The 275,579-nt window shown below is 27.3% G+C and overlaps 12 protein-coding genes and 1 long non-coding RNA gene across 18 annotated transcripts; 6 read left to right on the plus strand and 7 right to left on the minus strand.

Annotated features, from left to right (window-relative positions):
- The first annotated feature begins 3,818 nt into the window (after window positions 1-3,818).
- On the plus strand, window positions 3,819-11,822 carry LOC135925701 (myb-like protein D). Its single transcript, XM_065461154.1, has 5 exons — window positions 3,819-4,020; window positions 6,485-8,548; window positions 9,273-9,366; window positions 11,012-11,061; window positions 11,697-11,822. The coding sequence occupies exons 2-5, from the start codon at window positions 6,608-6,610 to the stop codon at window positions 11,727-11,729; spliced, it is 2,118 nt and encodes a 705-aa protein (XP_065317226.1). The 5' UTR covers window positions 3,819-4,020; window positions 6,485-6,607; the 3' UTR covers window positions 11,730-11,822.
- A 3,892-nt stretch (window positions 11,823-15,714) lies between these two features.
- Window positions 15,715-38,032, plus strand: LOC135926988 (kinesin-like protein KIF11). The gene is made up of 20 exons (XM_065462922.1): window positions 15,715-15,782; window positions 15,826-16,041; window positions 16,084-16,219; window positions 16,266-16,403; window positions 16,474-16,580; window positions 16,624-16,714; window positions 16,821-16,966; window positions 17,388-17,580; window positions 19,440-19,616; window positions 22,424-22,631; window positions 25,255-25,427; window positions 29,560-29,685; window positions 30,291-30,461; window positions 30,897-31,036; window positions 31,856-31,955; window positions 35,196-35,279; window positions 35,636-35,731; window positions 35,876-36,098; window positions 36,775-36,875; window positions 37,858-38,032. Exons 1-20 carry the CDS (start codon window positions 15,718-15,720, stop codon window positions 38,023-38,025), a joined length of 2,859 nt encoding a protein of 952 aa, XP_065318994.1. The 5' UTR covers window positions 15,715-15,717; the 3' UTR covers window positions 38,026-38,032.
- Window positions 38,033-54,774: 16,742 nt separating this feature from the next.
- Window positions 54,775-60,502, plus strand: LOC135926524 (protein O-mannose kinase-like). Its single transcript, XM_065462432.1, has 5 exons — window positions 54,775-55,320; window positions 55,920-56,040; window positions 57,988-58,123; window positions 58,508-58,969; window positions 60,271-60,502. The coding sequence occupies exons 1-5, from the start codon at window positions 55,022-55,024 to the stop codon at window positions 60,414-60,416; spliced, it is 1,164 nt and encodes a 387-aa protein (XP_065318504.1). The 5' UTR covers window positions 54,775-55,021; the 3' UTR covers window positions 60,417-60,502.
- On the minus strand, window positions 60,456-63,313 carry LOC135926526 (uncharacterized). Its single transcript, XR_010571905.1, has 3 exons — window positions 63,172-63,313; window positions 61,068-61,206; window positions 60,456-60,735 (listed from the first exon to the last, which is right to left on the minus strand). It is a non-coding gene; the product is annotated as an uncharacterized LOC135926526 (long non-coding RNA).
- Window positions 63,314-65,598: 2,285 nt separating this feature from the next.
- Window positions 65,599-66,880, plus strand: LOC135926525 (Krueppel-like factor 5). Of its 2 annotated transcripts, XM_065462434.1 has the most exons (5): window positions 65,599-65,617; window positions 65,684-65,748; window positions 65,792-65,992; window positions 66,035-66,476; window positions 66,525-66,880. In XM_065462434.1, exons 2-5 carry the CDS (start codon window positions 65,701-65,703, stop codon window positions 66,719-66,721), a joined length of 888 nt encoding a protein of 295 aa, XP_065318506.1. In that variant the 5' UTR covers window positions 65,599-65,617; window positions 65,684-65,700; the 3' UTR covers window positions 66,722-66,880. The 2 variants fall into 2 exon arrangements, with proteins under 2 accessions (XP_065318506.1, XP_065318505.1); XM_065462433.1 differs by having other exon boundaries at window positions 65,608-65,748.
- A 50-nt stretch (window positions 66,881-66,930) lies between these two features.
- LOC135926523 (myosin-10-like) lies at window positions 66,931-113,391 on the minus strand. 2 transcript variants are annotated; one of them, XM_065462430.1, is made up of 39 exons: window positions 112,969-113,391; window positions 106,934-107,090; window positions 92,846-92,873; window positions 92,279-92,423; window positions 91,955-91,978; window positions 91,507-91,599; window positions 90,481-90,544; window positions 90,137-90,235; window positions 89,631-89,771; window positions 89,220-89,315; window positions 89,008-89,126; window positions 88,751-88,903; window positions 87,509-87,698; window positions 87,192-87,367; window positions 86,854-86,980; window positions 86,506-86,621; window positions 86,132-86,248; window positions 85,859-85,980; window positions 85,442-85,672; window positions 85,087-85,195; window positions 84,666-84,934; window positions 84,285-84,483; window positions 83,391-83,536; window positions 83,038-83,196; window positions 82,320-82,464; window positions 81,968-82,180; window positions 80,483-80,755; window positions 78,887-79,078; window positions 77,867-78,034; window positions 77,080-77,247; window positions 76,750-76,875; window positions 75,840-76,052; window positions 75,304-75,465; window positions 75,012-75,229; window positions 74,467-74,590; window positions 73,882-74,090; window positions 73,478-73,586; window positions 72,942-73,114; window positions 66,931-67,694 (listed from the first exon to the last, which is right to left on the minus strand). In XM_065462430.1, the coding sequence occupies exons 1-39, from the start codon at window positions 113,296-113,298 to the stop codon at window positions 67,412-67,414; spliced, it is 6,186 nt and encodes a 2,061-aa protein (XP_065318502.1). In that variant the 5' UTR covers window positions 113,299-113,391; the 3' UTR covers window positions 66,931-67,411. The 2 variants fall into 2 exon arrangements, with proteins under 2 accessions (XP_065318502.1, XP_065318503.1); XM_065462431.1 differs by lacking the exon at window positions 91,955-91,978.
- Window positions 113,392-114,832: 1,441 nt separating this feature from the next.
- Window positions 114,833-116,634, plus strand: LOC135926989 (uncharacterized). The gene is made up of 6 exons (XM_065462923.1): window positions 114,833-115,064; window positions 115,992-116,033; window positions 116,077-116,148; window positions 116,197-116,253; window positions 116,291-116,356; window positions 116,402-116,634. Exons 1-6 carry the CDS (start codon window positions 114,833-114,835, stop codon window positions 116,626-116,628), a joined length of 696 nt encoding a protein of 231 aa, XP_065318995.1. The 3' UTR covers window positions 116,629-116,634.
- Window positions 116,635-130,009: 13,375 nt separating this feature from the next.
- Window positions 130,010-130,787, minus strand: LOC135926357 (coiled-coil-helix-coiled-coil-helix domain-containing protein 10, mitochondrial-like). The gene is made up of 4 exons (XM_065462203.1): window positions 130,668-130,787; window positions 130,462-130,621; window positions 130,200-130,419; window positions 130,010-130,155 (listed from the first exon to the last, which is right to left on the minus strand). The coding sequence occupies exons 1-4, from the start codon at window positions 130,688-130,690 to the stop codon at window positions 130,145-130,147; spliced, it is 414 nt and encodes a 137-aa protein (XP_065318275.1). The 5' UTR covers window positions 130,691-130,787; the 3' UTR covers window positions 130,010-130,144.
- Window positions 130,788-148,147: 17,360 nt separating this feature from the next.
- On the minus strand, window positions 148,148-161,626 carry LOC135925913 (four and a half LIM domains protein 1-like). 3 transcript variants are annotated; one of them, XM_065461489.1, is made up of 5 exons: window positions 161,504-161,626; window positions 152,153-152,297; window positions 149,262-149,431; window positions 148,867-149,053; window positions 148,148-148,542 (listed from the first exon to the last, which is right to left on the minus strand). In XM_065461489.1, the coding sequence occupies exons 1-5, from the start codon at window positions 161,543-161,545 to the stop codon at window positions 148,409-148,411; spliced, it is 678 nt and encodes a 225-aa protein (XP_065317561.1). In that variant the 5' UTR covers window positions 161,546-161,626; the 3' UTR covers window positions 148,148-148,408. The 3 variants fall into 3 exon arrangements, with proteins under 3 accessions (XP_065317561.1, XP_065317562.1, XP_065317563.1); XM_065461490.1 differs by lacking the exon at window positions 161,504-161,626 and adding an exon at window positions 156,581-156,702 and having other exon boundaries at window positions 148,150-148,542; XM_065461491.1 differs by lacking the exons at window positions 152,153-152,297; window positions 161,504-161,626 and adding an exon at window positions 149,659-149,817 and having other exon boundaries at window positions 148,153-148,542.
- A 9,288-nt stretch (window positions 161,627-170,914) lies between these two features.
- LOC135926990 (DNA-directed RNA polymerase, mitochondrial-like) lies at window positions 170,915-203,974 on the plus strand. Its single transcript, XM_065462924.1, has 34 exons — window positions 170,915-170,989; window positions 172,874-173,373; window positions 173,625-173,873; window positions 174,344-174,610; window positions 174,744-174,893; window positions 175,094-175,264; window positions 175,799-175,867; window positions 176,021-176,119; window positions 177,246-177,533; window positions 177,968-178,085; window positions 178,500-178,585; window positions 178,941-179,072; window positions 180,191-180,313; window positions 181,949-181,990; window positions 183,395-183,465; window positions 183,766-183,832; window positions 186,436-186,652; window positions 186,787-186,920; window positions 187,115-187,278; window positions 187,392-187,527; window positions 188,109-188,193; window positions 190,702-190,813; window positions 191,553-191,631; window positions 198,437-198,562; window positions 199,547-199,669; window positions 199,910-199,987; window positions 200,644-200,832; window positions 202,138-202,263; window positions 202,322-202,374; window positions 202,502-202,600; window positions 203,038-203,110; window positions 203,279-203,370; window positions 203,685-203,770; window positions 203,815-203,974. The coding sequence occupies exons 2-34, from the start codon at window positions 172,945-172,947 to the stop codon at window positions 203,862-203,864; spliced, it is 4,383 nt and encodes a 1,460-aa protein (XP_065318996.1). The 5' UTR covers window positions 170,915-170,989; window positions 172,874-172,944; the 3' UTR covers window positions 203,865-203,974.
- Window positions 203,975-204,501: 527 nt separating this feature from the next.
- LOC135926991 (cyclin-dependent kinase 1-like) lies at window positions 204,502-208,897 on the minus strand. Its single transcript, XM_065462925.1, has 6 exons — window positions 208,855-208,897; window positions 208,657-208,813; window positions 208,489-208,612; window positions 208,071-208,234; window positions 204,730-204,871; window positions 204,502-204,603 (listed from the first exon to the last, which is right to left on the minus strand). The coding sequence occupies exons 1-6, from the start codon at window positions 208,895-208,897 to the stop codon at window positions 204,502-204,504; spliced, it is 732 nt and encodes a 243-aa protein (XP_065318997.1).
- A 5,074-nt stretch (window positions 208,898-213,971) lies between these two features.
- LOC135926992 (uncharacterized) lies at window positions 213,972-230,839 on the minus strand. The gene is made up of 8 exons (XM_065462926.1): window positions 230,673-230,839; window positions 225,828-226,018; window positions 225,279-225,403; window positions 224,807-225,046; window positions 223,548-223,695; window positions 216,860-217,099; window positions 214,152-214,979; window positions 213,972-214,049 (listed from the first exon to the last, which is right to left on the minus strand). Exons 1-8 carry the CDS (start codon window positions 230,737-230,739, stop codon window positions 213,972-213,974), a joined length of 1,917 nt encoding a protein of 638 aa, XP_065318998.1. The 5' UTR covers window positions 230,740-230,839.
- An 11,508-nt stretch (window positions 230,840-242,347) lies between these two features.
- Window positions 242,348-265,959, minus strand: LOC135927375 (solute carrier family 2, facilitated glucose transporter member 1-like). 2 transcript variants are annotated; one of them, XM_065463342.1, is made up of 12 exons: window positions 265,798-265,959; window positions 259,691-259,801; window positions 258,141-258,301; window positions 253,888-254,012; window positions 251,868-252,038; window positions 251,483-251,587; window positions 250,572-250,765; window positions 250,023-250,233; window positions 249,176-249,253; window positions 247,881-248,008; window positions 247,548-247,712; window positions 242,348-242,626 (listed from the first exon to the last, which is right to left on the minus strand). In XM_065463342.1, the coding sequence occupies exons 1-12, from the start codon at window positions 265,855-265,857 to the stop codon at window positions 242,486-242,488; spliced, it is 1,650 nt and encodes a 549-aa protein (XP_065319414.1). In that variant the 5' UTR covers window positions 265,858-265,959; the 3' UTR covers window positions 242,348-242,485. The 2 variants fall into 2 exon arrangements, with proteins under 2 accessions (XP_065319414.1, XP_065319415.1); XM_065463343.1 differs by lacking the exon at window positions 265,798-265,959 and adding an exon at window positions 265,485-265,509.
- Between the last annotated feature and the right edge of the window lie 9,620 nt (window positions 265,960-275,579).

The raw sequence follows: 275,579 nt of genomic DNA on the forward strand, positions 1-275,579 counted from the left end.
GAGTTTTAAAGGTTTAAAGGAAGTGGGTGGTAGCTCCTTTTCTGGAGTGGAGGAGCGTCGTTCCAAAGCTTTTTTAAATTTAATATGTAAATTAAATTATTTTTTAAATATTAAAAAATCTATTCAATAAAAATGAAATATATTTTTATTTAAATTTATGCAATATTAAATGTTAAGCCGAGATTTATATTCGTTTTTTATCCAATCATTTAAAATATTAAATATCAAATTTATCTTCCTTTTTATATTGTAAATTTATTGGAATAGTCATACAAAAATATTTTTCTCTTCTAAAAGAATTTGATCCTAATAAAATGAATATTAGAGGCAAATGTTTATTATGTGTAAATAAACCTATTTTATTTTCAAAATCGAAAAAAAGCACCTTAAAAATAAAAAATTTTTTTAAATACAAAATGATAACTATATATTTTTTTTAAATCGCTTTTGGGAAATTCATTATAGTTAAACTTGTATACGCGTATTGACTTATTACATAAAAATAAATGATCTATTTAAATAACTTTATTGAGAATTTTCAAATGTTTTTATGATCAAAAATACCATTGCAGCTATTATCCATTCAGCATTCAAATTAAATTGGGAATGGATAGAAAAGATACAAAATATAGAACTAACATACAAATTAATTTTGAAGAAAACAAATTCCTAAAACAAAAATAACTACTAGTTCACAAGATCCCTGCAACGATTTGGAAAATTTTTTTCGATTCCATGAATTTGATCATCAGGAAGTAATATATTGGACAAAGATTTTTAAATAATATAACCAAAATTACTAGTTTTGATAAATTTCTTGGACTAAACAATATTTATATAAAATACAAATACAATACCCCCCTCTAGTGCTACTGTTGAGCGCCTGTTTAGTATTACTAAACAGGTTTTAAGGAGGCGTGGCTATTTGTTAGATTTAAATTAAGAAAATAAGAAAGAAAATTACTTTTAGAAGCTAATAAAAGATTATAAATATTTTGATATACATACCATTATATAAATATAAAATATTTTGATAAAAAAATTTTTTATCTTGTTCTTGTACTTTAAAAATAAATGAAAATCAAAGTAGCAGTTATGGAGCCGCACTCCATTGGAGCAGGTTAAAAAATCAGTACGAAGCGGAAGCAAGCATCTTGGGAAAAGGTATGAACGGTAGCTAGCTACTTTTAATAAGGAGTATTAACAACTACTAAATATACTTCCGCCAGTTTATTTTCGAAAAATTTTATCAAAATGTTTGGATAGCTTTTATAATTTCCTTTAAAAAATATCTTTTTAGAGGTTCATGTTCATGATATTTTAAAAATCGATGGCAGGTATTAGCAATAATCAACTGATTGGGAAATGTCATACTAAGTACTTCATTTCAAACGTCTGTGCTTGACATTTGTGGAAATAAGATTTAATTAATAATTTTTCTATATAATTCGAAAATTTTGGGGAATTATGAAAAGCTATGTTTTAAATATCTGGTTATAATTAGTGAAGGTCAACGACCTGATCCTATCGGTCTTAGACCGCGACGGACCGATCTTTTTTTGAAAACCATAGTCCAGACTATTCTTTTTATTTTGGACTCATTTATTAGTATATTTAACTTTACTATTCAATTAATAAAAAAATTTTACCTATTTTTTTTTGTATATATCTTAAGTTATTTTTCGTTTTTTTTGTGAATTTTTAGTTAATTTTTATTTTATAATATGAAAACCATTAGGATTCAATATTTTTTTAAAGACCGTGGTCTGGTCCGATCTGAGCGTAACCTGATCTTCAATAGTTATAAGAATAATGAATTGCGCTTGCTCAGAGATGAACTTTAATAAATAAAATAATTATCTTGTAGATAAGTTCCATGTAATTTATAATTATGTTATATATTTAAATTAATATAATGATAATTTTAGCAAGAGAAAAAGAAAAGAGATTAAACCTCAAGGAAATATAATCCAGTCCAGATAAAATGTTTCTATCCTAATTCCTAAAATTAAGTAATATAAACGCATGATTATTATGATGCTGTGCAATTATTAAATTAAACAAATTAGAAAGAAATGACAAACTAGGCATGTTTCTTGAGATAAATTTTATTTATAAAATAATCAAGTCTGTTACTCAAAATTATTATGTGTAAATTAAAACTTTAAAGGTCTAATTAGCAGGAAGACATGTCTGGGTATTCCCACATGGGGGGGGGGGGAGCGGGGAGGGAGTAGCAACATGTACAAGTCCCTTGTTAAGTCGCTTATCAAAAGTAAGATTTTAAAATCAGCTCTGATAGTTATATGTAAATATCACCATTATTTAAAAAGAGTGTCTTATTAAAAAGTTTAAAGAACTATAAGATTATTTATGTTTATCATTAATTTAAAATTAAAATCTGTCATAAATTAAAATCTATATACTTTTTTGATAATTTATATGGATTTTTGATTCGTCTATTTAGTTTACTAAAATTTGTAAAGCATTCATATTTTCTGCTAGTTTAAGATTAGCGAGATATCTACATTATCTTTATTCGCCCAAACGGAAGTCTATAATTTTTTTATATACTCCTATTGAACACTCGTCATATTTTAGAATATCTATCAGTTAAATTTCGGTTATCATCTGCACATCTGCCTTGGTAATTCATTGTTTATATTCTTTATGTAAATTACTCTATTTCTAATTTATATTTTGGGATCAAACTTAATCTTATTATTGTCCGATAAATATTGCTTGGATATCATGTATATCAATGTGTAAATCTTATCTTGAAAATTAATGTCAATTACTTGTGATAAATATAACATTTACATTAATGTTAATATGTGTATTGTTTATCAGTAAAAACATTATTTTTTATTGCTTATTCCCAATTTTTTTTTTAAATTTAAAAAAAAATTGAATTCAAAATATCTTAGATTAAAAAAAAACTACATATAGAATTTAATAATAATTCTGTATAAGGCAATTCACAATTTTTTTTTAGGCCATACATGTATATAACTGTTAATATATTTCATTTATTTAATAGAATTTAAAGTATATACTGCCTTGCTTCATAGATATCTAATTATTCTTTTTTTTATAGCTAATTTAAAAATTATTCATGAACATGTGATCTTTTTTTCAAAACTTTTATAATAAAATAGCAATATATAATGAACAAAATTTAATATAAACTTATATGCAAATTATTATATTAAATAATAAAATATATAATTATACAAAATTATTGCTCTACCATGCTAAATAATTAGTATTTTTGCATTACCATTAACTTTTATAACTATAGCTATCTTTGTATTATTTATTTAAATAAAGTTTAATTTATTCTCCAATTAATCCTTTATTCTAGTATGCTACTTTTAAGTTCCCAATTAAGTAAATCCCAAATCTTTTCAATAGGATTGAAGTATAGAACAGGTAATAAATTGATATTAGAATCTTTTCAATATATTTATAAATTTTGTAGTACAAGGGGATCCATATTGCTGGAGGGTACAATTTGCTTCATACAACAAACAAATTGGGAAAATCAGTTCTTCATCAAGAATATATTGATATTTTATGACATTTATTATCTATTTTCTAAATTGGCAACTATTTACCAAATTTCATGAAGTTTTGATCACCAGAAAGATAAAGAACTTATTTTTATATCTGTCAACCTTGTTATCATTGAATGGAATGTGAGATTGGTGATACCAAGTAAATTAAAGAATAGAGTACTAGAAATAATTTATTGGCAACACCCAGTTGAAAATAGGATGAAATCAATTTTTGATATCTCAGGTGCAATATTGATCTAGAAAATTATATCAAAAGATGCAAGAGAAATAGATAATTTTATAAGTACCACTATATTCTTAAACTGTGGTTTTGGGAACAAATTCATGTGTGTAGGATCAGTTAATTCACAATATTGGTTAATATGGGGGTGAGGGTTCTTACTCAAAATGAAAAAGCCATTTATTGCTTGCTAACATGGTTCTCGAGATCAGGACGTCAAAGGTGCGAAGTTACTTTCGAATCTGTAAATTTAATAGGTTTATATCTCAAAAACTATATATAGTAAAAATAAAGATAATCATATTGTGGGTAAAAATATCTCTAAAAATGTAGAAAGAGAAAAAAATTGACATCAATTTGAATTTATAACTTCCAGATTACGTTTACGACAATATTTTACCCACAAATTGAGTTAGCTGTTTTTAAAATCGGTTCAAATCAATCGATTTTGCATCACTACTTCTGCCCATTGTTTTTTAATTCGCCTACTCACCCTCCCATTTATCTAAAAATTTTGCTTAGTCCAATGTTTAAAAATTATTTTATTGGTTGATTTGGCTTTATATTTATTTTATTTCGATACAATTAAAATATTTTATAGATTTAACTCAGTCAAATTATTTCTATATAAAGAAAGTATAAATTTTACTGTTGAAAAACATCTCTTTGCGATAACTTAAATAACCGTAACTATAACATTAGACAATTTAAGCATTCGAGGGAATCGATTATTCTTATTTTGCCAATAGTTTAATATATTCATTAATTAACTAAAATATTTCTAATATTCTCTAATTGTTATAATAGACTTTGTTTATGCCTACCTTTTTTTAAAGAAAACCTTCTAATAAATCTTCTCAATAATTTATATAAATTATGATACTGGATTGATTGTTAATAATATTTAAAATTTGTCTTAAATTAGAAAACTTTCACTAAGCATAAAATCATGAAGTTCAAACCGTTAACGATCATTTTTAACGGTTCAGGTATAGATAAAAATAATTTAACGGTCCAGGTTCGAACCATTTTTAAGGTTTGGTTCATGCTTGTTATTGGATCCCTACCTACTACAACCGTTTTATAAATCAACTGTGTTTGTATTTGTATTGTGCAGTAATTGTATCATATAAGTAAATTATTTTATTTTTTTGTGAATTTACTATATTATTTTTAATTCTAGCATTTTAGTCAGCTTTTAAATGAATGTTTGAAATTTTGTTATCATAATTAATTTTGCAAATTGTTTTAAAGATTAATTGAATATTAAGATTAGATTAATATTAAATGCTCCATTACATTATTTTTCGATTGATTGAAATAATTTTAAAAAAAAAATTTTTTTTAATAGACCAGCCCTGTTTTTTTAATTTATTGAAATTGTTAAGCAGCTCAAACCTAGATTTTTTAAAATTTAACCATTTTTCTCTCCATTCTGACTGGGTTGGGTCCTTGTAGTATTAAAAATATTCAAAGTATACTGAAAAAGAGTATTTTTTTATCAGACAATGTTTTGGACATTTAAAAACTATTATCCACAGATAGTTATAGACCTGCAAGAGATACGTTTTTTGACCTGACAGGACACAGGGAGAAAAGCATTTATCTGATTTTTAAATAATATTCCCGATCAGACCTAATCCTTACATACATATTCACGACCCAACCCCAGCAGAAAATTAAAATATAAAATTTTTTTTACCCCTAATTTATTATAAGTATGTTATAATGTAAAATTATTAGATTCAAGGTTATGATAAAAAAAACTTAACCCACTTTAAAAAAATAATTTTTTCGTTATTATTAAAACCCGAAATAAAAAGTAATCACGTCAGTGGGTTCGGGGTTTTCAGACCTCTAACAATATATATTTTTTTTATAAATTTTCAGAGTTGTTAAAGATAAATTGCATCTATATACAAAATGTCATATCTGTATCTAAATGCACTTTTATAAAATGTGTCTATGTCGAGATCTGTTTTCAGATATTTTTTATATACATTTTGATATACTTTTAACGCTTTTTTATCGAAAATTAAAATATCTGAATGCAAAATTCATTTTATCTCATATGAGCATATAACTTAAATGAATATATATTAAAAAATATTTATAATATATATAAATATTCGTTAAATATTATTTTTTTCCGTTCAAATCTATAAATTCACTTCAAGATGAAGGATATTTATATCATGTAAAGGAATATATAAATCCTTGCTTAGACATAAAGCTCATTAATTATTAAAAACAATAAACAATACCATTGATCTTCAAGATTATTTTAAACAAATAAATTTATTTAGAATTTTTTAAAATAATTTTATAGATATTCCGCTTTAATAAATAAATTATAAGTTTAATGTAAATTTTTTTAAAAAAAATATATAAACATTTTAAATGAGATTTTGCTCGGAAGAACGGGGGTATTGATATCTTTTTAAATGGTGTTCGAATTGAATGAGAAAAAAATATAAAAATGTTGTTTATGCTCTCATAATAAGAGTTTCAGTTCAAGAACAACGGCAAATCCTTTATATAAGTATAATAAAAAAAAGTGTATATGTATCTAGATCCATTTTAGGTGATGTATCTGTATCTAGATTTATTTAAAAAGTAACTTTTAACAACTTTGTAAATTTTCATCATTTGATTTTTTAATTCTTATTTTTTACAAAATTTAAAGATTCTTTCTTCAATTTCCGATGATGTTTGTATGATAATAAACCTGCACACCTTTTGTTCGCAAAAAAATTGAATATATACACTTTGTTATTTATGCCACAAACAATCTTCATACTTTGGTATCATGTTTGAATCTACCTCAGTTTCTTCAGAAAAACACCCTATAACCTATGCTCCTTTCCTAGATAATCAACCTGGTTATGAATATAATAAAAACTCGAACCCTTCCCCTTCTTTTAATTCGCTAAATAAGTCTCAATCTACCTCTCTCGCGGACGACGATGCTTTACATTCTAGCGATATAAATAATTTATTAAATGGCCAAGAAATGAATATGCATGATACAAATGGCTATAATTATCCCATCGACCATAGTGACGCCAAAACTGAACAAAATAACCAACCTTATATTGAAGTCATAAGAAAAGATTCTTTGGGGAGTTTCTCCCTAGAACATCATAATAATCCCAAGATTGACTCGATAAAACTGGAAGGTGTAATTGATAACAGAGAGGAAAGCATAATTATTAGCAAAGAACACAAACTCCCTGAAACATCCACCGATGACATTAAGGATGAACAAAACAACAATGATAACGAGAACGAAAGTGTTCTCGTCATTATGGACGAAAATGAAACTATGTCTCAGTCATCTAAAGATTCTAAAAACAAAATTATTTTGGAAAGTGATCTCGTTAATTCCACAGAACAAACTGTCACAAGCATGGTAGACATAAGTACAAAAGTTTTGGATTCATCTTCTCCAATAAATAATATAAAAAATTCGTTTTCGATCAACAATGATCATTCTTTTTATACTATTGACGGGTGTAATATGGTCATAAATAACAATGAAAATAATTTAAAACAACCATCACCAGGTATTACAAGTAGCGAAAATAAGACCAAGTCTAAATCCGCTTATCATGCTACCAAATCAAAAAGGCAATATAAAGGTAAAACAGACAAAGGAAGGTCACTTTATTCCTCCGCGTTAGCGGAAGAGGAGCGTAGACTTACTGATATCTTACTAGCCAAGCTGAAACTCAAAAATCTTGCTAATGCACCGCATTCCGAAAAAGGGAATATGTCAAAAGATTGTTCTAAATATCCCCTCTCTATCCACAACGAAATACTCTCGAATCAACTCAAGACCAAGGGCCCTTTCATTAGGTTGTCTCGATACCAAGATAAAAATCGTTACTACTTGGACGATAACTCTATCAACGAAAACCTTCGGAAATCGGACGGCGTTACATCTATCAGTAAAAGACTCAGGCTCAATGCTAACCCCTCCGAGCAATACTTAGCCACCTTACTTAATAGCACCCCTGACGTACAATATTCGCCTGATAATAATAATGTCTCGGATGTTTTGCAAACCCGATTAGGATCATCCAGTGTAAATGATAATAACGAAAATAAGCCTTCGTTATTTACACCCTCTACTCCGAAAAGATTTGTTTCGCTGTTAAAATTATCTCGCACCTTAGAAAACTCGTTATCTACACCTCACTCACGCGAGATACATAACAAACTGAGGATTAAACCTAACAATGCAAGAGATTCAAAAGCGATTGGTTTATCTCTACCTAAAACTGATTGGGTATGCAGTTTTTGCGGGAAATCTACATTTTTGGATTTAGACTTAGGCGAGTTATACGGGCCTATCACGATTTGCACCCTTACCTCCCAATTGCCACCCGCGCTCATTCAATTTCGATTTCTCCCGCTCGAATTAAACAACAGCAACACACGTAATTTGTCTCCACTTTCTTTGCCCCCTTCAATCAATTCCCCTACAAAGACCAAAAAGCATTCAACGCCAAACGTCAAAAATAGGGAAAATTCTTTGATCAAGGCAAAGAAAGAACAACCGGAGGTATTGGAAACTTGCAGACAAACAGGTATCCAAACAAAAAATTTCCACAAACTATCTCACGGCCACAAAACGTTTCTTAGATTTTACTTTCACACTCCTTGCATCATGTGGTCATCGCTCGTTCATATAAATTCATTCGGTTTCATTAATTTAGATGTTGCCGTGAACCAAGCTCATCTTACGGTATGATTTTTTTTTAAATTATAAAAATAAAAACCTTTTATAAAAATCTTAAATAAAAAAAAAGGGCCGTACCGATATTAAAATGGCATGGTCATAAATTTGTATATCTCAGAATTGGCAGCTAATTTTTTTATGCATCAACATCTTGAAATCAAAATTATTTTAAGGAGGCGTTGAAATCGGACGATTTAAAATTAACCGAACCAAAGGATAGGTTGATTTTATTTGCCGCTGCTAACCCCCTATCCTTATAATATTTTTGTTTTCATACTAATTTCTAAATAAATACCGGCAAAAATTTTAAGGCAACCATAGAGAAAATTTAAGACAGTTATAATCAGAGTTCTTCAAATAGCAAAATTTTTAGGCCCCGCCTTTTGGGAATTTAATTTTTGCCTAACTTGGATTTTTCTGGCCCGATTCGGCCAGGCCCAGTTTTAATTTTTTTTATAAAGTTGCCCGACCCGATTTAAATTTTTTTTTTAAATACAAAGCTAAAACCAAATTATATATTGTTGAACACCAATTAAAAACACTATACTTATTTCCATGAAATATCAGAGATCATCAAATATATATTTTAAAAAAATTTGCCTAGCCCGATCCGAAATTTTTTCCCGGCCCATTAAAATTGTTTTTAGATGTTGTCCTACCAGGCAACGGGCAGGGTATTGCAGATCTCCAGTTATAATTATTATTTGTAAATTATTTAAATATTATATAGGCATGTACTATATGCAATACCAAGGGAGCTAACATAATGTGCTCTGGAAAAAATTGCGAGCAATGGTTTCATTACATTTGTGCATTTCATAAAGGTTTGTATTTTAGATATTTAAAAAAAATATATATATTTACATTTAAAGCTGAGCATCGGGACCTAATTTTTTTCAGGTTCGAACTGATCCATGGGAAAAATTTTGTCCAACCGATTCGATCTGATAATTTTTTTATTGAACTCGGATCAGTTAGCGCAGGAAATTAATTTTTTTTGGAATACAGTGTATGACTTGTCAATTTTTCCGATCTAAATGTGCCAAACTAATTTTGAATAGTGTTGTGCAGATCCACCAATTTTTCACTGATTTTATCAGATATTTACGATATTCGTACAACCGATCCGATATTTGAACTGATTTTATTTACCATCTAACTTTGCTCATTAAAATTAAGATCTATGGGAAAAAAGAAAAAACTAGAATTCACGGGGATTCGGAATCTCAGGACTATTTTTAAATTTAAAAAATTGAATTTGATCGGTAATGTTTACTTGCATATGTAGTAGTATTGTTTAAACATCGATTTTTAAAAACAACTAATCCAATAATAGCCATGAATATTAGGCCAGCCTGTATATTTTGCTCATAGAAGGTAGAAATGTTTAGATATCTATTTACAAAATTTCGAGAGCTTCTATCTTATTTTTTGGTTAAAATATTGGATTAACCGTTTTTAAAAATCGAGCCCTTTATCAACACTATTGAGACTACATGCACTTTTAATTTCAGATTGCAGACTATTTAGCCTTAAACTTTTGTGCATTTTTTTTCCATTTATATGAAAAATCTATAAATAAAAAAAATGAATATAAAATATAGATTATTTCAAAAGTTCACTGCAAAATTATCTGAAATTCACAGTGTAGTATGGATACTCGGCTCATGCCGGAATACATTTTCGATCAAATTCGATTTTTTAAATTTAAATATTGCCCTCAGTAAACGATTTAAAATTGAGAGATACCGAATCTCAATATGATATATACACAAAACATCAATAATTGTAATCTCTTTTCTTAATGTCTTCCCAGCCATATTTTGAAAAAATATTTATGCATCCTTATAAAAATTTTACATTAATCCACTTCCAAATAATTTAACAATTTTCGCCTCTTTTTTATATTTGTTTTTTTATAAATTAGCGATTAGTTTCTATGATTTTTGTTTATATTAATACGAAATATCCATATCCACCAAATTGGGATTCTTTTTTTATATCTGTAAAAATCAATATCTAAAGTTTAAAATACATTGTTGGGTTTTATTAAAATAAGAAGTTAAACATTAACCATCTTCAGCAAATTAAGGGTGTTGTATCGTTACCATTATTGGATCTACATAAAATTGATTTTTTTTTGAATATCGTATACCGACTGGGTTGATCTTTTCTGAAATATTAAAATGATGGGTAAACAAAATTATTTATTTATATCATAAAATTTGTCTTTTTTTTCATAATGTTAAAATTATTTAAAAAAATAGCATTGGCAATCTGCCAATAGCAACTTAAAATATTATATGATTATATGCTAAATTTTCCAGATATCCATTTTGTTTTTTATCCCAATTGGAACAAAATTGATTTAATATATATCTATATAATAATTATATTATAAATATTATACTTTTATAATATTCATTTTCCAAATTTTATTTACTTTTTTTTAAAAAAAAATTTTTTTAGGTTATTTGTTCGAGAGCACGACTTATACCGTTTACTGCAATAATCATAAAGTTAATTATAAATAATATTGTTAAAGAAATTTAGGTTGTAATATGATATAATACTTCACATTCATTTTTTTTAAAAAATGGTATTGTTAAATGGCTCGATTTAGCTCATTTTAAAATTAAGATTTTAACGAAAATAATATTGCGCGAGCCTCGATATTTCGTAAATAGATGCCCAAACCTTTCTGTCACGTGAGCAAAATCTCCTGACTTACCTAATATTTTGGCTAAAATATTGGGTTAGCCGTTTATAAAATTAAAAAGGTCAATTTATCGCCCTAATATATGTTGAATATTTTTTGACTATTTCCCCATAATTTATTTTATTTATATCGATTTTTGTCCTTTAATATACAATTTCTATTTTTTAAGAATCTATTTAATTAATTTTACTATTTATAAATATAAATTCAGGGGGTTAAGAAAATTCCCTATGTTTCCTATTTTTTTAAATTTTAACAATACTATATATAAACTGTTATGTTACACATTTAAGGTTATTAAACATGTTAGTTATTTTTTTGCTTAATATTGATTTTATTTTGGTACCAATATAATGGAAAACTTTATCATCTTTATTTCAATTATTCTATGGTATTACAATGCATATCATTAAATTTAATTTCTTTTTTATTTAGGATTTAAGAATAAAGTTAATGGGAAATCAATAGGCTGTATTGAGTATTTTAAACAACAAATGGAATATCATGTTAATTTTGATGACTTGAATATCAGGATTATTTAGACATATATGTATAAAGGTTTATTATCAATTTGTAAATAGTTTTTTTTTCTTCCTCTAAAATATATATTATATTTTCCATATTAATTTTTTTTCACACTTGTAGTAAAAAATAAATATTTACTGTATTTTATTGTATTTATAACTTTGTATATTAAATTGTTGAGTAATATGTTTGGATTTGTAAATTTTCAAAATATGATACATTTTATAATTGACAATTTGTTACATTTTTCATTTCATATTTACAACGAAGTTTTGCATGAAATAAATATCTTAAATTTCGAACTCAAAATATTGTCTTAATTCAAAAATTAATAAAAAAAGTTTATATATCAGAAAAATAATGTTTCTAAAAAAAATGAAAGCCTAGTTCTAAAAAAATATAATCGACGATTGCTAAAAATTTACATCATGAGGCTATTTTTTTATTTCTAAATTTGGAGTTATGTAAATTCAGACTTTACCATGCAAGATCATCATTGAAGTCGAAGGGTGGAGGTAAAAAAATGTGAAGACGCTATCTTCTAGGATAAAGGGAGTTAGGGGATTTGGATTTCATTTTTATGCTAATTTTCGTTTTCTTAGCAGTAAGTAATATGATCTTTGAAGTGAACGTGCAAGGAGGTTGAAATTTTAGGCTTACCCTTCATCTAAGATTTTTCAGGTTCAAGCCTGGTTTTAATTATTTTTTTCATTTTATAACCCGGTGGTTATTTCCAATAATTTTGTAAATTGTTTCAAACAAGATTAAAAAATATGAACAAATAAATATTAAGCGCACATTAAATGATTTTTCAACTGAATTATCAAATATCTTATGCAAAAATTTTTTTTGGCGTTATTAAGGTTACCATAAAAAGAATTGATGGCCTGGGCTTGTTTAGGTCTGATTGCACCTATCTAACATACTCAATTATATACTTCATCAGCAGTTGCATTTTTTACGATATATAAATTCTCCAGAAGTGTATTCTTCCAATTCAATTATAAAAATTTTAAAATTTAGAATATCCCTTATTTGTATTCTTATAAGGTTATATGACATTTAAAATATACAAGAAATCCAATGAAAAATAAAAAAAATTGTCCTATTATCCAAGCCAAATATTTTCCCCTGATATCCAATCCAAAATTTAATTTTAGAAATTAATTTGATTCCATTTTTTAAAATATTGATACGATATTTCAATAAAATGCGGAAAAATTGTATTAAATTTTTACATCACGTCTGCTGAGATTATAGTGTTCTATATCCATTATTCAGTATTATAACATTTGTAAAAAATATATTTCTTGTATTTTAAATAGCTGGTATATCAGGTGCTTATAAATATTTTAAACTTTAATAGCTAAAGTGTCTAATAATGCAGATCATTATAAGATAAGAATAAAATTTAATCATCAATTTAAAAAAATATTCTCGATTTATATTTTATAGCCTTAGTATAATTACCGTGAGAAATATATTTTGTATTTGGCCCTAATATTTTATGGACATAAAAATATGAAGGTTATATTCTAAAAATATAAAACATGATTTTTTCTGTAATTTAGATATATTTAAATATACCCTAAACATTAAGGAAAAAATTTATTTTTTTAGCGTAACCTGGATATTGGCCTAACTGATCTTATAATATACAATCCAGGAATTTATATATCAACCAATAAAGATTTTCCCATACCCCCTCCCCCCACCCTCCTAAAAAAATAAAATCTAAATTCGCATTCACCTTTCTACCTTTACATTTTTCCCTCTACCACCTCCCCCCTTTATTCAAATGACGATGTCTTCTTAACTCATCAAATTTTAATGATAAACTTGCATCATATTTATGGTGGAAATATTTACCATTTTCTATTTTACTCGGAAATCTAAAAAATAAAACCGGAAATTAGAAATGTTTATTATAGGTTTATATTTTGTTTTTTATTTATAGATTTTTATTTTGGTTTATATTTTTAGAAGCTTTTGTTTTGGTTTTCATATTTCAAAATTTTCCCTTATGTTAACATAGTTCAGTGACGAAGCGTCAAGTTTACTACTAAGGAAGCAATTGGAAAATCTTTTTTCAAATTAAAATACTATAAAAATTAAAAAACTATATTAAAAATACAATTTTCTAATTGAGTTCCCAAAACGTAATCATAATTATATCTAAAAATATCTATTTGAATTTATTGACGCATATATAATAATTCTCTGGCTTCGTTTGTAAAAAGCCGTATTTATTGCCTAGATTTTTTTTTAAAACCTATGTTATCGAAAAATAGCCATTTGTGGAATTTACTATTGGAGTGAATATGAAGTTGTTAAAATTTTTGTTTGTTGTTGTTTCTGCCTCTATTAGTGGATTATTATTTAAGCTTGAGTTGAATAAAGAGACACATATAGTCTCATATTAGTGACTTTCCGAGGGCCCAAGGTATGACAGTCATACAATTAGGTCTTAAGCCGATAAATTTATGGGTTCTCGGATACTGGGAGCGGTTGTAAACCTCGATTTATTACATGGTTTATTGCTGTGTGACGGTGGTGTCGCCCTTAACTGAATATACAATGACTGTGTCTGCCCTTTAAATTGACGGGTGAGTCTGGTGGCGGGTTTTCTATGAATATTCTTAAAGTATGAGTCGGAATTTCGCATCCTCCCTTGATCCCGAAACCTAGTTGATAATAGTTTAAAATGTTGCGAGACATTTTAAAATATTTTTAAAAAAGAGGAAATTTTTTATTTAAAATTTTATTTATTAAAAAGAAATTAGCATTGTTTTTATTTGTCTCCCCCTAATGATCATTTTTTAAACGTAGCATAACGCAATACAGTCGCTGGATTTTCCCTTTATTTATTTAAATAGGCAATATATGTTTGGTTTTCCAATGTTAATTTTTTTTAAACGTAATTAAAAAATTACACCAAAAAATATATCTTTGATGGTATGATTTTTTTCTTTTATTAATTTTTAAATAATAAACAATTTTAAATTTGTTTCCATATGTATATTTTTGAATGCAATAAGTAAATATAATGTTAAATATCTAATGTAGTAAAATCAATATTAATTTTTTTTAAGGAAGTAAAATAATAACGTATTAATAGTTTTCATTTTTTTTAACTTAAATTTGATTAAAGTAGCAATAATATTATATTAATTTTATTTAGGCGCTTTTTAAGAAAAATCAAAAGGGAGCAATGCTTCCTTTAATTCTAGTTGAAGACATCTACTGAAATTGATAGTTAAGAATAGAATAAATTCATTCACGCTTTTAAATAATAAATACGGGGTTAGGAAATTGATGAATACAAATGAATGTATTTTTATCAATCCATCTAATAATATTTTTAACCTATACCCTCATTAAGGGCTTCATGAAAGCCACTAAACTAACATTACTTTGCCCATTTTTATTGGTAATTAGTATATTAATTCTAAAAATTGATATAAATATACAAATTTGCTCAGAAATATAGACAGGAAACATTCAATATATATAACAAACTTGATATTATAATTATTATGGTATTTATTTATATATTAAATAATTTTTGAAAATTTTGAATGTATAATCTGCATACTTTTGCTCAGAGAGAAATCCAAACCCAAATCCCCCATCCTTTCTACGTCACTCCCTAATAGCTTCCTTTTCAATATATCTCTGATTTTATTATTGGTTTTATATATTTTGTTCGTTTTTTTAGATACATTTTATATTTTATTAAGTTTTGATCATGACTTCATGCCCTTCATAAGCTCTTAGGGGTTGAGTTTTTTAAAATACACTAATCAAAATTTGCGTAAATCTTAACATTATTATATACAATATAAGAATTAACCGAATATTAATCATTTATTATCCTAAAGGATTTTATATATTAAAAATCCTATTGGTTAAAAATTTGTCAATTTTTCAAATGGTAAAGGCAAAGCAACTGGACAAAAGTCATAATCAGAACATACAAGTTGCTGTAAGATGCAGGTAGATTCATATTGTTTACTGCATATATGATCAAACTTTAAAGGCCTATAAACTTATACGAAAAAAGAAATGGTTCGGGTGATGCTGTTGATATTAATTCTGATAGAAGAGAAGTGACGATTAAGGATAAGACAAATAACAAAACCTTCACATTTGATAAAGTTTTTGGACCAAATTCTCCTCAAATAGACATTTATAATAGCATAGTCTTACCTATTTTAGAGGAAGTTTTGTTGGGTTATAATTGTACAATATTTGCGTAAATTATATATCATATATATTTTTATCATCACAAGTTTAGATATGGACAAACAGGAACAGGTAAAACTCATACAATGGAAGGAGAAAGACTGGAATGTAAACAGGAGGGTATAGATCCTTCTTCAGGCATAATTCCAAGAACACTAAATGATTTATTTGAAAAGTTAAAAATTCAGGTAAAATTTGATACACATAATATGGTATAATTATTATGATTCAAAGGCTTGTGAATATTCTGTCAGAGTATCTTTCCTTGAATTATATAATGAGGAATTGTTTGATTTATTAGCGGTGGGCATAAACAATCCACGTTTGAAAATTTTTGAAGATTCTACAAGAAAAGGGTCAATAGTTGTGCAGGTAAATTTTTAAGAATACATTAAATTTAAATTTAACAAACAATTTATATATGATATTATTCACTATGTAGGGCTTGGAAGAAATTACTGTCCATAATAAATATGAAGTTTATCAAATATTGCAAAGAGGTGCCCAAAGGAGGCAAACTGCAGCCACATTATTAAATGACCAATCAAGGTTATTTATTGCTTTTACTAATAAATTTATAAAATATAATCAGCCGATCTCACTCTGTCTTTTCAGTGACAATCCATATAAAAGAAAATGACATAGATGGAGAAGAGTTGCTTAAAATTGGAAAATTAAATTTAGTAAATCATTGAATTTAAATTATTTATTTTTATAATTTTATGCTATTTAGTTTATTATGCATACTTTATAATAAATATCTAAATAAAGTATAATATTATAAATAAGGTTGACTTAGCTGGCAGTGAAAACGTGAGTAGATCAGGTGCCATCGATAAACGATTGAGAGAAGCTGGGAACATAAATCAAAGCCTATTAACACTTGGTCGTGTCATAAATGCACTGGTAGATAGATCACCTCATGTTCCTTATCGGTTTAAAAAATATTTATATAACTAAAATAACAAACATTTGAATGCAAACATTTTAGAAAGATATTGTTCAGACACCAACTTTAAAAATATTTTTGACTTTCCAGTCCAAATTTAATGAATTTTTTAAAAATGATATAGGATGTAATTATTAGTATGTTTGTGATTTTTTTAGGCCCAGCCAGGGTGTCATAACTTTTTTATACCCTGATCCAATTTTTTAATAAATGATAGTACTTTATGTGTTGAGTTCAGAGCTGGGCCTATGGGTCAATGATAATATGTTAATTCCTTCAGTCAATATATTTGGGTAGGAGTAGCTTTAATTTTCACATCTATAGGTCTTTAATATAAAAAAAATACTATACTAACTAACCACTAATATTATATCTTAATTTTAAAACATAAAAATTTTATTACAAAGAGAGAGTAAATTAACTAGAATACTCCAGGATTCATTGGGCGGTAGAACCAAAACGTCCATCATAGCTACTATTTCCCCAGCCTCTATCAATTTAGAAGAAACTTTGAGCACTCTAGACTATGCTCATAGAGCTAAAAATATTACAAATCGCCCTGAGATTAATCAAAAACTGAGCAAAAAAGCATTGTTAAAGGTTCTTAATATATTTTTTTGGAACTTTTTTTAGTATCATATTTTTTAAAAATCTATCAATGAACTAAATAATTTTTGTAAAAAAATTTTAAAAAAAGGTTTATAATTTTGAGCCTAGGTTTTATGTATTGTTTGGAAACAAAGATTATCAGATGATATTCCCTTTTATAATTAGAGTTGTGCCAATTAGAGGTATGCAATGGGATGGTATTTAACCAAAAAGCCCACCCACTCGTTATGAAATTTATTTGACCCGCCTATCCATTGACATAATTTTTTTAAATAAAATTTACTCCCCCCACCAACCCATTTATCTTTTAAAAATTTTTTTAATGGCTGCTTTGGCTCTTCATTTTTTGAATTAATTAAACATATAATTTGCAATAATATGAAATAAAAATTTATCCGCCCATGCCAGACCATTACATTAAATAATTTTCAACCCACCCACCACCCGCCCAATGTTGAAAATATTTAAAAATACCCTACCATGGCTATTCAAAGTATGGGCAGTTGTGGACAGACGGGCGAAAACCGCACCTAATGCAGACCTCTAGTGCCAATATTAAATATCAATTCGAGCCGATATTTTTTAAAAAAATCGACTCGACTCGATTTGATCTGATATTTTATATTGTTTTTGGTTTATTTATGATTGTATAAATAATTTTAAAATTATTTTGTTTTAGAATTTCATAATAAAAAAATTATATAAGTTTTAAAAAATAGTTAAATTTTACACTATTTTTGGTTATATTATCTGCAACAAGATAAGGATTTTAAAATATCTAACGAGTATTGTTAAATTGCTCAATTCAGCCAATTTAAAAAAAACGGACTCAAGATTTTGGCCAAAAGTAAACTACTCACATTTATTGATTTTGCCTACAGATGGCAGAAAGGTTTGGATTTCGACGAAATTAACTTAGGTTATAATATTCTGGCTAATATATTTATTTCGCCCTTTTTAAAAATCTGCTAAATAGAGCTGTTTCACAACACTACATTCACCCATAAATATTGCAAATTTTAAATTAATTTATTAACTTTTGGAGAATAAATAAAATACACTTAATCATTTTTGAAAGTTAATTAGTTTTTAAAAAATAGGAAAATATTAATATTTCTTTTAGTTCATTGATAGATGGCACATAAAAGGCAATATAGTTTTTTTTAGTAATATCTAATTAGTGAGAAATTTCTGGATCGGCACAGCCCTAATATATTCTTGGTGATTAAATTTATTGTATACTAATAGATAATTTATTATTTTCTTCGTCAATGACACATAGTTTATAAGTTAAAAACCTCTTTGCCTATTTAAAAAACGGCGAAATCAAGATTATAGCCCCAATTTTTTTTTACATTAACCTCGAGATTTTGCCAGTAAACGGCAGAAAAGTTTGTCCCACTTTTTAAGAAATATGGAGGCTTAGGTTATATTTTTAGCCATGATTGTGATTTACTTTTTTTTAAAATTAGTTAAATCTGTATTCTCAACTTGCTAGGGTACACTAGCTCTCGCTCTAATCCCATTTTCTCCTGGTTGGTTAAGGACATTTTTTTCCATTTTCTCTACCACCTTCACTTATGAGTGATTAATTAATTACAAAATATTATTCAATTAAATGTATAGGGATTAAAAATTTAAAATAAAAGATGATTTTATCCCCAAAAATGTTTTTTTATCATCCTTAGTATAATATATATTCATAAAATAGATTGATGAGGGTTTGCGTAGATCAATTAAATTTTGCCTGTTTATAACTCTAATCTTATTATGACAGAATTCTAATTAAATATAAAATATATTATGTTAACTATTTTATAATATATATATACTTTTTTTTTGAATGATAGGAATACACGGAAGAGCTGGAAAGACTTAGGAAAGATTTAGCGGCCACGCGGGAAAAAAACGGTATTTTTATGGCAGAAGAAAACTATTTGGCATTAACCAAAGACCTGAGCATTAAATGTGTCGAAATCGAAGAGCTGTTAGAAAAAATTAATGTCATCTCAGAAGAAAAAGATAAAGTTAGCTTTTTTCGAATTAATATTGAGAAAGAGAAAACAACGAGTGTAATATTGAAGAGGATCTAGATTATTATTTTATCAAATGTAATGAATTTATGTATTAATGTTGTTAAAAGCTCGTTTTGAGCCGATTTTTAAAAACGGCTAACATTAATTTATCCAGAAAATGTTACGCTAGAAGATTTTCTCATAGATGGCGCAAAGGTTCGGATCTATAGTGAAATCTCGAGGTTTAGGCAATATTTTTCTGGCTAAAATATTGAATTAGCTGTTTAAAAAATCGGCTCAAAAAGGGCCTAACAGTAATTGGTAATTCCATACAATATCGATAACTTTTCGCCCCGACCTTTTTAATTTTGACAAAATTTTGCACACTGAGAAAAATCATTAGAAAACATCGAATCCAAAAATTTAGCCTCAATTTACTAATAGTTTCTGAGATTTTAATGCTCGAAATTGCCAAAATGAACTTTTTTTGAAAAATACGATTTTAAAAATTAAGATAAGTTAAAAAATAATAAAAATGTAATCCTTTTATTAAATATTAAGAAATTTTATAATAATCTTGCTATTTTTATTTAAGTTATAAATTTTGAAACTGAAAACTCCTGGTGTTTCGCTTTCCGAATATCTTTGAATTTTATCTATATGTGAAAAAAATTTAAACTTGGGACAGCCATAGGTTTTTTAGTTTTTACGATTTTAAAAAAATAAATGAACATTTTTTTCAAAAATCGATGGCGCTCCTTTTATAAAATAGCCCATTCTTGTGAAATTATTTTTTTAAAAAAAATTCCCCCATTTTTAAACATAAATAATAAGTTTTTCAGCATTAATATCTTGAAAAATATTATTTAAGTCGTAGCTAACAGGCTTACATATTTTCATTGCTATTGATAACTTGTAAAAATAATTGTTTTTATAATAAATAGTTAAATTCCTTAAAAATATACCTGCAGTAAAATATATTAATGAAATATAAAAGCCAGTTTTTATGCACCTGCCTGCTATTAATTAATTTTTATTTTACAAATATATCGATAGTAATTATATTTTTTTCATAAAATTACAATGTATAAATATAAACTAAATTTTTTTAAATAATCTAAGCACTTTAATTATAAAATGAATCTGCCAAAAGTTATTACATGGATAACTTAATTTCCAAAGATGCGGAAAACACTATTTTATCACAAAAGAAAAATACAAATTCTAATAGCCAGTATGTAATATAATAAATAATATTATCAGAGCATAATCCAATAGATACAATCAATATTAAATAAATTGGAATATCTCCTATTAAGAAAAAAAAACTTACTGAAGCGAAATTTCAGAAGTTGCTATGGAAAGCTTACAAAGACCTTATTCAGATCAAATAATTATACCTGTAAAATTTTATAAATAGATTGAAGAGCCTAAAAAGGTATAAATTTTTCTTATGCCACCATACCAGAGTATGGGGCAGATGAGATAAGGCTAATTTAGTAGATTTACTTCGATACCTGAAAGGAACTTTCTTTCCTTCTTTCAAATCGGTTTAACTAAGCTCAATACTAAAATATATTCAAATTCGCGGACGTTTATTGTGGAGAATATAGTAAATCCATGTGAGGATCTGTTAATCGATGAAATTATAGGATATGTGACCTGTATTTAAGAAACGATTGGTGTTTAGGATTTGTGCAAAAAAGTGGGTATGAATAGAAATGAAATAAATTTTCTCCCTCCTAGCAAATTCTTTTGTTTATGCAGCGATACCAGATCTCTTTTTTTCAGAAAATAATATTTTAACATGAGCTTCAAAGACGACTGGGCTTACTTATTATTTGTAGCAACGAAATTATCAAAGCGTCAAAAATACTTAATTTAATGAAAAGCAGCCGAAAATAAATAATGTCTTTGGTGAATTTTAATTTTTTTATCATATTTACAAAATTAATTAAATAAATTTTCGGAAATTAAAATTTTTACAAGGAAAAAATTATTATAATCACAGTTAAATAATTTTATTTCATGATATTAATGCTGGAAATTCGTATTATTTGTGTTCATAAATGAAAAAAGTAATAATTCTAACAAAATGCCTTATTTTATAAAGGAACACCATCTATTTTTAAAATAAAAATTCATTTCATTTTAAAAATCATAAAAATTAAAGAAACCTATGGCTGTCCCAAATTTAAATTTATATATATAATATAGATGAATAATAAAATATTAAATTCAAAAAAATCAGAAAGTGAAACACCTGGAGTTTTCAGTTCAAAATATAATTTGAATAAAAACAGCAAGATTAACATTTTAAAAAATTTCCTAATATTTAATGAAAAGCTTTTAATAGAGTTACAAAATGTTATATAATTTTTATTTTTTTAAACTTATCTCAATTTTTGGCACTTTTGATCATTGATATCTCAGAAACTTTTAGTACTTGGAGAAATTTTGGATTCGATGCTTTCTAATAATGTATGCAAAATTTTATCAAAATTAAAAGATTAGGGCTGAAAAGTTATCGATTTGGTATGGAATTACCCTAATGCATATGCTAAATGACTTCAATATATTTTGAAGGCATAATATGTAAAATATAAAAATAATACCAAATCAGTATAGGATAAATTTGCCCAAATTCCCTAATTTTGACTACAGAATTATTTTACTACGAGAAAATACCGATTCAACTTAGTAATAGCTATTGGAAGATATTTTATAATAGATTCATTTTTAAATATCATTAAATATTTTTAAAAAAAATTATTATTTTTTCCCATTTTCAATTCATGACTTCATTATTTGTTAAACAGTTGATGAGGATAACTTTTCAAAGCGTGAAGGATGTAGAAAATCTTCATAATAAATTAGAGAGACATAAACAGATAGAAGCCTTCAATAAAACAATCAAATTCGACACCAGCTCTCAAACTGAAAAATGGCTGAATTCACTCAAAGATCGGTTGGACTATAGTGCAGAGATGGAAAAACGGGTATCAGAGGCTCTAAATTTTCACAGAGGTACAAATTAATATATTTTTTTAAATTCTATATTCATTATAATGTCATCATTGTTTTTTAAAAAAATCTTTAATAACTTAAACACTAATTTTAAGATTGAAAATTAGAGTCACAGATATTGCTTGTTAGTGTTTATAGCTATATTTGACTCATTAAATACTTTTCAAATCCTCTCGCTACAAAAAATATATTTAAAAAAAGAAGATATATGTCATTTTTACTTACTTTCGCTTTTAAAATAACTAGATTTCTTTTTTAAAAACATTATTTCTGGAAGCTATAGCTAATAGCGGCTACTTTTTTGTAATTATTTAATTTTTTAGCACACTACTTTTTTGAAAGTAGCTAAGTAGCCGTACTTAGCTACTTTTAAAAAATATAAAGAAGGTAAGTATAAACATGAAAATTTAAATATAATATCATAATTAATTATAATTTTTATGATTTATTATTTAATTTTGAAATTGAAATATATTTTCAATTTGTAATTTATATTTTCATTTGTATTATAAACCTAAATCACGGGTTAATAATTTAAAATGTCATCGCCTAAGGATATCCTAATCGTTGAAAGTGATTCAGACAATGATATTAATGAAATGTAAAATACCAGGGAAAAAAAATGTTTTTAATAGCTATAATACAAATTTCTCATTCCCTAGATTTGAAAATTTTTTTTAAATAAATATAAAAACCAAAACTGGCTTCAAAAAAAATATTTCCTCAAATCAATCCAGTTATAACCTCAAGAAACACCAAAAGGTAAATTGTCATTTTTACATTCTAATAGTATTTATTTTATAAGACTGTTCATACCAATAGCTTTAAGGAAATGGAGAAACATCTAAATAATTTTGGTAAAGGCGACTCTACATCCGACTAATTCAATTCAAACCAAATTAATTAATATTAGAAATGACAATATTTCTCAAAAATTGGCTTATAATGTTATTGTTGATTTTATAATTGATACAGTTCAGTCAATGTCCTTGGTTGATAATACATCATTTACCATGATGATTAAAACTCTATACCCTGGTACAACAATTTAATGTTGCCAGACACTAATGAGTAAAATAGCAGATAACTTTAAAGTGATGAAAGATGCTCTAATAGTAGAGTTATCAGAGATATCATATATATGTACCATGGCAAGAAAGAAAGAAAGAAAAACTTTAATATTTATAAATGTTGATTTTTATATATTTACTATACAATAATATTATAAGCAAAAAAATATGACAAATTTGTTTCTAAATTTTTTTTATAAAAAGTAGCTAAAGCTACTTTTGAAAAATAATAGCTAATAGCGAGCTACTTTTTTTTGACCAATAGTGATAGTGGTAGCGCGCTAATTTTTTTGACAAATAGTGATAGCGGTATCGCGCTACTTTTAAATGTAGCGATTAACAACTCTGCAATTTACAAATATATGGAGTTTATTTTTAAAAAATCATTTTTTTTAATAAAGAAATTGGTAAAATGAAAAAAAAAAAATTAAAATTATATATGTCATTGCCATGTGGAATCCATAGGTATTCGGAAATCATTCCATTTTAAATCATTTACTAAGGGCAATTTTTTAAACTTGAAAAAATCTAATATAAACAGAAAATATATTCAAACTTAGGTACGTGGAGTAACCTATCCCATGAATTTCTGGCAGGCTTCCTATTAACCTTTTTATAATAAGAATCTATCTAAAAATTAATATAAATTAAGAGTAGCTCAAAAGTTTACGGTTAAAAAAATAGTTTCAAATTCTCAGTGTTAATACTCTCCACACATACCGGGATGCATTTCCGGTCAAAACAGATGTTCAAATTTAAAATTCGACTTCAGTAAATGATTTAAAATAAGGGGGAATCAGATTCTCCGTGGATTCCATATCTCAATACGACATAATATATCATGCTAAAAATAACCAAAAAATGATTATAATTATAGGATCGGATTTATTTTTTTAAAAAAACGACGAATATCGGCATAGACCCTAGTTTACTACTAAAATATTATGCATATATTTTACAAAATTTTAATAAAGATAATGTTTTAATTTGAATAATGATAATTATTTTATTTACGTTGAGGGATTTCTTTAGAATATCGAATATGATTTATGTTTTAAAAAATAACAGATAAAAAAATATATGCTGAGTAATAGATAAATTGAAATCCGTCTGAACCCGAACACATTTAAATACTTGTTTAAATCCCAGTCTCTAAATCTAAACAAAATTTTATTAAGGAAAGAGAATTAATTAAATAGACATAGGAATTTTTTTTTAGTTCAATTGATGAAACATGATTTTATTTATTGTCTTATAATCCTGGCTGATAAATTGTGTGGCCCCTAAATCTAATCATTATTTTCCTTCGTTTTTTTTGTCTCTTATAAAAGAAGAAATGAATTTCAGATTTATTAAGTTATAAAAAGAATAAAATTGCCAAATCAAAGATGATAAGAACCTATGCTAATATAGTTATGAATTATGGTATGTTGATTTAAATTTATGAATACAATCATTTAAGCCTTAGCAATAAATAATAATATTAGCCAATTTAAATGATTTTCAAGATACTTTTATTAGCTTGATTTAATTTTGATTTTATAATCCTTCAGATAATTTAAACTCTCGAGCAGAAGCCTCCATCAAGAATAATAAAGAATTTTTGTCAAACGCAAGACTCCAATTGCACAGAGATGCTCAAAATTGTTTAAATTCTAACAAAACTTTAGCGCAACACGAATCTAATATGTTCAATGAGACCACAAAAATAGTTACTAGTAGAGAGGTACGTTTTAAACTTTGTATTTTTTTAAAAAAATAAACGGCTCTAATCTTAGTTCTGCAATCCACCTTTAAAAAAAATAATATAGGTTCATTTCTAGGTTTTTCCACGGATTGTTTTTTTTCTTGTTTTGTGTAAGTCTTATTCAAGACCGTTTGTAATGAACTTATCATGATTGAAGTAATACGCTGATGGCTCAGGATCTTTATATATATGAAATAATTGGAAAAAAATAAGAAGATGATGAGATTAACAAGGTAGTTTATTATCACTTACAATTTTGAAAATCATAATGGAAAGGATACTTATGTTTATCTCCAAAATTACCATTCTTGTGAATGTCACTATTTACAGGTGGTAAGCGGGTGAAACGCAGTTAATGAAGCTTACTACCAAAGGCAGTACCAGGCGAATCGGAATTATTATTCGATTGGTACTGCCAAATATATATTTTTTAACGAAACGGATCAAAAACGAAATTAGTATATATAAGAAACGAAACTAGCTTAAATTTTCTTTAATAACATAATTTATTAATGGAAAGCCATTTTGATTTAGGATTGGATGATAATTATAGTCAGGTAATAATGATATTTAAAGAAACAAATTATTAAGAATATGCTATTTCTGACGTATTATCTTATATTTGATAATAATTTTATAAAGTTGGTGATGAAACCAATAATATATCAATCAGTCAATACAAATGCAGAGATACTATTTTCATACAATTATTTTTTAATAGATAATACTCATTAAATTTTTTGCAATATAGGTTATATTTATTACCCGACAATATGATATTCTATATTTAAAAATAATCCTAGATGGTAAATAATGAATCCAATAATATGCAGTCAATACAAATAGAGGTAATATTTTACAATTATTTCTAAAGAATAAGCTATTTTTCTTATAAATTTTTTTGATTATAGATTATATTTTTTGCAATATAGATTACGCTTATTAAATTTTTTACAATATTGATTTTTATTAAATTTTTTACAATATAGATTATACTCATAAACTTTTGCAGTATAGATCATCTTATAATAAGGTAATATATTTTATATTTAATAATAATTCTAGATGTTATATTTTGGGGCAGGTTTTAATTCATTCTAGGAATTAAAGGCTGTTATCTACTATAACTATGAAAGATAGGTGAGTGCTAATTATTATTAACATCAATCAGATGCTCTAAAAAATTGTACAGAGCAAATGAAAAACCAATATGTTTATAAAAGTATGTTTTATCTGTATACAAGGAGTTATTTTTAAGAGTAAAGGAAAAGGCCAGAGAAATACAAAAAGTTTAAGACAAAATTTTACCAGTAATTTTGTTGTCAAATTTATTAAAAGATGTCAAAATCAATTGGTTGTTACTCTTACCATAAATTAGGTAATTATATATTTTGTCATTTGAACTCTATATAAATAAATCTATAAGATAAAAAATAAATAAGCTTATAATTATTAAATATAACTCACATATGATTATCTTTGAGCTTCAATACACAATCTGAAAATTTATGTAATTTTAAAGAAAATGGATTTTATTAGCTTTGGGAGAAATTAGAAATATTTGCCAACTTAATATCAATATTATATAAGGCCTTTCTCATTAGCATAAATTTAAATATTTTCGATAACAAACTAAAAGGCTATTCAAACAACGTGAATTAAATACTAAAGAAAAGGAATATATAATAACCGGTCTAAAATATGATGGAAATGTTTCAATAATTCAATCCGATATTTAATAATTAGAAAATTAACTGCAAAAAGAGACTATATAATTTAATTAGTAACATTATTCCAATCAATAATTCTAATGATTATCTACTCTACTACAATAAAAAAAGAAAACCAAAAATTATTGAAATATTGGTGCAAAATGGGAATTTTAAAGATCCTTATTTACAAACCCCTAAAATTAGAGAATACTTTGACTTTATACAGAAATTTTATTAATTGATGCCTCATATTCTTTAAATAAGTATCTATTACAGTTTTTACCTTGTTTGATATAGATTGGGCTATGCGAACAAGATTGTTTGCATAAGGGTTATTAAATCTGGAATAATGTGCTATATATTTAAACAGTACAATACAAAACATCAACAAATTTGATGAATTATATTTGATAGGGAATGCCAGATTTTCAGATTGTGTATTTCTAATATAAAATTTCTGATCATTTGAAAAATAATTGTGGGGGAGGGTGTAGGGGGATTTGCCTTTTCTCATCTATACTTATGATTATAATATATAGAGGTGTCCAATAAGGCTCAGACAATCATATGTGTTATGGAATATTTAATAATTATTATATTTATTCATCTTATAAAATTTATTTATATAGAGTTCAAATAACAAAATATAAATTTATGGTTATGTGTTCCATGAAACAGAGTAACCACCAATTGATTTTGACCTCTTTTAATCAATTTGACAACAAAATAACTGGTACAATTTTGTCTTAAACTTTTTGTATTTCTCTAACCTTTTCCTTTACTCTTAAAAATAACACCTTGTATACAGATAAAACATATTCTTTTATTGATTTTTCATTTGCTCTGTACAATTTTTTAAAGCATCTAGTCGATATATATAAAAATTAACACTGCAGTCTTTAATTCCTCGAATGAATTAAAACCTGCCCCAAAATCTAACATCTAGAGTTATTATTAAATATAAAATATCGTATTACCTCATTATATGTATAATCTATATTGTAAAAAATTTAATAAGCGTAATCTATATTGCAAAAAATATAATCTATAATCAAAAAATTTATAAGAAAAATAGCTTATTTTTAAGAAATAATTGTATGAAAATATTACCTATATATTTATTGACAGACCCAGACATATTATTGGATTCATCACTTACCATCTAGGATTATTATTAAATATAATCATATTGCCTGATTATAAGTATAACCTATATTGCAAAATATTTAATGAGTATAATCTATATTGCAAAAGATTAAATAAGTATAATCTATTTAGAAATAATTGTATATAGTATCATCTCTACATTTGTATTGACTGATCTAGATATATTATTGGATTCATCACCTATAAATATAAGATATAATATACAACAGAAATAGTATATTATTAATAATTTGTTTCTTTAAATATCTTAACCTGACTATAATTATCACCCAATCCTAAATCAGAATGGCTTTCCATTTATAAATTATGTTATTTAAAAAATTTAAGCTAGTTTCGTTTTTGATTCGTCTCGCTAAAAAATTAATTATTTAAAAATATACATTTGAAATCACGATTCGCTCGGTACTGCCTTTGGTAGTAAGCATCATTAACCGATTTTATCTCTGTGGATATTTTTGATAGGATGCATTTGATAAATGCAAGGATCTAGAGAACCTAGCTAATCTACAACCTTTTCAAATAATCTAAAAAGAATATATCAAAACAGCTTAACCTATGATAACAAGATGGAGTAAATTTTATTATAAAACTTGTTGATTTATTATTTGAGAGAAAAGATGATTTATTAAATCAAATGTATTATTATTCCGAGCTATCCAAACTTTGTGATGATAATTTTTTGAAAAATACTCTATGATAATTTTATAAAACAAAATATATAAATATTGTAAATGACATGCACCTAGAAACAGCATTATTAATTTTTAGATAGTGAAGATAAAATGCCTTTGAGCTATTTGATGCCAACAATAATAATCATAATCCTTAAATTACAAAAAGTGTAAAATATTGCCAACCACTGATTGATTCGTTATTAGATGGAATTAATAAAGGTTAGCTTAATATCAATTATATACTTTTAATTATTTTTTGATTTATTTGAGTGTATGTATTATTTATTTCTCCCATATTTAAACTCATAGGCCTTTAATAAGTTTTCCATTTATATATAAAGTATTCAACAAAAAAAACTCAGCGTATCTAAAAAAATCTGTCGAAAAACCTAGGAAATATCATTTTTTTTCTTCTTAATTTAGAAGAGAATAGAAGTTTTTATTCATTACACGACAATCCCATCTTCAGCTTCAATCTATAACATTTGAAAAATTATTTGTCATAAAGGAACTTATATTTTTTTTAAATTTATATTCATCGAAAAAAAAAATCAATAGAAAATAATGCTTCAGTTTTTATCCGAACAAATCGAAACAATAACTAATACCATGTTCGTTTCAATGGAATCTCAAATTAATTCTTTAAATGCCGAATTCAACGCATCATTTACCCTAATACGAGATGTAATTTTGAACATTAAAAAATCATTTACATTTTTCTTCTTCTTTTAAACAGTATTGATTTATAGTTTTAAAAACTCCATCGTTAGATTTTGGTCTCTTAATATATAATATTTTGTTTTGATAAACATTTTTTTATAGGATTTTTTATAGATATTGACCAACCTAAGAGTTTAAGATAGAAAGGTGGTCACCTTATGAGGTTAAAGGTTTTACATTAACATACGATAAGTTGGCGGGGGTCGAGCAAAATTTTCAGGACAGGCCAGACAAATTGTCTAAGATATTTTTACAGCCAGGCCAAAGTTATGTTGTTCCTTTATAAAAAAAATAATTTTAAGGAATGGGTCAAAAAATTCTATAAAAAATTTCCACGGGCCGGACTGACCCAAGTCGACCTTTTGCACATCTTACCTCGTGAAGGTTATAGTATCTTTAATTTAAAATCATTTAAATCCTACATCTGTGTAACTAAATTCAATTATATTACAGCGTTGTGCAGATTTGATGGAAAACATTTCCATACCTTTTTAATTTTATAAATCTTGGCAACACTGTATATCATATTAAGATTAATTATTATATTTTAAAAAAAAATTTGAAAAAAGATTGTTGATGTACAAAGACAAAATAAATCATTTTGCGATGAATTAATCGAATCCTTTTCAGTAATCGAGAAAGGTCTCAAGGCGAAAATAGAGAATTTGACTCAGCAACTAAAAATCCAAACGCGCACCGATCTCATTGGCACTTTACAGAGAAAGAATGAAAATGCCAAGGTTTTGATAAAAATGCATTTATTGCTGGTAAGGACAAAAAAATTGATTAAGAAAGAGGTGATATATTTTCTAAAGCAGCTTCTATGAGGCGGTTTTTTTATACAAATATATTGGTCATTTAAAATATTAAAAAGAAACGATTTTGTTTTATAATAAATGTCTTATTTGAAATCCGACATAGAATATAGTTCAGATAGAAGGGGGGGGGGGGCTTTCTGATTAAAAAATTACGATTGGAATAGAAGTTTTAAAAAGAATGAAATCGGGAAAATAGAATACATGTTACCCCTGATAATGTAAAATACTTATTTGCTAAATATCCAAGGAATTCAATGTTGTCCATTTTTAAATTATTTTTCAATTAATTATTAAAAAGAATCTTTGATTTATTTTATTTTGACATTAAATTTTTATAATAAATGGGTTATAATATAGAAAGTTAACAGTCTCATAAAATCTCTTTCAAACGCATTCAAAGAACAAGATTCCCAATTAGACCAGGATATAAGTACCCTTCAAAAATTGACCGATTCAAGCTTACTGAGTGTCGAGGAGTTGGACTCGGATATAAAAAAGTTTGGGCCAAATAAATTAATGTTCGTAGAATCCAACTTAAAATTAGAATAAGGGAAAAATTTTAAGTCAGTTATGAAAACTATTTTGGTAATCTAGTTATAACAAAGTAAGTGGGAACATTGTGAGCCATTGTGTTATTTTTCAACTTTAAATCAATTTTTAGCCTTTTTTAAAATCTTATTTTACCGGAAATGTATTTTTTACATATTTGGAATACCTCCCCTACCTTTGAATTGTAGACTCTTTTTCTGATAACCTTGAGTCATTTAAGATGTATATAAAAAATCTATTGAAAAAATGAATATAAATTATATTAAGCTCAAATTTTTATAGCAAATTATGTGAAATACATAGAGTAGGTATTCCAAACATGTTAGAATACATTTCTGGTAAAATCTAATTTCTAAATTTAAAAAAAAAATTTATAGTTGAAAAAATAATACAATGACTCACAATGTTCCAACTTACCTAACATAACAAGTCAACTTCAATTAACATACCAAAATATCTCCCTGAGTTAAGATATCTTCATTTTAATTTTAAATTACTAATAGTTAATTGTGGGATAATCTCGGTACCATCCTAAAATGGATATTATCTCTTGATTAGTCTATAGTTCTAAATCCACTTACTGGAAAACAATTAAATTAGGGTCGAAATATCTCCAAAATAATTTTTATATATTTTTTATTAATAAAACATAAGCGGCCATAAGGTTTTTTCTAAAAAAATTCGCTATTCAATAAAATTGATTCGCGATGAAATAATATTATTTCATAAGCATATTTAATTTATTTCGATAATTAAAAATTCCATAGCCATTTTAATGCACAAACGGTCAACATAAAGCGCAAACTAAAACAAGAAAACGAAATTATTATAAAGAATGATGCCTCAATAAATTTGTCTCATGAACAAGTTTTCTTAATTTAATTTAAATTCTGATATAAAAACATCTTCAATTTTTTTTCGTTTTACAATTTATATTCCATATATTATGGTTTATTGCAATTTTTTTGACTTTTAGTTCTCAGATACACATCGTGATATATAGGGCTCTGCTGATCCGCATATTTTTTCACCGATCCATTCGATACTACTACGATCCGTTATTTATATTGACTTTTATTTACCTTGTGGAACGATGTCATAAAAAAAATCAATTTTATATTCAAAAAACCTAACTAACTTTCACGAATGATTAAATGTATTTTGTTTTTTTATTGCCCAAGGAGATGTTTATTGATCGCTTATTTTTAAAAACGGCGAAATCAAGATTTTAACCAAAATATTATTACTTATTGAAAATTTACCAATAGATGTCCTAACTTTTCTGCCATCTATGTGCGAAATATCCAAGCTTATCTAAAAAAAAATTGGCTAAATCTTGAGTTAGCCATTTTAAAAATTCAGATAAATGAGCCGTTTAAAAACACTACCCGAATGTGACTCTTTCAATATTTTTGAATCCTTTTCTTGATGCAGATAATATAACATCATATTTTTCTTTTAAAAGAATTCAATTTTTTATAAATATTACAAATATTATAATATTATGAAATTTTATATAAAATTTCATAATGTAATATTATATACAATCAGAAAATAACTCAAAGTAAAAATATCGGATCGGTTTTTTCGAAAATATCGGCATAGCCTCAGTAATATAGTTCCAAATGAACACTAAAAGATCTATACAAAAAAAATTGAAGACATAGATAGACAGGGATTGGCAATTTACGTTTAAAGAAAATTGATTTTAGGAAGCTTTTAAAATATTTTTTAATAATCTTCTTTTAATCATTTTTTTTAAAAATCAATGGAATATCAAATGCATTAGACAATTTTTGAAGACGATTTTTTTTTCATGATATTTTCGTCATAATTAAAATAGAAATGATCTCTTAAAGCTTTTCTTGATGATCATAGACATCTTGAATTGCTAAAGCATCGCCCCAATTAGCATCATTGAGATCTATTAGTGACATAATTTTTTAGATACAATGTCATATATCACTATCATAGGGTCTTTTATCTAAGAAGTGTCTTTTTTCCTTGTTAACAAATTAATTTGATTTAGATCAAATTTTTTAATAAAGTTTTATTTACTAAATTTGATCAAAATATTTAATATAATTAAGGACAAAGACTTAGATTTTTCCATAATCAGATAATTTTTATATGAAAAATATTAAATTGCAATAGTCATCATTACTTATTAGATTTTTAAAAAAGTACCTAATTTATTTTGATTTTCGTTGTTTCAATTTTTGTTATAATGTATAAAATTATTGTTAACTGATTAATTATAATCTCAAATGTAATTATAAATTATTTAATATTCAAATTATAAAACCTAAACTAATAATATTTTTAAATTTTTTTATAATGTTTTAATGTAGTGCTACCTGCTTCCCTTTACAGTAAAAGAAATAATTAGTTTTTTAAAATTAAAAAATCATTTTAATAATAATTGATTTAATAACACAAGCAATCGTCATGTCCTCAGCATTGGTGAATTTAATTGTTTAATATAAAACTATTTTCCCTAAAGAATTCCTAAGTTTGGAATGCACTCCAAAAGATATAAATATTCCCTCAACTGAAGCTTTTGATTGTTTTGCTAGGATTCTATCCTAAATTAAATGTTCCTGCTACCATCCTTCAATTTTATACCTCATTTATTATTTCATTTGAAAACATAATTTTATTAAACGGGTAGATGTAGCATGGAATTTTACCATGATAGATAAAAGGTGACACCTTGATCTCATTGTAATTAAATTTGAAACATATTTTGGGGTTGGAAGATAGGATAAGAAATGTGTCGGTGAAGGTATTATAATAATGACGATTTTTAGGATGATGGGTTACAAAAGAGAACCATATATAAAGTAAATAACGAACTGTATTAGATATAATTGCTTATTTGATTTGCTTAATTTGTACAGATTTAGATTGAAAAATAACATATATTATAAATTTTTTAAAAACATATTCATAATATAATCTAAAAACTAACCACTAATGGAAAAGGGAAGAGAGGGAGAGTTCTAAAAAATGCTTGATTTCTGGGACATAGGCCCAAAAATAATAATCAAGATTATTTTTAATTAAGGGTATTAATATTAACGGATGAACGAATATTACCCTAGCATTTTAAATTGGGTTAATGACCCAATTAGGAAATAACAGTAGCTAAAATTAAAAATAATAAAACTATTTTTATTTAATAGTCAAAAAAAATTTTTTAATTTGGTTTAACAGTCTTATTTGAGAACATTCATAATAATATTCGTTTTAGAATATTGAATGATTTTATTTCTCACTCACTGATATCGACTATTTCGATATTTTTTAAAACTCCATATCAGAGTATTGCAAATGGCAAAAGTTTCAGGCCTGGCCCATCCAAATTTTTACACGGCCTGGCTCGTTTCCAAATTTTTTATTAAGGTGGCTTGGCCCAGTTTTTTTAAATACAAGATCTAACCCAAAAGCACACCAAAATAAACAATCATTTATAATAATGAGGAGTTGAATTAAAAGCACTACACTTTCTGGATTATCACTTCTATCAAGTATCATAATTCATCAATAATCCAGCCCAATGATTTTTTTGCCTGGCCCAACCTGACCCAAATAAAAAAATTCAGACATTGCCCCGCCTTGGCATTACAGGCCCAAATGTATAATCGAATTTTTAATTGACAGTCGGCTTTTTATACGATAAAATATCAAATTAGCTCATGATTTATCAATATATTTTTTTTTCAGCAATTTCCCGAACAGGTCTCATGAGAAACATTAACTTTTTACTTGCAAGTTAAGGTAAAAAAAAAGTTATGATGATATTTTTCAATCTAAATCTGTCCTTCTCTGATTGAATAGTTGATATTTAATTTACATCAGAGTTTAAATTAAATATGACTAAAAAGATAATTTTTTTTTAAAAACTTTAAATAGTCAAAATCAAAATGTATAAAGCTATATTTTCTTATCTATAATATAAATTTATAAAAAATTTGAAAATAAATTTAGCTATTCATTTATAATGGCAATGGCAGAATTGGTCTTAACTCTAAAATTAACTGCCATTTTTTTGTACATTACATAAAATTTATCTATATCCTTATCTTATAATTTACAAATATAAAGTTTAGTGAAAAATTGGAATCTACTCGCAAAATATTGGTATCAAATAACGAAGATGTGGCCAAATCAATGCAGAATTTAAGATCGGTATATTGAAAAATAATATTATATTAATTTAGTTATACTAATTAATACTTAGAAGAACACCATAACTTTACAGGACTGGTGAATAATTTTTTTTAAATATTTAAAAAATTATTAATACTTAAAAAATATTTACACTTAATCAATTTGCCGAAATTGGCTGTTTCTAAAGCCCATAGATTCATGAACCTAACATTTTTTATAAAGTTAAATTGTATATAGATATTTCTGACAATTTTTAAAGATCATTTAAGAAAATATAAGAAATCACATATAAATTTTTGTTACGTGACTGTTTAAAATTTTTTTTAAACATTCTTTGGCAGGCAATTTTCAGATTAATTTTTTTTAACATATAGATCAATACACACGAAACCAAAGATATAATAACATGTTTATCGCGGCATCACGATACCATTAAAATTGGTTTAGAAGATACCTCAAAAATTATAAAAGTGAGTTTATAAAATATTCTCTCTTTGTAACCCTAAAAATATAAATATAGCAAATTTAATTTTTATGAAATGTTATTTAATTATGAGAATTCTCTTAAATTTTTGATATAAGGTACTTAAAAAAACATCTTATATAAAATAAAGGAAGCGTATGATAAGAACCATGAACGATTCAAAGAACAAGATGTTATCTTTTGTAAAACCAATGAATCTTGTATCGAGGAAAATACTCAACAATTTTTAAACATCGCAGCTTCTTTAACTGAGAGTCACGTCAATTTAGAGAACGTCATAAATGGCTATCTACCACAAGCTAGGGAAGAGTGTCTTGAACTTATAAATTCTTGGAAATTCGATATTAAAACTGGTTATATGGATATTTTTTTCTTCTAAACTTTTTATTTGAGGTTTGAACAAAGAGTCAAAAACGGCATGTTTTAATATCTCAGTATTAAAGATGTATGGGATCCAATTTTTTCATCAGTACTCTACAGTAGTTATCTTTATCTACATAGGCCCTAATTTTTTAAGCCTGGCCCAGTCCTAAATTTTTTTAAAAAAGTTTTGCCGGCCTGATCTTGGAAATTTCTTTTTATAGCCCAACCAGAAATTTTTAAAAAAATTATTTGTTCGCCCGACCCGTCCCGAATTTATTTAAATATAGAAATTAATTTTTTTTAGTTTTTTACTATTAGCAGCTTTTTGTTTATTTTTAATTTTGATTTTTTTAAATAAATGGGCCAAAAGCCCTTTCGAACTGGGTACGAGCCAGGCCTACTTTTGCAGATCTCTACTCTACATATCTTAAAAAATATTTATTAACCTTTCTTACGCATGGAATATAAATATAATTAATCGAAAATTTTGTTAGAGATGATTAAATTTTTTTGTTAAAGTGGCTGAATTCAAATAAGGATGATCCTGGCCATTGATCTGGTACATCTCTAGTTATTATTTTTTGAGTGATACTATATCTATAAACACGCGTGTCCTAAGTCACGAAATATTGTTTTAAACATTTATTTTAATAAAAATCAAATTAGGAATGACCCCCTGTAGAAGAGACACACTGTACAGGAATGTTCTAGCTAAAAGAAGCGAAACGATGCTTAATGAGTCGAGCGATTTTAATCTCAATGAAAATGTTAGTTTGATAAATTGTTTTTATATAGATCAGAGACTTGCAGAGGTACATTTCCATGGCGTGGCACAAATTTTTTTTTAAAACAATTTTTTCGTCCTGGCCTGGGTTTTATATTTTCACACCTGACCCCGATTTTTTTATTATATTACATTTATTTTTAATATTTATAGCTAATAATGGTGATTTAAAATATACTGCCCGGCCTGGGTATATTTAAAAAATTAAAATACAGCCGGCCCCGTGTACTCTGACCGGGTCTGCAGGTCTTTGATAGAGAGAACGATTAAGTTTTTTTTTTAAAAAAATATTATAAATTGTGGTTGTAAATATATTTTGATTGTCGTATTGTTTATCTTCCGGAATTCTATATATTTTATTAAAATTGCTAGATTTAATTGATCGCTAATTTTTTGGGAAAAAATGTGAACCAGGTCATATAAGTCAGATTAATGAAGATTATCCTAATTGATTCTTATTAAAGTTTTAATTCTATTCATTTAAGAACAGAATAAAAGGTATACTTATATAATTTTTTTTTTAATTTTAATCTAAAAATGGTTTTAAAAGTAAATAATTATTTAATTAGAATAATTTTTGTTATAAAATTTGTGAATGTTTTTATCCCCTATATTTGTGAACAAGTTAAAAAGAGATAAATTCAGTACATTCTTAAAAATTTATAATGCTAACTAGTACAAAATCCCTCCATTTGAGCCGATTTTTAAAAACGGCTAACTCAATATTTTAGCCAGAAAAATATTGCCTAAGCCTCAAGATTTCATTAATAGATGTCCAAACCTTTGTACGATATATGAGCAAAATCTTCAAGCTTGCGTAATATTTCTCTGGACATAAGAGTAGCTGTTTTTTCGGCTCAAATGGAGCGATTTTGCATCATTAATGCTAACCATAAAGCGGTATTTAAAAATATAAGGCAAAATTTACATTGAATTTTATAGCATATCTGTTTTGTATGTAACAGGAGATCAAGGATTCTACAATTACCACAACAGTATCAAACTCGAACGATTCCACATCAAAGTCCTCTAAAAATGTAAAGTTTAAACAGAACCACGAAAATGACTTTCTTATAAATAACGCCGATTGCCCAAAAGAAATAAAAGAAAATAATGGGAATTTTAAAATATAATTTTATAAATATCTTATTTTTTAAACTACAATAAACAAAAAAATTTATAATTATTTATATTTTATTTTAGGATTATCTTTATTTATTTATTTTTATAATTTTTTTTAGTATAAATATTATAAACAACGATACAGGTCAAAAGAATCGAAATGGTGAACATTAAATATCATTTATTCCCATTGAAATATTTATTATGTTTATAAATATCGAAATTTAAATAAAATTATCATCCGGAAAATTTATATCTACCCTGTAAATGCGTTACATTGACAATCTTTGTGAATGTGGTAGTGTTTACTTTCCTTACTTTTTATTGGCTCCTTAAATGTAATATAACCATCACATCATTTTTTTTTACTTAATCGGTTATTTTATTTTATATCAGAATTACCTTTAGGTTTCATGTTCTTATTATATTTTAAATATACGGAGAAAATTAGACAAACAAGTTTCAACTTTCTAAGTCAACTGCGGATATTTATTTATTTAACTTTTAGTTTTTGGGATCAACAAGTACTTTTGTCAGCTACTTATGTCCAGGTACTTTGTAGCTATTTAATTCTTTATGGAATAAAATATAATAGGCATCAGTGGTCTGCAATAGAAAGAGAAAGAAAAACTATTTTTTAAATAATTTTTTTATTTTTATTAATTCATCAAAATCATGATTATGTATTATTAAATAAGAATGCATAAAATCATTATAAAATAACTGTATACAAAATATCAATAAATATATAAAATTAATTTATAAAATAAAATAAGATCTAAGGCTTATTTGATACAATATTTATTTGAATTTCCCCGGTCAAATATAGGCCAAACCGAACTGTATTCGACCAAAATACGCACCTGATTTTTACAAATAACTATTTTTTTATAAAAAAAATGATAATTCATAATTTTAAAATATGAGTTTAATTTTGATGAATTATACTGGATCGGATAAAAAATTTAACGAGCCAGACATGTACATGAAAAAAATGACTGGTTAGATAAGACATTATCGAAAAGGCAGAAATTCTTTAAAAATACAAATTTGCTGGCCTCGCCAATACAGGGTTCATATCAATTGTTACCAATACTTTGTTCGGAAGTGAGGCCCTGAATTTTATTAAAATCAAAGGGGAAAAAAATGAGACAGATTGGGTACCCCAGGATTTTACCTTCGTCAGCAGATATTTCTCGAAATCTGTCAGTCCAATTTTTTAAGTTTGGGTAATATGTATCATTTCCTACTGACCCATTTTCATTAAAAAAAATTTTCCAAATCAATCACATTACAACTAATTAGAATTCATAGTTTCATTCTAAACAAAAATGATAAAAAAATTAAAAAATCACAAAGCAATGCTAGACAACACATATCCAACGAACTACTGAAAAATTGCTCGAAGATATTATCCACACCATCTCCTGCTACAAAATCGTAATTTTATATATAAACAAATCATTCAAGACATCGGGAAATACATTGATAACTGCTTTGCATCCTTTAGATTTGGTCATAACACCTATTGAACTAATATCTGCTCTAAAAATCAGGCTAGAAAAATCTATAATTTACAAAACTGATGCCTACACAATTATTATCGACATATCATCGATTCTATAAACCAATTAATATGAATATACTTTTTGGTTGTTGCATCTTTCGGGGGCCATATTTTTCTATTTTATTTTTTTTTATCTTATTTTTTTATGTAATATTTTTTGTTTATTTTTTAAAAATTGTCTAAAAAATGGGTTAGGTGGGTTCAGTGAAAAATCTCTGAACCCGATTCGGGTTCAGGTGGGTTCCATGTTCGGAGACCAGAAAAAGAAAAGTAATGAATGACTTATTAAAATTAGTTAAAATAACAGAAACATCATTTTTTTTTAAAAAAATTTATTTTAACACGATAAAAATTATTTATCATCATAATTATAATACTACAAATACAATTTAAAAAATTACTAAATATATAACAAAAATGATTACATGCAAAAATGATCAAAAAATGTTTTTTAAAATTAAAAAAAAAAGCTGTAACCCTCAACCCTAAATTTTAAAAAAGGGTTAGGGTTCAGTGAAATATTGAGGGTTCAGAGTTTTGGTTCGCTCGTACCTTTTTCTGATTGGTTAATTTATTTTAAAATAAATATATATTGTTTCAAAATTTTTTTTGTAAGTATTTATTTTTTAAAAAAAGTTGTAAAATATATCTAAATATAAATATTATCACTTCCCAGTTTTTGAATTTTTAACATATTTAGAGCCATAATTCTTAGTTCCGATTGGGTAGAAAAAAACAAAGGGAATTCTCTTCTCTCTTTTCAGCTAAAAATTTATTAACCCCAAAAAATTTATAGCCACAGTGCTCTAATCACCTCCCCCCTCACAACAGAGTAAACGCTGCATATATATTTTAGAAAAAATAAAAATATATATTTATTTAAAAATAAAATAAAAATTAACCAATCATAAAAAAGAACCAATCCAATATTGATATTAAAAAAAAAATGAATAATATGCCCCCGAAAGAAGCAACCCTACTTTTTAAGTATAAAATTAATACACACGTAATAAAAATCATAATGTCCTTTAAAATGAAATTTGGCATTAAACAAGACTATTCTATCTCCCTCTATTTTTAACCTATTAATTATTACCTAATGTAACGTTTATACATCAGGAATTTAAAAATTAACTTTGATAAAACCAAAATCCTATCTAACTTATATTTACATCACGAATTAATAATTGATAATAGAAAAATTTAATTCACAAGATCATAGAAATATCTTGGAGTTATAATTGACTATAAGACCACATCCAGGGTGGAAACGGTTCGAGTTTTACATTCGTTCCGTCAGAAGTCAATATTCGTCTTAAAAATGGATCCGGCAAATTTGAAGTTAAAATATACTTTTTGATCCGGCAAATTACTAAATTCTTTTTAATGCTAAAATTTTTTAAATTCCAATTTCTAATAGAGTAGACGTAAGTATTAAATATTTTTATATATGATACTAAAATTTTATATATAAACTTAACTAGATTTAATGAATCTCATAGACAAGATTACAAAATATTCTAAATGTAATCAGAAATTTAGGAGAGGCAGCATAAAAATGCAAATGATAAAGACAACTTAATAAACAAACTTATTTTATATATATTTTTAATGATAAATAATTTATACATTGTATTATATAGGGTAAATTATTTTAAAAAAAACAAACAATTAAAATAAAATAACAATATGTTTTTTTATTTTTGCACAACCCTCAAAAAATAAATGACAATCAAATATATAATATATAACAAAACAGATTTAAAAAATACATACGGTAATTTTTTTTCATTTACAATTTTATATAATTTAATTTTTTTTATAAAATACATTCGGTAATTTTTTTGCATTTACAATTTTTATATAACTTAATTTTTTTTATAAAAAAGAGTTTAATATTTTTTTCAAATGTTTAATATACGACTAATTTTATCTAGTAATACAAATTCATTTACATTAAATCCTGATCCTGCCACCCTATTCGCCGCAACTAAACCCGATAGAAAATTTTTTTGGAGTGTTAAAAACAAATATAGGTCGATCAATCCCCGACCAAATACTCGAAACGAAATAATTAATAATGTAACATCAATTCTTAATGAATTTACTATTCCTTTTGATTTTTCAAATTATTATAATAAAATGCATCAATTTTTGGAGATTGGTTATCGAGGACAACCAATGAATTAAGGTAAATTTATAAAAATATAATTTATATTGAAATATATTTTAAAGGAATTTAGAAAAAGGAGAATATATATATAAAGAAAAAACGAAAATTAAAATATCCAATTTTTAATGTATTTTTTAAATCTGTTTTGTTATATATTATATATTTGATTGTCTTTTTTGAGGGTTGTGCAAAAATAAAAAAACATATTGTTATTTTATTTTAATTGTTTGTTTTTTTTAAAATAATTTACCCTATAAATATCACATATTATCAATAAAATTTAATGTAAAATATTAATTTTATAAAAATAGAAACTATATTTCTTAGAAATTTATTCTAAAAATATAAATAACTTTTCATATTATTAAAAGATAGTGTAAGAATTAAACAGAATGCCACTTCAAAACTATTAAAAGCTCCTATAAATACTACTCCATAAATATTATCTCAAATAAATATAAAAATTAAAATTTATATAATAGCATCATTAACCTACTACGATGAATCTATTCTTATTTAATGTTAATGGAAACAAATGTATATTTACTAACTTATTATATCTCAAATTTTATTTTTCAATTTTTAATATAATAAATTTATCTCTTAAATGCATAAATATTAAAAGAAATTATATTAGGAAGCCTAAATGATTATTAATTAGCACTTATTTTATATTTGGGTGTGAATACATGTGGAAAACCTAAAAAATTATAAAAAAGGGATAAGTTTCTTTGATAATTAATTTTTGAATAAGTTTAGAATCGAAAAATAACCTTAAACTTGTAATGCTTACATTGTTGGCGTTATTGATCCAAATATCTTCATTTTTGTTTTCTATACTTTTATTTACTGTAAAACATTATCTCCAATAATATTTTAGAAATATTGTGATTTGACTGGTAACCGACTCAAACCGACCGCTTACTAAATATTTGATGGTCAGCATTCTTAGTTTTATCCAGAACTTTTGTTTTTTCTGGCAATCTACCCTATTGGAGTTATAATAATTGTTGTATCTATTCATTTTTTTAAATAATTAATTCCTTTTTTATTAATTTTTTTATATTGTTATGTAATTACAATTTTTTGAATATTATAATTAGTTATTATTGTGGTGTTTATTCATTTTTTTAAATAATGAATTCTTTTTTTTTATATTTTGAATATTATAATTAGTTATTATTATTAGATTATAATTTTAGTTGGGCATTGTTAGTATATGTTAAAATTATTAATTTCTTTCGTTATTCAAATTTTTTTTTGGTTAAAAAATGTCATTTGAATATTAAAAGAAAAAGATATATATACGAACGAAACAAACTCATTTTAAAAATTATTCACCAATTATTATTCAATTAATTCTATTTCAAAATAAAGTTACCCGTACTTCTAAATACAAAAAAGGTTTGAAGTTATATATATTTTAATATTTAATCTTCCTTTTTTTTATAATAATCAACTTCAAAACTAAACACTGGTCCGAAGTAAACATATTCAGGGACAGCAGATATTCAGTCTAATAAATAGACTATACAATTAAATTTAGAAGAAATAAATTGTGATTAAAAGTCAATTTTTTTTATATATCAGCGTATTTAAGGTAAAAAAAAAATATATATATCTTTTCTTTTATTTTTAATGCCTTTTTATGCTTTTATTTTAATCATAATATTAATTACATTGTTGTATAATTTTGGCCGCAGCATTAAGTTATTTGTGATTAAAATTATTTTGAATTCTTTGTAATGTATCTAAGTCAAGTTATTTTAAGGAATTTATTGTTGGAAAATATAATGGTAATAATATTTTCGGTAATAGTTTTAACATTTTTATTAGGTTTAATTTTAGGTAGAAATACATCGTACATCAAAATAGAAAATAAGGAATTAGATAAGATAAAAAGTATATTAAATGAGGAAAATAAGGAGAGAAACATAAACATTTTTAGAAGTACAGAGAATTTCAGACGAGTTAGTTGTTATAGCTGTGGTCAGCCAGGCCATATGTCGCGTGATTATGATTTAACAAAGGATTTGAAATGCGCGAGATGTGGCAGGAATGGCCATTTAGCTATAAGATGTAGATTAAACAATATGATTGTGGGATGTAATATTTGCGGCCAGGATGGACACACTCAAGAGAAATGTAACAAATGACTAAGCAAGAAATATTTTAATAATGAATTTTGTAATAATAATAATTTTTTTAATGTTGATAATTTAGTAGCAAATAAGAATAAATATTTTAATTTTAATAATAAATTTGGTAATAATAGTTTTTCTAATTTTAGTTCAGGTAAGAATAAACATTTTAATTTTAATGATAGATTTGATAATTATAATAATTTTTTTAATGTTAATAATTGTAGTAAAAATAAGTATTTTAATTTTAATAATGATAATTTGTATAATGTTGATAGTGTTAGTGCAAGTAAGAATAATTATTGTAATATGAACGATAAATTTTGTAATAATAAAAAGTGTTTTAACGTTGATAATTATAATTCAAGCGATATTAATAGAAGTATAGGTATAAGGAGTGATATAAAAATAAAAAGTTTCCTTTTTTGCAGGTGAACGTTAAACATGAACGCGTTCGATTTTTACCAATGAAGATGAACGTTGAATGCGAACGCCCTCGATTTTTTGGAAATATTTAGAGTACTAATAAAAAAACTGATAATTATTTAGCTTAATTAAATAAATGCAACTAAATCAAAAAGATTATTTAGATATTTTGCATACTAAAATATAGAAAATAGGAATGCTCAAATACTATATGAAACAGAAAGATTGTGAATCAATTTAAGTCATAGTGACAAAATTAATACATATTTCTTATGGATATTAAGCAAATATTTTGATCATTTAACTATAAATAACGACCCGATATGTTAAAATATGTAAAACACTACAAGGAAAAATGTAAAAAAATGTAAAATTATTTATTTTATTTTGCTTAAAACCGGTTTAACTTTTTTTATAAATGTTTGTTTTACTCTTTCAAACAATTAGCTGCCTTTATTTTAATTTTTATAGTACACAAAACAAAATCAGCTATAAGAAAATTATAAAAATTTATTATCATTTTACTAGCTTTTAACAGTTCTAAATTTCTAATAAGCCGGCACGCCTCAATAAGCAAATACTCAATAATAGCACAAGAAGGAAGAGGGGTAATGTATTTTATAAAAATGTTTTTTTTAAAAATCGTTATATATATAATTTATTTTTCTAAAATTATAAACTATTCATCAAGGCAAACTCTAAATCCGTAAAATCGTTTACTTTTAAGGTGTTTAGATATAGTTTTATAAAAACTCTCACCTTTAAGGGTATTCAAGGTTTCTGCCAAAGGCTCCATAACCTGAAATTTATTAATTTAGGAAAATAGCAATTATATTAATATTTTGTTCTCTAATAAATTTACGTTCCTCAGAGTAAAAGCGTATAAGGCCTATGTTATCACATTAATTATCAAGATCTTATAGTTTTTTGCTTAATATTTTATTTTAAAATACCATGGATTCATAATATTAAATTTATCAGCTTATATTTGGACATATCAAATATCTCTCCAATTTTTTAAATATATTATCAATCATATTTGTGAATATAAAATCTAACAAACACTTTTGAAAAGAGCTTTAGGATATAATTTTAAATCTTATATTTTTTAAAGCTTCCACATAAACATTTGCCACTAAATTGTTGTGGTAGGCTCAGATGAATGTTGTGGTAGAAAATCATAACTTTCTAGTCTGTTAATCTAAAAGAGATAAAATGATTGAGCATAAAAGTTCTGAAAATGGATGAATTTCAACAAATATATTAATTAAGATTATTTTTTAAACTATTTGTAAAATAAAATTAAAGGAGCGCCACTTTTTCGCTCTATCCCAAAAAGAAGCTACATTCCTTTCCCGAGTTTCGAAAAAAAGTAAAAATACAGGTGTTTTCTAAAAAATGTTATGGCACTTTTTAACAACACTGATTTTTTTTTTATTAATGGGGAAAAATTCCATGTACTAGTTTGATATGAACATACGATAAAAGAAAAGAATTTGGTAATCACATATAATACCTAATTGATTTTATTATATAGATAATGAATTATAAACATAACTTATTTCATGAAGTCTCAAATCATATTATTCATGCAATATAGGGGAGACAAGGGATGGTCGGCGCAAGGGGCTTGTCGGTTCAGCAGATTTTTTCTAAAAACCAGGCAGAAATTTAAATTTAATTATGTAATAGCATTGTATAATATGTATATTTGAGTATAAAAATATTTTATACCCCTCAGCTATTTAAATTTAATTATGTAATAGCATTGTATAATATGTATATTTGAGTATAAAAATATTTTACACCCCTAAGCTATTTAAATATTTTTATAATAAAATGTGTTCTTTAGGAAAAAATCAAAATGTTTTCACACCACATTTAGGTGGTATTAAAATATGAAAGGTTTAAAAATAATAAAATTGGCATTATATGAAATTTAAAATCCTCTTTTCGTATTTCAGAATTTTTAATAGTCATATATCATATTTAAATATATTTTTCAATGGAATTAATAATGGTAGTAACTAAGGGCTAGTAGACTCAGGGCTAATCGGACCAATCAAATTATGCTTACAAATATTATATTATAATATATTTATGTAATAATATAAAATAAATATTCATTGGTTATTATTATATATATATTTAAATCAAATAAAAAAATTTATTGAAAATTTTACACATTTAATTCAAATACCTATTTATATTAATCATTTTTATGTAAATGGTATATTTGTATCAATACTAAACAATTGTCCATGAAAATAATGGTATAATAATGTTAATTAACTTATCGGAGACTTAATAAAATAATTAAATTTCCAAGCCCTGGCTTGAGGCTTGTTGGTGAAAATTCACTTTTATTAGGATAAATCTTGAGAAAAAGATATATAATTTTAAAAATCAATGTATAAGGTTAGGTAGTTGTTTTCAAATACATCAATTATTTTAGGACATATGAGAACAAAAATTGCGCTGACTAGCTCTGTCCCCTACATAAGATAATATTTATAATTAAAAATTGCTAACATGGAATTATTCCTAAACTAAAAATTATTTAAGCTTCGGTAAATTATATATTTTTAAAAAAAATAAAGTATCAAACAAAGAGATAATAATATTTAATTCGCGAGGTGGCGTTTATTTATATTATTAAAAATTTTTTAAAAAAATTCTTTTTATAATATAATATTTTTGATTTTCTTACTTTCTACTATTTGTTTCATACCTTTAAAAGATAATTCGATCGCATAATAACGAAAAATTGAATTGGAGTGGAAATATCTTTAAGATAACATTTCAAGATATTTAACTTTTAAAATTTATAGTCTAACAGTGCGGCTAATATCCTGCTAAAATATAAAATATGTAAATGATTCAAAGATTAGTTATTGAAATCTGTGATTCAATTAATAGTGTATATTTTGCTTGGTGATAGCGATCAAATAATTGGATATTTAACTAATGTATAATCAGAGCCGTGCTAAATTTGTGGCATCCCGGGGCAAAAATAAATTCAGCGGCCATTTTAAAAAATGTTCGCCATAGCCATTCGATTAGTAAATCGAAATTATCAGAAAAATTTTAATATTAATGGGGAAAAAAAGGAAATCTAAATTTTGCGACCAAAATTTGCTGCTACCGCATATGCTCTTACATTTACAAAAATCTGAAAGAGCTAAATTTAAGCCAAATTTATTTGAAATAATAATAAATTCACTGAATCTTTAATTTCATTAAATCCTAATCAAGATTAAATAATTTAAGTTTATGCACATTTCTCCAATCTATTCAATCTAACATAGTAAAATAATTTGACTTTTATTGGTTCCATCACACTTTCTAGATTTTAAAGTTTTAACTTTTTTCATCGTACGAAGGTTTATCATCCAGATCTATTTGCTTCTTCGTATTTTCTATTTTCAAAATCGATTGCATCTATTAAATCTGAGTTTTAAATTTTAATGAAACAATAATTATTAATTTTAAAAAGCTTTGATAGTAAAAAAATAAATCACTTTGATATCATATTTTTATCAATGCTTACACCTAGTTTAGATTATTTAAAATAGATAATTATAGCTGTAATGAATCATGATATGTTTGCTGGAATCTCATTAATACACTTTACATTTAAATAAAACCATTATATTTTATATTTTTTTTTTCCTAGGGTAAAGAAAAATAAAATATGTTAAGCATATATGTAATTCGATTATCCTAAAAGCTTAAGATCAGCTCAAATTCGGTTTTTTCTAGAACCTTCAGGCCTCTTCAGATTCTATGTTAAATTTCCTGATAAGATTTCTCAAATTCCTTGGAAGAGAGGCCAATCCCTGGTCTAGGATAATTCTTGAATTAATCGATTGGCTCCCTCCATAAAACTCCGAACATCCTTGAGGATAAGAAGGAATTGAAAATTACAAAATTTTCAATTCCGCAAGACAAATCCTGATAATTTTCACTACCTTAACAACCTTTGGAAATCTCACTTTTTTTTAAGGAACTTGGTTCTCACATTCATAAACTTACGGATAAATCCAGCGGAAGCTTCTTCTTGAGGCAATTAGCCATTGCTATTCACAAGGATAGTTATACCAGTTTTGTGGGTAGCCGCATCCCACAAGATGATTATTTTTAATATTATGTATATATTATTTTCTAATATTAATTATAAACAATTTTAAATATTAGAATATTTTTTTATCTAATTTATATGATTAATATGATTGGGTAAATAAAATATATAAAAAAAAAAATTTCATCGAATATTAAGAAATTTGATACTTATATTGAGGTCGACTTTGTAAGGAAATGGTAAGCCTTAAATACTGATTTATTAAAATTTCACTAAATTTATATTAAGTAAATAAAATAAAGACATTTTTGAAATATATACCAGTTAAATACCTGTTTCACATTTAGGAGAGAGTCAAATATCTAAAATGTTATTTAAAAAAAATCTATAATTATTTTTTCTTATTAATTAAAATTTTTATTTTAGAAATAAAGAATAATTTAAATTTTTTTATTATGCCGTTCATACACCTTATGATCCTATTATTTATATATTCTTTCAATTTGTAAGTAAATTCATTAAAACTATGACCATTGACTTAGATCGCCCTTAAAATTCTATTAAAGTGTTATATAATTTATATAAATCTCACAACCTAATTGTATAGCTGAAATTGGTGCAAACTTTTGTCATAGTGATTTATACACATTTTCTGATTTTTTTTATCCTTGTGAAACTATTGCTGCATTTATTTTAACTTTATAAGAGAATTGAGTTTATTTACTTAGTATAGTAGCAATTAACAATTTTACAATTCTTATGTGTTGTAATGGAAATGGTCTATACAGACCCATAGCCAGAAAACTTCAGTTAGGGGAGGGGGTTATTTGGGGATCAATATTTTTTGGGGGGATTGGCCAAGTTTTTGAGCCGAGGGTTTCAGTTAATAGCTTATGTTATTAAAGCACTAGCTATAAAGGTTACAAAAAAAAGTCATGCATATTTTTTATGGAAAAAATAGAATGAAATAAATATTTTCAATTAGAAGGGCAAAAAATATTCGAAACCACCATTATGTTTAATTGTAAATATAATTTAAACCTAAATTATTTTGGTCGTGCAAAAACGCCTTCTATTCTTTTAGATTGTATATTGTGTAGCCACGCTAAACAAATATCAGTAGTATCTAGCTAGATTCTTAGACACGGAAAACTTAAATCTAGAGTAAAGAAGCATTTAAAATTCTTTTTTTTTACCTCTTATAAGAAACACGGGAGAAGACTTATAATAAATATTTTAAAATTGTTTGAAATTTATGAACTTGATATAAAAAATTTGTTAGGCTAGGGTAATGATAGTGAGGCCAATATGAGAGAAGGAAATAGGCTCCAAAATGTTATCTTAAAATATGAAGTACAGAGCCTTTTACATCTGCTGAACTTTGCAAATGCCATTAAACAGTTTTTTCCCCTATTATAAATAATATATATTTTTTCTCAGCTTAAACGTTATGAATAATATTAACAGTGTCAAATATAAGAATAATATTTAAGATTGATTCAAGGATAAGAAAGAGGTATAAAGGCCCTTTACTCGTTGGAAGAATATATGACATTTTATATGAAATCATAACAAAAATTGAAAAAATACAAATAAACTAGTGTTTGGTTGAAATAACATTGTCGATCAATCTGAAGAATTAATATAAAAAAAAGAAATTTTTTAAAATTTATATTATATATCGTCAAAAAATGAATAGCAAAATTTCCAACAAAATCTCACAAATATAGGTGAATATATTTGCAAATATTTCTAAAAAAAAATTTTAAACTCGTTAAGCATTTAAAAAAATTATAGACTGCCCATTTTACTAATAAGATGTATACCTTTAAAAATGTCAATTTTAGTTGGAGAAATTTGTATGTATTGTAATTAATGAAAACCATTATGATTATGAGTATTAAAATATATTTTATTTCAATAGAATGGCATTTCAAGAGTTTGACCCCTTGGTTGATTGTCCATGTTATGACAAAACTCCTAGATGTGGAATTACTGCACCCAAAAACTGTACAGCCGGATTAGTTTATGACCGCTGCAGATGTTGTAAAATTTGTGGAAAGGTCGGTCACTTTTATAAATAATAATTTTAAAAAAAAAGATTTATCAAATAATTTATGGTCTCAAAGAAATTACGGTTAAAACAGCTATATTATCATGTATACAATATATAGTTTAGAAAAAAAGAAAATACAAAAAAGGACTAAAAAAATTGCATGATAAATCTTGTAAAGAACTTAAGATAGCACAAGTACAACTTCACCAAAAAATCTTTATTTTTACAAAAGGCTTCTTCAGATTCTTCTTTATGTTCAAAAATAGTTGATAATACAACTTTACTGAGATTTAAATTTATACCAAAAACGTCCATCTAAATAAAAATCTATCTACAGAGTTTATGTTCAATTGATATATTATTTATGGTATATACTTAATATTCGTATTATAAATCTAGATGAAAAATACTAGATAAATTTAGGTATTTTTATGGTACATAAACATATATTTTATAGCTTAAGATTTATATTATAAATTTAAACGAAGTTTATTAAATATTTAGTTATTTTTAGGGTATATAAACCTTATATCATAATTAATTAACAAGGTTAATTTTTAAGATTTATAAGTTCAAACTATATTATTTTCAATATAAATGAAAATTGTCCTATGTGCCCTTGGCATCCAATGTCTCGATCTTCCCAATATTTAATTTTCATAAAACCGTTATTAAAAATCTGTTTTTTTTTAAATTCGACACAATTTAAAATACATTAACACATCATATCAGACTAAGAACCAAAGGTGTGAAGGAAGGTCTAACTGGCAAGGAACATGCGGAAAAGGTTTGTATTGCCTCCACGACGATGACGATCATTTGCTAAATTACCCAGGAAAATGTGCCAAAGTCAAAAATTGATTTGTATTGATAAAATATATATTTAAAAAAAAATTATTATGTTGTTTTATTATAAACATCATTTATTCAATTAATATATTATAAAGTTTATATAATATGCACGAATTAATATAATTATATTAAATTGTTTCAACCCAATAATTTATTGGATATCATAAGTTTTTATAAATTCTGCAAACGAAAAGCGAGTACTGGGAAGAAATATTAGGTCTTTTAGGCATAAGATGAATCCATATAAAATAGATAATTCATTTTTGTCATATAATTATTTAAAATTATTAATTTTTAAGTTATTTTGTTTAATATTTATCATATTTATAAATAGTGGCCCTATTTATATATCACGCATAGAACTCGTAATTTTTTTGTCCAACAATGTATAAAGGACGAGATTTTAAAATTAAAAGAACTTTTTATGTTTTTTTTGTAATGTTGGCCAATAAAATTTGAAATTTAGAATTTATTACCTTTAGTTTTAGAGTTGTGGTGGTAAATTGTATCAGTATTAAATAACGTTGTACTGGTAGAGTGTTTTTTCCAGTGCCGTGACCGAAACCTATGGGGAATGTTATAGTGTTGCATTAATAAATTATATTTAAAGCGGTGAATGTGACCTAAACCTATGGGGAAAATTATAGTGAGGTTAGTTAATAGTTGTGATGCTAGTTTTTTTAAAAAAAATGTAATTTGGCTTTAAAAAAAAGTATTGTTGAAATTTTTGAGTGGTTAATGCATATTAATTTTTGAAAATAAAGTGTACAAATGCTGTGTTGAATTAAATTGGAGAGAACGAAATAAATTATATAGAGAGCGCAAAACGCTCTAGTTAAATACAATTGTGGGAGAGATTTATATTAATAGAGAAATAAATAAATATTAGAGTGAAAATATTTAAGTGGAGAAATTTAGAGTAGTGCCAAAAATTAGTATTCGAAGGGGAAAGAAAGATCTCAAATTCGAATTTATGGGGAAAATATACCTAATAGTGCCACCCCCCTCCCTCCCCTTCATAGGAAAGTCTTTGATACTGATATATGTCTCATAATCAGAGAGTCCATCATCCTTCGTATACCACCAGATTAGTATAACCTTGAGTATGGCATGTGACGAATGCTTTTTATTATGGCTAGTGATAGATGTACGTTATATAAATTGAGCCAAATAAGACTGAGTGTTATAAGAATCTTTAGGAACATTACCTTGATTTTAGTTAGGTAGAATTTCCTTAGAACCTTTAGAGATTTTCTAATTTTTATCATTATTTTATCATACAATATAATAAATCATTCATATGTTTGAAATTTGTTGGAAAAAATAAATTCCAAAGACTTGCTTTTGTTTCAGAAATAACTCGAGATGAAATATTTTCAATTAAACCTAAGCAATCGAATAGGTATCCTAAGCACCATAAATAATTTTTTAAGATCGATATGGCTTAAATAAACCAGAACCGCAAAGTTCCATCTCTGCCAGATGTGTCATCAAGACCCTGCCAGATATTTTAACAAGCATCTTACTAAAATCAACAGTAATGCTGGAATACCCTGGATACTGCAATGATGGCTCCTTTAGATATTTGTTTAATTTGATCCTTGCCAATTTTTTCTCTCGATTTTGATCAATCTGTCCAATATTGTTGAACGAAACTGAATGAGGGATCCGATCCGACACAATTTAACAGCTGACCTATTTTTAAAATCTGTTTATGAGATCGATTTTTTAAAATAAAAATTTATTTTATTTTTAATTCTATTAATGTTTCTAAGAATTATTCTATGATAAAGAAAAATTGATCTCAATAAAGAAAATTTTTAAATGGCTCATCTATTAAAGCGCGTCGAGCGAATTCCGAATCCAATCTGTAAGGAGCGTTCTCTTTATGGATTGCGGGCATTCACCAGTTTTGGCAGTAGTATTGTTAAACAGCTCGATTTAATCGATTTTGGCTATGTCCAAATTTTATCCTAAATAATATTACCTAAGCCTCGATATTTCACTAATCGATGTCCAAAACCTCTATGCTCTCTATAAACAAAATTTTTAGCCATTTTTATAAAATCAACTAAATAGAGCCGTTTACAAATTTGTATTCATTTTTTCTAGAGCATGGCCTGGGTTTTTATTTTTTGATCTGATCAGGATTTTTAAAAAATTTTGATCTTTTAATTGCCTGAAATACTTTTTGTTTTTGACTTTGAAAATTGAAATAATAAGCAGTAACACGTTAACTATTACTTTTACTAGCATAAAATATCTTATGAAAATAGGCGTTAATGATCTAAGCTCTTCCACCCCTCCCTTTTAAAGGATTACCTGCTGTATTATCATTTGTTGAAGGGAAGGTTAACTTACAATTAAAAGTATTCCTCCCCATATATAAATCATTTTTACAACTAGTTAATTGATATAATTAAAATTTATTTTCAAAAATACGTCTTGAACCAGGTTTTACTTCTAGGCTCAGCCCAGATTCGTTATTTGTTTTTTTAAGCAGGGTAGATTTCTAATATCTTATTATTAAATTGACCGCTCCGGGTTGGCTCCGGACTTATTCTACAGGTCTTTTATAATTCGTTTATAACTTTTGAGGGGTATATATTATTGTTACCATCTCATTTAACACAAAAGGTTAAAAAGTATAATAATATTATTAAATGTACACGAATCAATTATTTCAAATAAAAATTAATCCTCCCTCCTACCTGACTAATAATTATTAGTTTATTGATATATTAAATATTTCATTTTATTTAAAATAGAAGATATAATAATAATAATAATAATAGTTTAAAAAAATTATTTTTATTAACCTGATTTTTCTTTCCCATTATTTATTCTCATAAAATATGATGCATGCTTAATGACCTACTATAACTATAATGAGAAAACTGTTAATAATAAATAAAATAAAGAGATAGAAAATTTACATTTAAAGAAAAATTTCTTTTTTTTTAATAATAAAAACTAAAATTTATTATTAATATTTCCTTATTTTCTAAAAAACTTTATACTATTTATTACTAATGAATTGAAGATCAATTGTAAGAATTTTATTTTATTTTTACTTATAAATATCCTTTTATTTGAAAGTTTTCCACCATTTTTCAATTTTTACAGTAATATAAGAACTTATATTTTATTATAAGTAGGAAAAATATTTCAACATTAAAACATGGTGTTTATTTTGCTTAGTTTGAAGCTGGCCTGGGGCCTAGTGGGCTAGTAAAGGGGTGGATGAAATTACTAAAGATACAGCAGATATACGATTTTTACACTAACTAAATTTCAACTAAAATAAATAATTATAATCAAAAAAATAAAAATAATCAAGATAATATATTATTTGCATCATAATTATATTTTTATAAATAAATTATAAATATGAAATTTGGCTCAATCGTAGGCGTTATTTGGTTTATTTCCATAAAATTTTTTTTATATAAATTAATTATTTATTTATATCCTCTAATTACTTGACTATTTTCTTAAATATTTTATATATTCTAGGTGCCATATATTGTGAACGCCATCTATCAAATAGGTCACATTCTTCCACCTTGTTTATAATAGAAATATTGGTTATTTCTATTTTTTTATGTAATCAGTCATAATCGCATATCATTTATAAAACATAATATAAACCTTACAAATTCACGGTTACTCAATATAAAAGCAATTTATTATACGCATTGTAATGACCTAATGACATGTCCTTTCGTGGTGCATAAAAAATATATTCTCATTATCCTATCCTTTCTACTAATATACGCTTTATACTTGTTGAGGCATTTTGACCAAAAATATTGGATTAATTATATAAACGTTAATTTTAAAAATAATTCCATAAATTCGGGAAAATTATTTAAACATGATGATGAATATAGCGAATACGTTAATCTTCTACCTACTACATCAAGATTTAGCTTTGAGAGCAAAAATATAGATATCATATGCGAACCGGATTATATTAAAAATAATGGGAAGCCTATATGCAGACCCCGGTAATATTCACATAATATTGTTTTAACTTCGATTCGATTGGGTCATCCAAAATTGAAATCAAATTTATTATTATATATATAAATTATAAGTATATGACAATTATAAATATAAAAAAAAATTAAATTAGCCTACCCTCTTAAAAAAAATATTTTTTGAACTTTTTAGATTAGTTATAAATTATAATGATCGAATCAAAGCAAATTATTTTAAAAATATCAACACAGTTTTAGTAATAAAGCTTTGGTTAGCTTGAGAAATGATCTTTAGTTATTTTTTGTTTAACCTCAAACCCATATAAATCATTTATAAGGCCAATGAATATAAGTTTTTATATTTATATTTGGATTCTAAGGATGTATATCATTCAGTTTCAAAAAGTAAGATACGGGTGAATAAACTTGTGAATTTATAAAGAAGTGCCGAATGTGGGTATCTCACAATTGTAGGTTTGTAAATTCTAAGTCAAATTTAAATGATAGTTTTTGCGTGAATGACAAAATCTTCAGATTAAAAAAAATATCCCTCTTTATGAGTAGTCAATCGCTAATGTATCTTATTAGGGATAACAAATTCAGCATAATTTTTTTTGTTTTATAAGATGCCCAAAAGGTTACTTTTACTTAAATGAAATGATAGCATGCCACCCATGGTTAAGCTGCAGTGATATACGGAGTGATGTCAGACTCGGGCCTAAAATTGGTAATGGAAACATCAAAAAAGTAAAAAAAAATTATAATCCCTATTCTGTTATCTAGGATAAGGATATAATAGGCAATTTTTTTAGAAGAAAGTGTCAGAAGTTAATTGTATAATGAATAACAAATAAACTCGCATTACCTATTATACATTATAGTATAGAGTTTCTGAAACCGAATTCGAAGAACTCCAATTTGACGAATCTTTAATCAAGAATTCGGATTTAAGATTTACCAGAAGATTAGATCTAACTAAAAAAAATTTTAATTAATAAAGCTTTTCATAAATCCTTTAACGAAGACCAACTTGTTTTATTTAAACTCATATTTTTTTAATCATAAAAATCTAAACGCTAAAATTAAATAATATTACAAAGCGTATTAAGGAATGTATTAACCCAACTTTAATAAATATCTCGAAGTGCCTTTAAGATATGAATATGGTTCCGTCCAAACAAACATTGAATTTAGTAGCTGAAACTAAGTTTAAAAAAAATCTTTGAGACAGATAGTAATACTAATTCCATGGCTTGCAAATAAAAATGATTATATTTCGCAGATAAATTTTTTTTTGATCTACAAAGAACGAGATGTGACTATAAAAATAGAAATATAACTTGATAATAAAAGAGTGAGAAGGATGAGCAACGGAAGAAACATATTACACAAATTTAAGCAGGTTTTACTTTGTTTAAAAATACTGAAAAGCGTAAGGGAAATTGTATAATGCAATTTGTATGATAGAACCGACCTCAACATTCTGAAAGAGTTTTCTCATTGTGTGCAAACTTCTACACTTAAATTAATTCTAAATTATCCAACTAATTACTAAATTCATTGGCTTTTCTTCGAAATTTGATTATTTAATTTAAAAAAATTTTTTTTTATAAATAAATGTAAATTAAAGCCACATGGAGACTGGGGTTAGGTAAACCCCGGGGCTTGGCAAACCACTTAATCTCATTTTAAAATTAAATACACCAGAAGGTTAAAATTTTATCTTAATATAGTTTTCATATCTATGGACAAAATATATTTTGAAATAATTAATTAATCAAAATTTTATTTCGATGAAATTTTCAAAAGATTTTTACATGACAGAATTTTAATTTTTATTAAAATATATAACCATTTATATATAAATTATATTTTATTACAAAGTTTAAACATTCTTCTATAATTTGGGTAAGTTTTATGAGTATCTATTAAATCTAGATATTATTTCAATAATAATTTGTCAATTTAGAGCTAGCGGGGTTTGCTAAACTATAGACGTCAATTAAGGCAATTAATAATGAAATAAATTTCAAAATCTTGAAAAGGCAATTGGCTGTTTATGATTGATATTTAGGATTTATGATAAGAAATCTTAATCTCTCCTTGAAATTCATATTTTTTTATGTTCTAAATGTTTATTAAATTAGCCAAAATTAAGTTTCAATTTTTATAAATAATTAGTTTCAATTTATAATTATTATGATTTTTGAACAATAAAACAATAAAATTATTCTATACATATCATTATTAATAAATAAAAATGCATTTCAATTTATTATGGCCAAACAAAACCAATGGTTTAGGAAGCCCCTTGAAGTGGTTTGCCTCACCCCGCTATTGGGGCTTGATGAACAAAATTTTCACTTTTACAAAAAATAAAATTTAAAAATATGATTATATTCTTAAGATTTTTTATAAGGCACCTTTATAGAGTATAGTTTTAGGTATCCAATCATATATTATTTTTTATATTATCTTTAAAACAACAAGAGCTATAGCCAATTTTGTAAAAATTGGTTCGACTAACCCCAGTCTCTCTACTTAGTGAAAAAAAAATGTTACTAAATTAAAATAAATTTTTTGTATATCTTAAATTTTAAAATTCAGATTCATCGAATCTCAAAATTTCGAATTTAGAAACCCTATATATATTTGTAATCTTTTTCTAAAAATATTTGAATGTCCACTTTCTAGGTTTATATAGCAAGATGGAAAAATATAGTACTTGTAGTTAATCGTGGAAATCCATCTTTCTTCAAGTCCTATTTTAATCCAGGTATTAAAAGCTTAATGGCAATGCAACCTAGTCCACACATTACTCAGTATATCGGTAAAAAACATCAAAAATTTTATATTTATAATATTTTATCACTTTTTTATTGTAAAGTTTTTACCCATTTTATAATCAATTTTAAAAATTATAGTTTTCAAAAGTTATTCATATTATTATAATTATTGGGATGCAGCTTCTTGCACTCATCCTATCTTAATATTAATTCACCAATAACGAAAACGACTTTTACTATATTATTATAAGTAAGAAAATATTAAAATAGATGCCAATAATAGCAGTATATATATTACATCCATTTTGATATAAGATTTATTAAGATATTATATGTATAGAAAATTCTGTCACTTTGAGGATCATAATTCATCTAATTTTTTTTTACAGTTATTATAATATAAATTTTTTTTGGAAATTAAATATTAGGCCATTGTCGAAACTTCCTGTTAACTGAATTTCATCCTTTAGGGGACTTAGGCAAGCTAAACATAATTCTATCCCAATCATTATCTCATTTGGATACCTTGTTGACTCGTTTCCAGATATGTTTAGATTACGCTACTATTCTATCCTTTCTAACCGATCCTGAAAAAATGTCTGGAGGCGTCAGAATAATGTGCGATACTTCATCATTAAAAAAGTTGTTAGGTCAATATCTTCTGACAAATAGTTTAAGGATCATACTGAACGACGTAGAAAGTTTACCTTTTATTAACTACGCAAAAGGTCACAACACAACTAAATGCGGAAAGAAGCCTAAAGTCGGACTCTTTTCAGCGCCGGAACAAAGATGGCCTATTGGACTCAGTTACAAAAAGTCTCGCCAGATTTTGTACGATGAGAAAGCAGACATATGGAAGTTACCTGACGTCTGCAATTACATTTTGGGTAATAATTATCTACATCTACCTTTTAGTATTATTCCATACTTTAATCATCATCCTCCCAAATAGAAAACATTTTTAAATTCTTGATATAATTAAAAATAAGGATGTATAATCCTAGATGCACCCAGAATTTTAGCCCGAATACGAAGTGTGAAATCTAAGTTTTGACTCGAACTGAACCCTTAGAATTTATAGCAACTAAACCCAACCTGATTTTTTTTTGAACCCGGATTCAAAACGGCAAAGTATTAAAACCATTTTTGGGTATAACATATAAAATGAAGATTTAAATTGATAATGAACGTAATTAAAATTATTAAATTCATTTGAGCATATTGGAATATGCGCTCTACTATAAAACCAGAAAAATGAGAGCAAAGTTTTAGATTCCATTTTTTGTTAAATATTTAGGTTATAATTCTTTTTAACTAGAAACTCTTTAGCACCATTCTTATAATATCTATTTTAAGCTCATACTTTAAAAATAAAGATCCGCTTATTTTAAACTTACCTGTTCACTAGACATACAATGCTAAACTGTGTAAACCTTATTATTTTTGAGTTTGGACACATACTCTAAATATAATATATCACCATTAACAATTATTACAATTATGAAGTCCTTGTTAATATTTTTTTAGTATGGGTAGTCCGGCTTTTTACTCATAAAAGTCAGATGCCTAAAATTTGGTCCAGATGTATTTAAATATAATGATACAATAAGCTTCTTGTAGGATGAGAAACCCTCTATTGGCAAAGAACATTTTTTTGAAACATTACCCCGGCTATTGGGTAAATTCGCACAAAAATATTTTTTTTAAACTTTTATAATAACGACCACATTATATAGGTTAAGAGACTCGGTTATATATCTTTTAATTAATGCTTGGGCTATCGGTAGATACAAAATTGTATGAATTTAAATATTGATTTTATCGCTAATGAGCAAAACATGCTGGAATGCCCCTGTCCCTATGTTTTCTCATTTGTATAGCCAAATATGCAAATATTTCATACGACCCGAACCTGGTAACAATATTTTTATTTTAAACTTAACTCGAATCGCAGTACTTTACCTTAAACAGAACCCATACAATTGAGCAGTATTGTTAAACGGCTCAAGCCTTAAATTAATATTTTAGCCTAATTAATAATACGCATGCATCGAGATTTCGTTAATAGATGCCCAAACCTAGCAATATTTTTTGGCTTAAATATTGGGTTAACCGTTTAATCGAGCCGTTTAACAGCACTATTTTAGTGGTTTTACAAATCTTGACGCTTTAATCATTCATTTTTTAGGCAATATCAATGGTAGTCGACAATTCAAAAGGTATTTGCTAGAGAAAGTTCATCTTCAATGCAAGAATAAAGACCCCAAACTTCGTCCCAGCGCAATTCAAATTTTGCGAATTTATAAAAACATATACAATGAATTAGTTGACTAAAAAAAACTTGTGCATATATACTTCATATTTTATTATTATAAAATAAACAGTGCTTATCAAATAAACTACGATAATTATTTCTAAAAAAATATATATTTATTATCATGAATTTTAAATAAATTATACAATGTGTTATTCATAAATGAGGCAAAGTGTATTTGACTTTGACAACATCATACCGCGCAATTTAGCCAGATTTGACTTTGACACATATTCCCGGGTAATTCAACAAGCTGTCATCATCACTATGGAGGCAGTACAAACCTTTTCCACATGTTCCTTGCCAATTACTTCGCCCTTCACACGTCTGATTTAGTTTCTACTCAGTTTTTTTTTTCACAATAAATTTAGGTAAAAATTTATTAAATAAATATAGTAGTTAATTATTTTTATGGTTTTAAGGAGAATTTCGTATTTTGACGTTCTTAAGAATCAGTATTCATTAAAGTGTGTTAATAAAACGCTTGATTTCAAATTAAATGAAACCCTTTAATTTTTAGAATATCAATTTAATATTTTTAATTTAATCATGAAGAAAAGAAATTCCAAATGAAAAATCATAAACAAAAATTAATATTGTTTTTTTAAAAAACAATTAAATTTAGATTAAAAGGCATTTTTTTAAATTATTATTTATAAAAATTTACCCACCTTTCCACAAATTTTACAACATAAACATCTGTCATCAACTAGTCCTGCTGAACAATTTTTGGGTGCAGCGATCGTGCATCTAGGAGTTCTGTCATAACATGGACAATCAACTAAGGGATCAAAATCTTGAAAGACCATTCTATTGAGTCAATAAAATATTTTTTATTATTCTTTCATTTAAATAATTAATTTACTAAATAATAGTCGACTAAGAGTATTTTTTTAGGCTTGTATTTTACATATAATCCCATCTAATAAAATAAATATTAATTTGTTTAAATTTTTCCACTAGACCAGATAGAAAGTGATCTCTAAATATAAATGAGATCTGCAGAATACAGGCCGAGCTGGTTGATTTTAAAAATTGAAGTCTAGGTGATAAAACAATAATTACATCCTTTTTTCTGAAACATCATGACTTAAAAATCATTTTTTTTTATCAGAAGTGGTCATAAACTGGGTTGCAAAATAAATTAAAAGGGCTGGGTCTATTAAAAAACATTCAAATCGAATTTTAATACAGCCAAAATGATTTAATTGGAAAAAATTATATAAAAATCCGATCAGACTGAAACAAATCATACATTTGGGCCGGGTTGGAATTTTTAAGAAATTTTAATTTTAATTGTAATTTGAATTTATAATTTTTTTTTGTTAATAATATTTTTATAGATGTTTTGGAATATTAGCGTTTCATTTTTAAAAAAATTCAATTTTAACGATTTCAAAAATAAATAAGTTTTTTAATTTTTTTCCAAGATATAAATTTTAAAAATAAATTATGATGTGCCGATTTACGCCTTCGATTAAGTTTAAAGAAAAAAATGAGACCGCCAATCGATAAAAGTAGGATGAATATTAAAGTACATAAATTTTTAATATTTTATGGGGTAAAAAAAATAAAATAAGATGATGAGGAAAATGATCCAAATATAAAATTCATAAAAACTAATTAAAGAGTTCAAGGACTATATTGGTCATTTCTACATTACTTAGGCTTAGACGTATAGAACACTTTTAAATATTAGTGGATTGATAATTGTGCGAGTGAAAAATGTTTGAATTGGCTTTTATTATAAATATAAATTCATTTTAAAATAAATTTAATTGAATTCTATACCCGTTATGTTCACTTTTACAAGATATATAAAGTAAAAAAAAATTCTTCAAATATATAAGATTAATTTTTAAAAAAAATTAAATAGTATTCATAACTGCAGCTCATACCCCACCAAAATTTGTAATATTTTATCCATAAACTAAAAGAGAACGCTATTATTTAAAATGGTTAAAGTTATATTAGTAAGTGTGTAGAACTGGAAGTGTGCAAATGGCAAATTTTTAACCCCGGCACTGGTGGGAGTTAGTTTTTACTTATCACGGGGAGAAATAAATATAGTTATATCAGAATTCATTAATAAGCCTAATACATTACATAAAATGTCTTATTTTAGTCAGTGATGATTCGATCATGTTTTAGGATTAAATTCAAATATTATTTTGATTAGTAAAATCACTTGCCTTCAGCCGATTCTTAAAAATGACGACCTCGGTATTTTATCCAGAGAAATATTATGCAATCTTGAAGATCTTGCTCATAGATGGCAAAATGGTTTGCTTAGCGAAATCTCGAGGCTTATGCAATATTTTTCTGGTGCGTTTTTAAAAATCTGCTCAAATGGAGCGATTTTCACCACTAATTATGATCAAGATATTATGATTAAAAAAACCCATAAAATAATCTAGATTGTATTTTTATTTTATTAATTTGTAAAATTCAGATCCGGCCCCAGGCCGGACATTGCAGATCTAATTGGAATACGGGCTAATCCGGAGATCTCTCAAGATGATTCCGAATCTCTCAATTTTAAACTATTTAATGAGGACGATTACTAAATTTGAAAATGTTAGGTACTCTATTATGCATGCTAGAATTTCATTCCAATAATATCAGATTTTTTAGATTTAAAATTGCCCCTCAGTAAATGGTTTAAAATTGAGTGATTTAGAATTCATCAAGGCGAATTTCGAACTAGTTCTTATTCCAGATAAACTTATTATATAGCATATACAAAATTTATAGTGGATAATATATTATACTTACAAATTGAAGGAATACAGAAATAACACTATGAAAAGATGTATGAATAACATAATTATTTTTAAATTATAATTTGTTCTTGAAATTTAAAAATTTGATAATAAATTTTAAAAAATTTTTTTTATATTTGACCCTCTCATAAATGTGAAACAGGTAGTAACTAGTAAAAATAATTTTACATTTCTTACAAAACAATATTTACTTAAAAATTAAAACTATACTCTTTAGCGTTTAATTATCATTCATTTAAAACTTTATAGTAGACCTCAGAAAAAAAAGGATCAAATTTCTTACTTATTTTATTATTTTTTTTTACCCTAAGCGAAACAATAAATATACTATGGTTTTATTATGTACATGTACAATAGTAATTTAAATTATGAAAAACCAGCAAAATCATATAGGATACGCAATTATTTATTACCAAGTTTAATGCTATTAAAAATATCATATTTCTTAAATAATCAATTATGCTAACCATAAAATAATGAGTGGTTGAAAATATTTATATTATAGTAATTTTACTAACAATGGGTTCATTAAATTAATCTTAAAGTATTTTTAAAATAGAGAAAAAGAAAAGAACTAAAATAGCAAAATATCCTTACCATACGGAGAGCATCATTTCATCCCTTCTTTTATGCCTAGCTTGTCAATTCAACTAAACTTATATCGCGCATTATACTTTTAAGGTGAATGCCGTTTATTGAGAAGGAATTTTAGAACAAAAGTAAAATCGCGAAACAAATTCCTCAAATTTTCTTCCGCCATACATTTACAGAGAAAATAATATCGTTAACACATTAATACAAATTTATTTCCGCGAACACTTTGTATTGAATGCATTTTAACGACACTCGCAGTCGCAAACCCTTTATTGCGATATTTTTTTCCCCAAAGATATAAGGTTATTTTGGGAAATGATAAAAGAAGATATTGCGTGCGTTGCCCATAAAACGTGATACCAAAAATGAAAACAGATATATACGGTTTTATAGATGTAAATCTAAACCTCCCATTTTCGTAAGTCTGAGAAACTTTAGTTAAAACTCCACATTTAATATTTAAGATATTTTTTAAGAAAAAACTTTTTAGTAAAAGTATATCCTAGTAAATATCTTCCAAGCCTAAAAAAAGTTATTCTTTGAACACCTGGCAGTTGGGGAAAAAGCTTAAAGTTTAATCAAAAATATATATTTCACCCTTTTTTTAAATTAATTTGAAACTCCAAAACTTATAACTTATAAGGGATTTGAATTTTAAAAAAAACGTATTTCGAGTATATTTACAATAGAGCCCCATTTATATAGAATTCAACTCTATATTTTCTAAAAAATAATAATAATATAGATAGTGCGTTTTAAATATATTTTCTAAGACTTGATTCATAGTGGAGTCCGAACGGAAACGATTTAACAGCTGATCGATTTCAAAAGTCTGTTATTGAGAGATCAATTTTTCTTTTATTTTTGAATCTATTTAATGAAAATGTTCTAAAAATTATTGATTTAATAAACAAAATTTATCTCATTAAAAGATTTTAAAAAATCGCTCAGCTGCGAAATCATGTTTGGATCCCACAATGGATCCAGCTTGAAGGAAGTTCAATAATAAATATTTTGTTTGATAGGAAATTTTAAATGTTTTTTCGAAAATATTTTATTAGTAAAAATTGAGACCTATGTGGAAGAAATTAATTTCAAGACCTGCAGGCCGACCCTAAGCCCGCCACGACGGTATATTGATTTTTTAAATATACCCGAACCGGCCTGAAATTTTAAAAAAATATTTGAAATAGCCATTATTTATAAAAATCATAAATATATTTAAAAGAAATCAGTAAAACCTGGGCCGGCCCGAAAAATTTTTTTTAAAAAAATCCGAACCGGCTAATACTGCAGGTCGTTGATTAATTTATATATAAAACTTTTCCCATTTTTAGGAAATTTTAAAAAAATTAATAAAAGTTGGGCATTTTTGCCCAATAAACCCATTTCTCATTTTAAAAACTCCCCTAAACTGTCATTTTTATTAGCCTGTGATATTCATGAAATGAGACAAATTTTAGAAGCAAAACATCCCGCAAAATTGTTTTTGTTGAATAAAATTTAAAAAAGAACAACGTTCTAATTTATATTTTGATTTAACACAATTTATATTATTATTTATTTCAAAACGAATTTTCGATATATATAAATAGACTAAAAATATATTTGATATAAAATTTAAATGAAAAAATGTTATTTGTAATTTATAAAAAGAGCATGTGAAAGCATTTTTTAATTCACGTGAAACAAGAAATTCTATTTGTCGATTATAAAAATGAGCTCGTTTTTGATTGGATCAATAAAGGCTCGCCTCTTTTTTAATTTTTTTTAAAGCTGATAAAATGTTAAATAGATTTCACCATAAATTCTAGGAACGAGACGATGATTAATATATTATTCAAGTATTAATTCTAATATATAAAAAAAAAACCACTCCCATTATTTATTATTTTTAATTGTTCTATTAGCTTAAACCTTTTATATAATGTGGGAAACAATTCCTATACATGATAGATATAATTCTAACTATCAAGTATTCTAAAATTTAAAAAAATGTTCTTCTACATTATTTATAGGATGATCCCCCAAATCTTTTGCTCAATCACCAATCTAAATATCAACCTTCTGATATAGATGCCATTGAAAGTCTTTTGTTGATTAGCCAATATGGTTCATCTTCTATCAAGCAAAAGACCTTATGGACTAAAAGTTGGGAGCTAAATTCAAATGGATCTAGTCAAAGTGAGAAAACTTTTTCAGATGATGAAAGTGAAAAAGTAATATAGGTTATATAACATATTTGTAAATAATTTTATAAGGTTTATGAGACTTTATCTGATAAATGTATTAATAACACATCTGAATGTATTGCAATAGCATCTGATAATGACACTCAACCTTTTATAATACCACCACAAGCCCTTGACACATCTTATATCTCTCATCAACCAAACCATACATACATAGCTCCTAAGCAAACAGAAAATGCATATATCACTTTATTACCTGTTCATATAAATTCAACAGCAAATATAGAACAAAACAATACATCATACCTTTTATTATTGCTTGAAAATCATCCAAATAATCCTCCCTTTAAAATTTTAAATTCAAAACCTCAAATAGTTAATTCAGAAATATACAGCACTAGACATCAATTAATTCTTAATAGACCAAAAAATTTTACCTGTAATTTTACAAGTTGCCACAAATCATACTTTAAAAGTTCTCATTTAAAGGCTCATATGCGGATACATACAGGTAAATAGACAAATTTTTTAAAATGATTTTTTACAGCAAATATTATAGGTGAAAAACCATTTGTATGCTCCTGGGATGAATGCAATAGAATGTTTGCAAGGTCAGATGAACTCTCAAGGCACAAACGTACCCACACTGGTGAAAAAAAATTTATCTGCCCTTTATGCCAAAGAAAATTTATGCGTAGTGATCACTTATCAAAGCACATTAAAAGACATGCCAAAAAGAAACAAAAATTATGTTAATAGGCAATAATTTTATAAAAATGCAAGAAAAAAATTTATTTATATACTTCCTATTATTATATAGTATTTTTATTTTACTGTAATTAGATGTTTAAAAAATGTATTTATTATATCATTCTGTGGAATTAGAATTACTGAATAAAATTCACAAAAATTGTCTTTATTGGTTATGAAAATTTTATAAATACATTAATAAAAACAAATGTTTCTGGAAATAAAAATCAAGGATATATAAATTTACAAGAGGTTAGAAAATTGATATAATTTTTGTATAAAATGATGAGCATATATATATTTTCTTTAATATTTTAAAATACAAGTTGAATTCAGAATCACATTTAGATATAATAAAAAAAATGTTCATTACTAATGAAATTATCAAAAAGTATGTTATAAAAAAAAAGAAGAAATACTTAATTTAAATCACAAAGTTGAGCTAAGCTTAAATATGGGTCCTGGGTGCATGGTCCTAATTTGAAAAATAAATTTAAAGTTTAATAACTTGATTTGATTCACAAAAATTAATTTTGGGTACATAAGATTTTTAACAATTATTTGTTATCAGTGAGCAGTGAGAAAAATATATAAAGATAGGTATAAATTTATAAAATAAATTGGCTCTTTTCACATGTATTGGAGGAAAAAAACACCTTTATAAACATCAAAAGGTCACATGAAATAATTTTATTTTCAAAAATTGTTATTAAAGGTGGAAAAATTGTTTGGAATATTAGGATTTGACCCATTCTTATTGTTAGGATTAATGTTGTTAGAATTTCCGATCATTTCGGTGGGAGGCAAAGAGTCTTCATCTGTAGTGGTTATGGTATCGTTATTGAAATTAAGTGACTCTTGGCTTTGATTGTTGTTAAGGGTAGATGAAGGATTGATGAGATTGGATATGAAGTTTGGTGATATGCTTTTAGCTGTGGTAGAATTGTTAAAGAATCGCGAGGTCCGGGAAGACATAGATCTATGTTTATATATTATTTATTTACAAAAAAATATATATAAATAAATTCATATCAGGTCAATTTTTTGAGAAGTCTAAAAGTTGTCTCAAAATATTTATCTATATTAAAAATGTATACTTATATAACCATGGGTTCAAACCAAGCATGAACTGATTAACTAGTAAATGAAAAAGGGAATAGAATATTTTCCTTATGTATAAAAATACCCCCCCCCCCTGTATAGAATCCATTTTTTTCAGTTCAGGCCTGATCCAGGAAAAAATATCCGATTGATTCTAATCCTAACTTTTATTTTAGAAATAGTCTGTTAAAATATATAGGATTGAGGAAAAAGTATAATTTTTTTAAGGATGATGGAAGTGTAAAAATTTTGGTTTTTGGAGTAATATTCATAAACTTATAGCCTGATCATTTTCATATTTGTAATTTAAAAACAATAAACCTTCATAAATTGAATAAAAGAATCTACATGATTTTATAATTAATGGAGATTCAGATATAATTATTGAAATTTTATTTAAATTAACGTATATATTTTATTGGAATGTGATAAAATTTTGTTAACTTTCTCTTTTTATTTTTTTTATAATTATAAAATGAAATTGAATCAAAAGTTTATATAAAATGAAAAAGTGATTTTTACAATTTCGTTAATGTAATAAATATCATCAGTCATTTACATAAAAATTATAATACATCTGTTAAAATAAATCACTTTATCAAATAAAATATACATTAAAAAAGTGTACAATACAACATGCCACCCATTACTAAACCCAAGTGTTAGGGGTGATTGAAAATATATGACCAATAATATACGAAATATAAATACACATCTGACGTTTTTCATTTACTCCAAACTATATATTTAAACATTCCGCTTATTTTGGTGTCTATAAAATTTTCGCAGAAAATAAATTATCTTGATCGACTTTATAATAAGAATTAAGAAATGCGGCTTTATGTCCATAGGAGGACGCCGTTTGATTCGTCTCACGAATAAGAATAAAGAAATGCGGTTTTTTTTGTCCAAAGGAGGATGCCGTTTTAGTCGTCTTACGAATAAGAATAAAAATATTATATAATTTCTCCTGCTACAATTTCTCTGTAATACCGTAAATTTATATTTCCCCAATTTGCATAAAGAATAGAATATATTTTTTTAAATATTTCATCATAATTTTCTCCAATTCGAATACAGAATATAATGTAAACAATTTATACTCAAAATTTTCATACACATCTCCCCATTATTATCGGTAAATCATTTAATATAATTTCGAATATGATTTCGCAAACATTATTTGAATATCCTGGAATAATTTCCTTATATTCTTGAATAATTTTATATATGGATTTAAATTTTTTTTACGAAGTAAACATAACGTATACAATATCTTTACTAAAAAATGGTTTTTATAGGAATTTCATTTCTTTGAAAGAATACCAATGAATAATGTCATAGATAATATAGAAGGTTAGGTAAAGATTTCGAATAATTTGATGCATATATTTTATTCAGCTATTACTTTAATAATAATATTCACTTGAAAACCTCCTCCCAACAAAACAAATATCGTTTATTATTTTATTTTATCTTAATAATATTAATTCCCAATTTTGGAATATTTATCTTTTTTTATTTTACCTTTATAATATATTAATTCCCAATTTTGGAATATTCATCCTTTTTTTATTTTACCTTTATATATTAATTCCCAATTTTGAATATTTTTATTTTACCTTTATAATATATTAATTTCCAATTTTGGAATATTCATCCCTTTTATTTTACCCTTATAATATATTAATTTCCAATTTTGGAATACTCATTTTTTTTATTTTACCTTTATAATATATTAATTTCCAATTTTGGAATATTCATTTTTTTTATTTTACCTTTATAATATATTAATTTCCAATTTTGGAATAATTTGCCTATAGTGGCCTTCTCTCAAAGTCGAATACAAATGAGAATATACTGCACCTGAAAGAGTGATCATTTCGCCGCATTGATAATATAGTAGGTTATAAAATTGCGAACTGTGACTGCAATAACCCTTATGGAACATTTGTTTTACATGGCACCATTTTCATATTTGTAATTTAAAAAGAATATTCATCTTTTATAAATTGAATAAAGAATCTAATAATTATTGAAATTTTATTTAATTTAACGTATATATTTTATTGGAATACTGTGATAAAATTTTGTTAATTTCTCTTTTTATTTTTTTTATTATTATAAAATTAAATATCATCAGTCATTTTTACATAAAAATTAATACATCTGTTAAAATAAATCACTTTATCAAATAAAATATACATTAAAAAAGTGTACAATACAACAATCATGATCAAAAAATTGATCAATTTTAAATGAGAAAATAGTTTGCCCTATTTATGCATGTCGCACATTATGATTTTTTTTCAATATTCTATTTACTCTCATCGTGGTTAATTTTGGATATTCAAGATTTTTAACTGCCTTTATATTACCATTACCATTCCTTTCTAAATGTCTCTGGTTGAGGGTCTAATATCTCGATTTTAAAATGTTTTCTGCAAGATATTTATTTAAGATGATATGTTGAACAATATCATCATATATTGCTTTCCCGAAAGCATTAGAATTGTAATTTATATTATAAATAGTTGATAAGTAATTAGTTCCATATATTTCGCACGTTGGTCTATGATCTGTCCATTAAAAAACTCAAGAGAATTATGTGAGTCCTCGCAACACCTACTTTTATTCCAATGTAGCCGACAAAACTTTATAACCCAGGAAAGAATAATAAAAGGGAGGACACTTAAAATCCCTTCCTAGGTGTTTAAATACATATAAATCAAATATATTATATACAAAATGTAACAAAATAAAAAAACTTATCTTTTAAAATGGAATATTTAGAAATGACATAAGTATTTGCTCCCTTTATTAGCAATTATTCTCATAAGGAATTTTTGCAATTAAAAAAAATCATGGTTTTTTTAAAATAACATATATACCAGATTTACTTCTGATAGATAAAAAAAATTCGATAAGGATCTGAATGAAGATACCTGTGAGTTTTTTTTTAAAGATCATTCTTAAATTTTTAATAAATTCCGACAATTAACAATTTTATTTATTGATATAAGAACCCCCCCCATCCTCTGCGCGAGTTGAAGGTGTGTTTAGCACAAAGAAGAGCACTAGGCGCTGTTTATCTGATCCAAATTTTGAAAATTAAGAAAATAATTATAAAAAGATCCTTTATATTTTTAATATATAATATTCAGTATTTTTAATTAACGAGTAACGTGTTAGTTTTTTGAATAGATAACGTGTTACTTTTTTCAAACATAACGAGTATTTTTTGAAATAACGTTTACATCACTAAAATAATAATAAAATTGTAAAAATATGAAGACGATAATAATTAATTTTTTGAAGGAGTAAAAAAAACCTTTATAAATTAGGACAAACCGGTTCATACCAAAATAAGATAAATAATTTTACATTTTTTTGTTTATTATCTTTTCCTTGTGGCATTATATATTTTACTATATCCGCGTCGTTTTAGGGGGCAATCCATTTTATAATTATTAAATTATCAAAATATTTGTTTAATATCCATAAGAAAGTATGTATTAATATTTTCACTATGACTTAAAAACGATCCACAATCTTTTAACTACTTAAAGTATTAGAGCCATATTCCTTAGTAAGCAAAATATCTAAAAAATAACCAATTTGTAGATTTTTGTTTGAAAATTAGATTTTGTGTTTTCTTGGAATGCAAGTATTATCAAAGTTAAAAATCTGTTTTTTTAATATTATTTCAAGATGTGAGGAATTGTAAATCTTTAAACTAATAATATTCATATGATGTGGATTTACAAATTGATGGTGAATTCTAATGTTTATCAATATTATAATTATACAATATTTGCATTGACCTCATTTTTTTTTGTGTTTGATAAAATTAAAATATAAAAATTTATTTTATTTTCCTTAAAAAAATCTAATTGATTCGCCCTAAAGTTAATCCAGTCCGTTCCTAAATCATACTTAAAGATGACCAAGGAGCTAATTGGAAAGGCATCATTCTAAAGAACATGAATCCCTTACTGTAAAAAAATTAAAGCTTTCCAAATCTATTTTGTTATCAATACGAAGTCTAGCCAAATATTTCTATAGCAGTCATTAAATTCTATGATTGAGGTTAAATGGGTTAAAAGCTCATTAATAAATTCTACAGTTATGATTTTCGTAGATATTTATAATAAAAATAAATTGATTTCATCTATTTTATAAATAAACAATATATTAACTTAAGTGATTATAAATATCTTAATAAATAATACTCATAATTAAAATCACATAAATGGTGGTTCTTCAATAAAAATAATGCACTTCACACAAGCAGTGTGGTGGCCTAACATTTTTAAAATACATTTTTTAAAATGTCAACTTATTACTTCCACACCAACAAAATTATTAAATTTATAAAAAAATGATATATAAACAGATTTATAAAAAAATTTAAGCATGAACTAAAATATGAGGGGCAGAGCTAATTACTTTGGGTAGTACATTAGACTTGGATACTCTCTTAAAAAAGATATTTACCCTGGAAACTACAAGCTGTAATAAAAATTGTATTTTAAATTTATACATGTATAAATAATGTATCACTAAGGGAGATGGGCAATTAAATCATATTTGTCTGATAATGAATAAAGATTTAATTTTAATGATGCAAACATAAATATTTATATTAATATTATTTGATGTTTTCATCATATTTATTAAATTAAAAAATAATAATTGTTATGATAAAGATTATAAGTTATGAATATATCTCTATTCAATATACCTTTCTACCTGATTACTAATTTTGAAAAATAAAATTTTGACCGATTTTGCAAAGGGTACAAAAGCTAATTCACTGATGATTAGCAAATGCGCGGCAGGCTTTGTAACCCTAAAGCTTTTATAAAAACCTACCTTTTAAAGGAAATAAATCTAAATTTTTTATTTTGCTTGAGCGCTTATATTTTTACAATCCAAATTACCTTGGATTGGGCCCGACCTGAAAAAAATACGACCGATATGATTTTAAATATTATTTTTAAAAAAACTTCTCCAAAAAGAAGTAAATCATTTTATACCATTAATTTAATCGAAAACTCGCATTTTATTTGAGATAAAAAGTAAAATTAATATAAAAAAAATTGATAAATGATGAAGGGATTACCGAAATTTATTTTTAAGCGCAATTAATTCGCGATTAATCGCCTCGTAGCTCTCGGTTTGTTCGTCGAATTCGCGTTGCAGCTTACGTTTTTGTTGATTTAATTTGGAAGAATCCTCCTCCATTTCTTCCATTTGTTTTTTCAGCACTTTGTAACGACTATTAGACTTTTCGCACTTTTATTTTTGGTATTGAGGAAGTATTAAAAAAATAAATTTAATTCAAAATTTATGTAATCTATTTTTGTCTGTTTTTATATGATTCCCCCTTCACATCTTTGACACTTATAAAAATTAGAATTTTATTTTGGCTTCCAAAAAAGCCCAACAAGAAACCACTAGCGTCGTTAAAAAGTGTAAACGGATGCTTGAGCTCTCAAAAAATTCTGGTATGGCAAAAGAAAAAAGTTTTTGATGGAATTTGCCTTTTTTTGCTAATTTAAAAAGAGTTAGCCCCTCCCCCCTTCAAGTTTACTGCAAGAGACAAACTTCTTCTAAGCAAAAAAAATATTTAACTAAAAAAGTAACGTTAGAACAGACCTGTTCTTTCAACTGTTCTGCGTTCTTGAGCTCCTCGTCCCTTTGTAACGTCAACTCTCGAATACGCTTGTCTAGTCTTCTGTTGGCTTTATTTACAGCTTGACATTCCCTTTAAATTTATTATAAATATTATTTTATTTTTTCCGTCGTTAATAATGTTTACAAACGTTCCTTTTTTTCTGCGAGGATCAGAATAGACACAATAAGACAAGTTTAATTGTTACTAAGTTGTGAGGTAAGATGTTGAAATTCAGTCTTACATAAATTCATTCAAAAAAAATATGTTCGCTTAACTAGATGACGAAGAGTTTTTTTTTAATATAAGCACAGAATTAATTTGTTTTAAAACTAAATCTTTATTTAAAAAATTGTTTAAAGAATATTAATTAAAGTAAAAAAAAAACTTCAAATTATTTTCGTTGGTATCTTGTAATTCCGATATCTTGGCTTCAAGCTCTGTCACAATATTTTTGTGTTTTTTGAGTCCCATGTGATCATTTTCCGAGAGTTTGACCTTCATCTCCTTATTTATTCGATCCAAATTCGCGAGTTGCATTTCGAATTTCTGATTCTGGGCCTTTTCGTAAGCTAATTGCGAGTTAATTTCGTCAATCTGTTATTCGAAATAAATTTATATTAATAAATGGGGGTTAAAAAATTTATAGACGTAAAATTTTGAAAGATCCAATATGGGAGACTAACATAGTCAACAGGAGGCTGATGATATCGGAAATAGTGTATTTTTTCTCGTTCGTATTTTAGATCGCAAAATGATAATTACGAGTTAGGTACCAGGAATGTTGTAGGAGAACAGGATATTTTTAAAAATTATCAGAGGTTACAAAACTTTTCGCGTACTCATATAAACATTCTTGGCTTCTCAGAACGTTTCAAATATGAAAACTGCAAAAGAAACCAACAAATTTGAATTAAAGATTTATTTCCATAAAAATGCGAAAATATGTAAATAATATTATGAAGAAGAAAACTTGAGCTTGTAGTCGAGCAATTCTTTCCTCCGCCATTTCGACGTTGCTTTGCTCCTCTTCCAATTCATCTTCCAACACCGTGGCTTTGGTTTCAAACTTACGTTTATCTTCCATGCATTGATTTCTTTCAGGAATAAATTATTTAAAAAAAATATTAATCTATATATTAATTAGAGACCTGTGGTTACACATCTACAAGACTGACGGGGGTTTCATAATACTTGGCTCGCTCAAATGTATTTCTAAAAACTTTGGTCAAAATGGTTTATTTTAAAATCGATTGCATTCTTAGCTTCTAGTAATCAATTAGAGGTAGAAACGATGAAGAAAAATAAGTAATTTTTTAAGGCAAATAGAGATGGCGTTACCTCCTGATCTATTGGTGAATGACTTAAAATATCCAATATAAAATTACCTTCAAGAACGAATATTAAAAGGCGATTTGCGTTAAAATTATTAAATGCTAGGAAAAGAACAAGTTAATTGTTTAATTCGACTTTCATTCTTTTTAAATTTTGAAAAATTTACGTGTAATAACTACTAACTTCAAATTATTCAATGTGGCAATCTGTTCTAGCAATTCCTCGTTTTCAAAAGTGGCGGTCTTTCTGTACCGTTCATTTGACGAGGCCTCCTGTTGCGCTATGCTCAATTCGCTCTCCAAAATTTTGATCTTCCTCTCAAAATCTTTTTCTCTTGCCTGACTTTCTTCTTTGTATTGCGACATAGATTCGTATTCCTTCTGCATTTCGGCACAGCCCATCTTGGAAAAAAAGGAAAGAAATTAAAAGTAAATTTTATTTTATAATTTCTCTTGATAATCTTGTTTTTCAAAACCTGTAATTTTTTGCTTAGTTTGATGGTTTCGTCTTTTGCCCTTATGGCACATTCGAGTTGATTCTGCAATTCTTTTTTTTCGGTCTCCAACTTTTTCTTGATGCTCAAATAATTTGGCTTTTGTTTACGTTCTTCGTCTAATTCGGTTTCAACGCCTTTTAGCTTTAAAATAATTTTTTCGATAAATTGAATGTTAGAGAATTCTAACTACACTTCGATTAATATTTGAAAGATCTTCTTTTTTTAAAAAAATACACCATTGAAATTAGAAAGTTAGTGGCATGGCTTCCTTATAAATTTGAGGGGTCTCACATTTTAAACATTTACAAAAAAGGTAATTCTATCAAAAATCTGACAAAATATTTTAAGAGTCTCCTAAGTTTTAAGAGGGCTTGTTAAGTACCCTGTACACCCCCCTCCTCTCCCAACAGGGCTACTGAGTCAAGTGAAGATTTATGAATCTCGATATATAAAAACTCACTCACATAATTTAAAATATGGTTCCAAAAATTAAGATATGAAAAATGTTTGCAAACCTTTTTATTCAAGAACCTAATTCTTTCTTCATATTCTTCCTCCTTGTGGCTTCTTTCCTTTTCGAAATTTTTCTGCACGGCTAGAATATTGACCTCCAGCCTAAGTCGGGCATCTTCGCTTATTTGGAGTTCGTCTTCCAATTCTTCGAGTCTTGATTTCAGGTCAATTACATCGTTTTCTAGCGAACGCTTGTTCTTTTCTAGTTCATGGTACTAAAATGATGTTTAAAAAAATTTTCAGGGTTGCGAAGAAATAATGAATGAACAATATTGATATACAGTATATCCTTGACAATTTCTAGTTATCTTTAATTTTTCCAAATAAATTTATTATAGCATATTTAGGTAACTCCAGTATAACCCATTTATAATGTTTCTCAGAAGATCAAAATTTTAAAAGTTAATCTTAGAGAAACATTGTTAATTATTAAATTCTTTTTTAGGGGAGTGTGTTAGTAACTAACACAATTTTAGATAAATACTGTTCACTTGGCATTTAAAATTTGTTTGAAAAAAGAAAGAGTATTTGATTTTTATTTATATTTACCTATTTTATTAAAAAAATATTCACCTATTTTATAAAAAAAATAGACTTATATTAGCGTTAAATGGGTATCTAGCCACTTAAATTAAAATGTTCTTAAATAAAAGCAGAGTTTGTAAGAATATGGATTTATTTAATTGATATTATGTGTTATTATCAATTCATATTTACAAGAGGCTATTTACATTTGTATCTAAGCCTTATCTAAAATGTAATGACCTTTCAAAGTAACTGTAAAACACTTAAAACAAAAAACAGTTTGTGCATTTTTAATTGACACTTTAATCTTCTTTTAGACTTCATTATTTTCTCTTTATAAATATATATATTTCCTGACAATAATTAAATAAGAAAAGAATTATATACATTTTTTCCAGCGTCGTCTTTATTAGAAACTAATTCATCGAGCTCGAGAGCTTGTTGTTTCTTTACCTTTTCGCTGGCAGCGAGTTTTTCCAAGCATTCGCTCAATTCTCTTTGAATCGACAACACCTATTGAAAAATAAAATGCTTGAGATTATATTATTATATATTTAAGGTTAAACTCTTTTTTTTAAACCCCCCTAGTGTCCTTTTCCGATACTAAGTAAATGACAAGAAAATACTGTCTCCAAAAAATGACACTACGAGACTTAAAAAACTTGTATACAGTGTTGGTTTACCGTCCCAATTAATACATCGGTATAAATGAGTAACCTTAGTTTCCCTATCTCTGCACTCCCTTTCACAGGCTTCCTTTTCTTCTAAAATTGTTAGCACCGCACTCTTTTGTTCCGAGAGTAAAGAATCAAATTTCTTTTGTTTTTTTTCGTGGTCAGAAACCTTGGATTTTTCTTTTTCTAGATATAGGATGCAGTCTTCGAGCTTTATTTTTGATACAAGTAATAATATTGAATAGGACTGTGAGAAAGGAATCATTTATTTTTAAAAAATCAGGGTATCCCATTATCTAAATTTGTTAAAATATTCAGTTCGAAAACGTTAATTCTTTTTTGGCCTCCTGTGTTTCATCTGATCAGAATGAATTCTAAAAACTCCGGGACATAAATTACCCAAAGTATGATAAGGTAATAATTTTTAACCCCTTTTCTATGGAAATCAAAAAATTTGTTTAAGCTGGGTTATTTTTGTCCGGGATATTTCGTTTATATCGGATTATTAGACTTTAAATCCCAGTATATATTTTTTAAAATCAATATTCTGTAAAAAAAAAGGAAGAGAAGTATAAAATCCGTAAGGCATTAAATTAATTCAAAGTATACACCTAATCATTTTTAATAGTCTATTATAATCAGGAACATGGAATTGAACGTTTCGTTTCGGACACGTTCCGGGAACAGAGCTTGAAAAAAACAGCAGAATTGGAACTGTTTATCCGGGAAAGTTCCAACAGTTCCGAATGTAAAATATTCCGATAGCTAGTTTGGTTTTAAAGTTAGCGTTGAAAGGTATGTTTTTTGAATAAAAATTTGACAAAATTTACTTCAGTTTGCAATTTCTTCTTAGTCTTGTCGAGTTTATCGTTAGCTAATGTCAGGGCGTTGATTTGAGTAATGGCGTCTTCCATATCTTTCGACCAGTTCTTCTTAGTCTCTTCTTGGGCTTCGAGCTCCTTAGATACTTCGCTTAGCTTGGCCTTGAGGTCAGAATTCTTTATGAAATAATTTATTTTAGAGTATTTATAAATATAAATAATTCTTATCAAATATTATTCCCGGTTTTTTAAAATAAATTTTTTTAATAATAAGTATAACTATTATAATTTTAAATATATATATATATACCGTCTTATTTAATACTTATATAAATCTCAAAATAATTCAATATAATATCAAATAAATTTTCTAAATTTTTTTTATATTTAAAAAAATTTATTTAATATTTGAATTTGTCTTGAACAAAAGAAAAAATAAAAAAAATATCTGTGGATATGTCTCATCTTGTCGATAATATAAGAATGATTATTTATTGAATCGACTACGAATAATATATTTTATGCATCATTTTTTAAGCCAATGTATAAGGAAAGCAAAAATGATAGATTCAAAAAGACAGTTTTATTTCATAATTCTGTCTATATATTATAACATGCCTCAACGAGAATGGCACTCATAGTTTTAAAATTAGACACGACTTTTAGGAGGCAACTGAGAAACGAATGAATCCAAAAATGTGATTAAATAATATAAATGCCTAAACATTGAATTGATGCAAAAAGTAGGACCTTATTAATCTCGTTGAATGGGAATATCATTATAGGGAAATATATTATTAAATATTATGGACGAATGTGCAGGTTATTATACAACTTTTCGCCAAATATTAATCATTCATACATTGTCATTTAGTAATAAAAATATCCATTAAGCCAATTACTCTAATAAAAATACCTCCCTTTAATATAAATTGAAAATTATCAACCAATGATCATAAACATGAAAGAAATAGAGCGAACAAATAATATTCGAAAAAAATGGATCTTTGATAATTTAATATGACTTACCGTGCTAGTCAATGCCATACATTGATTTGTCGTGGTATGAATTTCTTTAGTTAACCTGGGAATTTTTTCTCGCTCCCTTTCTAAGTCGCTTTCGATATCCCTAACTTTTGCCAGAGCCGATAATTTGCACCGAGTTTCTTCAAATAGGTTCTCCTGAATTTCGCCAACTGACTGTTCCAGTCCTGCTATAATCTTAGTTAAATTAAGTAAACATACACACAAAAAATTTTTTCACACATCTATATATAATTTTGAAAAGCAGTTCATTTTTTTGGGAAAAAATGATCTCCTTTTATTTTTGACGGACTTTGAACGTGAACGCATTCCTTCTTTGACGAACGTGTTCGTTTTTTACGTTATTTCAATTATAGAAAATCTTATTTCTATTCATTTGAAAATAAATGTATTAATTTAATATTAATCCAAATTTTTTAAAATAGGATTATTTTTTATCAAACTGTTTCCTTTATGACATTTGATTTTTTTTAACCACCCACTATTTCTGTCCCTAATTTATTAAATTGAATATTACTATTTATATTTTATAGATTACGTAAGCATGGATGTTGTCATTTCATAATCTGATTCTGAAAATTCAGAATCAAATGAATTATATCATGACCAAAATATAATAAACATTTTATAAATAAATTAATTCTATCCTTACCAAATATAAAATGTGCCCAAAAAGTATAATATCCGTTTAGTTCTAATTTAAAGAGATACTTGATTGTAATATTTATTTTTTTATAAAATAAAACTAACTATAAATATCCTGGTAATAATTTATTCTAGATTATTGTTTTTAATAGGCTTATTAAATTATTATGATTATAAGCAAAAATCATTTAAAGATATAAAATAGTTAATATATTTTAAAATTTATTTATTTTTAATGTTTTGAAATTTCGCTATTAGTTTTAAGTTTTTAACAAGGGTTTTATACTTTAATAGTTAAACACAATTTAAAGTATAATAAATTTATATATTTTATAAATAATTAAATTTTATATGATATATAAAAGTTTATAGATATTTATAATTAGAAAGAAATCTTTTTTAAAACTATTAAATTTAAACATGGCTAATATATTATGTTATATATGATTTTTATTTATATTAAATGGAATTTTTTTAAAAATTTTATTCATAAAGTTTTGAACAAACGTGAACGTAGATTTTTTAGAAATGTTTATAGCACTAGTAAACTATGATTTAAAAAACCCTTTAATTAGTTATTTAGCCATTTAATAATAAATATAGACAAATTTAGATTAATTAAAGATTGTCCTAGGATTTAGGAGGGGGAAGGGGAGGGGAGTTTATGCCTTCGGCCTTACCCTTAGATAAATGCTATTAAAATTGTAAAAAAAAACTATAATAAAATTAAAGATGTAAAACTTGTTTTCAAAAAATGTACAAAAAATAAACAAGTTTTTATCATCCCTAAATAAAATATCTCGACTTAGGGAAAAATAAATTAATAAAACGTCATTTTCAGTCATGAATTTATAAATCCAACTGGTTAATTAAGTAAACACAATTTAATAATTCTTGGTCAAAATTTAAAATCAATGTGATTGATTGATAAAAAACCTTAGCCGATTGATTGGATTTTAAGCATTCCCCTTCCAAATTATGATTGGCGGAGTCAATCTCAGTTTGTAGCCGGACGATTTGCTCGCGTAATTCAGTAATTACAGCGGCTTGGTCGGTGACTTGACGCATCACTTCAGAATAGCCGAGCTCAGCGATTTTGCGACGCTTTTCAGCTTCGTTTCGGGCCGATAAAAGGGACTTGGTTTCGTTAACCAGATCTATGTTTTCAGCTTCCAGGTTTGTTTTTAGTCTTTCCTGGGCATTCTTATTCTGAAATTTGGTTAGTTTGTAAATAATGTATAATCTAAAAGTTCAGAAAACAAACCAGCGATTTTCGCTTTCAATTTCCTTAATCTAAATCAGCTTACACTACTCGAGATGATAAGAAAAAAATTATATAACATCCAGACGAGTCCTCAACAAAATCTTATAATTTTCGCTATCTAAAATAAATTATTGGTGTTTAAGCGCTGATATTAAGAGAATGAAAATCTTTTTTTTTTAAAAAAATCCTTATTCCAGAGATGCTCCTTTACTAACGATATCCCTATTATTTACAAATTTTAAAATTGGATAAGAAAGTGTGTGGTGTTAAATTAACATAGTGTTTGCAATGGGTCAATCGGACCGACGGTCCGGTCCTAGTCGGTCTTCTCAAACTCTTGGGTCCTACGGGACGATCCGGTCTGACAACACGGTCCGATGGTCTCGCCCGGTCCGACCGAAGACCGATTAAAGAAGTTAAAGTTTACTATACTATGATTGCTTTTAGTTAATGTGCATGTACAAATGATAAAATAACAAAAAAACGAAATAGAATGAATCCAGAGATGGTTCATAATGACACTTGAATCATGGATATTTTAGAAGATAGTTAAAATATTTATTTATATATAATTTATATTATAACCAAATATCTATCGCATTATATATATATCAAAAAAACTAATTAAATATGTAAATCAAATTGATTTAAATTATGTTCAATAAATATGTATTTTAATATTCTAATGGAATATTAGGCATTTGTATTGTACAATATAATAAAAATGATTTGATGTTATAATTAAAATATTGGTAATTTAACACTTTTCATTTTTAATAAATTTAATGCAAAATAATACTTTTGTAGTTTCATAATAAAAAAATTTAGATGGGACCGGACCGGGAATTGATGGTCCTACAGTCCGGTCTCATTTGACTTAACGGTCCATCGGTCAGGTCTCATTTTAGAAAAAAGGGATCGGACAGGACGGGACCGTTGCATTCACTAAGCTAACTTTAGAAAATAAATAGCGAGTATCATAATGACTGAAATAGAAATTCTTATAGCCATCGACTGAAATAAAAGGTGATATCGTTGCGCCTTATTCCTTTATATAGCTTAGCTTTTCTCTGTGACTCGGGCGTTGAATTTATAATCTTTTAAGTCTCCCGCATCCTTATCAATTAAAAGTTTTTATTTACACAAATAATAATTACCTTTTTAAAATTCTCGATTTGGTCATTTAGCTTCTCTAAAGCCGTAGTGTATTTGGCTTTAAGATCGGCAATTTGAATTTCCCTTTTAGTTGATTCCTCTTCCAGGGCCTTTTTTAGGTTGGAAAGTTCTGCTTCCCGTTTGTTCCTTACTTCTTGTTGCGTCGCGTTCGTATCGAGAGTGTCCTCTAGTTCACTTTTGAGTGACTCGAATTGCTTGTATTTTATAATAAAGATATTTTTTTAAAAAATCGTTGCCCCCTCCCCACCCCCAAAAGGTGGATTTTAATTAATAATATTTTCTTTTTTAGGTTCCAAAATATAAGAAAAACTTAAATAATTTTATTTTTTTTACATCTTCCAAATCTCTTTTTTGGGTCTCAGCTCTAATCCGGGCCTTTTTTTCGGACTCTATGTCCTCGTTGAGATCCGCTATTACGCTTTCAAGTTCGCGTATCGTTTTTTGAAGCGACATTATTATGGCTTTGTCCTCGTCCCCTCTTTAATTAAAAAAAATTATATTCGGCGTCGATTAATAATATCGATTATATAACTCTAATTTTTGAAAGATATTTTTTGCAAAAAATATCTTTTAAAATCATAAATTATATTTCGTTTATTTTTTTTTCCTTTGACAAATTCAACATATTAAGATTTTTTTTTAAAAATATCAAAATATTTAAATGATTATATATAAAAAAAATTGAAATTTTAGGTAAAATTTGACCAAGAATCATGTTTGAGCATTCTCAAAAAAATCTTTTAAGACAAACTATATTATATTCAAAATATTCTAGTAAAATATACCTAAAGAGAATATATTAAAAATTAAAGATTGTTTAAAAAAATACATTTAAAATACTATATTGTTAATTTAAATAAATAAAAGCAAAAATATTATATTAAAATATTTAATTAGACTTTGCACAAAAAAAACAAGTATAATTTGATATGTTATATATCATAATCTAATTCAAAATTATTATTATTTTTCAAGCCAAAGCTCACAAATAGTTTATATAATTAATAAAAATTGTAAAATAAGTGGGAAAAAGTATATATTCAAAAAAAACTTAGAGAGGGATTTGGTCAATTCTTGTTCTTTGTGAAGGAGGTGGGTCTGTAGAGTTTCCACCTTGATTACTTTCTCGTTAAGCTGCTCTTTAAAATCGTTCAAATCTGTTTCGAGTTTGCATTTGTACTTTTCGAGTTCTTGTTTGAAGGCTGTTTCTCTGTTAAGTAATTTAATTTTTGTTTCGTTTATAAATGTTGAAACCACCTGAACAATATTCGAGTTTAATCCCAAGTTCCAAACTATCCTCTATAAATCCCTCTAGTTTATGAGAGTGACTGACAGAATTATCCCCCCGAAAATGCAAATTTTTTATTGCATATTCAACATAAGAAATGATAAAAAAAATCCAACCTATTTAATTGATCCTGAAGTTCGAGAACCAGATTATCCATCTTGTTTTTCTGTTTAGATAAGTGCTTGCCTTTTTCCTCTTCCTTAGTAAGTTGTTGGGACATTTCCTCCAAGCGTTCCTCCATATTTTTGCGATCTTTTACCAACTATTTGATACAAAATTAAATAATAATTTTAAAAAAACTAAAATTGTTCATATTTAAATTTTTCCATCATTCCTGCCAACCAGGGACCTCTAAACCCCCCCCCCTAAGTCAATGCTGACCCTATTTTAATAAGCAATTGCTGAGGGTGCCAATTCAGTTTGGTTACGGTTCAGTATGTAAAAAATTATAATGGTTACGTTTTGTTTACGGTTCTTAAGAAAAAATTTACAAAGGTTCGGTTCGGTTCAGCTCATAATGGTTCATTACGGTTAGAAATTTTTTTTTATTGAAGCAACACCATCGTCTAATTTATTTTTATTATAAGCATCTATGAATTATATATAAAAAAAATATATAAGATTCAAAATAACTCATTTTTAAATATATTATAAGTAATATATTTTCTAATATAAATGGATTCTTGTTGTGACGATAACACAAATATTAGCTCCGAAAAGGCCCTTTCTACAGAAACTTGTGTTGCGGGAACTGCCTGTATTATAAGAGCAATTTTATATAATTCTGGATATTAAAAATTTTTTGATCCCTAAAATATAAAAACTGAACCGGTTTAACCTTTTTTTACAAAGGTTCTTTTTACTTTTTACTTTTTCAAAAAATAATTATATCGGTTCGATTACGGTTCTGATATTTAAAAAGGTTTATAATGGTTTAACGGTTCATTACTTCACTCCGGGTCCCTAGTGCCAGCTAACTTATTCATCTCACAAGCATTATTTTTTTAAACTTTTTCATTGACGTCCTGGGCCCCGATTAAAGTTTCCTCGACTCTTTTGAGCCGAACTTCCATTCCCGATTTTTCAAGGGCCATTTTAGCTCTCGTCTCGGTTTCATTGACTAGCATTTGTCGGGTTTCTTCGAGCACGTGAGCTAGCCTTTTCTTCTCTTTCAGGAAACTTTCCGTTTTACTCTCCTCCTCTTCGACCCTTTAAAATATGAAAAGATTTTTAATATGAACCCTGTTTATAATTAAATACAAAGCTTATTGGCTCAGTTATTCTTATATTTATCCAAAAGCAATAACATTATAATCGTAATCTAGAATAAAAAAAATGGAAGGACCCTAAAAAACGAATACAATAGGGAATTTTCAAAATAAAATAGTAACCTGGCCTCCAAATCGTTGAGATTTTCCTCTAACTCCTCCTTTTTTTTAACGAGTCTAGCCCGCATTTCCTCCGCTTCAGCGCACAATTCTATCTCGGCCAGCAATTGCTCGTTGAGTATGTTGTTCTCTTCCGACAAGCCCTGGTATTTGCTTTCGAGTTCTTTCACGTAGAGGGTTTGTTTTTCACACTTTTCGGCCAAAATCTTGGTTTCTTCCTCCTTGGCCACCAATTTTTCTTCCTGACCTGTTACTTGGAGCAAGGGTTTAACCTATAAATATATTAAGGGGAAAAATGAAACCAAGCCATTATATGTTGCATGTTAAGCTATGGGTCTTAATAACAGAGCAAGAGTTAATAAAAAATATGGCAATGCTTAATAAATAAAAACGAATTTTCAGAATCATAATTGAAAAAAAAAACTTTAGTGAATAGTCTCCACCAGGCCCAATTTCTGAGTTTCAGATAGGCAGCCATGTTTCGTTGCAAAATATGAATAGCGTTCATTTGTTCCAGCCTCCTCTTGTACATTCTTTAAAATGTGTTATTATATTTACACAATTGTATAAATTTACCATATCTACTTAATTTGATATTATAAATACAAATTACCTTACACATGCAAATAAAAATATCAATTCAAGTATAACATAAATAATTATGTCAAGATATTATCATTTTGAAACAAGAGTACACCTCTACTGATGCCTTTAATTCTTAGAAAATACTTATCAATAGACGTTTTTTTATACTTATAATGCAAATTTGAATATTTTACTTCCTAGCCAAATTTCCCCTACAAAATGCTTGGAATTGCACTATGATCCGTGTCAGCTTCAAATCTCTTTCCTCCTCTAAGTGAGCTAATACGCCGGCCCTAAAGAAAATTTTGCTTTGCCCTATTCTAAACAGATTTTCATCGAGTTCCAAGCTTTTTAACATCTCCTCACAAGCCTTTTTGCCGTCCATAAATCCCTTGGGGATGGCGTTCGGTGTCAGAAATTCATATCTAGTAGAAACATGTATATAATATTTTTTTGAAAAATCTTCAACAAACACTGAAAATTATATTTTTCTTTTAAACAAAGTCACGTGATACTAAACATTCACTAACTAGCTCCTTATCTATATCAAAATAAGCGCCGCTAGTTCTTATGCACATTTGCATAAAAAAATTTAAATAAAGATGACTCACCTTTGCCTAAATTCTTGGAATGCTATCCTATTAGGGAAACCCTGTCGACATATGCGTATACCTTCCAAGACACCATTACACCTCAATTGGTCTAGCACAAGCCCAGCTTCTATTTTTCCGGGCTAATTATTTGTTTATAAAGATTAGAAAATTTTAAATGTTCTCTAATAGAAAAGAAACAATAGATAAAAATTTTATATTTTATTTCTATATTAAAAAATAATGATTTTAAAAGAACCAAATAACTTTTGTGGATGGAGAAAAAAAACTCACTTTTTTTTCATGATTCGGTAATATACATCGAACGAAATTGGGGTTTGTATTATGAAGTGTGGTCATAAGTTTGTTGAGTTGATCCTTGTACAGCTGTCCTACAGTTCTAAACATACCCTATTATAGAAGTGATGAAAAATTACTTTTAATAGTTCTGTGCAGAAGATATACGTTAATAAAAATTCCTAGTTTTTAAGGATAATATTTTTTAGTTAAATTAAGTGTTCACCCGCTAGTAAATAACAGGATTACGATAATTTCTTAAGTTCTACGGCTAAGGAAATATTGTCGATAAAAAAACATAAGCAAGAGGGTAGAGGTTACAATGTAATAAAAAATTTATCTCACACAATATTAAAATAATGTGGGCTAACTTTTCTAGTATTTCTGGCGGCAAAATTGAAAAATGGCGAACTATTTTCGTTGTTACCTCCGGCAGGTGAATTAGAATTACCACCAAAACCATTAATGGCGGGAGCTGAGGACATACCTATATGAGTGTTTCAATATAAAAACTCTATTTAAGATTCGTTAAAAGAAACTATGGTAGGCAAAATGTCTAATTGAACCTCAATTTTTGCTTGATCATGATTATCAGAAAATTAGATTTCAGAATGTGCATTTTTAATATTAAAAAAGGTATATTTTTGATACATATAAACTGGCAAATCTATTAACTCTCGGTATTGGTAATATTTTTATTTATATATGATTGTTATTACCGACGATATCGGCATCTTTCCAAATGAGAGCCACGAATGGATCTTGAGAATTGTGGAGAAGCGAAACTAAATTTTCGTTAAGAGGGTCCATGTTTTTCATGAGCCATAGATCAGCGGAGTAATCGACCTGTGAAATAACAGAAAAATTTAACGATTCTTTACCATATAAGAATCTGACCTTATAAACAATTATATACACATTTAAATAGCATCCGTAATATAGAAATATTTAGTATCAGCACATAAAAAATAAGACTTATTTTAATAATAAGATCCAAGTAGCATAAACCTTGCTAATATAAAAACAGTAATTTTCTACTATTTAAAAAATATATAACCTTTCCAGCATAATGAACAACACTAAAGCTAGTTTTAGCGTTGTCTCGAAAGTCTGGCCCAGCGAATTTTGGGTGGGCGAGACCTGTTCCGGCTCCGGTCCCGTGGGCATTAACTAATTTATCAACGAGAGATTGGTCTGTAGCTTTAGGGAACCAGCATTCTTCGTCAAGTAAAGCTGTATGATTTGTTAAGGAATCATAATAAAGATTAAATCTTGGGAAGAAATGAGTTCTTGTTTAGTATGTTTGGATCCAGGATATAAATTAAATAAATCAAGTAATGTCCACAACTTAACTTCTATAAAAAAATAATATACCCAAGATTCCCATGGGTCTACGCTCCAATAAATCTATAGTGGGCTGTAGGTCGAGGCCAAAATCGATGAACCTCCATTCGATGCCTTCCCTTTGATATTCCTCTTGTTCGAGAATGAACATGGTGTGGTTAAACAATTGTTGCAATTTTTCGTTCGTGTAATTTATGCAGAGTTGTTCAAACGAATTTTTCTGTCAAGGTGTGTGGACAATAAAATAATGTATAAAAAATCATATGAATAAGTATCAAGTGATTTAAATCAATTTTATTTCTTGTCAATTTTTTCTTATTATTAACTTTTTTGTTTTAAATGATTTCTTATTACCCCATATAGCATACTGCGCCAAGAATTCGTATACCACGTTTAACTAAATTTTGCATATAAGTTCCAAATTTTATTATATATTTTATGTTATATTATTCCTAAATTTTTATCATAATAAGCCCTTTGAAAATTGTTATGAAGGATCTCAAAAATAAGGTATTAAATATAAAGTCGAAGTTTTCTTTTTTTCTCGTTATCACATTTTTTTAGAGCTATTTACGATTAATAATATCAATATGTTGATATATTTGTTTTATATTCATTTTTTATAGCATGCAAAAATCTATAGTATTCGGCATTAATAATTAATTTATTATATTCAGTTTTAAAATATTGCTAAGAGTTATTCATAAATATAATATTATTTTACAAATTTTTTAGAATATATAATGGGCAAAAAATATAGTTTTTTATTTCCCTTGAAAATTATGCATAATAAGAATTTTAAAATAAAGTTGTGAATAAAGATTAAAAATTTATCGATTTGAATTGTGTACAAGAAAAATATAATAAAAAGAGTGGGTTTTGAATTGGAAATACATTAACGGAAGAGTATTGATTAAGCTTGAATAGCTTTATCGTTATATATATAATAAGTGTTGAATTTAATTTTTTTTATAAAAAGAGACTTTTTTAACATAAATCATTTTTATATTGCTTAAATATAAGAAGCTATAAAATAAATTTTATTTCTGCACTGAATATGCAGTTTATAAATATTAATTTAATTATAGTTTATATAAAAATATTAATTAAATTTTAATAATCATAGTTAATGAAGAACGATTTTTAGTCTTTATTATTTTCAATGGGGTATATTTATTTTATATTATTTTTTATTTTATTATAAATTTACTTTAAATATCAAAAAAATCGTAATTTAATCAAAAAAATCGTTTTTTGTATATATGGAATTACCTCGAAGATTTCGAAGCCGGCGATGTCCAAAATACCGATAAAGGAAGCCCCCTGCCTTTTTGTTCTATCGAGCGATTTATTTATCCTACTCACTATCCATCGAAACAACCTTTCGTATGTTGCTTTAGCAATTGCTTCGACCGAAAATTCGACCTAAATTTTTTTATATTTTAATCAATAGTTTAAGGTATCACATTTATCATAAACTTAAAAAGGAATAAAAAATTAATATAAAATAAAATCACACACAAACAAACCTGTTCTTTAGTTTGGGCCTTTGTCACCAAATCTCTCCCCACTTTTAATTTCGGCTTTAGCAGGGCTTTTATCATCTCGGATACGTTCAAGCCTAAAAGGCACGCTATTTTTTGAGCGGCTATAATTATGTTTTGTTACGTTATTATATTTTTTACAACAAGTTCAATATTAATCAAATATACAAATATAATATATTCTAATTAGATATAACTTGTGTCATCCGGTAAGGTAGCTTGATCAGATTTTCTCTCAGTTTGGAATTCCATGTTTCCAAATTGAAGAACGGCCGATATAATTCGTAATATGGCTGTTAATTCATTTTTATAAAAAAAATTTTTTTTAAAGAATTATATTAATATAAGTAACACCCAATAGAACATAGTCATGTTATCAATGGATATTTTATTAAGGATTGCTGTTCGTTTAAAGGAATTCCACTTCCCTTTTTTCAATCAGGGTAAAAAAAATTATGGTTAAGATTGCTTGATCTCCTTTTTAACTTTATTTACTTTGAAAAATAACTTGATTTAATCTCCGAGATACACCTAACTCAATGACCAGATATACCGAAAAATTCTGAATTAAGTTAATAAAATAAAGTTTTTGAATCATAAATGTATACAAGTGATATTATTCTCCATGCCCATAATCTTCATAGCGGCGATGGTGTTTTCAAATTCAGAGCTATCATCAATTCCAGGGATTAATACGTTACCATTGGATATGTAACTGTAAGTTTTTATATTCTGGAGCAGTAATTCACCTATAAAAAATTTATAAAATAGTTTGTAATAAATAAATGAGAGAAATTGGTTAGACAGACATTGAGATTCGGATGATTATAATTTTATCAAGAATTCAAGGCTATAAATATAAATAAATAATAGTAAGTTTTTTTTAGTAAAATGAAGGATCCAAATAAATATAATTCATCTATAAAAATTAGTAAGGGAATTAACGTTTAACTCATTATTTTTTAGGTATCGAAAATGGAAAAAACTAAGTTAATTCGTGAGATTAGGTATTCATTTAAGATGCTAACATCATTGACAACTATTAAATTTTAAAGAATATCTTTAATAATGATTTTAACAAAAATGAATAGATTATAAGCGAATGATGTTCTACTTTTTAATTTTTCGTTGGCGCCAAGCAAGATTTGATAGAATATATGGAAGGATCTTTCATTTTTGGCCTGTCTATTAACGCGCGCCTTTTCTAGTAAATCTAGTAACGATTCGTTTTATAAATAGTTTAAAATAATATATTTTATAAATAATTAATGATAAATAATGTTCTTGTAATATAAAAAAATGTGATCTTAAAAATCCAGAAATCGAATAATTCACTAAATTTCTTTTTCATATTATATAAAGGTTTTGATCTTTTCCGCTCTTAAAGTTTTAAAATCGTTCATCACTTCGAAAACGGTTGTAAGGCGAGTTAGATATTATTTTGAATATAATATTTACATGTTTCTATGTTGGCGCCGGAAATGTAACCAGAGGTATCAAAGTTTACCCTTATGAATTTGCCCTGTTTTAGTATTTGTTTTTTATTAAAATATATATATTACAACAAAAGTTTATAAAAAAATCAACGCACTCATTATCAATAATATGCTAAAAGTCCTCAAAACAAACATTCAATTCGATTTTTTTTATCAAACAAGCATTCAATTTTTCGGTTTCAGATTGAGTTATAAAATTTTAAATATTCTGACGAATAATAGATAGATTATTCGTTTAAAACGATTCGAACATCTAAATATTCAAGTCGGTCTGGTCTACGTTATAATAGTAAATATCACCTCATATTATTACTATATCAACCAGGGTTCTAGGATTCAATAAATTTCTAAACCGAAACCTTAAATTATTACTTGAACTTAACCTCTTTAAGGTTTGGGCTCCTGATTTTAACTCTAAAAAAATTACATTTTTTAAAAAAATAACAATTATCTAAAGAGTTGTAAAAATTAAATTAATTTTTTGACATGACACAAAGGTAATTTATATATATTATAACCTCCAAATAAAAAGAGCATAAATTATTTTTTCGCTTTGATCTAGGCGAGATTGAGATTATGACATGAAATTTTAAAAAAAAGGAAAATGATCGTAACTCATCCATCTAAGCAAGATAAATTTCATATTGAATTTTTAAAATATGGTTCCAACGATATAGCTTAAAATGTTTTTTTGAGTATATAAATTTTCTTTCTTTCTTTCATTAAGTAAGAATTACAAATAACCACTTAATTATAAAGGTCAGTTTAAATGTACTTCTCTATGCGCTCCTTTATTTCTATAAAGTTCTGTCAATAAACCTCTTTCGAGATTTGTAAAAAAAACTAGCCCGTACCCGCGATTTATATTAGACCGGGGTTTGAAGGCCTCTTAAAAAAATATATAATATACATAAATTTTAAATATTTATGTATATATATATAATGGCAATAAAATGAGAGTAAAAAATATGAAAAAGAAAATCATTACGAAGCGGGAACTATTGTCGTTTTTGATAGTTTTTGCATTTCCGAAAGATTCAAGTATGGGATTGGCTTTGAGCAATTGTTTTTCGAGTTCTCCCTTAAATTGTTAAAAAGATTTACAAGATATAATTTCTGTTTTCTTTTTTTTAGTTATGAAAATCATTCATCTTTAAATTTTTGGACTATGAATGAAATCGTTAGAAATATTAAAAATATTTCTCATTATTTAAGAATACTCCCAAGTTGAAATAAGGTATAATTGTCATATTAAGCATATTTTTTTTTAAAAAAAAATACTATACTTAAGTGCATTAATTATGCTTCCCCCAAAAAAAATCAGTAAAACCCCATTTATTAATAAATGTGCCAAAGTGTATAATAAATAAATCAAAATAATGTGCATTTATAAATAAATAAAATAATTGTTATTTAATATAATAATATACACTTACCATCATCAAGAAATAGGCTTGAAGCTTATGGGTCAAAAATTAAAATGAGAAAAAAAGGGTTAAGAAGAAAATAGCATGCAAAGTATAATAAATTTCATATAAATTAGTTTGATACATCGTGCAAAGTAAAATAAAAAAATAAGATCGTGCAAACGGTAGCGTGATTCTGACAGTATTACATAAGAAAAATTGTGCAAATAAATACTACATTCCTACTCATTCCTAATTTAAAATTCGATTTTTTTAAAATAAAATTTAAATCTATCGATCTTTCTTTCCTTCCCCACCATTTCTTGCTTATATTAATAGAGTTGTTGTGTTTACTGCCGATCCGCTATTGGAGGTTGGTGTGGATGGATTGCTATGGGAAGGGTTCCCGGAAGTTTTGGTTCGATGAGAAGCTGCCACGTAGGCAAGATATTGTATAACTTTTTTGGTGTTTTCCGTTTTACCCGCCCCGCTCTCACCACTTTATTACGTCGCCGCGCATTAAAAAAAGAAAGAAATGTTTAAAATAAGGAAATGTTCTATTCTTATTTGACCAAATTCATTAAAGTGGTATAGTGAAATAAGCTAAATAAATATATCATATTGTTTAAATCAATATCTCTACATAAAGGAATCAAGCACCCCTCTTAGGTCATCTATACTTATAATTAAATTGTTTTAGCAAGTCAAAGTAGAATTAAAAACAGTTTTTATGAGTATTTAATAAAATAAAGACGAAAATTTGATTGGTATTATCTAATTACTAACGTAATTATTTAGAATTATATTTTATTCTATTTTAGAAAAAATATAAGATTGATTTAGATGCTAATCAACAATTTGAATCGGGTCATGATTCATTGTAAAAAGAGAGAAAATGTTTATATATAAAAATGTACTTACGTGCAAAGGATACTCTGGTCTTCCCGTTCTGTATAAATAATGACATAAAAATATATATAATTTTGGTATAAAATGTAACTAATATCTGTAATTTGATGGTAAAACTTAGATCATCTAAGTATTTAAGACCACGCTCTGTCTTTTTAGTATCATATAAAATATAACCCAAATGACCTATCAGCCTTAAAGGCAGTCCCAGCATCCTTTTCCAACGAATTAATAAATTGCAGGCAATATTTTTATCATTAGCTGATTCAAAAAATTGAAATGTGAATCAAGATTTGAAGCTACTCTTATATCTAAAAGAGTAAACGGCTGTGGAGAAAAAGCTAGTTTAGGAGAGCTACTTATAAGTTTATATGCTTCCTTTATGCTATTTATATACATTTTTTTAAATAATAATGATGCATTTTAAGTTGCAATTGGGCACAAGACTGACAGTAACCTAAAGTTTGGAATCAATTCTAAAACTCTCAAACGGTGTTGTAAAACTTTTGCCTATTCGACATGATCCAGATATTGGCAACCTTTTTCCAAAATTATCATTTCGGTTGAATACCATGGGTAGGTTTATCTGCTCCAAATAATCCTACCTTTCTTCCTTATTTTTACGCCCAATAATCAACATAATAAGCATAGCCCTTGCTTTCTTGCAAGCTTTAGGGAAAAAATAAGCAGCCTTTAAAATTAAGAATGGAAACTGTCCGGGGTTCAAATGTTTTTCTTCTCCCAGACTATTATATATTTTAAAAATAACGCAATACCATGTGACGAATGATGTAAAGCCATTAAATAAATTAGAATAGTAATTTCTCAGCAATTATTTTAAAAAAATTGCCTCGTAAATATCTTCTTCATTTAACCCCCCTCCCCCCATAAAACAAAAACTAATAAATCAAAGATTATAAACTATTTTTATCATTTTTTTAAATATATATATTATCAATATTAAATCTACTAATATACCACAAAATCTATAATCATACGCAACTTCTTAACTTGAATAATTTTAATGCTTGTGTACTTATTATATTAGACATACACATAGTATGTAATGGTGTTTTATTAATAGTACATTATTTGGCTATGCTTTTTCATAAATCACCCTTCGATAATCGATAAATAATTAATGCCAGCTGTAAATATATTTTTATGAAACAAGATCTATCTATATAAAAGGGCTAAAAAAATTAAAATTTTTGTATGTATTTGTAAAAATAAATTTTTTTTTATTATTCTTGAAAATAATTGGAAGTTTTCAATAAAAAAAAAGTATAGTGTAGTACAGCCAGTGACTTCTATTCAAGGTGGGGATTTATAATGCAAGATAGCCATTGAAATTTAAGGGAGGTAGTATATGACTGCTATTGTCATTTGAATAAAATTAGAGGGGGTAAGGAGTGGCGGGAGAGAGGGTGGTCATCTTCGATGGAAGTATAAACGTCATTAGCTTAGGTAGGTATAAAAGCCCTCGAGTACAAACTCTCATAATGTTTCACAATTCAAAGTGATTTGTGAGATGTTAAATTGGTAAATTAATATTTAACGTGACGGTATGCGAAAAGACAAAAAGGGATCATCTATTTATATAAATGGAACGGTGGTGAATGTTTTTCTTACAGACTTGCTTTCTTTCTTCTTTCTTTAATAAAATATAAATTGAGAATTTAAAAAAAATGTTTGCAATAATTTGAATCAATTTAAATATTCGAAAAAAAATATATATAATGCTGGTAGAAAGTGTTTTTAAAATTTATACAAAGCGTGATTATAAATTATTCCAAAGAGGGGGTTAAGATGATTAAAAGTATTTTTTTAATAGCAAAAAAACATAAGGTTTTATAAAAACTTAAATACTTACATATATAAATAATATAAGTATGTTTAGTTAGAGTTATTTCTTCAATGCGTTTAATAGACATAAGATTTATTAAAAGTATTGATTATTCTTTCGACGATAATTGTTATACAATTTTGTAAAAAAGATACTATTCAACAATTTTACCTCTTATTTATATCAGAGACCTGGAGTCCGTATCAAGGCTGGGCCCGCGATTTTAGAAAAATAAAGCCCAGGCTGGGTATAAAAAATTATTCTATTACAAAATATTTTTAAATTTTATATAATAATCCAGAGTAATTTGAAATGCCTCATCAAAAAAAAAATCTTCTGTGATGAGTATTTGATCAAATTTTATAGTATTTTGTGATTTTATACATATTAAAAATTTTTATGATGATTAAAAATATAAGTTAGAAAAGGATATAGCGGAGCGTTAAATTACCAATCAAGGCTCCTCGTATTTTCAATTTCTCGAAAACAATTTATAAATTCACCAAAAATCATTAGAAATAACATAATTTTTGGCCCGGGTATTATTATCAAAAAAATTCAACCATAAAATTTTTCATATTTTGACTTATGCAGATCTCTGATTGCTGACCTGGCGAGTCTTATAATTTAAGAGCGCTGGCTCGCATGTCTTGTCCCTCCCCAAGCTATGATTTTATAAAATTGAAATGAAAGGTAATTTATAAAAAATTGTTAAAAATTCAATTTTTTTAGAATATTTAAAGAAAAAGATTACTCTTTTTTTAAAAAACCAAAATCTTAAATAAACCATTCATTCATTCAACTTTATCGCACCTTAATGCAAAGAAAACGAGATTCAACTCGTGGATTGATTTTTTAAACAAAATTAATAAATTTTCAAAATTAACAAAATATTTTTGTGTATTTTAAATAAAATTTATTGTTCTTTACGGATAAGGTTTAAAAAAATATATATATTATTTTAATTATATAGTATTTATTGCCTAAGTTGTAATTTAAATCGATCTCTATAATAAAATCTTTGAGGTCCGGCCCAGCAATTTTTTCGCCAGGCCAGAGAAATAATTTTTTTGTTCACAAATCTATGGCAGGCCAGTATCAAGGGACATCCACAGGCCCATAATTATAAAGGATGAATAGGAACCTAGCTTTTAGTAGAATCAAGGAACGACTATCTATGACTTCCTTCTTTATTTATCTTTGTTAAATCACCTAATGGATAACTCTAATGCACAACAAAGCCCTTAGTCTACAATTAAATAGTAATAATATATTTATGCAAATATCGACATCATATTATTCAAAAATTTATTAATACATATATCCCATATTTTTACATTTATTTTTTGGAATTTTTGGATTTATTTAGTGGATAACGCTATAAAATATTTCATTATATGGTTAATTTACTAAGTGTTATATTTTTGCTATGAATTTTTTAAACATATTGGTTCAATAATTATTACCTTAGGAAATTTAAATATATAGATTAGAGATTTGCAATAGGAGGTATCTGAGCCCACCCGCTAAACTTTTGGCGGGTTATAAATATTAAACATTGGGCAGTGAGTATTCGGGTTAAAAATACTTTAAACCAATGAATGAATGAGAGGGTGTAAAATATTTTTCTGGCAAAATGAGCTAAACGGGCTCATTCAAATATATTTTTTATTCATATTTCATAATATTGCAAAAAAATATAATAAAATAAAAATAAATAAAGGGCCAAACCAACAAATCATATAATTTTTAAACATTGAAGCGAGTTATAAAAACTGAAACAACCATGGACCGGCAGATGAAAAGTTTCATTTTTCCAAAATAAAGGCCAATCGGATGATAAGAAACTCTCACATTGCAGACCTCCAAATCTCGATATAAGTCTTTTAGCAACTTTTTGAAAATTCTTCTCCTTGATGATGGCATCTCCGATTTCGGACCTGACTGGTTTAGAATCGGGTCATTCCATGTCAAATCAATCACTTTTCGGCCGACCCCTTTCGATTTCGATAAAAATTCGTAGGCTGGTTATATATGTTCCCATTAGATTATAAACAAAATTTTAGCGCATTAGAAACTATATTAGCGGAGATATTCGGGGTTAAAGGTCCAAAAAACGTCTTTTTTTGCTTTTTACTGATATTAAATAATTAGTTTTTAATTTAAAACTAAATATGATCAAATATTGAATCTAATATCAATAGCTAAGTTAATAATTTATAATTATGGCTAAAACATCAAAATTGATTTTTGATAAAATATGGGTCATCTTATGGTCAGTTGAAAACTTGAAATTAATATTTCGAAATGTATATGATCTCCGATTTTTAATTTTTTTAAGAAATATTATCCGTTTACTATTTTTTTAATAATTTCTTCAACAATTAGCATGGCTGGATATTTATTTAAAAAAATATTGCGTATTTTTATACTTTTGAAAAAATAGATGGCGCTATATATAATAGTTTTAATATGTTAAAATTCATTTTTTTTATTGATTAAAAATATTTTAATGTATATATATCATACTAAATCGATTACAATGTGCATTATATATATTTATTTGTAATTCAGATCATAAATTTTTAAAATCTTCACAAATTTTACCTAATTAAGATAGTTTATAAATTAATTAAATCTTACTTTATCTAAAGGAATACAAAGCCTGGCTAGCTTGTGAGATTCTTCAGGAGATAATATATATGTTCGACTGGTGGGAGTAGAAGGATTGACCAGCGAGAGAATATGAGATTTAGGCAACACTAAAATATTATCTTTCAAAGGAAATTTAAATGAGGCTGAAGGTCCACAAGGGTGCAAAAATCGGATTTTTACTTCTTCATTTGTATAAATTTTATCGGTTATATATCCTAACCACCATTTATCATCATATACACATGTTATATATCCATTAATATTTTAAAATATAATTTTCTCATTTAAAAACGGAACTTGTTTTATATTATATTTTTTGGAATTAGAATATATTTTGGTTTTTAGTTTATTTTGATCAATGGGAATAATCCCGTGAATTTTTTGGGTCCCATGTATGGGCAGTGCAGAATTAAATCTTTTACGAAGGGCTAATTCCTCTTCAATATATTCTTGATTGGATACATATTCAAATTGAATATGAATATTTTCTTTAGCATAATTATATAATTCTAATGGGGTTAGGATTTGATTTTTATTTGGCCTTTGAAGACTAGCTCTGGCAACTAATCTTTTGACAGTTCCTCCGATACCGTCACATGCATTTTTGCCGTGAGCAGTGACAAAGAAATGCCATTCGGCAGGAATATTAAAATCGTATTTATGAAGGCATATGTTCAGAAAATTTTTGCGATTCTTGTATTGAGACGCGGCTTCATCCGAAAAATATATTATTTTTTCTGGTTTAGAATTAAATTTGGCTGTTAAGAATTTAATGAATTTTTTTTGATAAAGGTGGACTGCACTAGTATTATGGCTTAATGATTCGGACAAAATAACAAAATTTATATTTTTTAATTCTTCTCCAGATTTATAATGTGCTACAAATGGATGTATAGTGGCCTGCACATTGTTCCAATGAAATCCCTGAACTTCATCTTGTAAAATAAGGGAATAATTTTCAGAATAATCTAGAATTGTTAAAAATTCCTCATCTTTTAAATTTTCTTTGGAATTCTTCAAAAATAAACTTTGTGTTTAGCTATAAACGAGTGAATTCGATGAAACCATCAATGGACTTTATAATAGTTTCAAGATTTGCTCTATCCACCGTGATCCATTGTTTAAACGTGACATATTCTAAACGATTTCTCTGAAACAATTCGTATAATTGGCCCATAAGAGATTCTATACAAGGGCATTGATCACAATTTGTTAAATAACATTTTGGCTGAGATGGATTACAAATAATTTGCGCCAAAAGATTGTTATAAGAATTTATACAGTAATCTTCTCCTGCTGTAATTTCAGCTATTACATTTGTCATTAATTTCACATTCTGATGAATGGCGCAGACACAAACAGTGTGTGTGCCATCCAACTAAAATTCAGTTTTTTGGTCTAAGTTCGGCAAATTTAGGGAATCCAATTGATATACTTGGGTATTCTTCCTTAAACATCTTGAATATTTCTTTAAGATTATTTAATATAAATCTATGCTGATTCTTTCTCGCCTTTAACAGATACACAATCTTTTATTCCAGGCATGAGTCGGCTTATTTCATCAGAACTATAATTTTGTTATTTTTATTGCTTAAAAAAATTTTCAAAATCTTTGAAATTATCTTTATCTCTGGTTATTTTAATAATGTAAGATAATGACAATTTCATAACATTATTGGTCTTGATGAGTATGATTTAGTCTGGGGGGGGGGGGGGGGGTAGGCCTAATAATTAATGTGATTTTCGATTTTTCCCTTAATAATTTTCCTGCACCCCTTTAATCCTGCTTTTTTGTTCGTGTGCTACTCCGATTTTTTAATTATTTTAATTTACATTGAAATATTAAAAAAATTATTAAAATTTTTTATCCTGCGAATATCTCAGGGGAATAAGGTTTACAAAGTTATATGATCGAATTTTAGGATATATTATACATTAAAATATTTATAATCAATAAAAAAAATGAATTTTAACATATTAAAACTATTATATATAGCGCCATCTATTTTATTTAAAGTATAAAAATCGCAATATTTTTTTAAATAAATATCCAGTCATGCTAATTGTTAAAGAAATTATTAAAAAAATAGTAAACGGATAATATTTCTTAAAAAAATTAAAAATCGGAGATCATATACATTTCGAAATATTAATTTCAAATTTTCAACTGACCATAAGATGACCCATATTTAAAAAAAAATTATTTTTGAAGTTTTCGCCATAATTATCAATTATTAACTTAGCTATTGATATTAGATTCAATATTTGATCATAATTAGTTTTAAATTAAAAATTAATTATTTAACATCAGTAAAAAGGAAAAAAAGGCGTTTTTTGGACCTTTAACCCCGATTATCTCCGCTAATATAGTTGCTAATGCGCTAAAATTTTGTTTATAATCTAATGAAAACATATATAACCAGTCTACAACTTTTTATCAAAATTGAAAGGGGTCGGCCGAAAATCTTGATTTTTTTGCTCATTTGACATGGAATGACCCAATCATGACCTAGTAACCTTGGAATATTAGAACCATCTACTTTTTTTATAAAATTCTTACCTCGAAGAAATTGTACACGTCAATGAAACACAAGTAAAAGTATGCTATTGATTTAACAATGCTGATGCCAACACATAGATAACTCATCGATAAAAAAAAAGAATAAAAGAGGAAGATATAGATAGATAGATATTAGTTCATTGATTTTACCAAAAACTAAGTTCGATATCGGCACCAGCACTTTTCTTGGTTCCAACTCAGGACTTTCACCCTTCTATGTAACATCTACGATAGTGTCTAATTATGATAGGAAATTATTATTATTTTAAATCATCCTGGGAATTTATCATGTTTCCGGCGCACCCACACCATAAAAAATTTTTAAAAACTCAATATGTTTGGATCGTAACGAAATGGCTAAAATATAATATGCAAAAACGACAATGTAAGATATAAATTTAAGATTTTCAAGGCAGCAAAGTATAACCATATATATAAATAAAATAAATTTTTTTTTGAAAAAAAAGAATAATTTTTAAATTTTTAAATTTATAGTAAAAAAAGAATACTTTTAAAATTTTATAATAATAACTAAACTACCAAGTCGTTGAAAGGTTTCTTCAATAATTGTATGTTTTATAGGCGGTAAAAAAATTTTTTGATAGTTTTTTTAAAATAATTATTTTTGAGTAAACAAAGAAATTTAAAATGAAGTTCCAAAATTAATCATGTATCCTTACCCTGACCTCCTTACCAGTAGCTGTTTATGAGTGGGTATTTAAGGTTTTATTTGCATGTAATGAAAAGAGAATTAACAATTATATATATAAATTGTGTTTAAATTCCGAAGATTAAATGTACAAAACATCTGCTAGTTTGGATATATGGGGTGGGGAGTGGGCGATGAAGGAAAATTTTTAAATAAATGAAATAAGTCTGGGTGAATAGATGAATGCTCGTTTTGTTATATGATTGTATTGATATATTTTAGATGAAGTTATATTTTTGACCAGTAGCTTGGTAGTATAAGGAAATGTTAAACAATGGGTGGATAAGCGAAGGGGTAAAGGTACTCCAAGACTGAAGATAAACGAAGCTAAACCAGTGACAGTCTTCAAAGAAGGCCGCGAACGCGATACCATTGCAGTGATTCTGGCTATACGGTAATATCTAGGTAAGGTGGCTAATGAATAAAAACCCTCTGAATTCCTGAAAAAACAAGAAAATAGGTCGTCCTGGTGATTAATGGAAAATTCCGCTAACCGAAATCTTAGTTCTGTTATCGCTTATCTTTTTACCCACCCGTATACAAAATTCCCTTTACTACTCTGCTAACACTAAACTTCAAACGAAAATAAACTATTCAGCCCTAGAGGAGTCATCATTTGAAAATATTATTTTTTTTAAATTGGTCGCAAACATACTCTTTTTTTTAAATTAAATTTGACTAGAATATTTAATGAGATCTAATCAAATTTTATGTATTATTCTGAAAAATTTTCCTTTGAAAAAACACAATAATAAGAGTAAATGAATTAGCAATGAAAGTCCGGAATCGAATAACAATCGAACCATAAATTTAGTCTTAAAAAAGGAACTTTTTAAGTATATTATATGTACTTTTATTAGTAAAATGTATAATATATTTTTTTAATGAGATTTAAATTTTTAATGAGATTTAAATTCCTTTTAAAACAATATTGTTTTGTTTTTATAATGAAAAGCGAGACAGTATCATAATTAGTGTTGAACAAAGCAATGTATATACAAGTCAATGCTGACTGAAGCTAATTGATGTACAATGGTTAATTTATAATTTTTGAAAAAACAACTTTTTTAAAAAATATAAACGTAACATTATTAAAAAATATCTTTCTTTCTTACTTCAAGGAAGCAAGGTAAATACATTTAGATAATTCCAGTTCTAGATTCCCTCAACAAAGTTAATTTTGACCAGCTTTTAATTCCCTTTATAACAAGATTTTATAAAAGTATAATAATATAGTAATACTACAATATTGATACGTGATAGTTATATGTTTTTTGTTTATATAGAATAGTATTATTAAAGACAAACGCAAGCCTTGCCTTATATAAAAATTTTTTTAAAAAAATATTAAATGAGAGGGAACTTATAGCATTTTGTGTTTTGAAGGTCAAAATTGTGATAATTTATTTTTCAAATAAACTATAAGCGATGATATAGTCATTTATTTGGAAATCAGAAGTGGTATACATGATGCGATGCAAGGTAACCCAGATACCTTTCTTATCATAATACGTTACTATTAATTTTTCAGCAAAAGAAGATAATAATTTAAACCATTCGATTATATCAGAGCCAATTTAACTATAAATATAGTTTTTTTTTTAAATTATATTGGACAAAAATTATAGCCAATCCGGGATTTAACCAATTTAATTTAACTATAAAATATGATTAAGCGGAAGATAATTCTCCGGAAAAAATCCCATCAGGTTTTTTCCCCTGAGAAAGTGAAGGTTATTTTTGGAAAAAATTATCAGGTGAATTTTTTCCGTAAAATCTTATCTTCCGGGATTTATTATTATTTCAAAATATAATGCTCTTTATAAACAATTTAAAACATAACAAAAAATGGAGGATTAACCAAAATTGACTCTCACTAACACCCGATAGAAAGGGCTAAAATCTATAAAACCTATAAATCAATCGAAAGAAAAAAATCAAACCTTTATTCCGATTACACTGGAAATCCGAAAAGTAGGTATTAGAAAATTATATTGAAAGAGTCAAAGGTATATAAAAATAATTCATTATAAGGAAAAGACAGGAAATCAAATTTTTAACTTCCGGAAAAAAGAAGAAAATTATAATAACCAAAAACCCCTTTAAAAATTAGGTATATCGCAATTTCATTCATGATGGAATAACGGTAATTATTTAAAGAAAAATCAAGATTTGGGAAACGTTTTGACAAAGTAATTTACCCAAAAGAGTCCTAGCGATATATGAGCAAAGCCAAAAGAATGGGCAAATTCTCATGCGTCGGCGACCATCGAATATCCCCTGTAATACTGAAAACACTTTTCTTGCCGAATTACATGGAAATTTATGTTCCCGAGTGTGCTATCGATATTATTTTTCCCTGAATAGTTCCAAAATGTGTTATAAGGTTAAGGAAATATAATATTTCATCAGAGACCTGTGCTCTACTAGAATCACGGGGTGAATGGTCAGGCCTAAAATTATAATTATTTACAAACCCGGGTAGATCTTGGAAATGGAAAAAAAAATAAACCCAGATCGGGTTCCATAATTTAACCGAAGGTCGCTAATTTTTATTTAAAAATTCGTAGCTAGAATAATGGGATATCGTCCCTCGCAGACAACTCGCAGCGGTGGGGCCGCGAAGATCCTTTGCAAATTATGAGGCCTTCAGAGGTCTCATTATAGGGAAGTGATATAATTATTTTTTGCGTAAAGGAAGTAAAGATACGCCTCTGGACAAGCACCTAAAACTTAAGAATAATATTTTTAAATAAGTTATAGTTATTTAAGATTTTATATAAATAATATTTTAAAGAATCAGATATAAGTCATATAGTGTAAGTAATATTACAAGATTAAATGACCATATGATTTTTTATCATAAAATAGTAGATATTAAATACCACAAATATATTGTAGATAAAAACATTGATGACTCAATATTATTAATAATAAGATATATTTAATATAAATGTTCGATAGTTATGTATAGAATTAATAGTATAATATAACCAAGTCGCCTTAAGGGGTTAAGGTAAAAAAAATAATAATATTGTATTTTTCAAATGGAAAGGAAAATACTTGATAAAAATATCATTATAAAGATAATTAAAGAAGAGCGAAATAATAATATCATTAAAAAAAGATGGAAATATGAGAAGAATGACTATTATCATTTAATATCACAGATAAATCGTACACAAACATAATTTAGAGAGGTAATGGCGAAAACAAAATGAAGGTAAGAAAGTTTAAAACGACTGGTTGCAAAATCAATGTCCTATCTGTATAAACCTGCTATATTCAGTAAGTTTTAGGGATTTTTAAAGCTTTAAATGTTTAGAGGATCCTTTTCTCGTTAGAAATAAATTTTGCCAATTCTTCGCAATTCAATTACCAATAATTATTTTCCTCCACTTATTCATTAAAGCTATAAAGAAAATTGCTAGGGGAGGACATTTGGGTCAGGTTTTGAAGTTTAAAAATCTTATCCATATTTTTGCTGGATGAGATAAAAAAAAATATAAATTTTCGTCAAGCAAAAAGTTATTTCTGACATTGAACGAGTATTTTTCTTTTTTTTTAAAAAAAATCAGCTCAGTATTATCTACAAAAATTCTTATCGAATTGATTGAAAATTATTTTGATGCCTTTTAAAGTTTATAATATTAATATCTATTAAATTGCTTGTTATGTTTTTACCAGAGATCCAAACAGTACGGAATGTCGGTTCAAATAAAAATAACAGTTTGTGGTTAAGTTTCGTAAAAAAATAATAATATCGGTTCAGTTTGAACCATTAAAACCTGTTCCTTTTCACATACAAGCGTATTAGAATTATATTGAGCCTTTATACAATTAAAATATTTTCAAGATTCTCTCCTGTCAAATTATAGGAGAAAAAATAAATTTTAGGGCTAAACTTGGGTTTGTGGCAACGTCACATAGTGATATAGAAAAAAATATCTAGAAATAGTTACTGATACTTTTTATTCAAAACTGATTATCAATTATCTTCAAGAGTTAAAATATCAAAGGTTTAAGCCGGTTCACAGGCATGGGAGGGGGAGGGTTGGTTAACAATTATTTACGGTTCAGGTTCTAGAAATAGTAGCAGTCACTACCGAATTAACGGTTAAGTTGAATATCTAATTTTTCAGATTCGTCAAAAATCAAAATTATATCTATTATCCCCACCATAAATGTGGTTGAAAATTTTAAACTCCCGAGCTACATTAGCTTTACAAAATCTAACTCAAATGCCACCTCAAATGAATTTATAAAAGTTAGGGAGAAAATTAATTATAATTTTTTAGAAGCCGAATTAACGGTGAAGCTTGAATTTTGAATAAGCTACTATCCGGGGCTGGAAGGTCGCATTAATAGTAGGATCCGATCCTAATAAAGCTTATTGATTTTTAAAATCAAGAGTTGGCTAAAAACTTATAAACTATAATTTTCACCACAATTAAATAATTGAAGGTAGATATTGTTATAACAAGAATAAAATTAATTTTAACCCCACATGTCAATGTCATCCAAAAAAAAATTAATTCACCTTGAAATTGTATTTTAATTTTTTTTTGAATTTTAGTTTTATGAAAAATAAAAATGGCCAGCTAACGATAGAAAAGGTACAAAATAAATAAATAAATGATAAAATTCTTTGTCATATGACGAGAATATTAAATACTGGACAACAATAAATAAAATTCATTACCTGTTTATAATTGAAAATATATTTTTTTAAATTCAGCCGTTATATTATAAGAGTTTGGCATCAATATTACATTTTAAAATGTTTGGTTGTAATAAATTTTGCAGCTTTTTATGAGGAAGGTTAATTTTTACAATTTTTTTGGTATACCCAGATAATTACAAATATCTAAATTTTTTTGAGGTAAAATCATTTTATTTATTTCAAAAAATAATATTTACTAAATGTAAGCTATTTATAAAAAGTAGTTGAATTTTATCTTAAGAAAAATTCATTTAAAATAATTATCCAATTATCTTCATAACAAAATAATCTTATTTTTAAATACAAATAAAATTTATTCCTAGTATTCCTTAGCTTTGCCTAAGCAAAACCCCTCTTAATTTTGAAATAGTCAGGCCAGAATCAAAAGGTGCAGGATGATGTAAATAATAAACAAAATTATATTATCAGTTTAAAATATGATTTTTACTGATTATTACTTAATCTGGGGAAATCACGGCCCGGCCCATATCTGTCAACTGGTTTCGGGCCGGGTCTATTTATAAAAAATAATTTCTGTTCAAGCTGTGTCGGGCCTAACATTTTTTTTTAAAAATTCGGATCGGGTTGGGTCGTGCTTAAATTTTTAAATATGATATCATTACATTTTCTTAAATAAATTGATATTTTAAAATTCTTGGAAGAAACATAGGATATTTTTTTCACAAACCAATTATATTTTTCTATATTTAAACATATTCATGCCGAGCGATCGGGCATATAATTTTTATTTTCGGGTCAGGCTTTTCGACCGGGGCTTACAAATTTTTTTTAAAAAAATCTGACCGAGCTTGAAAAATTAGGTCCGATGCAGATCACTAATCTGGAGGGGGGAAGGAGTGAAGGCCAGTTAACCAAAAATACTTATTTTTATTTATAAACTTTTTCCGATTGAACTCTATCCTCCCATAATAATTCTAAGGCTGGGGTTTCCACTCCCGGTAGTTTCACGTAGTCATTCTATTCGCTCAGCATCTTATATCATTTGTCGGTGCCGAAGCCTATAATCCATAAGTGGCCTATTCAATAGAACCCTAATATTTTAGTTCTCACTCATCCTGGTTATCCTACTATAATTTTTACAAGTCGAGTTAGCATGAATAGAATTCTCTATATTTGTCAGGCTTATAATATATGATAACTTCTGTTGACGCTCACCTCATCTCATTCAAATTATATGATAATGCCAAATTCTTGGAATAAACTCTCCTCCATTTAATCTTATACTTACTTAATTGCGGTGGGACCTCTTTTTTTCTGCCATAAAATCCATTATCACGAATATTGGGAAGTAATATTAATTTACAACTAAATATATTAAGGAGTCCTCCTATTATTGTTATTAAAAATTTGATTCTGCTAATTTTTAAAAAAAATGGTAAATAAATAATCAACATAAATATCGAATTGGTTCAAGTTTTTGTAATATGGGATCGATATCAGTTTTGTAGAATATCTAAATATATCGGATCGGTTTGGTATCGGTTTATAGATATCGGAAAATATAGAATAGGTTAAAAAATTTGTGAATCGGCACAGCCCCAATTTTAATTGTATACAGGTCAAAAATTTTATAAAGCTCAATATACCTTGAAGCATACTCCTGTAAGCGCTGTCGGCTATGGCGAATATGTGCGGCGGAACTTCGTGCCTCTTTTTGCCTTTGTAATATTCGATAACTTTTTCGGTGTATATCGGTAATTTTTTGTAAGGGTTAACAACAACGCAGAATAAACCGGAATAAGTCTAAAATAAATGTAAACGATTTTATATTATTTAATTATTACGTTCATCATTTTAAAGTATTTAATTGCTAGTCATGTAAATTGCTTTCATATTCTATACATAAAAAAGGATCAAGATTATTTTCTCCATACGCCATTTATATTTAGAGATCTGCAGGTCTGACCCTTGTCCTAAAATATTAAGATTTTGATTTTTTTTTAAATTAGACTGTATTCAGCGGGATCCGATCCGACAAGATTTAACAGCTGATCAATTTTTAAAATCTATTTCCCAAAACATTAAGATTTTGATTTTTTTAAAAAATAAAACTGCATTCATAGCGGGATCCGATCCGACAAGATTTAGCAGCTGATCAATTTTTAAAATCTATTTATGAGACAATTTTTCTTTATTTAAATCAATATTTCTTAAGATGATTATTATTATGAATAGAATTAAAGATAAAATTAACATTAATAAAGAAAAATAGATTTTAAAAGTCGATAAACTGTTAAATCGTTTCGAATCCTATCATGAATGCGGCCTAAATTATATTTAACAATTTATTCGGAAAATCTAATAAGGGATTGATTATTTCTTAATTTGCATAATCTAAAATTCTTCCTTAGAAATAATATTTAATTTTTAAATATCCTGACCGGACTTAAAAATAAAAACCAAGCCGAGTTTGACATATTTTCAATCCTTACGAACCGGAATTAAAAATTAGAACGCTACGGGTCTCAGATTCATGCAATTAATATCGAATAATGCGATAATCGCTCAACTCAAGGAATTTTTTTGAAAAAATATATTCAAAATTAAACAATTACACTTGAAGAAAAGAGTAGGATTAAAGACTAGAGATATGGGTTAAGAGTTTTATTAATAACCAACCCTAACAGGTCATGCGATTATAAATAGGCAAATAGAAATTAATCAGTAGTAAAGGCAATTTCCTTGAGTTGGACCTAATCGAATAATGAATGCACCCATAGCGTGCTAAAAAAAAGTTTATTAAGACGTGATTAGCAAATGATTGTAAGATCCAAAGAGACTAAACTAGAATCATCATGCTTTCTTCTCATTTATTTTTCTTTATAGCCCTTTCTTTTTTGTCATTACTAATAACTGAATAAATAAAATAATTCCCTCCAAAATATCTACAGGATAATCCAATAAAAAAATTTACAACTTCCTTAATTTAAAAAGGTATTTTTAAGATTGCTTTATAAAAATATATATTACTATTACTCACCTAACAAATATGTTCAAAATTTTTATTGAAAATAATTTAATACACTAAGTAAATAATGCTGTGCAAGTGTATGCTTTTTTTATATTCAATTAATATTAAATATTTTTTTAAAATATGAAATTCAAATATCAATATGTAATTTTACCAATCAAGTTATTATAATAAAAATGTATAAATCAAATATTTTTAAAGAAAAAGTTTAAATATAAAGTTACGATAGGTATGATAATCAAAAGGTTTATCGATAAAAAGAACTAAAATCCACACAAGATTCAAGCTGCAAATTGGTTATTGATAGCTAAAAGATCTTTGAACGTCATTAACTACATTCTATGAAGAATCTGTTAACATAGATAACAAAACGTCCCGATGACATGAATCGAACTCTAGTATTATTTTGCGTAAATAAAGGAGAGCTAACGCAACTTCACACCCTGACAAAACACCCACTTCATTTTGAAGTGCTACATTGTGTGCTCTTGCGTGCCTCAGCCCCATCGTTACAACCCTGAGCTGATATTAACAAACATCAAACATTTTCCGGTTCCTATATAAATAATAGTTACAAATAAGGCGCCTATACAAAAAACAAATAAAAAGGAACATTAATGTTCTTTTATAAAACAATAACAGTGATTAAAGTTGTCGGTTTTAATTAAATTGCAATTTTTTTAATGAGATTTTTTTTATGCAGCGATATTTTTCTCTCTCTCTATAAATATATATATATATATAAATACTTTTTTATTGTAATATTGAAATAAATTAACTTTTTAACTACACTAAAAAGAAGAAAAAAATTTAAAATATTTTTTTTATTCGCAAAATAATTATGTCATTTAAATAACAATAAGAAATTACTTTTAACGAGTAACGTTTTAAATCAATGAAACTTGCAAAGCATATGAAATTAGTTAATTGAATCAATTATCGAATTTGAAATAAATATTATTTTTTTTAAATTTAATATCTAATACCGTGAGCAAGTTAACCCTGAACGGGAGAAAAGCCACTTCCCCCTCTTCGCCTAAAAATTGTATTATTCATATTAATAGTATTCTCTCTCTTAAAAGGGGGAAGTTTATGCGAGGCAGATGGATAAAAATTTTACTAAAAAAAAATTTCATACATGGATATATTTTTTGAAAAAAAAATTAAGTTTTTTTTCTTTTTATTATATAAATTTCGATTTTGGAGTAGAGCCTAGTGTTGTTAAACGGCTAACTCTATACTTCATCCAGAAAAATATTATGCTAGCCTGAAGATTTTGCTCATAGAAGGAACAAAGGTCTATACATGTATTATCGAAATCTCAAGGCTTAGGCAATATTTTTCTGGCTAAAATATTGAGTTAGCCGTTTTTAAAAATCGGCTCAAAACGAGCCGTTTAGCAACACTAGTTAGGACATCTTAATATTTTTAATTGCGTATTTAATAAATTTATAGTTAAAAAAACTATTAGTTTCCTAGTGTTGTGTTGTTAAACAGCTCGATTTGAGCCAATTTTTAAAAAATGGCTAACTTAATATTTTAGCCAGAAAAATATTGTCATAGCCTCGAGATTTTGCTAATAGATGGAAAAACCTTTGTGCCAGTAATATTTTTATGGGTAAAATATTCAATTAATAGTTTTTTAAGGAAATCGACTCAAATAGAGCCGTATAATAACACTGCTAGATATCCCAGTCCAAAAATGAATAATTTTTTTTAGGCCGCTGTGTCCAAAATATCGAAAAATTAAATTCATAAACTTTCGAAACTTTAATGAAAATAAAATAAGTAAGCCATTTTAAATATAAAAATAAAATTATGTCCTAAACTTAATTTTATAATTTTTTTGTATCAATAATTTAACATAAGAATTTCGAAGAGAGAGAAAGCAGAAAATTTTGCTCCGTCCCTTAATCTTGTAGAAACTTAGGTTTTATTTAAAATGTTCACTTACGAATCGATACTTTTACGCGTTGCCTGTAAAGATCCATGCCCGAACCTGACCTATCAGACTAGTCCAAACTCAGATTAATAGTACAGACCTTTTCTCGGGTTCAGTTGGACCGGATCTTGAATTGATCAAAATTAAAATTGAATAAAAAAAACCGGGTCTTCCCTCTCTAGATTCGGATGGTTCTTTTAAAATACCATAATATTAAAAAAATCATTCCTAGATATGTAAAACATTGAATACTTATTGATTAATTATATTTACTTTACATTATAAATTTCGGACTGGGCCAGACTAAAAAAATACAAAATTCGAAGTTGGGCCGAGCTCAGGCTTAAAAATTTATCGATCGGAATTATAATTTAAATTATCGGTCAGACACTGGTAAATACGTGATTATCGTTGAGTTTCTGGAGAAGACACTATTTTATTTAAATTTAATATTTTTAAATCTAAGCGCAGTCCGATTTTTTTTTTTTAAGCCATTTGAGTTATTTTTTATAAAAAATTTGGAACACGACTTGCAGTAAGATTGTTAAAAAGCCCGATTTGGGTCGATTTTTAAAAGAGACCCCATTATGATTTTAGCCAAAATAATATTATGTAAGTCAGGATATTTTGCTCATAGATGGCAGAAAGGCGTGTACCTCTTAATTTACCAAATCTTGAGGCTTCCATAATAATATTCTGGCCAAAATCTTAATCGGGTCGTTTTTAAAATCGCTTCTGAATAGGGATCTTAGACGACCCTACAATCGGCCCAATATCTATAATAATGAATTGCGTTTTTTTTAAATATTCTATATTAATTGTAAAATCCAAAAATGTATAGATGGTACCACTTGCATTGAATTATTTAATAAACCCAATGAAAAAAAAATATTTAAGTAAAAGCACTATTATAACATTTTAAACTTTAAGTAAAAAATGTTTTGATTTAAATTAAACCTTACAATTCATTATTATATTATAATTTATATTTTCCTGGTATAAGTTTAAAACGTTTAAAAATTATTTTATAAAGTTTAAATAAAGATAATAATTGTGTTAATTTAAAATATAACATATATTATTGAGGGTCTGTGCATAAAAATCGATATCTAATAAAATAAGAATATTGAATAATGATGTCCAATTTATTTTAAATTATCTCTTTCTTTCTTTTTTTCTTTCTTTATAAACATGAATAGATATTTTATTAATTATTGGGAAAAAGGATAAAATATATTTGTCTAAATTAAAATAGGAGATGTAAAATATGAAAGCATAATGTGAATATTAGGATAATAATAAACAAATTAAATGGGTCAAAAAATATCATATATTTATAAATAAAACACTGATATTAAAAAACTAATGAGATGTTTCTTTAAAATGTATTTATAATGCCAATATTTATAATATATGATCTGCATCAGGCCTAATTTTTCAAGCCCGGCCCAAAATTTTTTTAAAAAAAGTTTTACCGGCCCGGCCTGAACCCAAAATTTTTTTTAAAAAAATTTACAGACCCGGCCCGGCCCAAATTTATTTAAACATAAAATTTAATTTTTATAATTACTCAGAATAAACGACATATGTTATATATCGTTTAGTTTCAATATATAAAATCAAATATTTTTATTTTACATAAAAAATTCAATATAAAATTGAAAAATTTACATATATTTTAAAAAAATTCCAAGGTCCGTCCTGGCCCAATTTTTTTTAAAAATATCAGGCCTGGCCCAAACTTGATTATTTTAAATAGAATTAGGCCCAAGCACTGCCTGAAGCCTGTTTGGGCTTAGCCGGACTTAAGCCGGATACGGGCCGGGCCAGATTTAAACCGGGTACAGGCCGGGTCTAAGTTTGCAGATCTCTAATATACAAACAGATCTTGATCTAATATATTCCTTGAATGTTGTAATCTTATTTATATTTTAATTAAGCCAATATTTAATTTGGAATTTTCATTTCAATGAATATATTTAAGAAACATGAATTTATTGAAACTTCGTAATATAAATCAAATGATTATGGTAATAACATATTTAATACTTATATAGTGAACTTATTTAATATTACTCAAAATTTTAAATAACATTTATAACTCATATCGACATAAATTAAAAAAATATATATAAATCAATCAGAGATGCCAAAATACCATCTTTTTAGGGGATAAAATATCAAAAAGGATATAATACCACCAATTAAGACAGTATTTGCTATAAAATTTTTAATTTATGAAGATTAATTGTCATTTTTGAGTATTGGTTGGTTATTTGTTAAAATTTAAAGTATTGAAAACAAAATATTTGATCATTCTTTCTAATTATTGTAAGTGTAACCATAACTGGAATCCAAAATTATCTAGCTTTTTAATTTAATATATAATAGAAAGGCATAGCAAGAAAGAAAATAAATCACCTCTCATAAATTTTTGTAAATATTTGAGCTGGCCCTTCCCAATAGTGATATAGCATTATGAAATTATTAATTATTCTTAACTAAGAGCTACAGGATTTGTGAGTAGTTTAAGATTTTGTTATTATATAATTTATTATAATATATATATATAATTGAAATTAATATTAAATTGTGGAAAAGATATTATCCTAAAATATAGTTTAGTAGTGTTTTCTAATAAATGTAGAATATTTATTACTTATTGTCATTAAATATTATTAAAATTATATATCTTAAAAATCAATTACATATATAAGGCCAGAATAATATCTGTCTTTGAGATTGTGAAATACTGAGGCTTCATTTAAGCAAGTTAAATCTGCCATATCTTCAACCTTAGTGAATTTTGGTGGATTCATTTTTTGAACATCTACTTTTTGTATTCTTAATCTTTTTCCTGTTTCTTGACATTCGACATCTAAATCGTCTCCTTGTTCGGCTTTTATACTAGCTTGTATAAATCCATGAATTTCATGAGGTATCCATACCAATTTTTTGAATGTCCACTCTGCCTGAGAAGCTGGGTCATTAATAACTTGTTTATCAACAATAAGATATTTAAGTTCGTTTTCAGCCATTTATTCTTCAAATTTGATAGAACTATAATTTTAAAGGCATTTATTATTATTATATCGGTGTGAACTGCGAAATAAAGGTATCCAATTTTGAATAATAAAAAGCATGTATGTTACCTAGAATTACAAAAATATGGAATTGCAATTAATTTAAAAAAAAAAAAGAAAGAAGTATTTGTTACAAATAAGATAATTGCTTATTTAATGAAATTTGTGTAAAATAATATTGTTTATTAATTTAATTTCAACTTTAAAATAATAAATTATTTCATTTATTGGATAATATTTAAGCTAAAAACCTAAACACCTCTCTCTTTCTCACACGCATATGTATATATAATAAAGCTAGAAGTATATGAATTGTAGTTAAGTATAAAATCTCTTTTCTTTGATAAATTTAAATAAGAAGGTAGAAATTATTAAGAATCACAAAATATCAAATATACATTATTTCATGCATGTTAAGGTAGAACTTTACATTGTGCATATATATTGATATTAACTTTAAAATTTATTAGTAAAATCGCTAAATTCAAATTATATAGCATATTTATATAACTGCCATTATTGATTTATGCCTGAGATTCAATCATAATTTTTCGCAAATCGTCCTAATGCAAGATTAAATTTATATTATGAAATGGGGTGTGTTGCAAGGAGCGAAAATAAATAAAGGCTAATAAAGAAAATAAAAGAAAAGATTTATCATTGATTCAAGAAGCTAATCATTGATTCAAGAAGCTAATCATTGATTCAAGAAGCTAAAGATTTAAAAACAGGTTCATATTAATATATTTTACATTATAAATTTTATTTTATTTTAGAAAATAAAAGAAGGCTAAAGATTTATCATTGATTCAAGAAGCTAAAGATTTATTATTGATTCAAGAAGCTAAAGATTTATTATTGATTCAAGAAGCTAAAGATTTATCATTGATTCAAGAAGCTAAAGATTTAAAAACAGGTTCATATTAATATATTTTACACTATAGTTTTATATATTTATTTTAATTATGTCATTATATCTTAATACTAAATTTAATTCTATACATGAATTAAACGATGCCATATCTATATATGAAAAAGAATTTTTTTTTAACATAGTTATTAATAAATCAGACTTATTAAAGGAACCTTATAGCAAAGCATTTATAGCTCAATATAAATATAATCGAGTTTATTATATATGTAAATATGGACTGAAAAAAAAATAAGTCTAGAGGTATAAGATCCTCATCTAGTCTTCGCAAGGAATGTATTTTTATGTTCACAGTCTTTCTTCAGTGTGATAAACTAAATGTGTATTCTTTAGATATTGTCACATTTGTAAAAGATCATAAAAACCATGATCTAGGTTAGACATATTTATTTGATTTTTAACTAACATGATTTATATAATCAAGATAAAAAACTATATGAGATGCTCTCTAAACAAAGAAGGCTTTCTCCAATAAAAAAACAAATTGTGGAGCAAGTTATCACTTTTAAAGCTAATAAGTTGAAAATACAAGAATATGTTCTTAATTCAGGTCAGATGATGACTCTGAGAGATATTCATAATATTTCAGCCAAATTAAACAAGCCATCTGATAATGTATTACTTGATGTAATAAATCAACTCAGGGAAGATAATGGAGCTGTGGTGGAAATCCAAGAAAATGATAGTGAATTGTTGGGCATTTACTTTCAAGATGCTAGCATGCTCCATTATCTTAAATATTATCCTGAGGTGATATTCATTGATGCTACCTACAAATTAAACAATCTAGGTATGCCACTGTTTATTCTACTTGTAATAGATAGTCATGGACAATCTCAAATTGTCGCTTTATGGCTTGTAAAGGCGGAATCATATTTTTGTGTTAAAAATATGTGCATGATGCTTGGTACCAGATGAAAAAATTGTCTGCGGGAAAATGGCTGATGTTAAATTGTTTTATATATTTTCTTCAAGATACATTTAAAATATTTGCCTTTAAAATGCCATCTCCGAGAAATAATGGAATGCCATATCTTTATTTGAATGGAAAACAGGCCTATTTAATCTTTTATATTTTATAGATATCAATAAAAATCACTTTATCATCATTGGAGAAGACCTTAACATGAAATTATGTAATGAAATCACTAATTCTCTTATTGGTTTTGCTACTTTAAATAATCAACTTTTTATAAACAAAGAAACAATAAATATCACACATACTTCAAACCCTCAAACAAATATACTCCTATAATCCTTAAAAAATATAATATCTCTAATCTTAATTTACCAACCTCAGCAAATAATTTTCTACATAATTTGACTCAAATCAACAATAATGACTCATGGTTAAACATTTCAAACTCAATTATCAAAACAGCAAATACCCATCTTAATATTAATTATCAATATCTATACATAATGTACATAAATACAAATGTGTTATTTAATTATTTCTGCTAGCAATATAATTATACATGAATGGGTTTAAATTTAATCATCAATATGTGTCATTAAATCATCACAACACAAATTCTCATTAAATATTTTCTTTGTTATTTTTTATTTTTCAATATTATTTTTTAGATGTTACAAGAAAAGGTATAGTTTTAAAAAAAATTAATTATATATTTATATATTTATCAAGATGACACAATTAAATCAGGACAGAAAAAATGTTAATACTTTTTAAAATTTATTAAATAACTTTAAACAGTTCCTAGGTCAAGTGAAGAGTTTCATTCTAGTACCATAAAAGGTATACAATGGATTTTATTATTAAATAATATTCCTTTTTTTAGATGATGATGAAAATTTTCAAGAACCAGCTATTAAAAATCTAAAGCTTAATGCGGAAGAAAATCATATGAAGGGTAATATTTTCATATATTTAATATTAAATCCTTTTTGAAAATATCTAGTTATGAATATACTAAATTCGATAGTTGGAGAGGATTATAATTGTATAAACAAAAAAGGTATAATAAAAAAAATCTAATATACATATTTTTTTAGATGATGGAGTTAAGACACCAGAAAAAGCATCGAAAATGCTAGAGCCTGATGACATTCGACCTTTTGGTAACATTTTTAAGATTTGATAAAATCAATTTTTTAATTTAATAGGTGGCCCGCCGGAGAGGACGGGCATGGCTCAAAATGCCGTTTATGGTACAGAGGTGGAGATAGTTGCAATGACTACTATGCTCCAGACTAATATTTTAATACATACTATTTATAAATGGGCATACTATATGCCCATTAAAAAATTAAGTAATATTAAAAAATTTAATGTAAATATTTATTTAATAAATCATAGCGAACATATTGATCGCATAATTAATTTTAATTAATATTTATATCGCATATAGCATATATTATTTATATCACATATATTATTAATTGATTTTTTTATCTTTATATTTACAAATTAAATAAAGGATTTTAATAAATTATTCTGAAAATTGTTTCTAACTTTGAGCAGTAACGTGATAATAGATAGTGCAAGATTTATATGTTAATCTTTGATATTTTCGAATTAAACCTTAAATAAATATATAAATTTTTAACACTTAATATTAAATCTAATAATTTCTAAAGAGAATAAGGCAAAATTGCCTTAAATATCATAGGACATAGAAAAAATAATATTTATTATTCATACGTCAGTTATAAATGCCAATTCACTAAATTTATTATATTTATATGTCAGTCATAAACGTCAAACCGGCACTAGTTAGCGAAGATAATGCAATAAGGTAACAATAGACATGATCACATATTTTTAATTATTTTACCTGGCTCCGACTCCACGGGTTAGCAGAATTCTCGATTATTTAAAATTTGACCAAATAATATAAATTTGAAGACAAAATTATCGAGAAAGAATACCAATCGAATTTCAACGCAAATTTCAATACTTTATTTCCAAAAAGGAATTCACTAAAATATTTAGAAGGATTTTAACCAAAAAAAATGAAATGTTACACCTACAATTCACTTCTTTTTTTATAGGGAACTCTTTAATTATAAAAAAAAATAGTATAAAATAATAAATTTAAAAATAATTTCTTTAAAATTAAAAACCAAAAAATTATGCTGATGTTATGTTTTGACAAAACACCGTTGGGGTTTCATGTTATATATATATCCATACTTTTATTTTTTTATACACTACTTTTCTACATTTTGTTATGAAATTTTCTCCGCTTAAAAAAAAATCTATTATAACTCAAAGCCTCCTCCCAACATTGTTATTTTGTCCCCTTGGTTCATCCATTCTTTACTTTTTTTATATGATAATTTTTTTTTTCCTTTTTAGCTTTAACATTCTTCACTTATCTATTGTATTATTACTCATGCTATCTATTTTTATATTTGTATTTCTGATCTATTTCATTTGTTTCGATCACCGGTGTATCATTTTCGAGGCCAAAATATCTTGATCTCCCACCGATGTATCAAATCAGTATCGACCAGATATCCCACCTGAGTATTCCCAACACGGCGTTATCAAATCGACAGATATCCCAATCCTGATCTCCCATATATGATAGATTTCATTTGTATCGATCACCGTATCACTATCGAGGATAAAGTATCTTGATCTCCCCTACCGGTGTATCAAATCAATATCGACCAGATATCCAGCCTGAGTATTCCTCACACTGAATTATCAAATCGACAGTTATCCCAATCCTGATCTCCCACTGGTATCAATCCTGATGGATCTCCCACCGGAGTAACGTTATCAAGCCCATTGTAACTTGGTAGACATAAGAAATCGTTATCATCTTACCCACGAGTTCAGCTGGCCGTCTTTTTTGGTTTATTGGGCAAGTATCTTAGCACCCAGCTGTCCAAGCTTGTCGGTGAGGGTGGCATTTCTCAGCTCAGAAATTTATCATATAATATGTCTAAAGCCATACATCATCGGAGAAAAATCCAAAAAATTGAAAAAAAAAATTATTTCAAGTATATTAAAATATATTGCTGCCAATTATCATCAATGAGCAAAATGCAAGTTCATTTATATTACATGAAATGACAAATAATAGTTCCGTTTGTTATTTACATGAATAAGTATTGCATTTATTGCAAATAACTCTTGAACATGCTTCTACACAATACTTACATTTTTGCTTTATGGCAATGATATCAGCATAAATTTCTTTTGTTATCTGCCATTTAAATATCAGCAAGGTCATAAATTTTATATTATTTAATACTTTAAGGCGTCTATAAAAGAGTCAAGTATTTATTACACAAGAATCCTATAAATGGAAAACTATTCTCATAAAATCTTGTTTCCATTTAATATCTGTCCAATATAACTCCACCAGCATATCGTGAAGATCTACTCCACCCAACTCCACCCTACCCTTATTATAGTAAAAGACTATCCGAAACAGACCATTTCTTAATTTTGATAGAAGGTAAAACACTTATATCTACCTGCTGATAAGTGATATGATCTTATAGTTCCGGGTACCAAATATCCCTTTTTTTACGAATCAAATGTAATTGGTATAGAAAGAAAAAATTATCCATATATAATTTGTGGTTTTTATTTAAAGGTATTATTTCCGTCTGCAAGGAACGATACCCCCACTGATACCTAAATATGATTGGTAGACTTTCCCTGGTATATTTCAATCATATATAAGCCCAGAAGAGCCACGCCACATAAGGCAAACACTTCTATCCCCCATTTAGGGCTTCGATTTAATGTATTGTCGCAATTTAGGCGCCTACAATAACTTCTCTTCAAGTCGAAGTTTTTTTAATTGGCATATGATGGGTTGAATAATTTGTTGTACCCTTTATCTTCCCTATTTACCATAGCATTATTATCATTAATATGGAAAAATTTCCGGATAAAAAGGAAACGATTGGGCATAGTTTCCGCTACTTGTTGAATAGATGTTTCAACCGACCAATACTTTCATATAGAAGGTATACTATGCTAGCATATAAGTGTATCCCAATAACATTTTCAATTTCATCGCTACCTGTATTTATAAATTTACCACAACATTGGAAAGACTAAATTTTTGTTTCTAATACAAAATTGCTAATTATCTGATTGTCCAAAAATTGAATTTCCAACATAGGAATAAACTCAGTATCCGATCCAAACCGCAACGAATATCGGTTTAGGTTCGGATAAAAATAACAGTTCAAGGTTCAGGCTCGATTCCTAAAAAATAAAAATATTGGTTCGGTGCGAACTTCTAAAAACCGGTTTGAACCCTTTTGTATTCAAACTTACCTTCGAATTATGTTTAGGGGTGAATATATATATTTTTTTATTTCATAATTAAAATAAAAAACATATACATAAAACCTTCATTTTTATTAATTGCATAAAATAATATTTGATTTATAATAACCAATAAATATCAATTATTAATTTTAATATAAACAATATTTAACTTTTTTAGTTCAAAATTTTTTACATGCCACACAATTTATATATTTTAAAGATTCATCTCACTCAAATTACATCTATAAGGAAATAGTATAAATTTAATTGTTGAAAATCTTTCCACACTAACAAGGGTAGCCGGCACTGCCAACTTGATATCTGACAATTTACGTAATTCAGGGTAGTAGTGATTTGCATAGGGTCTTATTTTTCAAGCCCGGCTCGAAAATTTTTTAAAAAAGTTTTGCCAACCCGGCCAGAAATTTTTAAGTATAGAAATTAATTTTTATATTTACTCAATAAAAATATGTTATATGGCATCTAGTTTCTATAAATAATCTAAATTTAGATATATTTAAAAGCTGGACCCGAATTTTTTAAAAGAATAACCTGAACCCTACTTTTTCAGATTTCTAATTCTGGGTATCAATTACTCTAATTTCTCCAATAGTCAAAAATATTAATATTTCCTAGGTTTTAGAAAAATTAACTAAAATATTTCTAGTATCTGCAATTTTTGTAACAGATTATCTTTTTTACAAAGATTTTCTACCAAATCTTCAGATGAAGATACATTAACCGGTGTAACGTGATATTTTAACTTAAATTTAAATTAACTCCCTTTAGTAATACTGACATTTATGATTGACGTTAAATAAAATATTATAAAATTTAATTATATTAACATTTATGACTGACATATAATGTTAAAAGTTTCTATTATTTAGTAATACTGACATTTATGACTGACATGTGACAGTTTCTATTATTTAATAATACTGACATGTAATGTTAAAAGTTTCTATTATTAAGTAATACTGACATTAACGACTGACATGTAATGTTAAAAAGTTTCTATTATTTAGTAATACTGACATTTATGACTTACGTGCAATGTTAAAAGTTTATATATTGCAATATTAACACTTATGACTGACAGATGATGCTTAAAGTTTATATGTTTAGCATATTGACGCTTATGAGTGATAAATAATTAAAATTTTTTAATATTGAAATTTATGAGATAGATTATATTTTAATTCCTGATATTTAGTTATATTAACATCTAAGTTTTATTCTCTACCTTTTAAAGTATTTTATACCTATAAATAATTTAACGTCGAAAAGGTCATAACTTAATTTTAAAAAAGTTTGATCGAAATCTATATATACATGGTAGGTTAAATTTATTCATATTTAAACATAAATTACATATTATTCATCAAATGATTCAATATCGTACTTTTTATAAAAATATCTATTAATAAAAAATATAAATAGCTATATAATATAAATTAGCAATTGAATAGAATTCAACTTATAAAAAGGATGCCAAACTATTGTACTTTTTATAAAAATAACTATTAATTAAAATATAGAGTACAATAACATTTAACAAAAAGATACTTACCAATTATCCCAATTATCATCTTTCAACTAAATTGCAATAAATATAAAAAAATATAAAATGCAATAAATATAATTTAAATTTGCAATTGAATAGAATTCAACTTATAAAAAGGATGTCAAACTATTTTACTTTGTATAAAAATAACTATTAATAAAAATATAGAGTACACTTACCGATTATCATCTTTCAACTAAATTGCAATAAATATAATGGAATAAAAATATTAGAATAGATAATCACATTGATATAAACAAAATGATTGTTATTTACATTGCATAAATAAATATTTTCTTTAAATATTTTAATATTGTTAAAAAATTTCATGGGCGAATAATAAGCCCACTTATATTGGGTATAGATTAATATATTTGTCTGTAACAATGTGGCCATAGATAATATTTCTATCTCTGTTGCCCAGACACCGTTTCCCATAACATTTCTGTTAACTAGGTATTCCTCTACAGGATATCTTATAAATTTTCTCATTTCCAATTTGAAATCTTTGCTCCTCATAAAAAGAACGCATTCCTCCCTAAGGTAATTATAATTTTCCTGGCTATTTGATATCTCTTGACTTATACACCTATAAACATGGTAAATAATTAAATATTATATAGTTACTAACCTAAAAAACAGTTACCATTACCGACAATATGATCGGTTGTGAAAATCTCTTTTAATATACCACATTTTATCTTGAGATAACGTCCAATTACTTTGAAATTGAACCGCTTAGAGTGATATACCTTCCAGTTCCTTGTTGTGGGCAGAAAAAGTTCACCAATTTTCTTTGGTATTATTGCTTCCACAATATCTAAATTTGATAATTAAATAATAACATATTTTTAAAAAATATTACTACCCTGATCTTGTACACCTATATATCCTTCCTCTCTCACTAAACTTTTAAAAGTATTATTGGATCTTCACCAAATATATCTGTATTTAAAAAAATATATTAAATAATTTTATATATTATACCCTTTCTCTTGACACGTTTTATTTTAGTATCCTCCTTTCAAATTTCCAACCCTAGAATTTTAGAGTTATCAAAAATAAAATTTTTCCAATTTTTCAAAATTAAACTTTCTCCTGAAACTTTTATTCCACAGGACATTTCTTCAAATAGTGCTGCTTCTAATGAAAATATTATAATTAAAAATATATTTTCTCTTTTCCAAAATGCATTTGTTTACCTGCTTCTTCTAACTATAGTTTTAAGAAGCCTACAAACTTAATTATTTGTTCAATATTATTTTATGAATAAACTGATATTACATTGATCTTGAACACCCTCTATAGTTTCACAATGTGCAATTTTTTTGACTCTATCTTTACCATTTAAAAAATAATTCCTTTGTTCCCCTCTATATAGTACTTTAAAGCCTTTATATGTAAAATTTTTACTGTTGAAGAGGTTAATTCTACATTGCCTAAATATGTACAAATATTTTGTAAAAAACTAATAAATTTACTATTAACAATTTTAACAATTGAGTTTTTAAAGTTATAAGTTCTTTCTAAAAGTGGTGCAAGCTTTTTGGGTCATATCAGATTAAATTTAAGCAATATTTTAAAACAATATTCTATTAATTGAAAGAGAATTTTATATTGAGTACTGTATCCTAGCTTATAAATTGTGGAATTTATCAGTAATATTCATAAAAATTTAGAAACAATACTTAAACTAGTTTATAAAATTATGTTATAAATAGTGTAAATATACCTTTCAACTAGTTTATCATATGTCTTGTTGATTCCAAAGTGACCTGATAATGACATTTCTGTGAGATTTGTCTAACATCCTCCATGGAATGAGACTAAAAGTTTTTGTTGTTGGCTAAAGAGTGAGATAACTTCAGCATTATGTAGGTGATGGTATAATTTGTCATTCTCTAAGAAAAACTTGGCACATTTGACTCTAAGGTTTCTTTTTAAGCCATGATCGCCGACATAGGAGGTTGGGTAGGTTTTGCATTTAAGGTAATTATAAATATCATTTATAACATCGAGATTCACTATTTAATATTTCTATATTAAAATAATAAAATATTTTACTTTTTACGTGAACAATTTACTTTATGAATAGGATGTATGATTTCACAAATTAGATAAATAAAATTAAAATTCGATTTAAAATTTAAATTCGAAAATCAAATTTAATATCAAAAATTAAATTTACAAGAATTTCAGTAATAATTATAAAAAAACTGCATGATCATATAACTTTCCCTATCAATTTACATTGTAATTCTTTGTTATTAATCAACTCCCTCCTTAACACTATTTATCAAAGTGGGAGTTAATCTATCATAGTGAATTCTTAACTCATAGGTATGTGATAATTAATTAATCACGCTACACCGGCGTTAATTCACCTTCAATATCAATAGAATCATCTACTCTTATAATAAAGTCAGTAGCGACGCTAGGGAGGGGGCGCGCAGGGGCTCCAGCCCCATGAATAATTTGAATAGCCCCCTGAAGCAAAAATTTTTTTTATTAATGGCTCATTAATATCTCCTTGAGTTAAAATAAATTTTTTTAATTGCCCTCTGAATAATTATTTTCATAATTCTATTGAGTAATATATAGATTTTTATTAAAAAATTAATAAGACTATCTTATTTTTATTAAATGAATACTATTTTAGTTATTAGATTAGATTATTACATATAAATTATACCACATCAGCTTGAAATCAAATTCTGTGTTAAAAATATAACAATATTACTCACTAAATACTAATTTAGCTGTAACAGTTGAAGCTTAATTGACTTTTATTATTTAAATTATTATATAATCCTAATAAATATAATCATTTAATTTAATATTTTAGCTGAGTTCAAAATCACTAATCAACTATATTATTGATTTTTAAATTTAATATGTCTCTTCCTAAAATTATTTTCAAGGTCCAAATCCAAATAAGTATAAGAGATTTATTTATAAAAAGTAAGTAGACATATAGTTTATAATCCTCTATTATATATAATTTTTTAAAAAATATTAGGTAAAATGCCACTTTTACAGACGTATCTGACAGTTATATAATATATTACAGTTAATATTTTTAAAATTTTACTAATAAATGCCTTTGATAATAAATATAAGTAACAATTTGCTTATAAATATTTAACGCCATCTATTTATTTAAAATATAATTAAAGTTTAACGTATTATTATTCATCCTACAAATGTAATAAATTAGATATTTTTTCTTCCCTTTTTTACGTGTTTTTAGTAAAGCTATATTTTTCTTCTTCGAAAAATAGACTTGAGTTAAATCTTTAATACAAATATATTTTTGATATTATTACAAACTACTATTATTTTAAGATATAATATACCAACTAGAGATGGTGTGACAATAATATATAAAATCTTTATTGCTTTCATGATATCACTCTGATTCTTATTTTGTAGTTACAAAATGTTACATTTCTAATATGGCATCCTTGCCGTGTAAATAACTCAAGGCTTCAATATATTTACATAATTTCTTCTAAAAGTTTTAATTGTTGTATTTGGACCGATGGGTCCCCCCGGTAGATGGGGAAAAATACAGTCTGTGATAGTGTTGTTAAATGGCTGAGCCAAGCCGGCTTAGCCGAAAACTCAGCCAGTTTTTGAACCAAAAATTTGGCTCAGGCTCAAGCCGATAGCTCAAGCCGATAGCTCAAGCCGATAGCTCAAGCCGATGGCTCAAGCCGATAGCTCAAGCCGATTCAAGGCTAATCCGGCTAGCCGTTTAACAACGCTAACAAATAAATAAATTTCGAATCAATAGTCGGCTTGAGCTAAGTCATGAGCCCACTCGAGCTAAATTTGACTCAAAAAGCCGCCTTAAGTTAATTTTAGACTCAAAAACTAGATGAGTTTTCAGCCGTTTACCAATACTAAACTTAAATAAATTTCGGCTTGAGCCAAAATGAAGATTATAACAATTAAAAAAGGTCTACGACACTTATTTCATCGGTATAGCAAACTTTTGTTTTTTTTCTACCGAAGTATAAATATGATATTGCACGAAGTATAAAGATCTGCAAGAGTAGGCCCGGCCAGTACCTGGTCCGAACGGGCTTCGGGCCTATATTTAAAAAAAAAATAGGTTCGGGCTGGGACAGGCCTAATATTTTTTTTTTTAAATTCGGGCTCTGTGGTGCTCAGGCCTGATAAATTTTTTTATCTAAATTTATCAATTTTATGTTGAATTTTTTATGCAAAATAAAATATTTGTTTTTATTTATAGAAACTAGACGCCATATAACATATATATATCGTTTATTTATAATTATTTATAAAAACTAATTTATATATTTATAATAAATCGGGCCAAGCCGGTAAATTTTTTCATAAATAATTTCGGGTTCGTGCTGGGTCGGCAAAATTTTATTAAAAAAATTTCGGGCCAGGCCGGGTTTCAAAAATAAGGCCCGATGCAGATCACTAAACTATATTGTAATTCCTGATGATATTAAATCTTTATTTATACAAAACTCATTCACAAGTTTAATCATACATAAGTATTCATTAAAAAAAATGTTATATTTATTTAAAAAAAAATTAATAACATAAAAAAATAATATACCACCCGAGACGAGAGTGGCAGCATCCGGAAATTTTAAATCATTAATTGTATTTGTTTGAAATTTACTTTTTACAAAGTTAGATATTTTATATTTTTTTATTTATTATAATATAATAATATTAAATTTTATTTAATATTATTATAAAATAAAATCCATGTTTTTTTAGTTTATGTAAAAAAAAGTAAATAAATTCAAATAATATTTTTTAAAAAAAGTAGGAGAAGAGTAGTTAGAGTTACATAATTTTGTTAAAATTTGTAATCTTAAACGAGATACATAGTCTTTTGTTAATTAAAATAATTTTGATTTCATTAAGTAAATTTGAATATACATATTATTTTATTAAATCAACTAGCAATTCAATTTAATTTAGGTTTATGGCAATATGCTAATTGGCTCAGCATCCGATTAGTGAATTTAATTTTTTCTTAAATTTTGAGGAATATAAATATCAGTTTTAGTTTTTGTCGCTAGATTAAAAGGTTTAATTTTTCCTTGTTCAATGGTTTCTTTATTTTAATGATGGCTCATTTATTTCTATTTAATTCCTAATAATATAATTAATTTTTATTATTTTTGGTTAATTTGTAAAACTTTGACACTGCAGAATCCACATTATTTTTTTCGTTTAAATATAAGACAAAATGTTACTATAAATTAGTGAAGTTACTGGCCTAATTTTAAAAGAAGCCTGAAAGTTTTTAAAATTTATCCTATCCAGAACGTGTTTTTTAATTTGTTTCCAATCCGACCCAATATATAAATAATTTTTCCGCTCAGCCCGATTTTATATAAATTTAAAATTTTTTTATTGGAAAAAAAAATTTTTTAAATTGAAAAATATTAGTGCTTTCTTGAAATATTTTTACAATATAGATCTCAATTTGACACAACTTGATAATAATAAGCCAAGCTAGGCCCATTTTTTTTAAAATATATCCTATCCGGAATGAGTTTTTGTTTCGAAAAGTCCGATCCGAAATATAAATAATCTTTCCGCCCAGCCCGATTTTATATAAATTTAAAATTTTTGAGCAAAATCTTCCGGATTGCTTAATATTTTACTGGATAAATTGAGTTAGCCGTTTTTAAAAATCACCTGCAAATGAGCGTTTACGACACTAGGTTATAACTGCAGTTTATAAATATATGCATTCTTTATTTAACTCAAATATATAACAAATAGACGTAGCGGCATTAAAGAAAAATTAATCCTAGATGTATTGTATTTTTAATATTTTTTAAAATGTATAAGTTATTTTAAAAACTAAAATATTAAAAATATCCATTAAAAATTACAAGACTGGATTGGAAGAATTTTTAAATACATTTATATTTATAGTTAAAAATAAACATGAGAGCTACCTAAGAGTTCTGGAGGCCATTCATGTGGCTCAGCGAGAGGATTTTCCAAAAGGAGCAAAATGTATATATATTATTATAAGTTAAAATATTTGTTGATATTGAAGATAGAAATATCAATAATCAACTCAAACGATTGAAAGATGGACGAGCCAGCCCTGAATATATAGTTATAATATGTAATCCTGGACAGGCCTAAAATAACATAAAAAAATCTAATATAAATATTTTTCTAAATTATTTAGAAAAAACCACCTCTTTAAATATACAAAAAAATAGATAATTTTACAAAGATGATTAAAAAAAACATAAAAGATTTCACCTCAAAGATTGTTTATTTAAAAGAAAATTCTCCAAAAAATTTATCAAATGAAAATTTAAAATTCTTATTATTTTTGAGCTTCAAAAATTTTTTTTGCTTAAAAATTTGGGCGCGTGAAAATCACTAATAAATTGTAACAAAAAAAATAATATTACAATACAACAATAGCAGCATATTATTTTTTTTATTAAAAAAAACATCAAATCAATAAACTATTTCCATAATATATAAATTATTATGTTTAAAAATAAATATATATAAATTATTATGTTTAAAAATAAATAAATATATATTATATTGTTTTAACATATTTAAATAAACAAATTTTGGCTTAAAATAAGACTCGAGCCAATTCTTGTCCCGGCCTGAGCCGGCCTGAGCCAACTCCTGAGCCGGCTTGAGCCAACTCCTGAGCCGACTCGAGCGAGCCGGCTTGAGCTTGAGCAAATTTTTTGGCTATGACCTCGAGGTCGGAGCCGATAAAACTCGGCTTTTTAACAACACTAGTCTGTGATCGGGGGTCCGGGATGGTCGATGACGGGATCCAGGAAGCCGGGTTTTATCGATGTTGTCATGGAATCACTCGGACAACGTAGTGGAAATAATATTTTCAAAGTTTATTAAAGTCGAAGTTACAAAGCCAAGGTAAAAAAAAATCAAACTCATCCAATAATTAATCAAACAAAAAATGTATATAAATTTCACAATCCCGAATTTCATTTTTTGTGGTCTTTATATAGATAAATTGAAAATAATAAAAAAAGAATGTTAATAATCCAGGCCCATCTCGAAAACTGGCTAGAACCAGTTTTGAGGATGAGATCAAAACAAGCTTGGTATACGTGAACAAAGGGAAAAAAAGAAAGATATACATGATAATGAGAAAAAAAAACACATCACTTCTAATTGAATAAAGAAAATAAAAATATAAATGGTAATGGTAATATAAAAACATATCACTAGAACAAAGGCATAATAAATATTATAAACTAGTTAAAACACAACAGTTTTTGTTTTATCAATTTATCTAACAAAATAAATTGTGATGGGTTACCATCGTGAGTGTCATGGATAGGACTGCAAATTAATCAGCATCTATTATTTGTGTGGCTTAGTAATTTATGATTATTAGAGCATATGATCGCATATTTTAGATAAGCAATAGGTCAACTGTGTAGTCGTTTATATAACATTGAAAATGGAAGATAATCTTTTAGAAATTTAATTTCATACAATAATTTACTCGATTACTTATCTAGCTTCCATCATGTCATCTAAGAGGAAGCTCTAAACACCATATAGTTTTTGATTTAGATTAGTCGTTTATATTCTCTTCTTCAAGAATTGTAGATTTGGTTAGGTCAATAAATTTTTTCTTATTAGTCCATTCTATAAAACATTGTCTAAAATGGTAATAGGGAGTTATATTAGTTTCATGACCTATTGTCAATGTAAGTTGCTAAGAATTATATTATATTATGTAGTTTTCAAAAACTATTATCAATTGAGGCATATAGTAATTAATTAACCTTTTATATAATTTATTTCTTTAGACGCAAAATTATTTTATATCAACAATCGAAAATATTTTATACTGTAATAATAGATTTTCTATTAAAAAATATTATTTTTAGAAATGTCTTGTATTATTTATATATGCTAGTTTATTTTTTATGCAAAATATAATATATGACATTCAGAATAATTATTTAGAGTTAGTAAATTTAAAAAAAGTATATATTAATATAAAACCTGGCCGAAGGCCCGCAATATGGGGGGCGAAGTCTCCCATAAATTTTTTTTAGTTGAGCCCCCTGAGATTGTAAAGTCTAGCGACGCCCCTGAACAAAGTTTAATTCCATGTTATGCCATATTCTTATATGATCTTAAACTTTTTTATTTTATCAAGTTTTTGCTGTGATATTTTGTAAATTTTATTCGAATTCTAGAGGGTGGTTTCTTTTTTATGGATTTAATTTTTTACCTAGGTAATATAATTTATAAGTTTAAAATATTTTAAAAATGCTGTAAAATGGCAATACACTAAAGTTTATTAAAATTATGACTGAGACTTATCAATCAAATGTGTTTGGTAATAATCTTTAAAACAATTCAAATATAATTAAAATTTTTGCATTCTAATAACTTACACATTATTTTATAAGCATAAAATCATGAGGCTCGAACCGGTTCACAGGCATTTTAGAGGTTAGGCTAGAAATTTTTAGTGATTTAAAGGTTCAGGTTGGATCCTTGCAAAAGTTATTCATGAGCATTAAAGGGTTAAAAATTTTTTTGGCCCTACCCAAGTTTTACATAACCCAGAATTTATTTAAAATATATTATATATATTTTTAATTTTATAGCCCAGAAAAAATATTACGCAAGCCTGAAGATTTTGCTAATAGATGGCACAAAGATTTGGACTCTATTGATCAAATCTTGAGGTGAGGCAATATTTTTTGGCTAAAATATTAGTCGTTTTTAAAAATAGGCTCAAATTGAGTAGTTTAACAATACTAATACCGTTTAACATTGTGTTAATATTGGTAGAACATTATATTATAATTTTAAAAGACAATTTTTGAATTGTATTTTATTCTTCTAAAATCTAAGCTTTAATTCCAAGTTCTTGATATAATTAAAATACAAAATATAATGTTATATTTAGTTATTATAAAATGTTGAAGATATCTTTATATAATCATAACAATGAAACAATCCTTTATATTTGTAATATATGATGTCAACAACTTTAGTAATAACCTATAAAATAAATATAATGAAATATTTTTAAATAGTATAGTCACCAGCATTAATTTTGCAATTTTTAAATGCTTGTTGAAATCCTTGACAAAGAGACAAATCACTATTTTGCTCTGAACATTCCAAAAATTGTTTCATTTCATATAAACATGGGGATGTATTATTGTATTCAGTATTTGACCCATTAGCTATTGGTGCATTGGAAGAGTCTTCAGCTTTACCACCTGAAAATGCACCAGTCATAGCATGTCCTAATGTATGCCCCTTTTAGTATTAAATAAAAATTATTATTTTAATATAATAAACTATTGCAGATCCAACAGCAACTCCAGCTACTGTGGTTCCCATCTGAGCCATTAATCCAGGCCCTAGAGGCTGACTAGGCTTTGGAGTCGCTTTGACAGGCATCGAGGGTTGAGGTGATCTTCTAGCAGGAACTGATGAAAAAGATCTTGAAGGCGATGATCTATTTAGTTAGGTTAAGAATATGAATTTTTTTAGTTTAAGTTTACCTTCCGGCACTTCGTCTAGGCATTTTAAATATTTATGTGTGACTGTAAGTAAAATAAAAAAATGGTGTGGAAACAGATGAAAACGTATTAAAGAATTCTAATGCATTTCATAGAATTTTATTCTATTGGAAAAATCAAATGCATTTACATATTTCTTTATTTCTTAAATTTTTTGATCACATTATATTATTTTTATACCTTTTGTTTAACTTTATTATTAATTTATTTTTGAAACATAATATTTTGAGGAAATTACATTTAGTTTTTTTTTAAATTAAATTTTTTTAATTAAAAAAGAACTTTAAAAAGGTCATATAAAAAAAAATCATAATCATAAAAATAGCATTATACAAAAAAAATTGGCGATAACAAAGGTGAGAACGACCTACATGTATTGCTAAATGGAAACATGAATCACAATACAATGATTTTGAAAAATAGAAATCGTAAGGGCTAAATTTAAATAGAAGGATTTATTAGGCTTTTCCTCTAGTAATGTGATAAATTTAAGAAAATTATCACCAAAAACACCAAGATTTTTGATGACAAATGGAATAAAAATTACGTTAGCCTAGATAATTATTTATTGTAAAAATTGTGCTGAACGAATTGCTAAGATATTTCCCTTGAATCGTGCCGACAAATATTGATGCATGTGCAATTACAAGCAACTGGAAGACCAGAAGACGAAGGTATTTCAGGCCTTCTATTATTGTTTGAACATAAATAATTAGGCTCCAGGATATTATCCATAGTTTCTCCGCCTCTTTTCTTGGTATTAAAATTATTTTGATGTAGGAAAATATTAGAAATATCCTTAAATATTTTCTCAAAATTATCAAGTAAAGTTATATAATTAATCCTCTCTAAATATATTGGGTAATAGAAATTTTTTATTTTAATTAAGTTATCCGTGCCTATGTACGCTCGTAACAAATGTTTTTTTATTATGATCGACAATATATTTTACTTTAAAGATGAGTTCTTTATATATATAGTCCTGTTATCTTTCGATTTAAAGAATTCTGGAATATGGAATTGACTAGAGGATAATGCTTCTTCATTTTTCTTTAGAACTACCTTCGAGTCTTGGCGTGGCATAGTATAATATCCATCATATCTTTAACCTTTAAATTTAATATGCCTCTATAAACTTAATCGTCGCCAATGTGGTGTTTAAGATATAAAAAGATTTATAAGAATAAAATAAAATTTTATTTTAACAAAATGAAAATATCAAATAATAATTTAACTTTAACATTAATGTTTATATAATAAATTGTGTTATTCTTAAAAGATAAAATTTATTTAATGATAATACATTACATCTATATTATGCTACGATATACTATATTGCCTATTTATTATTTATTACCTAATTCATGTTCAAATCACCATACAAATAATCCAAAGTGATCGAAATTTGAAATTTCAGATTGAATCATACAATTTCTAATTAAAATACGCAATAATATTTACCTTTCACCAGTCTTAAGAAATATTTTGCTAAAGCCCTGGTGGGCGATTCTGTCCATTTGTTTGAAAGTATTATTATGAATTTTATTCTGATAGGCATGATCATGTTTGAAATTATAATAACCAAACCATTCGTAATAATTTTCTTCAGTCAATAATAGATTTTTGCCTACATTCGTTTAAAACTAATAATGGTGCGATTTAAGTTTATGTAAAACGGTAGGTACATCATACATAAATAAATTACTTTTTGCTAAGTTTCTATATATAAAATTTTTCATAACTAATATAATAGAGGTAAAAAAATAATATTTTTATATCAAAATCAAAATATTTAAACCAGAGTTTCAAAAAAAATTTCTAATTTTGTCTTGAAAGATCTTGTATGCATAAAAATAAAATATTAACTTATAAAAGATTTTGATATTTTTTATGTAAAATTTAATCAAAAGTTTTTCCTCTTTAAAAAAAAATCTTTAAAGAATTTTGCTCAAAAAATTTTTATAGGTTTTTTTTCTGATTTAAATATTTTAATTTTAATAATAGTGATTAAAATCAAAGAATTATATAATCATTACTATTTTTTCAGCATTTAATAATGAAGACTTGATAATAACTCAACAAAAGGAATTAGCATCTTAGAAATTTTTTTAATTTGATATTGAAATAAAATTTAATCCTTTTTTAATTAATAACCTGTCAAACGTGACGAATAGAAATTTAAATAAATCAGTTGTTTAACGTCAATTTTTTTAGTTACACCATAATCACTGTTAAACCAGTTAAGGGAATTTAATTTAGCCCAACCTAAACTTTATATCAGATTCTATTTGAACCGGACCCTAAAATGGGTTCGGATTTAAGATATAATTACTGATTTGGATTTGTGTTTAAAGAGAATTAACATATCATTTAATTTCTAAATTTTACGTATAGTTTAAAAGTTGACGTGATTTATTTTGAAATGATGATGATCTCATCTAATACTTCCATATTTATAATAATGATAACAAATATATTTACCATGTGTGAAAGTAAAGAAGTTTTAAAAAATCATTATCTCTAAATTATGTCAAAGACTAGGAATAATATAAATTGAAGGAAAAAAAAATAAATGCAAACCCAATAAAATATGTTTCGAAATCGAAATCTTCTCAAAGACTATGAAGGTTAATAAATAAAATCTCAAAATATTCCGAGATAATTTATCCTTTAGACAAAAATATTAATTTTGATCGACAAAAATGGGGGTTAATTGCCTTTTTCGTCATTAGAGAATACTCCAAAAAGTTTAAAGTTTGTATCAAATTTTTACATTACATACATTTTATCAAAAATTAGTTTATATTAAATCTAAAAAAAAATATTACAACTTAATTTATGTCTTAACAATCATTATAATGATAAACTATCAGAAGAAGCCTAACGATTTATATTACAACTTATTACTGTTTTAACAATCATAATAAAAATTCAAAAATTTGGTTTAAAAAAATGTAAAAAGAATATTTTTAACTCAAATGAATCTACTAGCATATTTCTGATTAAATTAAATAGATAATATTGGAATGCCTGTATGCTTAGACAAAAATGTACCAAAAAAAGGGAAAAGAATGTGCCAGAAAAAAAGTCATACAAGCTATAAAACAATTTCTTATATTAAAGTTATACTATACTAAGTACGAAGTGAAAATACAAGACATGGAAGTTCGGATAAGGACATTGGTAAGGAGAACTTAAAAAAAATCGTTATCAAGGATTCTTGAGGTTAAAATTTTATCTTTCTTTACTTTGATATTTATTTTTTACTTTTTGGGCTTGAAAAATCAAAAATAAAAGGCTGTTGTATTTTTTGATTTATTTATTAAAACTAAAATAATTTGATCTTGAATTTTTTATTCTAAATTATTTAAGAAATAACTATATTTTTGTTTTTAAATTTGTAAGCATTTTCATAGAATCATATCGAGAGTTGCAATTAGAATACCTAAATAGGTGATAACAATGATGAATATCCAATAATTTGTCAGTTCAGAATAAAAAGAGGTAGAAATTAAATTTTATATTTATATTTCTTCAATAAATTGTTTAATTTGTATGTATAATTCATTTTAAAAATAGTTTATCATGAAAATTAAGAAAAAGTGGGTGATATGTTATCTTACTCATCGGTTGTACGTTATTTATGATCAGTTACCATTTAAAATCAAATATTTTAGTTAACAATTAAGCTATAATTGGTTGCAATAACCGGCAAGGTACATTTAAACTCATCAAGATTCACTTAAAAATGGATATTATATTTTAAACACGATGTAGAATCTTTAAAATAGGTAATAAAGTGTCTTATATTCTCAATACTTTTCTAAATTCATCAATTTTACATATATAAATATTTTTTAGAAAGCATAAATAATTAGTGAATATAATTTCCTATAATGCGGACAAAGCTATAAAACATCTTTTTTTTTTAAAAAAACAACATAATTATCCAGAAACATGTATAATAACTTTCAAAGAGATAATTGGCGTTAATAGTTAATCTACAAGTTAGTAAATATGCGAAATAGATAATAATTATTAAGAAAATTAGTCTGAACTTGTAGTAATACCAACTACTAATTATAAACAATACGACCACTGATTTATATTTCAATTTATTTTTGATATCAAATTTTTATTTATTATTTTTCGAATGTTCGATTCTATTTTTAATATACAATATACATAAATAATCATTTATTAATTTATTACATTTCCTTCAAACAATTTAAAGTTAGATTTCTTCAATAAACCTCTTTGTAGGTTTACGGTTTCTTGATGAGCAACGTAATGTGGTATTTGTATTTGTGTTTGTATTTGCTTCATTCACTGGCACAACCATTTCTGTAACTTCCAAAGAACTTTCATGATTTGGGATAACTAAACGATTTCTTAACTGATCTGCATGCTTCCGTAATGTTTTCCCGGAAGATTCAACAATATAAGAATAAAGTCCTATTCTTTCTTTAATTACTCCCTCTCTCCAACCATTGGTATTTTCATTATTTAACCATATAGGTTGTGAGATTTCAAATTCTCTTTCCTTTGAATGTAAATCATGATGAAGGCTTTGTTTATCATTAGCCCTTACTATTTCGTGTTCGGCATTTGGTCGGATCCAATCCAGACTTGTTTTCAATTGCCTCCCAAACATAATTTTAGCAGGAGATCTCCCTGTGGAACTATGCTCTCCCAATCGGTAGGTTGTTAAAACCTGTGTCATAGCTTCTTCGGGATCGCTAATTGAATCTCGCATAATACCGACCTTTCAAAGTTCGTACTGTACGTTCATCTAATCCATTAGTTTTTGGATGATAGGGTGCCGAACGTATATGACGTATGTTATTTAAATCACAATACCTACGGAATTCCCCTGATAAGAAATGTGGTCCTTTGTCTGACACACTGTACTTGGGTATTCCAAACCTAGAAAACCATTTCTTTAGTCGTTTTATCATAGCATCAGCAGAGGTATTCTGCATTAGATCAACTTCTAACCATGGTCTATTTTTCTGGCATCCAGAACATATTTTGATAAAATTTTCTATATCAACATCACATCTGGGCCACCAACAATACAATCTATAAATAGATTTCATTACATTTTCCCCAGGATGTCCCCAGTGAATCATTCCTAACACTGCATTTCTTAATTTATTAGGAATAACCAATCTCCCATTCCATTCTATAATATTACGATTGACAGAAAGCTCTTCCCGTCGATTATAAAAATTAACTATTTCTTTATCTTTATGACGATCAAAGTTTCGCCAACTTTGCTGAATATGTATTGCTACTTTTTTTAATATTAAATCTTGCTTCGACTCTTTTCGCAGAATATTTTCTGACAATTGCATATCATCCAAATTAATACTTCGAATATCCAAAGCATGTTTAGAATCTTGATTCTCTTCCGAAATTTCTTGGTGTTTATTAATCAAATCTCGAATTCTAGAATCTAGTGTTATGCAACATTTTTCTTTTTCAATATTGTTGACCAAATTGCGTACTTGTTTAATCATAACCTGACGAGGCATTTCTAAATTGAATGCTATAATCCATGGTAATCCGAAAAGAGGCACCCCAGTTGTATTCATTATTACCACTGGTAGAGTCCTTGTCTGTGATCCAATCCTAACATTGACTTGGGTCTCGCCCTTGACGTCTAACGGATGATCACCATATGCAGTTAATGGACTGGTTGGCCTAATTTTTGGTCGCCCAATACTTGTCCATATATCAAGTCCTATCAATGACGCTTGTGCACCAGTGTCAAAATCAAATTCAACATGTAACCCATTTATCTCTGCAGTTAGTTTTGCTCGATTCTCTCGATTTTGTTGAATCTTCCAAATATTATGAATAGAATCACTTGATGACACTCTTATATAATTTAAATTCTTTGATTTACAGCAAACTGCAAAATGACCAATTTTTTTACATTTATTACATGCCGTATTTGTAGCTGGACATCTCACTTCTCGGTTATGAATAAAACAACATTTATAACATTTAAGTTTATTATAATCTTTATCATTATTATATTTGTATTTATTATTCTCTTTATCAAATGTATTATTATACTTGACTTTATTATAGACTTTATCAATTGTAGTCGTCGGATGTTTATAATTATTATCATTATCATTATCATTTCTTTTGTTATTAACATTTATCTTATTAACAACTGGCATATTTTTATTTGCCATTTCTTTATCTGCTCGCTCAGAAGCTAATGCCAGATCAAGAATAAATTGAAAAGTCAGTACATTATTATCTCTATCAAGACCGTCGGGATATAGAGCTCTAAGATCTCTTTCCAATCCCGGTATTTCCATGCCAACCATAAACTGATCACGTAAACGCTCGTCAATATCATTAAGATAATGACAACGCTTGCCAATTGTTCTAATTTTATCTGCAAATTCAGTTATGGTTTCAGTTGTTCTCCGTAATCTAACGAAATCAAATCTAGAAGCAAAAGCTGTTGACGTCGGTTTAAATAGTTTAAAACATATTGACTTAATTTCCTTAAAAGATAAAGTTTCGATCGAATCAGGATAACAAAAACGGTCCACCAACTCAATATTCTTATTGCCAAAAAATGTTAAAAATATATCTTTATATTGACATTCAGATGGGCTTACGTTTTTTAACCGAAAACTGGCTTCCCATTGAGAAAAATATCTGTGGATAGTAGTATCCAACTCGAATTTATCAAATTTAATCGTAGATAAATCCGCTATTTTTTTTTTGAATCTCCATTTAAGGAATTATTTTCTCCATTTAAGGAATTATTATCTCCATTTAAGGAATTATTTTATCCATTTATCGTCGCCATTTGTAGTAATACCAACTACTAATTATAAACAATACGACCACTGATTTATATTTCAATTTATTTTTGATATCAAATTTTTATTTATTATTTTTCGAATGTTCGATTCTATTTTTAATATACAATATACATAAATAATCATTTATTAATTTATTACAGAACTCACCATTATGGCAATGTTATTAAAAATCAACCTTATTTTTAAATATATAATTTAAAGATTATTAATATCAAATCTTTGTTTTGCATTGGGATCAGGCAAAATTGTGGAATCAAGAAAAACCAATATTTAAAAATGTTAGCTCTAAATAAATAATAGATTTTATAGGAGTATAAATATACATCTAATCTTAAATTTATTTCAGATATAAAAATATTGAACTAAATTTTTTTGGCCCAAGCTTGGGTTTGAACCCGGTAGATGCTCCTCAATGGGATAATTAATTTATTTATGTTTCCACGCCTTTTAAATAGGTGGCAATATTTTTTAATTTCTCGGAATTTCTTTAGTTTCTTATGTACCTCTTCCTTGGTTAACACAAATTTTTTTACGCTTCGCGAGCTTATATTCGTTTAGCTCGCTTACGCTTATATTTGCTTCGCTCGCTTACGCTTATATTCGCTTACGCTTATATTCGCTTACGCTTATATTCGCTTACGCTTATATTCGCTTACGCTTATATTCGCTTACGCTTATATTCGCTTACGCTTATATTCGCTTACGCTTATATTCGCTTACGCTTATATTCGCTTACGCTTATATTCGCTTACGCTTATATTCGCTTACGCTTATATTCGCTTACGCTTATATTCGCTTACGCTTATATTCGCTTACGCTTATATTCGCTTACGCTTATATTCGCTTACGCTTATATTCGCTTACGCTTATATTCGCTTACGCTTATATTCGCTTACGCTTATATTCGCTTACGCTTATATTCGCTTACGCTTATATTCGCTTACGCTTATATTCGCTTACGCTTATATTCGCTTACGCTTATATTCGCTTACGCTTATATTCGCTTACGCTTATATTCGCTTACGCTTATATTCGCTTACGCTTATATTCGCTTACGCTTATATTCGCTTACGCTTATATTCGCTTACGCTTATATTCGCTTACGCTTATATTCGCTTACGCTTATATTCGCTTACGCTTATATTCGCTTACGCTTATATTCGCTTACGCTTATATTCGCTTACGCTTATATTCGCTTACGCTTATATTCGCTTACGCTTATATTCGCTTACGCTTATATTCGCTTACGCTTATATTCGCTTACGCTTATATTCGCTTACGCTTATATTCGCTTACGCTTATATTCGCTTACGCTTATATTCGCTTACGCTTATATTCGCTTACGCTTATATTCGCTTACGCTTATATTCGCTTACGCTTATATTCGCTTACGCTTATATTCGCTTACGCTTATATTCGCTTACGCTTATATTCGCTTACGCTTATATTCGCTTACGCTTATATTCGCTTACGCTTATATTCGCTTACGCTTATATTCGCTTACGCTTATATTCGCTTACGCTTATATTCGCTTACGCTTATATTCGCTTACGCTTATATTCGCTTACGCTTATATTCGCTTACGCTTATATTCGCTTACGCTTATATTCGCTTACGCTTATATTCGCTTACGCTTATATTCGCTTACGCTTATATTCGCTTACGCTTATATTCGCTTACGCTTATATTCGCTTACGCTTATATTCGCTTACGCTTATATTCGCTTACGCTTATATTCGCTTACGCTTATATTCGCTTACGCTTATATTCGCTTACGCTTATATTCGCTTACGCTTATATTCGCTTACGCTTATATTCGCTTACGCTTATATTCGCTTACGCTTATATTCGCTTACGCTTATATTCGCTTACGCTTATATTCGCTTACGCTTATATTCGCTTACGCTTATATTCGCTTACGCTTATATTCGCTTACGCTTATATTCGCTTACGCTTATATTCGCTTACGCTTATATTCGCTTACGCTTATATTCGCTTACGCTTATATTCGCTTACGCTTATATTCGCTTACGCTTATATTCGCTTACGCTTATATTCGCTTACGCTTATATTCGCTTACGCTTATATTCGCTTACGCTTATATTCGCTTACGCTTATATTCGCTTACGCTTATATTCGCTTACGCTTATATTCGCTTACGCTTATATTCGCTTACGCTTATATTCGCTTACGCTTATATTCGCTTACGCTTATATTCGCTTACGCTTATATTCGCTTACGCTTATATTCGCTTACGCTTATATTCGCTTACGCTTATATTCGCTTACGCTTATATTCGCTTACGCTTATATTCGCTTACGCTTATATTCGCTTACGCTTATATTCGCTTACGCTTATATTCGCTTACGCTTATATTCGCTTACGCTTATATTCGCTTACGCTTATATTCGCTTACGCTTATATTCGCTTACGCTTATATTCGCTTACGCTTATATTCGCTTACGCTTATATTCGCTTACGCTTATATTCGCTTACGCTTATATTCGCTTACGCTTATATTCGCTTACGCTTATATTCGCTTACGCTTATATTCGCTTACGCTTATATTCGCTTACGCTTATATTCGCTTACGCTTATATTCGCTTACGCTTATATTCGCTTACGCTTATATTCGCTTACGCTTATATTCGCTTACGCTTATATTCGCTTACGCTTATATTCGCTTACGCTTATATTCGCTTACGCTTATATTCGCTTACGCTTATATTCGCTTACGCTTATATTCGCTTACGCTTATATTCGCTTACGCTTATAGTCGCTTACGCTTATAGTCGCTTACGCTTATAGTCGCTTACGCTTATAGTCGCTTACGCTTATAGTCGCTTCGCTTATAGTCGCTTACGCTTATAGTCGCTTACGCTTATAGTCGCTTCGCTTATAGTCGCTTACGCTTATAGTCGCTTACGCTTATAGTCGCTTACGCTTATAGTCGCTTCGCTTATAGTCGCTTACGCTTATAGTCGCTTACGCTTATAGTCGCTTACGCTTATAGTCGCTTACGCTTATAGTCGCTTACGCTTATAGTCGCTTACGCTTATAGTCGCTTACGCTTATAGTCGCTTCGCTTATAGTCGCTTACGCTTATAGTCGCTTACGCTTATAGTCGCTTACGCTTATAGTCGCTTACGCTTATAGTCGCTTACGCTTATAGTCGCTTACGCTTATAGTCGCTTACGCTTATAGTCGCTTACGCTTATAGTCGCTTACGCTTATAGTCGCTTACGCTTATAGTCGCTTACGCTTATAGTCGCTTACGCTTATAGTCGCTTACGCTTATAGTCGCTTACGCTTATATTCGCTTACGCTTATAGTCGCTTACGCTTATATTCGCTTACGCTTATATTCGCTTACGCTTATAGTTCGCTTACGCTTATATTCGCTTACGCTTATATTCGCTTACGCTTATATTCGCTTACGCTTATATTCGCTTACGCTTATATTCGCTTACGCTTATATTCGCTTACGCTTATATTCGCTTACGCTTATATTCGCTTACGCTTATATTCGCTTACGCTTATATTCGCTTACGCTTATATTCGCTTACGCTTATATTCGCTTACGCTTATATTCGCTTACGCTTATATTCGCTTACGCTTATATTCGCTTACGCTTATATTCGCTTACGCTTATATTCGCTTACGCTTATATTCGCTTACGCTTATATTCGCTTACGCTTATATTCGCTTACGCTTATATTCGCTTACGCTTATATTCGCTTACGCTTATATTCGCTTACGCTTATATTCGCTTACGCTTATATTCGCTTACGCTTATATTCGCTTACGCTTATATTCGCTTACGCTTATATTCGCTTACGCTTATATTCGCTTACGCTTATATTCGCTTACGCTTATATTCGCTTACGCTTATATTCGCTTACGCTTATATTCGCTTACGCTTATATTCGCTTACGCTTATATTCGCTTACGCTTATATTCGCTTACGCTTATATTCGCTTACGCTTATATTCGCTTACGCTTATATTCGCTTACGCTTATATTCGCTTACGCTTATATTCGCTTACGCTTATATTCGCTTACGCTTATATTCGCTTACGCTTATATTCGCTTACGCTTATATTCGCTTACGCTTATATTCGCTTACGCTTATATTCGCTTACGCTTATATTCGCTTACGCTTATATTCGCTTACGCTTATATTCGCTTACGCTTATATTCGCTTACGCTTATATTCGCTTACGCTTATATTCGCTTACGCTTATATTCGCTTACGCTTATATTCGCTTACGCTTATATTCGCTTACGCTTATATTCGCTTACGCTTATATTCGCTTACGCTTATATTCGCTTACGCTTATATTCGCTTACGCTTATATTCGCTTACGCTTATATTCGCTTACGCTTATATTCGCTTACGCTTATATTCGCTTACGCTTATATTCGCTTACGCTTATATTCGCTTACGCTTATATTCGCTTACGCTTATATTCGCTTACGCTTATATTCGCTTACGCTTATATTCGCTTACGCTTATATTCGCTTACGCTTATATTCGCTTACGCTTATATTCGCTTACGCTTATATTCGCTTACGCTTATATTCGCTTACGCTTATATTCGCTTACGCTTATATTCGCTTACGCTTATATTCGCTTACGCTTATATTCGCTTACGCTTATATTCGCTTACGCTTATATTCGCTTACGCTTATATTCGCTTACGCTTATATTCGCTTACGCTTATATTCGCTTACGCTTATATTCGCTTACGCTTATATTCGCTTACGCTTATATTCGCTTACGCTTATATTCGCTTACGCTTATATTCGCTTACGCTTATATTCGCTTACGCTTATATTCGCTTACGCTTATATTCGCTTACGCTTATATTCGCTTACGCTTATATTCGCTTACGCTTATATTCGCTTACGCTTATATTCGCTTACGCTTATATTCGCTTACGCTTATATTCGCTTACGCTTATATTCGCTTACGCTTATATTCGCTTACGCTTATATTCGCTTACGCTTATATTCGCTTACGCTTATATTCGCTTACGCTTATATTCGCTTACGCTTATATTCGCTTACGCTTATATTCGCTTACGCTTATATTCGCTTACGCTTATATTCGCTTACGCTTATATTCGCTTACGCTTATATTCGCTTACGCTTATATTCGCTTACGCTTATATTCGCTTACGCTTATATTCGCTTACGCTTATATTCGCTTACGCTTATATTCGCTTACGCTTATATTCGCTTACGCTTATATTCGCTTACGCTTATATTCGCTTACGCTTATATTCGCTTACGCTTATATTCGCTTACGCTTATATTCGCTTACGCTTATATTCGCTTACGCTTATATTCGCTTACGCTTATATTCGCTTACGCTTATATTCGCTTACGCTTATATTCGCTTACGCTTATATTCGCTTACGCTTATATTCGCTTACGCTTATATTCGCTTACGCTTATATTCGCTTACGCTTATATTCGCTTACGCTTATATTCGCTTACGCTTATATTCGCTTACGCTTATATTCGCTTACGCTTATATTCGCTTACGCTTATATTCGCTTACGCTTATATTCGCTTACGCTTATATTCGCTTACGCTTATATTCGCTTACGCTTATATTCGCTTACGCTTATATTCGCTTACGCTTATATTCGCTTACGCTTATATTCGCTTACGCTTATATTCGCTTACGCTTATATTCGCTTACGCTTATATTCGCTTACGCTTATATTCGCTTACGCTTATATTCGCTTACGCTTATATTCGCTTACGCTTATATTCGCTTACGCTTATATTCGCTTACGCTTATATTCGCTTACGCTTATATTCGCTTACGCTTATATTCGCTTACGCTTATATTCGCTTACGCTTATATTCGCTTACGCTTATATTCGCTTACGCTTATATTCGCTTACGCTTATATTCGCTTACGCTTATATTCGCTTACGCTTATATTCGCTTACGCTTATATTCGCTTACGCTTATATTCGCTTACGCTTATATTCGCTTACGCTTATATTCGCTTACGCTTATATTCGCTTACGCTTATATTCGCTTACGCTTATATTCGCTTACGCTTATATTCGCTTACGCTTATATTCGCTTACGCTTATATTCGCTTACGCTTATATTCGCTTACGCTTATATTCGCTTACGCTTATATTCGCTTACGCTTATATTCGCTTACGCTTATATTCGCTTACGCTTATATTCGCTTACGCTTATATTCGCTTACGCTTATATTCGCTTACGCTTATATTCGCTTACGCTTATATTCGCTTACGCTTATATTCGCTTACGCTTATATTCGCTTACGCTTATATTCGCTTACGCTTATATTCGCTTACGCTTATATTCGCTTACGCTTATATTCGCTTACGCTTATATTCGCTTACGCTTATATTCGCTTACGCTTATATTCGCTTACGCTTATATTCGCTTACGCTTATATTCGCTTACGCTTATATTCGCTTACGCTTATATTCGCTTACGCTTATATTCGCTTACGCTTATATTCGCTTACGCTTATATTCGCTTACGCTTATATTCGCTTACGCTTATATTCGCTTACGCTTATATTCGCTTACGCTTATATTCGCTTACGCTTATATTCGCTTACGCTTATATTCGCTTACGCTTATATTCGCTTACGCTTATATTCGCTTACGCTTATATTCGCTTACGCTTATATTCGCTTACGCTTATATTCGCTTACGCTTATATTCGCTTACGCTTATATTCGCTTACGCTTATATTCGCTTACGCTTATATTCGCTTACGCTTATATTCGCTTACGCTTATATTCGCTTACGCTTATATTCGCTTACGCTTATATTCGCTTACGCTTATATTCGCTTACGCTTATATTCGCTTACGCTTATATTCGCTTACGCTTATATTCGCTTACGCTTATATTCGCTTACGCTTATATTCGCTTACGCTTATATTCGCTTACGCTTATATTCGCTTACGCTTATATTCGCTTACGCTTATATTCGCTTACGCTTATATTCGCTTACGCTTATATTCGCTTACGCTTATATTCGCTTACGCTTATATTCGCTTACGCTTATATTCGCTTACGCTTATATTCGCTTACGCTTATATTCGCTTACGCTTATATTCGCTTACGCTTATATTCGCTTACGCTTATATTCGCTTACGCTTATATTCGCTTACGCTTATATTCGCTTACGCTTATATTCGCTTACGCTTATATTCGCTTACGCTTATATTCGCTTACGCTTATATTCGCTTACGCTTATATTCGCTTACGCTTATATTCGCTTACGCTTATATTCGCTTACGCTTTATATTCGCTTACGCTTATATTCGCTTACGCTTATATCGCTCGCTTATTCGCTTCGCTTATATTCGCTTACGCTTATATTCGCTTACGCTTATATTCGCTTCGCTTATAGTCGCTTCGCTTATAGTCGCTTCGCTTATATTCGCTTCGCCTATAGTCGCTTCGCTTATAGTCGCTTCGCTTATAGTCGCTTCGCTTATAGTCGCTTCGCTTATAGTCGCTTCGCTTATAGTCGCTTCGCTTATAGTCGCTTCGCTTATAGTCGCTTCGCTTATAGTCGCTTCGCTTATAGTCGCTTCGCTTATAGTCGCTTCGCTTATAGTCGCTTCGCTTATAGTCGCTTCGCTTATAGTCGCTTCGCTTATAGTCGCTTCGCTTATAGTCGCTTCGCTTATAGTCGCTTCGCTTATAGTCGCTTCGCTTATAGTCGCTTCGCTTATAGTCGCTTCGCTTATAGTCGCTTCGCTTATAGTCGCTTCGCTTATAGTCGCTTCGCTTATAGTCGCTTCGCTTATAGTCGCTTCGCTTATAGTCGCTTCGCTTATAGTCGCTTCGCTTATATTCGCTTCGCTTATATTCGCTTCGCTTATATGTCGCTTCGCTTATATGTCGCTTCGCTTATATGTCGCTTGCGGCTTATAGTCGCTTCGCTTATAGTCGCTTCGCTTATATCCTTCGCTTATATTCGCTCGCTTATATTCGCTTCGCTCGCTTATATTCGCTTCGCTCGCTTATATTCGCTTCGCTCGCTTATATTCGCTTCGCTTATATTCGCTTCGCTTATATTCGCTTCGCTTATAGATGGTATATCATCGGTGTACAATTTAAACATAGGGTTCTAATGTAGGTTAACAAGAATATGAAAAGTAAAATTTATTACTCTTATAGTGAAAAATATGTAATATATTAATTAAAAACAATAAATTTAAACAAATCATAATTATTATTCAATTAAAAATAATGAAAAAAAGAAAGGGTAAATCATGTCTAAAAATTTTTTTATGAATCAAGTTTAAAAAATTTTTCAATTTAAAAAATATTATTGCTTATCAGAATATAAATTTCTCTGAGAATTATCAAGAGAGATTTTTAATTAACTGCCTATTTGAATTACATTAATGTTTACACAGATAATATCAAATTTCTGTCACTTCTAACTTAAATGCATACTACAAATCATCGTCTACTATTTCAAGATCCATTCAAATATAGAAAATATTGGAATAAAGAAAAAATCGACATAGTTAATAAAATGTTGTCCCTACCGAAAAACAACAAATGAAAGTTAAAATCGCTAAATAATATAGGAATGTCTAGAGCGTCCTTCATAAATTTAGAATAAATATATTTCCAGAAATAAATGGAGATCCTCTAAAAGAATACACTATTCAAAATAGTGGAAGTAAGAAAAAAAAATTCACCTATCATTGATATCAATGACAAATAATATGTTTACGATACAAGACATTATTGAAAATTTACCACCTGGTAGTCCCAAAAATAAGGCAACTATAAAAAAAAATATATAAAATATTGGCTGGTCGAATAAAAGAGGCAAAGAGTATGGCAGAAGAATACGCCTGGGGATATAAATATTCGTCAAATTTACTGTTTAAAATTAAATATCCCAAAAAAGTTCTGACAAAAAAATATGAGTTTTAAAAAAAGGTTAATTACAATTTTTTCTTGAGAATTCTAAGAGAAATTTATATTTTGAAAATCAATTTTAATTTTTTTTAAAAGAAATTTAAAAATTAATTTTTTACGTAAAATATATTTTATAAATAAACAAAATATTATATAATAAATATGCTTTGTTAATATTTTGTTTGTTTTTAATTTAGTTAGAGTAAGATTAAGGGTAATAAGAATTAGTGATCTGCATTGGGCCTAATTTTTCAAGCCCGGCCCGGCCCGAAATTTTTTTTATATAAGTTTTGCCGACCCGGCCCGAACCCGAATTTTTTTAAAAAGTTTTGCCGGCCCGGCCCGAACCCGAAATTATTATTTAAAAAAATCGGCCCGGCCCGGACTGAATTTATTTAAATATAGAAATTAATTTTTATAATTACTCAAAATAAAAGACATATGATGTCGTTTAGTTTCAATAAATAAAATCAAATATTTTTATTTTACATAAAAAATTCAATATAAAATTGATAAATTTAGATATATTTCAAAAAAATTTCCAAGGTCCGACCCGACCTGGCCCAAATTTTTTTTAAAAATGTCCGGGCCGGGTACGGGCCTGGCCTAACATTGCAGATCTCTAATAAGAATCATTATGCATTGTAATTGTAAGGAATAAATTGTTCGATCCAAAAAATTAAATGTTTTCTACAAAAAAATAAGATTATTAAAATATTGAAAATAGGAAATGGGTAAAAATAAATAAAAGGTCCCACAAAATGTGATTTCGAAAATTTTAGAATTATATAATTTTCGAAATAAGAAAGATTTGATTAAATAAATGAAAATACTATTATTTGATTAACAAATTGTAACTTATTATTTTTATACGAATAATTCACTTTAGTCCTTAATTTTGCTAGTCATTTTAATATGTCTCATCAATATCAACACCCTTATATCTCAGTCTCAAACAACAAACCATGATTTAACATTGTTATTTGTGACTTTGAAATATTTAATAAACTATTAACCTGTTTAGTTTTTGGAATTGCTTTATAATTTTTTTGGTAAATTTTTTTTTTAATTAGCTCATAAAATTGATATTGCCAATAAATTTTCTTATATTTGAAGCTATTACACTATGCCAATTATCACTTAAATAATAAAAATTGTGAGATTAGGATAACCATCCCATTTATATTTGAACTTAAAAATTTTATTTATATAATTAAGAATAGGATTTTCAATTCCTTTTTAGGTAGAAGGGAAACTATCGAATTTGCATCAGAAGCTTATAATAAAAAAAATATTTATCACGAAGATTAAATTTTGTCCTTGGCTAATTTAGCCAGTTACCATATGTTTGAAAAATATTATTTTAAAAAAAATTGATTTAAAAACGTATTTTTAATTTAATTCCAAGTATCTTAAAATAAATTTTTTTGTTTTAATTAAAAATGGTGATTTATAATTTGTAAAAATAATGCCTCTTTAAATATATTTAATTTATTTATATATAATCCGAAAAAGAATTTAACCTCTTTGAATATTAAAAATTTCTTAATGGATAATTATTATGTTTATTAAAATATTAATAAACTTTATTGTCATAATAAAAATTTTTAATAAAAATAAGATTGAATAAGTATATATCATCGGTTATTTAGAGGATTTATAATTAAAATCTGGCAATTAAGTGCTATCTTGAATAGGTATAATAACAAATTTAAAATTACATTTCTTCAGCGCATTCAAAAAATACGACAATAATAATCATTGATATTGAAATATGATAAAATAATGATTTAAAATGACAAATTTTATCTTTTTTTTTCAATTAATGTGAGGAAGTGGGTTTGTATTTTTGGAAAAATAAATTAAATTTTAAATTTAGCAAATAAAATTAGGTACTATATATATTTTTTAACATTTTTGACAAAACACCTCATTTTCTCTATAATTGAAAGCTTGATCTTTCAAAGGATCTGAACAATTGTGGCATTTAAAGCAATCACTGTGCCAGCTGTTATCTTCGTATGTAACGTATTGGGTACCAGCTATTTTTTTAATTAATAATTAAATTTATAAGTGTGAAAAATTAGTCAGCAAATGGGTTATATTAATTAAAGATCGCCAATTAAAATATTAATCCTGATTGAAGTCCAATAGTTGGTACAAATTTATTTATGAATAATGCAGTTTAAATGGTAACGTAAAAAAATTGATTGGTAAACGTTTTTTTACCATAAAAAACAATACATACAAAAAAAACTTCAATTAAAACAACGAGACGTTTTATAGAAGTAAATTGAACGCTAAGCGCTACCTCAATTTTGAGATATAAACTATCAAATATATAAATATAAAAATAATAGTTATACCGGATATAGGTTTCACACATTTCTTGCATTTTTTGGCAAAATTTTTGTCGAAACATTCTATGCAATATTTTTTGTCTTCGTAATTAACAATAGTCTTGCCACCTAACGATTGTTTGCAAGAATTGCATACTATACAGTCCTTGTGGTAAAATTCATCTTTACCTTTAAGCATGGGGCCGGTTATTTTCTATATTATTATAATTTAGATTTAAAAAGTGAAAAAATTAATGCTAGAATTTATATAAAATTTACCACTTTTTTGAAAAACTAATTTCAAAAAAAAAAATCAAAAATTGGGTAATAAACGAATTTCCCCAAAATAAATAAAATAGCATTTCCGGACCGATGGAAATCGGGTGATTAAAAAATACAATAAATTATTGAAAATAAATTACTTCGTTGCAAATGGCACACTTCTGAGCAATTTTATTTTCATAGCAATTCGTGCATATGTACTCGCTATTAAATATATAACATTTTCCTTGGCCTATTTTTTGGGAACATTTCGCGCATTTAAAGCAATCATCATGGTAAGCGTGACCTTGAATGTCCACTTTCCTTTGACCTAAATAATTATGAGTTGAAATTTATTTTTTGCAAAATGATTCATAAACAGATTTAACAATATTAAGATTTTCATAATACGATTATCTAAAAATAAGAATGTTTGAGTTCTTATTATATTAATCTATAAATTAACACCCTTATTTAAAATAGTGCGAAAACTAATGAACGTTGCCTTTCCCCATAGTTTTAAATGCATTATACACGACATCAAAATATAGTTCATACTGCTGATGGTATCCATGTAGATAGAATATTTATTTATTTGTAAATATAACTCGCAAAATTTAAAACGATTAATAAATTAACGTAATTTTTTTTTATATAAATTATCAAATATCTTGTTTTATTATTTTAAATGTTTTAACAAATGCATGTAGCAATAACACAGCACAGTTGTGAAGTGATAAAAATAATAACTCATTTTATTTATTAAATAAATAGTTATAATGTCCAAATAATATTGCTTAAAATTTTTGGATCCTATTCTAACCGATTTCTTTCGTCCAATAAAACAGCCGCTTTTCTACACCCCTTAAGCCAACGACGATATTATCCTCCTAACCCCCTGCAAGCAAAATAAGAAAATTAAAATTAACAAAAAAATTTAGTATATTCCAATACACCCTCCCCCACCCACTCCTATTTTATTAAAAGTATAGCGTCTTCCCAACTCCCTACCTCCATCCCATTTCTATGACAATCATATATCCCCCCACCCCACCGAGATAAAATGCTTACATACAAATACAACTGAATTATATGTTCTGGAGAACCAACTTAGAGTATCTAACTAACTTACTAATTGGCGTAACGAAGATAGGGCGGGGAGCGGCAGAAAATTGATAGTTTTCGTAAATATTATTTTAAGCTAGTAAAAAATTCCCCTAGACTCCTCTTCCATCCACCTGCAATGAACACACTATGTCATTATAGATAAGCAATATTTAAAAAAAATAAGTTAAGTTAATAATTTTTTAAAAAAAGAATATAATTAAAGTTGTTGAGCTTATAATTTTTTTTGATAAAAGGTGCAAAACCCAAATTATTATATTTTAAATGTAATCCGGCCAAATGAGGGGGCCCAACTATACAATAAAATGTATTATGGAAAAAGTTTTTCCCCTTATGTAAATCAAATACGCCTCTGATTCTAATTGATTTTAACCTAAAAACTATCTATCTAATCCATTTTTATATGAATATAAGATATAACCATAGCAAACAATTTATTTGGAAAGTATAAATTTACCTTAGTCATATTTATAGACCATAAATTAATTACACCTTTATTTTATCATATTTAATATTTTAAATTTGCAATTGCATAGCAATATAAATTACGTTGAATTGTAGTGTCCATTAAATATTACCGCGCAAGAATATTTTAACAATGATAAAGGATTCACAAAACTTTAGCGCTTATGTCGCGTGTAATTAAATATCAAATAGTAGTTAGAACCCTGATCGAAGTTTTCTAGTTTTTTAAAATTCGGACTAGTACTACATTAGAGAAAATAATTTCAAAGTAACACGTCAAGATTTACCACCTCTTACTCAAAAAATAAATAATTAATCCCTATCCCATTAGAAGACTACCCCTTCTTCCTGTAAAATGCAGAAAATTTCTCCACCCCCGTTATTGTAGATATTGGAGTAGGATAAAAAAAATAATGCATTACCGCAAAAAGAATATAGCGAATGCATTACCATGAAAACATTATCGCGAATATAATTGAGCGAAAATCCGTGAATGCATTATACCGCTAATACCGCATAATAATGCATATACATTATGGCGAGTGTATTATCACGAATGCAATAGTCATTTATATTTAACAAAAAATAACTTAAGGCCCTCATTTATTTTTATTTATTCTAAAATGGGCTAGCATGTTCCTATTATGCTGATCTATATATGGACGCTTGCATTTTTCTCAAAGTTTTTTAAAACACAAAGTATACTTCGAGATCTTTAGAAGAAAGAATAAATATATTTAATGTAATACGTTAACTTATCCTTCTTGTATGACACTTAACAATCAATGCCAATTTCATTATTCTTGCAAAATTAAGGGCCATATTTCGCCTATTTTTTTCAAGTTTGTTAGATTCAAAAGGTGTAGCCTATTATATGATAATTTTTCGGTATATGAAACGGGTATTTTGAGGTCTCTTTAAAGCTCATTAAACTGAACGAATATTCCACTTTATCCTAGGGAATTCAGGATTCAAACTTGGTCCATTCCCTTTTTTCTTCTCATGGCATAATTTTATCATCATAGATTTTCTTTTGACAATGTTTAATTTACAAAATTATAGCATGGGTTTTTATATTGCTAATAACGCCCATTAAAAATAAAAAAAATTTTTAAACCGAAACATTTTGTATTATAATTTATGATTTAGGAGAATTTTTACAAAGGCTCCGGCAAGCCTTTTTATATCCCTCACCGGTAAATAATCGTTAATAAATTATTGGTCAACTTTCGCCATAATGTTTCAAAGGTACTGCATACGCGGTATTAATTTCGCGATATATTCACGGTAATGCTTTCGCTATAATAAAATTTCGCGATATTCGAAATTCCCAGTATCATTATAATACATTCGCGCCAAATTTTCATGGTATGACATGTAACCATACATAATATAGCATTATACAAATTCAAATTCGATAACAAAAAAATTTTTTTTCTTTAATATATAAATTAATGTTCACCTGCTTTAAATGACTGATTACATTTGACGCACTGTCCACCTTCTTCGCAAACCTGTTTGTTGGCGCACTCATGGCAATATATTTTTCCTTCTTTGTTGACTACATCACTGTTAGTAATTTCTTTGCTACACAGAGAACAATTGGGCTGAAATGTGAAATAAAAGCATAATATGAGTGTTCAAGTCATTAGTATGACATAACCATGGAAGGGAGAGAAGGGGATAAGCAGCAAATTTAGCCAACCGTTGTAAATTCAAATATCTTTTTAAGCAAATATCACCCACCCCCCCCCCAAACCTTCAAACGATATAACCTTTTTAAATTAGTTGTTAATAAAAAAATTTGTCAAGCTTATAAACTCTAAATAGTACCAAATCAATATTATGTTGGTAAGTGTAATCCGGCCAAAGTCCAGTAAAAAGCTAGCCTATTCACCTTCCCCCGCATAAATTTTCCTGGTAAACGGTTATTATTTAAACATTTTGCAAAATAAGAGTCCGTATCAAATAGAAACAAAATAAATGATGAACATTTTTCAAATGTTATCCTTGATATGATGGGTAAATTTAAATTGATAAAATAACGATTTGTATTTTAGGAAATAAAAATTTATGAAAAATATCTAATCATTTAATATAAAAAAAGCACTCATATGCAAATAAAAATTTACAAGACCGGGCAGGTAAACATTTAAATTAGTAAAGACAAAATTTCATATCTCTTTTTAAAAAAGAAAATATGTATTGTTGTGTAAGAAGAAAAAAATAAATTGTTTTAGAATCATTTTAAAATAAAAAATAATGATATTATGAGGCATGATTTAATTAATTTTAATTAATTCCTCTTTTAAAAATAGAGCAATCATATCATAAGAGATACAACACAGAACATACATAAGGTTTTGGATAACAATATTATATTGATATTTCGTAATTTTGTTTCTTATATAGTATTATTATTTTTTCAGAAATAGCCATTATATATTTTAGGTAAGGTGTAGAAGAAGCCAGGATGAAGAGGCGAATGATCATGCTCCTTTAAATTTGTCGCCTCGTGAGGATCTTATCATGGCGCCGATTTTTTAAAAAAATCTTCAGAATCAAGTTAACTAGTTATATAAATGGTTCCGGAAATATATGTAAAAACTAAAAAGAATCCCCCATAAATTTGAAGTATTTTCTAGGTTAAAATGATTTCAAAAATTATGGCAAACACCCCAGCAACGCGAGTAAGCTCCGACCATTTTTAAAAATGACAGAGCCTCCTAGGATCCCAAGGGACCTATTAAAATATGAAATTTTCATTATCACTTACTTAATTTATTTAAATATAAAATACTAGTATCATGATTTGAATCGGAGATCGGACGCATCTTAGTAAATTATATAGCAAATAATACTAAATTTAAATTAAAACCTCCTTTTTAGACCAATTAAGCTTTGTTTTCAGGTATATATCAATATAAAGAAAGTAGATAATGTCCTGCAAGATATTGCAATTATCAAATCCTTCTTAAGATTCCATGAAATCTTAAAACAAGATTTGGTATCAATCAGAGAATTAAAGGCTTTAGATTTAAAAAATTGGAAATTTATATAAAAAATGTAGAGGGAGAGAATACGACGCAGACGCTATATGAGTTTATTATTATAATCTAAACAAGGATTAAAGGAATTACACCAATGCCCAATTTATACATTAACACAATTTGAAATTTGTCCTGATGCTACTTCAAACATTAACGAATTCAGAAATTTATAATTATTCATATAAATATTCACATTTTTTGTAAATATAACAATGTAAAACTAGAATAGGCTAAATTAAATAATGTGAACCTTAGAGAGTCTAACAATTTTAAAACATATCAAAAAATTAATGCCAATCAGGTTATCCATATATGATTCAATATAATCCATAAGCTATCATATTTCAATTTAAAAAAAAAATTATCAACTGTGACATTACCCAATCAGAAATGAGAAGAAACGATTTCCTTAAAAAATAAAATGGAATCTTTATTTTGATGTGTGAATTATTCAGGAACAACGCTGTACCAAAATATTTTTTAAGCATTTAAAAAGGAAGCGTAATAATTATCCATAAATAACCCTTCATTCACACGGTAAATTATATATATCAAATATATGCGAATTCGCGACGAAGTATATAAAATATGCAAGAATTCGCGGAGAAGTACAATTTATATACTTCGTCATAAATTTGCGCTAACTGTAAGTGCAGGGTAGGGGTGTGTATTGTTATTGTAAAAACATTAAAAGTATTTTCAATATGTTTCAGCAAATCATTTTTCCGGTTGATTATTAATTATATCAATAGATGCAATGTAAACATCAACCCTATAAAATATTCATCTTGGTCATTCGATCTTTCATCTGGACATTAAAGTTTTGACAAAATTACTACTTTTGGAACTCTTCCCATTTAACGGGGGTTGGGGCGAGATCCTATTACACTTCTGCACCCGTCGTATATCTTGTCGACTGGCTAATCCATCTATATTAACATTTTTCACCTTTTTTTAGGGTGAGATTATATGATTTATACATAAAAGTTTATTATTGAGGTTAAATAATCATGTTTAAATACTATTTTTTTTTATTTAAAAAACATTGCATTTACGCAAACATATTTAGCGCTGTATAAAAAATTATTGAACCGATCGAAGAAAATCATATCAGCTGTTATCAAAAAAAAAATTGATTTCCAAAATTATTGAATCTTTTTTCTCTCTCTCTTTAGTACGTTTAAAATTATGAAAAATACAACAAACAAGATAATATTGTATTCAATTAGTAATTATATAATTATAATTATTTTAGTAATTATAAATAAAATAATTATTTTATTTCATACAATCGAGACCTATAGTTGAGTTAGGTTAGAAAAAGATAATGTATATATTATATACAATATAATATGAATAATAGAGCAAAGTCATGATTTAGCCAGAGGGAGTTTTTTCTTTTACCTATATATGTTATCTTTCAAAAAATTTAAACAGTTTATTTTATAGTAAATAAGATGAAAAATTTCATATTTAATTCGATTATATAATTATATAAAAGAAAATTAAAAACTATTATATAAAAACGGGCGAATTTTCTCAAAATTATTGATATTTTTCTTTTAAAAATAGGCTCCTATCCATAAATTCACTGATATTTACCACTATATTTAAAAAAAAACGTAAATTTTCATTTGACAAGTCAAAGTGAGGGAAATGAGTGAAAATTTTTTTAAATTGTATATTCATTTCATATCACCTTCTGTAATCATTCTTTAATACGTTAAAGTAATAGGGTTCATTTATTTTTTTTAAATGAAATTCTTAAATAAGTATCTGAATTAGGTAATATTGATTTAATATTATTACAATATATAAACAATGTGTAATAAATTACTAAATTAGGTAATATTAAGTATAATTTGTATAATATTTATCTGAGACCTGCAGACCTAGCCCTAAGCATTATAATTTTTTTAAATATATCCGTGTATAAAAAATTGTTTTTAAAAATACACGAGCAGTGCAGGATCGAATATTTTAAAACCAAATATTTTTAAATCGCAATTATTAACAATAAAAATTAAAAATAAATAAAATATATTTTAAAAAATTCCGCTCCGACCTGAAAATATACCGAGTAGCCGAAAATACTTTTTAAAAAAAATCAAGGCCGGGTGGAAATTTTTTTGTTTAATCCAGGCCGAGCCGGGTCGTGAAAATAATAACTTTGCAGGTCTCTGATATTTATACTTATTTGTTAAATTATAAATTTAAATATTTGAAAAGGCGTAAAATGGTGCAAATTTAGTGGGGTGGGGGTGTCTTCAAGAGATAGTTTCCCCTTTCTAATGTATCCAGTAATTAAAGTCTTAGGTACAATTAATAATTTTGTTGTTTGTTTCATCAATATCAACAAGATATAATTTTTCGGGAAAGGAAGAAAAGAGACGCATGTGAACCTCTAAATCAAATATTATACATTAAAACCGATATATTGAAATCGCATCTGAATCTGACAAAAAAATTATAATTGAAAATATTAAAATAATATTGGAAAAGTTTTGTCTAGCTAATCAGATCCAGATGTATTATCAAATCAAAGTAATAATATTTATGGACTAAAGCCAAAGCTTTAATATTAATTTGTGAAAATAAGTGATGACAGAAAAAAAAATGAAAACATTCAATATTCAAATCAAATTTTAACAATTGGACTAAAGCGAAATTTTTGATTTCAATTTTAATTATGGGGATTTAAAGTAAATTTTTTTCTCAATATTGGCTAAATATAAATAAACCCATATGAATAAAATAAATAAGAAGGTCAGAGGAGAATGACCAAAAAAATTGCCTATTAAAAATATCGCATTATAATATAATAAAATAAATTATTTTACCATTATTGTCAAAGTTTTTTTGTATCCGTCTTTTAAAGTAAGCCTCCAGATATTTTTTTTGTCAAATAATTTTTAAAAAAATTCCTAAAAAAATTTAAATTTTATTGGGTAAACTAACTAAATTTTTTAAAATAATAATATTATTTTATTTAAAAAAAAAAAAATTAATTGTATGCAAATTATTTGTTTTGAGAGAAAGAGAATGTATATTATATAAAGCATATGTGCTGCATTTTTTTTTGTTTTATCTAAAAATATTAAAATTTAATATAATAATTGGTTCGAAAAGAAACACACTGAAAATAAAATACATGAGAATGTTATTTTTAAGGTACTGATTGTGATTTGTAAATCAATATTAATAACATCGGAACAAATAATTTTTTCGAATTTTTTACCATGCCCATTACTAATAGTTATCAGTGGCACCTGTTTGTTAAGCAGGCATGCCCGAAAGAAATAAAGAAAGAAAGAAAGAAAGAGAAAAAAAAGAAATGAGGGAGAAGGAGGATAAAATGTTTTTTATAATATGGTAATTTTTTGTAAAAAAATTTCACAAAATGCATTAGGTCTTTTAAAGTGTTGCTTTTGTTATTTATGTTATTTGCACATTTTAAATATTTTGCTTTAAGCATAATTTGGTGCTTTTTGCAAATTTTGCGTCATTTTACGTTTTGTAAAATTTTAGAGTGGTTCAAGCATCTTATTATCCGCTTACCTGTATTGCGTTATCGAATGCCTTTTGGGTCAATTTGCATGCTCATTGTATATAATGTTAATTTTAGTCGATTTTTATGGCAAGATTTAAGCCGAATACTTTTGGCTTATACCAAGGTTAAAAAAAAATATCGGCCTAAACCTCAAGGTAAGTCATAAAAATCGGCTTAAATCTTGATGCACCTAATCCTCTAAAATATTCTTGACTCAAACTCTAGGTTCAAGCTGAAAAAATTAAATTATACTTAATTCAAGTCAGTATTTCACCTCAAAACATATCTAAGCCGTTTTGAGGTCGAATTATTTATAAATTTTTAAACCCGTTTACTTACGGTTAATCCACCTCCACGGGGAATTATAGCAATTTATTCCCTACTTTCGTTCCTCTTCGGACTCCCTGAGTAGACATACTTAGCTTGACTTTAATATTCGCGTCGCCATTCAATTGATGTAAATCACTATAAATAATTCTATATTTCAATTTCAAATTGGGACGATGATAAAGTTTATAATATTGCAAAATCTTATTTATTATAATTCTACTACTATCTACTTTTGAATTGAAACGTATTCTCCTTCATTCATTAATATCTAATGTCACCTCTATCTCCAGTCTCAGCAATCTCAGATCCTTCATAATTTTCTTCCCGTTTTTTGAAATAATATTGTGATCATTCTAGATTTTCAAATAACTGTATTAGGTTCTACCAAAATTTTATGGTTTAAGATGATCTTTCTTGGACATACTAGATTTATCTGAGTATATTTTTCGTTACATTGAATCAAAACCTGACCCATACAAAAAAACGCCTGTCTCACAACTATAATGTTCAGCTTGGACTTCAATTTTAGTCGCAGCTTAATTAGCTAAATTATACTCATTTCCTCATTTCTTCCAAATAATCTTTGCTCTTACCCAACTCATGATTCACAATGCAAAAAAAATCCAGATATACATAAACGCTTCCAATTTCAAGTCGCATAATCTCAAATCCATTTTTCTTACTCAACCGGATTCAAATACGTGTATGCTTTCTTTCGACTAATTTTCCCTCTGTATTTTTATTAATTTTCTCTCTATATTTTTACATGCATCTCATAAGAAGCTAATCACGCATTTACTTCTGCCTTTGTCTTACTAAAGAAAATGGTAAAAATCGTATACTATTTAATCTCTAATCCCAACATCATCTGAGTTATAGTATCCAATACCAAAAACATTATCAGTTATCACCTTCAAATGCCTTTTTAATACGTCTTCTTGCCTCAAAAAAATTAAAAAAATTCCTCTAGTACCCTATATTTCACCTCTAAATCAATTAACACCTGGTAAAGCCTATATGTTTCTTATGGACCTTTCTGCCAAAGTTCTAATCACAAACACTGCATCAATTATAGATTTTTCCACTCTAAATCAATATATCACTGATTGTTATTAACATCTCATGATATCCTTTACCTTTTCCACACTTTAATCACAGTAAAAAATAACCCAACTTCTTTATTCCTAATTATCACGATGCCTTTGCCCTTAAAATTGTTAGCGTTTTGTGCAATGCCTCATTAACTCCTTGTTCGTTACATCCTTAACCTAACTAGTAATCACATCTACTATTTTTTTTATCCTCTTTTCTATTATTGCTTTTTAGAGTGAAAAGGTAAGGTTCATTTCTCCTAATTTTATTCCTGACCTTACAAATCATTATTGTTTCCCTTAAATACCTGGCAATATAATTATCGTGTTTTGAATATTTAATTTAATAAGCAAATTATAAAACGATAGAGCGTGAATTTTAAAATTTATTTAAATGATTATATAACCTATATATTTTCGTTTAGAATCTGATGTGAGTTCAATATGTATAATCTAAACTAAATTGTTTTGCACTTTTTAGATTATTGATAATGAGGGAACCAACCCATCAACAATCAAAATAAATTATAATTAACTACCAAGTGTCATGGGTATATAGGAGGAGGTTTTATTTGAGCCCCTCAGGCTAGATAGGGTTGTTTAGGCTAACGTGGTTACATGCAATATCTAATAAGGTACTACTCCTACTTTAGAAGCAAAAACACGTAATGGTATTCTCGATGCTTGTAAATAAACAAAGACCTTACTTCTCAAGTGCCAACCTCTACAAAAGACAAAAAGAAAGGTAAGATTAATGAACATTTTATTTATTTAAATTGGAGACAAATTATAAGTTAAAGTGTCTGTGGTACACAATAAATAGGTATCTCCAAAAGTAAAGGTTAAGTTACAAGAAATTATATCACGTTGAAACAAAAAATAAAAGATGCAAAGGTTCTTGTGAAACGATGAAAGAAGAAATTTCGAAAATAACCATATATGTCATAGGATATTATATGAATTTAGAATCCATTCAAAAATTTAAATAATTTACTTACACATTTTTTAATTCTTAAAAACTGGATTTTACCGGAATTTCATTCCAATGAGTATAGTACCTTCTAGACGCACGAAGCGGTCGAAGCCACGTCCGTGGGCTCGATAAAACAGGTCGGATAACTTGTGTAAAATAGTTTTACGGGCCGGACCGTTATTTCACAATTTTTTGTGGCTAATTTGTGTTTTCACTTCATAAATAATATCTATAGGCCTACCAACGCGACCTCTAGTACACTTACTAGACTTATTCAAAAACGAATACAAATAAAAAAATATATAAAAAAAAGATTAAATTTTTTGTATTCGATTCTTTTGAACGAATTGAATAATTTACTCATCGTAATTCTACCAATCGAATAAGAATAATATATTTAAGATTCCTACTATTCGATTCGTTCAAAATAAATACGAATAATTTATTATTCTATTCTTATACAGGCCGGGTACTTACCGTATTAACTTTAGACAATTTTTCAACAAAATATTTATTTTAACTCGATTTTATCAACATTTTTTAACTGCAAAATTGTCTAACTATAATTGTGTAGGTACCATGTGATGGAAAATTCCAGTAAAATTAAGTCTTCAATAATTTTTTAAAAAACGTGCCTTAACTATAAATATCTTTTGTATAAAATTGGTCGATTTATATCTTTTCTTGCAATCAACTAAATTTAGGTATATTTCGAATAAACAAAAATAAAAATCAATTAATTCTACGTATAAAAAAAAAGGTTAAAATGAAACAGATAAATAAAAATATATAAATAAGTTTAACATACTCTAAAATAAATATATAAAGAAGTTAATTATTTAACATACTATAACTAACAACATAACAATACTCTCAAATTAAAAACAAAATTTTGATATATAATTTCCTTATTTTTTTTTCTGTTTTTAAAATTAATCTTAATTTCTTTATGTGTCTGTTATCATTATTATATTAGCTAATCATTTTAATATTTCTTATTCCTAATTTAAATTCAATGTTTTCAGCAAACCGGAACACACCATTATAATTAGCATCTGGACAGCAATTGATACCGGTATATTAGAAGATGCGCAACTTAATTTTACTATACATAACGCTTAGACTCCATGCTTATAATATTCCGTTTATGTTTCCGCTTTTGGTGTTTTAATGTTCCAGATAATATTTTAATTATTTATAAAAGTATATTTTTCTAGAGGAGTTATAAGAGAAAAGGATAAAAAATATTATAAATTAATAATTTAATTGGAAATTTTTTACCGATAATAATTGTTACTTATTTCTATTTGAAAAATTAATCAGAACTACACGCAACGGGTACTAAACAGACATAGAATCTAATATAAATTTATTCCTACTAGAGATATGCAAATCTCGGCTTCTTTCGGCCGGGTCCATTTAAAAAAATAATTCCGGTTAGGGCTGGGTCGGGCTTAAATTTTTAATCATATCAGTACATTTTGTCAACAAGATTGATATATTTTACAATTATTGCAAGAAACAAAGTTTTATTTCAGGTCGGGCTACTCGGGACAAATAAAATAAAAATTATTCGAGATCGGGCGGAGCAGGAAATGAATTTAAAAAAATTTTGGGCCGGGCCAGGCTTAAAAATTTAGGCCCGTTGCAGTTCACTAATTCTTACCACTATAATTATTTAGAGGTAATATAACTTCGTTAATAGTAAACTCGAGGAGATATAAAATTTAGTTTCCTAAAATGAGTTTTCGCACGCGACTATAAATAATTTAGATAAATATTTTAGATATATAATATATCAATTTTCAAATGAGCTTACTACAGAGTTGAAATAGGATTTTACAAAGGTGACCAAATTCATATTTTATACCCTGTATTAAAAGATACTTCTTCCAGGGCTTATTCTTATTAAATTTAAGAGAATCTTGTATTATAATATTTAAAAAAAATTTTTTAAATAATGTAGGAAAATATATTTTGGTTGATTTTTTTTTATTGATAATTTTACCACATATTGTTGTGACCATTAGAGACAAAAGAAATTTTCTTTCAAGCCATTTTTTCAATCATTAATAATATAAAATCTAAATATTACAAGGTTCATTATTAAATTAATATTATATTTCCATTATTTTTTATTGATAAAAATATTATATATCAAGGAAATATTTTGCGTTGAATATATTTTATAAAATAACATCATATATTCGGACATTTGTTTTACGTTCAATGGATACGAGGTTAAATTGCCGAATTTTTTTATTAAAAATATTAAATGAGTTATACTTTATCAAATTTTCATGATACCACTTCCATGATAAATAGAAATTTCCTATTTAATAACAGATCGGTAACAATGGCGTCATTGATTCTGACCATTTCAGTTTATTTCAATGTTACTTTATTTTAATTTAGGGTTGCTGAAACAACACCCCCCCCCCCCCTTCTTTTAATTCTGATGCCAATAATCGAAAAGGGTTAAGAGTATAAAAATATTTATTATAAAATATCATTATTTTTATTACTATTTCAATTAATAAACTATGTGTTGGAGGTCCGCAAAATTAAAGGGTTATATGATTTTCCTCCTACTGGACTTTAAAAAAGGATTCGATTTTAAAAGATTCAAAGGAATAGAAAAAATTTCTCACGAAAGTTTCTTAACCATTTATAATATAAGAACATTTGGTATAAATAATAATATTTTTTAAAAAAATTGTCGTTTTTTCTAAAAATAATTACTCATTAAATAGTAAAAACTAGAAAGGTAATATAAGTCCTTAAAATCGACGATTCAAAAATTTGAATCGAATACGAATAATAGTATTATTCGTTTCGATTCATATTTTTGTAGACCTACGCCTGAGTTCTTAGAAGGCCCAATGAAATACGTAAGTAAATTAAAATATTTTTAGAAACATAATAAAAAATATGTTAGATCAAAAAAAAACCTTCTTTTCTAAGGACAATGTTTTGTAATAAAAATATGTTTTATTAGATTAGCAGATGATAATAAAACCTTTATAAAAGGCAATTAATAATCCAAATGTTTTTCCAAAATTTAAACATATCGTCGGTAGATTCTATATATGTTTGTTTATTCTTCAGAACATTTCTAACAATATTTTTTGCATTTTGGACAGGAGATAAATAATATTTCAACATTTCCATTGGTGATATGGAAAAATACAATACTTATGGATTGATTTATTGAAAAAATGCATAGTGTACATAATTCCGTCGACGATATTTATAAACAATTTAAAATATTCCATCCTGTAGTATTATTACTTAACAATTATCGTTAATTTGTCTTAATTTATAACATTACCAATTATCTTAAAATTGTCTTTATTTATTAATATTCATTGGTTTAATATATTATTTAATATTATACAACGTTCTAAAAAAACCAAGCGTTTTTAAATTTATCTATAATTGTATTTGACAAAAATTAAAGAAAGTGAATTAAATTTATTTTATTTTATACAACAAAATATTTTAATATTATTTTATATATAAAAAAACTTTATTTTATCACTATCGTTACTTAGAATTGAATATAAATAATTATTTAAATCTTTAGTATTTATCTAGATTTCCTGCACCCCAAAGATATCATAATAGTAATAGTTTACCTTGGGATATAAAATTTTTTCCTTATAAAATAATCTTATCTTATCAAATCCCTTTATAGATATTGATTTAAGTCATAATAATATCTTATGTAAAAAAAATTATTCATGTTTGATAGCAGCACTATCAGTGTGCTTTTGGAATAGCAACACAGGTGTTTTGGAATATTAACGAAAAATACTAGATATATATCATTGGTGGTGTTGATTTTGAGAGAGGAAAATTTTTATAAATATGAAATAAATGGTTTCCTTATTCCCAACAAGGAAATAATCCCTTTGATTAATATATATTTTTTAAATTATTAGAAATACCCCCCCCCCCCCCCCCCTCACCTCCCCCTTCCTCAAAAAAAACAAAAAATAAACAAATACTTATGGGTTTCTGTGGAATTATTTTGATAAAAAATGGTGGTTTATAATTTTTGTTATAATATTATTTTATATTTTCTAATTTATTAAGCATAGTCAAAAAAATAATGGTATTATATAAATCTTTAAATATTTTTATAACAAGAAATAACATACATTTATTAATTTCTTTCCTTTTTACTGTAACACATTCCCAGAATATTCAACGTATATATACGTTTCTTTTTTGAAATTTCATGAAACGACTATAGAATCCTGTCAAGAATACAACAAGAGGGGACCTCTTGGGCCCAGCAATCTTCTGTGAGGCTATTGGCACCATCATAGACAACATCAACAACAAATGCAATGTTATTTTAAACATAAGGTATTTAGATGATGGTACAGTTTCAGGACCATACGATGTTTAATTAAAATTCCATCTATCATTTCTGATTTCATTCCCGCTACTGGTCAATAATAAAAAATGCGAATTTTATATACCCAACAATTTTTATCCCCATTCCTGTTAACTTTTCTATAATTGATAAATCAAACTTTACTTATTTAGGCTCACTTATTGGATGCAAAGCACCAATATCCAAATTTACCGAAGACTTCCTGATTAAATTTGACTGACTTTAGAAAATCTTAGGATTTTTACCATCTCATCATTCATTCTTTTTCTTAAAGAATTTCCTTTATATTCCAAAAATATTGCATGCTTTTCGTTCTGCTCCTCTTTTCCAATTCCCAGACATGCTACTAGATTTAGAACTTAAAGTTAAAATCTCCCTTGAATCAATACTCAACCTTAAATTCTAGCCCATTTGCTGGATGCAAGCCGCTCTTCCATGTAAATTTGGGGATGCTTTCGATCCACCGCGTCACTGAGTATTGCAGCTTTTCTCTCATCATTCACCAGAAGTCAAACAATTACTAAAATTTTTACCACACTACAGATCCCCATCTGGGGTTGGAACTAGACCTATGGAGGTCGAACGCTCCTAATGTTTTCTTTCCTTTATCATCCAGACAACAAGATTGGGACTTACCTTTAATCCAGCGTTCCGTTGAATACCTTTAATCGAACGCTACTTTGAAGGACATTTCCTTGATCTTTAACCCAGATATCCCCTCCCCAATAAATCAAAGTATTGAATTCCTCTCCCCCCCTCCCTCCAATAACCCCATTAAATCAAAGTAGTAATTCCATCATTTGAACATTTCATCACGGTATATGAATGGCTTGAGGCTATCCCTAGCTCCAACCCTGGTTTGCTCCTTTCCAACAAAGAACTTCGGATAGGAATAGGTCTTCGTTTAGGCTGTGATATCGTCACACCTTCATACTGCCAACAGTGTCAGCTCCCTATCGACAGTCTAGGCCATCAGCCTCTTCACTGCTGTTTCTTTAAAGGCCGCTATCCACGCCACCAAGCAATAAATTCAATTATTGCTAGAACTCTTCGTTCAATATTCCATCAACTTTGGAACCTGTAGGTCTTAATCTCGGGGACAATATCAGGCCTAAAGGAATGACTCTTATCCAATAGAGCAGAGAAATCACGCTAGCCTGGGATTATACATGCGTTGATTGCTTTGCACAATCCTTTTGCTCTAATTCCTTAGTTAGAGTGGAAATTAGAAAGATTAATAAATACATTACCATCCTAATATTACTCTATCCCTTTTCTGACACAATCGGTGCTTGGACCAGAGCATTAGAATTTTTCAAGGCACTCGGCCAAAAGATGCGCTTAATTTCGAGTGACCCTCAGGAAGGTTTTTACCTACGCTAACGAATCTCAATGGAAATTTGTAGGTCGCATAGTATATCAATCCATATTGCCATAACATCTTTCTCTTTTTTTTAAAATCATATTACAGTATATTATTACCTTTTTTTTAAAATAAATAATTTATATTTTTATATAGCTTATCCTTTTATTGTAAATTGTATACATTTTTAAATCGGAATTTTATTCAAAAATAAATATGTATATTTGAAACTTTTTAATAAAAAAATTTCACAAAATAAATTAAATATATATCATAAAATTGAGTAAACTAAACAAATATTTTTTTAAATTATTCAAACATGATATCTTATCTTTAATTAAATATTCAAAATTATAAATTGATTAATTTCATCTTCATAAGAGCCTAATAAAGTTTGCATAATAGTAGTTTTGAACTGGGATACAATAGCATTGTTAATTTTGTATTTCCCTAATTCCATATTGGTTAGGGTTAAACGCTCTCTTAATGTTTTAAATTTGTGTTAGAAAATTGTGGAGTGACTGCATTTAAATATGGGGCCAGGAATTGCAATTTATCAAACTGTGCATAAGGTATATTACGTTCACTAATTGAATTTTTCGATTTTTCGCCTTGTTTCATCATTTATTAAAAATATAATTACTAAAAATTTGAAATTTAAACGAAAAAAGAGAAATAAGCTAATTTTATTATAAAATAAAAAGTTCTAAACATAATTCTTAAAAAATTTTAAAATACTAATTGATTAAAATTTAAAAACTCCTGTAAGTTTTTGTTTTTTAATTTTATTTTTAAACAAAGTTTTAAAAAAAATTATAACTAACGTTAAAGAAAAATCATGAGTAAATATTATATATCTTTGTTTTTTGTTTTATTGGAGATCCTCTTCCAAGCGTGAAGGTAGTCATCATATTTTGGAAGTTCCATATTCCATACGTATTAGTTCTATAAATTGCCCTTATAATATTAATAAATATTTAAAATAATATATAAAATAGGGCTGTGCCAACTCACAATAGGTTCACTGATCCGATATTTATATTTCACAGAGTAAATCTTAAATAAAACAAAGGATTTCAATAATTTAAACGCTTTGTATGTGTCGTTTACATTGAAGGAGTTTCTTATTTCCATAACCCGTTTCTCAACATATTTCCTTTTGTTCCTACGTAGTTTATGGCCAATATCATTAAGAACACATTTGGTTCCAAACAGGGAATCTACCTCTAGCCAGCAGAGAGTTAGTCGCGGCTTCTGTGAAAATAACACGATATTTTCCCAAAGTGTGCTAGAGGATAAGGTATCTGCTGAATCTTTAAAGCATAGAAACTTTTCTCTAATTTGCTTTACACACTCATTCTTTACATTTTGATCCCTTAGGGCCTCAATATCTATCTCGCGCTTTTCATTTTTCTTACTATTTTTTATCATTTGCTTATATTAGATTTTAGATCAATCTTAAAAAAACAAATAAGGAGTTTGTGGTCTGAATTAAACATATCTTGGTGGAGTACTTTAATATTTTTTATTCAATCAATTGTCGTTCTAGAACAAATAATATAGTCAATTTGTAACCATGTATTGTATGATTGGCTATAGCAAGTAAATATTTCTCTACTGTGGGGTGTTCGAAGAAAGTATTAGCGACACGAAGGACAAGATTACGGCATAGTTCTAGAAGTTGCCCCCCCCCCCCTACACCAGAATTTATGTCGAGTGTTTCAGAATCTGGTTCTATATTCCTAATCGCTCCACCTTGATATTGAAGTCCCCAACTATAAGTATATTTTCTGGTTTAGGAAACCTGTTTAAATATAATAAAATTAGGAAGAATGCTTGTCTTTCAAGGTAGTTTGCAGCGTATATACATTTACGATATTCAGTATTCTAATCTTAATTTTAAGTTTAATGATAATAACCTGCTTTTTAGTGTCTTGAACTCTGAACTGCTAGATTGTTCTTAATGATTATACACACACCAAACCAACTTTTTTCTATCTCTCCTGAATAATGGTAACCCTTACAATTCCTAGTTGAAGAGAATTATTTTGATATATTAGTATTTAAAAATTTACTAACTTTAAATATTAATTTAAATAGAAAATATAAAATGTGGCATTTAAACATGTCACATTTTATTTTTATATCATAATTTCTCCATTTTCTATTTTTACTCTGGGGTTTCCAATATTTTAATTTTTAATCTGACTTTTTTTTTTCGCCATAGTTAATAAATGAATATTCTAATGATAAATATAAATTAATATGGATTTTAAGTAGGAGAATTAATAAGTATTTTAAATATAATAAATAAGATGCAATTTTTGGAAAGAATATGTATCTAGACTAAATTTTTCAAGGACAAAATAAATTTGTTTGTTGTCTGGTAAATGAAGAATATATATTAGATATGACATATGCGAAAGCTTGAAGCGAGCTAGTATTACATATATCATTGGGAAAATCATTTCAAAAAATCATTTTTTTACTATTTTATTTAATTATTAAATTTCTAAAATATACCGAAGCAAGATTTTATTATTATTCCTTTTTCGTCATTCTTTAAGCGCTTCGCTCTTTTCAGGGGCGTCGCTAGCCTTTATAATCTCAGGGGGCTCAACTAAAAAAAATTTATGAGGGCTTCGCCCCCCATATCCCCCATTTTGCGGCCCTTCGGCCCGCTTTTATAGTAATATATATGACTTTTTTAAAATTTGTTATCTCTGAACAATTATTCTGAATTTCGTATTTTGTATAATATGCAAACAAAATAAACTGGCAAAAAAATAAATAAAACAATACAAGATATTTCTAAAAATAATATTTTTTATTACAAAATCTATATATTATAGTATAAAATACTTTCGATTGCTAATATAAAAAAAAATTTACCACTAAAGAATTACAAGTGATAAAAAAGATTAATTAATTCATACATATACCTCAATTGACTATGATTTTTAAAAACCACATAATGCAATAATATAATTCTTAGCAACTTACATTGACAAAAGGTTACCAAACTAATATAACTCTCTGTTACCATTTTAGACAATGTTTATAGAATGGAATAATAAGGAAATATTTATACGCATAAACCATATCAACAATTTTTGAAGAGAGTATAAACGACCAATCCAAATCATAAAACTATATAGTGGTTAGAGCTTCCTTTTAGATGACATGATGGAAGCTAGATAAGTAATCGAGAAAATAATTGTGAGATATTAAATTTCTAAAAGATTGTCTTCCATTTTATAGTATATAAACAACTACACATTTGACCATTATTGTTTATCTAAAATATGCAATCATATGCTCTCAGCGGTTGTAGTAATAATCTTAAATTACATAGCAACACAAATAATAGATGCTGGTTAATTTGCAGAAATAGCCATGACACTCACGATGTAAGCAAATATCAAAATTTATTATGTTGGATAAATTGATAAAATAAAAACCTAAAATCGTTGGGAAAAATAATTATGCAAATATATTGAAGCCTGGAGTTATTTATATAGCAATGCCATATTAGAAATGAAACATTTTCTAACTATAAAATAAGGACCAGAATGATATGATGAAACAATTAAGAATTTATATATTGTCGCACCACCGTGGTATATTATATTTTATAATAATAGTAGTTTGTAATAATATCAAAAATATACTTGTATTAAAAATTTAGCTCAAAACTGTTTTTCGAAACAGAAAATAATAGCTTTCTTAAAAACACGTAAAAAAATAGAAAAAAGGATATCAAATTTATTACATCTATTGCAAAATGAATAATAAAAAGTTTAATTTTTAAAATAATTTATAAATAAATAGATGGCGTTAAATATTGAATGCAAATTGTTTTTATATTTATTATCAAAACCATTTATTAGTAAAATTAATTATAATATTAGCTGTAATATAATATATAACTGTCAAATACGTCTATAAAAGTTATACTTTATCTAATATTTTATAAACAACTGTAAATAGTAGAGTATATTAACTTTATGTCTACTTACTTTTTATAAAAAAGTCTCTGATACATATTTGGACCTTGAAAATTTTAGGAATAGGTATGATAATATTAAAAATAAATATACAGTTGATTAGTCATTTTGAACTCGGCTAATTACAATATTGAATTTGTTAATTTTCAAATAATATATGATTATATCTATTTAATTAGGGTTATATAATAATTTAAATAATAAAAGTCAATTAAACTTCAACTGTTAAAGCTAAATTAATATTTAGTGAGTTATTAATAATATATTTTTAATACAGAATTTGATTGCAAGCTGATATAGTGAAAATATAACTTATATGTATTAATCTAATTTAATAATCAAAATAGTATTCATTTAAGAAAAATTTAAATATTCTTATTAATTTTTAAATAATAAAATTAAATCTATATATTACTTAATAAAATTATAAAAGAAATCATTCAGAGGGCAATCAATAAAAATTTTTTTTTGTTCTAAGGGATATTATGGAGCCATTAAAAAAATTTTTTTTTGCTTCAGGGGGCTTTCAAATTTTTCAGGGGGCTCGAGCCCCTGCGCCCCCTCCCCCTAGCGACAACACTGGCTCGTTTGTGTTGTTGCAAACAACAGAGCTACACGTGATTATTCTACGCCCATCAAACTGGGTAAAAGTGATATATGGCGGTAAATTAAAAAGTGAAAAGAATCATCTACTAATTTTTAGGCAAGCTGCAGTTACCTCTGCGCACATAAAGAGTAGCTTTTTGCGAACTCCTATGGGCATTAAAAAGATAGCCACTAGCCCATACCCACTCTAAAGGATTTTTTTATATTTTGGTATTGTTGGGAATCTAGGAATTATATCGCAAGAATTTATTTATTATAATTATAAGTAATAATAGTTAATATTAATTGGTATTACGTAATAATATTACAGGTATAGGTCTGGAAAGGTTAAAATAAATTTTTACTGAATATAGGTTTATAACTAAGTTCATGTAAGAGATTAGTACTGAAATCGCTTTGTCATATAAAAATATTCAAACTTTTTTTTATATATAATAAGCATTGAATTCGGATTTATCTTAAATTGATAAAATTTGTTATATGTTATTTAAACTCTGTTCCTTCACAAGAAATTCATACAAACAAATTGATTTCAATTATCAATTGCTCAAGTTTAATATCCATGGCAATAAAAAGATAGTTTAAAATAGTGGGTATTATATTATCACTCCATATCAATGGAATATAACAAAGTAGCAATAATAATCAATAAAAAAATGTCAGCTTACCTTTTATTTTTTATTCGTTCGTTCATTAAAACCATGCTGCTTCGATATTCAGAAAAAAATATTAAAACATCTTTTAAATGTAATATTCTTTATTTATTATTGTATCAAAAATATGCATTTTTATTTACTAATGAAATGTTTTTACTTAATCAAAATTTGATTAAAATTTAATATATTTATCTAGATATAAAGTATACAACTCAATCTCAATTTAAAGAAAAAGGCTTGGAAAAAATAAAAATTAATAATGCTCAAAGTGAGAAAATAAACATTATTATAGTTTTTAATTATGCACTGAAATTTTTGCCAATAATAAAATGATCTGGTTATTAATGTGTATAATTTAGACATAAGATTATCAATTAATTTTAATGACTATCTTGTAATGTTAAATAAAATAGGTTTTTGAACAAAAATATTTAAAAGATAGGTCAACATCCTCAGATAAAATTAAACTATCTTTGGATCAGTTTTTTGGACTATTTTTTCTTTTTCTGATATTCACGCATAATAATTTTGTATTATTACAAGTATTACTGTTATATTTTAAGATATTATGCACAAGAATTAACTGCCAATCTGGTGCTAATTTTAAGCTATACACATTTATAAACAGTTCATTTTAAGATTGGCAAAAATATTGGAGTAACCATAATTATCATTATATTTTATGACAATAAAATCACAATTGTTATTTAAATTACATAAATTCAATGATGTTTTTATTATTAACACTGACTATTATATCATTTATATAATACCTGACAATATTTTACAGGGAAACCATTTAGGAAATGTTTATATTAAATTTTTAATTTTGAATTAAATTGGATTTTTAATTTAAAACCATTCTTATAACTTATTATTTCAAAAGAACGAATATCCTATTTATAATCCTATTTATTAAAAAAATAGTATTTATAATAATTTAATCTTCTATAAACATTAATATATAATGTCTTAATATAAATTTCCATCATAATGTTGTTAAACTAGTTATTTATCCTTAATATATTATTTAAATATAAGGAACTAAATAAATTGGCTTATTTATAATACGAAAATTAGGGTTCTCCAAAATACCTTTTAAATAAAGTGGGTTTAGCTATAGAATTGAAAAAAATAATAAAGAGAATCAAGCAATTTATAAGTTATATATATATATTTAACTAAGATATGACCAAATAATAAAATCGGGTTTTAACACTAGTATCAATATCGGTTCAAAGCTTAATATCAATGCACCTCTGATTTTTTTTAAAAAATTTATTTAAATACATAAAAAATTTAATATTTTTTTTTGATTGTAAAAAAATAATATTTTACAAATAAACAATATTAGCGCTTCGTTTCTAGCAAAATATTAAAATATATCAATTTGTTTCACAAAATTTAATATCTTATTTAAAAATTTAAGCCCGAACCGCCAAATTTTTCCGACCGGGCCTAGATTTGCATATCTCTAATTTCAATCACAATTTTTTTGCTTAAAAAATATTTGATCTTAAATATCTTCAATTTTAGTATCTTAAAAAAATTTCACTCTAAAGATTTCAAACTGGTTTTTTAAATAGATTTTTTTAGATATAGTTTAGAAAAATTAACGCTTAAATAAAATAAAAAAATAAGAATTGGAACATTTTATAAATAAAATATTACACTGTATTATGAAGTTTGAAGGGAAAAAAAAATTTATCAAAAATTCTAGTTTTGATTTTAAAAAGACTTTATTGATGAAAATTGCTTATAAATGATTTTAATAAGTCAAAGTATAAAATATCAAAAAATACGAGTCGCAAACTTTTGAAACTTTAAAGGAAAAAAAATATATGAACCTTTTTTTAATATAAAAATAAAAATATGTCCAAAAAATATTCCTAGAGTATTTTAAAAAATACAATTTAATTTGAAGTTTTAAGCGAATTTTTTAAAATAGATTTTGGACTTAGTCTAAAAAAGATTTTGACATTTACAGATATAATGTGATCAAAAATCTTCAAACTCTGATTTGAATTTTTTTATATTTTTTTTAAAAAAGATGGCTAATTTCTGCGAATATTATTATTATTTTCTTTTTAAAAACCTTTTCCTATCTCACCAACGGCAAAAAAAAATTAATCGATTCCTAAAAATAATAAAGATAAAAAATCGCTATCTGTCACAACATCACAAGGCAACGCAGAGGGACATGAACCACAACAAGTAATCGATATGATCAAATTCAATACTGACATCATATCCTCTAATGTTCCCCCAATACTCACCCCTAAAAATGCTTCTGAAGCGGATATTAATTTACCGAATGAAGCGAAGCATGCCCGCAAAACCAAAGAATCTATCCTTCACGAAGAGGACTATTTTAGAATGAAACATGAAATAAGCGCCAAAAAGAGTAATAATAATCGACCTTCCTTCCAAGCCGATTCCATAATGGAACGAATTTGCGAAAACAGGGTACAAGTGAACGGGGAACGGGATTTCGTGTTTCCCGACAAAATGACAAAAATGGAGAAACAACATTTGCAAAAAATAACGGAGTTAAACAAGATCTCCTATCAATTGGTCGAAACACACGCTAAAAACGTGGGCTTCAACGAGAACTTGAAATTTTTTGTCAAGGGCTGCATTCACGCTACTCAGGTAAATATATCAACAACAACCATTTTTTAAAATGGCATGGTATCAGAGCAGGAAAGGTTCATAGTAATAACTGAGATTTTATAGTTTGAATATTAAATTTTATGATGAAATTTTATTTAAAAAAATCCAATAGAAGATTCAAATTAATCACGTGACCTCTATAAAAATGTGCATTTTAAAATTTCATTTTCATTACTTATAATAAGGATAAAAACTTTTTTTTAAAAAAATAAACAAATCCGGCAATGAAGCTTAACAAATTAGATCTGAATCACTGCATCATGAATACCGCGGTTAAGGATAAATACGTTCGACAAATAGAGGGAATGTGTTCTAAGCAAAGATTTACATCGGCCCTCAACCTCATAAATAGGCTCTCCAGTAGAGGAATCTTTGTTTCAACCGACCTCATTTTACCCTTGATCAAATCGATCATAGTCAACGATTACTATTGCAGAAAATACTTTTTACCCCGATTTTTTGTAACCATTCATAATATGGTAAGATAATATACACAAAAAAATGTCTCGGACAAAAAGACACAGGGCAAAAATTGACAGGATAATAATAATCCCCATTTATTTTACAAAATTTTTTTAAAAGAGTTCTAAAATCTCTATTGTAATATTTTTGCCTGATGCCGGTGACTTTTTGCCTGATTCTTTTTTTGTCCTAATCTTTTAATTTGTTTAAGAAACCTGATAGGATGATTAATACTTGCAAATGCAAACTTACAGATAATTGTTTTGTTATATAGTCATTAATACGTCAGCTAAGCAAAATCTCAAATGGCCTATGAAGACCCCCCCCCCCCATCTAGATAATTATATTTTTTTATTATTCTGGAGGGGGGTATTTTATACACGTCAATCTTTCTGTTGATGACCGAATAGCTAGTTCTAAAACCGAACCATTGACCTTCGCTTCCACAATTTTTACTTTTCACTACCTTCAAAATAAAATTATTCAGGGCTATCCTATAACTATGTTGCTTAGACAATTAACCGATGTCGATGAGAAATATCTAGAGAAATTGGCAAAATACATCGCTGAATATTTGAACGTTGATATGGCTTACCTCAAGTCCAAAAATTTTTACCCTTCTCCTTCTTCCGAAGCGACTTCCGAAGAATTGGAGTACATACCTCTAGAATGTTCTTCCCACGATAAAATGGCCGACAATATTGACTGCATAATGAATATCGACACTAATTCTGACCTTATTACAGAAAATTTGGTAATTTTTAAAAAAATATATATATTTTTTTTAATTTAATGTAATTAGATAGTAATTTTGTTATTTTTATTAGGGTAATAAATAAGAAGACTTTACAAATATATTCTAAATTTATTTATAAAATATACATTAGATCAATAAAGCTCAAGGCACTCTCGTACATATGGGCATGAAATCTCATAAAAAGTTATGCAGCGCATTACTAAGGCAGGATAAATCAACTATCAATACAGTTGCATCGATAAAACCCTTCAATTATTTGCTAGAAATATACGCGAAATATGTTATAAAATTTATAAACCTATTCCTTTTATAAATCTCAATTGATAAGGCTTTCGAGGGTTATTTTTCGATTTTTTTACCGAAATTTACAAGATGATTCTTATAAACAGCTGAGTTGGTTTTTTTAAAAAGTATATTATTATATTATCAAATTTTTTAAATGATAAAGTTATAATAAATGACCCCCAAAATATTTATTAGGGCCTGATAGAAAACATGCGTTACATGTATCATATGATAAAATTTCTTGATATCAAACCGGACGTTCAAACCTTTGCCCATTTTTTGGAATGCATAGGTAGACATGACATCAAACCCGAGCTAGAAAAGATTAAGTTTGCAGAGTGTCTCATGAAAGAGATTGAAAAATTGGTAAATAATAATTATAAGGGAAATTTATAAATTGGGGTAAAATAATTGGGAAAAAGAACGTGGGCATAAACAGAAAGCTTAAAATGGAAGCAAAATATTGGTATAATCCGATTTAGACGTAACCACATTAACTTAAATATATTTGGTCTTTTTTTTTGGTTTTTGAAAATTCACAATGAAAATTTTCAAATATTATGCCTACTTTCTAGCAATCAAATTGCTCTTCTTTATATTCACAAAAGTAGAAAAAAATTAAAAAACTCATGTGAAGTATAGTAAGTGGCCAAGCAAAATAATTTCTTAATTTATTACGCAAGTCATTTTTATTTCGAGATTACACCAAATTTTAACTCCAAAAAAAAATATGATATATAACAAACAAAATGATAAGCTAGAAAATTTATTAGATTTCTGGGGTCAGATTATCAAAACGATAAATTTGGGAAAACTATAAAACGGGATTGTTTTTTCCATACTCCAACTATTTTATTGAATATTTGAATCTTTTAAAACACGAAAAATATAAAATATAAGTCATATTCGTTAGACGACATACTTCTCCAAGGTAACTACATATCCGATGAACCTCAATATATCATCAAAGTATATATTTTTTTGAAAAAATAATTTTTATACCGTATTTTATAATATTTTAATTCTTTTGTATAACTAAAATAAGAAGTATTTAAATATTTACTTTGATATATAATTTTGTTTATATATACAATTTGTCATATACTTTTATATTTTTAAAAGGCTGTCAAAATGGTACGACCTAATTTTGCCCCTAGGAAACCTTGCATTATCCACGAATACGATATGTCTATATTTAAAGATTTGCCTTTATCCAAAACTGTAAATTAAAAAAAAAAAAATTATTATTTACAAAAATAAAATTGTTATACAAAATATTGTATCAAAGTTAAATAATAAAATTATTACGAATTAAATATAATTCGAGTCGCTATATACTTAAAATCAAAGATTGAAAATAAATGTTAAAAAAATTTTTGAACAAAAATCTTTGAAGATATTTTTTGAAGAAGAGAGGTTTTTAATCAAATTTTAAAAATACCAAAATCTTTTATAAGTAAATCTCTTGTAATTTTCATGCAGAAAATAATTTTTAAGATGAAGTCAAATATTTTTGCTTTAAATATATAAAATGTAATTGTATTTTTGAGATATAATAAATTTAGGAAAAGATGATTTTGAAAGAAAATATTCTTTATTATCAGACAAATTCTTCATTTGGTATTTTTGATTTTTTAAAATTGGACGGGCTGGGTTAAAATTTAAAATATTTTTTAAAGTAGGGTGATCATGGGCGGGTTGAATTTTTAATATATTTTAGGCGAAATGAGCAGAGCTGATATGAATTTATTAAAAATAATAGCTTTATTTCATAATTTTACATATTATATATGTTTAATTAAAAATACATTAAAATAAATAAATTAAAAATAATAGCTTTATTTCATAATATTGCATATTATATATGTTTAATTAAAAATACATTAAAACAAATAAATAAAGAACCAAACCAGCCATTAAAATAATTTTTAGACATTGGGCGGGTTAAATGAAATTTATGGATAAATAAATGTGCGGGCGGATAAATTAAAAAAAATATAAGGGTTAAAAAAATTATAGCGAATGGGCAGGCTTTTTGGGTAAAAACCCAACCATTGCAGAGCTCTGATTCAAACCATGTTTGGCTAGACTAGATAATTTCCTTCAAAGATTATGTTTAAATAGATATCCATAACTCAAATTTTCTAAGTTCAGGATGGACAGTCTTATCCGAAATGGTTCCAATAATTAATATACCAGGGTTTTATAGCATAGATATTTGTTATAGGTCAAAACAGTTATATATAGTGATGACTTTCTTATGCACTCCACCCCTCTCGCTATTCATTTTATATAGACTGATTTATTAATATTTGATCTAACATGTTTTCATTAAATAAAATTACAGCTACCCCGTCAATCCATAAAAGCAAAACACGATGTCAAAGAGGATACCAAACGTTATAATATGCCTTATGCGGGACTAATTGATAAGTCAACATTTATGAATTGCTTATCTGAACAACTCGAATCGGAAATCGGTGGCCATGTTGATATCAAATCTATCTTCAATCCTACCCCTAACAACAGCCTTGACAAAAAAGGATCGTTAATGATTTCGGCCGCCAAAGATAAAGATTTACTTACTAAATTTAAAGATATTCCCAAAGACGAAAAGCAAGAAAGCAAGAAGAATGTAAGATTGATGAATCTATACATTGTATATTATATAGGGATATTTTCGAGGATTTATGAATATTTGGTATAATATCAATATTTATATCTGGCTTTTGCATTTTATTATCTTTATTTTTTATAAAAAAAATTAAAAGTATTTAACTACATATAAAAATTCTATTTCTTATAACAAAATTTAAATCTTATTCATTTTAATAACCTTTACATATTATATCACAATAAGGTTATTATCAAACAAGATTTTCATAAATCATAATATAATATATTTCAAATATTTATTTAATTTTTTACTTTACATACCTTTAAAAAGTAAATAGTGGCAATAAAAGAAATATTTGCTAATTAGAACATAATGCTTATCAAATCAAAATACCTTCTTTATTCATCTTATTAATTAAATATATTGTATTAAATACTAAACAATATATATAGCAGATTCAATCAGCCTACTGCAAAAAGTTAGACGCGGAGCGGAAAAAATGGCAAGAAACTTTGATGGAAGCTTTTAAAACCAATTTGCTAAGCATGAAACAGGAATGGGAAGCTAGAGGTTAATGTTCAATTTTAGTTTTTCATTTTATTTAACCTTATTTGTTAATTATAAATAATGTGTTCATACTTCAATTTTAGTTCAGTTAAAAGATGCAATATAATATAAATAAATTTCATTAATGAAAAGTGACATATTTAAGTTCCTGAACATTCTTTATAGTGGCAACGTGTTAATTATTATAATAAATTTAGAAATATCTTGAAATATTTTTTATTACCATGTGACAATTTTCTTTGAAAATATAATATTTATTATGGAAACACATGAGATGTGAGAATAGTATTATTGTATCAGTTTTCTCTAATTGTTGATATTTAATACAATGCATTTAATTTTTGTATCAAATAAGAGATATTTAGAATTTAAAATACTTTTTATAAAAAAATTTATATTTAAAAAAAAACAACAAAGGTTTAAAAAGTGGCTTTCAATTCTTAAATCTTTATCCACTCCTCAAGATTTTACCGCCTCAATTTTACGTCGATCTAATGTTAAATGTAATTTTCAATTATTTATTTTCTCACTTTACTCCATCTCAAGCATAATCGCTTAGATCTTATAATTTGGGCCTGCGAAAGAGTCAATACGTTTTCCTCTCTTTAGATCACCATTGCTACTTGTACATTCATACATTGTTGTATTATTAACTTATAATAATAGTATTATAAATTCTACAAGAAAACACATGTTTTCATAATAAAATAATTTGCATGTTCTATTAATAAATTTGTATACCGTGATGTATTTTCTTTCGGTTGTTAAACAATTTTATTTATTATAAAACTTGAATTAAAATAATTTTAAAACCCCCTTAAAGTAATTAAATGTATTGTAATTCTTATAAAAAATTAGGAAATAGAATATTTATCAACTAGCGCTCAATTTTATAGCCCCTCGAGTTTATTCCTCTACAAACAAATGGGGATGAGAATCAATCAAAAATACGTGGTTCATCAAAAATTGATGAAAGGATTTAAGGATAAGGTTGTAATAAAACTATTATTACTTTACCATTTTATTTATTATACGGTGAATCATTCTAATAATTTTTCTCAAGTGAAATATTTTATAAAATTATTTTGGAATTCAAAATCAAGAACTCCAAAAAAAGGGTGCTCCAAGTTTTGAATATTTTTTCTGTAAAAAAAATTTTGAAAGAGGATTACTATCTGATTTCGGTTCTTTAGAATTCGATTTTGGCGCAATTATAGGTTCTTCCAAAAACTCTGTTTTAATAACAGAGACCTGTAGAGGTATTATTTGCATGGGCCGGCCCAGATTATTTTTAAAAAATTCTTTCGGCCCGGCTCGGGTTTTATATTTTCAGGCCTGGCCCGGATTTTTTAAAAATTTGCATTTATTTTTAATTTTTATAGCTAATGACGATTTAAAATATTCGGTTTTAAAATATACTGGGTATTTATTTTTAAAATTTTTTTAGGCCTAGCAAGGTTGTTTTTAAAAAAAATTATAAGCCTGACCCGGGTATAAAAAATAGGCTAGGCCCGACCCGAGTATATTTTAAAAAATTACAATACATCCAGGCCCGCGTACCCGGACCCGACTAAGGCCGGGCCTGCAGATCTCTGAAGAACATATAACTTTTTTGAAAAAATAACGATAATAAAAAACTTTTAAAATTATCGCAAAACATTTTTGACATTATAAAGTATATTTAAAGTAATTGTGCTTTTTAATAAATGGTTCCCCTTCCGGTTCCTGAAATTTTTTTAAAATGGCTTCCGGTTCTAATAAATTTTTATATTTGTCCTGTCTTCGGTTTCAAATTCTGTTTATCATTATATCCAGAGATGGGGGGTTAATTATTATTTTTTGGGTATTGGCTCATTGGTATCATTTATAATAAGAAGTAGCGGCCGATACACTGATCGATACCGCGAATATTGAAATAATACTTGGCATATACAAAGCATATTTTTTGAGCCAAATATATTTTGATTCACCACTTTTTTTTAAAATTTTTTGTACAACAATATATATTTTTTTAAAATAAATTTTAAATCTAAATGTATAATTATTTCTTATAAAATAATTTTTGATTTTAATAATTCTTTAACGATTTATAAAACACCTAAATATAGCTCACGAATATCTACGATAAATTCTACGATTATACCCGTAACCTTAAAACCTTTGTCAATCACATACCCAGAACCTTGTGGAATCAGATATGTATTGATCAATTTGAATGGACCCATCATTTAGTTCATTTTTATAATTTATCATTATTGCTATTTATATTAAAATTTAGGGATTTCATATGTGTTCTTCCTTTCCAAAATGTTAATTCGAATCCGATTGATATTGCCGAGCAGTGTTGTTAAAACTACTTTTAAAAGTAGCGCGCTATTAGCTTTTTTTAAAAAGAGTAGCGAAAGTTGCCGCTACTTAAGAATAAAATTTTTTTTACATATCTATTTCCGTAAATAAAAAATAGACTCTAATTTCAAATGTATAATATATAATTTATTAATTAAAATTTTCATACTGTCATCCTCAAATCTACTACTACGATCAAAAGTACAATCTGACTAATCGTTCAATTTAAATAAGATAAATCATCAAATATTATCATTTGAGTATTTTTAGATTGGAAAAAATATTTTTTATTTCAAAAATATTATCTATAATAGGTGGCGTTTTTGATCTGGGTAGGGTTAGTTTAAATTATAATAGTAATAGTTAGAATTAATTATATAGAGGATAAGTTATGAATGGCCATGTTTGATGACTGGCCAGACCACCACCCTTTAACCTTTTATCTATTGAACCAATTTATCTCAACATTAGAAAGGATTGAAAATGTTTTGATAAAATTTATAAATATATAAATAGATGAGTAGTTAATTCTAATAATGTTGACATCCAGATAATTTATAAAATATTATCATTAAATAGATGAGTCTGATGATAAAATGATATGTTAATATTAATTATTTATTCTAATTTTTAATTTTTAATATAAAGCTTGAATAATATATATGGCCAGTTGAAACATACCACGTTTGGACTGAGCCAGAAAATCAACTTTCACATAAACTCATTTAGCTCAAAAACTATTATAGATACAGCTTTGATTTAAATTTTATTTTAAATATTAAGGATTGGTCTACACATTGATATTAAATCTTTTTGATATATTACTATTCCCTCGTTGAAGTTACTAGGCTTACTTGATGATAAAACCTTTCGGTACATCTTACAATGAAATATATATACTGTGTTAATAATTTTATTTAGATTAAAATATTTTCTGAACTCAGGGAAATGAATTTCCAAGGAAATCAATTTGTCGATATGATCTGTACCAAATTATCTTCAATATCAATCTCTATCGTCGACATTTTAAATTATAAATTATTTTGAAAACTAGATTTATAATGCAGATTTTATATAAATGTAATTTTCAAAATTAGATATCAATGTAAATTTCAAAATTAAATAAAATAAAAAGATCATGATAGTACTTATAAATATATTCTAATAGATTTTATGTATTTATTATATAAAGCGACTTTGTACTGCTATTGAAAAAAGTACCGCGCTACATTAACAACACTGTTGCCAAGACAAAAACAAAATAAATACTCTAAATTGACCAATTATATTTTATGCTAATCATGATTTCTTTTGTACATGTGTCTAGCGGATTTATTTTTCAAAAACAAAGATATATTTTTTAAAAATATAAATTATGCTTGTTTTTCGGGAATTTGTTTTCGAAAGTGGTATTTTTATTTTTAAAATTAAGAAAAAAAAGTTAGCAGAATAAATAATTTATGTAAGAGAAGATATGACCCGATACGAATAATATAATTTTATTTTCTAAATTATTCTAGGAGTTAGACAATCAGCTGTGGCCATCGACTTATCATATAGGAGTAATAAATTTTAAGTTATTATTATAATTTACCTTAAATTTGGGGTTTAATGATTGAAAGATATTATCATACATAACAGAATGTTTCTTGGATATCCAAGTAAGTGAGGAGAAGGATTGAATGAATTATAGATAAAAGAATGAATATATATTTTTTTTAAAAAATTACTCCCCAAATTCATTTTCAGGCCCGTTCCATACTGGATTCGATAAACCAAAATATGAGTAAACCGATGAATGATCATCAGCTGATTATTCAATCTGGTTAATTCATATGCAACTTTTTTTAGCTACATAGTGATTTTTTTAAAAAACATATCCTTTCGCCATCTAAATGATAATGAAAAAAGGAGACCCTTTGACTAAAAAAGTTCTATATATTTTTTTAAAATCGACTCAGCCCTGGTTTTTAAAAATCGGTACCATTTTAAGGCTTGGCTCTGGCATTGGTGCTGTCATCATCAAAGGAAATTCAGTCAATCACGTTAAACCTTTAAAGTTCCGCTAATTTAACTATTAGTAAATAGCGAGCAAGGTTTTCATAGTCATATTATTGTAAAAAGTTAATTTCGCAGACAAATAGATATTATTCCATATATAATTTATTATCTTACCTATTCAAATTTCAACAATTTGTAAACAAAAGAAATACATTTTTACATATTATAACTTCCAATCACATAATGATTGACATGTTGTATACAATTCAACTCATCAAATAATAAATCTATAATCTCCAATTGCAACATCTTCCCCCTCAATCCAGCCTAAAGGCTCATATCAGCATGAAAGATGATGCATTAATCGACTTACAATTGTCGAAAAATTATTAAAAAAAGCTTTATAAACTTGCACATGATATACATATACATAAATGCAAAAACCCAGAATACAATGTCGCGAACTCCATTTTGTATAAAAATATCAATATTGTCAAAAAATAATATCTATACGTCTAAAAGTTGTTTTGCATCTTTAAATATTATTCTCTTCTTTGCCACCCGTTCAACCCATATATCATATCGCGTTATTCCATTTATCGATTCTTAACGTTAACGTTGCTATTTAATTGCCTCTTATCGCTTCCTGGTTATCATTTTGTCTTAAAGCTCGTGGTACATTTGTATTGCATGCGTATGTCATGTGCAAGATATGTATTGATAAAAAAAAGTAACCCCGGGAAGAGTGATTTGAAAACTTAGATCTGAGTTGTATGGAGAATGATATATAGCTAATAGTCAGAGAGGATATAACATCTGAATGCTTTACCCGCGCCCAGGAATTATTTTATATAAAATAAATGTACCGCGTGTTTAAACAATTCAAAATATTAAACTGTAATCTTAAATTATAACAAAAAGGTTTATACTAAGGATAATCAATTTTATTTTTAATTTTGACAAAGCTCGGAAGATTTTTGTATACATTAATACTCCAACATATCAAAGTTGAAATGACCGATTCGAAATACGAAAAGTTTTAGTTTTATATATATATATATTTATTATTAAAGGTAGAGAAGATCTTTTAAAATATTTACAGTTAAATGTGCGCGATAACGTTTATCATTTATTAGAGTGTTTCTAGAAAGTCGATTTTTTTTCTTTCTGGTTTTAAGTTTTCTCGAAATTTTCATAATAAGGAAATATAAATTAAATTTAAGCCTTCTTTAGCTGGGCATTTACCCAACCACATCTAAAAGAATGGGGCTTTTCAAACTAACAATAATTCTGTATTATTATTACATAAATAAAAAAATATATATTTTTTTTATAGAAAAACATCTCCCGCATTTTTCAGTATCTTTCGGCAATATAGCATTAGTCAGAAGGAGGAATTTAAAGTTAGGATATTTTAATTATATAAATAATTTTGAAATTTTAATAAGCGAAATAAATGATTTATTGAAATGTAAATTTTTTTAAATAAAAATATTAAGGCCTTGTCCTAGGTGGGCTTAATACTTAATAGCCGGCTATTAAGCCTTCTTTTAAGTATCGGCCAAATAGGCAAAAAAGCAAAAGAAAAATTTAAGGAAAAACAAAAAAAAAATAAATAAAAACAAAAATCGAGAATAAAATACGAAAAATAACAATGCCACCAAATGCTTAAACAAAAATGGGGTTTCCTTCGATCAGATCATATACTATTTAGCCTATACTATAAAAAGAAATTAAGCCTTTTTTAACTAAAATTTAAAGGTAGGAAAAAAAAAATTATAAAATCATATATATATTTTAAAAAGTATTAGATATTTTTATATATTTATATTTATTATTTTTTGATTTACAAATAGATTATTTCCGCTGCTATTTCATTTTAAAATATAGTTTAATTCTTAAAAAAAAAGATTCAGAAATATAATATGGGGATTTGAGATATACAAAAATATATCATGTAAAAAAATTATTTTATATATTTTTGAATATAACCATTTTAGGAATTTTTGATTCATTTACCGAGCGCCATTTTTAAATTTAAAAAAATTTTGTTTTGTCCGGAAATGTATTTCAACATGTATAAAGTATCCACATTGTAAGTCTCAGATAATTTTGCATAGTGTATCAATTTTTATATAGATTTTTTATATAAATTAAATAAATACACAAAGGTTTATCGAAAATTGTCTGAAATTTACAGGATGGGTGTTCTACAAATGCTGAAATGCATTTCCGGTCAAATCAGATTTTTTCAAATGTAAAAATCTCCTTCAGTAAATGATATTATTATCTATTCAATCCCTAAGTATTTCATATCCTAATGCGACATATTATATATATTAATTACAACATGATTTATCTCATTTGAAATTGAACACCTATAGAATTTTAGTTAAATTGATAAGAAGCTTATTTATGTATTGTAAAATTAGTGGAGAACTCATATTACGAGGATAAAGTTTCATCAAACGAATAGGAACAATGAATTATTTGTTTTTTGATTGTTTTTAAACGAATCCCGAAAAAAACCCCGGTAAATGAACCCCCCAGGAAAATATACCCCCGGAAAAAAACCCCAGGATTTTTTTCCATATTTTTAGAATTTACTTTAAGACCTTATAATTTTAGAAAAAAATATTTTAAAAATATAATATATTAATAAGCTAAATTTCTTTAGGCCCTAATTCATTATTTAAAGATTACTCATATACCCTCCATAAAAAATGTTTAAACAAGATAAAATGCTGAAGTTCAAATTGGTACTGGGGAAAAATACCCCATTAAAATAACCCATGTATTTCTTATTTTCGTAAAGATTATTTGCTATAGTAATAAATACAATATCCATCCTTAATTATGATATTAAGTAGACTAATTTTGTAATAAATTATATTTATTTTATTGTAAATCATGATTATGTATATCAGTGGCGTAGCTACGGGGGTGGTTTTCGGGTTTGGACCCCTCCCAGAGCTAAATTTTTTTTTTAGATTATACGTTCAAAAGACTTATAAGTGACTTTATATCTATTAAATACCATCAATATTTATATTTTTTGGTTTGATGTTTGCGAAAGGATATTATATTACTATTGAAATTATTCTTGGTAGTATTATTATAAAGTCATTGAGAATAATCTACTTAATTATAATAACATATTATTGATGCATTTAAAAAATATATTTATTGTATATTATCGAAGATATGGTTATGTAAGATAACCCGGCCGAAGGCCAGGCAAGCCGAAGGCCCATTAAAGGGGGTCTCGGGGGCGAAGCCCTCCAGGTTTTTATATGTATGGACCCCCTCTAAGAAAAATTTCTAGCTACGCCACTGATGTATATACAAATTTAATAATTTAGAATAATAATTATATTGATTGACATCGTATATTGAAGGAAATAGTTCTTATAAAATCTGGAAGACTTCGCACCCCATCACGGTATTTTTCGCATAGTTTCTTTAACTGAATCGATATTATAACTCTGCTATTTTTTTCGGTATCCAACTATCTACACGCTATCGTTCAAGTTTGGTTTCATCGTTAGCCACCTCGCATTCCATTTTTTTGATCAATACCCAGATTGCCAGATTAGGAAAACGATGATTCCACCTTCGCATTGATTATTTGTGCATTCTTCGTCGGAAGAGTCTGATTCACGTTCCAAGTTTCTGGAGGAAATAGAGACTCAATTCCACGTTTTTGGAATTGAGAATTGCTTCTTGTGACAAATTTTATAAATATAAAAAAAAATCCGGGGGTTTTTTTCTGTGGATATTTTTTCCGGAGTTTTTTTCGGGGGTTTTTCTTCTATTAACTTTTTAAACAATTGAATTCTTTACTTCGATTTGTTTACAAAACGAATAGTTCGTTATTCGATTCATAATTGTTTTTTTTAGATTAGGTGAACATGTTTTGATTGCATATGATATTATTGTTTTTTTTAAAATGTTTTTAGGACAATGTTAATTTTTTATATATTCCCCTCCTCCCCTAATTCTAAAGCCGCATCCCTTTTTGGTTAAGCTATTCAAAGAGAGCAACCCTACACTTTTAGCTCTGACTAAACAGAAAGAGCAGAATTTGGATACTAATAATATTGCAGATAAATTGAGTGAAAAAAATGCCAAAACTCTCAAATTCGAGCCTCACATGTTACCTATGCTTGTGCCACCCATACCTTGGACCAGTATAAATGCCGGTGGATATCTCTTGAACAATAGTAATAATTTTTATCACTTTTTTTTAGAAAAAAAGATACATTTTATATCTCAGTCTTAGCTCGATTTTTAGAATAAATATTATCGATATAAAAAAAAGAAAAAAAGTAATATAAATTTTATTTTGGATTATAAGGTCCACTTGTACGACTATCGGAATCATGGGGCTTCCACTATCAAATACTCAATAAGACACCCGTCAAGAAAATGCTGCCTATGTTAGATTCCCTTTCGTATTTGGGGATGTGCCCATGGATTATCAACCAGCCCGTTATTATATATATTTTATTTTATAAATATAAGTTCCATATCTTATTATAAAACTCCAGTTCAAATGTATGATCCACATTAAGAATCCTTCTTCCATTAAACTTAGAAGGCTTGATAGGATAGGAGTGAAATAAAAAGTGGATAAATCTTTTAAAGAATTAGATACAGAACAAAAAAAAATAAATATTTAATAGATTTTAGATACGATCATAAAAATTTTCAATTCAAACGGCAACCCGGCTTTAAGTATACCTCCTTATAAGACCCTTCGACCAGAGCCTACTACAAACGAGGATCTTAATCACAATGACGAAATGACAAATTTATTCCCCCTTTCTTCCGTAGTTAATACCGCCCCGTAATTTCTATTTTGATTTTTATAATTTTAATTAATATATTACTTATAAAAAAACGAGTTTTATTTAAGGAGGGTAATAATCAATTTTCCAAATTGGTAATTTTTTTTAATAGGTACCCTGGCAACAAAAAGCATAATGGTAGCGGGAATGGGTACTCTAATTCAACGTCTTCCGTTGATTCTAAAACCGAATCGGAAATGTATTCCATATGGTGTGACACCTTATACAAACTTTCCATAGCTAATCACGTTTAATTATATTTATATACTCGTATATAAATGTTTTTGTTACCAAAAATTAAGAATTATATATCATTCTTTTCTCACGGGATCATATATTCAAATCGATTTAAAAACTGGGAAACATCGTAAAAGTAAATGGCTTCTAGATTTAAGCCGGTTTTAGAGTCGGCTGGGGTGTAATTGAAAACCAAATTCACGAGGAAATAATCGATATTGTATTGTAACCCTATTATTTATTTAATACTCGTGGAAAGTGGAAAAGTTCATTTTAAATTTAATTTTTAAATGCCAACTAGTTGGATTATTTAAAAACTCGCTTAAAAAAAAATGAAAACCTATTTGGGTTAATCCCATTTATTATTTTTCTTGACTCTGCATTGAATAAAAATAAGGGGGGGGGTTATATTATTATAATTAATTTTGATTGACAGATAATCTTTTATTAATTACCGTATTTATTATAATTAAAATTTGATTATGATATTTTGTTATCTCTTACATATTTAATAGGTTATACAAGATGCCATCCTATATTTTTTTTAACCAATTTTATAGATATATCTTTTTATTAATAATTTTTAAAAAAGTTGCGCGACAAAATATTTTGGTTTCCACATAACATGGACTTCCGGAGTAGAGTTTATCCGATCCCACCATATTTTAATCATTTAAGTATGTTATGTTATCTATATATTTTATTTTATTATAGTATTTATTTTTTAAAGGAGCAATAATTTTTGTAAATGAGTATATTTTACAAGCCATATTTTTTTTTTACAAAATTATTACTAAAAAATTATTATCTTATCTAGCATAAAAACAAACCCTTAGTTTATATTTAATGTGGATCCAATATAATGTTTAAATAATAAGTATGATTTTTTTTTTAGAAATATATGACTCACAACTTCTATCTATAAATTACCTTCCCTTAGTTTATCAAATAAATATTAAAAATTTGAAAAATAATTTACACAAAGTTTTATTTATCCAATGAATATTTTTCAAATTGGCATGCTTTAAATATCATACGATATGTCTATAACCCGAATCCTTACAACATAATATAAAAAACAATTTCCAAGACAAATATATTTATTTACATTATTTATTTTCTCCTTTTACTTGAAGAAATTTTATGATTTGTTGTTGATATTGTTTCAGTGCAACCCGGTACATTTATCTCGCTGTATGTCAGCCAGGGTCTATTAAAAATTGTGCATATTTTTTACACTAGCTTTAGTGTTGTTTAAACAGCTCGATTTGAATCGATTTTTAAAAACGGCGAACTCAATATTTTAGCCAGGCTTAATCCTCCAGATCTCGTTAATAGATGAACCTTATTGAGGAAAATCTTAAGGCTTGCATAATATTTTTCTGGGCAAAATATTTAAAAATCGGCTCAAAACGAGCCGTTTAACAACATTAACTAGCTTTATAATTATTTTTAAAAAATATTATCCAAAAACACCTTTATTACAATGTCATAATTTAAAAAGAAAATTCTTAAAACGCGGAAGTGGGTGGGACTACAAGTTCCCTCAAAGCAAACACAATTATATTTTAAAATAAAAATTTATATATTTTTGTTTTAGAAGGGACATCCATATTATATAAGAATTAAGTGTACATATCTATCATATAAAATATAAGTAATCATGTTCAAGTCATTCTCTCGACACTATAAAGGCCTACCATTTGATCCGTTGTATCGAATCCCCATTTGTTGAGTTATTGGTTGTTTGTAGAATCATCAATGTTTGGTTGTCATGCATTATGCCCAAATATTTACAATGTTGCCTTTTTTAAAATATAAAATGAAGTTTACAACTCTTTGAAATATAAATAAAGCGAAATAGGTCATTATTTCTTTTGAAAACGAACCCTTTCTGAATTATATCATTTCTCTAATCAACTTTTTTTTTGAGGGCCATCTCGTAAGGACGTTTAAAAAAAAAGATATCATAAGTAATATTTCTTCTAAAGAAATTTTAGAAATGAGATTCAACCCTAATTAATTGGAACCTTTATTTCAATTTAAAATCCAATCTTCAATTGTTTCTTTACCTTTATATATATATATATATATATATATATATATATATATATCCATTTCATGACGCTACTTGCCCCTCTCCCTAATTGCTAAAAGGGACATTTTCGTCAAAATGTTATTATCTTTATGAAATAATTTAGAGATAAACGATTGAAATTGTTTATAAAAAAATGAACAGCATAATATTTATTTTTTTAAATGAAATAACTAAATAAGGAAATAAAAATCTATAGAATCTAAATAAACGGCAAAAAAAAATTGGCGTAAAAGAGGTTTCAGGGTTGGGGCGGAGGTAGGTGGCAGTTAAATTTTGGTGTACAAGGTAAAAGATACCTGTTATTGCAATACACTAAATAACTTTAGAACAATTTTATAAAAGGTATTTATATTATAAAATTTTAACGCAGAGTCAATTCGACCCTGTTGGTAAGAGATCTTATTTTTTGATATTAACTCTGTTCCCGTTTGAATTTCCCGGGGAAATGTTATTCAGCTATTCAATATATTTTAAGTATAGAATATCATTTTAATTTATTTAGTTTTCTTTAAATTTGCAAGTATCGAAATTGTATAATAGAAAATTTATATCGATTTATTTGTTGAATCAAATCAATATAAAATAAACTATGAGTATTCTTTAATGATTTAAATATACTATTAAATTGACTAGTTATGTATTAAAGGCATTTAAAAGTGTACATACATAATCAGGTAATGACACGATAAGACAATTAGTCGGCGCGCAAACCACAAAATGGCCCTACATTTGACTGGTAATGTATGTACATCATTGGAGTTACTAATATATCTACATAATTGCTCCATTTTTTAAGCGTTTTAGCTGATTTTTTTTATGGCTAACTTTTTTGTTTAAACCTAGTTTTTTGTCGGAAACTATCACCTCATTTTCCATTTTTTTTAGATGATATCTCACCTTAAAGAAAGCTAACTCTTTCACCAATTTTTAACAGGTTTTCTTCGGAACGGATCTGTAGATTTCCTCAATTACCACCAAAATTTATATATTTAAAAATAAACGAAATATTAGGATCCTTTTATCATAACGTTTAGTAAATTTGCATAATTTGTTTTTGAAAAATTCTTATTTTTTTTTTAAAAAAAAGCTGGTGACCCATTTAGAAGCTTATTGCTTTTCGCTAAACCACAACCTTTAGGTCCTAAAGGATTGAAATGGCTTAAATTGCACCTAGTCAACCTTACCGGCACCCAGAAAAAGTATTTTTGCAAAAAATGTATTTTTTTTAGCTGCACTAAATATCTTTTTTAAATAACAAGTTAACCATTTGAATAATAGTGGGTTTTTTTTAGAAACAAACAAAGATAGATCTGATTTTATTTTAGAATAATAAGTAATAAGCTTAGAAATTTTCGCATACTAAATGCTATAGTGTTGTTAAACGGTTCGATTTTTGAAAATGACTAACCCAATATTTTAGCCAGAAGTTATGCAAGCCTCGAGATTTCGTTAATAGATGTCCAAATCTCTCAGCCATCTATGAGCAATATCTCCAGGCTTGCGTAATATTTTTGGCTAAAATATTGGGTTACCCATTTTCAAAAATCGAACTGTTTAACAACACTATTAAATTCTTTCAATCGTCCCACTTACATACACTATTAGAACTAGTGTTGTTAAACGGTTCGAGAATTAAAAATACCAAACTCAATATTTTATTTAAAACTATTACGCAAGCCTGGAGATTTTGCTCATATAGACAGGTTTGGACACCTATTAACATTTTTCGGCTAAAATAATGGGTTAACCGTTTTTTAGATGTCCAGCCGTTTAACAACGGTAGAACTTCAAGGTTAAACAAGCGCTCGCTGGGAGAGGAATATGTGATTCATAATATACCATTAGCTTCTGTATAGAGGATATATATAAAATCATATGATATATTTTTTTAATTTAAATATTAAGTTTGTATTTAATTTATTCTTCTACTAAAATTAGGAAATCTATAAAAGAAAGAATCGAATATATCGATAAAATGTTACCCACTATTATAAACTGTGCTGAGGCGCCATTAAAGGTAAACATTTAATAATAAATTTTTTTTTGTAAAGAGGTTTATTTTTTTCCCCCTTGCTTTAGATTATATAAGCTTGTGAATAATAATTGTTAACACATAGTCTGAGACATGCAGATTAACTGTTGTATATTTGAATATAACAACATTCTTACCTTTTGATTTTATTATTTTTTGATTAAACTTATTTTTGGATTTAACCTTTTCTTATTAACTCATTATTTATATATGTTCCGCATTGCTTTTACATCAGTAAACCAACCATGAATGTTGGAAATGAAAAAGTCAATTTGAGAAGTAGTGTTGTTCCTCCTATAAGTTAAAGTATTACTTTCATTATGAAAGAAGAAAGTGTTCTCGATTTTAAGGGTAAAACTCCTGCACAACTCTAAAAGCTTCCTACTATCGTCGCGATTTGGTTGTGGAATGGCCGCATTCCCAATTACTCTATTATGTATGTAAAACTCCTCTTTCCCAATCCAAAACTTAAGAGACAGGATGACAGTACACGAAATTACACCGGAGTCTGTTTCTACGGAGACATGTTGGTCGTCCTTTAAGAGTATTCTATTTGGAGCCTGTAATGATCTTCCTAACATCAATAGTTCTCCCGAGGCAAGAATGGTTATCTGAAGACACAGTTCTCTTGATAGCTGAACTCAGGTCACTTGATAGAAGTAATGGTGCCCTCTGGACTACAATCCATAGACTCCTTAGGAGGGACAGAAGGATCTACATAGCAAAGAAAGCTTTCGAGATGACAGAGGCATGATGGAAAACAGAACTTTTGATGCCTATAAAAAGCTCAAACTTTTCTGCAATGCAAGAGTATTCAAGCCTCTCCCATCAATCAGACTGGATAATAATAAATTGATTACCGACCCGGATGAACAGATGGCTCTATGGTTGGACCATTACATGGAAATCTTTGATTCAAGGAGGCCAGTCGTATTTCCATCCTCTAGCCATAGCGCAGTATCATCTGACGCTAATTTTTCTGTGGCGGAAATAACTAAGGCCATTAATAAACTTAGGAACAATAAATCCCCAGGTCCGGATAACATCTTAGGAGAATATCTGAAAGCTGCCCCCTCAGAGGTTTCTCAGCTCTTGCTGGGACTGTTTAATAGGATTTGGCTTACGGGGAAGATGCCAGCAGACTGGAATATGACAATTTTTTATAACTTCCCCAAAACCCCGAATCATGTTAAATTTTAGGATTATAAAGCTATTGCTCTCACATCTATCGTGTCAAAGGTTTTCATGATTCTTATAAAAAACCGCATTCTTGCGTCCACCCTAATCTTCTGTCTAAGTACATCTGTGCCTACCGCCCAAACAGGAATATCAATGAACCTATATTGGCATTGAAGATATTAATACAGAAGTGTGAGAAGTATAAATTACCATTTTACTTTATCTTCGTTGATTTTAAGCGCGCTTTTGATAGCGTTATTCACGATACTCTGTGGGCAATCCTAGAAGGATGTGGCATTGACGGGAATATCATTAAGATTCTCTAGACACATTATAGTAATCTCTTCGCCTCGTTTAAAATCATTAATAAAGTTTCTCCCCCCTTTAGAACAAAAAAAGGAGTAAAGCAAAGGTGTGTCGTCTCCCCGCTGTTGTTCAATATAGTTATGAATAAAATAATTACAGATTCGCTGTGAGCCACAAATCTTCTGGAACTTGGATTTAATCAGCCATGGTTTTTGGAAAAAAGGGTGATTTGTTATGCAGATGACTTGGTGATGATTGCCAAGAGCTTGGAGGAGGCCCATAATTTAGTCTTGATACTTAATTCCTTCAGCTTAAAGGTTGGATTGGATATTAACTTCGATAAGACGGTAATTATGCCATCATCTCACGCGCCCCCCTTTGGTTAATTGGATGGTAGGGGGAAAGTTGGTTAGGGTGGTGTCCTCCTATAAATAACTTGGGGTAAACATAGATAATAGGAGTAGCTGCCATGAAGAACTAAAAATCAGAATTCATAACGCAAGGGCTGCTTTTTATAAATATTCCAAACTGTGGAAATCCAGAGAGATATCGGTTTACACTAGGCTACGTATATTCAATTCCACCATCATCCCAATTCTCCTTTACGGCGGTGATATATGGGAAATTACGAAGACAGAGACCAGGAGATTACAGGCGTTTGTCAACAAATGTCTTAGAATAATAAATGACATTTTTTACCCCAACATTATCTCTAATGTTAACCTTTGGCTGAGGTCACGTCACACTCAAGTGCATGTGACTTTGAAAAAGAAACGTCTTACCTTTTTTGCACATATTCTGAGGAATCACACAAATAATAGCCTGGTCCTGGAGGCGATAAAATGGTTATACTCATTCAACGGCAAAACCTATAGGAAATATAAAACTTTAAGGTTCTATAGGGCAGTAAAGGATATCATGGATTTAAATCTTCACACGAAACAGTTTTTAAGGTTGAATAAAGATAAGAAATCAATAAAGAAACTGTTGAGGATCAAATCAAATTATTTGAATCTCCCATAAACTCCTCCTTGACACAGGTTATTTTTACTTTTGTATCTTCCTTTATTTTACTTTCGCTGCCTTTTCTCTTATCTCATTATGTATCGAACTTTTTTCCTTTTCATCTATTATTTGCTATCAAATTTCCCATCTTATGCCTTATGTACCGTGTGATTAAAGTTAGGTCCCCCTTTGCCTTTATAAATTATGTGTATAAGCATCTTTTGGGTAAGGGCTGTGCTTATTTTTGTCCATTCCTCATCAGCCCATAGACGTTTAAGTAATAGTCCTTGGACTATTACGCGTACAAGTACGTGCGGCTTGCCCACAAACGTGTGAAGGGCTCCTCATTTTTATCCCCATTTTAATTTGTCCATTCAGATGGGTTATGAGAAAACCTAACGTAGCTCTGTTGTATCCACAACTAGAGGGCGAAAACGTTTTATATCACGTATCACGTAATTTAATGAAAATATTCTCTATAAAAGGTTAAAAGATTTTTTTTTTATTATCACTATTTATATTTCAACAAACTTTCCATCTCCATGTTTTTTTTCAAAATAACAAATATCCCCTGGACCATGTCCGTTTATGACATACTATTTGAATTGACTGAAAACCCTGATGTTAATTATTTTCGCGGGTCTAATACAGGAGATGTTTTTTTCCAGTCAAAGTTGAAATACTACGAAGCTCTTAATGGGAAATTTTATATTTTTAGCGACTCGGAATTTATCGAAATCTAATTGTATCTTTTAAATTATAATGCATTTTGGAAACATTATTAATTATTAAATAAAATAAACAATTTATAAAGTTGATGTTAAACCCACTGATTTACCATATAAATTTCCCAAGTTAAGCGGACCTTTAACTGAAGTGTATATTGATCTTGTACTTGATTATTTCACCACCAGCTCATCAGAAACAATACAGCTCCTAAACCACATTTAGATGCGTCAGTCGCTCCGATAGGTAATTCAGGATTAAAATAAGTCAAAGCTGGAGGAAGACTAATCAACCTCTTTAGATCATTAAAGCTTCTAGAGTGTTCTAAGTTCCATGCCCATTTTACTTTGTTAACAATTTTGTATAAAGAATCAGCAATTTCCGCAAGTTGTTTAAAAATTTTCTATAGTAGCCAGCCATTCCCAGAAATGTTGATAATTCAGCAGCTGATTTTGGTTCAGGCATATTTACTATTGCTTCAATTTTGTCGTGGTTAGCGTGAATCCCCTTGGCGTCATATTATGGCCAAGGAACCTCATTTTATTTAAAAAAAAAATGCTTTTGGTGAAGATAGGTACTAACCCGAATGATGATATTCTTTCAAACACTCTTTTTATGTTGTTTAGGTGAGCATTTTTATTTCCGGTTATAATTAAATCATCAATATAAAATATGACATCTTTCATATGACCGAAGATCTGGTCCATGATCTGTTGAAAGATTGCAGATGAGATCTTTAGCCCAAAAGGAAGTCAGGTAAATTGGTAGTATCCCTTGTGTGTGGATATAGTCAAAATATTTCTGCTATCAATCGGAATCTGTAAAAAAACACTTTCAAAATCGATCTTGGTGAATTTCTTTCCTGCCGAAAGTTTAGCTATTATTCATCATTTATTCGTGGAAGTGGATATCTTGAAATCTTCTAGAGCTGGGTTTACAGTGTCCTTAAAATTAATGCAAAGCTTAATGCTCCCATCATTGTACGGCGGTAATAGGACTTGCCCAATGAACATCTTTTACCGACTCAAAAATTTTTTCTTGTATCCATTTGTTTAGTTCTTTGCCCACAAGATCAATCTTTGCACAGGGTACACTTCTTGGTGGTATAATTTTAGGTTGGGCATCTCTTTTCAAATATAGTTTGCCGTTAGCTTTGTTAATAGGTCCCCTAGTTGATTTGGATTCACAATCTTTAATCAGTTTTAATATTTCATCTTCGTAATTGGTATCAATGTTTGCTATAAATTTGTTCAAGATATTTTTGAAGGCGTTAATCCTCGTACGTCCCAATACAGCATTTTTTTCTTGATTCAACAACCACTACTTGTAAATATTTTGTGATGCCTTCATAATTTACTTTAACTTGTGTAGTACCGATGATCTTAATTAAGTTTCCATCGTAGCCTGTAAGTTGCAACTTGGATTTTTTAATATCTTTAATGTTAACTTTTTTTTAGCTATTTCGTGAGGTATGATGGTGAATTTAGAGCCTGTGTCGACTTGCATCGTTGTTGTATCATCATTTATTTTTAAAGTAGTCATAAATGCATTATCATTACCATTAAGCATGTCCTCAGTTATATTATTAACGTTAAGATCATTATCATTATTATTTTTTGTAGTGTCGACTTTATCTTCAATAATTTCTTGAATATTCATATTACAATTGTTGTTGTATTGATTTTCGTCATCATATTGTATTTGCTTTCTCTGAATGTGATCGCTTCCTCTATGATTATTTGAGTTGTTACTATAAGATCGGTAATTATTGCGATTTCGATCATCGTATTGGTTCTGTTTCCTCTGATTATAATTATGCCATGTATTATTTCTACCGCAATTATATGAGTTGTTGTAATTAGATTGATTATTGTTGTTATTGCGATAGTTACTATAATTGCTATTATTATAATTATCATGTTATCTAAAATTATTATTATCGTAATTCCTATTCCTATTATAATTATTATCATATCTATCGTCATAACTTTGTCTAAAGTTGTTTCTAAGATTGTTATTAGGTCTATAATTATTCTCATTCCTATAATTGTATCTAGGAAAAGTATTATCGGAATTATTTTGGTTAAAAGAAGATTTAACTAGACTCTTATGTTCATTGTTTTTTGTATTAACATCTCTATTTTTATTGGGCTTTTTATCATTATTCACATAATTACGTTATCAATTTTTAAAATTGTTATCCTGTCAAAGAATAGTTATGTCTGTTATGTATTAACAATCTATTCCTAATCTGACTAGCTTTTACTCTTATTGGGTATCACACTTGATCCAACTCATTTGTAGTTCTAGACTCTGTATTACTTTCTTAGGGTTGTTGGCTGTTCTCCTTTTCCTCACCTCTTTGTTATCGTTTAATACATTCTCTTCGTTTAGGATATCTTCAGTTCTCTTTTCTAATTTAGTCCTTTTCGTTTAATATATCTTCGGTTCTTTTCCGTAATTGATCAATATGATTAATTATTGGTTTCCCTTCTATACTTATTTCATATCGTTTTGATCCTAGTACTCTTTTAATGCGCCACCGCAGATTTCTATTTATTTCTAAATGTTGGGGGTAGTATTCTAGCTTTTCCTTCTTGTTCACCACCCTTTCAAATATTTGTTCTAGCAATCCTCTAGATTTAATCTATAATAATATTTCTGCTGGGCTTTGTTTATTTTCTGCAGATAATTGTAATAGGAAAGAAGGTTTCTATTCATCCTCCGTTTTTTTATTGTCGCTATATTATAATTAACCCTTCCTCATACCGCTCGTTTGTGAATGATATGGACTGGTCTCCCAAGCACTAATTGAATTCTATTTCTTTCACAAAAACCTTTGAATTCTTTACTCTTGAATTGTGGCCCGTCATCTGCAGATATTTTCTTTGGAATTTCGAATCTGGCAAAAATATTTATTAATATATTAATTCATTTATTTTGGTGTTTTTATTATTCATTTGGAAATAAACTTTTTTTCGACTAGGGTTGTTTAAACGGCCCTATATTTGGATCGGCCCGATTAAGATTTTAATCAATAGAGGTCTAACCCTTTCTGCAACTTATAAGCAAAATCTCCAGGTTTTATTAATATTATTTTGGCTAAAATCTTAATCCACTATTTTCGACCTTTTTTTTTAAATTTGAAAATTTTTAAATAAATGAAAAAATTATGATCCCTTACTTTTACAATGACGTTTTTTGTAGAATTTGCCAATATATTTAACAGAGTCCTGCAGAAATACCACTAGGACAGCCCGGTCCGAATTTTTTAAAAAAATATTATATTTATTTTTAATTTTTATAGTTAATAATGGCGCTTAAAATATTTGGTTACGGCCGGGCTTAGGGCCTGGCCTGCAGATCTCTGGAATTTAATGAGAAATATTTTTACAAAAATGTTTGAGCCCTTAAATTTGCAGCCCGGACCTTTATATTCAACAAATATCAAGCCGCCTTTAGAGGGCATCATCGGATCATTATTAACGCTTACCTTGATTTTCTTTAAAATTATGAAGGGATCGAGAATGGGATAAACTTAAAAAAAAATAAAATATTAAATCTACTTTTATAGGAAGGAAACGATTGGTGGATGAAAGCGGATGATCCATGGCAAGCCTTGGCCTGCTGCGCGGAAATATCCAAGGCCATCAAGCATTCAGATCATACTAAATATTTATGCCACTTTCCTATCCATCAAGTAAAATGGGTATTAATATAGATTTGGGAGGTTACGCTCAGAATCGGAAGAGGAATTAATTACAATTTTAACCAATAACCTTTATTTTAAGATATTTGAATAATATAAAAAAGCACATTAGTTATTATCAGTACAGTTGAATAATTGCACTATTTTTGGCCTATTTTAGCCGACTAAAAATAGTTTTAATCTAATAACTGTCACCTCCAACTCTCGTTTTTTTGGAAAATATACAACCTCGATGAAAGCATAAACAAATTAGCTCGTGTCGCAATCGAATTTTTTTCGGCACGCTTATAGATTAAGTAGAATTATGCGATTTTTTTAACCCATTATAGATATCCGTATCGGTGTTGGCGGACATTAGAAAATATTTTAAGAAAAATTTACTATTGATGAAAATCGAAAATTCTTTGCAACAAAACATGGAAGATGTTAATAATACAATTGAGATCATAGTCAACGTTGCTTTTTGAATATTTTATCAAAAGATCTAAGGATATTAGAAGAGAAAATATAATTCTTACGACTTCAGACAGTGAAAGTGGAATAAACCAGATAAAAAAATGCAAATTATAAAAGGCCTTTCATTTTTTTCCCTAGATGGGGAAAGGCATCGCCTATATTGTAAAATTGATATAAATTATAGTATAAGTAAATTTACATACTAAAAAAGGAATTGGATTGTTCTAGTTTTTTTAGTTTTACATACAGAATACTTTTCTGTAATACGATTTGTCCCGGTCCTGTAATAATTCAAACATAATTTTAACACATGGTTTTAAAAACGGCGTCCAATTTCTTGCCTATCTTTTAACGTTACTTATTTATCGAGTAGTGTTAAGAGAGTAAGCTGGGACTAGTCTACTATTCAAAGGAGATGGGATAAATGGTATACATAATTGGCGTTATTTAACATTGAATCCTGCAATGACCTTTTTATTTGTTTATAAAATAAACATTAAAAAATATATACACATATAGGACGGTTCTTGTAATGGCTTGCAACACTATGCCGCCCTGGGTCGGGACCAAGATGGGGGAAGTCAAGTCAATTTAATACCCAGTAATCGACCTCAAGATGTTTATACTGCCGTTGCGGAAAATGTAAAACTTTTTTTTCAAAAATTTTTGTTTTATAAGGTTTTTAAAAAATTAACAAATAAAATAATTGGGAACTTCCAGCAGATATTTGTTTTCTCTACGTTCTTTTACCACTTACATGTTAATGTATCGATTCTTAAGATAACTGATAATTAAATCAAGATTCATGATTTATTACCGAGAGAATTGACCATTTTGTTTTACTAAATTTTTTAATTATCTATGTATATCAAAAACACAAAGGTCGAAATATTAAGACAAAAAGATGCTGAAAGTGGATCTGAAATAGCTATTTTATTGGAAGGGAAAATAACCAGAAAGGTATGAAATGTATTTTTTTTTGAGCCTTATAATATAAAAAAAACTAAACATGAATTCAAAAGGCATATTTTTAAGGAATATTTTGTGTCTCTGGCATTTTCATTTTTAATAAGACAGTTGTATCTGGATAATTTTAAAAAAAACTTTTTTGTAAAGTCGTTATTAATAAATAATCTGAAATAGATTTTTCTTATGATATATTTAAATTCATAAATCTTTTAATTTTTTGAAATCAAATACAAAGTAATTCATACTTACAATTTTTTGAGCCAAAATCTTTTCATACTTACAATTTTTTGAGAAAATCTTTGAAGATTTTTTTTTGATGAAGAGAGATTTTTGATTCAAATTTTACCTAAAAATGCCAAATAAAATACTTTATTATTAAACTTTTGTAAATTTCATGAATAAAAGGTTTCAAAATGAAATGAAGAAGATTTTTTTCAAACTCTTGCAAAAATTGAGCTTTATCATTGTATAAGTTATTTACTAACACCAATTATTTCGATGATCTGGAAAAAAATGGTTTAAGCAACTGTTTGTGATCACATAGGAATGTGTTATCTTTTTCTTTAATTAACATCGTAAATATTCTTTTGATATATTTAAAAAAAGTATTTGCCTCCTTTTTAACAGCTCTTTTTTTTCTTTAAAAGGTAGTCAAACAAACGGTTATGACTGTGGTTTATGGGGTAACCCACTACGGGGCAAAAGAACAAATAGCTCGACAACTCGAAGATATACCAGATTTCGATAAACAAAACGTAAAATCCGCTTCCATTTATCTAGTCGAAAATACTTTTGCCAGCATCAAAAAATTGTTTACCGCCACCAGGGAAATTCAAGTTTTAATATATTTTTTAAAAACTTTTGAATTTGGACATGATTTTATAAATGTCCTAAAATTAGTTGGTAGACTCCGACACGGTTTACCTGAGCTTTTATCTATATCTCTAAGTTGAGCCGCAACCTAAAAATTGAAATAAATTTTTAAGAATAAAAACTCGGCTAAGTTTAGAGTTGGCCAAAGTTAGAGATTAAAATTATTATTTTTAAATACGTTAAAACCTCTAAAGAAATATTTGAGTCGTTTTCCATGCCAAAATCAATTTTAAACTATTTTATATATTGGCTACCTATATTAACAGGTCACCTATTCCATGTCAAATTCAACAACTTTGGGCTGACCCCTTTCAATTTTGTAAAAAATTATAGGCACTTTATATATGTTCTAATAATATCTAAAACAAAATTTTACCTCACTCGGAATTATATTACCTGATATATTGGTTATTAAAGGTACAAAAATCGGCTTTGTTTTGAATGAAACTATTAGTTCCAATATTGAATCTAAATATTACTAAGTCAATAATTGATAATTATGTGGGAAATATCTAAATTAATTTTTTTTAAATATTGGTCATCTTTTGTCAATTGAAATTAATATTTTGAATGAGCTTCAATTTTTTTGTATGATGTATGAAAAACTACAGATGGCGCTATACGTTAACTAATAAATTTTATTAAATTTTTTTTTTAATGTGCATGATATTATTTGTAGATAAGATTATGCCTTGAAATGAAAAAAACCTTAAATTGCACTAAAATGTTCATATATAGCGCTATCTATATGTTTTTACACATTATTTGCTATATTATTAAAATAGTTATCTACCCGCTTTAATTATTGAAGAAATTGTTAGAAAAAAAAATTGAAAAAATGAAGATAATATTTCGAAATATTAATTTTCTGCGGACATAAGATAACAAATATTTAAAAACATTTAATTTAGATGTTTCTCTCATAATTATCAATTATTGACTTAGTTATTAATATTAGATTCAATTCGAACTAATTTAACTTTTTATTTAAAACTAATTATTTAACATCAGTTAAAGGTTAAAAAAAGCCAATTTTTGTACCTTAATAAGCTAAAATTTCTTTTTGAATATTACTAGAAATATGTGCCTATGAATTTTTTATCGAAATTGAAAGGGGTTGTCCGATACGATTTTCTTGTTCATTTGACATGGAGTGACCTATGATGGTTAAACTGGGCGATCAATTATTGTGAAATACTAATAAAATTTTACCTTTAAACTAAAGAGCAGATTCATATAATTTTAAAGCATTCATCATTTAAATGAAGGATTGGTTTACGGATTGTGCAAAGTTCATATGTTCCAACACGAACCTGACCCTCGAATGGGTGACACCTATCGGATTTCCTGTCGTTCAACCTTACAGCAAAAGGACTCAGATGGTTCTACCCAAGGTTTCATTTAAAAAAAAGAAGTTAACAATATTAATCAAAATGTTATTTTTTATATTAGGGGTTTCAGCATGAAACTGCATCTTCCCTTCAACTCAGATCTGGTCTATTCGAGTATTACTTAATATATTATTTTTTTTACCCCTTGTTTAGATAAAAGTCAAATTTGAATCGGTTTTCGAAATTATTTCGTGAATCTTGCTAATATTTTGGTATAATATAATATATTATTTTTAAAAAGAAAACCATTGACGAGAAAACAAAAAAATGCATTTCCTCCTAATTTTATCCATTCCTTAGATTCCACTCATATGATGCTCACTGCTCAACATTGCCAAAAGTATGCATTGCACGCCTTTTTTAAAAATATACCCCATGGATTATTTTTTAATGGGTCATTTGATAAAATATAATATGCCGCCTAGTAGTTTGTGAAACGGTTCGATTTGAGCCGATTTTTAAAAACGGCTAACGCAATATTTTATCCAGAAAAATATTACGCAACCCTAACGACTTTGCTCATAGATAGCACAAACGTTTGGACATTTATTAGTGACTCGAGGCTAGGCAATATTTTTCTGACTAAAATATTGAGTTAGCCGTTTTTAAAAATCGGCTCAAATTGAGCCGTTTAACAACACTACTGCATAGTATAAATAATATATCTAAAATTAAATTAATATTATGTTTTATATACATACAAATATTTATTTTATCTCTTCTATAACACTAATTTTTTTTGCGAATTATAAAAAATTTAAATATTACTATATAAAGAGCCGGTATAAATTTTGTGGCAGTTCATGATTGTTTTTGGACTCATCCGGCACACGTTGAAACTATGAATCAGGTCAATAAATTGTCTTCCTCTTATATTTTTAAGAATTTGTTAAAATTTAAAATTATTAATTATAAAACTTATATATTAACTTTTGTATGATTAGTCTGTTTATTATTTTATATGTATTGGATAAGTTAATTTATAAAAATTTGTATTAAGTATATACAAATTATATAGTTATGCCGAGAACAATTCGTTTTACTCCACAAGCACCCAATAATTGAAAATCTTTCACAATTTTTCGTTGAAAATTACAGTTATAGCAACGAGTATACATTAAACATTTCATTGCTCATTTTAAATATAATATACTATACATGTTCCTAATAAATATTTTAAAATTTTGTTTTTGCCAAAAAAAAAATTGATAGAATGAATGATTGATATTCACATTTTATTTTATCATTTTTTATTAACTGCTAACTCTATTGTGGTATTATTTATTAAAATTTGTTATGTTCATTTATTATAATATTCTCTTTCGTTAGATTTTTTTAAGCATTTAATGCTAAATATTTTAAATTTTAAGTTAATCGAATGTAAACGATTTATGAACTATTTTAAAATTTAAAAAAAATATAAGAGAAATATCTTCATCCCTCAATAAAAGCGGCGTTGTTGAGGATATGCTCAAGTTCAATCAATTATTGAAAAAGATCCCCCAAAAAGGTTATCTAAAATTTAGATCAAATGAATATTAATTTTTGTTTTAGGATCCTTACAAATAGACGATGTTTTAAAATCGACCTTCTTTTTTAGTTGATCTATCCTTTGAAAATATTAAAAGAATACTATTCAATTATTCTTGCAATATTAGGAAATTATTACCAATTATTGTACACAATGTTAAATATACAGTATTTATTTGTTAGCCATGACGAAATTTATTATAAATTTTATTGTATATATAGTGATTCCGATGAAATGTGTGCTTACATTCATTTATTCATTAAGATAAATTAGTGATTTTTTAAAAAAATGAAAAAATAGAAAGTTATATAAAGAATATGAATGCTTGATATATAATACTCGATTTCTTAGAAATGCGTTTGATAAATGCAAAGAATATATTTATCATATTATATTTAATTAAATATATATAAAAAAAACTAAGACTAAATTACGGGAATTAAAAGTTTTTATATAAAAACTATGTATTTTATTTCTACAATAAAAAGGAGGAAAATTTTAATCAAATCAAGATATTAAACATTAAATGGCAGATTTATTTGAGTTGATTTAATTTTAACGGGATTTTTTTTACATCCTTTTTCATAAGCATTAGAAATGGTTAAAACACGGCAAGAAAAACCTTTAATAAAGTTTCACTTTTATAATTTTTTTTCTATGTTACAAAAATAAATATTCAAGATGGTAGATTATAAATCTTTTTTTTAAATTTAAGTTTCTGGATATGCCATTTTATCCAAATCATCAAAGTACGGATGGATCAAAGCTTGTTTGGCGGATATTCGGTTACTTGGGTCATATATTAGGGTTTTCTTTCAGTAAAAAAAGAAGTTATTTTATAATTTTTCTGCATAAAAATGTAGTTGTCTCAATATAAAAGTATAAAAATCTATTGTTAAATTCAACCATATGATTATTTAAAAATGTAATTTTTATACTTTTAATAAATCTAGTCCTTCCTCGTCAGAATTCTTCATGATTCCAGGTAAGGCAAAGTTTTTCCAGTTGGGAAATGTAAGTTTAAAGTCAGGTAAATTTGTCACACCTTTCCATGTTGTTTCATTGGGAGTACTTAAAATTCTAAATTTGTTTTAAAACAGATAATTCGTTAAATTATTTAAAATATATGAAAATAGTGTTCGTTTTTTTTGAAAAAAATGATGCCTTTTATTTTTGACGAACTTTAAACGTGTTCCTTTTTTATGACGAACGCGTTCGAATTTAACGTTCGTTCAATTTTAAAAATACTTTTTATTTTTATTTAAAAAATTTAATATTTCCGAATTTTTTTAAAAAAAGTATTATTTATATTTTTTAATCGGCTGTGTATTTCCTTTTCACATTTCAATTTTTTTTAACACATAGTTTATTAATTTGAATATTGTTTATATTTTAATTTAATAGATTAGCATAAGCATGGATATTATTATTTAATCCTCATCATCTGATTCTGAAAATCCAAAATCAGATGAATTAGCCAAATATAATAAATTTTTTACAATAACATCCTATATGAAGGAACTAATTCAATGCTTACCAAGTGTAATGTGCCCAAAAAGTATTATATTGTCAAAATCTTCAGGTTCCAATTTAAAACAACATTTGATTGTAATATTAATATTTTATATAATATAATATAACTAAGTAAAATCATTAAATTTGAAGAAAAAATGCATTTGGAATATTTGACCCCAACAATAACAATAGTTATTTTAAAATTAAAAAATTAGTGGCCTCAAATATGGTCAACCATTGATAGACGCCGTATTAAATGGGATTAATAAAAGGTATTAAACCTATCACTCTCAATTAATTACATATATTTTATTTTTTTTAAAGATTTGAACATATATATGAAGCAGAGTTGTTAAAGGATCTAGATATAAAAATGTGGTATCTGTATCTAGATCCATTTAAAAAGTATCTTTTAACAACTCTGATATGAAGATAAATATGTTCTTTCTGCAATTATACATCCAGTATTCAAGCTTCAATGGCCATGGATAAAACTTCCACAGAACGAACCTATTAAAAATAAACTTATAGCGTTATTGAAAAATTGCTTTGAAAACCCTAGAAATGATAATGCAAGAACTGTTAATTTCGAGATATCCTTTTTTTGTCGAGGAAGTAAAGAATGGACTGGAGGAGGATAACTTATCTCTTATGAAGCAAATAAAACATTTTTAATAAATTCTCCACGTTAAAAGAGTTATTTATTAAGTATAATACCACAATCCCCTCATCTACCCTTGAGCTCGTTTTTAGTAAAGCTAATGCCCTATTAAATGCCAAGCGTTCCTGTTTATCAGATGAAAATTTTGAAAAATATTGTTATTAAAAATTAATAAGAATTTTTATAAATAAGTATTTTTATAAATAATATAATTATAAATTTAATATAATATAATCAAAATAAAACTATATTATTTTTTAACATGGCTAATATTGTGTTAATAAATATAAGACATATTAGAAAATTAAAAAAAAATTTATCATAAAATTTTGAACGGTTTATTAACGTGAACGCGTTTTTTTTGAAAGTGAACTTGAACGTGTTTTTTTAGAAATGTTTACAGCACTAGAAAATAGTGATGTAACTAAATCTTAATTAATGAGGGTACGGGGAGGGGAGTTAATTAAAAAACAAGGATCTGAATTGAATATGATAAACATCAACGAAAACTTGAGACCCATTAAAAGCAGGTTCGGGTTCAAAAAAATAAATAAAATAGAACATCTCATGAACTCAAAATATCAATTTTTTTTAATACATGATTTTTATCAACAGCTATTTGTTCAAATAATATTATTTACAATTTATTAAAAGTAAGAAGGTAACACAATAAATCTTCCAATGCGGTTCTAACAGTCCCAGTCTAACAATTTGGTGTAATTTTTTTAATCGATTATATTTGTTTTATAATATAGTCTAGGATTATAGATAAGTAATTGCACACTTCTGGCCAGTCAAAAAAGGGAACCTAAAATTATCACCTTAGTCATTTTTATTTTTTAAATATAGCTCATTTTAAATTAACCCACTGATAACATTTTAAGACTATAACAAAAATATTTCCAAATCCAAAAAAAAAAAATCAATTAACCCAACCCATGGGTTGGGTCAGTAAGTTTTGCAGACCTCTAATATATTGACTTTTTTTCAATAAATAGACACTACATTTCTGTATTTAATACTGGCAGTCTAAAGATTGTTGCACCCCAAAATTTAAAAGTTATAGAGAAGAAAATTTTTATGTTATGGATGTTCAGTAATTACTTTGATGTATTCAATTTATTGCTGAGACCTGCAGAGGTATCATTTGCATGGCCTGGCCACGATATTTTTAAAATATTTTATTTATTTATAATTTTTATAGCTAATAATAGTGCTTTAAGATATATGACCCAGCCCAGCCTGGATATTTTTTTAAAAATAATTCTCAGGCCTAGGCCAGGGTATAAAAAAAATTCAGGTGTGGCCTGCAGGTCTCTGATTTATTGTAGGATATAATAAGAAAAATTAATAGAAAATATTTCATTCATTCTCTAATTGTGACACCACAGGAAGTATAACATAAATATTTTTCAGACCAAGGGTTGAGCCTATATTTTACTGATGATGGACAGTCTGCCACTCTGTAGGCTTTGGTTATCAGCTAAAAAGGTTGTGTCAGTGCATCTCTAGTCAAATAGAACTTTTGGTCCATGAAGATCTACTCAGACCTTACTTTCCTTGAACTTTAAAAAACTCAAACTAGAGTTGAATCTGCTGCTATAAAAATATAAATGGGCTCAGGTCATTTATTTTTTAATGAATAATGGTAGATATTTGCGAACTACATCAACTTGATATTGTTAAATCTGTTCAACTTCTAAAAGTGTTCAATACTATATTTTTCTATTATTATTATTTTTCCACTATAAAAATAATTTGGACCAGGCCAGGCTAATAAAATTATTGATGGGCTAGTTTAGGTCAATCATTAATCACAAAAATCTTATTTTATTGATCAAATCCTAAAGCTAGTCAATAGTTATGAAATATATTTAAAAGAAAAAAATTATATTTTCTACATATTTTATGAAAATATATAAATATCTTACAATGAAATTAATGGTATAAAAATATTTTTTTTCAAAAGTGGTAGTTAAATGGGAAGAATGACTTGCCCTCCTAAAAGGTTTTAATTAATCTTTATTAGTGATTAAAAATAAATTCATATATTCATACAAATCAAATATTCTTTTATAAAACTAATTAATAAAATAAGATTACCTAAATATCCTAAAAAGCTGATCAATCTCTGAATCACCATGGAAAAGAGGCTTCATATTAATCATTTCTGCAAATATACATCCTATACTCCAAATATCAATTGCTCCTGAGTATTTGGCTGATCCTAAAAGTATTTCAGGTGCTCTGTACCATAGTGTTACTACCTTAAAATTTATTTAATATATAAGTAATAATTATAAAGGTTAACTTCATGTGTTAAGGTTCTAATTGGGATTCCAATAGCTCTAGCCAATCCAAAATCAGCAATTTTAATACCTCCATGTTCATCAATTAATAAATTTTGAGGTTTTAAATCTCGATGTATTATTCTTCGTTTGTGGCAAAATACAATACCAAGAAATATTTGGTATAAGTAGCTCTAAAAGACATTCAAAAAAAATTATTTTATACAATATGCCTTAATTAATTTGAGATCCAATTCTTCCCCTTTAGGTATTGAATCTAAATATTTTTTTAAATCCATTGATAAAAATTCAAAAACTAAAAAAAGACGTTTTTCATCTAATAATACACTTTCCAATCTATATTATAATTAAATTATTATAAAAATTATTAATAAACATACGTAACAATATTTGGGTGTTTTAATTCTTTCAAAAACGAAATTTCTCTAATTGCTGTAGATGGCACACCTTCATCTTCAGCCTCCAATCTTATCTTTTTCAGGGCAACATATTGGCCAGTCAATTTATTTTTTGCCTTATAAACAACACCATATGTACCTAATATTTAATATGTAAAATAATAAACATTGCAATTGCACCTTCTCCTATTTTCTCTATTTTTATGTAAGCGTCAGTCGACATTAATCAATCAATAACGCATTTAATAATTGCTAGTTGTTTGGCTTAGGTTCTAAAATTTCAAATTTAAAAAGACCGGTTTAGGTGGAGTTGATTCATCTATTTTTAATTTTGAGAAAAGTGTTAGGTATTAATATCATTCTATATTGTGAAATAGCTATGAAGATAAGATTAAATTAATTATAGATTAATTTAATATCTATATAAATGATCAATTTTAATATAAATTTGAATGGGGATGAATCTTATAATTAGAAAAATATATATTTTTTATAAATAATTAAATTCAGTGTTTAATCATCTATCTACTGTAGTAGATTTTAAATTCAAAAAATTGCATCATATTCGCCCCCACCCCATTCCTTAAATTAATTTATTTGATTTTGCACTAGTAAATCCTCTTTCGGAGTTTATTTCTCACTTAAACTTGTTTTTATAGGTATTTTGAGTAGGGTGCTTTTACTGAATTAAAATAAAATGAGCATATGCTGCATGCAGATAAATAAAAATGGCTATATATAATTATGATAATTAATTTAACAGGAAGAAATCCCGTTTAAGCATAATCTGGTCTAATTCATACAAATTGAAACAATATCCATTGATCAATTAACTCTACGATGGTTAAATTGGTTTATAGTTAATTATCAATAAAGTGGTCTCGATGTGGTATATTAAATCTCAACCAATAAGTTCCCTTTTATGCTGACAATATAATCAATACGATATTACCTGGCGACGCTGCAGATGTGCTACGCTAGAATTGTTCAAACTTCCAATTTTAGCCTATTTTAAAAAATGGCTCGATTAAGATTTTAGTAAAAATTATATTAAGTAAGCCACAAGATTTATCAAATAGATGTCCAAATCTTTCTGCCATCCATAGGAAGATCTTAAGCTTCCATAATATTATTTTTAAAATCTTAATCAGACCGATTTTAAAATTATCCCGAATTTAGCTTTTAATAACATTACGCTACCAAAAATATCCGAGATGAGACAACAAAACATGATTATGAGACCCATGCATCTTCGTAACATAAAAAATTTTTTATTCCAGAGAAACCATATCTACATTTTGAGATCGACAATAGGTATAGACAGTGTCTACATGATAGAATATTTATTGGAGGCAAGTCCCTTTCAAAAACCTATATCGAATTAGACATAAAACTCCTCCTCTCATTTCCTAAGAATGCATTAATTATAGTATATTGTTTGGCACGAATATCAGCTTGCCAATTGAAGGTCTATTTTAAATTACATTTCTAAATATTGCATAAAATTATCCAAAAATAAGCTTTGTTTGGAAAATAGTTATTATAATTATATGGATATAGTATGGTCAATGTTTAACGATATTAGCATATTTTAATAGGTCAAGAATAAAAGTATTAAATAAATCTTTACAGCAATATATTTTGCCCTATTTTATCTTAAAATGTAATTGATAACCTTTCAATAAATTTACCCTACCCCTATCTTACTCTTCTAGTCTACCTTCCTAGCATATACCCCCCCCCCCCTCCTTCAATAAATTAGAGGCAAAAATTTTACCCCTCCCCTCCACCCCATCTATTATATAGATGCTGGCATTAGTTATCAAATCAGGTTATAATAGGAGCCAGACAGACGGATATCAGCAAGATTGTAATCAATCTATATCTATCCTAGATGCGACAAACTCGAATGCAGAAATAGTTGCTGCCGTTCTCTCAAGCTATAATCCTAATATAAAGAAAGTATATAAAATGGGTTTTGATCTAGGCAAGATTTTGATTACAAGACCAAACGGGAATCAAATACGGGGTAATAGGACATTCATCTGAATTTATGATTGATATTGACCTATTATAAAGCAAATGGCGAATATCATGGAATGAGGTACTGAAAATGGCAAGGTTTGGAATCACTAAATTAAATGGATTGTCCAGAAATGTCATAAAATATATTTAAAGTCTAAAACAATACCAGCCTTGTATATTATAGAAACTAAACAAGCAAACTAGTAAGTTATATTTCCGGTCATTTTTTTTATATGGAGTGGTAATAATAAATATTAATATATTATACTACCCATGCCATGAGAATTTTTCTATATTTTCTTTAATCTATAGTGTTTGATGTAATGTACAAAATTTCATAAAACAGCTTCAAGTATAATTTAAGGATATACCATGGGCAATGGATATCATATTTTACAATTAGACTTCAGAGTGACAATACATGTAATAAATTAACTAAATTATTACTAAGTGCATGCATAGAAATCAAAAAGCTCTATACATGGTGTAGATTATAGTAATAGGACAATACCGCAATCTTTCCCAAGAAACATATTTCACTTTAGCAAATAAATTAAACAAATGTCAGAATTCTATTAATTAGACTAGTAAACTAATAAAAATTGTTATGTAATCATGCAACTGAACAATAAAGTTCCAATGTACACTGAAACAATAGGATACGCGTATGTGACGTTACTCACATCAATATAGTAATAAACGACACACTCTCTTTATTCAATATAGGGGAAATATGCTATACATCAAAAATACCGGTAGACGTCGACCAAATTAACACCAAAGAACTATTTAACAATAATAGCGCAGTGATACTAAGGCCTTGCAGGGGCATCACTAGCCTTTATAATTTCAGAAGGCTCAGAAAATTATTAATTTTAAAATTACCCCCCCCCCCCCCCCTATTTTTTTAGTTAACATTAAAATTTTCTTCTTTTATTTATTTAGCGAAAATTACCTTTTTTTAAAGCTAATTAAGCTTTTTTCCGTGGTATAAAGAAATATTCAAAATTTTGAGGGGGCTCAAGCCCCTGCGCCCCCTCCCTAAAGTGTATGCATATACAACGTTCCTGGATTGGCCCGACATTTTTTCGATCTGTATGGCATAATTACAATTATTCATAATTTAGATCTATTATTGTATAATTTTTCTTGTTAATCAATTTAGAATGTGATTTTCGAAATAAAAGGTCGGTGGCAAAAGACAGTTAACGCCCGAAACTACCGTCAAATTACCAGATATTAAAAAGAAAGGACAAATTATTATAATTCGGGCAGTGCCATTGACAAATTTCTCTATATTTGGACCTAGCACTTATTTATAAACATAAATATTTTAAATACCAATTAGAGTTTGAAAAAAATCTTCAAAAAAATTTTAAAACAAAAATCTTTGAAATAATCTAAAAGAGAGAATACGAAATCGTTTTCAAAAATCTTATGTTGTAAACACATTACTTCAAAAAAGAAACGCATCATTATTTACGTTTGAAAAAAGAAGGTGCTATCCTTACTCGTTACTTTGTGAAAAAAAACATGTTACTCGCTATTAAAAAAAAGTAAGGCGTACTTGTTTATTTAAAATAAATATTAGATATTAAAAAATTTTTTTAAATTGTACACCTTAATTATTCTTCATATAAGAATTTTCATAATATTAAAAAAATATCTATATTGAAGCATAAATTATAATCTAAAAAAATATATAAATTAAGAGAAAAAACATTAAAAATATCGTTTTATAAAATAATTTTCTATTGAGTATGCACCCATGTATTGAGATTATATTTGACCTGTATATTACTAATATAATTTTTTTGTCAGATATACAATCTTTCCGCGCTATCCCAGTATTGTGGGAACTTTTCCTACCAAGTATTTTTAGAAATTTCAAGAATGGGTCCCCAAAATTACCAATAGTGATGCTAATTAACGGGATTAAATTATGGTTTCATTGACAGGTGTATTTTAATACATTATTAGATTCCGCTAACTATGTGCAATGGTTGTTGTTATTAGATGTAACGATCAATATTTGATCAAAACAAGAGCACGAATGCTCAAAAACAGCTTTCGTTAATAAATACAAGTTCAACTGGTTCAAAGGATGTGAGGGCTATATTATACTTAATAAATTTAAAAAAATTATTGTGGGAATTTATTTAAAATATTTAAAGAATGCTCTTTATTTTCAAAAAAACCTAATAGATCGTGTTCACAAAAATCTTCATTCAGATCCTTATCAATTGTTTTTTATCTTCATCAGAATTTAATACGAATTCATGCTTTTTTATGTTTTTAAAGATTTGAGCCGATGGACATCGAGGTTGAAATATTTGAATTAGGGCACAATCTACACTTACAAAGTGAGACTTAGCTCCCTTAATTTTCTCCATTTGGGTAAAAAAATGTTTCAACTGAAGCCAAGGCAGAGTTAAAAATAATATTCATCTGGAGAAATAATACTAATATGACATATATTCTATATAAAAATTAAAATATTAAAGAATAAAAATCAATATACCTTGATTGATTTAATATCAATCAGATTAATAATCTTGACCAGGGATGCGAACCCGACAAAATTTTTGCCAGGGTTCGGTTCGGGTTCGGTTCGGGGTATAAAAAAAAAGGTGGGTTCGGTTCGGGTTCGGTTCAGGGAAATATTTTTGAACCCGGGTTTGGTTCGGGTTCAAGAATTTTTGAGTTGATAAAAAAAAAATTCTATATTTAAATCATAATAAAAAACTAGACATAAATTTGATATAAAAAATAAATTTTTTATTTTATTTATAGGCAAATATAGTTAAAAATACAAAGCTATAGTCATGTATCAATTTTAAAAATTTTATTTAGACGTATTAGCATAATATCTTCCAAGAGTTGTTCACTCATCCTCGATCTATGTGGTGAAAGAATGAATTTCAAATGTGAAAAAGATCTTTCAACGCTAACCTATGTTAAATGTATTTATATGTGAAAATATGAAAAATTAACTTGGGTTGCAGGAACAGCAAATAAGATTTTAGATAAAATATATAATTCAGGGTGTTCCAGCTTAGCAGACTCCCAAAAATGCAAAATATTTTCCTTCTTATCTAATCTTTTATAATCGCTAAATCCAGTAATTATTGTTCCAATACTTTTCTCAGCAATCGTTGGCCCTCTTTTAAATATTTTCTCCTGCCTTTCTTTAAGTTGTATCAATTTCTCTAAATCATCTTCTTGTTCAATAACTTCATCGGAACTAATATCATCAGATAAAATCGGCGTTGTTAAGCTTTTAAAATTCGTCTCCATAAATTGACAAGATGTTTTTTCGCACAAATCTTATCATCATCACTAAGTAATACCTGTAATATTTAAGGATTTATATTGTTTATATTTAAATATTTCATAAAATAACAATTTTAATATAAATCTAAAATAATTAATTTACTAAGCTTTTAATTAACCTTGTATCTTGGGTCCAGGTATATGGCAGCTAAGAGAATTTCGTTCTTTATAAACCTTTCTTCTCTGTTCTTAAGACAAGAATATAGTAATTGAGCAAAATGGTTTGGATTTTTTTCCAGTTCGATGCAGCATCTTAACCATGCTGCATAAAAATCTGTCAGTGTTAACTGTTCAGATTGGAATTGTTTGGTTGCGATTTTTAGCGGTTTTAAAATTTCAACAATCGTTATTATCTCTTTCCAATCTTCAGTCAATAAATAATCAGATTGCTCTGTAAAAAAATCTTCGATATTGGGTTTTAGTAAAATCAGCCTTTCTAACATATCATGGGTTGAATGCCATCTGTGGCAATCTAACACAGGCTTAGGGAGTTTCATATTTTTTAATAACTTTTGGTAAGTGGGATGATGTCTTAATTTTAAATTTAGGCTCCTAGCTTTTGCAATGGTTTCCACAATAGGTGATAATTTTATAGCATCTTGAAGTGCCAGCTGAAGTGTGTGAGCTGCACACCGTACACTATAAATCGGATAGGATATAATAGTTGATAAAAAAGTATTTTGTATATCATCAATATCATATTTATATACATTTACATCCATATTTTCCTCATCTGCTGATTCACTCCTTATATCATAATCAGTTTCAGATTGCAGGAGCTTTATAGCTCTTAAAAAATTACAACCATTATCAGAAGTAATTGTGTATATTTGTTGAATATTAATTTTAAATTTTAGTAAAGTTTTTAATATATTCTCTTTTATATATTCTCCTGTACATCTCTCCTTCAGCTCTACAATTCCAAGAGTCCTCAAATTTATAATGGACTTTGATATAAATTGAATATTTACACCAAGAATTGACCTATCTAGTCGTTGAACTGCATCAACTTTTAAACTTATTAATTTTCCTTCTACCTCTCTCGATATTTTGTCTCTAATTGATTGGGCTGTTTTATTAATAGTTCTGGATAAATTTTTCTTTGTTTATAACTAAATTGAGCCCAGATAGGAGTGGATTTATAATTCTTTGAAATCCCGAATCTTCAATAATTGATAAAGGCCGGCCATTTACAGTAACAAGTTCTAGTATAGAACTCATCAAATCATTAGATGATATATTTATACTTATATGCTTTTTTGGAAAAAAGGTTTCTATATTAATTTTAGGTTTTTTTGCCATTAACAATTCCTGATATTTGGTTTTTTCATTTAAATAATTTAAATATTCATTGTTGTGATTTCTTTCCAGGTGTCTTTCTAAATTTGACAAGTGATTACCAGACATTTTTACTTTGCAATATGAACATATTGATTTTTTTTCTATTGTATTAAGGGTAAAATGCTTATCAAATATGACTTTATCTTTAATCTTAAATCTATAAAAAGAGAACAATTTTTTTAAATAGCAATGATTTCAGAATTAAAAAAGAGATATTTATAAATTTAATTTCATTTATAATATGCACTTCATTAATATCTTGTAAAAATTAAACTGAACCAAAAATAAATGATTAGCATATATAAATTTTAAAATCATTTTAATAAGTTCCACAAAAACTGCCCTACATTTAACAATTTTTAAGTTAGATGTTTAGAATTTTTTAAATTAACAATATAATAATTTTTACTTTGATTTGTTAACCATTTTCTTCTAATTAATAATCTTTAAGAATAATAAGATAAAAATTTAAAAATAAATGGCGTAAATTAATTCAATTGTTTAAAATTTTTTAACACTCCAATAGGAATCGAGAATAAATTTAAAAATGGCATAAATGAATTAAATTGTTTAAAATTTATTAAGACTTCATTTAATTGGAAATTTGAAAATATAATATTTGTATTTACATATATTAGTATATGATTTTAAATAATACACTGAACCCGATTGAACCCGGGTTCAAATAAAATTCTTGGGTTCGGTTCGGGGTTTTGGAAATTTTATAAATGGGGTTCAGGTTCGGTTCGGGTTCAGAGTTTTTTCTAAAAACCCGGGTTCACTTCTCCGGGTTCGGGTTCGGTTCGAATCCCTGATCTTGACTATAAAATTCAACAATAAAAATGTAATAAATAAAATAGAAATGAAGAACTTTGGTGGTTGATCTCAATTAAGAACTCGATTTAAATTATTTATAAAACTTTAAAAAAAATATAATAATTAATAAAATATTTTTACCTATTTTTTAAAAAAAAATTAAGAGTATCTAGGAACATTTTGCCTTATAGTTATTCAAAAAAAAACGCATTACTCGTAAAAAGAAATGCATTATTCGTTACCTTTCAAAAGAAGTAACGATTGGTGTTCTTTCTTAAAAAAAAGGTAGCGCCATTAGTAACGACGTTATTTTTATCGACATTACTTTTTTGAAGATTTTTTATCAAACTCTGACTAATAAATTAATATTTTAAATTAAAATTTGATTTAGTTAAAAAATAATTGCCTTGCCTCCCAATATTTGTCATTCATTTTGAAATAAAATACTTACAATTTTTAATCATGTCTTTTGTACAAATATAAAATGATGTATAATTATATTGTGAGATTTATTTTAAAATTTAAAATTTAAAATTACAAATAATGTGAAATAAAAATACACATAAAATATATATGAACGGTAATAATAATTTTATATTAAGATTATTAAAGTCTATAAATGGGGAGAATATAAATTATTTCTCATTTTTAAGCTAACAGCATAGCTGACCTTGCCTAAACCATCAACAAAATTTATCTTTAATGAAGCATTGCTATCTAATCCAAACGAACCAAATCCGCCAAACTTGTCTACATCTGCTTGAAAATATTTGAACATGTTAGGAGGGATGGAATTTTTATGAGGTGATTTTGGATCAATTCTAGAGCCCGATCCAAATACAAAATAATGCATTTCATTAGGAATGGTTAAATTATTTATCGGTTGAGTAACGTAATTTTCGGATAAATGCTTTTTTTTGTATAAATAATAATATTTGAATAACCTAGTATCACAAAAAATTATAGGTAAAGAAAGTATATGTGTGTGAGAATTCATCTTTTTACACTTTTAAATCACTTCCTGAGGAACTATTTTCAGGCCGGATTCTAGGCCTATTTTGGGTAGTGATATACAAAAGGGTAACTTGGTTTTATTAGGATATAAAAATGACATAACTGAAGGTATTAAGTTGGATTTTTTTAAAAAATATTTAAAAATATATCTCAATCAAATTTATTTTATTAATGTTAATATTTATCAGCTTTATACTGCTCAATCATTGGTAATTATCTTAAATACTTATATTTTTTAATCGAAACCATAACAAGCAGGGTTTCGAACCGTTTAGTATAACGGTTCGGTTCGTTCCGGTTTTTAGTTTAAAATTTTATAAAGGTTTTGTTCCATTTCGGTTTTTTAAAAAAATAATCATATCGGTTCGGTTCGGTTTATAATTTATAACGGTTCTTTTCGGTTTGTTCCGGTTTTTATAAATTTTATTTAAAAAAAAATTAATCATTAACCATGTATATATTAATTTTAGAGAAAAATCTTTTTATAATTTCTTATTTAATTTAACCATGAATGATAATCTAATAGATATTTTTATTAAACTTAGTAAATATAAATTAGACAAATCAATTCTTTTTATTTCATAAATAAGATAAACACAAACATGCGCAAATACAATGAGGAATATAAAATAACACATAAATATAATAAATTTATATTATTTATTTTAAAAAGAGAATTGGAACGGATAACTAAAATATTTTCTAATATTTCAGGATTTAATTTAGTTCTTTGCGCAGAGAGTATAAACTTAAGGCTAGAAAATGCTCTTTCTACGGATACCTGCGTAGCTGGAACTGCTAGCACAACCATAGCTAACTTATAAAGTTCTGGCATACTATTCTTTACATTTTCCCAATAATTCAAAAGATTTGCATCTTTTTCTAATCTCTCTATATTATCAAATGACCGAATTATATACTCTATTTCTACACATTTATTATAATTTTCTATGCCCTGAGAACTATTCTTATTAAGGCTTTCATGCGACATTAATAAATCTTCAAAATCATCATCTAAGTTATCTTTCGAATGTGAACACGTAGGAATAGTATCTAGATTTTCAATATTCTGATTATTTAAATTTTGGATTAAGTTCCAAGTTTTATAAAGATGTTTTTTGGCGATATCTTTTTCTTCAAATGATCAAAATACATTATATCTTGGGGGGTCGAGATATATAGCTGAGCAAAAAACTTCATTTTTCAAATTAATCTCTCGTGCTTTGATTGTACAAACTAAAAGTTTGGCAAATGAAGTGTCTATTTTGCTAGTTTGCATGATACATTTGATCCATGCTGCATAAAAATCGCCCATGGTCATTTGTTCACTTTGTATATATTTTGTCAAAATATAAGATGGATATAAAGCTTTTAATATATCACTAATTATTTTCCATTCATTCTCTGACAAACATTTTTCACGATCATTACTTTGGGCCGATATTTCTTGGCAAAACATTTTTAACTCTAATAATCTTTCCAACATTAAATAGATTGAATTCCATCTTGTGCAACAATCTATTCGTGGCTTTTTTAAATTTAATTTGGACAAAATAGACATTGTAGTCTGATTTCTTATTTTTTTGCAAATGTTTCTTGCTTTATTAATAATAACAATTTCATTTGAATTTTTTATGCAATCATTAATTGTTAATTGAAATGTGTGGGAGGCACATCTAATGCCCATTAACATGGATCTCGTATGAGGTACGTACAAGATTAATACTTTCAATATCAAAAAAAGGTTCTTCATTTTCATTAACAATTATATCATCATTGTTATTTAAATTATCATTATCTAAATAATCATTAAGGATATCATCTTCTTCATCATGATGTATTAACAGCTTGATTAATTTAATCATGTTAGCTGCATTGTCTGTGGTTATCGTATAAATTTGATCAATTCTTATTTCATGTTCGTTTAGAACATCTAGAATAATTTTTTTTAGATATTCTGATGTATGTCTTTCTTTTATCTCTTTCATGCATAACGTTCTTAATTTTATTTCTCCATTATCTATAAATTGAATATTGATCCCCAGTATGGACCTATCATATCGAGTTGCAATATCTAATTTTAACGATATAAGTTTTTGGTATATTTCTTTTTTTAAATTTTGCGAAAAATCAAATGCCATTTTTTTAATATTATTGCGTATATTTTCAGAATTGATGGTTAAATTACCACCCAATCCTACAATTATCGGATCTATAATATTTCTAAATGCTTTGTCATCAATTGATTTTATTGTTGGTCTCCCATGAACTGTGATTAACTCAGTGCAGGAGCGGATTAAAGTGTCTTTATTAATATTAATTTGTATTGTATTAGTTTTGGTAAAAGCATTTTGAATTGTATTATGATTATTTGCATTTTTTGTTATTGTTTTTTTAATAGTCAAATTATCTTCTTTTTTTTTTAATAATTTGAATTCCTTATCGTGGAATCTTTCTATATGTCGTTCAAGATTTGCTGCATGGTCCCCGGTTAAAACTTTACCACAGTTTTCTAGTTTACAAGTAGATTGATTTTTTACAATATCTAATTTAAAATATGATCGCACAGGATTTGACTTTTCCCGAACCATTTAATAGATACTAATATGCTATATGATGATGAATAGATCAGAATCTTTTATTATAAAAATAGAATAAATAAATTTCTTAATAGAAGCAGTATAATTTTTTATTTATCTTATCTGACAAGATCTCCCCCAAAAACGTGAATTATATGCAGGCCTACCCTTCATATAATTATGCCGATTTTTTCCTCAAAGATACTAACAACAAACCTTGGTACACAGATGAAACTAAATAAGTGAATGGAGCTTACTAATACCATTTTAATAAATAATTTGATTTAATAGAGAAAAGAAAGAAGCAAAAAGATAAGATATAAAATAAGAAGAAAAGAAATAGAAAAGCTGTTTAAAATTCCAAAAACAACTGTAATTAAATTAAAACTTTAATGGATACTTTATCATTTTATAATTATCCAATTGAATTTCATCTGTTTAAATTTTATTTGGTACTATAAGATTTAGAAGATTAATCAGTAAGTAGTTATTATTTCAAGAAATTATCCACTAAAGTGTAAATGTAAATAAATAAATAAATAAATAAATAATTCTCTCTCTCTCAATTTAAAGAATAGTCTTGTTTGATTTTAAGATTCTTATCTAATTAACTGGTAATTCGCCTAATCTCTATTAAATTGAGTATTGAGTATTTATTAAAGTGAAAAGAAAAAACAATAAACCTGGTGGTATTAATTGACATGTAAAAAAAATTCAATTTGAAAAGAAATAAAGAGTTTAAAAATTTCCCCAAGGAAAATATTCAAATTTCAAATTTAGGTTAATAATGTTTAAATTTAATTATTTTTTAAAACCGTTTTGAACCGGTTTAAACCGGTTTAAAATATTTATAACGGTTCGGTTCGCTCTTTTTATAGTTTCTTTATAACGGTTCGGTTACGGTTACGGTTCAGAAAATTATAACGGTTCATTCCAGTTTGGGGTTCGGTTCGGTTCAAAACCCTGATAACAAGTATTATGCACGATAATATTTGTAAAATCATTTCTTATTTCTTTCCAGTTAGAAGTCAATTCTCATCTTCTATATAATTTTATATTGACATATTTGATCAATGATCATAATTGCATTTTGTTTGATAATTTTTGGTGTTCTTCAAATAAAATCACTATATATTTCAATTTTGTGTTCTAATATCTCAAATATTTGTTCTATACTATTAAAAAATTTATTTAGCCCCCCCCCCCTCCCCCCCACTAACATTTGTGTATTTTTTTTTGATTTATGTAAAATTTCTATATAAAATATAAATTAATGTAAATAGTTGTTCAAAAGTTCACGGCACTCCTGTAAAATAAGACTTTTCAAATTTAAAAAATCCCCCTCAGGAAATGATTGAATCTATAGAACATTATATTGTGGATATGCCATTAAGTAACATTTTGTTGATACTCATAATAGTAAAAATATTTATTTTTATATTTAATATTAAGTTAACTAGCGACGATCGTTAACGTTTATCACTTAAACTATACATGCATGCATATGTCGCTCTCTAGCAAGGCCAGGGCCGTAGCAAGGAATTTCTTGCTGGGAAGGGGCAACTGCTTACTTAGGGAGCCAATATATTTTAAAAATAAAACAAGTAGTAAGGCACTCATAGATTGTTTGCTATTTTAATTAAAAATTTGTAAATGTAAATATAATATATGAATACAAAATAATAATCGGCGATTTTTTTAAAAAATTTTAACCTGTAAATGCTAAATTATGTGTTATTTATTTTTCATAAGCCATTAAAATACTAAATTTTGTTTACGTCGATCTCTCATCAATTCTCCGGTGCTCGATAGAACTCTTTTTGGTGTAGAGAATGAGGCTTTACAAGAAGCCCTTGATACCTTCATTATGATGGCTGCTGAGCAGCATTTATACAATTCTTTAGATTCAAGATGATGATTTTTTTATACATAATATTTACGATATTTTTATAATTATGCGTTTCTTTAACTTCTGCAGCTAATAATCCTTTTGCTATTTCTTTTCATGATGTATCCACATTTATGTTTAATGATTATAATGGAACCATTTTATCTTTTATATAAAACAATCTAGAAGATTATAATTATCTTGTGTAAATATATCTAAAAAACGATCAATAATCAATAATTTCATAATAATTTTTATTTAAAGAATCCAATTGGAGTCTTTTTCACAATCAAATTGTAATTGGTATAGACTAAAAATTTTGAAAATTTATAGGTGTTTTGTGTACCCTTAATGATTTTTGGGTGATAAGACTAAATTTTGTAAAAAGTTTTTCACCCTTAATTCTAATCAAATCAAAAGAATTATCGCTTCTTTTATTTTTGAATATATTATCATAAAATTAATGCAATTTTTAGCATCCACTATATTAGTACCTACTGATTGTAGATACTTATTTAATGGATCTATTATTATTAATATCTCATAAATTATAATGGCTAATATAACGTAATTTATATTAACGCATAGAGTTAAAAGACCAGAGGCTTCGACTGAATCATAAGTGGAAACCTCTGAATTAAGAGTTCTATTAGAAAAAAATAATACTTTATCTACAGTCTCAAAATCCTCATAAATGACGTGAGATGTTTCTAAATTACCAGTCCACCTCTAGTCTAAAAGTCTCTTAAGAGTATGACCTGCATATTTACAGGATACGTTAAAACGCCTAAAAAGCAATGCATTAGATAAATTAAAAAAATACAATATTATTATACCAAGGCATTTTTTTATTAATTTTTTTTAAGCAGGGTTTATACTCCTCCATTTCGTTCAGACATGACGTTTGCACCATCATATGCTTGGCTTATTACATTCGATGAATTAATACATAATTCATTAAGTTGCTTTAAAATAGAATTAATAATGCTTTCAACAGAATGACATTGTAAATTAATGATTCTTATTAGATTTTCTTAAATATCTCCACAAAAAATATAACAAATAATTATGCTCAGATTTAACTTGATGCATATTTTGTTTCATCATCATTAAGACAAAGACTTTTGTTATATTTTTCTGAGATATATTTTAACACCATATCTGCCATATGTTATACTTAATTTTGAATTTGGGGTGATGTATATATATTGTGCATTTTAAATATTTATTTCGCCATTTTATATAATTCTGGATCTTTTTCGATGGGAAAACATTGCTATAAATAGTCCAGAAGAATAAACTATGCTTTCATCTTTTGAAGCAATGATTTTAGTTGAACCTGTCCCAAGAAAAGGTAGCTCCTGTATGCTAAGAAGTAGCATCAAATCATAAATTAATTTAAGATAATAATTATTAGGCTTAATTTGCTGACTTACCAGAATTGTTATTCAGTGTCCTTATTAATATTAAGATGTTTATCATGCCACATTGTTATAGAATTTAAATGAGTTTTAATTTTATAAATTAATACTGTGAATGGATATTTTATAACTGATTTTTTTATAGGCATGTTCTTATTTCTTAATTTGTAAAAATTAAATAATATTTGTCTAAAAATTTATGTATTTTATCAGTTTAATTTGTTTATTGTGAATTAAAATTTACTATCTAACAATTTTTTTAAAATAATTTTGGGCGGCCATTATTGAGGAGCAATTTTTTTTCGAGAGCCCAGTTTAGGGCCTGACCCCCCCCCCCCCCACCCTCCCCGGCCCCCCTTCCACCCCCGGATCGCCCGTTGCTACGGCCTTGAGTCAGGCACTGGCAACCTTTGTATCATCATCAAATAAATAATTTTATTTAAACAATGGATATACCTGCTGATCATGATCATGTCCGCTAATATAGGCATTTACTCTGTGCTTGATTAAGAGAGGTCTAAGCTTTTTGATGAGGCATTTATCAGGCCCGTGATGGCCTATCGAATATATTGGGTAATGCCCAATTACTAAAATGAAATCTGCTCTTCATATTTGAATTTTAACATTTTTCAAAAATACACAAAAAATCTAAAAGTGAAAAATGTGCCATTAGAGGTTTGCAAAGTAATTTTTTCGCAACCCGAGCCCGAATTCAAATTTTTTTTCAACCCGACTAAATTTTTTTAAATTTGAGAGTGAATAATATAATATCCGGAAAACAATTAAAAATTATGTTAAATATCTTAAATAAAAGTTTATTTGATTGTCATAATATAACTATTACTTAAATTAATTAGCATTTTATTTAAATTGAAAACATATACCCATTATTCAGTTTAAAAAAATACAATAGAATTGAAAAATTATTGTTATATAAAAATAATGTGCGTGATATAATGAACATATTATAGATATATCAATTACATTATTAATAGTATCACATAGTGAATTATGATATTTAAAAAATGAGGAGTCGAGTTTGTCAGGCTTTAAATAAGTCCTCCTATCTTTAAAGTCTCACCAGCCGCTGAAAGTGCTCTATCACTGCTAGCTGAGGAAGCAGGGATATCCAGAAATTTAAGAGCCAAAACAATTAAATTGGGAAAGTCGTATTGATATGTCTCCTCCCAATTTAAGATTTGGTAAACGATTTTAAATATTAAAAATTTGAGACTCTTATTAAATAAATATTAGATAAATATATTTTAATTGACCTGATAGAATATGATGTAAATAAAGTATGTAATAATAACACAAAAATATAAAAAATTAAAAAATGACATGTTATTCTAATTGACATTATTAATTTTAAATGAATATTTAGGATATTTATATTTATTTATCGGGTCGGGCCGGACTTCGGGTCGACAACTAATACAATCTGACCCAAACCTGAAAATAAAAAGTCTTTTATGTCCGAACTCGACTTGAACCTCAGGTCGGGTCGGGCTTCGGACATCTTGTGCAGACCTCTATGTGCTATAACTCGCAAAGATTTATTCCTGTAAACGTTATATTCAATTATTGAAACTTTTGTTCATGTTTATTTTAGAGAAAAAATATCTTATTTTTCATTTTTTTAGTATTAATTCTCAAACTTTTATTTTATAAGAGAAGAATGTTACTATTATTTTACATTGAGGCATAAAACTTACGATGACTTGCTTAGAATTGATTTTAACCAATCCCAATGTTTATCAGTATCTTGGTCATCCCAGTCAACTCTAATAATTGTATTCGTTTCAATTTTATTTTGGTTTTCTAAATCCAGATAATACTTTTTACCGCATAAGATTACCGTGTCAACGGCGACGATTTGAAAATTTAATGGCTTTTCTTCATGTAGCGGATGTTTGATTTTGAAGGATAGCTGGTAGTAAAAATGAGGATATTTCCTAACAATTCAAGAGGCAAATAATTAAATTTTATCTTTTGCAGCATTATTTTTTAAATAAATACTCTGAGAAATGAAATAAATTTTTCCAAAACGTTATCGTTTAATCCTTAAAATTTTATAAACAAGATTCCTTACTCATTTATTATTTTCTTTTTATTTGCGAAATTTAAGTTTATATATATTTATATTGTATAAATAATTTAAGTTTCATTAATCCGAAAATGCTTTACCAACGCCTAGACAAAGATGTATAAGATATTTGCGCCTGAACACTTCCCAAATGATCATGATTACCGGCTATTACATACCACGGGATATTCAGGGTATCGTTTGAATATAAATCTTCGAATGAACTCTAAGAAGGGATTAAATATAACAATTATTTATTTTGTAAGTAAAATTAATGATCAAATTGTGTTTTTCTTTTTATAGCTAGCTACTCATTTATTCATAATGTACGTTTTTGAGATCTTTAAAGACTAGAGTTAACGTTTCATTCACGATATATAATAAAATTCTATATCTTGAATATTGGAAATTTTTTTATAAATTAGAGAAGGTAATTATTAGATATCGAACATAATCGAATTTCTTCTAACATTGTATTGATTATTAAATATGAGTGCACAAATAATATACATGTGTAAATAAAAAATTTGAATTCCGAATAGCAAATATTGTCTTTGATTATTATAATAAATATTATATTTTTTTTATTTAAGAGTTATGTAAGTTTTTTTCATTTTTTCTTAAAGGGTCGTAAATTGTGTCATATTTACTTGGAATCTAGAATCGCTTAGAGATTTGACTCCTTTATCATAGAAATTGTCACCCAATAAAATAACAAATTTCGGTGAACTTTTAAGAGCCCAATTCGACAAAGTTTTAGCGAGCACTCTTCCCGAATGTGAGGTATAAGGATATCTCGGTATACCTCCGGTATCTCCCATTGTCAAAAAGCTGAAGTTATCTGTTTTATGAATACGAAATTGATTAATGTTGTTTTAAAAGTTACTTGAAGAGTAACTAGCTACAGATTATTCTTAAAAATGTAACTAGTGACAATAAGAGTTACATTATTTAAAATTTTCCAAAGTAACTAGTACCGAATCAAATGCTAATAGTTACATTGCAAGTTACTTTATGAAACATTTATATAAATTTTTAGTATATTTTTTTTAAAATCAATAAATGAAAATAAAAATAAAATTAAAAAATAATAGCGCCTTAAAAATATATAAATATACCACAATTTGGTATTTATTCAAAAATAAATGGGCTTTTTGACTTTAACAATTAACTATTTTTTAAATCGGGATACATTTTAATAAAGATTAATTTAAAATTTGGATATTCATCATTTATCAAAAGTAATTTTTTGTAAAAATGTCATAGTTACTTTAACTACATTAAAATTGAACAATTTTTAAAAAAATAAATAAATATTATTTGGCATAATAAAATTGGTTGCATTTATGAGCGAAATCTTGAAGCTTGGGTAATCATTGGCAAAAATCTTAAAATCTGATGAATCGAGCCGTTTAACAACACTAGAATATTTATGCCCATAATTTTCTTAAAAACCCCTTCATGAATTTTCCATAGTGATCAATTTTTTTTAGTATATATTAAACATAAACAACATACAAATTTTTAAAACTAATCTTACCTCATAAAGAAAACAAATTTGTATTTTTTGCATCTACTCGGAAATAATGTTAAATCGGATGTTAGTAAAAGGGTAAAAAATTTCTTATAGATAAATAGTAGATAATCTAACATCTCATATTTATGCTATTTCTACCTTCTTCCTATTCCCATCCTTCTAAAATCATACCATGTCATATCTTGACAGGAGGTTGGGTTAATTACTGCCAAACAGTAACTCTTACTGAACGTAAACTGGTAGGCGCCCACAAGTTTAAATGAATTGATTTTTTAGATCAAATCCAAACCAAATACATTATAATTTCAAATACTTTGAAATTATTCTCATTTCAATAATTAATGAAATTACATATGTGTCATTTAGTGAAATACAATTTTTTTTCTTCAAAGTCCGAAAAAAAATGATATGACGGTAGTTAACCGATTTTGGGTCGATTTTTAAAAACGATTTAATTAAGATTTTATTTAAAATAATATTATGTAGGTCTCGAGATCTGGCAAATAGAAATCCAAACCTTTCTGACAAAATTTTCAGGCCTGCATAATATTATCTTGGCGAAAATCTTAATCGAGTCGTTTTTAAAAATAGACCCGAATAGGTCTTTTTTACAACCCTCTACGACTTCATTTGTCATTTATTTATATTTTTTATTTTATACCATAATTTTATAAACTCCGAAAATTTGCTTATTTTATTAAAAGTTGGGTTTTCCATATTTTATTAATTCTTTTACAGACTAGATTTGAATTTGTACACATTTCCACAATTTAATAAATTAAAACATATGTTTTATTGTATAGAAAAAAGTTCACGTACAACCTTATTATGAAATAAGATGATGTTACATCACTATTTTATCATTTAATATATATCATTCACATCACGTAGTAAAAGAACTTATGAAAAAAAATACAAGTTAATAAAATTTACTTATATTAATATGTCTGGGGATAACAGAATAGGAAATTATTAGTGAAATTGAGTCACAAATATAAATAATGAGGACGATACGAATGTGTGACAAATATATTTAACGATTTTATTGATATGTGTTTTACATCCTAAATTTCAGCAAGAGATGTCCTAAAATTTTTTCATTAGCGTTCCTAAAAATCAGAGACCTGCACATTTACAGTTAAATCATAATTTTTTTAAAAAATAATTTAATATTGGTTCCCCGAGAAAATGATTCGAAAAATAAAATATTCCGAATCCCCCGTGTAGTGTTGTTAAAGGCTTGATTTAACCGATTTTAAATTAAGATTTTATCCAAAATAATATCACGCAAGCTTCGAGATTTCGTTGATAGCCCAAACCTTTCGGCCATCTATTGGTTAGATCTCCTAGTCTAGATTTTATTTTTTTGGCCAAGATATTGGGTTAGCCGTTTTTAAAAATCGAGCCGCTTAACAACACTACTCCCACGGATTCCATATCCCAAAAAAAGTCATGCATACTATATATTGTAAATTTAGTATTAAGCATTATAATATAGCTATATGCTATGAACCCAGGGAAATGAAGAGTGAATTTGTTAAAGACCTGCATACGATATAGTTAAAATTGATAGTTATTAAAGTGCAAGAAAAATGTGTGATAAAATTTTCACAATTCTATTTTCTATAATAAAAAAGACCGGGGAGCATGCAAGCTCTAAAAGGCAAACGTCAATAAAATTAAAACACTTGATAATATACATAAAAATAATTTTTTAAAAAATTATACTTTTTTTTACAATATGAATGTTTCCAAAAATCTTTTTTAGGAAAGGATGAGCTACACCCGGGGAAGGATGAGCTTTCCCACGAGGTGATTTTGAGCTTCAAAATATTGATTAATTTAAATATAAAAATGATATATATATTATTGTAATTACTTTATTGAAAATAATTATAAAAAATTAGTGAAATTTATTGATAATAAAAACAAATAAAGAATGGATTAAAACAGGATTCATGCACCCAAACAAAGATCCATAAATATCTTAGATAATTATATAATATAGTGTCTTGCTCTTTCTTAAATATTTGTCTTGATGCAGACAATTTAAAATCTTGTTGCTTCATTAATCTTGAGTTATATATTTTACTGTTCATAACCTAAGTTTGCTTTCTCCATAACGGCTAGGACGGATTTTCATTAAATATATTAACGATTTTATCATTTGTTAGATGTTTCACTTCTAATATAATTCTTACACAAATATTAATAAAGAAAAATATATTTTTAAAATAACGCTCGGTTCATTTGAACCTATGAAAAGTAGCCCCAGACCTTCAATATCTTTAAAATTTAATTTTATCGTAGTTTAAACATATTTTTTATTCAAAGAAAGAATATTATATATAAATCTTTTATATAAGATAGTTATTTATTTGATAATTAAAACCTTTTATTTTTTATTTTTGATAAATTGCACCATAAATTTGAGGGTATAAATCATATATTGTGTTGTAAAATTTTTATATATGATCTGACATTAAAATAAATTATAGCCGCAGTATAATGTAGTTATGCATATTTGATGAAAAAATTAACCATTGGAGTTGAGTACTCTAGAAGAACCTCTAAGGCTCGCAAGAATCTCGGACCCATAAGATCCCCAGTCTCCCCTACTTATATATGCCAACGAGCTTAAACAATCTTGTCTCTTAGTCGAATATATATGTTTTAAGAGAATTTATAGAAAAGAATAATAATTAGACGAAATAGTTAGTGCTATCTTTAAGCTAATATCCTAATGAAAAATCCCCTTTTCATTGATATTATACAATAATAAAGTATTTTTTAATTTTTTAAAATTTTGCTGGCAAAAGGAGAAGGAATTCAACTAATGAGGGAAGTTTGAGCTTATGCTATAATGGAAGAATGCATTAATGATCAAATTAAGAGTATAAGGATCGATTGAAAAATAAATAGCGATTAACTGATAGAGGTTTAGACTTTCATTTTCTTAAAATACAATATATAATAGTATTCTAGATTTTTATTAAAATATGAATAGAATTTAATTAGCTGGGTTGGGGGGGGTTATGGCTCATTCCCATTTTAAAACTGTTATATATCTCACCTCACTCAAATTTCTATATAATTTTAGACTTATTAATTTAATTTAATCATAAATTAAATATAAAAATTTTAAAGATTTTAAATGAAAAAATTTATGAAAATATTAGTGTAGAGAAAATTAAGCAATGCAAAAATACTATATTGCATATTTTTACTAGAAAAATCCATTTATGACATGCAATTATTAAACATTTATTTTAATATAAAAATTAGTAAAAACTTGTTTTTAAATTTTTTTTTAAAAAAAAATAAGATTAAAAATTGTATTTTGTTTCCAATGTTTAAATTTTTTTAAATTATTTGCATGAAACTTGCAAAAGCACAGTTTAGCCATAAAATAGGAAACTACTGAAAAAAACAAGCCATACGGACAAGGTTTTTTATAATAAATTTTAAAAATCACTCAGTATTCCACTCCATGTTTAAGTGAATTAATAAAAACGCGTGTAGGGGAGATGGGGGACTCTTTCTTCAAATGAATGAACTCTTCACCGACACAAATTTTTAAATCTTTCTTCATCCCTAGCCGTAGAGTCCTGCAAATTGAAAACGTTGTTTCAGAGCACAAGCGTTATAAAAAAAACTGGTCCAAACCCGACTGAACTGAATAATATTTATCCCTAGAACTCATCCCTCCTGTTTTTTTAATGGGATATAAGAAAATTAGAAATGCATTAAGATAACAGTTTTACGATTGCATATTTTTTTTATAGGAATAGAATAATAATTTAATTCATTACTAATAATTATGGCCCCTTCGGACTGGACATCCTTGAAGGACTCTTTTTTATTTTGTGTCCGACCAGGCACTGCCCAGTTTAAGAAAATATATCCCTTCCCTTTTTGCCCTCCCCGGTGAAAATATTGATATATTTTTTTTTCTTACTTGAATCATATATGTGTTCTTCGCATTTTATATCCATTACGAGTAAAAAAATTAGAAAGAGAATCATTTTTTTTTCGAGATTTTGCTGAATTAAAACTTTAACAATTTGATTATTAAAAAATTGTTTATATTAATAGATAGACAGCGATGACTTTCAATAATTTAAATAAAATAATATTTATAAACGATGAGATTATTAAAATGAATTAAATTAATTATTTTTAACATTAAAGCATGTGTAAATTTAACTAAAATGTATATTATTTTATCAATTTATTTAAAAACAAAGCCATTTCTCGCTTTTATAATACAATAATAAATGTGAGGAAGAATGAGTGAGGCTGAGGAGTCCTTAATAAAATTTAATTTATATTATGCTAATGCTAAATAATAAATTATTTAAAATTTTTATTGATTTATTTTTCAATAATTTGTAGAATAAAATGTTTTGGTTTTAATGAAGATTTGTTAGTGCTAAAATTTACAAAATTATAAAGGAATTAGGTATAATGGAAAAACTCTTACACAGAATTAAACTTTTGGTAATTTTGTAACTCTATATTATTTCCACATTAAAAATCATGAATATGAATGTGTTGGGTTCTATATTTTATATATACACCGAAATGTGAAGCGAGATACCTTGCTCAGTCAGGCTAATACCAATTGAAAAAAATGAATATATTTTTTTAATGCTATAATACTCTTTTAAACAATATAAACGTTTGTTCAAAAAACGTAACCAATTATCACTAATAACATAACCGGTGCAAAAACATTTTTTTGTATAAAAAGCGTGAAGTAATTTTTTTAAATAATTAAATTTATAATCGGAATAATTTATAAATAATTTTTTATCGTATAAAACCACTATTATGCGTTTTTATATATATTAGGAAACCTAAGTAGCAATGATGAACGATAAACCAAACAATTTCACATGACCCATTAACAAGAGAATTATGGTAAAAGCTTAAGCAGCGCAAAAAGTTCCCACTTTATCTTTCTTTTTTATTTTAAAAAAACTAAAAATTAAAGATTAATTATAGCAATTATTCATCTCTAAGTTATAAGTAAATCGATACATTAGCTTGGATACATTCTTATTTTAAATTTTTATTTAAAATATTAAAAGCCGAGAACTATGATATCAGAAAGAAATATAAATTAAATATAACTTCCTTACCATAACAATAATTATAATTTATTGAATTTATTAAAATATTAAATGATTTTAAAATTAAATTATAATATGGGCATAGTAAACAAAGCTCCTCTTAGAATTTCAATTTGAGTTCTTTGTGATTTAATGGGATTGTCCGAAAAACACTTGGTTTTCGTTCCGCATATAGGAATAATAGACATTTCGAAACCATGTGGTCTAGAGTGCTGGCTATTGCCCAGTACTGCAAACATTTTGGGGTTCCAAGCAAAAAAAATGCAATAGGTTTCTACCCCTTATTTGACCTCTTTAAGAGTTCTGTATCACCAAAATTTGGCTTATGTTTATTCCCTTACATGATGATTGCAGGGTTCCTGTTACGCCTCTGCTTACAAGTGGGAATAAATTATTGCAAAGTATAAATCGAAGTTTTTTTTTATCATTGTTGAGGTGCTGTAAAACCCGATGGCTAACGAGATTGGGGGAAGGGGAGACTATGACAATATTTAACCAATGTCTCAACCTGCGAGAGGAGCTGCATCAGGCCTTTATAGTAAAGGAGCGGAAATAATAGAAAGGAGGTTCAGAAATTCGAGGGTTTAGATAGAAAAAGAATTCGTTACAATGACACATGTGGCACTTTAAAATTTTGGAATACAAGGCCCTGACACCCTTAACAAAACATTTACATAACATACAATTTCAAGTCTTTTTTATAAAATGAAAAGAACTACTTTCATTTATTTTCAAAATTAGCAAATTTGAAAACCTTTTGTTAATAATACTTTAATATATTTTTTGATAATTAATTCTTTTAAAAAAATTTGAAGGGTCTAGATTTTTGATCCGGCCAGGCATAGACCCAAAGTAAAAATTTTTTATAGGTCATGCCCATATTTAATATTTAATATTTAAAACAATTCTCAACCCCATAATGAGTTTCGAAAATTTTGCCCAGGCCCGACCCAAGCCCATATCCAAAAATTTAATTTATCAATGAAAATAAAAAATATTAAAGTGTATTTAAGCAATAATTTCGTTTGCAATATTGAAAAATGAAGGTCTCTGTTCTTGACTGTCCATTCATTAAAATGCATTTTAAATGCGTCATTGACTACAAATCAGCTGATGATACCCCCCTTTTAGTTTCTCATACAAGAATTTAACGCTATCATAGTTTTAACATAAATTATTTTCATGGAAAGCCAAAATGGCGTGTCACGAGCTGGCTTGAATTGAATACACATTTAAATGAATTGATCGTTTCTCTAGCACTATTATATGACATTGACTTCATTCGATCAAGATATTTAGTTCTAAAAAAGCATTGTCACCATTCTAATTTTGTCAGAATTATGATAATTTTAACGGTCCACTCCTTGCCCGATGTGGTTCATTATATCCTATTATTAAAAAACAAATGATATAAAATATGTTATTAAAGATCTTTAACCTGTCAAATAAGTTGTTAAAGCGATAATTTGATAATTTTGGTAACTATTCTTGCCATGATAACATTTTCAACGATATTATTTTTAAAAGCTTAAAATTTAATTTATATTTCTTTTTTTTTTAATTCAAAGATAAAGATAATTTTTAAAAAGAAGATAAATTTACCTAAATTAAATTTAAAAACATTTAATTTTATATAAATTTAAAATAAATTTATTTCAAACTTAAAGGAGGTGGTAGGATCCAAAACTCATAGAATGACGCAAATAAAGAAGAGCTGATACCTTTTCAGTTTCCTAAATTGAAGCTAATGAAAAAAAAGAAATATTGTTTATTCTTTTGACGAGATGGTGCCACAATATGATTAAAATTAAATTTTAAGTGAAAAAACAAAATTTTGTCAATTATTTTCTTACAAAATAGATTGCTAATTTTCTGAATATTAAACAATTAAAATATAGCACTACTATTCCATATAGCTTACCTGTCGAACGCTTATTCAGTGGCGCCAATAATCTTTCATATGGTAAATAATATGTGTTTTAAATATTTTTTATAATGTATATTTGCTGATATTTAAATGAACAAAATTTAAAACATAAAAAAACATTGTGTCCAAAATGTATTGATTTTTAGTTTATATAATAAATATGTATTTCTATCTCTAATTGAATGATTAATTGCTGTTAATTATTCTCATATCAAGTAAAAACGTTAGGGATTACGAGAGTCGAATAAACTCCTACAATATTTTATGAGAAAGGTCTAAATTAACTGAAAATGACTTTGAACGCTTTAAATTATAAGTACTAATGACATAGCTGTATCACATAAAATATAATATATACTTGCTAATTTTAACAGACATTTACTATAAAAAAAGTTTAAGACACTTTCAATATTAATAATTACCTTATCTTCTTCCATTTATATAATAATTAAATTATATGATAAATATAATAATTAAATTATATTATAAATATAATATTTATAATACATGATATGCTTTATATCAAATTAATTTATAAATATATTAATATAAATTCTCTTAAAATGATAAACTTTTTCATAATTGTGTAAATTAGATTTTAAAAAAATCGTTATTCTATATAATACCTATTATTAAAAAATGATATCGAATGATAAAAATCTCGTAGTTATATTTTTTTAAAAAATCCAATTTCCTTTTTCAAAAATAATATTAATAATTTCTGATTAAAATCGTTAAAAATGGTTATAGGTAATCAAATTTATATATATTGATCGAAGAAATATAATTATGATTGATATGCAAATGAAATGACTTTATAAAATTATGAAAATGTATGACACACACAGGCAATATAGGAATATATATTTTTTAAAGAAAATCTGAATTTTTGTTGAGGTCAACACATCGCCCCATATCCCAAACTTTTTGCTTAACACAGGTTAATCCTTTTTGGCAATTTCCTTGTTGATAATCTTCTCCACAACTTTCACCTATTTTCTATTAAATCATTTAAAAAATTTAATTAACTAGCTGTCAGTGAAAGGAACATGGCCTGGCTCTTGGTCCGATATATAAAGACCTGATTGAATCCTAAAAATTAACTTATTGTCGTTCTTTATACGAATCCGATTTTTATAATGTATTTTTTTATATTTTTACACCGAAGGTCTCGAATACGTGACCAAGCTGTGATTCTTAAATAAGATCGACCCGCCCATTTATTACAGTTAATTAAATGCTTAATTTGTTATGTAAAATATATGTTAGCAGGATATATATATTGCAACCTTATATATCCAAATGTGTGATTAAAAAACTACTGTAAATAATTTATTTGTCTTATTTACCTTATCGATCATGATAATACACTTTCCAGGATTTTGCAAATTTAATAGATTTAATTGGCACATGAGATCTTTGCCACATCGACCATAGATTTGATCCATGCCTCCGCATGATTCCTTTAGATCCTAAAATATAAAAATGTTTTAAGATGAAAATTTAATAAATAAAAAGATTATTAGTCTAATTGCCTATCTTGTACTGTATAAATTAGAATGGGGACTCCCACCACCTTATTGCTATCAAATTGTTAGATTTAAGGACATAATTGAATTCCATTTAAATCACTTAACTTTCCCACATACTTTGCAACAAAAGCAAACGTCCCAAACCAAACCACGGGTACAGTTTTGAGGTTGTTCTTTACCTAAGCATCTTCCGTTTAATGACTCGTTCCAACATGGACATGATAATGATTCTGAACTGGAATAATTTAGGATATTTGAAGGAATTGTTTTTGTAAAAATTATTTAAAAAAAATTGTATATTTTTATCTTTATTAAAAATATACAACACTAATAAGATCAACTTCTAAAACATTAACTGGGTCATAACCGTAATCTTTAAATGCCAGTTAATTTCATTTACCCCCTCCGCCTTTCACAACCCTTGAGGGCCCTTGCCCATACAAAAACTTTTGATTGGTTATGATGAATTAAATATTAATATATTTTATTTTTATACGCAAAATAGTATTACAGATTGATTTTCTTCTCTTTTAAAATTTTATTTTGGGATTAAACGTTTGAAACTATAAGAAAGAAAAAAATGGTTACTATTTAAACAATTAAAATATAATATACGACCAAATCCTAATAATATTAAAAGTGATTTTTTTATATATATTATCTTATAAACTATTAGAAAATAGCCTAAAATATAACCAATCACATCATTTTAAATGTCATCATGTACTTTATAATTTTAAACGAATATAAATCTCCTCCTACATACCTATAACCATATCCCCCCCCCCCCCCCCCCATAATGTATCAATCTACGGTTCCATGTCAATTCAGCGAAACTTTAATCGCGAATGTCGTATATTGCGAAGGGATTTTATAACGAAATTGTTATCGCGAATCCACATTATCGAATACCATTCCGCGAAGACAAGATAGCATAATCGCGAATTTTTTATAACGAATCCCTTATCACAAAACCTTTAAAGAGAACACATTACAGCGAAACTTTTATCGCGAATAAATAATAGCAAATTCATTATCGCTCAACCCAGATCACAAAGATAATATAGCGAAATCTTTTTCCCGAAACATATATCGTTAAGATACTAGAGCGAATATAATATATTGACTCGCGAGGTCGACATCGCGATAATTACTAATAGTGACTATTTTATTTAGAAGCATTTATTTTTATGATCATATTAATTAAATAATATTTTAAATAAATAGGTACATGATTGATTCATTGATAGTGATAGAGTTTTTAATTTTCTTTTAACCTTATTTAAAATTATATTATGATTAATGAACTTAGATTTGGTTTATAAAATTATTATTTTAATATGATTTTTTTGCCATCCTGTGCTTAAGTCTTATATAAGAATTGATAAGGAACTCAGACCTTATTAATATATTTCACTGAGTTCATTGGTTAAACCTTGATCCTTAATGGTGAAATTGATATCTGATTTGCGCCACAATATTTGTTTTCTGATGAATACTTAATATTTATAAATTCATCAATAGGTTTTGCCACTCACTAATTAAAATCAGAGTTATAAGCTAAAAAACGAAAAATTACTCAATGGACTGTCTTTATCGAATTTTAAATAGCGATGACTTCACGCAAACGCAAAAACATTTGCGGTAGAAAATTCGCTCTAAAGTAATCACGATCGCGGAAATAAATTCGCGTTATTATCTTCGCTCTAAATGTTTCGCGGAAAAAATTCGCGGAATTGGTTTTGCGATATTACCTTCGTTATAAATTTTCTTCGCGATAAACGACATTCGCGAAAGGGTGATTCTCGATAAAAGTTTCGCTAAATTGACTGGGTAAATCAATATATCATTATAAACAATTTAAAAATAAGTAATTAGAATTTTTTTAAAATAATAATTAAATTCATTTTTTTAAAAAATGCATTTTTATATTAAAAAAAGTGAAATACCAAAATTATTCTTTAAAAAATATAACACAGCTAAGTGCTTAGCTTTTCTTTGCTGTTAAATGCAAAAAATAATATTCATTTTAGAATAAAAAAGAAAAATTTTTAAAGTTATTAAGATTAGAGATCTGAAAATTTCGGCCCGGCCCTTACACGGTCCGAGAGGCTTTGGGCCGAACGTATTCTTTAAAGAATGATTTCGGGTTTCGGTCGGTTAAGACTCAAATTTTTAATATGATATCACTCAATTTTTTGGAAAAAATTGATATATTTTAAAGTTCTTGCAGGAACAAGGCGCCAATATTATATATTTGTAAAATATTTTTTATATTTAATTAATTTTTTTTTATATTTCGGGTCTACACATTTCGGACATAAAATAATTGATCGGGATCGGGCCGGTCAAATTTTAAAAGGAAAATCTCGGGCCGGGCTTGAAAAATTAGGCCCTATGCTGATCACTAATTTAGTAACTGAAAGATAAACCGTAAAACACTGAATTAGTTATATATATTTTAAAACTTTGGGCTGAGGATTTTTAAACCCAAGCCTTAAATTTATTTAAATATAAAACCAGGATCATAAAAATTATGTTTTTTTTATCCACCCCCGCCTGGCCGAAATATAAAATGTTTTTAATTAATCCGGACTGGGTACTAACCCGAACGATAGCTAAGATGTGATTTTTTGGCAAATACAGGGCCATCAAGAGACCTTATTATATAGATTAGACCAATATTATTTCTTTAAATGGGAGACTTTTTTTTTTGATTTGACCATGTCTTTTTATTCCCAGTTGAAATATTTTTTTAAAAAAATAATATATTAAATTATTTTTTACCTCGAAACCAAACAGCATATCAAGACTAGTGAGAATATTGTTTCACAAATTTTTTTCATCATTTAATCGAATAATTTGCACACCTCATTGCATTTTTATATTAAAATAAGTATATTATAATGCATAAAATTTAATATGTATAATAAACCAACCATGCTTTTTGTTAAATTCTAGGGGGAAGAATCATTTAAATTATATAAAATATTTATCAAACATAAAGAAAACAAATGCTGTTACAATGTTCCATTATTTTTTACGATTTCCTCATTACCACATTCTTCTATAATCATTTGATACTTAACTCAACCCTATTTAATATTTTTTATTATTATAAGTATCTATAACAGAGAAAGCTTTATTTAAAAAAAGACAGTGATGTGTAAATATTAATATAATAGTTTTTTTTCAATATTTACCATATGAACTTTTTTAAAATTGGGTTTATATTACATTACGTAAGTGTGGGAAAATAAGAAAACATCTTTTTTTTCCCCTCATAAATGCTTCTTTTTAAAAAAATTAAGAAAATAGTGTATTTTCTTTAGAAAGGGATTAATGTGGTTACACTAAATATTTATTACTCTTTGGCTTTACTCGAGGTCTGGCTTTATTGAATTCTCGTATAAAGAGAATAGATATTTATTAAAACCCTCTTTCTTTATTGAAAAGATAACTTTATTCTTTTAAAAAAGAAATTTTTTTTAAATCTTGCATAAAGAAAGGAAAAAGTTTACTCAAAATTTTATGATACCTTGAGATGATGAAGATCTTCTTATCCTGACATCTCGAGATCTGTCCCTCAACACCAAATTGTATTTTAAAAATGATATTATCAAACTATTTCTATATATTGACCCCCTCATGATCAAAAACTATATATTCTTGAGTGGTCACCACATAGATATCCGTATATGATTAATATTTGAAAAATTTTAGTTAGAAAGTTGTTTAAAATAAAATAGAATGATCGCTTAAATTTATAAAACATGCATGAAACACTATTTTCATGTACAACAGTTATAAAGGAAATATAAAGAGCGAACCAAACTGTTGAACCTTAAACAGGTTCATATCGGTTTTTTAAAAATAAATTTAAATTATTAACCTAAATTTCAAATTTTAATTTTCCTTGGGGGCAATTTAAATTCCTAATTTCTTTTCAAATTAAATTTTTTTTTACATAAAATCGCCATTATCTTAAATCAATCAATAATACCAAGTTAATTATTTTTACTTTATATACTCAATTTTAAAGAGACTAGGCAAATTACTAGTTAATTAGATAAGAAATAATCTTCATGGTTAAATTAAATAATGAATTATAAAAATATCAATTAAAAAGATTTTTCTCTAAGATTAATAAATGGTAGATGCTTAATTTTATAAAAAATAAATAAATTTATAAAAACCTAAATAAACCGAAAAGAATCGTTATAAATTATAAACCGAACTGACATGAATTTCTTAAAAAAAACCAAAATGGAACAATAATTAACGGTTTAATAATAATCAGGGTTGCCAGAGCATAATTTTCAAATCGTGAGAAAAATTTGATCAAAATATTTAAATTGCTAAATTTAGAATAAGGAAAACAGCCAACAAAATATCGTCAGCAGGGATAGGGAATATTGCTTATTTGAACTTCCCCTCTTACTCACATATTGATCTCGTACCTAATAAAGTCAGTATCGCTAATATTATGATTAGTAGAATCATATTTTGATTACAAATATTGTAAAATTGTTTTAATAAAGATATCTGCTTCGTTTTAAAAGCTATCAATTTAGGTTAAATTTTCACAATTTGAAATAGCAATTTTAGAGATATAGCCATAAAATTTATTACCACTTTAAGCTGCAAAGACAAACAGAGTTGCACCATTATTTTGTCAATTTTTATTAATAAATCTTCAGATTGTAACTACATATTGATAGAATGTAGCAAACTCGCTACATGTGAAACCATGCTTAAATATGTCTCCGCCAATTCACATTCGAATTTTTTTTTTAAAAATAATAAGATAACTTTTATCATTTTTATTAAAAAATATTTGTTTAGAGAATGATAAAATTTTATAATTATATTCGTTGGTAATTCCAGATCATACCATACGACACTCGCTTAATAGCTGAACTGAATTCATTAAAACATTTCTTAAGAATTATATCAACATCAAAAGATAATATATTTATTAAACATACCTATACTTTTTCTAAAAATTATTAATTATAGATTAAAAATGTTAAAATGCTAAAAAATTTTATGTGGGAGAAATTTTAGAATTGTGGGAGACTTTTGCCAGATATTTCAATTGCGAGAGTTATGCGGAAGGGGGGAGGGTCTGTGGGTGTTGATGAAAAACTGCTGAAAACTCCTGTTGATGGAGAGAAACCTGACAAACCTAATCATAATATCCATTAGTAATTCTGCATTAAAATAAATCCCCTGCCCGACAAATTTAAAATCATTATGCTTCGATTTAATTTCCTCTAATTCGATATCAAAATGTTCATATTAATCGAATAATTGTAAAATACAAAGGAAGGGTTTTTTTCATAAAAGACATTTTTCCTTACCTTTAAAATGATGTAGTTTCTATTAAATTAAATTAAATACTACCTTTTGTTGCGATCTTCAGTTTAAAAGGTTCCCGAAGTTTATTAGTGCCCTTAATAAATAAGGTATATAAATGATTTTTACTTAGCTACATTTTAAAAATAAAATAAACAATCAGAAGTCTGTAAAGCGATACTTTGAGTTACTTTTTATTTTATTTATAAAGAAAAAAGAACGAAAGTTATTAAAGATTTATTTGGGTTATCTCAATATAAGATCAAATTAAGATACTATAAAAATTAAAAAACTATATAATTAAATACAATTTTATAATTGCGTTCCCAAAAATGAACGAAATTCTGTCTAATTTTTTTTGAATTTTTTAGCGCATATATAAAAATTCTCTGGCTTCGTTTGTAAAAAAGCCTTATTATAGCCTAGATTTTTAAAAAACTTATATGTTAATGGCCAAAAAGTAATTTGACTATTCGAGTGAATATAAAGTTGTTAAAATTTTTGTATTTGTTAATAGTTACTGCCTGTATTAGTGTGATATTTAAGTTTGAACAACACATGTGTAGTCTCATATTTTATTTTCTGAGAGCTCAGGTATGGTTATCATAATTTCAGGTCTTAAGCCATCTACTTGAGATAAATTTGTGGGTTCAAGATAGTTCAGAATGTGGTGGCTACTAAACCTCAATTTATTACATGGTTTATTGCTGTGTGGCGTTAATGGCAATCTTGACTAAATATATAATTAAAGCCATGTATACCCTTTGGGGTAATTTGCATTTGATGCAAGCATGAGGCTGTACGATGTCACAACCAGACGTAAACTAATGGCGACTCTTAGTTGTTAGTCTGATAAGAGATTAGCAAGGTTATGACTAGGGGGATATTCTAACCATAAGTCTGTCACTGATTAAGGGAGTTGGATGCAATCTAAAGGTGGATTGATTGATATATCGGTTTGGTATTTCGAAAGAAAGTTATTATACTCGGTATAACAAACTAGAGGTAAGCCACGACTAACTTAGATTTCTCAAATCCATAAGGACATGTTAGATAAAAGATTTGTCGATGATATGGCCCCGAGCCATATAGTAGGATAGGACATGTTTTAAAATTCTGAATATTATCTTAATAAATTTATTCAGAATTTAAAATTTTTCCTGGAAGGCACTTTACACCAAATTTTAGTTTAGGAAACTTGATTAAATAGTTACCTCAATTTATCCAAGGTTAGGTTATATCTTATTCGTACATAATAGAATGCCAAATCACTTTTGATGTTTGAAAATATTTTATAAATAAATGTTAAAATAATTTAGTATTAAGTCACTAATAAATATGAAATTATTAACAGTAGAAAATTCTCATAGAATAGATGATGAATAGAATATTGAATGATGACATATCTATGTGTAAATTTTAAATGAGAAGCATTCTACTCCCAAATTAGATCTTAGTTAGTGATACTATACTGATAATATTGGGATAAGTATAGCGTATCTTCCCATATAAATCCGTAGTATACATAACATTCTCGATTAGTTTTAATTGGCTAAAATAACTAAATATGATTGTAATATGTAAACATATTTGTATAAATAATTTGGAATAGATAAATGATTTTCATTATATTTTGACATTGGGTATGTTATTGGGATATTCCTATTTTGATTTAATTTGAATAAATAAATTTATTTGGCAATATAATATTTAAAGAAACAAATTATTAAAATGATACCTAGTAAAATGAAATCATCGATATGATAATCACATGAAGGTAATTATTACACACAAATATTTAGGTATAAATATGAATTATTTAAATATTATCAGGGGAATCTTTGAAATCATTAGAGCCATCGACAAGTATCTTGGTTTTATTTTTCATGTCATCTTTTTTGGACAAGTTTCTTCTTTCCTCGTTATCCAATTTCACCTCTTCCGGGGTTTTACCAAAAACCTTACGTTCAAAATTAAAGTATCAGGGTATATATAATGTTAATTATGTTTCGTTAAAATTTGACAGTACTTAAATTTATTTAAAAAAAAAAAATATATATATATTATAAAATAACTTATATCTAACCCTGGCTCATTTTCATTTAATTTTTACTATTTCTTTAATTGAGCCCATCTATATAATAAACAATAGTAATAAAACGGCAGATAGTATAATAACCTAGACAAATAAATAGTCCCGTATTTTATCATCAGCCAATATATATTTATTTACTATGGTGAACAAGGAAATATAAAAAAAGATACATGGTCCACATTTCCAGAGTTGTTAAAGTATCTGGATACAAATATAAATATATTGCATGTATCTAGATAGACTTTAAAAACTACCTACAGCCTTATCGTGGCGGGAGATTGGCAACGTCTTTTGGCAGCTAATAGAGATTTAAAAAGTTCCTTGTGGTCTGGGTCTTGAATAGGATCACTATCCCTCGACGGGGTGTAAAAAGTATTTAAAGGGATTGATGGAAGGAAGAGCATCCGATGTAAAAATCCTTTATGATTATAACAAAGCATAGATAGAATACAACTCAAAGTATCCCATGGGCCTCCTCATACGCCTTCGACAAAAAAAGGATGGGAAACCCGGTGGAACCAAGGTGAAAATAAATCATATGATGGCCATAAATAACCTGATAATAAGTGGAGAAACCAGTTTACGGGGGATAGAGTTGCGACGAAGAATATATAAAATGCATACAAGAGACCAAATGGAAAGGTAATGGTGCAAGAAAGATTGCCAGGACAGGTGAAAAGTATAAATTTTTCTGGCAAGAAATGATGGTAATACTGTCGTTGGTGTCAAATGAGTGTATTGAACAAGAAAAGTTATTTATAATTTAAAAAAAAAAACAATTAATTTGAATATAAAATTTGTAAGGATAATTGAAATGTTTAAATTGTAAAGGTAATTGAAGGTTTAAATTGTAATCAAACTAAATGATAATTATATGAAATAATTATCGATGATATGTGAATTTTAGTAGTATAATTAGTGAGATCGAAAATATATTAAGGAAGAAAAAAGGGAGAAAGTTTTATAATTTTAACTTTATATTTTGAATTTGTATTTTTACGTTTTAGTTTTATTTATGTTATTAACTATATAATTTAATAAATTAGTTTGTAATCTTCAAATCTTGATTTTAATAATTGAACTAAACAGTTGGCGTATTTGTTGCAGAGAAATGGCTGGACAAAGTAATCGAAGTAAGAAAAATAGATAACAAGATGATTTTTGGTAGAAAGCTATTAATATTATTTCGGCAATGTTCTTCCGGTTTGAAAAAGTAAGAGATAGATATATTTTGGGACAGTCTATTGGAGGTAACATCGAGACTGGTAACATTTTGGGACAGTCTTTTGGAGGCGAAATTGGCAAATGAAAAGGGTATTATCCTGGCATATGAAGGTGATGTGGGACCGAGTGTTGTTAAACGGCTCAATTTGAACCGATTATTGATAAGCTAACTCAATATTTTAGTCAGAAACATATTGCCTAAGCCTCGAAATTTCACTAATAAATGCCCAAATATTTGTGCTATCTATGAGCAAAGTAGGGGATTAACTCGTAGTAGTGAAAACGTTGAAAAATCTATCGGTTTGGAGTAGCCCGAACGATAGCATCTGAGATCCAGCTTTTATCATCGGACAGTTTAAGGCGTTACCGGGGTAAGACTAGTGTTGTTAAGCGGCTCGATTTGAGCCAATTTTTAAAAACGGCTAACTCATTATTTCCTCTAGAATACTATTACCCAAGCCTGAAGATTTTGTTTATAGAAAAAACAAAAGTTTGAACATCTATTAGCGAAATCTCAATGCCTAGGCAATATTTTCCTCATGGCTATAATGTTGATTTAGCCGTTTTTAAAAATCTAAAGTCGAGCCGTTTAAAAACACTATAATAGTGAGTTATGAAGTTAGCTACGGCCTAAATCCGGAAAGGTAGAGAATTTTAAATTTTGGTGAGTTATGGATATGATTGTTTGCAATATAATTTTTAAGAAAGAATCTAGATGCTGGTGACTTACAAGCCAGTAGTGCTAAAAGTGCGGTGGATTATTTGTTAGTTAGGAGATGTGGAAGGAGCATAGTAAAAAATATGAATGTGATACCGGGGGAGGATTGTATTGATCAATACCTTCTAGTTATAGGAGATCTCAGTATTAAAGGAGCCAGAATGACTAAAAGAAAAGTTGTGCCAAGGTTGAAGGTCTGAAAATTGAGAGCGGAGAGTGCTAGACGTTAATTCAATATAACATTGGCGATAAGAGAGGCGGAGGTAGCACAAGTATCTGGGTAAATGACAAGTGAGAAGCCATGACGAAAGCTTATGTGAAGACAACTGAGAAGATTAGCGAAAGCTGTGGACGAGAAGTGGAGGTGTTTCAAAAAATAGTATAATAGTAAAGAAAATAGTGATAATGATATTTACAAGATGGTTAAAAGAAATGCCGAGAAATTAATAGCGAAAGCGCAAGAAGAACAAAGGCAGGAGTTTTCTAAAGAAGTGGAATGCGAAAGGAATGGTAAATGTGGTTCGGATGGCAAAGCAGATGGCAAAAAAGAGGCAGTATTTGGTAGAAAATATGGAAGGTGAAATGGTGATTAGGGTTTTAGAGAAATGGATAAGGGAACAAACGAAAATTGATGAAATGTTGTTTAGTTTTAACATGGGAAAGAAACGAGAGCTGCAATTTATGTGGTTATCTTTCAAAGAAAAAGAAACTTTATTATGCGTTTGTTGATTTGAAGAAAGCATTTAACAAGGTGCACAAGAGGCTACTAGAAGGCCTTGAGAAAATCAGGTGTGGAAAAATGGTTGGTTATGGCTGTGATGGAAATGTATATGGAAACACAAACTGCGGCTACAGACGGTTGATGGAGATGGTGAAAGCTTTGAAGAGATGGTAGGTTTCAGGGATGTGTGCTGAGTCAATTATTATTTATCTTAATAATGGATTTGGTAACTAGAGATGCGTGAAAGACTTCCGTGGGAGCTATTATATGCAGATTTCCTTGTATTAATGACAAACAATGAGGAATAATTGAGGGATAAAATTAGTAAATGGAAATGGAAGTAAAGGGCCTGATGAATGTAGTAAAGACAAAAGTGATTATTTGTGGGGATTTGAATATGGAGTAATCCGGCAACTGGTCTTATGGTTTATGTGGGAAAATAGTTGTTAGAAATTCAATCCAATGCACCAGATGCCAGGTTAGCAAGAATGACCTTTATTTGCAGAACGTGCATAAAAGGGCTACATAATACTGATAGAAAATGGTAGTTTAAATATTGGCAATGGGTTATTCCTGGGAAGTGGAAATGTTTTGCTATTGGGTGATATGCTGTGCAGATGGTGGTGTAGATTCTGCTGCTGTTGCAAGGGTCAAACAATGGAATAAGTTCAGATTGTCTATTCTAACAAATAAAAACGCCTCTCTAAAATCAAAGGGAAAAGTTTACATAAGCTGTGTGAGGAGTTGTTTAGTTTATGGTGGTGAAACATGGGAAATGAAAGTGCACGAAATTGGAAAGAACATATATGAGGACGATTAGAGGGATGAGAACAAAAAACTAGTGAGGAACTGCAAGCCATAATGGGAATAGACGTGATTGCAGTGGTAATGCGAAGAAATAGACTAAAATGGTTTGGGTATTTGAATAAAGCAAAAGATGACTAGGTAAAGAGATGCACCTTAATGGAAATAGGAGGATCAAGACCTAGAAGAAGGCTCAAGATGACGTGTATAAGGGTGTTAGCGGCGGATAGAAAATGAATCTTACATATATTGATGCTCAGGACGGTCAAAAAATGGAAAGGAAAATCAATGGGAAAACTGGCCAACTTGAGTTCATTTCATATTTTATTTTACGCAATGGATGACGATTGTAAAATTTAATTATTATAATTTATTTTATTTAATCTAATTTAAAAAATATAATTCATAATTTTGGATCGATATTTCTTAACAGTCTATGAGAAGAAATCAAATAATTTAATAATAGATTTTTTGGGCACCCCCTTAGATGATATAAATATTAATATATAAGTTTTGACACTAATCAAATTTTGAATAAATTTTTAAAAATGAGGAATTTAATGTTATATTTAATGATTATACCAATATAAGGTTGTTATTCATTAAATATAATAACCGCTGCCGTCAAATTCCTCGGTAGAGGGAGTTTAGTATTTATAAAAATTTACAGAACGAGGGTGCCTTATGAGAAAATTTTTTAAATGTTTTATTATTAAAATTTAACAATTATTTATAATAATTTTATTACATTTTTTATATGAATTATTAAAATCTAACAATCATTCTTTTAATTACATATCAGTACAGCTTAATATTTTTTCTTAAGCTAATTTCGAAATTTGAATTTTAACAATAAAAATTTTAATTAAGTATTATGCACACCTTAGCTAAGTTAAAAATTTTATGTCCAGATACATTTTTTACAACGGTATCCATAACTAGATCCATATAAAAAGCATCTTCAACTATTCATTATTTCACTTTATCAATAAAATTGCACAAATGACATGGGGGTGGGGGAGGGGGCTTTTTGTGTCTGGAAAAAATTAAAGGTCTAACTTGTGTTTTTACTTTATGTCTAAAACCGCTTTATTTTTCGTAAGGAATATTGTATAAAGATGCAACTGTCCAAAGTTTGGTTGGGTACTTATTTCCCAATATTATATTGCTAACAAAAATTTAATCAACTTTTGACGTTATTAATTTACTTTTATTCGTATTGGCATAAAAAAATATATTAAACCACCTCCACCTCCTTCTTTTTCTTTATAATTTTTGTTTTTGACAGAATTTTCACCAAAAATTTAATTTTTTTATACCTTATTCATTACGAAAGCTGATTTTTTTTCTTCATCAGTCATAAAGTATTGGATCATTTCGTCCGCCATTTTATTTTTTGTCTCGGGTAGATAGAGATAAGTGAACAACCAAAATATAGCCAGTAGCGCCGTGAATATCAAAAACACGTAATCGCCTAATCCTACCTTTTTAATTTTAGTTTTTAGTTTTAATTTATTTTGTTCATTTTATTAGTGTTTATTCTTCTATATCTTATCATTATTTTCTTTTCCCTTCTCCTATGTATTTTATTTAAATGTTAATTATTGTAACGAAAATTTTAATGTGAATATTAATTATTTTTTTTGACTTACAAATAATAATGGAAACAATGATCCCACAAGAAAAGTAGAAAACCAATTAAAAATTACGGATAAACTCATAGCTTTAGGTCTTGGACCAGGAGGGAAAAGTTCGACTGATATGAACCATGCTATAGCATCTGAAATAGTTATATGTATAAAAAAGTGTTATTAATATAAATCAAACTTAAAACACTTGTTTAAAGCAAAATGAAGATTAACCCCACCTTCAACGTTAGCGCGAATTCTCTAGCTAACTATATAAAATATGATGAGAAATGTGCCATAAATGGCCATGTGGGAAAACTGGCCACCACCCTTTAACTTATTATCTATTGGACCAATTTCTCTCAAAATTGGTCTAAATGTGTATATTTATGATATGTACCTTACCAGTTCATTTAATGAATAGAGCAATTCAATAAAAAAATATTTCATTTTATATAAATATTATCCTTATGCATTTAGCATTATTCACACAAAAAATTAGACTTTAAAAGCTTTATTTAATAGACATATAAAGGCGCTTAATAATAATAGAGAGGTGAGTATTGACTGGCCAATTCGCACATTCACATACATATTAAAATGAAAAGCTCTTGCAAAACAACATTTGGTGAAATAAAATGATGAACAAGCTTAAGAATGTTCAGTAAATTAATTTATAATATTATCATTAAATAGATGTGGTAATAAATTGAGATTTTAATAATACTAATTAAATTAGTGTATAATTAATCTTTTATACAACTAAAAAATGTAGAAACATTAACATAGGTCTTTTACAAGTATTTCATATTGTATTATTTCATATTTATAATAAAATTCTTAAATAATATATTATGATAGTAAGTATTGACTGGCGAAAAACAACTTTCACATAATCTCATTCCATAAAGTATTATTATACATAGAGCTTTGATTCAAATTTTATTTTAAAGATTAATATTTAGGCTAAACATTGATATTAAACTTTAATACTTTTTTAAAAAAAAAGCAAAAACATGTGGCACATTTCCCCGCTAATTTGCTCTAACTGTGAATGCAGGGTAACACTGAAGTAACTAAGTTAAAAAGAAGGGATTTCATATTTGGGTAATTTAAATTTTTAAATAGTTGCTTTAATATAAAAGACAAGTGATTGATGTTGAAAAATATTTCTTAACTTATTTCATGATCGTATGAAATGGAATCGGTGTTTTAAAATTTTATAAATAGCTCTGAGAAAGGATACATTCCTGCAATTTTGCCATTATAAATCAACTTAAATCAAAGATTTATTAGCAATATATATTTTAAATATTTACTTGGTCCAATAGCACAAAATGTCACGAACGCCATTACCAAAAGGATAGATATGTAAGCACACCATGGATATGTTTGCCCTAAAAAAATAGGTAAAACAAGTTTCATCGTTTATTATGATGACAGAATTATTAATAAGAAACCAATCGAGTTTGCTTCTTTCACGCGACGCTTAAGACATATTAGTATTTTTTTAGGGTTTAATTACGTTTTTTTGAAATTCAATATTCAAGAGTAAATTTATTCTATGAATTTTAAAATTCTAAATATTACAAATTACAAATTGGCATTATATTCATTATTAATTGATAAATATAAATTCCAGAAATGTTAGAACAATTTTCCATTAAGTTACAATGTAAAATCTTATTAATTTTGGTCATATAAGGGATACTGGGGCTAGTTAAACCGTGGGATGTGTCCCACAATTTTAACCCATTTAATCTGACATTTTTCGAAATTTTTTTGTAGGCATTTCAGTATTTCTATTTAAAATACGTTTCTTATAAATGAAATGTATTTTTATTTATATTCGAACACATTTTTTCGAAAATTTACCTAACCCTGCCAATAGTGTTGATAAATTACCCGATTTGGATTAATTTAAAAAAACGGCCGATTAAGATTTTAGCCAAATATTATGTAAGCCTGAGATTTTGCTAATTTTCGAATCTCTATTTGCCAAATCTAGAAGCCTGCATAATATTATTGTATCTAAAATCTTAATCGGGCCGTTTTTAAAAATCGACCCAAATCGGCACGCTTAACGAAATTACTAAGTGAACATATATTAATTCAAAAATTGGAGCAATATTAATATGAATGGATAAATTAAAGTTTAAAATTTGCCTAGTAGGAGGAACACTGTAAGTAGAATAGTACAGATCCACATGCCACCCAATCCTATGAGAAATAGGATTCTCCTTCCAGCTTTCTCTATGATGATCATTGAAAATATAGTTGCTGCTAAATTGAGGGTACCTATACCGCATGTCGCGTATACAGCATTGCTAGCACTCAAGCCTGCTTTCATGAATATACTTGTCGAAAAAAACATGACCTTTTTTAGATAAGATTTTGTAAAATATATTTAAAAAAATTTAAGATTATGTCAAATAAAATGATCCAAAAATGGCGATAGGAAACTTTTTAAATAGGTTTAGAATTATAGAAGAAGATAAAGTATAAAAGCTGATAAATCATATTTTAAAGAAAAAAAGGAATACGAATTGACTATTCATTTTACAAAATGTCTAATTTGAACTCTTTTCTTTATTGATTTAGCCCGATTTTTGTAGTATATTCTATATTTGCTGTTTATATAGAATTGCAAAAGTTAGAGTAGCTCAAATTAGAAGATAAACAAATAAACACTGTACATATAAATTATAAAGAAACAGCGTTTATTCCGGACAGTTGTTGAGCCATATGGCATCTAATAGCTACAGCCAGGGCTCTTCTGTAAACAGGAAACATTATCATGTCCTTCCAAGATGTGTTCACTATTTTCTTTTCATTCTCTGATTCTTGTTTCATCAATTCCAATTCCTTTTCCACTTGCGCGCCATTTTGCGGCCTCAATTTGTATAATGCTATATGTTTTGAAATACATAGACATAGTTTTAAAAATTACAATTCATTTGAAGATATTGCTTAAAAAAAAGGTTTTTTGTTTTATATATTTTTCTTAATATAAAAAATTCTGCAGATTTGATAAAAAATGCCAACGAAAACTGGGTGCTTTAATAGATATTTCAACCAATGATGTTTTAAAAGGGATGGGGACAAGTAGCGTTCCTGAAAATATGAAAGTAATATACCAGGTCCCATAAGTAAAATAGTGAGTAAGTCCGTGTCATTAATCTTAAGAGATTTTATTGGTTTCAACCATACCATATTTTATTAAATTATTATTAATTGCATTGCATCGGAAAGTTATCCAAAAAAATTATATAAACTAGCTTGTTTGATTAGAATAGAATAAAATAAAAGAGTATGATTAGGGTTTGTCAGGTTACACTATCATATTAACAGCTTTATTGGCAACAATGGATTTTTCATTTATTCTTGACTATATTATATTCCATAAAATATATCGAAGCACCAAAACGTTAGGATTGATCTTAAAATAGCGGAACAAGTATATTTTTTATGCAAAAAAAAATCGAAATTTCTTTAACTAGCTTTAATAAAATGAATAATACCTATTAATCAATTAACAAACAAAAAATTAAATTATAATGATGTGAATTATATTTAGGATAATTTCCTTAACAATAAAAAGTAAAAAAATAATAATTAAATGGAACCTGATCTGGCATCTTTGAGGTCTCGTTTAGCAAGTAAATAGGGCGGGCTTTCTGGTACCAAAAACAATAAGCCAGTTTGTAATAAGGCTGGTGCAATGCTTAAAGCTTTGTAAGGTTTTTTTTTACATTTATATAATAGAATAGTTTCAATAAAAATCTCATCATAAATTAGTTTCCTTGAATATTAGTATAGGTTTCGTAATTTGCCCTGTTCTAAAAATAGGTAATTGCAATTGTAAAACGTTTTCTTGAATTAGAATCGAATTTATTATAAAAATTCTATAATAAATTCTTCAATATCGTGTGAACGTGATTTTTTACATATTTAGCAAACAAAAAATATATTCTTAAAATAAATTTATATTTATTGAAATAATATTTTTACAAAACATTATAGGCCATCCTTTGTCATTTCCCAGAAATTGAGGGAGCCCCAAAAATTGTGCTACAAGCAAAGACACAACTATTCCTAATTGATTGACACTTCCTATAGCTCCTCTTAAGTTGACCGGTGAAACATCGGCTAGATATATGGGGACTGCTACTGAAGATACTCCTATATTAAATAATGTAATATTATGTAACTTGTTATTAATTTGTCTCAAATTCCTGATAAGAGGAATTAATAGAACTGATAAAGTAATTATATGGGAATTAAGAGTGTAAAAGATTGAGCAGTTTTGACCTAGAGATATCAATGTTAATATAGTTTCCTCTTGAAAGAAAAATAATTCACAAGAGTTCCCGGAAATAATAAACAGTTTTCAGGAGCTTAACCAAATGAGCCGACAGTGAAAAACTCTCTGAAGCGACGAGGGCATGGATGCAGACTGTTCTCAACTAAGACTCGGTAATTATTTTGATTCATGTTTGATCCCAAGTATGGTACAAAATTTCTGAAACCAGCCTTCTTTAACAGGTAGCCTGAAAAAAATTTTAGCCCCTCATTCACAGATAACGCGAATTCGTGGCGAAATATATTAAATATAAGAAAGAAAAAAAGAAATAAAGATTTTTGCGAATTCACGCTAACTGTGGATTTCGTGTAAGGTTATTAAACCAATGTTTAAGCTTGTATTGTATTCCAACTGAACTATACCCTATTTGGCAATAAATATATCAATTGTAACAATAATTCAATAAATTTTATAGATTGATGGAATATTTTCTTAAATTATCATTAAATTCTATAAACAGGGTCTAAAGTTTTGTACATTCAAAGTTGGACAAACAAAATTTGAACTTTCCAAAATGTAAAAATTAATTTTTTATTATTATTTTTTATTAAATTTTACAATTCGATAACAACATGAAATTATCAACATTTAAAATTAATTTGAGTCAAATGTTGGCTGCAACTTATTTTTTTCATTTTAAAACTGCAACGTACACATTGTTTAAATTTACATCTCATCCTAGATTCCTCCACTTATCATAATTTTGCAGGAAAGATTTTTTTTTTTTAAATGGAATACCATGATTCTAAAAATTAACTGATTGTTTTTGATGAAAGTTACTGCTTTCCACATATTTTAACTATTAAATATACCTCCGCTTTTACTTCTGATATGATATCATTTAAATTATTTTGATTATCATCACCTTGTAAAATGCCTAATTTTTATATTATACCCAATGCTAGATGCTCCCCTTATATTGTGGATCCAATAAATAATCAGCTGTGTTAGCACATTTATTTAGATTATTATTTTTTTTCAAATGTATCTTTAATTTTTTTTTTTCAGGTAAAGAAATTATAAAATCATAGCATGATTGGATTATGTGTTTTCCAAATTCAAATTAAGTATCTCATTTTTTACGTTTGCACTTACAACAATAAGATAGGTATTACATTAAAGAATAGTTTAAAATTTTTCGTCCAATTTCTTCATTTAATATGTTGCTAATTCCTTTCGGAAAAATATCCAACTTATTCAACAGCTGCTTTTAGAGCTTCCTTGCATATTAGTATTTGCTTTTACATTCAATTGATGATGTCAATCTTATTTGGATAATTGTACATATATAAATCAGCTTTCTCAAACCATGCTTAAGCAAAATTATTATATCGAGATCCAATCAAATTATTACTGAAAAATCTTTATTTTTATAAAATGAAATTCTAGTATTTTAATATAATATTATAACTAAATCGATGCCTAGATGATACTAATTTAAATATATTGTAACATAATTAGATTTGTAAACATGCTTTGAATACGTATTGGTTAATTAAATCCTATATTTATTCACCAATAATATTTTAGAGTATTTGACCATATTTAACTAGGCCAAATACTACATCAGTCAAATGACCTACTTGCCAACCCTGGTTATAACAATACAACCGCGCTCCTATTTGACAAAATTAAGTAAAAAGGGTAATGATAATCATTATATTATACCTGCATTGAATCCTATAAGTAATCGTCCCAAAATGATCATGTAATATGATTTAGCAGGTTTTGCCGAACCCATTAACACTGCTCCAGAGATTGCCAGTAAATTATTTAACAATAAGCATCCTCTCCTAAAAAAAATAAATTTATTTAAAAAGTAGTATATAATATATTATATTATCTACTATAATGCTATTTTCTCAGTAGTTATCACGAAAAGTTGATTAAAATTTTCTAAAGTTAAATTTAATTTTTTTAAAAGTAAATTTATAAGTTCTCATTCAACTTAAAGTACAAACTACAAACCTCTAAAATTAGCTTTACGGAATATTAAAAGTTACAAAAATATTGTATTGACACACCTAAGATCATATACTAGAATATATTCGCGAACGGAATATTTTGCCATAGGATTTTCCATCCTATGTTTATCATTCTTTTCAAGAGGATGGGAAAATTATTTATGAAAATTTCCTGTTAAATCTAATAAAATCAGAATTCACTTTCTTTTTTTAAAACAAAATCTTTAATACTTCTTTTATTTCTTAAAGGAAACGTGGTCGAAGTAGTGTTGTTAGAAGGCTCGATTTGAGTCGATTTTTAAAAACGGCTAACTCAATATTTTAGCCAGAAAAATATTGCCCAATCCTCAAGATTTCGCTAATAGATGTTCAAACCTGTGTGTCATCTATGAGTAAAATCTTTATGTTTTTCTGAATAAAACATTGAGTTAGCCGTTTTTAAAAATCGGCTCAAATGTCGAAGCCCCTAAATGTTTATGCTCTCCGTTGATAAATACTGACTATCCGATAGCCAGTGTCTATAAGATCCGGAGGAGTGGGGAGATAGGGGTGGTTAGTACCAAGATGCAAATCAAAACAACGACCTAATAAAATAATGATTATTGTAAAATCAGTAATTATATTGTAAATTAAACTATAATAAAAAAATTCTTGTTAATTTAATTAGATATTCATGTGTTTATTTTATGTTGAGTGCTATTTTATACAAGGCCAAGATACTAAAATTTAAAAATTATCATATATTTGGATTTTATTTCTGCTATAATTTAATAATAAACTGTAACTGTTACATTATATTAAAAATAAAATCGTGTAGTAGGAATATTTCTCACTGTTCCTGAGAATCTTTTAGCTTTCGACAACTCTGGTATTGGACCGAATGACAAATCTAATCTTCCGGAGAACTTTATACCGCCACCACCAGTCAATCATTCGATGGTGATAATACTTACGACCATCAATGTTCTGGCCACATAGATACAAGCGGACATCTCCACCTCCACCGTTTGCTCTGTCGCTTACGTAATCAAATATCGCTTCTTTTAACCGATGACGAGAAGGGCATCATAGACAACGATGCCTTAAGCAGGAAGCACTGCACATGCACATATAATTATTCTGCCGCAAATCAAGCTACCGATTTTCCGCGACGTATAAACTTGCAAATTTTACCAAATGTGAAAAGGTGAGGAATCATAATTACTAGTGCAAAGATGTCGAGCCAACAAGAGACACAGGCAGATCTCATGTTTTTTTAACAAAGTCGTCAATCGTATGCACTTCAAACATGATAATCCCCGATTCCTTCTCAGAGCGAGTGAAGATTCTCGTCATGAGCAAGAGTTATTGACTCTTCCTTCATGGTACAATTCTTAGTGGAGAGGAAGTTCTAATAGCCGATCGGCCTTTTTGAGATGTCCGGCAGACAGAACCACATCATTGTACCGTTGGAAAACATATAAGGAGGCGCCTGCTCCCAGGGGCAAGGAAAAGAAATCAATTGGCTCACAGACACAACTTAAACACTCTTTCTTCTACAAAACAAATTTTTCTACTAATTTTTACCCAATTGTCACCTCTATCATTAATACCCAAAGGTCATTTTAAATAAAATGAAATATTTTGGGTATATTTTATTTAATGACAATAGATTAGTTTAAATTTACAAATCTGTGAACTATGGATAATTTGTTATATCTTTAATCATATTAGTGCTTATTTATATTTACACCATAATTTAAGATTCAATAAAATATATTTTGTTTACTGATAACTCTTAATGGTAAAACAAAACAATAACCTTGAATTTAAATATTGTATAATCATTAATTATATTGCTAAATTATTCTGAAATATAAAAATTGTTTATTATTTTAATTAGGTTTTTATTCACTTTGTGTGTTTTTTTACACTCAGTGCTATTTACAAGGTCAAGATACTAAAATTTAAAAATAAACATATACGTGGATTTTATTTTCTGCTATAATTTAATAACTGTTACATTGCATTATATCAAAAACAAAATCGCGTGGAATAAATATTTCAATTTCAATTTTCAAAAATTGTTTTGGCAAAATAATTTTAAATTTAATTGAATCTTACTCCAAGTTGAAAGTGTGTAAATTGGAAAATTATCATAATAGAAGAGGATACATAAATAAGTAGTTTTGATGATGTAACTCAGCGATTATACCATGGGAAAGGGGGGGGGGGTAGAGGGTTAAAAAACAGATTCGTCAGATAATCCTCAAAAGGAATTCAAAATCCGTAAAAAAACTCAAGGTTAATTTTGATTGATATATACAATTAGTCCCATTGAAATAAAGAATGAAATCTATATTGGATTACCAATTTGCAATGAATCTACTTGGTAATCTCAATTATATACTGCTAAAGACTTCTACTCCTGGGGGGGGGGGGTAACGCTAGATTGTATTAAATTGGCGAAGTAGGTAGTTATATGGATGTCGTCATGTGAATAAAATGAGGGGGGGGGGATAGGGGAGGGCATATTTTGATTTGGTTTCCATACTTTTACTAATTTGGAGTTCCTTTTTTCTTGTTATATTGATCATAATTTACTACTTTTAAAAATAAATTTTGATTTGATAGGAATGTAGTAAAATTTTAGATAGGTACGAAGGTAAAATTTTTGAGGGGGTTAATATTGTAATTGGCTTAAGGACTTTAACTATAACTAATTATATTTTGAAAAAAGGAATATAACTAGTTACATTTAAATTTTTTATTCTGATTAGATTACCTATACAATTTTAATGTAATATTAAACAGATTCATACCTGTACAAATGAGAGAGCGGTTGGGGCAAATTAAAAAGGATAAAACTTCTATTTTAAATCAAACTTTTTGAAAAAAATTCTTAAATAATCTATCAGTAATTTCCATAAGAGATATTTTCCAGCATGCTTTAATTTCTGACTAGTGTTTCTTCAACTCACTTTGATGTGAATATTATATTTAATATATACTTATTAACTCGAATAGCCTTGGATAACTAAAACGAAATCATAAAAAGAAAACTTACATCATAAAAACTAGAAATAAGGAAGCTTCAGATGAAAGTATCACTTTTGAAATTTTGTTTTTATGTAAATTGGTGGACAATTTGGACACAATTTTTTTTATCAAAATATTTTCAAAAAAAAGCATTTTTTTTGTAAATGAAAATTGAATGTGGACGCATTCGATTTTTGTTAATGCACGATGAAAGCCAACTAATTTGTTTTTTTCAAAAATGTTTACAGCACGAATTGAATAAATCTGTTTATATATTGTAAGTATTTATTAACTGTCATTGTCGATGGAATTTATTATGATGGGGAAATTTTATATATACGCTTATAAATTTTTAGAATTAATGAGGGAATCATCGGGGATAATTAAGGTTCTCTGACATTGACATCATAAATAATAAATCTCCACATTGCAATGCTTCTAATAATTTAATTTTACATATAGGATATCCTTCAACTTATTAGATTACGAATTTGTGATGAAAAAATAGTTTTAATGTCAGATGATGATAATAAACATTCAATTCTCTGGCTATTAAATTATTTGAAGCATAGAAAAACAAATGGGAACAATTTATCCTTTGCACACCTTCGGAAAAAACATTTCCAGCTAAATTATATGGAAACCTCTTTATCTTAAACTGAATAATTTTTATACGTAATTAATTTTTTATTTAGAGGTCTCACGTATTATTACACAATTAAATAATTTAAAAAATTATCTTTTGTAAAACATTAAGATAAGTATAATGTAACTATTATATTTGAGTAACTGTATAACTAATTACATTTCATGTAACGTAACTATGCCATGTAACTAGTTTTTTTTAGACAAGAAGATAACTTTTTAATGTAACTAGCCACTTTTGAAAAGCAACACAACAACTCAAAACTTATAATAATGATATATTATTGTATATACCTTCCATATCTCTGTGTCAGAGTCCCTCCAATCAAACCTCCAAACATTCCACCGATGCAAAATATTCCCACCGTGAATCCCCATAACAGAACAATATTTACTTTTGTAAGTGGTTTGCCCGTCTTTTCATAGTGGGTTTCATTGTACCAAGATCTTAGTATCTATCAGTATCATTAATATTTTAGAACACTTCATTGATATAATATTTTGATTTTTTTTTATAAAAAACCATTTATCTCGTTAGGTAACATAACTATGCTAATATTAATTCAGAGGAATAAACTTTTCCAAATCCGATCAATCCAAAGCGATTTAAATTGTACTGGGCCTAACCTCAGCCGTTTAATTTTCAAACCAAATCACACCTTATATAATTTATTAATTACATTCTATTTTTCATTAAAATAAAACCTTCATTATTTTATTTTATTACTTTTTATGTTTCATTTTCCTCTTACTTTTTAATTTTATATATTTTACCATTTTAATTTAGTGAATTTTCTGCTTATAATAAGACACGAATGATAATAGTTATAAAAAAACTCGGGAATTTTTTTTTCCCATAATTATGTTTTAAAATAAAAATAGGTTGAAATTTTTTGACTTGTAACCCCCCCCCCCCTTCCCCATTTATTTAAAAATTTTGTTTAGCCCGCCCAATTAGGTTTGATTTTATATTTATTTTATTTTATTATCTTTTGAAATTAAACTTATAAAATTTCAATATTAAAAAATAAATAATTTTTAATAAATATAATCGTCTTGCCTAAGCCCTGTAAAATATTTCTCCCGATCGCCACTTGTTTTAAAAATATTTTTAACCTACTCACCAGATATTTAATTTTTTTAAACCCACTGGTTATGGTCCTCCCCTTCAAACATATTTTCTTTCATGTGTATATAATGGCATTGACGTTTTATTAAACGGTTTCTATTGTACAAAGATTTTAAATTAAGTTTAACTGGTAAAAAAAAATGGCGATGTTATTTTGTAGCACGGTTCAAAATAAAATGTTTAATATTGTGACGCGACTTGGTGCTGTATTTCAAATACATTATTAGAACTTATAATTGTTATAAAGCCCTTTTAGTCACATACTGCTCTATTTCAATCTAGTTAGCTGAATTAAGAGGTCATTTTATCTTTGAAAAAAATCATTATGTATGAATAATAGGCCTTATAATTATTTAAAAAGCTATAAATTACTAAAATTTGGAATTATTTGCAATTATTATATATTATAAATTCTAGATATGTTTATATACATATTTCTTTCATTTATCACTAAACTAATATCATAATTTAAATCGCAGAAATCGAGGACACGCGACGAACCACTTTTATTTATAATATGATATAAATCGAGATAATCAGAAAGACAAAGTCTTGTAATATATTTTTATAGACCTATTTATCTATTTTATAATATTGGCTGATAACTATTTTGTGAATCGATACCTTTTCCCCTAGTATTACCATTATCTGCCAGCATCATCCAAAATAATTTTAATAAATTTGGTTATAACATGTTATATAATTAAAAACGAACCTTTTCTGGAGGGTTGACCACTCCTATCGCGTAACCGTATTGGTATGAGCTCATTACAATTACCATAACTGTCCACATTAAGAAGGGTGTTAGAGAACTCTTATCAGCAGTCTATGACAGAGTTTTATTTTTTTTCAAAATATATTAAACATATTATTAGATTCATTTATAAGTAAAAATAATTTAAAAAATTTTTTTCATAATTTATTTTATGTTGGTTGGACGGGGGATAGTAAAATGTGCATTTTAACGAAGTAGTATAATGCAACATTGCATTATTTTTATTATCGATATTTGGAGTCGCCTGATGTTTTTACAAATTAAACGCTAATGTATATAAAAATATAAGTGCGAAAAAATGAAACGGTTAAATTATTGGAGTATACAATTGGACATTTATTGCTTTTCAATATTAAAAAAACTTAAAAATTAGAAAATGGGAAAAGTCTGTCCCCGATCTCGTCTGGTCCCAATCCATCCCCCAAAAAATAGGTCTTAAAAACGGTGATCCTTTATAATGCGACCGAAAGAAATGTCCTTCCTAAGACAAAAAGATCGATTTTCCTTACAATCCTACCCAAGAAATCATTGCTAAAAAATGTCTGAGGAAAAACACAGGATCTAAATAGACGGACCATTCTCATTCTATATTTCGAATGGCGCCACATGAAGCATACAAAATAATAATTTATTTAATTTTTATTATGCCCCAATTGATGGTTATATATAATATATTATATATGGACAATCAATTTGAAATTTGTCGTTTTTATTTTAAGGTATAGGCCAGAATTTTTTTATAGCCCTTGATGTTCAAATATTTTTTTCCTCGGGGATATATAGCGGAGACTGGGGCACAGCGCACCATATTTTATAAAAATTCTTATAAAATTTATAAATATTAACAATTATTATTGCCCTTACCTCAAATTGTAGCAGACTAATCGATGTATCTATTTAGTTTTTTGGGGTAATTCTATTTCTATTTTTCAAGGCAAAAAAGCCATACTGGAACAAGTAAGATAGGATCGCACATAAGATATATATAAAAAAATAATTGAATATCTTTTTTATTGGTAAATATTATGAGAAATACTTAAAAATTTAAAATTTTATAATCAGAAAAATATTAAATAGTTATAATTTAATGATAATAATGGTTCTACGTATGCCGGTCTGAAGTGTCACTAGTTCTCAGTCGGGATAAAATATAAAATAAAAAAATATAGATAATCTTATGATGTAAAATTCACATATATGATAGAGGAGAATTTTCATTTTATATATTAAATACATGGTACTTAATCTTATTAATCTAACTCTAGAAGAAATTAATTGAATATATTTTTCAATTTCAGGATAATAATATATATGTGAGAATCTTAATGAGCCGACCTATGACAAATATTTTTTTATGGAGAGGTACATATCAAATGAAATGAAATCTTAGATTTAATTCGTTTTAAAATAAATAGAATTGAACTCATATGCCTTTTGATTCACTGTGCCCCGGTCTTCCCTACTACATTTTATTTTCCAGTCATATTGATTATATATCTCCTCTTCAAATAACCGCATCATAAAAATTTATTGTTTCTCAATTCATGGTTTTTTAGGTCTCATCCGCCACATTCTTATTTTCAGCGGTTCTCTATTGCATTATTCCTGATGATCTTATCTTGCTATTATTGTTATGTTATTTGCGGTAAATCAATAAAATGGAATGAAATTGATTATTTATATTTAACGATGTATAAATTTTATTTAAAAAATTAACCCTTTACTCGTTGCTTATAAAATACTATTTATATTGGATTAAATCCCTTAATATATTTTGTAGGTTTCTACAAAGTTTGTAGTCTAGTTAATATGCAAGTAGGAGTTTCAGCGTTAGATCTCAATCTAGATTAGCAAAGGGTATATTTAATATTTAATACCCTTAATATATTTTATCGATGTAAGGAAAATCATATTAAGATTTGGGAGTAAAATTATGATAACTTGTAATATCTAATCTGTTTAAAAACAGGGTAGTGTATTTGACTGGTCAAATATGTCAAAATTCTAGCTTATAATAGTAAAATGAATCCATAATATTAATTTTATAATATTTTTTTTAATTCATTGTCATTTAATAACTAATGTTTCACTTTCCGTAGTAGAGTCTTGATCTAAAGCATATTCAATATTATCATTTTCTTTAATAATCTTATACAATTTTCCTATTGTTAAGATTTTCAATTGATTTCTATTTTAGTAAGAATTAACCCAAATCAACCAATTGGTTTTGAGGAAGAAGTAGAACTAGGGATTCTCTTAGCAAATTGTCATTTCTATTGGGTTTGGTGAGTAAAGCATTCTAACTTGAAACCGGATCCGATTGTTTCTTATGGTAGTTACCTTTCCACATAATTTACTATTAAACATGCCTCTTTTATTTCTGAAATTTATGATATTACTTGAAATATTTTGATCATTACCACCGTGTAAAATGTCTAATTCTTGTATTATATCACATACTTCATTAAATTCACTACTAGTAAGATGCTCACTTTGATATTGGGAACCAAATAAATAAGCAGCATTGTGATCACGTGTATTTATATTGTTTTTCCTTTTTCAAACATATTTTTAAAATTTTTTTTCTTCAGCTTTTTTAGGTCAAATACTACTCCGATTAATTGACCGGCCAACTGACTGAATTTGACCTGTCAATAAAGCGACTTGCCAACCCTGATAAAATATATCAGGTGTCCTATAAGTTATCATAATGGATTCACTTGCCTATCATTCAATATTATTTTATTATCATTTACTCTGTAGATAAAAATATGATGTTATAGTTATGTTAGAAAATAAAATTGTATAATAAATAATATAGAAAGGAAAATTACTTAATAGGATTTATAAGGATTTAAAAATATAAATAAATAATTGTATTTTTATAATAAAATTTAAGCGCATTACTCGTTACCTTTCATTAAATTAATAAAAGCGGTTACTAATAGAGTTATTTTTTTCTTCTATATATAGTAGATGTATAGGAATATCCTTCCTTTGCTGATTTTCATATTTTTGCTTGGACATTTATACTCCCCACCATGCGACGACACTAGTATGGCTTGCTATTAAGAATTTACTTGTAATCGTTCGAGAATAATTTCAACTCTAAATTCCCATCATACTGCATTGACATCTGGATTTCTTTTATCTTTAAATTTATCAATACATCAGATAAGGTTAAAATTAGTTCAATCTGGATCTTATGATCTTGACCTAAAATAGTCTGGGACATAAAGCACTTTGAAATAACATTCTAAACTTGAAGATAGAATTTCAAAAATATCTCACGCGAAGCGAAATAAATACTTTCGGTGTTATTCAGGGACATCTGCAAGCACGATTCCCCTAGGCTAATGATGCTATTACACCCACTACCCCCCCCTTAAATTTTATTCTCTTACTTCCTTAAAAAAATTTCTTTTACTCCCCCTCTCCCCAGAAAATTTTAACCCGTCCCTGACCCCTTTCCTATAAAATGCAAATTAGAAAAAAAGGCGATTCAAATCGAAATTAAAAAGGAAATCGAAATAAATAAAAACAAAAGAAGATCCAAATCAAAACTCCCCTCCAATTTTATTAAAGGACACTAAAGGTCTTCAATCCACCTTTAATTTTAATAAGATCTTGCGTGATACGCCTACTTTTTTTCATTCTACATGGTAGTCTCTGTCTTATGCTACACCACTTGTAAGAAAAATTATAAAGATTGACATTCATTTATTTCATACTCTCAAACTAAGTAGCATATTTTTTATATCTATCGATATACTAATGTTCCACATCTACAATGTCTCGCATATAAAATAGATTTTAAAAAAATCTGTATATAACAACTAAAATTTAGCGGGAAGGTGGTGTTATAGACTAATGTGAATATGTTTAAGTTTAATTTAGAATATAGACTATAAAAACTATTAAAATTAATCAGTATTAAAACACATTACCAAAAATTTAACAATATTTTAAGCCAGGGACATAGCCTAGAGATTTGTAAAAAAATGAATATTATTAGTTTTCCCATATTTAAAAAAAAAATTATATGCCTTCCATATTTGTATCTCAAAATATTTTTTGCCGAGAAGTGATAGAAAGGATGTTTAAAATGATGTAAATACATTGGCTGTATCCTCGAAACTTTAATAAAAATAAAAAAGTTATTTTAAACAAAAATAAAAACATGTCTAAATAATATTTCCAATATTTTTTATAAATTTACAAATTCAACATTTCATTTAGATTGTTCTGGTTTCATCTAGTTTTTAAATTTTTTTAAAAAGTGATTCTAGTTCCGGCTTTCAGCAGATTGATGTCGCATTTAAGGTTTCAAGGTTCTGGTTCAAAACTCTATTAATAAACAATTTTAAAATAATTATAAATAAACCCCATTTAAATAAGTGACATAAATTTACTATATATCAGAGACCTGCAAGGAATGGGTATTATTTTAATTTTTTTAAATATAACTTTTTAAAAAAATACCCCGGCTGGGGCCATATTATAACCGAATATTTAAAATTAAAAATAAATGTAATATATTTTAAAAAAATCCTGGCCATGCAAATGACACCTTTGCAGGTCTCTGATATATAATCAATGTTTTTTTGAGTTCCAAATGTTATTATTTTTTAAGCTACAAATCATTTTTTGAATTCTTTTTTAGATTAAATAAATGGAAATTATACCTACAAAAAATACGAATCGAATTAAATATTTGTATTATTCGTATTTTTGAATCGAATATCGTTCGAATATTAAAAACATTATTTGATTTGATTCTTTGAATATTCTATTCGATTCAAAATTATCTTTACAAATATTTTCAAAAAATTTTTTGGAATGTATTTTTGAATTAAAAAATATGTGATTTTATCTTGAAAGATTTCTTGTACATGTAAATTATAAAAGGTTTACTTATAAAATCTTCTTTTTTTTACTAAACATATTTGGAATTTTGGATAAAATTTTATAAAAAATCTTTTTTCTTTAAAAATTCTTCAAAGATTTTTACTCAAAAGATTTTTATTTCAATCTATGGAAAAATTAGATTATTTATTAACATTTAAAAAGTGATTTATAGATGTAAAAATAAAGTAAAAAATAAAATCTTCACTTTTAAATATTTATGAATAAGTTTTAATATTTACTAATTCATTTATTCGTATTTGATTCAAATTTTTGAATCGAATAATTTTGTTATCGTTAAATACGAATCGAATCAAATAAAATCAAATCGAAAAAAATCGAATAGAATATCGAACGAATAATTTGTTTTCGGTATACTGGGAATATAATCTAACACGTGTAGACGTGATTTTTTAGAATATTTTGCCATGAAATTTTGATATATTCTATTTTTCCATAGATTTTTTTTATATATTATATAAATGATTCAAAAAGTAACTGCTAAATTGTTTGATATTCGTATAATACTGGACATTCTGGAATACATTTCCGGTAATATCAGATTTCAAAAATTTTTTAAAAACGTGCTAAAAAATGATTTTAAGTGGAAAAAATAAGACACATCGATGCTAACAAATTTTTTAGAACTGCTTTCGGTTCCTGGGAATAAAAAAAATGTGGTTCAAATAGTCCCCTTATATTTTAAGAGAGGATTTCGGGTTCAGGTTTATAGATTTGTTTCCGGTTCTGATGATTTGGAATCAGTTTTCGGTTCAAAACTTTGATTCTAAGATAAGAAAGAGATCATATAATAAAATCGAAGACAGACCCACTAAAGTTACATTAGGGCCGGTCCGTTTTTAAAATTTTTACGCCTGAAGCTTCTTGTTAGAAATGAGCTTCTTGGCCTTGCTAGGTTTTTTTTAAAGGCCCAGCCATGATTTCCAGATTTTCTTCCTTTTAAATAATTTGGTAATTGTATATTGCTTCATAAGGTAAATAAAAATGCAAAGAATACGCGATATTCTATTCGTTAAATTTTTAAAAAACTCCGGTTATTTAGGCCTGACCCGGGTTTTTATATTTTATTTTTTAAACAAGCCTTAATCAATATCAAATTTCGGAAAATAAATAATTATTACCTTCGAATTTGGTTCATCGTCATGTTGATTCTTCGATTTATTTAACAAAGTAAGATTCATATCCACTTCTTATACTTTAAAATTTCGAATTTTATGACAAAATTAAATTGCTATTTATATGTTTATATTTTTTTTAGGAATGTTATTCTAAATTCTTTTATATATTTATTTTTGAAAAAATCAATATTTTAACGAATGAATGAATATAACATCTAACTGACCAGTTCAAAAGTCATATGTGCCAAAAAGGGTTAGTTTATGTATAAACTATGAAAAATCAATAAAGAATATTAAATATAAATAAGAATAAGAATACTGTTTATAATATTTTTTTTTAAAAAAGTCCTCAAGCAATTTTAAGATTAGTAGTTTTATTTAACTAACGGGATAGGCGGATTTATTTTATTTAGACATAGGCGATTTTTATATTAAAAAAACAAGTATTTTATTTATTTTTATTTAATAACCTTGGCATTTACACAGTCAAATATTTACTTACCAGGAACATATAATCAAAATTATTATGCCTTTCAAAATCGCATAATTAAATTCTTTCTTTCTTTCTTTCTTTCTTTCTTTCTTTCTTTCTTTCTTTCTTTCTTTCTTTCTTTCTTTCTTTCTTTCTTTCTTTCTTTCTTTCTTTCTTTCTTTCTTTCTTTCTTACTTTCTTTCTTTCTTTCTTTCTTTCTTTCTTTCTTTCTTTCTTTCTTTCTTTCTTTCTTTCTTTCTTTCTTTCTTTCTTTCTTTCTTTCTTTCTTTCTTTCTTTCTTTCTTTCTTTCTTTCTTTCTTTCTTTCTTTCTTTCTTTCTTTCTTTCTTTCTTTCTTTCTTTCTTTCTTTCTTTCTTTCTTTCTTTCTTTCTTTCTTTCTTTCTTTCTTTCTTTCTTTCTTTCTTTCTTTCTTTCTTTCTTTCTTTCTTTCTTTCTTTCTTTCTTTCTTTCTTTCTTTCTTTCTTTCTTTCTTTCTTTCTTTCTTTCTTTCTTTCTTTCTTTTTCTTTCTTTCTTTCTTTCTTTCTTTCTTTCTTTCTTTCATTCTTTCTTTCATTCTATAATAGGATATTCCTCAAAGAATGAATCAAATAAAATGATTCGTTTGAATAGAATCTTGATGGGTAATTTATTTATAAGTTTCTCAAACATTTTTGAACACAAACACAAACAAAGATATACCGGATAATGTATTTATTTTTATCTTTTATAATTTAAATAAATCAAAATGATTATAAATTTCTTTTCTATTATATATACTTTTGCGATTTTTATATTTAGCTGTATTATATTAGATTTTTAAATTTATTTGGCAAAAAAACCGATATTTAGTTAATATAAATCATTGTCTACTAAAAAAGTAAATCCCAATATTTTTTGGCAATAATATTAATAAAATCTCATATTGTTTTTTTAAAATTTACAGGCAATACGAAGGTTTTTTTAAAATTGACGATTTAAATAAAGAAGATACCACGTCACTTTATTTCAATTATATCAGTCTTCAATTGGCATGTCCTCAAACGGTTGGTGTGTCTTCATCTCCTCTATTTTTGTAAGAAATATGGGGTCACTAAAAATGGATAGTTTATTAAAACTGAACTCCAAGAAAGGGGACCTTATTCAAACCGGTCAGAACAGAACATATAGTTGCCAATCACTACGTGAAATAGTAAAGCATCACTACAATGATATTAAAGTGCACCAAAATTATAAGGAGGGAGGGCGGATATGTCAATGAGCAAAGTTCTTTGAATAACAATGATGATAAAAATTTTATTTTATTGCATTTGCATAAGTATATATGAAAATTCATAAAAATTAATTTTAATAATTATAACGGCCCAATAAGAATTTTGGAGAAGAAATATAGATGTACTCATATAATGAATCTCTTTACGTTACTCATTGAAATATGAAAAGATTTTATTAAGAGAAAAATTAAAGAACAATAGGGATGTATAAGTAAGAATTGTAGAAAAAGCCATGTATGGAGGGCGTATGGTTATTGATAAAAAGGAAATTGGTTAGTTCTCCAAGGAGAAAATCTACTGAACTTGCAATTAGAGGAGAGTCTCAATCTTTTTGAAGGAAGCGTGTTGGATGAAATGTGTTGGGTATTATATGTTTGTCACATGTGGTAAAGCTGGGCGATGATATGGATGAAGTGCAAAGTTCGTATTTGTTGGTATTAAGTGATAGTCCTGATATTGGGGCAGGTTTTTTTCTTAGGTTACCTTGTTGTATGCTTGTTGTGATTGGATAATATGTCAAATTTGAGGGCAGATGGGGTATAATAGCAGTTTAAAATGAATTGTATATATTGAGGATAACTTGGATGAAAGCGGGTATGAACAATTTTCTAAGGCTACTATTAAAGCTATTATTAAAATCAAGTTTTAAAATGTAAAGGTTATCATCTGCATTTTAGAATCTAAAGAGTGGAGGGGGATACGTCGGCGTAATCATTCCTTGCCCATAACCTAATAGATAGTTGTATGAGATTGGTTTTAATTCGGTTATTTCTTATTTTGGCGAGTTACCAACAGCAATTTGACGTATGCCGCCATCTTTTTTGTTCGGAGCTATTAGGCTGCCCCAAATAAAACAGGCCTGATTCGTCTTTAAGAACTTTGTTTAAAAGGTTGGTTAAGTTTATTAATAAGCATTTGCTTGACAGGAAGGTGGGTTTTAGGAAGTCATATGTTAAAAATAATAAAATATAAAAATATATAATTTAATTTACAATTGTTTTCTTATTTTAAAAAAATATATTAATTTAAAGAAAAACATATTTTTGTAAAGATCATTTTTTTGTGGAATCATTTTTTCATGGAATCCTTTTTATTATATTTTAAAGTAGTCCATTTTTTGTAAAACTTTTAAAATTTTCTGGTAAAATTTTGAAGGTTTTTATAAATGATAGCGTTGTTAAATGGCTTGATTTAGGCCGATTTTTAAAAACGGCTAACTTAATATTTTGGCCAAAAAAATATCGCCTACACCTTCAAATTTCATTAATATATGCCTAGACCTTTGTGCCTTCTACGAACAAAATCTTCAGGCTGGCTTAATATATTTTTGGATAAAATATTGAGTTAGCCGTTTTTAAAAATCGGCTCAAAACGAGCCGTTTAACAACACAAATAAATGATGAATAATAATTTATATTTTATGAATTTTATTGTTGTAGGCCAAATTACGTCCGAACTTCGCGATGGATGCTTTAAACAATTCTACATATATGACTGATTTCGTCAAGCTGGATTTCCCTAAATTTAGTAACGATGACAGCGCCTACATAGGGAAATTGCAGAATGTTTTCGACACCAGCAAGATCTCCAACGGAGAAAAGGCCGCGTTGTTTCTCCGAAGTCTTCTAGATGACGAATTCAATAACATTGGAGTCATTTGCAAGGAGGCAGACTTCCAGGACCCAATCATCCGTCGAAGACTGAGAACGCTAAACTCTCATTATTTTATGCTGCCACTCAAGGCAAGGATGAGACGTTCTCGGCTTGGATCACACGCGTATCAAGACTCAATAAAGAATGCAAATTCAATGGCATTCAGCGTATTATTGAGAAAGTGAGAGTTGCTTTGAATTCTAAAGATGTCAGGAAAGCTGTCAGAAGCTCTATGGCTATAGAAGACATTTACAATCTAGGTCTAGAGGAGACACCACGGAGCCAAGTGATATCAAGGGTGTGATGAAAGTTGAAGCCATTTATTTGACTGAATCACCTGGAGTACAAGAGCTTAACACATGGGCAGAGTCAAAAATAGCTACGTAACCTTAAAACCCATTCAGGACTCTCATACACATGGTAAATCTCTTATCAAACAACCCCAGTTCATCAATGACTATCGCCACGGACAACATTTCGATGAACTTTACAAACGTTGCGACTACTGCCGCGACAAACGATTTGATGAACGTTACAGGATACGTTACGACAACGGCCGCGACAAACGATTTGACGGACGGCACGGTAACTTCCACAACAATCGTTTTGATCAAAGCTACGATAATTGTCACTATAACCGCAACCGTTTCGACAATCGCAACGATAACTACTACGATGATCGATACAACAATAGCGAGAACGTCCATGGCAATCGCCACGACTATCATTGTGACCATCTTCAAAGCCCTGATCGACGGGATGACTGCTATAGAGGTGATAACAGAACTCACAGACACAACCCTCAAAATATTAATGATTTTCTGAAATATTCGTCGAGGCCCAACCAGTATAAAAATGATAATAATACCTACAAGCAACAGATCTTCTGATTACAAAGATCGTGATTGTCAATTGAATACCAACCATGCTATGAACATCGAAGTAATCGATGATGACGACCATCTAAACACAGTCCTTAAAGAATATAATCTTCAGAACCTTGAAGTGTGCAATCTGGGGGTCTACGACACCAGATATGAGGCGTACAACGTAACTGTCAGCATCAACAACATACCCACGTTGATGCAAGGAGACACCGGTACTAGGTACACTAAACTTCTGAAGCTGACAGCTAAGACTGTAGGAATAACCACGATATGTAAGACGGATATGAAACTCACTGGTTATGACGGAAGCGCCATCAAGATATTAGGTCTTGCCAATGTAAATGTTAAGTATGAAGGAACATACACTGGTGGCCATTGTAGTAGAAAGTGATAAGGTTCCCCTGCTAGGACGTATGTGGTTACACGCCTTCAATAACATACAAAATCGTTCGTTGTAGGTAACATAGATGATGATCTTGAAATGGTTATATCGGTAATGAAAGAGAAATGGACTTGGGACGAAAGTCACAAAAAAGTTTTGATGAATTGAAACTGCTCATGAGTCAACCACCAACGTTAAGCTATTTTAACCCCAACCTACCTATGGGCATTGCGGCAGATATATCCAAGCGAGGACTGGGAGCTGTATTTATATAGAAAATGGCGGGAAAGAAAGGCCTATAGCTTTTGCCTCGAGGTCATTGTTGAAGGCTGAGATCAACTATACAAACATAGAGAGAGAAACATTAGCAATAATCTTTGTCATAAAGAGGTTCCAAAAATATCTTATTGGAACGAGGTTCACAATAATAACAGATCACAAGCCACTGATTTACATCTTCATCAAAGGATTTAAAGATAACACTGCCATGTCAATGAGACTCCAAAAATGGAATATTGCGATGGGGGCTTATGACTACAAGATAATCCACAGGTCCAGCAAGCTCAACGTGGTACCAGACTGTCTGTCCAGATTTTCTTTAATTGCTGGCAACGTAGACGTGCACGTGATGGAAGATGACGAGCCATGAAAGGAGTTATGGGACATACCGATTAAGTTCGAGAAAGTATCTGCAGAGACTCAGAACGATAACGATATTTTGAACGTCATCAGTGATATAAATAAAGGTGAAGTCATACAAAACAAAACTTACAGGCTCATGGAAAATAAATTGAGCATAGTTGATGACTGCCTTTACAATTAATCAAAAGTGATCATACCATTCAACAAGAGAAAACTGATGCTGGAGGAGTTGCATAGAGGACATTTGGGGGCTCATAGGGCAAAACTTTTTGCCAGAAACTACATCTGGTGGCCTGGAATAAACACCGACATAGATAATGACGTTAAAAATTGCGAGTCATGCAATACTTGGGGAGATAATTCAAAAAAAAATACAATATGCTTGGTCTGCCGTTAATAAACCTTTTGAAAGAATGCATTTAGATTTCGCAGGGCCGTTTCTGCAAAAATACTGATTGGTAATGGTCAATGCATACAGCAAGTTCCCCATCATTAAATCGATGAACTCCATAACGGCTGATCGAACTTATGAGAACTATAAGCTTGTTCGGGATACCTGAACAAATCGTTACAGAAAATGGCACCAACTTTATCAGCAAGTTGTTTGAAAAGTTATGCAAAGACCATGGGATTAAGCACACTCGAACGTCAGCATATCACCAGGAATCCAATTGGCTGGTGGAGAGAATAATTAGAACCTTCAAAACACACATGAAAAGAAGTCTGGAAAATAAAAAAGTAGACGAGAAGAGAGCACTAGAAAGGTTATTGTTCTACTATCGGAACACACCTAATGCTGCAACGAGTGTTGCACCTAGCAAGAGATTATTCTTACAATAAGAACTGCCTGGGATTTGCTAAAACCAATATAAATGAGCAACAACCCATTATAGAAAATCATATCACCTGCAAAAGCTATAGAGATTGGTGACAGTGTGGTACAAAACGTTTAAAGACAACAAATGGCACAAGGGCATGGTCACTGACAAAGAAGTTAATTTGATATTCAAAATAGACACGGGGTGTGCTAAAATCAGGAGACATCGGGATCAAATTAAAATGAGATTCTCGAAATGATGTTCCTGAAGCCACGATTAAGGACAAGGACTCACTAACATCATCTGCAATCGATAGGCAAAATGACGGATATCCTACTGGGTCTATTTACATAAGAGAAAGGAACAATATAAAAGAAACAATGAATCCATTTATAAGGAATGTTCGACCGGTCAGACTCAAACAAATACCAAAACATCTGGAAGATTACATCATGACTTCAATAGCGTTACCACTCAACTTATCCAAAGCCGAATTTCTTTGGAGGGTGGAATGTTAAATAATAGAGATTATACCTTTCGGTGAAAATTTTATATTAACATTTTTTTATGTCATTTTAACGTTACATTTTTTTTGATATCAATTTATATTTAAATTTAATCGGTAAAAATATTAACATTTTTTATATATCATTTTAACGTTACATTTTTTTTAATATCAATTTGTATTTCACATAATTTGTTTTTTTTTATTGTTAAAAAAAAGATATAAAAAGAAAAATTGTTTTTGGTTAAAAGAGTTAATAAAAAAAATAAGTAAGATTTTTAATGTAGAATATGTGATGTAGTAAGAAATTTAGAGAGACACATTAAGAGACTTGAAACATTTTGGAAAATATTTAAGTAAAAAAAACAATCGTTTCGACTAAAACTTTGACTACTATTAAATCTGATACAAGAATATAATATTAATAAAATTGAAAGATATTGTAAAAAATGATATTACGATGTCAACAGAAAATCTGACAAATGCTTTGGTTAAGATGGTGACCGTTAATTGCCGCCTTTTGTCAATTATTAAAGGCTCAGGGTTTGAAAAATAATTGACCCTATTACTAAAGCCCTGGGTGTGCCCCAAATAGTTTTAAAATTAGAGATTGTAATTGATTCGGCAGATTAGACAGAAGCATTCTGGGAATCAATATTTAAGATATTCGAGGTAAGATTATAGTATTAAGAAATTTGATAAAAGAAATGAAAGATATAGTCACAGGAGACAATATCAAAAAATGATTTTAGAGAACCTGAATAAATTTGATATTCTACTAAACAACTTATACACTAACAACCGACAATAGTGCAAATTCAATCAAGACTATATATTATTAAATGAATTCGTCAGGGATGATGATGTAACTGGGGATATAATAAATGAATAAATGGCAGATCTAGACTAAATGTTGAGAGATTTAAGTCTAAAAGTTTATAATAATAGATATGCAGCATACACATTTACATTTAGATATTAATGAATCTTAAAGACAAATTATGCGAAATCGATTATTGAACTAGTAGGCAAGTGATAAAATTTTAAAGAACTCCAACGATCGTTATAATCTTGAAATCACTGAAAAAACTTATGGCAATAATTGAATGTGCAACGAGATGGTCATCGGTTTACGATATGCATCGATTGTTAAAATTGAAAGATTTTTATATGGACTTTGATATAACATCGGAAGTTATTCTAGAGGTAATAGAATGGGATTTAATAACTAATCTAACTGAAGATTTTTGGGAAATTAAAATATAGCCTATGACAAATCTCTGTAGATCTCAAAGAATTCTTTCATACCCGCCAAAATATTGGAACGATAACGTTATTTATCCATTCATGATTCCATTTAAATAGTTAGATAACATTTTTTTAAAATGTTTTAGCATTTTTTATCATTATAATGGAATTTATTACAGCTCTAATAAACTTAACTAATTAATAAACTAGATAGAGACTTAGCTAATTTATAAATGAAGATAGTTGCTCGCTAATATACAAACGAGCTAGCTTATTTTTTTAATAATTTTTTTCCAGGTTTTGGAGATTTTTTAAAAAAAAAATTCTGAATTTTTGGTATTTTCCTTTCAGAAAATTATTATTTTATATTTTCTCTAGTTCTGATTATTTTATGATTTATAACTTAATTTTTCTCCATTTCGGTTACATTAGAATCTTTCTCACTTATATTTGAATATTTTTTTATTTTTAAAATTTTTAATAAGTAAATTATATTTTATTAATATTTTTTTAAAAAATTATCTAATATAAAATAATGAAAAATACACATATACCAAATTTAAAAAAAAGACTACATAGATAGGACCTTGGATAGAAGGTCGATTAGAAAGTACATATCCGTATTTTTTTTTCGATAATTTTCCCTCTTACTATTTCTAAAAAGAAAACCACGCGCCTAGTTTTAACTTAAATTTTTATTTAATTTTGCCCCTATTTAATTTTATTACGTTTTAAATTTTTTTCTATCATTTCAACTACTTTTTATGTTTTTCTCTTTGAGCGTTTCATTAAATTAAAAAAATTTAATCTGGTTTCCTCGTTTTCGGTAACTTTTATTTTTCATCTTATAATAAATTTTTATTAACTAGGGGTTTCCTCAATTTTAATATAATTGTACATTTTTCAACCCAATGATATTTTAAACTAATATATTATAATTCATTTAATTTTCTATTTCCATTTTTTAAGGTTTTATATAATTTCCTTTAATTTAATTTATTTATCTCGCTTTTATTCAAATTTTTCAGCCCCCTTACCCACCACTCTCCCCCTTAAATAGTTTTACTTGATTTTTCATTTTTAAAATTTTTCTTCACTTATAATTTGATTTTTAAAAATATATAGGCATAATTAATTTAATTGCCTTTTTTGGCCTAATTATTTTTTGATATATATTTGAAACTCACAAAACTCAGATCATATATGTTAAGTTCATTTATAATAAACACATTAGATTTAATGACTCATGCCAGCACATTCATGGTCATCTATTTTATAAGGAAAATTTGGAATGAAAATTCGAACCGTATTTCTACTTCATGGGCAATTACATCCTATATTTGCAAATCGACTTGTCTTAGCATCTTTAATCTATATTTCTTTTGCATTTGAACTACTTGCAGAGGCTTTATGTATAATGATTTAAAATCGATGTTTCGGATGAAAGCAATATTGGGATGCAGATTTATTTTACAAAAGAAATACTGTTTTGTAGCTATTTTTTGTGGTTTACCTGATGAAAATAGATATTAAAAAGTGGGTTATTTTAAACTACGCTATCAGGTTTAATGAAACACAATTAAAGTTTGGAGTGAGAATGTATGAAAATGAATGTAAGTATGGTTTTAGACAAATGTCTAGAAAATGCTCTTAATATATACGAGAACTCCTCTATACTCTCTCCTCCATGAAATTTCAAAGTTTTGTAAATATCATTTAAAGTAAATATAGCCCCAACTTCCTTGATATTTATAATCCATTCAAATTATGATCGGTTTATCAAAATTAAATTGTAATTTTTCGTCATACTTTGATCGAATGCTGTGTTTTAGAAAGATTCAGGTTAAACTTAAATTTCACCAGTCGCATGAAACTAGATAAAATTTTAAAAAGGGTTATATGAGAA

This window comes from Gordionus sp. m RMFG-2023, chromosome 3, assembly GCF_954871325.1.
Source record: "Gordionus sp. m RMFG-2023 chromosome 3, tfGorSpeb1-WG-v2, whole genome shotgun sequence".
NCBI lineage: Eukaryota > Metazoa > Nematomorpha > Gordioida > Chordodea > Parachordodidae > Gordionus > Gordionus sp. m RMFG-2023.

Coding starts and splice junctions, on each gene's coding strand:
- LOC135925701 (XM_065461154.1), top strand. CDS start 6,608: ATGTTTGAATCTACCTCAGTTTCTTCAGAAAAACACCCTATAACCTAT. Junction 8,549..9,272: donor TGAACCAAGCTCATCTTACG/GTATGATTTTTT, acceptor AATATTATATAG/GCATGTACTATATGCAATAC. Junction 9,367..11,011: donor CATTTGTGCATTTCATAAAG/GTTTGTATTTTA, acceptor AAATTTTTTTAG/GTTATTTGTTCGAGAGCACG.
- LOC135926988 (XM_065462922.1), top strand. CDS start 15,718: ATGGTAAAGGCAAAGCAACTGGACAAAAGTCATAATCAGAACATACAA. Junction 16,220..16,265: donor TTGAAAAGTTAAAAATTCAG/GTAAAATTTGAT, acceptor TATGATTCAAAG/GCTTGTGAATATTCTGTCAG. Junction 16,967..17,387: donor TCACCTCATGTTCCTTATCG/GTTTAAAAAATA, acceptor TTTATTACAAAG/AGAGAGTAAATTAACTAGAA.
- LOC135926524 (XM_065462432.1), top strand. CDS start 55,022: ATGACATGTCCTTTCGTGGTGCATAAAAAATATATTCTCATTATCCTA. Junction 55,321..55,919: donor AAGCCTATATGCAGACCCCG/GTAATATTCACA, acceptor TTGTTTTATAAG/ATGCCCAAAAGGTTACTTTT. Junction 58,970..60,270: donor CGTCTGCAATTACATTTTGG/GTAATAATTATC, acceptor TTCATTTTTTAG/GCAATATCAATGGTAGTCGA.
- LOC135926525 (XM_065462434.1), top strand. CDS start 65,701: ATGTGGGAAACAATTCCTATACATGATAGATATAATTCTAACTATCAA. Junction 65,749..65,791: donor GATATAATTCTAACTATCAA/GTATTCTAAAAT, acceptor CATTATTTATAG/GATGATCCCCCAAATCTTTT. Junction 65,993..66,034: donor CAGATGATGAAAGTGAAAAA/GTAATATAGGTT, acceptor TAATTTTATAAG/GTTTATGAGACTTTATCTGA.
- LOC135926523 (XM_065462430.1), bottom strand. CDS start 113,298: ATGGCTGAAAACGAACTTAAATATCTTATTGTTGATAAACAAGTTATT. Junction 92,874..106,933: donor TTACAGGAGTATGCTTCAAG/GTATATTGAGCT, acceptor TTATTTATACAG/AACGGGAAGACCAGAGTATC. Junction 89,316..89,630: donor CATGGAGAATAATATCACTT/GTATACATTTAT, acceptor ATGAATTAACAG/CCATATTACGAATTATATCG.
- LOC135926989 (XM_065462923.1), top strand. CDS start 114,833: ATGACTCTGAGAGATATTCATAATATTTCAGCCAAATTAAACAAGCCA. Junction 115,065..115,991: donor CTACAAATTAAACAATCTAG/GTATGCCACTGT, acceptor AACTTTAAACAG/TTCCTAGGTCAAGTGAAGAG. Junction 116,357..116,401: donor TGATGACATTCGACCTTTTG/GTAACATTTTTA, acceptor TTAATTTAATAG/GTGGCCCGCCGGAGAGGACG.
- LOC135926357 (XM_065462203.1), bottom strand. CDS start 130,690: ATGCCTAGACGAAGTGCCGGAAG. Junction 130,622..130,667: donor CCTAGACGAAGTGCCGGAAG/GTAAACTTAAAC, acceptor CTAACTAAATAG/ATCATCGCCTTCAAGATCTT. Junction 130,420..130,461: donor TTGCTGTTGGATCTGCAATA/GTTTATTATATT, acceptor TAATACTAAAAG/GGGCATACATTAGGACATGC.
- LOC135925913 (XM_065461489.1), bottom strand. CDS start 161,545: ATGAATTTGGTCACCTTTGTAAAATCCTATTTCAACTCTGTA. Junction 149,054..149,261: donor AGTGTGCCATTTGCAACGAA/GTAATTTATTTT, acceptor ATAATAATATAG/AAAATAACCGGCCCCATGCT. Junction 148,543..148,866: donor ATGTGTGAAACCTATATCCG/GTATAACTATTA, acceptor TTAAAAAAATAG/CTGGTACCCAATACGTTACA.
- LOC135926990 (XM_065462924.1), top strand. CDS start 172,945: ATGATCAAATTCAATACTGACATCATATCCTCTAATGTTCCCCCAATA. Junction 183,833..186,435: donor GTCAGAAGGAGGAATTTAAA/GTTAGGATATTT, acceptor CTAATTCTAAAG/CCGCATCCCTTTTTGGTTAA. Junction 199,670..199,909: donor ATACTGCCGTTGCGGAAAAT/GTAAAACTTTTT, acceptor AAAAACACAAAG/GTCGAAATATTAAGACAAAA.
- LOC135926991 (XM_065462925.1), bottom strand. CDS start 208,897: ATGTCGACTGACGCTTACATAAAAATAGAGAAAATAGGAGAAG. Junction 208,613..208,656: donor AAACACCCAAATATTGTTAC/GTATGTTTATTA, acceptor ATTATAATATAG/ATTGGAAAGTGTATTATTAG. Junction 204,872..208,070: donor CAGCTTTTTAGGATATTTAG/GTAATCTTATTT, acceptor AAACAAATTTAG/AATTTTAAGTACTCCCAATG.
- LOC135926992 (XM_065462926.1), bottom strand. CDS start 230,739: ATGATTCTCTTTCTAATTTTTTTACTCGTAATGGATATAAAATGCGAA. Junction 225,404..225,827: donor TAAGCGATTCTAGATTCCAA/GTAAATATGACA, acceptor ATCCCTTCTTAG/AGTTCATTCGAAGATTTATA. Junction 225,047..225,278: donor ACATCTTTGTCTAGGCGTTG/GTAAAGCATTTT, acceptor TTGAATTGTTAG/GAAATATCCTCATTTTTACT.
- LOC135927375 (XM_065463342.1), bottom strand. CDS start 265,857: ATGAATCTTACTTTGTTAAATAAATCGAAGAATCAACATGACGATGAA. Junction 250,234..250,571: donor AACTGTCCGGAATAAACGCT/GTTTCTTTATAA, acceptor TATCTAAAAAAG/GTCATGTTTTTTTCGACAAG. Junction 249,254..250,022: donor TACAGTGTTCCTCCTACTAG/GCAAATTTTAAA, acceptor CTATTTTTTTAG/GGCAAACATATCCATGGTGT.